The sequence below is a fragment of the Polypterus senegalus genome, chromosome 9 (assembly GCF_016835505.1).
Source record: "Polypterus senegalus isolate Bchr_013 chromosome 9, ASM1683550v1, whole genome shotgun sequence".
In the NCBI taxonomy this organism is placed as follows: domain Eukaryota; kingdom Metazoa; phylum Chordata; class Cladistia; order Polypteriformes; family Polypteridae; genus Polypterus; species Polypterus senegalus.
In genome coordinates, this window is record NC_053162.1 from 141,363,891 (window position 1) to 141,593,972 (window position 230,082).

At 38.2% G+C, this 230,082-nt stretch overlaps 1 protein-coding gene across 2 annotated transcripts; it reads left to right on the forward strand.

Moving 5' to 3' along the window:
* Positions 1-48,141: 48,141 nt before the first annotated feature.
* ttc12 (tetratricopeptide repeat domain 12) lies at positions 48,142-192,049 on the forward strand. 2 transcript variants are annotated; one of them, XM_039763999.1, is made up of 22 exons: positions 48,142-48,257; positions 48,738-48,919; positions 85,079-85,109; positions 85,760-85,837; positions 95,321-95,442; positions 103,364-103,423; positions 121,804-121,875; positions 128,108-128,168; positions 140,190-140,378; positions 143,753-143,822; positions 145,790-145,878; positions 150,167-150,335; positions 156,902-156,994; positions 168,769-168,832; positions 169,867-170,001; positions 172,001-172,099; positions 173,277-173,345; positions 179,636-179,737; positions 183,460-183,559; positions 188,407-188,632; positions 189,064-189,140; positions 190,915-192,049. In XM_039763999.1, exons 1-21 carry the CDS (start codon positions 48,203-48,205, stop codon positions 189,131-189,133), a joined length of 2,136 nt encoding a protein of 711 aa, XP_039619933.1. In that variant the 5' UTR covers positions 48,142-48,202; the 3' UTR covers positions 189,134-189,140; positions 190,915-192,049. The 2 variants fall into 2 exon arrangements, with proteins under 2 accessions (XP_039619933.1, XP_039619934.1); XM_039764000.1 differs by lacking the exon at positions 103,364-103,423.
* Positions 192,050-230,082: the final 38,033 nt, after the last annotated feature.

Consider the following 230,082-nt stretch of genomic DNA (forward strand, 5'->3'; position numbering starts at 1 on the left):
GGGTGTGGTCTTGGTCAAGACAATCTCCTGAACTCCAAATTGAATGTCAGAATGGGAAAGAAAGGTGATTTAAGCAATTTTGAGCGTGGCATTGTTGTTGTTGCCAGACGGGCTGGTCTGAGTATTTCACAATCTGCTCAGTTACTGGGATTTTCACGCACAACCATTTCTAGGGTTTACAAAGAATGGTGTGAAAAGGGAAAAACATCCAGTATGCGGCAGTCCTGTGGGCGAAAATGCCTTGTTGATGCTAGAGGTCAGAGGAGAATGGGCCGACTGATTCAAGCTGATAGAAGAGCAACTTTGACTAATATAACCACTCGTTACAACCGAGGTATGCAGCAAAGCATTTGTGAAGCCACAACACGCACAACCTTGAGGCGGATGGGCTACAACAGCAGAAGACCCCACCGGATACCACTCATCTCCACTACAAATAGGAAAAAGAGGCTACAATTTGCACAAGCTCACCAAAATTGGACAGTTGAAGACTTGAAAAATGTTGCCTGGTCTGATGAGTCTTGATTTCTGTTGAGACATTCAAATGGTAGAGTCAGAATTTGGCATAAACAGAATGAGAACATGGATCCATCATGCCTTGTTACCACTGTGCAGGCTGGTGGTGGTGGTGTACTGGTGTGGGGGATGTTTTCTTGGCACACTTTAGGCCCCTTAGTGCCAATTGGGCATCGTTTAAATGCCACGGCTACCTGAGCATTGTTTCTGACCATGTCCAACCCTTCATGACCACCATGTACCCATCCTCTGATGGCTACTTCCAGCAGGATAATGCACCATGTCACAAAGCTCGAATCATTTCAAATTGGTTTCTTGAACATGACAATGAGTTCACTGTACTAAAATGGCCCCCACAGTCACCAGATCTCAACCCAATAGAGCATCTTTGGGATGTGGTGGAACGGGAGCTTCGTGCCCTGGATGTGCATCCCACAAATCTCCATCAACTGCAAGATGCTATCCTATCAATATGGGCCAACATTTCTAAAGAATGCTTTCAGCACTTTGTTGAATCAATGCCACGTAGAATTAAGGCAGTTCTGAAGGCGAAAGGGGGTCAAACACCGTATTAGTATGGTCTTCCTAATAATCCTTTAGGTGAGTGTATATATATATATATATATATATATATATATATATATTATGACGGACAGATGGGTCCCATGCCCAGCCGGGACGCCTCTGCTGCATACGTCCCGGGGGAGCCATCATGGACATTGCAGTACCTTCCCCGGGGCGCTTGGGGGCAGTCTCCCTGGCCGTAGATCCCTCCTCAATCTCCCCCGTGGCTCCATGGGACATGGAGTCCACCACAGCAGCCCGGTTGGGAGATGGGGTGGCCGCTAGGGGGTGCTGCGGAGAACCAGCCACCACACTGGACGGTTTATCAGCCCCACCCAGAGGTGCAATTAAGACCAGCTGGTCAGGCACCTGGAACACTTCCGGGTGGGGTATAAAAGGGCCTGCCTCCCAGCAATCAGGGCCAGAATCGGGAGGAAGAGGACGAGGCTGCCTTGGAGGAGTGGTGGAGGAAGGAAGCATTTGGTTTGTGTTGGTTTTTGTGCTTGGACTGTGTTGGGCCTGTGGGACACGGGGAAGATGTGTGCCCACGGCTGAAGAAATAAAATAAAAACCCTTGAGTGTGAACATGTGCCTCTGTGTGGTCTGTGCCGGGTCGGGTGCTATATAGCGCCTTATTTACTATATATATATATATATATATATATATATATATATATATTGTCACACACGTGCATTTAGGAGGCAGTAAAATTGCCTAAAGGTGAGAGAAACATCGCGAGACAAGGGGTTGTCACATGGTACTTACCCAAATCTCTCAATTTCTCAGCAGGAAAACCGAGGAAAAAAAAAAAAACACTCACTTCTGGGTTCCAAAATGGCCACCAAGACGTCAATTCCGGTGCCATTCGCAACATTACTTCCGGCCACTACTGATGACACAACTTCCGGTTTCCGTTAAGGAGATGTCGCTTCCGTCTCCCCATTTAGACGTCACATCCTGCCAACCATTTTCTGTCTTCAATATAATTTACTGTATATAAACGCCATTTTGATCACTGTACTTTGTCAATTACCAAATAATACTTGCTTTTGATCATTCAACGTTTTCTTTTTGTGTTTTTCTTTTGTCTGCTGGACAATATATGGGGACGGTCCCCAAAACTTCTTTTTGGAGAAGCTTTTTTTTTATTACGCAGATTTTCAGTGCAGTTGAATGAATATGTATGAATATGCATATTCAGTGCTGTCATTAATGTTGGTGTGTGGAGAACTATCACTCTTATTTTTCTGTTTTTGTATATTAAGCAATATTTTATTCTGTGTTCCAACTTTTTTTTTTCTTTTCTCACAATTTATTAACTAGAAAATACAACATTGGTCTTTATCAATATCGGGAGGAATCCAAAATAACAACTAGCCAGAATATGTGAGTGAAACAAGATGAAGGCACTGAAAGGAATCTTCTTTTAAAAAGCAAAATAATTAGCAATAAGCCACAGCAAAACCTGGCTAGATCTGTTTCATAGTAAGTATAATCCACTGAATTGTTTTGTGCAGCCCAAAAGTGTTTGGGAGCATTTCACGGTGTCAAATAAGAACACCACAGCTTCTCTAATTAGGAAACATAACATAAGAAATGTTGTTCATCTCAAATAAATGCTACTGAAGCTTTCATTTCAAAAACAATATGTCATTTTAAAAGCTGACCTAATTCACAAGCACCTAAGAGCATTTATTTATTTATTTTGTTTTTTATATTTTACCTAAGTTCAAATAAATGGGAAAGATGTGATAGATAAGTAAATAAATCACACATTTAAAATCAAACTTCAACATGATCAGCATCTGTGCAGCATGCTAGCACTACTTCTTGCTTTATGGTAGGCTGTGACTGTCCGGGTCAGCTACATGCTTTCTTGTCACTTCCAGAAACCTCTTGAACCCAGAAACATCAACAGTCATAGACTGCTAAAAGTGTCAGTGCTTTTATTAAAATCCCAAAAGGAAAATAATGCAAACAATGCAGTGATTCATATCCATTGTAGATTCCACATGGGCTTAACAGGCATCCTGGCCAAGAGAGGGGATTTTTCCTTACCCGGATGGGAGACTCCTAATAAGCAGGTAAGCATCCCGACCGGGGAGAAAGAAGGGATCAGACCCCAAAGGAAGGACCAAAAGGGATGGACGGACAGCCCACTGGGAAAGAAAGATGTCGCTGGAGACATTGTATTCCCCCAGCACGCTAGATGGCAGTAATCCGGGATGTCAGTGCCCAGTAGGAAACCAGTAAGGCATGCTGGGAGATATAGTCTGGCAAAGCAGATCTGCTGGAGTCACTGGGGGCCACGAGAGAGCACTGCTGGGAGACAAGCTCCCTGTTATAATGGACTTCCATGTGACCCGGAAGTGCTTCTATTGGGCAATCGCTGTGGCACCGGAAATACTCCCAGGTCTGTATTAAAAGGGTCCGCATTCCCTTATGCAAGTGAGTCGGAGCTGGGAGGTAGAGAGGCAAAACTGGAGGAGGGAAATGTGGTGGTGAGAGAATTATAGTAGGAGAGAAAACCTGTGTTTTGTTACTGAGTTTGCCAGTGCATTCTTTCTTCTTAATTATATTCCAGCCAGTTGATTTAGGTAATGCTAAGATTTTGTCAATGTCTGTAATGGTTTTATTCTTGTTTTTTAGCCTCATAATGGCTTCCTTCATTTTAATTGGCACAGCACTTGTGTTCTAAGTTGAACAATAATGACAAAAATGATTTTTTTTTCTGAAAATATGAAGCTGGTTTTAAATTAAAAGTCATTGAAGTGGCGAAAGAAATTGGTAACTGTGCTGCTGCAACAAAATTCAATGTGTCTGAGAAACTGGTGCAAGATTGGAGGAAGCAAGAAGATGTAAAAAAAAATGTAAGTGTATTTTTGAACAGGCATATAAGTCGGGGTCTGATTTTGTAATCAATTTTTTGGGTTTCAAGACCCGACTTATGCATGAGTATATACAGTACATTCAAAATAGGTTGCTTGAAGACTGGATTGATTGATCCAGTGTTAGTTTTTAACTTCATTCAAGGATACTCTAGATCAGAAAATGGATGACTGGATTAATTTGATCCTACAGAGGTGTTGGAGTTGCCAAAATAGGAGGAACTGGGATTGAAATAGATTATTTTCATTAATCAGTTACATATATACAATGTAGGTTAGGGCTATGATGTATTACTATCTTAATAATGAAGCAATCCAAACGAAATAAAGATCACACTATTCCTGGATAAATATATGAACGAGTGAGGCATGGTCCTCTTTTTGACTTATTTGTGAATGAATCCATGTTAAAGTAATGTGTTTTTAGCAGTTTTTTTAAAGTACTCCACTGTATTAGCCTGGCGAATTCCTATTGGAATATCTAGTGACGAGTTTACTATGTCAAGAATACTATCAATTAGTACGCCCGATACTTCTTTGAAAAAACTTGTTGGTATTGGGTCAAGAACGCAGGTGGAAGGTCTCAGTTGAGAAATTATTTTATATAAATCAGGTAAATCTATCCTGGTGAAAGAGTTTAATTTGTTTATAACGAAGTACTGGTGCTTAAGAGGTTTCGCAGTGTTGGCGAGATATACTATATTATTTCTAGTATCATTAATTTTTTGATTGAAAAATACAGTAATAGCCTCACAGGTTTCACTGGAAGTGTTTTGGAGGCATTCCTTTGAGTTACCTGGGTTTAGCAGATGATCAATCGTAGAGAATAAGACTCTGGGATTACTAGTATTGTTATTTATAATTCTAGAGAAATATCAGCGCCTCTCAAGACGGGCCGTGTTATTGTATTCTGTTATTTTAACCTTCAATATCTCATAGTGGATAGTTAGTTTAGTTTTTCTCCATTTATGCCCAGCTCTCTGGCATGTTCTCTTTAAATCAGACACTCTTTGGGTCTTCCATAGTATAACAATGCCAGAAGATTTTCTAACTGTCTTTTCCGGTGCAACTATGTCAGCAGCAGCTCTCACCTTAGTATTAAATTTTTCTACCTTAATATTTACATTATCCTTGCTATTGTAGTTAGCACTATAAACGGACTGCTTGCTTAGAATATTTGTAAGTTTTGAAGCTGCTGATGAATCAAAGAAACGTTTTTTAACAATATGCTTCTCGTGAATGTTTTCTATCATTATTTCTATATTAAATAGTAAAAGAAAATGGTCAGATATACCAATATCAATGATCTGCTTCACATCAACTTTTAGTCCTTTGGTAATTGCTATGTCTAATGTATGACCTGCATTATGTGTAGGCTGACTAACGAGCTGTCTCAAATCAAAATGGTCCAGGAGATTCATGAATTCTTTTACTTTTGGGTCACACTGATTATCGATATGAAAGTTAAAGTCACCGACTATTAGGAGCGCGTTATCGTTCGTAATTATAATTGACATCAAGTCTGAGAATTCCTCAAAGAAAAAAGCATTGTATTTAGGAGGTCAATACATGGATAATACTAGAAACTGAGAAACTCCATGAATAACAATTGTAAGATACTCAATGGCAAGATACAATGGCAAGATAACTGGCTCAAGAAAATGTTTGCTAAATCTCTCTCTTTTTCCTTGGCAATCTGCACAAGTAAAGCTGTAATTCGGAGGCGCAGATTCGATTAAAACAGCCGTACCATCTGAGCTAAGCCACGTTTCATTTAGTGTAATAAAATCAATTTTCCTATCACTAATAAAATCATTGATGAAAAACGTGTTGTTGGTTAAAGCTCTAACATTTAATAAAGCCATATTTAATATTTCGGAGGAGCAGCGCTGAATTTTATGTGCGTTACGGGTACTTGAAGTAGAAATTAAGTTATTTTTATTAGCTCCGCTCTGTGCGTATTTTTTATTTAATCTATAATCTGTTTTTATACATTTAATACATTGTTCATCTAAAGGTGTAATTGTAATTAAATTATTTGTGTTAATGCTGCACTGCCGTGATTTTTTACATGCATTGAGATTAGTTATCAGAGTAGTAATGCAGTGCACTTTTGTGGAAGACTTTGTTAAAGAATGATCATGTCCTAGCAAAGCATTATGGTTTGGGTTAGGAGTAGAAATAAGCAGTCAAGAGAGACAAATTACTTTGGCAATGTTCTCAGAAGGGACCCAGGCGTTGAATCTATTTGGATGCAGACCATCCCGCTTGAAGAAACGCGGACTCTCCCAGAAGAGGTCCCAGTTGTCTATGAACCCGATGTTTTAATTCTTGCAGAAGCCTTTCAGCCAGTAGTTTAATCCCAGCAGACAACAGTAGTACTTGTTTGATCTTCTAACGAGAGGTAGGGGTCCCGAGATGAAAATCTTTGCAGACAGGGTCCTCTCCTTCGTGGCTTTGATTAGTGCTGCGAAGTCAGTCTTGAGAATCTCTGACTGTCAATGTTTCACATCATTCACCCCAGTGTGTATTACAATAGATCCCACTGCCCCGTTCTTGTGCTTCTTGTAGACTGTCGTTGCACATCTCATAACATCACGGACTCGAGCACCGGGAAAACAAGAAACAAAAGATTTCTGATTAGGGCATGTGATGTTTAGATTTCTTACAATTGAATCACCGATCACGAATACATCACCCGGAGTTGAGGGCAAACTGGGGGCATGGAGAGGGTCGAACTGGTTCAGGGTCGAGATGCTCGCCTGTGCCAATGGAGGTGTTCTAGCCTTAACCCCTCGCCTGCATAGCTGAAACAAGCCAAGGTCTTCATCGGTGGCTTTGTTGCTCCGACGACGAGGCACGGGGGTAAAGCTCACTTGGCCTTGGAGATGAGCGGCAGAGCGTGGAGTCGATGTTACTGAAACATCAATTTCAGATGATGGGGAAGGTTTTTCCAGCAGCCGAGCCTTCAAATCCCTTAGGTACCTCCACCTGGACAGCAGTTTCTGGATCTGGTTATCGAGAGCCTGGAGTTCTTCGACGACGATTCATCACACTGTCGGCCATTGTCTGCTTCTGCTTCTGCTTCCGCTTCGTGCCCTAGGAAAGAATAAGAGAGAGAAAAGTTAGCAAAATGAATGGTAGAGGGATACAGTGATTAGCAAACCTGTTTCTTGGATTTAGCAACTGGGTTTTGAATGTCATGCATATCTATGCACAATTCACAAATTTGTCATGCTTCCGTGGGAATTTTTCTGTAGATACTGTTCTGCCATATTTCAAACACAGATTATTAGGTTATTCTAAAATAGATTAGAGGATTTGTGAATCAATGAGCTCTGTATGGCTTACAAACAAGCATGGACTGTCACCCTGTTCCTGCTTGGTTTCTTTAGTGTATCCAATTCTAGATCTTAGCTTTTATAGTACAAAATTAGATTACGCAGACTTGACAAATGTGTTTATTTGAGGTATGATTTCTACCACGTGTTTGAGACTTCTAGGATATGGAAAGATTAAAGTATCTACTTTAGCAGAAGTCTGCAGCTACATAAAATAATAACTGACACAATCAACACTAAAAGTATTTTTTCATGTTTGGACTCCGGTAACTTCATTGTAAACTACAAGAACAGACAAGGTATTTTTAAAATCTGTAAAGAATGCTTGACTTGACTAAAAGGTTATGGTTGGGGGAACTTTTTCAGAATTAGCTGATGTTAAAAGTTGTTTCAGTGCAGGGGTCGCTGTTCTTTTTAAACAGATACAATCTGGACAAGAATATATTCAAAAACTTTGTTACATTTGATGATATCAAAATAGGCAAATTTGTGGCAGATGATATTTAATGGGAGTAAATGTGAAGTATGACATATTGTGTGAAAGAATTCACCCTCAGACATACAACAAGATTTGGGGCAGTCACCCATATATTGTACCTAGCTGCAAAGGTTAATTGAAATTGCACTGATGTGCTCAGGATGAGTTCTCAACATGAACTGATGAGTACTGGCAAAGATGGTGGCTTTAAAGGCCATCAAAGGAAGTGATGTGATCTATGGCAGAACAGGAAGTGACATCACTCTTGGGGCTGAAACTGGTAGTGACATCTTATTAGGAGTCAGAACTGAAAGTGACGTCTTGTATGAGAAATCAGGCAGGTTTTCCTGTGTTTGGTCTGCAGAGAAAATAGTGAAAGGGTTAGTGCACCCCGCCGCCCCCGGGCCTGCCGTGGAATTACCTTCTTTCAGTCCACTCAGCTTCCTCCTTCCAAATGTTAGATTTGAATTCACAATGTGGGGCCTAAAAACTGAAAGTACATCTTATGAGTATGATCTATTAGTCATAATGGAATCATTACTACCAACATCTACATCAAGAAAATGCACAGAAGTGATCAAAATGCTAATAGTATGCTAGGTTACATGTCACAGTGTGTAGGGAACAAATCAAGAGAGGAGATTCTTCATCTATACAGCTCACTAGTGCTGCCTCACCTTGAGTACTGGGTGCAGTTTTGCTTCCCATATTATAAAAAAAGACATAGCAGCACCAGAGAATGTCCAGAGGAGATGACCAAGTTGATACCTGAAGCGAGAGGTATAAGCTGTAAGGGAAAATTTGAAAGAGTTAAACCATTTCACTTTAAACAAATAGAGATTAAGAGGTGACATGATAAAAGTATTTAAAATTATAAAAAGAATTAGTACAGTGGATCTAACCCGTTAGTTTAAAATATATTAATAAGAACAAGTGGACATGGTTGGAAACATGTTAAGGGCAGATTTCACACAAATGTTAGAACGTTTTTCTTCATACAAAGAATGTGTGATGGAGAGTAGGACTTTATGTACCTTCAAATATCGACTTTATTTTAGACTAAGTGAATAGAATACACTAGTGTACATATTGATGGACTGCTTTTCAATATGCCATTCTGTTTGGATTTGTATGCTAAGGATAGGCTACAGTTCCCTACATTAATAAAGTGTGATTGATGTGGTAGGGCAAAGTCTGTAATGTGCCATAGATAACACCAACAATTGGTTTGTAAAAAGCACAATATTTGGATTGAACACCTGCAGCCATTGTGCCTCTCCAGAAAATGAGTTTGGGAACTCTGCTCTTAAATATCTTGACTGTGCAACCCTGTCCAGGCTTGGCTCATTCCTTTTGTTTGTTGCTGTTACAAGAGGCTGAGGCCCAAGCTGACCTAAAATTCTAACTTCATGAAATGGACAGATTTTGTTGTGTAAAATACGGTCTTTTTATTGCACTTTCTTCAGTAGTTTGTCAGTGTGTTTTAATAAGAACACTTAAAAATAAATCTTTTCACTCTTATCCAGGTTTTCACCTCAAAAAATAATGTTTAGCTGCCTGTTTGTTTTTGACAGCCTTATTATTTAGTTGCCTTTATGTTGTTTTCATCATAGCGAGCTGCTGACTGCCAATTGTTTTCTGGAACAAAGCAAGATTTCTCAGTGGATATTATTTAATGTCAGAAACAGTTTATACACAAATGCATGCTGCATGTTTACAAAGAGTAGCTGATATAAGGATTAAATGTGAGTTTATATTCACTATTCATTCTATTGCAGCCTTATTGATATTAAATTCCTTGTTGCTTAGGCTCCCCAAATGTCCATTCAGCAAACACTTTCTGCCCAGCACTGTTGTAGTGACTCATACCATCTTAGATTTCAACCTCAGGCAACTTTTAAAATGCAAGGAAGATTTAGCAGAACAGAAGCATTAACATTTTTCAAATGTGTATGTCTCAGATATTAATCCACCATTGCACATTTAACTATTGTATTCATTTTAGACTTGTAGAAACAGCCTATCTCCACAGTATTGCACACAAAATGGAAACAAACTCTCAATGAAGTGGGAGACCGTCATTTGGCACACTCATACAGACAGGTACATCTACTGATACAGTGTCAATTTAGATCCACTGGTGCAGACACATGCCCATGGGATGTGGGAGGAAACCAATGCACAGAGTTAAGGTGTCTGCTAAATAATAATTTTGTATATTAATAAATACTAGCAAATGTATTATCTGAGCCAGGCAACAGGACAATGAAACTAACTAATGCTGGTACAGTTATTTCCAAAGATGTACTCTTTTATCAATCTATTCCTACCTACTGTCCTCTATTTTCCAAGAAGTCATTCTCGGAGACCAGATGAAAATGCAGAACACTAATGTACTAATGTCTCAGCCCATGAAGTGAGCAATTAATAATACAATTCATTCTCTTTTATACTTTTTTATTACCATTACCTCATCTAATACATCATGACATCTGACTCTCAATATGCAGAATTTTATCATCTTAGCCAATCAATTACAGCCACCAGCAACTCGTATACATGTCAGTTCTTCCATTATTCTTAACATCGCTTCATTAGTAGGGGTGTTTGGGCTTTCTCACTAGTTTGTTCTTGCTTTTTTAAGGGGGTGTTTATTACTCATTTACTTTATTTTAACCTTAGTAATTACTTTGGTGCTTCTTCTAAGATGAAGAAACCCTCATGTGCTCAAGCTTTAAGCCATGTTTATGTCAGAGGGGGACATTTTTTGTACACTGGGTCATTCCATTTATCTCTTAGGAAAAGAAACATGTAAATATTACATTTAAAACTCAGCAGATGAACAGGCAATAGGCACCCATTGTTGAGACTGGGGGAGAGAAGTTACAAGGCTGTCTGCAGGATGTAGGTATTTGCTGTATTGCAAAGGAGTCACCATTTTGTAGTTTTTGGCTGGTTGAGATTTCAAACAATACCAAGTTGTGATAACAGAACTGTCTCCTTCCTTGGAGGATGTCTGTATTTACCTTACTTGGAAATTAACATGTTTGACAATATTGGTTTCTAAACAGCAGATCTGTACTCATTAATGGTTGGTAACAATACATTTTGTTAATTTATGTTTTCATTATTTGTTAAACCCAGGACATTTAGATGTGCCATTGTTTAATCTGATTGTCCAGAACTGATAATTGCAAAGACTGAAGGAGATTTAAGCTTCTGGGCAGGAAAAGGCAAGGAGAGGGATGGTCCACTGAGAATGCTACCAAGACACTCGGACAGAGCACAGGGGCTTGTAGGCAGATGATGGTACCTGGCTGGCACAACATGAGGCACAAGGATGGCAACACCTACTTCCAGGGAGGAAGAGACAGCTCCACAAGGAGACGCCGGTTGTGGGTCCAGTGAGAGAGGAAAGCTGCATGTAAGGACCAAGCAAAGATGGCAGACGAGAAGCGAGGCATGCCTAGGTCACAGAAACACAAGGAGCCCAGAGCGGAGAAAAAGAATGACGAGGAGACATTGACAGGGATTCCATGATTTGACAAAGCTTCTGTTGGTAAATGAGTGTCCGGTGAACAGAGTGGTGGACATTTGGACAATTAATTGTTGGGGTAACAGTGCACAAACTGGACTCTGCACCACTAAAGGTTGTATCCTCCAATTCTGTTTTTGATGGACTTTCAGAGTGTGGACTGTGTGTTTTCCTTTTAAAAAAAGGAAATTTGTTCTTGATAGTGTTAGATTTTGTTTATGTTCATTTATCTTTTTAATGTACTTATTATTATCTGGTGTAATAGAAGTTACTGTTGCTTTTCCTAAAATTACTGTAGTGTCTTTCATTGTGTGTTTACTTACCGCCCAATTTAAAAGAAACCTGTGTGCAATTATTGGTAAATATCAGGAGTTCCCAGTCTCTTAATAAAACTGGGTGGCGTAGTCGGATATTTAAAGGGAATATAACCATTCTGTTCTTTTTTTTTGTTATCGTGGTGATGGAGAGCAAAACAGTAGCTTTGACATTTTTAGAGGTGGCTTAAGTCCGCCTTAAGCCTTTCCCATCATCAGTAATTCATTTTAACAAAAAATTAAATAACCTGGTCAAAACTGTCCAAAGGGGGAAAATAATTTTATTTTTTATATTAAAAAAGAATATAAATGTTTACAATAAATTTATTTGCTTAGCAGACATATTTAATTCAAAAAGACCTATGAAAGAGGTCAACATAATCAAGTTAACATCAATCTGAGGGACTGTTTGGTAACAAGTGTTACAGGACAAGGTAACATCACAAGTGAAGAGCTCAGAACACAAAACAAACTTGTTACAATTCCTGGGTTACAATATCTGATAGGTAATATCAGTTAGACAGAAATTCACTAAATAAGAGAGACTTCTAAAACACATAGAAGGAGTCAGAAGTTTGCTTATAGGTGGGCAGCTCATGGCGCCAGCTAGAAGCTACACATGAAAAGAGTCTCGACTGAGATTTGATACCACGTAGATGTGGCATCACCAGATTCCATTCATTAAAAGATTTGAGTGACTGAAAAAGAGCATAGGACCTCAGAAGTGGTTCCATATAAAGTATAAAGGTGCAAACCATTGACTACTCTGAAGATAAGCATTAAGGATTTGAACTTAACATGTGCCATTGCAGGAAGTCAATGTAATGTAATGTAGTGATCTGAAAAGAGAAGTGACATGTGACTGCTTTGGCTGGTTGAACACCAGATGTGCCTCAGAGATGGCTCTTCTAGTAAAATATACAAGAGTATACCTGGTGAATAATTTGGGAATGACACGTCGAATTACCTAGTTTTCTTTTTGCCCTCAGTCAGGAAGAGTATCATCAAGATAAGGAAGACTGGTTCCTCCCATTTTGGTGCATCCAGCATGATACCCAATGAAGACAGGAAGCGATGGTCAGTTACAAGAGCACAAGCAGAGAGGAATAATGTCTCTACACTAGAAAATGTCTAAACTGACTAACTTTTTTGTTCCATCTGCCATCTTTTTCCCATCTGACTAATTTGAGTCTTCAAGTGATGTCCAAGTCATTTTTTCTTGTGATTTTTACATTTACAACATGTATACATTTATGTACAGTGTATACAGTACATATATATCAATCTATATGAAACACTGCACAAAAAGCAATTTAATAAGCCATTTCCTAATGATGCTTAGATTAATGAAATATTTTGACTGGTGTACAAGTAAATTGACAAATTAAATTATATAAGACTTTATTCTGGCTGCCACGGTTAGACATTCTGAATATTAATTATGCAAGAGTATAATGCTATTGAATGTGGATTGCATGCCTATGTGCATTTTGATATGCTATACATTTTATTGAATAATTAAAAGGAAATTAATCTCCCATACCCTCAAATCACTTTCTCAGACTTATGTTTCAAATAAATAAGCTGCCAGAAAAAATGATTGAGAAGATATACAACACTGAGGTAGATGAGAAGATAACTCATGTCTTGCAACTTATAAAATTGCATTTACTCTACATTATAATACCATGCCCTACTTTTTGTTTGAAATTTGACTTTTTTAATATCTTGTAAGATGATTCACAATTCTGTCAGATAGGTTGCAGATGTCCAGGAATACCTGGAATAGAAACAGGAATTTTTGTTTAATTAATTGCAAGAACTTTGAAGCCCCAGATAGTTTTTATGTCTCCTTATCATCGTATTGCAAATATTTTCCAATGATATATCCCCAGATTGAACATCAGCCTGAACCTATGAGTATCATTCTGCTACATGAGAGTATAGTCCTTAGTTTTCTTTTTTAATTTCAGGGAAGGAATAGACTGTAGAATGCCAATATCAGTAGAAGTTTGAGGAATCATTTCATTAACTTAACTGCAAAAAATTGCAGACCACTATGCCATGCTATGTGAGTTTAACCTCATTACAACAATGCTATATCATATCCAGAAAAGGACAAAGATTCAGAGGACATTGTGTTATAGAAAGATATGTCAGAGTGACAAGGTGTTATGTGGTATCCTAGAACACAAAGAACGTGGAAGTGTAGGTTGATAAAAGGTAGATTTGTTGCTTTAGAGAAGGTCAGAAAAAGGCGTCACTAACTAGGAAATGACCACAGTTCACTCTTAAAAATGCTGGTTCTTTCATTGCACTTTAGGGTCCTTTAATGGGTTGTGTGGTTCCTCACACTTGACAAAACACCACTTCATTCTGGGGAGGGTTCTCTGAGCTTTGAAAAACTTCCTAATATGTAGAAAACAAAATGAAATATTTAATGTATGATAGGCGTCCTAGTAGGACGCTAACAGATTAAGAAAACTTGAACTTAGCCTGTGCTATTGGATGCAGCAAGAGTCCTTTTACAGTCAGCAACTCACTGGCACTTCACAAATGTGTTGTCATCTAGCCCTGTTTATTTTCTGCATTGGGTTTGCTATGGATCTAAATAAGTAAAAAGTTCTTTCTCAAACTTTTTATGTGGAAGGGTCTTTAGGGATCCAAAAATGATTCCCCTATCCCATCGCTTTCACCACTGTGATACCTTTATTTTTAAGAGTACAGGGTGCTGTTAGAGGTAAATGGATTTGCTCTGTGCAGCTAGAACCAGAAATGAGGCTAATAGGTTGAAGGGTCTATTATGGTTTGTAATGTTGTGGAAATGTTTTTTTTTTTTCTTCACAATGAACGCAGACGTTAGGGTCTTTGCTATATGGGAGCAAATACTACAAACTGTAGCATAATATAGGCACTTTCACCTGGACAGGACTGTCATGTCAGGCAAAGGGTGGCCAACTAGGCATTTGGGACTTATCCACTAGTGCTAGTATTGTTTCATCCTAGACTACACTGTTCACAAACTATCTATAAAACTTGTGTTTTTTGCGTTTCTCCTTACCATACTCAATGACCAGCAGTAGTTGAGTGACCACCAAGCAGTTGGGACTTCAGCCACTGAGGTACACCTTTACTCATACAGTGCTGTTTCATCTAAGACTAAACTGTGCACTGACCGTACTGAGGATGTCTCCTATTACGAGGGTTAATAATGAGCTCTTAATGCTGAGGTGAGGAACCACACTCAGAATAGCAGTGAAGCCAAACTGTTCTTCTACACAGTAATGTATAATCTAAGTGTAATTTATTAAGCAGAGGCATAGGCAGAAGTACTGCTTGTAACTGCAGCAGTTTTAAGATGATCTTCCTTCTTTAACCAGATGACTCACAGCAGCTTTTGATATTCCCTGAAGAAAAAGAAGACCCGTTTTCTACGTAATTGTCTGGCTTATGTCTCCTCTTAATTAGTGATGCCCATTGTGTGACTACTAAGTCATGCCTCCATGTTATCTTTATTCCAAATGTTAGTTCGTAAATAATTAATATATAAACCATTTGAAGGATTGAGGCTTTTGTCAAACAGAAAAACAATCAAATTAAGTTAAGCAATTCTATAAATGTCAGTTTAACATTGTAACAAAGTCCATGTAGTCCCACCTGTAAGAACACTTCCATCATCAGAAAGGCACAGACGAAATTTAAACATAATTTAGTTCCAAATTATTATATCCGGCATGAAGGACACAAGTCTACAAGTCTATAATGGTGACAAACCAATCCCAGAAAAAAACCATGCAGTCAATCATTTGTTTGGCTGATGTGAGAAAAAATCATAACTTTGTATTATTAAGTCCTATTTCAGTCTTGTCAGAAGCACCTGTTTTTTATACCTTAACAAAAATGGATTTGATTTGAATAAATGCTGATGTAAGGAAGCAGCCTTCATTATTTTAAGCTGTCATTGCTGTGGAAAATATAGCAAATTTTCAATCACAATGTCATATTTTTCCAGTATTAATCACACTTAGATAACATGAATAAGGTAACAAGTATAAACTTCTAAAGTATTTGCATGAAAAACTTTTAATATATGAATAAAGGGAAACACCTTTTGGAAAAGCATATACTTTAGTGCACACTGGTGACATGTAGCTTGGGATTCCAATTGCTTGGTTGTTGACATCATAGTTAATTTGCTTATAATTGTTAATTTTTGGCCTTTGTAAGTTTTCGCCTTTATGCTGCCAGATTTCTTCCCTTATTAGGAAAACACAGGTACACTCTATGATTATAAAAATGACTTTGTGTATATGTTGCTTGTATATGATTTACATAACCACAAATACAACTAATAAGCAATAAGCAAGAATTACATGTGGTCCTATTTAAACCAACTGTGCAACAAGTGCAAAAAAACTTAATTATTGATTTACATGGATTAAAAGCTACAATGTGTGATGGTGCGGGTGGGCTCCATGCTAACTCTTCCATTTTGGGAGCCTCTTGAACCCAACACTATCGATAGTCATGACCGGAATGAGCTGACCAGATAAAGACAAAGACACAAAGCAAGGGGATGGTGAAAAATGTTAAGTGCTAATATTTAAACAAATCAAAACAAAACAGTGTCCAAAAAGTGCAGTGCAAAAATTGTCAATAAATAAATAATCTAATTAAAAGAAAGTGTCTATGGAGGTTAAAATCCAATAAATAGAAAATCCATTAAAAATGAGGGTAAAACTCAGCTAGGAAACTGTCCTTAAAAGCATGAGCCCTGGTGCATTCTATTAAAACAGATGTCTTCTTGGCTTAACCCAGAGCAGGTCCTTGCAACCAAGGAGGTGCCTAAACGGCAGTTCAGCGCACCTTCATCACTGCTGCTAGGTTTAGGCCCCTGTAGTCCTTTCAAGCTCCAACAAGGCACCCCACTGAGCCTCTGATTCCCGCTGTCAGGCTTGTGTCCTTGTGGTCCATGGCACCACCCGCAGAATGCCTCTCTCAGCTTCTCCTTCCCCTGCAGCCACACTGTCTTCTTCCGATGAGTCACAACAACCGAGCAGCATTTCGGTCACTCTAGCTACCCAGGTCACTCAGTTCAGTATGACTTGCTTCTGACTGTCTGCCTTCTCTCTTGTCTGTACACACTGACTCTCTCTCACTCCTGCATTTCTGCTCACTCTATCTTTTAAACTCCCTTCTGCTTTTCATCTTTCCTCTTTCATTTATCCTCTTGTACTTGTGCTTCCCTTCTTAAAAAGGGGATGTGGCAACCAAAAGCTCCTGGCGCAAATTAGGGTCACGGGCCGTCTGGTCCTGCGTTGCGCATGGGAACCCCTCTTGCCACGCTGCCACACACACCCCACACACAAAGACAGACAATTTATTTATATATTGTCATATAGATACTCATGAGGGCTTCATTATGGAAGAGTCATCTAGAACAGTGAGGTCACTGACAGAGAGTGTTACTGCTGTGCCTATTCATCACCTAAGAACAGACCACTTGGACCTTCCTTTTCTCACAGTGTCAATGATCAGTGAGAGTAACAATGAAACTGACACTTGAGAGACTAAACATGTGGACCCACAGGGCTGTACTACCATTGAATGAAGTTTAGGGCAAACTACAGGAGAGAAAAACTGATCAGGAGATGAAATGTAAACCAGGAAAAAAAGGGTCAAAACCAAAACAAGCCAATAACGTGCATCAAAGGCAATACGAAATTCAATATCATAAGTCAGAATTTCCTAGCAAAATGTCAGTAAACAGACAATCTTAAAGAAAAGAACTTAAAAAAGAGTTTTAGAAATTATCCACAAACTTGGACAAGGGGTAATGAGCTGTAGCAGCTAAAAGATAGCTGCAATGATAATGTGATGAAGCATGACTTCCAAGACCACGTTCCCTGATAAAAAATGGCCAAAACAGCTGTACTCACAGAAAATCAGAATAGTGTTGTGGTAACTTCCACACGTCTCAAAACAATAAAAGTAAAAAATGAAAGTCAAGCCAGACTTCACATGTTTCAGAACCATCGTTAAAACTGGTTGGGACTCACAGAAAAAAATAAGGCCTCAAGAAAAATGATACAGTTTTAACTGTCATGACAATATCCAGCTTACTTCATTAAATCTGCAAATATCAGTCAAATTTACTCATGAGAATACTACTACTGGTGAAGTGCTTTATTTATGTAATAAATATGGAGAGTTGGTTGATTTCTTTTACAACAGTTTATTACAGAAATTCTAAATTCTTTGTTGATTAACTAAATTAGGTAAAGAGTACATAACACAAGAAAATGATAAGCTGTAAAAGCAAATGGTGGAAAATCAAACAGAAAGAAGATTATTAAAAAATATATGAATATCGAAATCTTGAAATAGTAATTCAAAAGAAACAAAGGAAACATATTAAAATACCCAAAAATAAACCAGAAATAGAATGCTAAACAAAATACCTTTAAATAACAAAGCCAGTGCCGCTCAGGGCAAGGCGGTGCTTCAATTTGCCGCCCTCCAACATATCTGAACACGTTAACCTATTTAAATAGAAAATTAAAATGACATTTTGCATAGATTTATTTATATATAGAGAAACAGCAATCATTTTTCACATATAATTATTTATAAGCATCAACTAGACAAGAATATAGTATAGACACACTGATAAGCCGTGTTCTAATTATTAGTTTAATTTAATTATGCTGTGAAAACCAGAACCAGTGTAGTGTATAACTGATAGGTGGGGATGTTTATTGAGCAAATAATGTATTTGGATTGATAACGAAACAAAGTTATGAACTGTAAATTAGTTGTTTATCTTCCTAGAAATTATTATCGGTGTAATGTTTATTTGTTATTGCCTCATAAATAATAAACTTCTATGTCTGATGCCATCACTGAAGGACAGTCTGAAAATTATTTTTGAAGCATTTGTGGATAAAAATCAGAGAATGTTACTTTTTTCATTCATGAGTGATATTTTTCCAAAACTGGAAAATGCTTACACATGAATTGTACTGAGCTTTTTGGCTAATAATGTCACCCCTAAAAATGTGCCACCTGGGGTGGACCGCCCACTCCGTCTGCCCCTAATTACACCACTGATTAAAAAACTGAAGACCATGAGGCTAACAAAAACTTAAAAAAACAACACTGAGCAGAAGAAAACCACTAAAACCTAATGCCACTGTGCTGAGGCAGTGATTGTAGGAGTTATATTAACTAAAGTACCTGAAGAGCATTTCTAAATTCAGAGTTCTTTTCTACCATCAAATACTAAACTACGCTCAACAGGATACAGAAGTAGAGTAAATCAAACTATCAGAAGGAGCATTGAGTAAATATATGACAATTTATGACAATTTAGTAAATAATAAAGACAAAAACTAAAACAGGCTATTTTAAAAATTGTAGGAAAACGAAAAGATCAACAAAACACCAGGGTCAGACAACTGAAAATGAAAAATGGGCTGTTTTACTCATATCATCAGCGGCCAGTCCAAAACCTCGCGGTTCAGAAACAGTTTCATTCTGAGAACTTTAAACACACTTAATCAATTGCTCCTTGTAGAACTGTTTGTACTTATAAGTACAATCACCCCACTGTAAACTTGCACTACAGTATTACACAACCTGAGCCACTTTATAAAGCGCATATTTACATATGATGACAATATCATTTTTAACATGAAATGCAGCAAAATATGTTTATTATATTATACAGATAAAACTTTAACTTCATTTAAATAATCTATATTCTTCACTGGGACTGGCGTGAAGGATAGAATAATTAAACATGTACTACAAAGATATTTCAATGTTCCTTAAACGTTTTGAAGAATCGGCACTCTAAGCATACAGATGGCTTAACGTCTATTACAGAGCTGATTATGTGGCAATCGGTTACTTGGAGAAAGAAAAGCCAGGACTGCAGGGGCAGCCACGCCAATATATATTGAACTAGCAAAATACCCGCGTTTCGGAGAAGTAGTGTGTTAAAGAAGCAATGAAAAAGAAAAAACATTTTGAAAATAACGTAACCTGATTGTCAATGTAATTGTTTTGTCACTGTTGTGAGTGATGAGTGTTGTTATCATATATATATATATATATATATATATATATATATATATATATATATATATATATTTACACACACACACATAAACATAAATATATATACATATCTATACATATACACATATATACATACATATATATATCTACATATATACACACACATACATACACACACATACATACATACACACACATATATACACACAAATACATATATATATATATACATACATACACACACATATATAAACATATATATACATATACATACATATCTACATATATACACACACAGCTATTTCAGATCAGTGCAATACGCTGTTTGTTAAAACAGTTGACTCCGCTCTTACGTGCAATAACAAATCAAATCATTCAGTTGTCTTTGCTCATATGTCATTTTAGAGCTGGACGCCTGGCATCTTTTTGGCCACAGGTTCGTTTCTGTTTGCTGTGAGGTTCTGTGTTGTGGAGATTCTCAGGATGGATTGCAGGTGCTCATCAGTGAGGTGACTCCTGTGTGCTGTTTTGTTAGTCTTTATCACTGAGAAGAGCTTCTCACACAGATATGTGCTACCAAACATGCACAAGGTTCGAGCCGCATGTAGACGGACTTTTTTTGTTCTTCAAAGTCACCAAAGCGCCGTGCAAACTCAGTGCGCAATAACTCTAGCCGCAATAACTTGCAGCATCATAAGGTAGACTTGATTAGCGGTAAGTGTTCAGCAAGGCAGCTGAAGCGCTGCATTATGGGATCTGTAGTTTATTGTGTTACCAGCGCTTCATATACCGGGCCATTAATAACAATAATACAGTATATAAAATGATCTTGCGGGCGGATATAATTACGCCGGGCGGATGTGGCCCGACCCTTGAGTTTGACACATATGGACTAAATAGAACTTGAAAAGATATATTTTTCAAATGTGATCGCGCAATTCAGATAGAGTTGGCGCACTACAGCCTGCATGCCTCAATAGTCATCCTCCCTCGCTCTTACTTTTTTACCGTTCATCTAATGAATACACTGAGTATGGCTTTACCAAAACAATCATTGATGGCGAATAAAGTATCCATTATTCGAGTATGTAGATCGGGATATATATATACATATATATATACCAGCGTATCGCAGCGAGAGTAGTGTGTTAAAAAGCTAGAAAAGAAAAGGGAACATTTTAAAAATAACGTAACATGACTGTCAATATACAGTATTTGTTTTGTGAGTGTTACTGAGTGTTGCTGTCATCAAGGATTTGATTATCATTATTTCTTTCAATCAGGTTCGTATTTGTAGGATGTGTTGTGTTCAAGTTACATTCCGTGTTTGTCAATCGTTGTAAAGATGACAGGTTTCATTCATCGATTCGTTTCTTACTGCATCAATAAACAGCTCGTCTTCTTCTTTATCTGAGACCTGACACACTGCATGCACGGGTTTTTACACTGTCTTCCTTTAGCGGGACATTGACTTTTCCAACGTGTGCTTTGTTTCCGCAGTAGCTGGATTTATGAATATGCTTGTATATCAGGCGCTTCATATTTTTGCTGCCTTTTCAATTGTGTAATTCGGTTTTGTTCAGCCTCTTTGGAACTGTTGCTTTTATCTGTGCACTGCGTCAGTTCACGTGAGCCACTCGGTGTACATGCATCGAAGTTTCCCAGCTGTGCTGGTGCCATCTCGTGCTATGTCCATAGCTGTATTTAATGTTACCTTAGTCCTGGCACTTAAAACTTTCTCTCGCAGTTTCGCTGAGTTTGTGTCAAACACCACCCTGACCATCTCATCTTCCTCTCCATAAGCACAGTCCTTCACCCGTGAATATTTAGTGGCAGTTTGCTATTGGATTGCCGCTGACGGACGGCCTTATATGGGCAGGCACTAAATTACAAGCGCCAGCGCAGCCTGTCTATGAACTTAATTTAAAGTGTAGGTTTACATCGTGCTTTGTTTCAGTAGCAGAACTCATGAATATGGTTGTATATGTCACTCGCTCGCTTCTTATTGTTTCGCTGCCTTCTCAATTATATAATGCATGTTTTCTTCAGCGCTTTTTTGAGGTCTTCCTGGTTTTCTATGTACTGCGTGATTACGTGGGAGGCGTGATGATGTCACACGAAACTCCGCCCCCATGGCATTGAAGCTCATCTCCATTACAGTAAATGGAGAAAAACAGCTTCCAGTTATGACCATTACGTGTAGAATTTCGATATAAAACCTGCCCAACTTTTGTAAGGAAGCTGTAAGGAATGAACCTGCCAAATTTCAGCCTTCCACCCACACAGGAAGTTGGAGAATTAGTGATGAGTCAGTGAGTGAGTGAGTCAGTGTGTGAGTGAGTGAGTGAGTGAGGGCTTTGCCTTTTATTAGTATAGACATAAAACAGAAAGAGAAAATAACGACACAGCTAAAAACGCAGCAGCAAATTTCAACAAAAGTTAACCGCTTGTGTCATGAGCACGAGGTGGCTATGCAGTGTCTGCAATGGACGTGGCCATCCACTGTGCATAAGATACCATATTGACATTGGCGGGGAAGGGGCCACCGATTCTTTCTCTGCCCAGGGCCGCCACAAGCCTAGAGCCGCCCCTGAGTACTGCTGCAATAAATAATTTCATTGAAGGTCGCACACAATCACTGCGCCGTGAAACCCATGTTTAATAACGTGGTCTAACTCCTATCATCATGAAAATGATATCACGTATACATCAAAGTATGTTAGTTATTCAGAGAGCTGTAATATCACAAATGTAATGGATTCTGTGTCCAGTCGGAGGAACAGAGCCAGTTTAAGAAGCAAGTAATGATTCACACACATAGAGCACATAGAAGATCACATACAAAACAAAGCATTTAACATGCTACTTTAATTACGATGTGATTTGAGAAACTGGTTAATTAAATGATTTTAAGATGAATTTTATGATGTTCTACTTTAATGACAAAATAAACTACATGATTAAAGTCGAAATTTCTAGATTGAAGTTGACATTTCGTGCTTTTTCCCACTGTGTGCCTTTTTTTGCTCTGTACCCTAATAAGATTTCATATGACACTCAGACAGTGGGCTACAACTCGCCTTTTCACGGTGACTTGGATATCTGACAACTTCTTTTTTTATTTCTGTCACTGTGCGACTTTGTGAACGTGAGCTTCCAAGTTTCTCCAACACACTATGTCACTCGATCAACTTCCTTTTGTTGATTATACCACGGTTTACATAAACAAATAGTATGTTTTTCTTTTGCCTCCATTTGGTATTCGCTGAAATTATATTTTCCCCCGTGCTTTTCCCATTGTCTTTTCAAAGAAGGCTGAGCTTAAGGGCGATTTATATTGATTTGCATATTCAAAGAGGCATAATTCTGGGAGGAGTTGGGGCGGGATAGATGGCGCGTGTACGAGCATTACTTTTCACGCTGACCGGGATTTAAGTAGCAGAAGAACTCCGAAGTTGTCAAACGCACAGATTCCTGTATCTGGATTTTTCTGTGCGTATACACATTTCGGCTTTTGTGCTTACGTCATGTTATAGTGCGAATTCTACGCACGGCGTTATACATGAGGCCCCTGGTGACTTAGTTTGTCCAACGGCTGGACAGAATTTTTTAAAACAGCAGAGGCAGACATCATTGCATTTTGGTCCAATTATGTGTCATTCACTTTCCCAGTTTCTTAAGCTTCCTTTGACTCATAAATCAGCAAATTTTTTTTTTTATTGCTCTGATTTTGTTTTATTTTAAATTATTTTCTCATACATAAGGATTTTTTGGGTTTCTGAATTTGCATTTGTTTCTGGATTATAATGTGTTTTATATGTTATATTATACTGTATATGTTATATGTTTAGTTTTGGCTTGATTATTTGATATGACTTCCTTGTTTATGGTGTTCTTATTTTACTGATATTTCATCTCCTAATCTCGCTTTCAAGCCAGTTCACTTACAACGTGTTTCACTGCCATCTCATGCCATTAGTTAATGAGCTGCATGCATTCTGTGGAGATGTTCTGCCTAGCAAAGTGAGATTGTTAAGTTTGGGAAAAGTCCTGGAAAGACTTCTGTTTTTACTACATGAAGTTGAGTGCTTTCTCCGCGACAATGCGGAGATGGAACAACTTTCAGGATTGAAGCACTAAGCATTATAAATCGATCTTGCTTTCAAATGAGCTGGGTTTTCAATTGTAAGGTGAAGGTAAAAGAAGATATTGTGTGTAGGGGTTAAAGGGTAGAAAGTATTGAAAGGAAACAACTGTTTGCAGCGCAAAGTAAAGCTGATGGTTTGTTTCATTTTGCATTTCTAATTGAGGCATGTGACACTTTACAAACAAGAACGGGGATAGACTTAGATCTGTCTCCATATTTTACTGATTTTTGCAAAACGAATAATTCGATATATTTCACAATTCATTAGAAGTTGAGCGTATTTATATGCAAGCCAAGGAAACGACCTATGCCATTCCTTTCTTGAATTCTGTGACAAAATTATGAAGAAACATATGTAGTCAGCATCTATAAGTGCTGTGTGCAAAAGCACTATCTGTCTTTGGATTGACATATATGCAATGTGCAAAATTATATCACGCTTTCAGGTTTGTCTTATGGGCAGATATCTTGAATCACAATTTTGCCACTACTCGCCTGTCTCTTTAGACTATAAAGAATTAATCTCCTTCAGACAGCATCAGATATCTAATCAATGTAAGCACTTTCAATTTAGGGCAGCACGGTGGCGCAGTGGTGGCGCTGCTGCCTTGCAGTAAGGAGATCTTTGTTCGCTTCCTGGGTCCTCCCTGCGTGGAGTTCTCCCTGCATGTTTTCCCTGTGTCTGCTCTGGTTTCCTCCCACAGTCCAAAGACAAGCAGGTTAAGTGCATAGACAATCCTAAATTTGTCCAAAGTGTGTGCTTGGTGTGTAGGTGTGTGTGTACCCTGCAGTGGGCTGGTGCCCTGCCCAGGATTTGTTCCTCCCTTTCACCTTGTGATGGCTGGGATTGGCTCCAGCAGACCCCTGTGACCCTGTGTTAGGATATAGCGGGTTGGAAAATGACTGACTGACTTTCAATTTATGAAGCATTACCAATCTTATTTATTGATTACATCTTGCCTGAAGAAGGGGTCTGAGTTGCCTCGAAAGCTTGTATATTGTAATCTTTTTAGTTAGCCAATAAAAGGTGTCATTTTGCTTGACCTTTCACTACAATCTTGTTTAGTAAGCTGTTCAAGTAAACTGACGTGGGTATTTCTAATTATTAAACAAACAATGGTTCAATTACTCATCAATATAGATTCTCATTTTAAGTGGAGTTTTTCTACCAACTGATCAAAGTGCTCTACGGCCACATGTGATGTTGGAAGGAATGTGAACACTCCAGTCTTGAAAAGAGTGTATTAAAACAAGGACATTTATATTATATTAAATGCCTAGTGGGGGCTAGATGGTCTTTTGGTTCTGGAACCCCTGCTGACCTATTTTCTCCAGAATTTCATCAGCTGAAGTTTTTATTTTTCTGCCCTACCTGGTCAACTCACCATAGCATCAGAGTTATCATTATAATAATTATAGGCTTAAAAATTAACTTTGCAATTTAATCCATATGTAAGGACTAGACTATCCATATAATGTAAACTTGTGTTTATCTTGTTATTTTGTGTACTGTATTTTTTTCATTTCATTACATTTTATTTAATTAATTATTATCCATTATAATATATATTTTTCCTTAACTCCTTGTCACACCAGATACTGAAAGCAAAGGTTCACATACTTTTGCCACCCACAAATATGTAATATTCAATCATTTTCCTTAATAAATAAATGACCAAGTATAATATTTTTGTCTCATTTGTTTAACTGGTTTCTCTTTATCTACTTTTAGGACTTGAGTGAAAATCTGATGATATTTTAGGTCATATTTATGCAGAAATATAGAAAATTCTAAGGGGTTCACAAACTTTCAAGCACCACTGTAAATATTTCGAGAAAAAAACATGCCCAATAATAATAAGGACTTCTTGAACTGAGCTACAAACGAATGAGCTCAATGCGCTTTACCACTGTGAAGTCCATGAGAAGTGTTGTTCTCTAAGCCTAGGTGTTGTGACCCGAGAACAAGCTGCCATTCTCTTTAATTTCTCTGGTTTTCAAGGCCAAAAATGCATCTAACTTAAACTCTAGTTTTGTGGTCCTAAAGCACACTGTCACTATTTCAACCCTTCTAGTGTTCCGGCTCTGAATTACGCTGCACCATGCTTAAACTCACTCTCGTGATATGCCAACCAGTGTCCTCATTCTATAACTGTTACTGCAACTTTCTTCTCTTACTGCCAGTTCCACTGCATTTTGTAGCTTTTTAGTATCAGTCTGAATGCATTGCATGACTATTATTCTAGTTCTCTCTACCAATCCCTTAACTCCTTCCAGGTTGCTACTAGCTATGATTCTACATCTTCTCTCTTCACCTCTCAGCTAATGGTATACTAATAGTGGGCTCCATTGACTCTTTATCAGCTTCCCCTGCACCTAAATAACTATCCACATATGCAATGAAACACCATGCACAGCCACATCCACAAACTCAGACACCACCCAACACTCATACAGTCTCCAACCCTAACCCCTCAGCAGCAGAATTTGCCAAGACCAGTCTACTGTTTCTTGCCTTTACCTGACTGGATGGCTTGAGTCCCAAAGGCCCCATTTCCTGTAGTTTACGGCTGCTCTAATCTGCATCCCTCTCAAACCATTGGCACATGACTTGATCCTACTCTACTGGAGTCTAAAATGTTTACATTTAAATTGGTACTATAGCTGAATTACTTTAATATGCAGTATGTGTGCAAATGTAAGGTAAATCAGTGTGTAAATACATGTTTATTATAAACACTATCTCCTTTTGCTCTCAAAACAGCCTCAATCCTTAGTGGCATGGATTTCCAAGCTGTTAGAAATATTTCTTTATGTTCTGGTCCATAATTACATGATTGCGTTGGGTAGTTTCTGCAGATCTGTCAGCTGCACACTCATGCTGCAAATCACATCCCAAAGGTGTTCCATCAGATTCAGATCTGGTGAATGAGAAGGCCACTGAGGAACACCAAACTAATTATCATGAAACCAGCTTGAAGCATCTTTTGCTTTGTGACATGCAGCATTATCATGCTGGGAGTAGTCTTTACAAGATGGGTAAATTGCGGCCATGGAGTGATATACATAGTCAGCAACAATGCTCAAAAAGGCTGCAGCATTCGAGTGATGATTGATTGGTACTAATGAGCCCAAAGTCTGTCAAACAACAATTGTCTCCACATGACACCATCACCAGCATGAAATGCTGAAACATGGCAGGTTGCATGACCCTACCATCTGTGTGCCTCAGCAGAAATCGAAAATTCATCAGACCATACTACCTTTTTCCTGCCTTCAACAGTGCAGTTTTGTTGAGCCTGTGCCCACTGCATCCTCAGCTTCCTGTTTTTGGCTGACAGGAGTGGAACCAGATGTGGTATTGTGTTGTTGCAGCCCTTCTGCCTCAAGGTTCAACATGTTGTGCATTCTGAGATGCTTTTGTGTTCACGGTAGTTGTACAGAGTGGTTATCAGAATTACTGCAGCCTTTCTTTCAGATCATACCAATCTGGTAATTCTCCTCTGCCCTTTGTTATTAACAAGGTTTCCATCCACAGGACTGCCACTCACTGGATATTTTTCTCACAATTCTGAGCAAACGTTGCAGAACATTGTGCATAAAAATCCCAGGAGATAAGTAGTAACAGAAATACTGGTGTTTGACGTGAACATTAACTGCAGCACCTGACCTGTATCCGCATAATTTTATGCATTGCACTGCTGCCACATGACTGAATGATTAGATAATTACATGGATAAGCAGGTGTACAGGTCTTCATAATACTTTGCTCAGTTACTGTGTATTCCTTGGAGTTATATTCAAAATTTTAAGTGGTTGTAAGGACCTTTAAACATACTGTGGATAAACATAGCTGCAGAAGTAACACTGAAGATTTCAAGAAGGTTCAACAGCATTACTTGAATTGTACTGTATATAAAAGCTGCATTACTAATCAGATGATACCAAAATATGGAACAACTTAAAAAGGAGGATCACAGTCAGGTTTCATCGAAATACTGGTGTGGTTTGTTCTCACAAGTTGCATTAGTGCAAGTCTTTTGATCTAACCTATTAAAGGATTACATTCTTTCGGTGCATTATGATCCAATGCAAGTGGTGTTAAAGGAGAACTTATTTTTTCACAATCATAGTAAATCAAAATTATATCAATTTGCCACATGTAATTGTGCTTAATTTGAAGCATTTTTTAAATATCTTGCCAGTTCTTGCAGTTTTAAATAGTGTCCAAACACCACCAGTCCAAATGAGAAAATACAAGGCTTAAAAATGTACCAGATAAACACATTTTTCAAGCCAAAAATGTTATTAAGTATTGGCCTGTTCCTTGAGATTGCACACAAATTGTAAACAGAGTATTGATGGCATTTTCAGAATTTTTTTTTTTAAATCTGTGAGATTAAAACAATTTTAATTAAAGCCAGCTCCATACTTCACCTCACTGTTTATCTTCTTCTGTAGCTACATTTCAGACCTAGGTAACACAGGTTCCTTCAAAACATATTTTTCACTTAAAAAAAATCATCTTCTGCAGACAATTAGACAATAATCACAGAAATCTTCCAATATGTATGATGAAGAAGATTATAGACAGATCTGAAAAACTGTTAGCACTCTAGTTATTTCAGTCATGGACTGTAAAAAGCATCTGCAGCAGAAATACTACTGTAGATGAACAGAGATTTCAATGTCTCTGTATTACGGCGGTGTTTTTAATGCTATAAAGATGATTAAATATTATTCAAAAATGATTTAAAACTCAAAACTAACTCATCATGTCATGAGGAAAACATGGGCTACACTTCTACTGAAAAGAAACACCGAAAGTTACTAAATACTTATTACGCACTCAAAATATTTCCCTAATTGATTCTCTTTCTGTCCCAATCTCAGCAAGAGCCACTTGGCAGGTGCTATAAGATTTGATAACTGTGTCTCTTTATTTTGTTTCATACTCGCTTAGCTCAGTCACAGCATCCACCTTTTTAATTTCCTCAGTCTGTTTTTATTGTACATGCACACTATACCTCACAGAAAGTCCTTAAATTTGAATGTTGTTTGGCATTGTGAACTGAGTAATAATGCAGGTAGTTTGAACTCTTTCGAAAATTAAAGCTTTAATAAAAAATGTGATATAGTGTAATCAGTTTAGATTTATTGTTACCTAGACAAATGAGATGCTTATTTCCATGCTTCACCAATATGTTCCATGCTCCATGCAAACTTTGTGACATAAAGCTTGGATGCTCTTGCTGCTACTTCACAGCTTAAAATTCCTATGTTCACTATGTACTCTGCATATTCTTCCATATCTTAGGCTAACTGACAACGCTGTTTCAGCCCACTAGTATGGCATGAAATCAGATGATACCACTTTTATATCTGCTTCCTGACAGATAGATAGGAAGATGAGAGGCATGATGGGAGAAGGCATTATACTGTGGTTAAAATAGAGCCTATGAAGTGCTACTTAGCACACTGTGGTGGAATGATTCTGTGGCCAAAGGTTTCTGCCACAATACAGGTTAGTGGTCTATCTTCTTATATAATACGCTACCATAGCTATTCATTTGCCTGTCCAGGATTTTAAATCACCTGTATCTCGCAAACCGTTTGACCTGAAATTTGGTACACATATACTATGTGACGTCTACTATCTGCTCCAAGGTTATTCCTCTTTTTATTTTTATTTTATTTTCATTGTAGAATCAACTCTTGGCAGCAGCCAGCAGGGTGGCCATGTGGCGCATGCGTACAGGTGCCGTTCTCATCCCTACCGCATTCGCTGTCTCTTCCCCTACCTCTTCATATCTTAAATCATTCTTGAGGCAGATTGAAGACTTAAGTGCGAGTTTAAGTGAAAAATTAAAGAAAACATACTAAGTAATTGCAACACAAGCACTGATTTAATCAGTTTTTACGCAAAGAGATGGTGATGAAAGAAGAGAAGAAGCAGGATGCTAGAGTGGAGAAAAGAAGAGCTGCTCAGGAACCAGCAAGTGCATCAACCTCTGAGCAAATGAATGCTAAACGTACAGAGAAAGAGTATGAAAAATATGAATGCTCAAGTCAAGTGTATTCACTGCATGTTATCTTGCAGTGCACCGTTACTGGTTATACAATAATTAGAAGTTCAGGTACATATGAATAATGGGTGGATTATTTTTTAGATATGTGAACAATAACAGTCATACAGGGTGAAACTGTTCTTAGTATAATTTTTCCATTTGACATTGCATGAATTTCATTAAAATGTTGGCTTGAAGGGTCAAGAACACTCTGAATGGAACCAAAGATTGTTCCATAAATGTATCACAAATGTTAAAAAAAACATACATAGTAAATACTTATTACATTTGACGTGGCTAGAGTCCAAGTAGGATACTGGTCTGAACATAGAAGGTACTAGAAGTATTTAAAGTCACTATAATTAATGTTAAACCCCCAGAGTGACATGTTTCACATTATCTCATCTTATCATCTGGTGTGGCTCCAGCATTCCAGTGTTTTGTGGGAAATTCTCAATCATTCCCAAGTCAGCCAAGAAACTTTATTCTTTCAGCATATCCTAGGTTTGATGCAAGGTCTCCACCAAGTGGCCGGAGCAGGTTCATGGGGAACCGTCTGGGGGCATCCACCTAAAATGGCTTCTCTTGATCCACTAGAGTAGCGACTCTACTCTGAGGTTCTCCTGAACTGCTGAGCTTCTCACCCTATTATGGAGTGCCAGCCGTGCAGCCCTCTAAAGCATGGGTGTCGAACTCCCAGTGGGAGTCAGTGGCTGCAGGCTTTCATTCTAACCATCTTCTTAATTAGTGACCAGTTTTTGCTACTAATTAACTTCTTTTGTCTTAATTTTAATTAACTTTACTCAGGCCCCCTTAGTTGTTTTTTTTTCCTTAATTAGCAGCCAAACAATAATGAGACAAAAAATGAGCTGCCACCTGACCAGCTCACTTGTGCCCATCACACAGTATCTAAAAATAAAGATGAAGGTCTCAGTAAGGTTGAGCTCTCAGGTCACCAAAACATCTTGATGGTGCTCAAAAACAAGTTTAATTAACAGAATGAATGGGATTCTCATTAAAAATCTAGTTGGAGTGAAATTGGTTGGAGTTTGAAGCCCCAATTTAGCTGGTCATCTGTTGGCTTGTTTCTCATTTCTGTTTGGCTGTCATTTAATTAAGAAAGTTATCAATTCAGAGCACTAAGTCTTTAAAAACAGGGCTATGAAAATGAAGGGAGAAAGAATTTAATTAGCAGTAAAAACTGCTCACTGATTAGAAAAAGGGTTAGAATGAAAACCTGCAGCCACTGCGGGCCTCCAGGAGTTTGACACCCCTGCTCTAAAGAATCTTAATTTCTGCCAATTGTACTCATGATCTCATTCTTTCACTCATTACCCACCGCTCATGACAATAGCTGAGAAAAGGGATGTAGACTGACCAGTAAACTAAGAGTTATGGACCAGTACAGTGCATGCAGAACAGCTTGCGCTGCTAAAATTTTCTTATCGGTCTCATAATATCTGAACTCTTCTACGAAAGTCAATTGTAACCCCCATCCACTCACCTTGAGAGAGCAATCCACTCTTTTCTGAGAGACAACCATGACCTCAGACTTGGAGGTGGTTCATCCTCATCCGTGCTGCTTCACACTTGGCAGTGAAATGCTAGAATGCATGCCAAAGGTCACAGTCAGATGAAACAAAGAGGACAACATTTTTTGCATAATGCAATGATGCTGCTATGACTAGCCTCTCCAACTGGACACCCTCACATTCTTAGGTGCACCTTGATATCCTGTTTATGAAAATGTTATACTTACAGATGTTGGCATAGCAACTGGTTATTCCACCAGTCAGTACATGGACACCAGCCTGATTCCAGGTACATGTTCTTTTCCTTTAAAATGTTCTAGATTTATCCTACAGTTCAGCAGAAAACTGCAAAGTTGAGTGGCAAATATAAATTGAGAAGGCATGAATAACTGTGGGCATATGCCTGATGATGAAGTGGTGCCCTGGGTTTCTTGTGGTCTTATGACTATTGCTCAGCTTCTTTTAAATAATGGACTAACAAACACAAGGAGCAGTCATATTGTCACACAGTTCCTGAAGTCTGTTCAAACTACTTTTAGATTGCTCTTACTATATTAAAAAATGTTAATTAAAATACAATTAAACACTAAATTGTACCTTCTTCTGTTATCTTGATCTTCATGCACAACAGCAGGGATAACTTATAAGGCATGATGAATTTGCAGAGTGAATTGAACAATATTTTTAAGAAGAAACAAGGCTGCGGAAGAAAAACACATAGAGGTGCCCTCTTTCTCATTTTGTATTCTTGTTGTTCTTATAATTGTCTGTTGTGTGAATGCTCAGTAATATTTTGTGGAATGGGTGAGTTAATTTAAAAACACTGTAAACCAAAATGTGAACTTTTTCTTATTAGCCTTGAGGGATGTTCTTTGCCAAAGTATGAATGTCACAGTTTTTGCTGGTAGCCGAAGCAAAACTGAAACTTAAGTATATACAAACTGAGTTTAAACTATGAGGGAGAAACAGTAAGAGAGAAGTGACCCAGGAGTCTGGCAGCTTTGAACAAGTGACAAGACTGTATGACATTGTATTAATAAGGACACATTGACATGGCTGTATTAAATCTGATAGGAACCATGCAAATGTTCACATTTATATTCTGCTGCAGTGACAGGAGAGGGTAACATATGCAGCAGCTTGGGAAGCATGAACATTTTTGCCTGGAAATTTAAAGTTATAAGGCTGTCAAAGACATACATACTCTCACCAATTACAATGCTAATAGAGAACCTTACACAGCATATTTTAAGTATCCTTCAGCCTTTTCTGATTTTTTATTCTTGACCTCCTTTGAGGTTTAAGTCAATCATTTTTTATTTTACTGTGTATTGCATATTTACTGGTGAATCACCCATAATTTGGGAGTAAAGGACTCATTAAGGCACTTCAAAGAATGTGGAACCTGCTCCCGTCCCTGGGGCAAACCACAGTGAATTTAAACATTCTATTCACAGCTCCCCCTTGCTCCTTAAATCTCTGTACCCAGCATTTTATCAAAACTCTTAAGAATCCTACTATGCAATTCAGATTTAGACTGAAGACCACAGTTTCCGATTTTATTTCTGTTCTGACACTGATTTGGCTTGTATTTGACTCTTTCAAAAGTTGTTTGATCTTGCTCTAATTATGCATGTCCTATCCAGGGCTGTCTTACAAGGGGAACTTACACATATGTAAGAGCCAATCTTAGAAAGTTAATGCTTTAAGTTAAATTCATACTAGTGTCTGTTTAGTCATTGTCACAGACAATGGCATATATAGCCTTTTTACCCCCTGTAAGTTAATATGAGATAGAACTTACTTGCTATAACTAAGATACAGTGTGATAATTGGATTAGTTGTTTTTTAGAATAGGTCTCAGTTCTAGCAAGGACAAGTATGAAAATGGGATAGACATATGTTTTTCTGATCTGTTTAGAAATGGTTCAACTGTAAGCAAACTTAAAGAAATGAAACAAGATTTATAAACTTTAAACAGAACTTCTCCTAAACAAGAACTTTTCCTTTTTTGCTACAGTATATCAGTTTTCTCATTTTTGTGTGAACTGTTTTACTTTGAATTTTTACTAAAGCTTATAAAAATGAAGATAATTTGTCTGTGAAATCATTTCAATACGTCAAGCTTTTGCTGAATCCCATTTGCAAATTAGAGCTGCTGAACTTTGATAAATTTGGTAAAGTGCAGCTACAACATACAGTACATGTGCAAAATTCAATTAAAATGTATCTTAAAACAGTGTTTAGATATTCTCAAAATCCAGCTACTTTCAACATCTTCATATTAACAAGAAATGCATTGTACCTTTTTACTAAGCTTGCCTTTTAGGCAGGGCAGCTAATGAGTGCAGAAAAAGCACTAATATCCGTTTATGGCCTATGAATTGTCATTTACATTTCACCACTAGATGTCACTAATGCCTTTTTCTTTTTTATGTTCTACCATTTGTTTTTGTCAAGTCACAAATGTACCTTTTCACACTTCAAAAGCAAAAATAAATGTTTTTTAGCATTTTGTTCCTATTTTTGTATAGTTATTTATTACTACCCATAGTTATTTTTACAACCCATTACAGAACTCACTTTAAGCAGCTCATTCTATCCTAGAAACCTGTGATATAAGGCAGAAGCCAACCTACGACATAGCACAAATCTATAGCAAGACACACACACAGACTCACATAAATTAGGTCTATTAAGAATCACCAATCAGCACAGTCTGCATATGTTTTGGGATGAAACAAAAGAACCCAAAACAGCCCAAGAAAGACACTGGATGTCTACATTGATTTTGACATTGTTTTTTTCTGCACATAGGCTCAGAATCCTGTGAGGTGTGCCCATTTTCTCATTTTCTATAGGCATCACATAACAAAACTATGAAATTATGAATACAACCACATATCAGGTGCTGTCCGTGTGGTGTTTGCACATTTAACCTGTACCTTTATGGGTTTTATTCCATGTCCGGTGGCAATTCTAACTTGGCCCCAATAAAAAAGTGGGTTTGTGTAATGGAATGTACGGGGATGATTTCTGCCTTGCACCCAGTACTGCCACAATAAGCTTCAGCCCTCCCCATCCTGGTTTACATTAAGCAGGTGTCAGGAATGCCAGGGGCAACGACCCAGCCGGGACGTCGTGAGGGATCGGATGTGGGTCTGTGCCCACCCTGGATCACGTGGGGGCCGCCATCCTGGTTGCTTTGGGGGCCACGGGTTGAGGGCATGGAAGCCCCACCTTGTAGGGGCCCATGGTCACCGCCAGGAGGCGCCCCAATGCCTTGGGGACCTGTTACCTCAGCACTTCCACCACACCAGGAAGTGCTGGGGGGAAGAATTAGGAGGACACCCGGTGAGCTGCCGGGAGAACAGCAGGCACTTCCGCCACGCTGAGGCGTGGCCAACGGGGGAGTGACGGAAACCACCTGGAGCTCATCTAGGAGCATATAAAAGGGGCCGTCTCCCTTAATTCAAGGCTGGAGTCGGGTGGAAGAAGGACAAGGCAGGAGCAGAGATTGTGGAGGCGACCCGAAGAAAAGGCATTGAGTGGCCAGAACTGTGTGATTGGGGTTTGTGCACTTTGTTCTGTGTCTGAGTGACACCTCATAATTGTATATAGTTTATATAATAAATACGTGTGGTGGTGAAAAACAACATGTCCGCCTGTCTGTGTCCGGGTTGGCTCCACACAGGTTTAAGAGTAACTCTATTAGAATTGTTTCTGGAATGTCCCATTGCAGTGCTAAGTGTCTGTTTTCTGCAGATCTGACACAATGAAACTTTTTTTTGCACTCTTGTAACTGGACCTGAGTTACTACTGTGAAGGACTATTTGTGTAATATGTGTTTGTGTCATTTACCCCAGAATCCTCTTCAAGGTAAGAGGCTGCTGTGTTCAGTTATGTTGCTGCATTTTAACCCTGCTTCATGCAACCTGAATTTTAATGATTCAAAAGGATTATGAACTGTAGTTAATGTACCACTGTTACAGGCTGCCACCAACAGGACATGAAAACAGCTACCCAGTCTATAAAATTAGAAAGTGTTAGTTATTAAATATACCACAGCTTTATTTGCATATTCAATTTATATGGCCATGCTTTTTTGGGCAGTATGGGTATAAACTGCTCCACAACTGGTCAGTAAGCTTTTATTGAACAACAGTGCAATATTTATTATAATATATGAAGAAAAGAGCAAGTTAGCCAAAGTTTTGGGGAACCAGTTGAGTAACCCCTTCCAGTGGTAGAAAATAATATTTAAAAATATACATGTGAGGGTGCAAAAAAGGTTGGCATAAGCCAAAACAAAAGAAAAGGTGATCTTAACAATCAGTGCAGACATGGGCCCAGAGGTAAACACTGATTTCCAGTGGCTGGTTGGTTTATATATTGGTCATACCAAAGGGGAATCACTTCCTAGGGTGGTGAAGAAGTATGATCATTCTTGTTATAGCTGGGATCCTACTGAAAATGAAATTGTGTTAGTGGTAGTGTTCCTCTGTACTAGGGCTGAAATCACTTACTCAATCAAAGCTCTGAAGATTCCTCCTAAGCGCTCATACTTGACACTAGAGGCTTTCAGCAAAACATAAACATTGTAGCTGGTTGGATGCTATTTTACAACCTGTTATTGTATCTCAAGGTAATGGAGGACTTTTGACATGCATCCATGCACCGACTGTGAGAGTAATCAGTTGTCACACTTTTGCTAAGAATGACAACTACAAAAATTGAGCTATAGTTAAAAATTACCTTTGAAATTGGAAATAACTGAATGAAGACCTCAAACATTTCTGGCCACTACAATGTAAAGGCTAAATGAACCAATAATAGAACTGCATAGATCAGAGTATCCTCCTCAAACCATCAGCCACCTATTCTGTGTATGGCTGTAAGATTCTATAAATTATTACTTTGATTTCTGTCACCACTTACATTTTGAATGTGTTAATTTAATCATTTCCTAGTCACAACATTCAAATGTTGAAAATCTATGTTTCTTCCTTTAACTATACATTAATTGGGAATACAAAATTATGGTTGAGTGTGCGAGTACGACTTTGCCTTGCCATGCTTTGGCTTATTATACAGCGTTGGGTCTTGCCTTCCACTGGATGCTGCTGGGATAGGTTTTTACCTTGAAATACATTAACTGAGCTTGATAATGGAAGGATGCATTGCATTTAAGGAAGCCAAGATTTTTGTTTTTACCAAGAAGCAGTTATCAAATGTTTATTTGTAACTGGCTGGACTACTGTATCTCATTGTACTTTGGTTTCAGTCAGTCCTCTTTGGCTGGGCTGTAGTTGATTCAAAATGCAGTGGGCAGGCCATTGACAGGCACCCATCACTACTTCCCGGGCCTCTCTTTGTTACCTGCCTGTTTTGTATACACTTGAGAATAAGATGCTTGTGTTTGTGTTTAAAGCCCTAAATAACTTGTCTCCTCCCTATATCTCATACCTCTTTTTAAGTATTCCACCTTCAGGCTCCTCATATCTTCTTCCCAATCTCTTCTGCCTGTGCCACACTCTCACCATATTTGGAGTGTTACTCAAGCTTTTTCAGTGCCTGCCCAAAAATCTTCAAATGCACTGCGTCCAGATGTTAGAACTGGTTCCACTGTTGTGTCATTTAAATCTCGCCTAAAGTTTCACCTTCCTGCTCGGGCTTTTGGGGAAATTGTACTTGTTTAATGTATTTGTTTGTGACAGCTGTCTTGGCAATGGGAATGTCCTTTGGTTTGGGTTTGGAGGATTACGCTAGTGTTTATGTATTGTGATGTTTTTATTGTGGTTTATTGCTTATATAAAGTTTTAATCTTGTTTTTACTTTTTACAACACAGCCATTGGTTATTTTAAAGGTGATGTATAAATAAATTTGGAATGTAATGTGTTACCTTACTGGTAATGTAATGTAACTTTTTGAATATTCATTGCACTGGGTGACTAATCTTCTGTTGTGCTGTGACATGGTGTTATTTATTATAAGTAGTACAGTAGATAGATAGCTATTGTGTCCAAAAATGTTATGACAATGTATAAATGAAAATTTGTATAGGGAGGAAAGTAACAATCACTGACATAATGTAATTTGTAAATTAAAAATAATGAAGACCTTTAAAATTAAATCTGATTTAAGAAAATAATATATATTTGTAAGCCTGATAGAAGAGGTTGCTAAGGATGTGGTGGCCTGGTTTGTCTTGTTCAGCATATTGCCATCATGACCCTCACTGAGAAACGTATAGTGAAAATGAAGACTTTGTATTTGGGCAGCACAGTGACGGAACAGTTAGAACAACTGCTTTATAGCTCCAGAGTCCTGGGATTGAATCTATTTATAGAGTTTTCACATTCTCCATGTATCTGTATAAGTTTTTGTCTTGAGATATTCTGGTTTTCTTCCCATATTCCAAAAACACAGGCAATGCCAAATTGTCCTAATAAGAGTATGTATACCCCATGAACAGATGCTGCTTGATAGACTGTGGTTCTCACAACCCTGAACTAGTCTAAATAAGACATATATATATATATATATATATATATATATATATATATATATATATATATATATATATATATATATGAACATATATTGTAATGTGTGGATCACAGACTTGCACATGACAGAAGAAGGTGAGTCCAGATTTCTAAAATTATTAAGTTTTATTGTTATCTCAAAGTTATCCAAATGGGAGCTGTCTCTTCAGCACTCACAGAAACCTCAGTATGCACAGAGTGATGCTGTCATCATCTTGTGGTCTCTCCATTCTCCGATTAAAAGAGTAGACAGGCTTCATGCACAAGTGAGGAAACAGCAAGTGAACAAACTCAGCGGTTGGTTTTAAATGTTCCCTGCACCAACCAGCAGGTGACAGACACATTGTACGAGGTGACCTCAAGCTTGCAGTTGCACCTGCAGTGGACAACTAGTCTCTGCCTGCGTTAACAGAGTTTTGGTGCATAGTGCAGTTGGGGGGGTTGTCTGGGTCCCAAAATCTCTCGATATATACTGCACTATTGGTACTAAAATGAGAAATGTTTACAGAATTGTGCCATTGAGGAAACTGGCAAATGTAAAGTTTATCCAACTTATTTAAAAGTGATCGAACATTCCAAATTTATGGATACAGGCCAGTTTTGAGTCCTTTCTAATTTACTTTTATCCTTGCTCCATACTCTTTCTATCTTTGGATGAGCTGCTTCTGTGATAAGGTGTAACAGTCAACGATGATTGCAGAGCTACCAGTTGAATAGGGGAACATTTAATATTTCACCCTTTCTCTCAGTTTTTGCACAACTTCAGCAAAGAGGAGACCCTGCTTCATGGTGGCCTTTGAACCATGAAATGACCCTGACAGCAACTAAGTTATAGTGTTAGTTTACTTTGGTGGTAGTAACAAAGTAATTGTCTTAGTTGATAAAAATAAATGTAGATCATGAATTATATATTTAAAATGGCAGATTGAGTACTCGTCACAGTACATGAATTCAGAAAACATCCCATTAATAGATTGAAGCAAAACAGCTGAAACAGGATTTTTTATTTGCTTACTTAAGGAAGCACACTGGCATGATGGATAGTGTCATTGCTTCACAGCACTCAGTTTCATTCAGGAATGGGATGCTGCCTTTGTGGAATTTTCACATGTAAATCTAATCCAACAAGAGCTAAGCCGCTGTGAAGTGGCAACAGTGCTGTCCGTGCTGCACATTATTACAATTATGATGTACTATTGTCCCTTTCAAGATTTAGCTTCATGGTGGAATCGGTGAAGACTGAGGCATTTAGAGGAAGCAGACCTCAATAAACTCTAGCCTGTTGTCCATATAGCCAAGGATAGGCTACCCCGATCTTGCAGTTGATTAAAGGGCTTGGATGATATTTAATTAGTGATATTTAACTATTTAGTCACAAAAAAGGCAACAATGGCTTATTTTTTGTTTTCTTAATGTTGTTTGTTTTTAGTTTTATTATGGAGGTCTCTTGCCTCATTAATAATTCTTGCATATGCAGACAGAAAGGCTCAAAATCTATGTTTGCAATGTCCCATACAAGAAAACTTCACAGGGGAACATGCGTATATTTATGGCAAGTCTGATCCATGCGTATGCAGCATTGCAAAGAAACTGAGAAATGACAACACCCTTGATCACATTGGAGAAATGCAGCCTTGCCAGCTAAAAGGAGGATATGCATATACTGTATAACAATTCATATCAACAAGTTGTTATTAAAACCTGCATCAACATGACAAACATATTATACCTCAGAAATGATAAAATAATGTACAGACCGTATTTTAGTTCTCTTTTAAGATGGCTAATGCTGCATGTTTGCATTAAAGAACTTTTTTGGTTATTCATCAATTTATATTGGCTACCTGTTGTCACTTCTCAGGGAACTGGTCGACATGTCAGAAATATAATATCTCAACCAAGTTTCAATCCATTGTGCCCACTGTGCTGGGAGCCATTAACTGACTGGCCAGAGGCTTCATCTACTTTTCATATGGTATGGGTGCACATACATACAACATAACACGTTTTGCCAACATAAAAGGGTAACCATAATCTGAACAATTTATTGCACTCCCATTGCAATCAAGACACCTAGCAAAAATGAAGCTGATGTTGGTAATCATCAGCGCTGATGGTCCATTATCTTACCACTCTTTTGTGATGCCAGGATAACACTGACAAACATCATGACTCAGTGACCTGGGTCAACCTGTGATCCATTTATTTTTAGCCAATTAGTAGTTTTGGCAGACGTGAGTGTACTGGCTGGTTATTGGCTGAACCCTCCCTTTTTCATAAAGCCTGTACTATTCATTGTAACAGTAATCATGCCACTACATGCACCCAGATGCTGGTGCCTTATACTTTTTCCTGACCACTAGAATGCAGAGGAGAACTGCATGACCTTGCACTCTCATTTGTGAAGCGCAGCCAGATACTCTTGAATGCAGGTGGCAGTATCTCAGTGTGTCAGATGAATGGTTGGCAATGAAGTTCTGCAACACAGTGACTGCATATGTGTTAGGGCATTAGCCTTTTTCATATATGGATGTTTTAGGGAGATATTCGAGGGGGTTCATGCATGCACATTTACAAGGCGATTATGATTTATTGAGGGTAAATTGCGTAGAAATGTTCAAATGGCAGGTTTTATAAATCTGATTTTTTTTTCTGTTGTACAAATATTACTGTTTTTTTGGCCTGCAAATAGTTTTACACTCAAATCCACACAGTTTTATAAATGAAGGCCCTGTTGTGGTAAAGTTAACACTCTGCGCACCATAATTATTTTTACAGAGTGTTGGTGCCGGTGTGTATTGCATTCTATAGCAATGTTCCATGTCTATGAATTGGCAACATACTGTTGGAGCTTAATGGACAATGCTGAAAAAAAGGTAACACAATGATGTTGTTATGAAGACCACACCAAAATCAAAATAATAACCAATCAAAATTAATAGCATGTCAAAACAAAATAAAAATGGTCAAACAATAATTACAGCTGTGTTCCTCACAACTGTTAAGTGCTCCATTTTCTGTAGACAACAGTTATTTAATGATGTTGGCTGGGCCCACAACACTGAGGTCATATCCCTTGAGGCTGTTGAGGAAATAAAGAAATTTTGCTACAACATTATGAAATTGTCCCTTATTATGGCATCACCTCAGTGTAACACAACCACATGGCTCAGATAGTCAAATCAAACATTGTGACCAAATATCACAGGATATCAATAGGATATCAAATGAAGATATACTGTATTTTACAAAGCAGTCCAAATTAGGTCTGGGGGATAATGAAAAATACTTAAACCACTTCACTCATCAAGGAACATATTTCTCTCATTGATCACACCAATGCTAGTATAGCATTAAAGCCCAGAATACATGTTATAAAAAAGAGTTTTTACTCCCATGTGTAAATTTTATTAGATGGGATAGATATTAACTAAATTGTTTTACTGTAACTATCAAATATATTTTGAATTTCATGGTATATCATATACATCACTGTATGTTGCATTTGTTTTCAGTATTTTCTTTTATTATGAGCTTTTTTAAGTAAAAGTAAGTTTTATGTTAACAGTACAAATTACAATCCACAAATCAACTTTGTCTTGTTGAATGTTCAATGCAATTCCATTACACCACATAACAAACACATTCTTGTTAAGGTGTCCACTGTACTGGTTGGGCAGCATGTTGGCTCAGTGGCTAATGCCTCACAGCTCCGTGAGACTGTACTCAAGTTATATCCCATAGTCTGTGTGAAATTTTTCATTAGCAATCAAACTACAACATGCCCATGGTGTGTTTGTAAGTTTTTTTCACTTACTCAGTTTTCCCCCACATTTCATGTTGGATTACCAGATTACCTGATGTGGGTGTATTTGCAAGTTTGTTCAACCGTGCTTACTGCATTGTATAAAGTGTGGCTGAGCTAGGCTCAGGCCACAAACTTCCTTGAAACAGAGTCAATAAATAGAAAGACGGACAATTTTATGGTTAATTAAAGTTATGGTAATAAACCAATAGGAATGGCTATTCAAAAATAAATATGTTGTAGCTTGGATGATACATAACATCAAAGTATAGTAAGTAGCATAAGGACATCAGCACTAGCAGAAACTAGAAAGAGAGCCAATCATATTGGAAAGTTAATATCAGCATTACAGTTAAGGGACAAATACATTAAAATGAAAAAATAATAGGAAAGCAGAAACTGATAAAAATTACTCCCATTACTTTTCAACAAATGACTAATTTTGTCATTTTTTGCAACATGAATTTGCTGGCAGTGTTTCCTCTTTAAGTCATCATTTTTTTCTTGATGAATGTAGCAAGCAGCATTTCCTTAAATGAAGAAACACTGCAAAAATGTGCAAATGTTTCAAACACTCTAGCTGCCTTAATGTGTCACAGCACTGGTATTAAACCATAAAGTAGGGTAACAGAATAAAGAGATAGACAAGGCAATACATTTTGAAAATTATATTAGTTTGCTTTTGCCATGGTTTTTAACATGCAAAGCTCTTTTCTGCAGTATATTGTTAATTTGATTTTATATAGTTCATTTTATAAAGGTGTGGTAGCATTGTTGCCTCACAACATACAGACCACATGTTCAGTTCCATACTGCAGTGCCTTCTGTTAGGAGCTTTCAAAAGTAAGCCACAAGACTGTTAGACCATATCATCTTTGATTGGTTCCATTTTTTCTAGGTGGTGGGTTTGTGTTCCAGTCAATTTGTTCTAAATCATGCAACAGACGCACAGAGTTTGTCTGAAAATGGTCCATTTAATGTTAAGTTCTTCTATTCCATGTCTTAGTCTTGTGCCAGTAGGCATTATACTGATAAAAACCTTATTCATGGATTTGTACAATGCTGACATAAAGTGATTCAACAACATTCAGACTTCTAGTATTCAAATGTTGCTCTACATATGTCAAAGGATACAAAGAGTGCTACATAAATACAAATACAAATAAATGCCACACCATTGCACTAAAACCATCAGCTTGTATTGCTGACTTCCAGCAAGATGGATCAATGGATTCTTAGGGTGTTCATCAGATTCTGGTATTCCTTTCAAACTGAACCAGCAGAAACTTCTTCAACTCTTGTGCCATAATTTGTTGACTGCCATATCCTATCCTTGACAGTACACACCCCTGTTATGCATTCTGATTTGCCTTTTTGGCAGTGCTGCTATACATACTGTACCTGTCAGTTTTTGATTGAAGACCATTACTTACTCTGGAAAAAGTCTCGTCAGCCTCTGATGGCTGCCTTCATCAGTGACCTGTTGTTAACCACCTTCAGTCTGATTACCCAACACACCTATGCCTGTCATATGTGAAAACTCCAATAGGTTTACATTATCTCATGCATTAATCCCTATATATTTGATACCCACTAACATGGCACATTCAAAAGCACTTAAACATTATTCATGTCCAGTCTGGTTCTCAATAGCACATATAGAACAGACCACTTGTAATTCACCTATACTTCTTTAAATAGGCTTGCCTGCATATATGACCCTCTCATTGACTGATAATCAATTTCATGGGAAAGGCAACTGAACAGTATCTAATGAAGTGGTCACCTAGATAGATAGATAGATGGATACTTTATTAATCCCAAGGGGAAATTCACATAAATGACTGAATATGTGGGTTTGTGCCCTGAATAAATGGATGTCCCATTATCTCAGTTTTTTAGATTCTGTCAAAATCTTTCACATATTGAATGTGGATGTATGCAAAAAAAAAAAAAATTGAATTAAATATGACATATTAAAAAAATTAAAGACCTCATCCTTCAGAGGGTTAATGACCAAGTTTCCAACTCATGAAGTTTAAAGCAGGAGTTACTTAAACAGGACCACAGGGAACAGGCAAGACTCATAGAAGATTGTGTGGAAAACACTTGCTTCACATATTTGGAAAAGATAAAAGGCTCTCTAATCCTTTAGAAGTACAAAGAATGATGTCCTCAAATGTACAGTGGGTATAAAAGGAGATCCATGTGAAGACCCTGAAGGGTTGTGTTATACAATAGGCTAAAATGCCAGGAAGCAAATGAGTTTTGGTTTTTTAAACACAGACCAAGGCTCTTGAGTGCAATTAAAATGTGTACTTTTCCATTCATGTGACTAATAAGCTGTACATATACAGAAATTAAATGTTAATCTATTCAGCAATTACCTAACCTAGTAAATCCAGCACATGGAAACAAGCTGGAGCCTAACCCTGCAGCAAAGGGCACAAAGCAGAAAGCACTCTCATTCAGATCATGAATACAAAAATTATAGTTAAAATAAAACTCATAATAAATCAATAAAAGCTCAATACAATACAGCATATGCATTCTGTAAAAATATACATGCATACATACTTTATCAATAGACTTTTAAAAATAATTATGTAGTGTGAACAGAACCCGGGCACAGGCAGGCAGACATGTTTTCCACCACCACACGTTTATTTACAATATTTACAATGGTTGAAAGTCGGTGCACACAAACCCCAAAGTCCAGGCCTCTCTCACTCTTGCCTTTCTTTGGGCCGCCTCCACTCTTGCTCCTCTTGCTTTGTCCTTCTTCCACCTAACTCCAGCCTCGAATGAAGGGAGGCGGCCCCTCTTATTCACATCCGGATGTGCTCCAGGTGCTTCCCAGCAATCTCCCGCCGACACGCCCCAGTGTGGCGGAAGTGCCGGCTGTACTCCCTGAAGCACTCCGGGTGTCCCTGCTTCTCTTTCCCCAGCACTTCCTGGTGTGGCGGAAGTGCTGAGGTCCATGGTTCCCATGGCACTGGGGCGCCCCCTGGCGGCGACCATGGGCCCCTACAGGGTTGGGCTTCCAAGCCCTCTACCCGTGGCCCCCAACACAACCAGGGTGGTCGCCCCCTCATGGTCTGGAGGAGGCGCAAGCGCTCCTCTGATCCTCCTGGGCGTCCCAGCTGGGTACCACCCCCAGCCGTCCGCCACAGTAGCTAAAACTATAAAATTCCAAAATACACATATTTTCACATAAAAGAAGTTTTTTGGAGCTGATCAAATAAACGGCAGGTCAAAATCTATAAATGAAATGACCGCTCAAAACCTCGCTGTAAATCGTCCAGTGTATAATGTAACAGGGAGGTGTGAATGATTTTAGTGAAATAAAGTAATGGTCTATTACTTATAATAACACATTTTTTTTTTTTTTGCTCCATTCCAAGGTCAGATTGGACACCAAAATGGACAGAGGAATTGAAGCAATTAAATAACATCCAAGCATAGTAATTTCCATAACTATCCAAAACATAAGATGAGCAGCATCTCTGGCAGCCCTAACACGAATATGCTACTCTAAAACAATGTGGTTCATTCTTAACTAAAATATTATGATTGATGATGCATTTCTAAGATTGGCAGGTACAGTAAGACATTACAGTGTCTGGGCCCAACACAGTAGCTAAATGCTACATTTGTGTTATATCTTTTCTTCATAAATGTTACATTTATGCAGGGAATGTTAAATTAAAAACTCTGTAAGGTAAAGGGGAGCTAAACCATTGAGATGATTTTGAAATCAGCACTAAAGTTAACTGCGAACCAATGTAGTGATTTGAGAAATGTAATGTAGAGATTTGATTGCATAGTTCTAGTAATTAGCTTTTCAGTTGTGTTTGGAATTAACTGTTAGGTGGTAATCAAGTAATATTATAATACCCTGAGGTAAAGTAGAGGGAGAACCAACACACAGATACAATCAGATTTTTAATGGTCAATGCAAGGACTGTTTATTGGCTTTTTAAGAAAGGGCCCAGCTCAGCTCCTGCTTTTAGCTTCAGAAAGTTCCACTATTCCTCTTCAAAAGGGAGTGCTGTCCTCACATGCCTTCACTCCACACCAGCAGTGTTCCTTCCTTTGTCGGGTCTGACCTGCTGCGCTGTTCATACACCTTGTTTTAAGTTTCTTTAGCCTGTGTGGGTCTACTCCTGCACCCCCTGGAGTCTCACCTGTCCATTCAGAATCTCAACTGCCTGGTCTTTCACAGGTTGATAATAATGAGAATAATGAACAATTATTCATTTATGTATTTGCATGCTTATTTTGATTTTTTTAATATTTTTTCTTTATTTACTATTAATAATAAATATAAATAGGGCACTAAGAATCTAAGGAAATTAATTAAAAATTTCATTTATATTCAAGGATTTCCACCTATTTGTTAAATATTTAAAAAGCAAAGCGGTTTTATTAGCATTTTTAGCTTTCAGTAGACGTTTAACAAAAAAATGACTTTTTAGTCAAGATAGCAAGCCTTTTTCTGGCTGACTGGTAGACTGGATCATTTAAAAATTAAAAATGATTTATAATGTTTTGTCCAAATTAAATTCTAAGGTGCAAAACTAACGACTGCTGTTCAAAATGTCAACGTACCAGTTTACCACACCATATTCACTGGTTTTCTTTAATGTTCTTTTAAGTCATTCATATGTTGTGTACTCTGAAAAAGAAAAAAAAAAAAGAATAATGCACAGACTGTGGGTGGGTTTCTGTGGTTTATTAGGTAAAACAAAATATATACTGTATGCATTTTCCTAAACAAAAAATATTAACTTCTGTGACTGATATATTGTTGTGGTGTACCAAAATTGCATACAATGCAATTGGAGCTAACATTTTAAACTGTGGATCTAAATTAGAAAGAGTTAGTCATTTTTCCATAGCCAAGCAACAGTTTTGGTGATCTCTTCAGTATGTCTGTGCTGTTAGGTCATGTATGGTGAAATTATATGTTGAAAGAGTTGGAAGAGTCAGTCACTTTAAAACTGTAACTGCATTGTTAGGTAATTTACAGTATTATGTTCTTATTTTTGGCTATGTACTACCTCTAAAGTCTTGGTGCACACTAATTTGAAATAATACCAAAAACTCTTAGGCTAAAGAATAGAAAAAATAAGAAAAAAAAAAATAAAACAGGAACAAGGGACTTAGCAATACTACAAACTCAATATATAGTAATAAGTACCATTTAGTTAGCTGTGCTGTAATTAAAATGAATCAGGACTTAAATAGATGTATTGTGGCAATCAAAGACATCTTTAAGTTATTTGTGAATAGGTCGATTTTAATACTTAATTAAAGCTTAAGAACATACCCTACAATGTTTACTACATGCTACACACTTATTTATTTATTAATACATATTTGGAATGATAGTGTTTTCTTTAATATTGAATAGCCTTTTATTTCTCTTTTCTTGAGTACACTTGCTGCAATTGTCACTCGTTCTTTTAAATATGTGTTTTACAATTTGGACAGAAAAATGCTATTGAAGTAATTTTCTCATTTAAAGTAAGTTGCCAGAAAACAATTATATGCTTAAGAAAACTGTATTTTTTAAAGGTTTTAGGGAATTTAGACTGGCCAGGTTTCATGAATTAAAAAAAAAATCCTTCATGAACATTTACCTTGGCCTTTCCTTAACTGATAGCATAAGGGAAAGAACTAATACATTACAATTTAAAAAACAGTAGAAAATCACTGCCATTGTTACAAAAAAGAACTTATTGTTAAATTGCTCTATTTAAAAACCATCCTTTCTTTATCTTATTTATAGATAGTGTATTAAAGAAAGTAAAACATATCTGCACACAAATAAGACAGATAGATAGATAGATAGATAGATAGATAGATAGATAGATAGATAGATAGATAGATAGATAGATAGATAGATACTGAGGTACTCATGTAACATGAGCAAAGGAACTAAGCTCTTATCCACGAGGTTACAGATTTAGTCCTTAGCGTTTAGCATTGTCAGCAGTCTGTACTCCAACTGTAAAAGATCGGTGTAAACAGTTAAAAACGCCTCAGTCCACGTGTACCAATAGAAGTCTGATAAAATGCTTGTTTGTTATACTTACAATGAAAACAAAAACTTATACTTATGGTTATATGATTATAATTGATTTTTATTTAACCACAGAATGCCAATAGCATGCTCTGTTTTAGTTAATCCCCTTAGCAACGCCGCCGTCGCCATAGTGAAGCGTCTTCTTCCAGTCACAAGTCAACAACGTCACAAGCCATTGGCTTGTAGATGCTTCCTATAAAAATCCCTTGTACATATTTCTTCACGTGGGTTTGCGTAGTCAATCTGTAGTTCATTCGTGAAAATTTCTGTGCTTTGCGCTTTTCTGTAATCATGACGGCGGAGGAGAAAGATTTAGAAAAATTCTTGAAACAAGTCGATGAAATAAGTAAGTTTCCGTTTGGGAATGAGAACGAAGGTAAAAGATGGCACGTGTGTCATACGAGTTGTAACTATTCTTCAGACTGTTTCTGAAGCAACTGGTTCATATATTTAATATTCGGCTGTGACGATTTTTTCCCTGTAACACCAATCCTGTAGCCCTTACTTCTTTATTTTTTTTAAATATTCTACTCGTTAAAGAAGAAAACCTAGCACATAACACCTTAGACAACTATGCGCACTGTATATACACAGATTTCTGTCTAAAACCAGATATGCAAGCAGAATTTGAGTAATTAAGTGATAGAATTTTTGTTGTTACAATATTTTTTATGGGGCTCAGCCTGTTTGGCTTAAAAGGTTTTTAGTTTCGTTTCTTATAAACTAACGCTATAAACATTTTTTTTCATTTATTTTATTGAATTCATAAAGTAAAGTTGTAACAAAGCCGATCTCTATTTTAAATGTCTTAATATTTTATTTACAGGTGATTTGGTAAAACATTTAAACTCTGCTGACCTTGAAAAGCAAAAGGCAGCATCAGAAAAGGCAGATGCTCTAATAAAAGCCTTAAAAAACGAAGATGACGGAGAGGAGCTGACCAGAATAAAGCAGAACAGGACTTTGATTAACACGAAACCGTCAGAGCACGGTGGATATGTACCACAGGTATGACTGTACAGACACCATTTGCAACTGAATTTTGTAGCATAAAACTGCATTGTGATACAACAGAGCTACTTGACCGTCTCTTACGGCTTGTTAAAGTATATGGAAGAAAATGAGACAACAATGAACTGTAACTTATAAAACTATGAGAACTTTAGAAATACTATATATATGTGTAATCCACAGTATTAAGAATACCGTCCAAATTTGTGAATTTTAGAAACATAATATTTTATATTGTATATATATTAGGCATTAGTTTTTCTTGCTTTCTTTCAGTGCAAAAACAAATTTAATATTTCATTATGAATTTAAATGCACAATGAAATTATAAGTTGGAATTTTTTTTTTGACACCAGGAAAGAATTTTGTGTTCTTGCAGGTTGTTTCCTAGATTGCGAATGATCTTTCTTGCATGTGCTATATGCTTGAGATTACCCACAAATATTCAATAATATTTAAGTGTGGAGACTGTAAGGACCATTTTTTTATTATTCATAAAATAGCCTGTTTTTGAATTATAGGCACATTTTGGATTGTTGTCTTGCTTGGACTTTATTTATCCTGTATTGTACAATCATATGAAAAAGTTTGGGAACGCCTCTTAATTCTTTGGATTTTTGTTTATCATTGGCTGAGGTTTCAAAGTAGCAACTTCCTTTTAATATATGACATGCCATATGGAAAAAAGTAATATTTCAGTAGTGACATTAAGTTTATTGGATTAACAGAAAATATGCATCATAACAAAATTAGACAGGTGCATAAATTTGGGCACTCCAACACAGATATTACATCAATACTTAGTTGAGCCTCCTTTTGCAAATATAACAGCCTCTAGATGCCTCCTATAGCCTTTGATGAGTGTCTAGATTCTGGGTGGAGGTAATTTTGACCATTCTTCCATACAAAATCTCTCCAGTTCAGTTAAATTTGATGGCTGCCAAGCATGGACAGCCTGCTCCAAATCATTCCATAGATTTTTGATGATATTCAAGTAAGGGGATTGTGACCGCCATTCCAGAACATTGTACTTCTCCCTCTGCATGAATGCCTTTGTAGATTTCGAACTGTGTTTTGGGTCATTGTCTTGTTGGAATATCCAGCCCCTCCATAACTTCATATTTGTGACTGATGCTTAAACATTATCCTGAAGAATTTGTTGATATTGGGTTGATTTCATTCGACCCTCGACTTTAACAAGGACCCCAGTCCCTGAACTAGCCACACAGCCTCATAGCATGATGGGAACTCCACCAAATTTGACAGTAGGTAGCAGGTGTTTTTCTTGGAATGCAGTGTTCTTCTTCCGCCATGCAAAGGTCTTTTTGTTACGACCAAATAACTCAATATTTGTCTCATCAGTCCAAAGAACTTTGTTCCAAAATGAATCTGGCTTGTCTAAATGAGCATTTACATACAACAAGCAACTCTGTTTGTGGCGCGAGTGCAGAAAGGGCTTCTTTCTCATCACCCTGCCATGCAAACTGCGCTGAATTGTAGAACGATGTAGAGATACACCATCTGCAGCAAGATGTTCTTGCAGGTCTTTCAATGTGATCTGTGGGTTGTCTGTATCCATTCTCACAGTCCTGTGCATATGCCACTCCTGTGTTTTTCTTGGCCTGCCAGACCTGGGTTTAACAGCAACTGTGCCTGTAGCCTTCCGTTTCTGTATTACATTCCTTACAGTTGAAACTGACAGTATAAACCTCTGAGATATCTTTTTGTAGCCTTCTCCTAAACCATGATACTGAACAATCTTTGTTTTCAGATCTTTTGAGATATTCTTTCTTGGCGTCAAAAAAAATTTTCTAACTTTTTCATATAACAACTGTATTATGAACACAGAGATTTTCGTTCAACAAGTCCACAAGCAGGAAGTCCGTAATTCACTAACAGCAATTACCAACACAGATGGAGATAAAATTTTTGACCATAAAAATATAACCCGCACATTTACAATGTAATATGTTCTTAAATTCTACTCAGTCTAAAGAAGATAAGACATAATCTAATGAGTTTTTGACTCATTACAGGTACCACAGCCAGATACTCTTAATGCAGTGGAACTTGATAAACCTCTGAAACTCTCAGAATTACTAAATGCTATAAACTCATGTTAAAGTGGGAAAGCAGCTGGCCCTAATGTCTATCCATTGGAATTTTATAAAAAAATTCAAATAAGTTAGCTCCACTATTATTAGTACCACTTATAGTAGCTAAAGACAACAAAATTCAGCCTCAAACTTTTCGCCAAGCATTTATTTCTGTCTTTCCTAAGAAAAATAAGGGCTTATTACAACGTGCATCATACAGACCAATCTCACTTTTGAGTAATGATGTTAATATACTCTCCCAAGTTCTAACTAGAATGATTGATTGAGAAAGTGCTTTCTTCTGTAATATCAGAAGACCAAACCAGATTTATTAAAGGCAGTCACATTGCTTATGATCTTTGATGTTTGATTAATATAATATATTCACACTTTGATGTGGTTGAATGGCACTACCTGTTCATTACATTGTACAAACCTGTGTTCAGCCCAAACATATGTGCATGGATCAAACTACTCTATACTAGCCCAGAAGCCTCAGTTTGTATTGACATTATTTCAAACTACTTCAAACATGGTATTCGACAAGGATGGCCCCTGTCACCATTGAGCCATTGGCTGTTTACTTTCAAAATGCATTAGATATGTTTTTTTTATGTATAGTTCAAAAAGTACTAGCAGATTTTCAAAAGATACAGTATCTGGACTCAAAATCAGTTTGAATCAAATGTTGCTTTTTCCAGTGAACTTTCTAGTACATAATATTAGACTAGACACCTTCCTATTTATCTTAGAAGATCAGTTTAAATATCTAGGGGTAAGTATCACAAGTAAATATAAAGCTGTTTTTCAGCAATTTTGCTTCCTGCATAAAAAAAAGTAAATAAGACAAGAACAGATGGTTCACCCTGTTTCATTAGCAGGGAGAATCAACACTTTTAAGATGAATATCCTTCCCTAGCTTCTTTTTCTTTTTCAGGGCATCCCCATGTACTTTAACAAATCTTTTTTTTAAGAAATTAGATTCAATCATAGCCTCATTTATTTGGAATTCAAAACATCCATGCTTCCAAAGGGTGACTCTACAGTGACCTAAAGCAGAATGGAGCATAGCACTACCTAACTATCAATTTTATTCCTGGACGGCAAATATACAAGCCATAAAGATCTGGGGCCTCATGTATAAACGGTGTACGCACAGAAATGTTGCGTAAGAACGTTTTCACGTTCAAATCACGATGTATAAAACCTAAACATGGCATAAAGCCATGTACATTTCCATGGTACCTCATACCCTGCTGTACGCAAGTTCTCCGCTCGGTTTTGCAGACTGGCGGCACCCAGCATCAAAGCCATTCCTGTGTGGTTACCCTTTTACCCTAGTACTCTCACTGCACCACTCACTTATATCACTGTATTTTAGTGTGAATCACAGCAGCAGCTGATGGAAAAGAGAATTATCGGTATACATCATCAAGCACATGCTGCCTCAGCCATTCCCTATTTGAACTGGTCTCATCCGACCAACGCTTCAGAGCCTTTCCTATTCGGACCTTGCGGTTCACAAACAGTTTCATCCCAAGAACTATACACGCACTCAATCAGTCCATCAATTGCTCTTTGTAGAACGCTTTGTACTTATAAGTACAATTACCTCACTGTAAACTTGCGATACAGTTATAGTATTGCATAACCTGAGCCACTTCATAAAGCGCATATTTACATATGATGACAATATCATTTTTAAGATCAAATGCAGCAAAATATGTTTATTATATTATACAGATAAAACTTTAACTTCATTTAAATAATCTATATTGTTAATAATGAAACATGTGAGAACACAGTGCCGCAGTGCTAGTGAGGAGCTGGTGCTGTGTTTACAGATTGTTCCTGTCGAGACATGAACAATCACTGCGCCACCTTGTTCCCATGTTTGATAACATGCTTTAACTCCTATCTTCATGAAAATGATATCATGTATACTTCTCAGTATTTCAATTATTCAGAGAGCTATAGTATCGCGAATGTAATGGATTCTGTATCCTGACGGATGAAGAGAAGGCCCGTTTAAGAATCACATAGTGATTCACACACACAGAGCACATAGAAGATCAAATACAAAACAAAGCATTAAACGTGCTGCTTTAGTTACAATGGGATTTGAGAAACTAGTAAATTAAACGATTTTAAGATGAAGTTTATGATGTTCTACTTTAATGACAAAATAAACTACATGATTAAAGTGGAAATTTCGAGATTAAAGTTGACATTTTTTGTTTTTTCACAATGTGTTTTCCTTTTGTTCCCTGTACCCTAATAAGCTTTCATATGACACTCAGACGGTGGGCTACGACTTGCCTTTTCACGGCGACTTTGATATTTGACAGCTTCTTTTTTATTTCGGGCACCATGCGACTTGTGAACTTGAGCTTTTGAGTTTCTCCGACACTCTGTGTCATTCGGTGAACTTCCTTTTGTTGTTTATACCACTGTTTAAACCAACAAATAGTATGTTTTTCCTTGCCTCCACTTGGTATTTGCTGAAATTCTTATATTTTCCCCCATGCTTTTGCCATTGCCTTTTCACAGAACACTGAGCTTAAGGGCTATTTTATATTGATTTGCATATTCAAAGAGGAGTAATTCTGGGAGGAGACGGAGCGGTACAGCATTACTTTTCACGCTGTTTGGGATTTATATAGCGGAAGAACGTGGAAGTGGGCGAACGCACAGATTTATGCATCTGGATTTTTCTGTGCATAAACACATTTTGGCTTTTGTGCTTACGTCATGTTATAGTGCAAATTCTACGCACAGCGTTTTGCATGAGGCACAAGGACATCAATATAATTTGATGAACATTCACAAGCCGGGTCTACAATAAAATTAAAATCTTGTAGTACTTCCTTATATTTCTTGCTCAGTGGTCAAGTAAATACAAACTATTAATCCAGATGCCCTTCATTTACTCAGAATATGGAACCATTGTAGGAAGCACTTTGAGACAGAAAAGCTCTTATCTGTTGTACCTGTACATGACAACCACTTTTTTTACCCTCTGAAACGTACACAGTTTTTATTGTTTGGAAAATATCTGGGGTTAAAGCATTTAGAGACTTGTTCATAGATAATATTTTTGTATCCTACAAGCAGTTAATCTTCAAATTCCACTTGTCATTAACACAATTTTTCCACTACATTCAAGCTAGATACTTTGCTAAATGGAGCCTGCCCAATTTTCTTCACTCTCCATCTAATTGTATGTTTTTGCAATTTATAAAACATTTTGGTCTTTTCCTTTCAAAGATCCCAGGGTACAATGGGGAAATGATCTTTCAGAAAAGGAGTGGAATGCAGTCATGCACAGAATATACTCTACCTGCATATGCACAAAGCACTCAGTAATTCAATTTAAAATCTTCCATTGAGTGCTTTTATCTCATTTAAAACTATCCAAAATGTATCCAGGGCAAAATTCAATCTGGGAACATTTCAATCTAATCTGCCTCCAGCCTTAAAGGGCCACATGTTTTGGGCATGCAACAAATTAAGATAATTTTGGACAAAAATCTTTGAATCCTTGTCAAACAGCCTTGATACAATTATTACGAACCCCTTAACAGCTGTGTTTGGTGTACTCTCAGATGGGCTTAAAGTGGAGAAGGACAAACAAATCTTAATTGCCTTCATCTCACTACTAGCACACAGACTTACCTTGTTCAACTGGAAGAATTCCACCACACCACTTTTAAATCAATGGGTAACTGATGTCGTATACTATTTGAAATTGTACAAAAAATCAGATTCTTACTGAGAGGATCTGTTCAAAACGTTTTTAAAATATAGCAGCATGTAATCAATAATTTTAGATTTACTTTGTTGGTTGGCTGTCCCCTCTTTCTTTTGGTTGGAGGTTTAACTTCAGTTTAAATTTGATTTGATTGTATGGATTGCTATTTGCTTTTAATTAAAATCAATAAAGATATTTAAAAAGAAAAGTGAGCAACCATTCGGGGAAGAAGATTTAATGTATATGAGTTTACAGAGTTACATTTAGGTAAAAGAAAGAATAATCCGAATTCAAGATTGCTGATAATTACCTGCAGCTGGCAAACTGTTTGAAGGTCACAGAGGTTTATGTTGACACAACCATCTCATCTTTTAGATTATTTGTAGAATAATTAAATTAGCCAATGAAATGGTTTGGAATATCAAAACAACTTGACAAAAAAAGTCCATTGATGTTTGATCTGCATTGGTGTTTTTAGTTCTGGTCACCACAATATATAAAGGCATAGCAGCAGCAGAAACTTCACAAGAAATATCAACCAAATGGATCCAGCCCCACAATGACAGCTTAAGTAAACTGAAGCCTTTTCATCTTCAAATGAAAAGGATAGAACAGATGCACAAACTTATAAGATTAATATGGCAGAATTCTTGTAGTTTAATAGTGAATCACTTACTCTTAAGACTATAATGGACATGAATGGGAAGTGCATTTTTGAGAGAAACAAGAAAACATGTCTTTACATATAGTCGTTGTCATATTGAAAGATGAATCTTCTCCTGAGCCTTAGGTTCATAGCAGACACTAACACGTTCTCCTGCAATATTGTGTGGTATTTGTGTCCATCCATTATCTCTTCAACTCTGGTAATATTCCTTGTTCCAGCACATAAAAAAAACATCCCCATAGTATGATGCTACCACCACCATATTTAACTATAGGCAGTGGGCAGTGTTAGTTTTTTTCCACACATACCTCTTTGAAGCCTGGCCATAAAACCTTCTTCCGCATCTTAACTGGGTCATTCTCATAATTTGTAGCAAATGTATACATGCTTTTATGTGCACCTTCTTAATAAATGGCTTCTTTCTTGCTACCCACTCATAGAGGCCTGCTTTAAGGAGCGCTCTTGGAATTATGGACCCTTGCATCTTCAGTCCAGTTTGAGCCAAAGAGCATTGCAGACTTATGAGAGTTACAGTTAGATTTTTAGTAGCCTCTCTTACCACTCAATGTCTTTCTCTAATGTTTAGTTTTGAGGGACAACTTGTTCTAGTAAGAGTCTGGTTGCTGTGATGAACCTTCCTTCCACTTTCTGATGATGGATCCAAAAGTAATGGGACATTCAAACTTTGTGTCGTTTCTGATTAATTTGTCCTATTTGTAAACCTAGAGGTTATAAATACTTATGCAAAAAACTAACATTTGATATTTTCTTCTTCAGTTAAATATCTACAGAAAATTGTTTATTTTGATTTTGGAAATGTATTGTTATAGCATAAGAGTTCACATTAAAAATACTGAATGGATAAATATGTGTACAAATCTTTTGTCATGCAGAAAATTATGATGACTTTCAAAGGGATGGGATACTTTTGCATGCCATTGTATCCGTTTTTAAAATGTAGTGGCCTTGCCTATAATTGCACAAATAACCCTTAACTATGCTCTTACTATGGGGAAATAGCGTGAGCTTCAATAGGCGCGTTTACATGTGCTTGAATAAACCTGGTTTCTAAAATGCCATGTACTGTAAAACCTTATTCTAGTTAGAGAAACCAGGTTACTGGGCTCTGAGTAACCTGGTTAACGGAGGAGAATTTCTGCTTGAATAATCCGATTATGTGGCCATTTAAACCCTTAACCGGGTTACTCTTAAGAATTTTATAGTCTGTGCATAGCTTTTGCCCTCTGTCAGCCTGTCATATGCTTTCAGCAGCCACGGGTTGAAGCGTCCACAAAATACATTTCCAGAGGAAAATGTTCAGGCAATAACATTATTCCTTCTCCTAGCTGAAATAATCTGTCTCAATATTTTAGTAATTGCAGGGCTCTAGACTAACTTTTTGCACTGGTTGCACTAGTGCGCCTAACTTTTTTTCTTAGGTGCACCAGCACAAAAGTTAAGTGCACCAAAATTTTCAACCGCATCACATTTAACACCACAGTTTTACACGTTCACTTTATTTATTTATTTGTTTTTTTTTTAATCGCTGTCCATATAGGCAATATTGACTTGTAAATGATTAACTAACAATCTGGTCAATATAAAGTTCTTTATTTGAAGGCAAGCACAATTCAACAAGAAAGGTAACTTACTGAAAAAGTGTTGGTGCTTAAAGTGCTTTACTGAGCTGAAATTTAAACTTCAAAAATCTCAAGATAAATTAACTAAAAAGAAAAAATAAATTAAGTGTTTTAAGAGCTTCAAACTGAACATCTCATGGCTCAATGTCTTATGGACTATCCTCCATTGCAGTCACATGCCCCTCGGATGGCTAACTCCTGTAGTTTGGCCTTCTTGATCTTTGGCTTTGACTAAACCAGCTGGCCACACTCTCTCTAGCATCAAAATCTTCCAGACTTGGGCATGAGCATGCTCGACCTCAATGTGTCCAATAAGTATATTCACCAGTCTTACTCTCCGCAAGATACGACCGTACACAATGACACATTCCTTTGTGGCGATATCTGTGTCTCCGTTGATCAGGAATGCCATGTACGCACTGTTCGCAATTTGCACAGACGTCTTTTTTTTCAATGTATTTGCGATGACTCCTATAAATTGGGCGCACGCGACATCATTGCTGTACGTCGGGTTTACGTTCAAGCCATTTTTCTTCATAAGAATTATTTCGGACTTGAATTTAGTGAAGGGAAGTTCTTCTTTTGCAATATTGTAGGCAACGTTAAACTTAATTATCATCTCGGCCTCGTCTGATGATCTGTTTGCTGCTGCCTGCCGCTGAAAGGCAGCGGGGAGAGGGGACACTTGAGCAGTGCATTTATCGCGGCATGTAATGTGTTTTATAGATGCATTGTGCTTTTTCAGCGTTTTAATTCTAAATGTATTAGAACCAGTCACAAATGCACTACTGCCGGCCATGGTCTTCCCACACTTTTTACAGTAAATACAGTGCATTATATTATCGGCTTTACTGTATCTTAGCCAGGGAAACTGGTCAAGCCACTCATTTCGAAATGTATACACTTTACCCCTTTTAATTTCAGTGGGCTCGGACTCAATCGTATGTGGCTCATTATCTAATGCCGTCTCCGGACCAGGGCTTGCTATAACTTGGGAGGATGATGGCTCCATGTCAGCGCATTGGTTATGATTTTCGGACGGATCAGGCCCTAACTTAACATTCTTAACGAAAAAGCTGTCAATCGTTCTTTTCATCTTCTCTCATAATCCGCGGCTACATCCACTGTTTACCTGATGGGCTACTCACCTCTCTCTGTCTGACTGCATCACATGCATTTTCAAACGTACACACACGTACAGGAATATCTGGACCACGGCCAATCAGGGGGGGGGGGGGGATCCACCCTTCAATATCTCTGATTGGTTTAGACCACGAAATGGGCCTAATGTGTGTCTGTTGTTGAACAACAGGGAGACTTTAAGAGTCACGGAGTTTCGTTTTTTTTCCCCCTCGAACGGCTGGTCACACCGGTGCAACCTTTGATTTTTTTTAGTCGCACCATTGAGAAATTAGGTCGCACGTGCAACCAAATTGGTCGCACTCTAGAGCCCTGAATTGATACATTTATATTGATAAGCTGTGCTAAACTGTGATACAGTGCTAAACTCGGCAACACAATCGCAGTGGATTCTTATGCTGGTTGGTACTGGAAAGGTCACAAACTGTCCTGGATTTTGAAATGTACTGAAGTGTATGAACCCTATACTAAACAAGGAATAGACTCAAAATAAAAATAAAAAAGTACCAGTACTGATACATGAACGTTGTGAAAGTTTTTCAACAACTATGAAACCTGTTGCTTTTATTCCTTTCTGCAGCATTTAAATACCTAACAGAGCTAGTTTAAATTTGACAGATTAGCGCTTAGGCTGCTCTGAATTCACAAGCCACAAGTTACATAAGTGAAAGATTTAAAAAATTATTTCATCCAAAACTAAGGTGGCAGTACCACTCAGTTGAGGAAGCAACACCCCCTATTTGCCTAACCCCCATGGTGTTGAACATGTCTTGGGTCTAAAAAACCTTGCCCCAACTTTTAATACTTAATGCCTTAAATTTGCATTGTTTTGTTAGTCATTTTTTATTTATCTGAGTATCATGCAGTTCACACATATATTTACAACTGTCAGGTGACCAAAAGAAAAAGGGTATGGAATCTAGTGAGACAGAAGAATCATTGAGGCTCACGCACTTTAGATCGCACTGTTTAGTATAAAATGTGAAAATCTAGCCAGCTGGGCTAAATCTACATTCACCTGTAGTGGTTTCTTTATTTGTTGACTGCAACAAATATTTGTGAAGTGACATTAGCTTTTTGCCAGAGCCTCATACTGCTATATGGTTGCGAGACATGGACGTTATCCAGTGACCTGAAACAGAGTACTATTATTTCATGAGCCCACCTTGGAGCACCAGGTATTATCATATAAGAGTCAGACAGCAGTGCAAAAATGTATTGTGTTCCTAATATACTGTACATGAATGGATTCTGAATGTTAGTCTTTTTTGCTTTCCCCTTTATTTTCAGGTATTTTTATATTCCTGTCTTGTATTGATTTTGCTTTATTAGTATCCTGCTCTGAATACAGGAACAACATACATCTATTTTTGGAAAAAATGTTGTTTCTAATTATTGTCTTTGATGACAGGACAATATCTTGAAAAGGCTACTCTGTTGCAAAGCACAGATGTATTTAGAAGGCAATTTAGAGTAGTGGGCTTATCTAAATAGAAACAAAGTCACACATTGCCAAATACAGACTTTGACAAAGCAGCTTTGATTACCAAGTTTCCTTGTCATAATAATACCATACATTGTAAATCTACATTAAAGCGTACTCTGACACTAGAACTTTTTTTAATTAACGAACTGTGTCAAGATAATGAAAGATAGGAAAGAGGAAATGTTTAACTCTTAACTGAAGATTTTTGAGGGAGGGAGCATATTGTACATACAATGAGCTGAGGTGAGGCAGAGAATAAAAAATGTATGAGAGGACATGAACTGTGAAAGAAAAGCATGAGAATGTGAAAATGGCTGGAACAAAATCGGGCAGAAAAGGCAGAGTGAAGTGTTAAAGGGCAGTAGAGTATATAATGATAAAACTGATCCATCTGTCATTGAAAGGGCAAGGAGATATTTGAACCTTACACGAAGACTGTGACTTACTTTTGAGGTTGATTTAACAATGCAGCATATAGTCATAAATAATATGAATATTTAAAATGAGTTTCCTGTTAAAACTTATGATCTGACTTATTTTTTTTTCTTTCTTTAAATAAGTCTTCAGCATCTTCTTCTTTTTTGGCATGTTGATGCAACATGTCTCAAAGTAATTTATGTCGAGCCTATAAAAAAGAGTTTAGGTGTAGTCCACCAACAAGTCTATTGGCTTCTAAAATGTATAGCTATGTACATTAAATCAATGCTTATTGTCAAAGGGTTATTGTATCAGTGTGTCAGACTATAAGGGCTTTGTAGACCCAGTAAAATGTACTACTGGTTTTAGTATTGATGTTATTTTTTCTTCTGCCACCTTTAAATGTTACTTAAATGTTTTAAATGTTTATGTAATGTAACTTTATAAAACTGCTTTATCACATTCATCATTGCTAATTACAGTAATGTTTACTAGTGCAACATTATTGATTATACGAAATTCCTTTTGCTTAGTTCTCACATTTGCTTGTTTATTATTGCCATTTGCACAGCCTGTTACAGGTTTTCTCTGAGACTTTTTGGTCATGTTTGTCAGTACAATAGGATGGGAACCTGATAGCATAACTTTGTATAAAATAAAATCAGTTAAGACCATAGACTAAAAACATTGCTTCAGGGAATACTTGATGTCAGCTGTGCTATTGCATCCTGTGGGTATGTTGCAGAAACTGATTAGACCTTCTAAAAAAGTAGTACAGAATATAATGTGAAGTTCAGTACCCATTTCTCTGAGGAAGGTCACTGAGGTATTAAGCAACTCCACAGTGGCAAGGCACCAGGGGTGGATGAGATCTGTGCAGAATTGCAGAAGGCTCTGGAGTTTGTTGGGCTGTCATGGCTGAAATGCCATTTCAATGTATGGTTCTTGGGGGCAGTGCCCCTGGAGTGGAAGACCAAGGTGTTGTCTCCCATTTTTGAAAAGGAGGACCTGAGGTTGTACTCCAACTATCTTGGAATCATACTCCTCAGCCCCTCTGGGAAAGCTTATGCCAGGGTATTAGAAAGGAATCTCCAACAGTGGACTGGCTCTTTACCTTCATGAGGATCCTGGAGGGGGCATGAGAATATACCCAATTGGTCTACGTGTGTTTTGTGAACTTGACAAAGCCATATGACTTTGTTCTTCGAGGGAATCTGTCAAGGGAGCTGGGAGAGTATGGGGCTATTAATAGTTTTAATAGTATTAATAATAATAAGGGCTATTTGGTCCCTGTATAATTACAATGAGATCTGTGTCTGCACACTTGAAAAAACATCTGCACCGTTCTAAGTGGGTGTGGGACTCCGCCAGAACTATGCTTTGTCTCCTATCCTGTTTGTGATTTTCATGGACAGGATATCAAGGCACAGCTGGGATAGGTAAGGTGTCCAGTTTCGTGGCATTGGAATTGCGTTGCTGCTTTTAGCAGATGACATGGTTCTGTTGGCTTCATCAGGCTGTAAACTCCAGCATGCACTGGAACGGTTTGCAACCAAACATGAAGCGGCGTGGGTGAGGATCAGCACCTCCAAATCTGCGGCCATGGTCCTCAGTAGCAAAAAGGTAGGCTAACCTCTCTGAGTGAGGGGTCAATTACTGCCCCAGGTGGTGGAGTTTAAGCAGATCTGGTTCTTGCTCACGTGGGAAAAATGATGGTGAGATCGATAGACAACAGTTATATAGTTGCTATATTAATTTGTAATTTCTCATCCTAAGAGAACAGCTGCTGACCCTCTGCATCAAGAAGAACCAACTGAGGTTGTTTAGGCATCTGCCCTCCGGAGGTTTACAGACACAGTCATCTAGGAGGATACCCCGGGGAAGACTCAAGAGTTTGTTGGGAAGATTAGAACTTCCAGATGGTCTGGAAAGGTCTTTGTATTCAACAGTATGAGTAGGCAAATGTAGCTGGGGAAGAGGGTACATGGGCCTCACCACTAACACAATTGACTCCTGAAAACCATTTGGGGATAAGCATTGGAAAATGAATGAATAAATAAGGTGAGGAACATTTTCAGCTCACTTCTTTGGAATAGAAGAATCAATAGGTCAATGTTATTACATTATACAAATAACTTTATAAAGAGCTCTTAATAGAAAAAACAAAGCCTTACATAAAGTCTGTTAAAACATAACCTGAGGGTACTCTCAAATACAGGACTGTTTTAAACACATTGTTTGGGACATATTTGAACATCAGAATCTAGCTGAATACACACAACTGGTTCTGTTCTACAGTATATCAAGTACTGTGCTGATAATGACATTTTAGAGAAGTGTATCCGTGTCTTCCCCAACCAGAAACCCTGGATGACTGGCAAGGTCAAAGTTCTCCTCAAACACCGTGACACTGCCTTCAGATCAGGTGACAGTGCTGTGTATAGTGCTGTTATAGCACAGAAGAGAGGGATAAATGTGCTAAGGTGATCTATAATAGGCAGATAGAAGTCCACCTATCCGACAAAGACTCTCCAGCGTGTGTGGCAGAGGCTGCAATACAACATCTGCAGACTTAGGGGTCTCTCTGGCATAGGAGCTGAACTGTTTTTTTGCATATTTTGAGACGGTACATCAACACCTAGTCACATTCTCTCAAACCCCCTTAGACACTATTGCCCAGAAATTTACTTTACAAGAGCATCAAGTGAGCATCATTTCGGTGAACCTGAGGAAGGCTACTGGTCCCGATGGGATACCTGGGAAGGTACTAAAAGTAGGTGCTAACCAGCTCTCACATGTTCTAACCAGCATCTTCAATCACTCCCTGAGACAAGCCTACAATGACAAAAATGCAAGAATTTAAATCTGCGATGTAAAAATATATCTACTTATATAAAGATATATATCCCTCCACCAAAGCAGCTAAGTGAAACAACACCAGTACAATAACAAAACCTCCCTTACCCTTGCAAACATATAATAAACACAACACCCAAATAATTGTGATGTATGAGTATTGAATGACAATGAACTTAAAATTGAGTCCGGGTAAAATCACTATCCAGAATAAGGATGACTGATCAAAATGGATGTGTTTGAATCTCGGTGGCAGATGGTGGAATATAATGTCCAACCCCGGGGTTTCTTGGCGATGATGGTGTTCATGTGATTTCGGTGGAGTGAGAATCAAACTGGAACCAGGCGTAATGAAAAAATAGCAGAATGATGTTGATCGGTTGTTGGTACTTGAAATCTCCGTGTCTGTCCTTTTTTTCTTCTTCTTTCCTTCCTGATGGTTTTTAAAATGATGAATCGAATGTTACTGTTCAAATTCCGGTTCTGACGTGTCCAGGGGACACTGCCTCCCTGCAACACCCTTCTCCATTTTTTATTACGGGGACGACATTTAAACAGACACATATTAGTTTAAATGGGGTGCTGAGACGAGACGCGACTGGGTGCAACACAATACACAACAACACCTATGTGGCCCTGCTACAAAGTGCTTCAAGAGGTTGGCTTCACACTACATCAAAGCCTGTATCCCTCCCACTTTTGACACACACCAGTTTGCTTACAGGGCAAACTGGTCCACTGAGGATGTCATAGCGTAGCTCTCCACACTGCACTGAGCCATTTCGAACAGCCAGGGAGCTATGTGAGGATGTTTTTTTTATTGAATGTAGCATTTTAAAACTATTATTCTGGAAATTTTAGTCAGTAAACTGTCTAACCTGGGTTTCTCTTTACTGGTCTGTGCCTGGATCAAGGACTTACTTATTAGTTGCCCTCAGATAGTAAAACTTGTCCCCCACTTTTCATCAACTCACTCACTCAGCACTGGTTTACCACAAGGATGCATGATGTTTTCCCTCTACACCCATGACTGTAATCCAGCCCACCGTAATAACACCATTCTCAGTTTGACATTGGCATTACAATACTTGGACTAATCTCAGAGGGGAACAAGGCTGCCTACAGAGAGAAGATCCTGAAATTGTCAGATTGAATCTCAGCAAATAATCTGACATTGAACACCATGAAAACAAAGGAAATGTTTGTCTATATCAATAGGGATTGTGTGGAGAGGGTTCCAGCCTTCAAATTCTTGGGTACCTTCATCTCTGCAGACCTGTCTTGGGACTGCAAATACCAAATCGGTCATTAAAAAGGCACAGCAGTGACTTCACTTCCTTAGACTGCTTAGGAAGAATAATCTGGATCAAAAGTTGTTGGTGAACTTTTAATGTTCCTCCATAGGGAGTGTGCTGACATATTTGCAGTGTGGTACAGAAGCTGCACTGCAGCAGAGAAAAGGGGACTTCAGCAGGTCATCAATGCAACTCAGAAGATTGCTGGTTGCTCTCTGCCCTCCCTACAATAATTGTATTCTTCCTGCCGCCCTGGCAAGGCAAAAAAAAAAACTTTTGAAGGACCTCTCCTGGTTTTCACTTGTTTGACCTGTTGACAGTAGGCTCTACAGGTCCATCGAAACAAGTACAAACAGACTCCGAGACAGTTTCTTTCCTGGAGCCATAACTACATTGAATCTCAACATTCACTCACTATCTCTCTCTTTGCCTCAGCCCTTCTTTCTTTTCTCCCTCGTTTCCCCCTCTCCCGCTCACCTTTTATTTGGATGTGCAATAATCCTGTATGTAATAATCACTGTTTATTGCAATATTGCTGTATTTGTTCTATGTGTAATATTTCACGTTATTATTATTCTTAGTGTAATATTTATATCATTGGTAATTCATTTTTCAACACCTGCATGGTCAGTAATGTCTCGTGTTAGTAATTTTTTGCTTAGCAATACCACATTGTTACCTATTTAATTAGTATTTATTTTCTTTTTATTTAGCAGTTTTATATGTAGTACTTTACAGTTATTGATTTTTTTTCTTTTTTCGTTGCCTCTGAAGGAGTAGCTGCTCTATAATTTCGTTATACATAGTGCTGTATAATGACAATAACAGCTTCTAATTCTGAAAAAAAAGTTAGTGTATAAAATATTTAATTGAAATGGAATCTGGAATGAACTGCTGAGTCATGTAGTTGAAGCAGACACCTTGACAACATTTAAGATGTATCTGGATGAGGTACTGAAACAGCTGAGCTATGAGCTAAACAAATGAGCTTGATGGACAGAATGATCTTCTCTCATTTGTCAATTTTTTTATGTTCTTATGTATGTTCTAATGGACTGATGTGATGCAAGACAAGTTTCTCTGAGTAAATACTAAGTGAAAAAAATGATTTTTATATCATAACCAAGACAAACTTTATTCTCTTGCAAGTAGATATCTAGACAATTTAATGTCAAATATAGGTACAACTAATGAAATATTGGACTCCAATTCTAGAATTTATTATGATTTCAGTAGATGGACCAATTTAAATTTATACTTGAAGTCTCTTCTTTAGAATATAGGTATTATTTGTAGCATTTAGTACAAAAAAAGAACTATTAGTGAGACATGCCTGCAATTTAAGATCATCAACCTGTTCTTTTTGTGTCTGTGCAGGTTATGTGTTGTGTTTTTAGGATTGTCTATGATAGTTTGCTTAGCAGGGCTGGTTTATACATTGTGTTCGGTGCCGACTAGATATGTTCAAACCATGTACTGTACTTGGATCATATTGGTTTGATAGTGAATGGTGGGTGGTTGACTGCTCCAGCTGTATTATATTTGTATGTTTTCTTTAACAAAATATTCTTTCCAATCAAGTGTGAGACTGTCTGTAATTTCAACAAGCATTCCTTTATTAAGGTAATCTCTTTTTTGTACATTGGAAGAGAAGTATCCCAGGTGTTAAAAATTAATATCAGTAGTGCCAACATCATGTTGGAGGAAAGGGTAGAGACTGAATTACTAGTGAGTCTACTGAAGCCTGAATGTAGTTATGTAGGCTCTAAGGAGGCATTTTACTTGTACTGCTAGATTTACAAAGCTATTAATTCTAACAATACACACTATGGCAATTAATTTTCCAGCATCAGTGCTCCAAACTCACACTCTTGCTCTCAGCCACTGGCTTTTCTTTTTCACATGTTGAAGTGACTCATGCAGTGCTGTGTTTTATAATATAAAAATTTTAATGTTTAAATTCTAATAAGCAATTTGCTTACACCTACACAACATCTATGATAAACTTGAACTACACAATTAGCTCTCTTTTTCATGCTTTATTTGACAACCAAGAAAGCAAAGAAGATATTTTATTTAATCTGGGTCAAACTTTTTATAGTTTTACTTTTTTTAAAAGTACAGTTGAACATAACCCTAAAACTGCTGTTCGTATTGTGGTGTCTTTTTTATTTTTGGTCTTGGTGGCCATATGTGCCTAAGCACTAGTAGTTTTGGTTCATGGAGTGCATTGGTGTCTTTTGGAGCTTTTCAAATTCAGTTTCTGCCTGAAATGGAAGAAATTCAGCTTTGTTGAGCAGGATGAGCAGCTTTATAATGGCAGCTTTTATTTCCCCATTAGTTACTTTTTCCTCTTCTCTATTTGTCTGCATTATTAGAAACAAAAATTAGTAGATACCACCTCCAGGTCTATATGTACAGCTAGAGAATCTCTCAGTGCTGTGCAGCTTAGTCCATTTTTGTTCTTATCTGCAGTTTGCCTAAGCGCAGTTAATTGGCAACTACCTTGTTCTGTTTGTCTACGGAGTTGAACTGCATAGACTTGTGTCTTCTCTGTCTGTCTGTCTTCTGCAGCTAATTGATGAAAGTCATTTGTACTGTATATACACAGTTAAGTCTAGTGGTGCCTGTCTTGTTTGTCTGAGTCTAGCAAATCCATGGATTACATTTATGTTGGCCCCCCCAACTGGGCATTCTAACATGTTACTTGTCTTTTTTTTTTTGGTTCTAACCCTTATTTTCCATAACAATAAGGTTTGTTTTTCTGTTTGTATATAAATAATAATCTTGTACAAGAATTGTATGTAAATAATAATCTTGTATATGAGACTTTCTGGCTACAACCTTTTGTTTAGGGTTCTAGTGCAATTTTGTCTAGCACCTACAGATGGAGCCACGTCAAATAGCTGCGGCCGTGTGAATGGCGTGCGAATGGCGTATGGCTGCCCTATGCATGCCGTGATCCCCCCCTCCCTCTACTGACAGAAGGCATGTCAAGATTTCACAGTAAACACGCCCATTCATGCCCTATTTATTCATTTACCTGGTTCCACCACTAGATGATGCTTTATTCTCAAGAACACGTTAACACACGCCAGCAATTTAGTTGAGTTGCAATCACGTGATTTTAACAACCCACCCCCTCCCCCGCCGAACTGACGCTACCAAACTGCACTACAGAGATTAAGATGGAGGCTTACCACTAGAATTACCAGAGCCTACGAAAAAACTCGTAAATCCGTCCCACCTTAAATCGCCCATTAAAACTGTTCTCACCTCTCCGCCAGCGTCTTTTGTTAATCTAAATGTGCTGATAAAAGAAAAGCTGCAAGTAGCCGGCTATTCCATCCCCCACTGACTTTGAACGTGCACAAACTTCTCCCAGCTCATGCCTTGATTGATTTTCTGGGAGTGAAGCGGAGTTTTAGAGTGGAAATAATAGATCGTTGTTTGGAACACACGCATTTCATGTCTGTTCCGTTTCTACAGTAATCTGTGTAAATACATTGTTAAAACAGAAACTTTTTTTATATTCTAGTAGTAGATGACAAAATGTAGGCATAAACTATATAATGTATGAAGCCTGAAGTCCAAATATCAAAATAAATATTTTCTCAGAAGGTACAAATCTAACACAACAATTGTGCTTTTATTCAAAAATATAACTGCAGAAACAAAAAGCCGCCTTAACATGCGACTTTGACAATAATTAAGACTTCCTCCGTGGTGCAATAGACTCAGCTGCCGACTGGGATTCAAAAGGTTGCGAGTTCGATCCTGCACCTTTCCGTTTTGAGAAGTAAACTGCTCTTACTCTTACTATTTTGGAGTAAAAACATACATTTGATTTCCGTCTGTAACAGCCGGTGTAATTTATGATTCTTGTAAAGGTTATCTTTGTTTTTTTTTTAGTCAGTTTTATTATCTCAGCCGCGTTCACGAGCCCAAACACACCCCACCCCCGCATCTGACACTGCTGTTTTCACATAGACGCTGTAACAGAGGTAAACTCAGCTCCCTTCTACATCGGAGCAAGAATGCACATACCATTACTTGCATACTAAAGTGTCAGCAGGCACTTTTCGTGGCATTACACACAATTTTGCGCATGCCCTCTGCACACTACTTGTGACTTTAGGCTTTAGTCGCATGTTAATAAATTTTATTTCTAAAGTCGTGTGTGCGTGTTTTAATTGTTGGGGGATTATTTGGGTATTTTAAAACAACATTTACTTGAACCAACTACTTCTGGGCAAAACTACGTAAATGGGCAAAAAATGGGAGACGCCTTTGTTTTAAATAGTCAAAGAGTTGGGCTAATAATAAATTATTATTATTAATATTATTACTGGTCATAGAAACAAATGAAAAAACAGTTAAACACTTGATCATATGTATCTGCGCTAGTTTGTGTTTGTGATTATGTGACCCATAATAATTTTTTCTCAGTATAAATAATTTTTTGGGTTTTAAGAACTCCATCAAAAGAGCAAAGACAAACTAAGAAGGAGTGGAAGGTGAGAAACCTCAGTGGAGAATACTGACTATGACATGGTGCTAATTGCTCTGTGTGTGTTTTTTTTGGCGGGGGGAGGGGTTCTTTAGACCTGTCTGCGCAAATGTGTTTGTGTTAAAGCCAACGGAGTAATGCATTAGCGCACACACACATACCTCTCATCCACAAATGCTTTAACTGTTGTCTTGTAAATCATTGATTAAACCTATGAACACAGCTGTTCCGCAGTCCTAAACACAAGCGCATGGTCTATTTTTGTCCTTAATTAAAAGACATCAATACGTTAATAATTAACACAAAGATAACATTGTTTATTTTGCTGAATAAGGTAATAAGCTATATTTAAAATAAAACAAACCAGGAAGTAAGTGTTTTATACATTAAAGTACTCTGTAGGCCTATAACCAAGTGCCCTAACAAACAGCAACAGTGTACAGTACAGACAAAGAGTGTGTGTGCTAGTGGGGATTGGAAGGTGAATTAGGATACCTCATTTACAAGACAAAAGACAGTCTGAGGTGTGAATGCGCATCTCCGCTTTGCTCTTCGGTGTGTGTGTGTGTTTTTTAGGTTACCAGGGGTGCATTCTTAAATTCAGTCTGTCTGAATCTTTATAAACGCCAAGTTGGAAAATCATGTTTGAGAAAATGACAACAACAATTAAAATCTTGATCATTTGCGTCGGTGCTATTTCGTGCTTAAATGACACAAAATATTTTTCTTAGTTTTCTTAGAACTTCATTAAAAGACAAACTTAGGAGGAGTGGAATGTGAGAAATCTCAACGGAGAAGGTACTAACTTCTCCTTATTACTGACTGTTAGATGGTGCTAAAAGGGTTTTTTCGTCCTGCCGGCGCAAATGTGTTTGTGTTAAAGCCAGCTCAGACAAACCTGACGAATGCCGGAGCGCGCACACACACACACACACACACTGGTGGCACTTTAACCGTTAGTGCTTCAACGTTAAACGAAGCCCCATAAACTTGATCCTGAACAGCCACGGACTGACTTTAACAATAATAGTTGATTGTTTTTATATTTATGTTTTTGTATATATTTTTAAATGTTCAAATGAACGTTTCAGAGTATATAATTTGTTGTGTCATCTGTTTACAGTGTTGGCTGATTTTGTGATTGAGACCCATGGGTTACATTGAAATGTTTTTATTATTAGTAGTAAGCCAGGCTTTAACCGTGGACAAATCACAATATAAGCCCTCTCTCACACGCGCTCTCTCTCTCACTCTTTCTTGCACACACACATACACACACACACACACAAATATATGAAATTGGGTAAAACCAAATGAAACTATGGCAAAAATATATAAGCAGTGGAAAATACAGTAGTATCCTGTAGGTGATTCCTGTCCTGCGATAACAGGCGCTAACCCTCTGGAACTGTTTAGTTCTGATAGTATTGTTTTCAAGTGTAAATGTTTATGGGGATTTAATCTGTCTCTGCTCCCTCATCTATTCACAGTTGTGATTAGTGATTATTGGCCCATCAGATCTTTGATGGGGCAACGTTATGCTGGTTAAATGACTAAAGAAATACTGATCCGTATGGACAGATATTTGTTCCAGATATTATGCACCATTAATTGATTTGTTATGCCATTTTTTGACTATCAGCGAAAAAAACATCAGCGAAAACATCAAAAATATAACAAAACCAAACCCAAGCAGAAGTTACATTTAAGCTTTACTTTGCAGCAAAATATTATCTACCAGTGTATTGAATGGAAATAGATAAAATACACCGTAATGTTAAATACTGTACATAGCCCACACTTGTATTCCGTACCTACAATGACCGGTATAGATAAATTGCAGATGTTACCATGTCTTTAAGGATTGTTAACCCAGATAGCACACACACGTCGCGGAGACGTCTATGCGACGTCATCTTTTTCATCTGACAGATGTCTGGCAGAGAGCGTTTGTTCAAAACGAACGCGATGTTTACCAGATGATACGCTCTTTAGCAGATGTCTCCGCGACGTACCTGTGCTATCTGGGAAGGATGTCGTGAAAAATATTGCAATAAGTAGTTTCATTAATTAATTAATTAAAAATAGCATGAGCATCATGGGTTGTGTAATGAGTGATTTAAATCTGTTTTATTAATCATTTTTCCCTTTTTTACCACATCATCTACAAACCGGATTCCAAAAAAGTTGGGACACTATACAAATCGTGAATTAAAAACTGAATGCAATGATGTGGAGGTGCCAATTTCTAATATTTTATTCAGAATAGAACATAAATCACGGAACAAAAGTTTATACTGAGAAAATGTATCATTTTAAGGGAAAAATATGTTGATTCAGAATTTCATGCAACAAATCCCAAAAAAGTTTGGACAAGGCCATTTTCACCACTGTGTGCCATCTCCCCTTCTTACAACACTCAACAGATGTCTGGGGACCGAGGAGACCAGTTTCTCAAGTTTAGAAATAGGAATGCTCTCCCATTCTTGTCTAATACAGGCCTCTAACTGTTCAATCGTCTTGGGCCTTCTTTGTCGCACCTTCCTCTTTATGATGCGCCAAATGTTCTCTATAGGTGAAAGATCTGGACTGCAGACTGGCCATTTCAGTACCCGGATCCTTCTCCTACGCAGCCATGATGTTGTGATTGATGCAGAATGTGGTCTGGCATTATCTTGTTGAAAAATGCAGGGTCTTCCCTGAAAGAGATGATGTCTGGATGGGAGCATATGTTGTTCTAGAACCTGAATATATTTTTCTGCATTGATGGTGCCTTTCCAGACATGCAAGCTGCCCATGCCACACGCACTCATGCAACCCCATACCATCAGAGATGCAGGCTTCTGAACTGAGCGTTGATAACAACTTGGGTTGTCCTTGTCCTCTTTGGTCCGGATGACATGGCGTCCCAGATTTCCAAAAGAACTTGAATCGTGACTCGTCTGACCACAGAACAGTCTTCCATTTTGCCACACTCCATTTTAAATGATCCCTGGCCCAGTGACAACGCCTGAGCTTGTGGATCTTGCTTAGAAATGGCTTCTTCTTTGCACTGTAGAGTTTCAGCTTGCAACGACGGATGGCACGGTGGATTGTGTTAACTGACAATGGTTTCTGGAAGTATTCCTGAGCCCATTCTGTGATTTCCTTTACAGTAGCATTCCTGTTTGTGGTGCAGTGTCGTTTAAGGGCCCGGAGATCACGGGCATCCAGTATGGTTTTACGGCTTTGACCCTTACGCACAAAGATTGTTCCAGATTCTCTGAATCTTCGGATGATGTTATGCACAGTTGATGATGATAGATGCAAAGTCTTTGCAATTTTTCGCTTTCTAATATTGCTCCACTATCTTTCTGCGCAACATTGTGTAAATTGGTGATCCTCTACCCATCTTGGCTTCTGAGAGACACTGCCACACTGAGAAGCTCTTTTTATACCCAATCATGTTGCCAATTGACCTAATTAGTGTTTATTGGTCTTCCAGCTCTTCGTTATGCTCAAATTTACTTTTTCCAGCCTCTTATTGCTACTTGTCCCAACTTTTTTGGGGATTTGTTAACACCGTGAAATTTTGAATCAACATATTTTTCCTTTAAAATGATACATTTACTCGGATTAAACGTTTGATCTGTCATCTACGTTCTATTACAAATAAAATATTGACATTTGCCATCTCCACATCATTGCATTCAGTTTTTATTCACAATTTGTTTAGTGTCCCAACTTTTTTGGAATCCGGTTTGTATTTATGAAACTATGTTGACAATACAAGAACTGCCTGTACAGTATATTAAAGATACGGTATAGGGCTTCCTGGACACTGCAGTTAACTGAAGCAGTCAATGCTCCATCTGGCAGGATTATACAGCATTGCAACCATCTTTTTAGAAAGCGCATGGGGGCGTTTATGGGGCGGGGCATCGTTAACTGCGTCATCGCGGGGGATCACATTCCGTGCACGGATTGTGCATGGTCCTGTCATGGACCTGTCATGCTCCAGGCGGCTGTTTGACGTGGCTCCCACTGTATATGACCCTGTGACTTTTTATTTTTATTATGTTTATTTTGGGAGACGTTAAGACTCGAACCCAGAACCTTCTGAATTGGAGTCAGCCGCTTTAACCAGTATACTACCTGAGAAGTCAGGACAACATGCAGCACTAACCTGATTTCTTTTTCTTCGGTTATAGTCTTGGAAAAAAGCGCATTTGTTCTGTTGTACTTGTATCTTTTGTGAAAGTGTTTCTTTGATATTTTGAATTCAGGCTTCACACATTATACACTTCATGTCTACATTTTGTCAATTATTACTAAAACATGAAAAACGTTTCTGTTTTAACAATGTGTTTACTGTGCATAGATCGTTGTAGACACGAAACACACATGAAATGCAAGTGTTCCAAATAACGATATAGTATTTATAAAAGGTGTCATTTTGCTTGACTTCACTCTATACAACTCTAAGCAACTGACATGCAAGTAAACAGACTTGAGCTGAGAAAACTGTGCGCCGGTGGGGGATATGATAGCAGACTGCTTGCTGCTTTCTGCTTCTCAACACATTTAAAGGACAAAAGACGCTGAGGTGAGAAGCGTTTTAAGGTGGGACGAATCTGAGTTTTTTCGTAGGCTCTGGTAATTGTAGTGTTAACGTGGATACAAGTGGTCTGTGCATTTCCTCATCCACTAAAACATTATCGTAAAGACTACAAAAGCTGCGCCGGCTAAAATTGAAGCGCCCGTCAGGTTTTAAATCATAACCTTCTGTTTTGGCTGTAAGTCTGGGTCCGTATGAGACAGCTTCTGGTTCCGGACATGGACTGTGGTCCGCCTGTTAGTGACATCTGCTCTAAGCGCTTAGAGAGAAGGGAACCACTTCAGCCACCACCAATGTTTGGCATTGACCAGGGTGATGTGATGGCCTCCATTATTGTGCCAGTACTCTCACCACACATTAGCTGTTAGGTAGTGAAAGGGTGAGAGAGAGAGAGCCAGTTAGAGACAGTGGATGATTAGGGGGCCAGAATGGATGGGACCATAGTGGGCAATTTAGCCAGGACATCGTGGTTAACCCTACTCCATTTGAAAGATGCCCAGGGATCTTTAATGACCACAGAGAGTCAGGACATTTGTTTTACATCTCATCTGAAGGGCAGAGCGGTATTTACAGCACAATGTCCCTGTTACTGCATTGGAATCCACACATAGACTACAGGGTAAGTGCCCCTGCAGGTCTCACCAGCACTTCTTCCAGCAGCAACCCAAGCTTTTCCTAGATGGTTTCCCATCCAAGTACTGGCATGGGTCCAAAAATGCTTAGCTTCAGGTGGATGACCTGACCCGTGAAGCACATGAAATGAGCTTGATGAACTGAATGGTCTCCTCTCATTTGTCACATTTCTTATGTTCTTATGTCTTATTAAAGAAGAGGTATAGCTAATAAATGCTGCACTTCTGGAAATCTAGTACAATTGCTGCATTTTTCTCTGCTCTTAATAAAATGAATCAATGTTTATGTGTCTATGGGTACAACACTGTGGCAATGTTCAATGTATACCTTTCACAAAGGACCAATTGAAAATAACTGGTATGCAAAAGAAGAGTCTTACTAAACGGAGTCATGTTGAGTTATAAAATCATTTCTCTTAATTTGTGCATTTGTGAGTTGTAACCATCAGTGTGTGCCATTGTGCCCCAACTCTAAGACACAATAATACCCAACAGAATTCTGGATTCAAATAAATGTTTTTTATTTCTTCACCACAACTCTTCAGTAATCACCCATGTAAAAGAACAGCAATCAAAATACAAAATGTTGTAATTTCTTCCACCTTCCTTCCTCAAAGAGTGATGCCTGCTGCCTCCCACAGTAAGTTAGTTTTGTAAAGTATAAACATTAGTCTTAATTAAAGTATGACTGAATTTTAATTTTATCTGACAAGTTGTATTTATATATTACAATCATACTTACTGGGTATTTAAAATTATACCGGTAAAATTCAGTTAAAACGAACTGCCAGGGACCTAAAAAATATTTTGTTGTAATGAAATTTTTTTTTGTAATGAGGTTCTGTATTTGTTGCTATAGTGCTTTCTTTAACTTGCGTCCAGGCGTTTGCAATCATTTGAATAGTTTCTTTTGCATTAATCTTCTCCTATCAACAAGTTATGATGATGAGAATTTTTGTCAGCATTTTCTTGCAATAATACACTTTCAGGGTGCTAATAATGCCCAAACCCAATGGCTGAAACACTGCTATGGGAGTAATTCAACCCGAACATTATCTGAATGCGGAAGCCTGTTGTGGGCAGCACAGTTATCAATCAGAAGCCGAATCATCCTATTCTTCTTCTTTATATTGTGAGGTTTCTAAATTCTTTTGGGTTCCCCCTCCCCCAACGGGAAGATCATGCTGAAGTGCGTCCCGAAGTGTGATTGTTGCATCTGTGGAAGATTGTTTGTCCGTTGCTGGGGCAGGGAAACCGCAGGCTCACAACGCTGCAGTGAGGTGCCACAGAAGCAAATCCTAAAAGATCGTGGGCGCACTATAAGTCCCTGTCTTGCACCCCAAAACATGAGGCTTAGTCTCAGTACTTTTGAAAAAACAGCTTTATTCAGCTTGAAACAGGAACAGCACAGTTATTTATTATAGTGGGATCTGCCACTATCCTATACTCGGACACAGCAGTCAGGCAGGGTCATGGCCAGATTAGTGGCCAAGTAATGCCGTTCCCTGCATCTCTCACCGAGATCTTTTCTGTTTGCTTCGGTTAAGAACCGCCCCAGCGCTGTGAGCCTGTTGGTGCCCCAGCAACAGATAAACATTCTTCCACAGACCCAGTGATTGCACTTCGGGAAGCTCTTTGGTGTGTTGTCCAGTTGGAGGAGTTCCCAAGAGAGTTAAGAAACCTCACATTTTCTTGAATGAGCATCACTGAACCACATAAAAATGGCTTGTTTGGGGTCAGTTTGCATACATTTGCAACCTTAGACTTTTCTTCATTTTTTGCTGGGTGTTTCAAAAAAGTTGACAGTGTCGATGGTGAAATTTTTAATTTACTGGCAATGTCTATTTTCTTTTTGCCGCAATCGAGATCTACAAAAATATAAAGTTTTTTTTCTAATATGAACTATTATCGTTTTTTCGTGTCTGTCATTTCTATAGGAGGGTGACAATGAGTTAAATTCCAATGGATGTTTTTCAAATGTTGACAAGCAATAAGCAAAAGGTATCACTGAAAACCACCGAAAACAAAAACAGCAAAAAAAAAAACCAAAAAAACAGTACGAGGAAAGTCCAAAGAAAGAAAAAAAAATTACTATGTTTCTGTTTGGGGATCGTTGTTTACAACTGTGCTGTTACCACAGAACTAACTGCTCTGTGGAGGATTCATTCAAGCATTTCAAGGTCACTTCATTGTAAAGAAAGTATCTGCTGAATGTACTTTGTGGTAATGAGATTTCTATAGACTCGTGTCGTATGGGGAAACTGTCGGGACCATAAAAATACTTTGTTGTAATTAAAACTTTGTTGTTACGATACTCATTGTAATGGAATTTTACCTGTATGTAAACATTTTTGATTTACTAAAAATTGTTTAACAAAAACTTTGAGAATTGATAAATAGTTAATGTAACTACTCTAGATATTCATTGAAAACAGGATTCTTTTTTTTAGATTAAGTAAATTATATAAATATGCCAATGCTTTTTTAAAGTGACAGAGAAAATATAATATTTTATCTAAGTAAACATTGTGTTTTATTAAAGAAAACATAATGATAGTATATTGCTTGACATATGAGTAAGGGAATATTTTATTCACAGTTGTCATAGTGTTTAAAGCTTGTGATATTTAAGAAATCTGCGCTCACAGGAACTAGTGAAATTATGATTGATTATTGGTAGAAAAAATGTCTCCACTGGATGGTTAGCCGTCCTGCTTAATGACCAACAGGAATTTAGCACAAGTTTTATATTATGCAAAAACATCCATTAAAAGATTAATAGAAAATACCCCACCACCCCCCATTAAGCACTAGGTACTGCTCAATTTTTTAGCTAGACAGTATGAATACAGGAATGAGAGACCAATTAAGAATTGATTTAAATTTTAGATACACTGCTGTATATGTTAGATTAGAAGATGGTTTCAGTTGGTTCATTACAGTGAGTGATTAGGACCTTGGGTCTCATGTGTAACGGCGTACAATTGAACCTCGGTTCACGACCATAATTCGTTCCAAAACTCTGGTCGTAAACCGAGTTGGTCATGAACCGAAGCAATTTCTCCCATAGGATTGTATGTAAATACAATTAATCCATTCCAGACCATACGAACTGTATGTAAATATATGTAAAGATTAAGCACAAATATAGTTAATTACACCATAGAATGCTGTCTCTCTCTCTCTCTCTCTCTCTCTCTCTCTCTCTCTCTCTCTCTCTCTCTCTCTCAGAACATAGAGGAACATTTGAACAAATCTGAACTTTTTAATTTAAAAACCAACCACAAGCAACCAAAAAAGTAACAGTGCAGGAGATCACGCTATTAGCCTTACAGCCCGATCACTGTAAACACTTTTTTTAAAATGAGTTTTAAGCACAGCGGAAAAAAAGGAACATTTGAAAAAAGAGAAAAGGAACATTGCAACAATTCACACTACGAACTGAAAAATTTAACTTTTGAAAAATCCGTAATACAAAGACCACCAAGAAAACTAACCTTGCATGAGTTGAGTTTTGGCATGAAGTGAGGAGGAACTTGGTGGAGAGGAGGGAGAGTCTGGCTCCGCAATGGAGGAATGTTTTTCTTCAGGTGTTTTCTCTCTTGTGTTTTCTTGGGTTTCTGGTGTTTTTACCTGTTTAACTGGTGGGAGCGAAAGCCTCATGCAGCCATTCCAAAAACAAAGTCCTTATGACCCAACCCTTCGTGTTTGCCCTCCACATCACTGGCAGTCTGGCTTTGTTTACATTGTGCTGCTTGAAAGCACGAGGGTTCTCAAATTGGTAAATGAGTAAACTGGTAAACAGTTTTTCCACCTCTTCCAGCACTTGAAGCCTCTGCCTGGTTAACGCTGTAACTCCTTTTGCAATATCAGCTGCTTTAATAGATTCTTTTTGCTTTAGAATGGTGGAAATTGTAGATTTTGACTTCTTGTACTCGGCGGCAAGATCAGTAACACGAACGCCACGCTCAAACTTTTCAATAATTTCTTTCTTTACTTCGATTTCAATTTTCTTCAAAACTTTCTTCTCACCACTGTTCACTTGCTTAGAAGCCATAGTTAACTGCAAAAGCACAGGAAATACTGTAGAGCACAAAGAGAGCGCAGGTAAAGCACGCACGTCTGACTGAGAACAATGAACAGGGAGTGGCTCTGCTTAAATGAAGCTCTCTCTCTCTCTCTCTCTCTCTCTCTCTCTCTCTCTCTCTCTCTCTCTCTCTCTCTCTCTGCTGTACCCCACCCCTCAGCAGCAGGCAGGCAGGCACGTATGTGCACGCACAGAGTAGCAGGCAGGCAGGCAAGCACGTGCAGCAACCTCCCCCTCCCCCTCATCAGGCAAGAGCGTGGCTTGCTCTCTCTCTCTCTCTCTCTCTCTCTCTCTCTCTCTGTCTCTGTCTCTGTCTCTGTCTGTCAGCAGCAGGCAGTCAGGTCTGACTGAGAACAATGCAACATGTGCGGAAATCATCGGCGCGCACAAACCGAAAGGGAAACTGGCTTGTTCGTATACCGAGTGTGTGGTCATGAACCGAGGCAAAAGTTTGGCGAACTTTTTGGTCGTGAACCGAGTTGTACATGAACCGAGACGTTTGTGAACCGAGGTTCCACTGTACGAAGAATTCACACTATAACATGGTGTACAGACAAAAGTGGAAATGTGTGTACGCACAAAAAAATCCAGATGCATAAATCTGTGCGAACGCCAACTTCCACGTTCTTCCGCTACATAAATCCTGGTCAGCGTGAAAAGTAACCTATGTGCACGTGCCTGCTGTCCCGCCCCGTCTCCTCCCAGAATTATGCCTGTTTGAATGTGCAAATCAATATAAATAGCCATTAAGCTCAGCGTTCTGCGAAAAGGCAATGGCACAGGAACGGGGGGGAAATAGAAGAATTTCAGCGAATACCAAGTGGAGGCAAGGAAAAACTTACTATTTGTTGGTTTAAGCAGTGGTATTAACAACAAAAAGTTGATTGAGTGACATAGAGTGTCGGAGAAACTCAAAAGTTCAAGTTTACAAAGTTGCACAGTGCCCGAAATAAAAAAGAAGTTGTCAGATATCAAAGTCGCTGTGAAAAGGCAAGTCGTAGCCCACCATCTGAGTGTCATATGAAAGGTTATTAGGGTACAGAGAAAAAAAAAAGACACATAGTGGGGAAAAATCACGAAATGTCAACTTTAGTCTCGAAATTTCCACTTTAATTATGTAGTTTATTATGTCATTAAAGTAGAACATCATAAACTTCATCTTTAAATCATTTAATTTACTAGTTTCTCAAATCCCATTGTAACCAAAGTAGCACGTTAAATGTTTTGTTTTGTATTTGATCTTCTATGTGCCCTATGTGTGTGAATCACTACTGCTTCTTAAAAAGGCTTTCTCTTCCTCCGACAGGACACAGAATCCATTACATTCATGATATTACAGCTCTCTGAATAATTTAAAATACTGAGATGTATACATGATATCATTTTCGTGTTGATAGGAGTGAAAGCATGTTATTAAACATGGGAACACAGTGCCGCAGTGATTGTTCATGCCTCACGCAAGATGCTTGCTGTGCCATGTGCGACCTTCGATGAAATAATTTATTGCAGCAGTACTGACCCTTTCAAACATACTAACACCCAATTCCTGTCCTTACTTTTATTTCTCCAAATACCCAATCGCTACACAATCAGCTCTGTAATTAGACGTTAAGCCATCTGTAAGAAACATTGAAATATCTTTGTAGTACATGTTTAACACTAGAATTACCAGAGCCTACGAAAAAACTTGTAGGTCCGTCCCACCTTAAATCACTTCTTAAAACCGTTCTCACCTCTCCACCCGTGTCTTTTGTTAATCTAAATGTGATGATAAAATAAAAGATTCAAGTAGCCGGCTATTCCATCCCCCCAACGACTTAGAACGTGCACAAACTTCTCCCAGCTCATGCCTTGATTGATTATCTGGGAGTGAAGTGGAGTTTTAGAGTGGAAATAATAGGTCATTATTTGGAATACATGCATTTCACGTGTGTTCTGTTTCTACAGTAATCCGTGTAAACACATTTTTAAAACAGAAACGTTTTTCATATTGTAGTAGTAAATGACAAAATGTAAGCATAAACTATATAATGTATGAAGCCTGAAGTCCAAATATCAAATACTTTCACAAAAGGTACAAATATAACAGAATAAGCATGCTTTTATTCAAAAATATAACTGCAGAAAAAAGCCGCCTTAGCATGCCACATTGACACATACTTACTTACAGCTGCCATGATAGTGTAATGGTATCAGCCGCTTACTAGTATCCAAAAGGTCATGAGTTCGATCCCACACGATTCAGTTTTGAGAAGTAAACTGCTCTTATTCTTACTATTTTAGAATAAAAACATGCATTTGATTTCAGTGTGTAACAGCCGATGTAATTTATGATACTTGTAAAGGTTAGGTTTTTTTTTTTAATTCACTTTTCATTCTCTCAGTCGTGTTCAGGATCCTTTCCTACCAAATCTGAGAATGCTGTTTTCACATACAGCGTACTTGTCACTTCATTCTCTTACCAATGCTTGCGAAGTGAAGTGCCTGCGTGCACTTTTCGTGGCATTACACGTCTTTTTTTGAGCACGCCCATGTCGCTCAAACACAGGAACATATGTTGGTATACAAGTATAACAAAACAAGTGCACTTTTATTCTACAGTAGACTATAAGTGAAGAAAAAAATAAAGCAAGTTACAGTAGGCGGTTGATACTACAGCCTGCGTGGTACAATGCTAAGAACTGCTGATTTCCGATCCGTGCTATATAAAATCATCACATTCAAATATTAACAATTCCCACACACCCTTCCTACATTCACGACATGTGTACTTGTTGCAGTGTACACATCTCTCTGTGCTATGGTTCCTATTACACTGAATGAGCACCTGACATTGTACTTTCTTCCCTATAAAATTAACATTTGAGTATAGCGCGTCTCCAAATAAATCACATTCGAGTATAGCGCTTCTCCAAATAAATCACATTTAAGTTATAGTGCGTCTTTATGTGAAAACAGCATTATCAGATTTGGGGGGGGGGTTGTGAATGCGACTGAGAGAATGGAACTGAATTAAAAAAAAAAAGCTAACCTTTACAATTATCATGCATTTACACTGGCTCTTACAGACTGACTGAAATCAAATGTATGTTTTTATTCTGAAATAGTTCAGTACATGCAATATTATTTGAAAACGAACAGCGTCAGATCGGGTTTGAATACACGCTGACGCTGTTACAGAAGGAGTCAGCTTATTCAGTGCAGCAGTTTCAACGCACAGTACATGCAATATTATTTGAAAACGAACAGCATCAGATCGGGCGCATATTCAAACCCGATCTGACGGTGTTCGTTTTCAAATAATATTGCATTAGTGCGATGATGTTTTTACGTATATTGTCTCTTTCATTCATCTTGCGGTTTGTAATCAGTGACCATGTGTTTTTTCCCTGATCTTGCCAGTTCGCACATGTTGCTGTATAGTGGTGTTTCTTTTGTACTGCAGGACATGCAGAGGACAGAATAGTACAGAGCAGTAAGTTCAGTGCTATATGCAATCAGACAGACAGACAGGCAGAGAAGGCACTAGATATATAAATAAACAGGGAAGGCACTGTATAATAGATATATAAAAAACAGCTAAGGGGATAGATATATACAATAGATAGGTAGGAAGGATAGGCAATTACTGTTATTACTATATAGATAGACAGGGAGTTCAGGTAGGCAGAACGGCGAAGGTTAAAAATAAATACATTTTCTTCCCAGCGGGGAGTCGAACTTGGATCTCTTGAAGTACAGCAAGTCTACTGCGCTCTAAGTGACGAAATCTTACCAGTACACCACGGAAGCTGTTGTAAAAGTCTTGAACCTTTTATGAAAGTGTTTATTTGCTCTTTGGCTGTCAGGCTTCACACATTTTATAGTTTATGTCTACATTTTGTAACATTTATTACTAAAATATGAAAAAGTTTCTGTTTTAACATTGTGTTTACACAGATCACTGTAGAAACGAAACACACATAAAATGCGTATGTTCCAAATAACAATCTATTATTTCCACTCTAAAACTTCACTTCACTCCCAGATAATCGAGGCATGAGCTCGGAGAAGTTCGTGCACGTTCTGAGTCAGTGGGGGGATGGAATAGCCGGCTGCTTGCAGTTTGTTTTTATCGGCACATTTACAGGACAAAAGAGGCTGACGGAGAGGTGAGAATGGTTTTAAGAAGTGATTTAAGGTGGGACGGATCTACAAGTTTTTTCGTAGGCTCTGGTAATTCTAGTGTTAATTATTCTATCCATCTATCCTTCCAGTGTTGCGCCAGCCCCAGCAAGAATACAGCGCGAAGCAGGAACAATCCGTGAACTAGCTAGCGCTGCGGCACCGTATCCTTGCATGTTTAATTTTAAACAATATACAGTGCATCCGGAAAGTATTCACAGCACATCACTTTTTCCACATTTTGTTATGTTACAGCCTTATTCCAAAATAGATTAAATTCATTTTTTTCCTCAGAATTCTACACACAACACCAAATAATGACAACGTGAAAAAAGTTTACTTGAGGTTTTTGCAAATTTATTAAAAAAAAAAAAAATTGAGAAAGCACATGTACATAAGTGTTCACAGCCTTTGCCATGAAGCTCAGAATTGAGCTCAGGTGCATCCTGTTTCCCCTGATCATCCTTGAGATGTTTCTGCAGCTTAATTGAAGTCCACCTGTGGTAAATTCAGTTGACTGGACATGATTTGGAAAGGCACACACCTGTCTATATAAGGTCCCACAGCTGACAGTTCATGTCAGAGCACAAACCAAGCATGAAGTCAAAGGAATTGTCTGTAGACCTCCGAGACAGGATTGTCTTGAGGTACAAATCTGGGGAAGGTTACAGAAAAATTTCTGCTGCTTTGAAGGTTGCAATGAGCACAGTGGCCTCCATCATCCGTAAGTGGAAGAAGTTCGAAACCACCAGGACTCTTCCTAGTGCTGGCCGGCCATCTAAACTGAGCGATCGGGGGAGAAGGGCCTTAGTCAGGGAGGTGACCAAGAACCCGATGGTCAATCGGTCAGAGCTCCAGAGGTCCTCTGTGGAGAGAGAGAAGAACCTTCCAGAAGGACAACCATCTCTGCAGCAATCCACCAATCAGGCCTGTATGGTAGATTGGCCAGACAGAAGCCACTCCTTAGTAAAAGGCACATGGCAGCCCACCTGGAGTTTGCCAAAAGGCGCCTGAAGGGCTCTCAGACCATGAGAAACAAAATTCTATGGTCTGATGAGACAAAGATTGAACTCTTTGGTGTGAATGCCAGGCATCACATTTGGAGGAATTATCAAAGTGATGCGCTGTGAATACTTTCCGGATGCAATGTAGATTATGTAAATGTAGTTAAAGTTTTATCTGTATAATAAACATATTTTGCTGCATTTCATCTTAAAAATCATATCGTCATCATATGTAAATACGCGTTTTATAAAGTGGTTGTGCAATATTATAACTGTATTGCAAGTTTACAGTGAGGTGATTGTTCTTATAAGTACAAACAGTTCAACAAGGAGCAATTGATGGACTGATTGAGTGCGTTTATAGTTCTTGGGATGAGACTGCTACTGAACCGCGAGGAAAGGCTCTGAAGTGTTTGCCGTATGGGAGCAGTTCAATAGACAGCATGGCTGAGGCAGTGTGTGCTTGATGCTGTATACCGATAATTCTCTTTCCAGTCAGCTGCTGTAGAGCTTTGATTCCCCACTCAGATACAGTGATATAAATACTCCGAGTGGTGCAGTGAGAGTAATATGGATAAAGATGATCCGCTGTGGCAACCCCTAACGGGAGCAGCTGTAAGAAGAAGAAGGAAAAGGTGCAGTGAGAGTAACAATGTTAAAGCAGCTATGGTATTTAGAATAGTATGACCATTCTGTGGACCTTTATATTGTTACAGGTAATTACAATCAGATGCATTAAACTAATAAACGATATGCGGTTAATTTTAGTGTATTTATAAAGCCGTGTCAGAGATGTGGATCTAAAAAAGAAAGGGTAGCCATACTGGAACAGTAGCACTGCTTTGACGCTGGGTGCCACCAGTTTGCAAAACCGAGCGGAGAACTTGCGTATGACAGGGTTGGAGGTACCGTGAAAATGTGTGTGGCTTTACGCCAAGTTTAGGTTTTATACATCGTGATTTGAACATGGAAACGTTCATACGCAACATTCCTGTTCATACACACCGTTTATACAGGGTGGTCCAGATATAATTATGCAATTATGAAAAGGCGACCACATCGCACCCGCTGTTCGACTCACAACCATCTCCCTGCCATTGGCATGCAGGACAGGTGCTGCCATCTAACGGCAACAAAAATAATTTTTTTGTGAATTCTCTATGTAATAAACTTAATAAGTTATAGCGTAATGAAAATTACATAATTAGACTGGACCACCCTATACGTGAGGCCCCTGGCGATTGAATTTTCAGTCATAAGGAAATCTAAAATGACTTGCAAAACTAGGGAATTAAATAATGGAAATGTCAAATCTCTCACACGGTGTCACTGAAAAAGAAGTTCCCCAAAGCATGTTCAAGTATTGCTATGTACCGAAGGTCTGGAATTGTGCTTTCATATTCTGCACTTAATACAGAATAGTTACTTACCTGTAGCCTCTGCATCTTTGAACCCGGCAGTGTGGGTGTAGAGAGTACCATAATCATTCAAGAGCATTTTAAAATTTAGAAGACTAACACCCAAAATGTTCCAAAGACTTTCTTCACACATGTTGATTCCTGGTGTGTGGCCAAGCTGGCACCATTTTTAACTACTGTACTGTGTTACACAAGTAAAAGCTAGGCAGAAAGGCATTTTTTCAGTTCTCCAAAATAGTTAATTTCTTTATTAAATTATAATCCCTGTTGTAAACATTTATTTATTATTGAACTTTGAATTTATCAGCTGAATGAAATCACACATTCCAAAAATGGTAACATATATTTTTTCCCTCCTAGATAAATTAGTAATATTATCTTTTTGTCTTTTTGCAGAGCTTTCAGTGCAGCACTGAGACTAGTCAAGGTAACATAATATTTAATGCATCCCTATTATGGTCTTATAAAGAAATGCTCTGTCTGTTTTTTTTACTTATCAGTGGGATGAATGCATAAAAGTATCTGTGTTTTTTTAGATATTTATTGAAGTGAACAAAAAATGAAATTAAACTAATATAAAGAAAAATACAGTTAAATGAATGATACAATCTTAAGTGATGAATGATCTCATAGTGGAAAAATTGTGTTCATTTATATTTTCTATCTTTATTTCAGTTGTATTAAATTTGTAAAGACAAAGAAATTATTCTTTACAGTAAAATTTACTCTACTTTTTTATTGTTGCAATTCACCCAGCTCTCCAAGTAGTGACACTAAAGCACTTTGAACTTGTGCATTTCAGTTCTTAAAAAAATGATTTTGTTTATAATAGGTACATGAAGTTAAACTAAATAAAAACATCTATTTAAATTTGTAAATTTAGCAATACTTGAAACTGTCTACTTTAGCTATCTATTCCATCAACATGAGGACCAAAATTGGATAAGGAAACAGTCCATCACAGATAAAAGTGGCTGAACTTGGTGAATGCAATGTTTATGTAAAACTGTATTTGTGTGTTTGATATCAGTGAGAATTAGCAAATAAGTTAACAGTTTATTTTTTATTAAACTTCAGGTGATTTTCTGAAGATGTTAGAGAAAGATGCACAAGAAAGATCACAACGAAGAAGAGAAAATGAAAAATTGGCTAAAGGTTTGTTTTTAAAAAGGATACACGTTGATACTATTACTGTAGACCAGGCATTTCTAAGTTTTGAAGTTCCTTGAATTAATCACAGCTTTTTTTTACCAAGTGAAATTTAAAAGATCTCTTGACACATTTGATCAGTGATGAATTAAGATAAGGAATGACTTAGGGCTTTTTCATGTAATTGATGTGATATTAATCCTTTATCAGGGTTTTGAAGAAGTTGATCATTTATGAGAGAGACTGTAAACAAGTATATTTAAGATTATGTGTTAAGAACTTCAAAATGAAATGTAGGATATATTCATTTAATGAACGATCGTGTTTGAGGTCATGTGTCTCAAGCATTCTGTGAATAATGTAAGTCAGTTTTCATGTTGTAGTGTTTTGTAAATACAGTATAAACCTTTTTTTTCCAGTTTTGAGAAAATAAAGTTTGTGAACTCCTTGGAGTTAGTTAGATTCCTGCATTAATTACTCATATGGACTGATTTTCAACTAAGTCACAATCAGACAAAAACAGTCTATTTTAAACTAGTAACACATACACAATTGTTCTTCATTTTTGGTAATACTGAATACATTGTTTAAACCTTTACTGTCTACATTGGAAACTTTGCATTTAGGAAATAGTAGAACCTCCTTTAACAGCAGTTGCTCCACAAACCTTTTCCTGTAGGTTTTTATCAGTCTTCCATAACAGGAAGAATTTTAGACAAATTACCCCTTTAAAAATTGTTTCAATTCATTGGTATTTTTCTGTATTCAAGCAGTATGTAACTCACTTTAAATTCATTGTCACAACATAAATGGTTGGTTTTCATCAAAAAAATCCAAAGCTTTCTGAGTGGATTTAGCATTATCCCATGTTTTACTCAGAGTATGTCAATTTCTTCCCACACTCCTAAAGATATGTAGATTAAGTTAAATGATGACTGCAAATTGGTGCTTATGTGTGGCAGTATGTGTGATTGCGTCCTGCTCTTGTACTGACACTGTGTCTATTGCTGTTTCCTGTTTTTGACCTGATGCTGCCAAGCAAGGCTCTGTCTCCCAACACTACCGCCAAATGATTTTGAATTGGGTTTTTGAGAATCTTAGTTTGAGTTTTCCTTTTGCTAAAACATATTGGTATAACGTATACTTAACATATGGAGTTGAATTCATTTTCCATTGTTAATATTGCATTATTGTATTATATTATTTGTGAGAAACAAACATGTTCTAACATTACTTCAGTGTGTGATTCTGAGTTTTATTATGTGGATTTTAATGTGGAAACATATATTTGGTAGAAATGATAATAAATATGAACTGACAGCACAATGTTCATCTGGCAATCACATTGGTAGCACTGCTGCCTCGCAGTATGGAGACCTGGGTTGGCTTCCTGGGTCCTCCCTTCGTGGAGTGTGCATGTTCTCCCTGTGTCTGTGTTGGTTTTTTCCAGATTCTCCGGTTTCCTCCCACAGTCCAAAGACATGCAGGTCAGGTGCATTGGCGATCCTAAAATTGTCCCTAGTGTGTGCTTGGTGTGTGTGTGCCCTGCGGTGGGCTGTTGCCCGGCCCAGGGTTTGTTCCTGCCTTGTGCCCTGTGCTGGCTGGGATTGGCTCCAGCAGACCCCTGTGACCCTGTGTTAGGATATAGCGGGTTGGAAACTGACTGACTGACATCTATTAAATATTAGTGCATTAATTCTGATTCTTTTTTATGTTGGGGTCTCTCATTGGTTTTGAGGATATTGTCATTGTGGCTACAAGGCTGTGATTAAAGCTTTGTTGCTCAGTTGTTCTGTTTTTGAACCCTCAATTTAGTTGTTTCACTTGGCTTTAGTTTGAGCAATATTTGCTGTTTTATGAAAAATGGAATCGCAAATATACTCAGTAACCAGATGTGATGCTAAACTGGGGCATACTACAAACTATATCCTGGCCATCAGTGAAACTGCAGCTTGTTTATCTGTACAAAGATACACAGCTTCTATGACTATATATGGAGAGAATCATTCATGCTTTAATGTAATAGAACAAATTTGTGGACATATTTTGCTTTTACAGACCAGATGGGGTAAATAGGAGACACCATTAAGTTAAGGATTCTTAACTTGGGGATAACAGAATTCCATAAGAGTCTCACAGTTACAAGCATAGGGTTTGGCAGCCAAGTTTATTAAATAGAAACACCCTTTAAAATTGGGGGAACTTTTTTTACCTCACTTACTTCACTATTAAAACTAGTAATTCTTTTTTAGGACATCAGCTTTTTGGAGATAGATTACGACTCCACTAATTCTGAAAGAACAAGAACCCCTGATTTAAGTGCATGTGCATGACATACTTGGCAGGGTAGGAGTGGGATTTATTATTAAAGCTGATGCACACCTTCAAGCAGAAAACACCAATAAAATGGTGAGAAAGAACAGCGTATTCTCAGATATCTAGTATATGCAACATCACTGCTTTGCTGCCAGGACTTAGCTTCCATGAGACATACAGTATGTGAGATTCTGAAACAGAATCTCTTGTCAATAAGGGGGACTTCAGACAATTTACTGAAGTGTTTACAAAATCTCATGATATCTTAATAGGTCATGTCACTGTTTGTGTTTTCTGGAATTCTGACATGCCACAGTCCACAGTTACTAATTCAACAGAATATCTTCTTCATTGTGTAAGATCATAACATAACTTTGTTCCATAAACTCATGTTCATTCTACCTTTACCTAATCAACATGCAGAATAAAATAGTGTTTACATGTTTTTCAGGTTTATAGGATCATTATTTTCACACTTGTTGCGCGGGGGCTCTTTTTCACTGTTGAACCGCTAAATAGGAATGCAATGGAGTACATGCTGTAGTGTAGGCATTGCGCAGTGAAAATTGACAGAGAACATTCCGAAACTGAAGCTGTAACTGACGATAAAGTTGAACATGATGACACATAAGAACTTTTGCCGAAAAAAAAGGAGTCCCGTCCGTTGCCTGGAGATACTCTGGTTTTAAAAGGTTGAATGTGGACCATTATGTTCAAATGTGTAAATACTGTTTCTATACTACTGGATAATACTGCAAGCCAAGTTGTACTTATTTTATTTTTTTTCAATACAGTGTAATGTACCTGGGTATTGTGTAATAATGTGACGACAGGTTGACTTTAATCTCGATGCTTATGACGAAAATAAAGTCGACATGTTGACTTTATTCTCGTAGTTTGTCATTAAAGTAGAACATCGTAAACTAAACTTCATCATAAAATGAATATTTAATTTACTAGATTTTCTCAAACCCCGTAATAAATTATATAGCACATTAAATGCTTTGTGTTAAGTGTTTCCCGAGCCATGTTAAATCGGTACGTGCTTCTTAAAATAACTTCCTATTGTACTGAGGAGGCGCCGGGAGCGATGGCCACACAGAATACATTCACTTCATGATATTCCTGCTCCCTGAACATTTAGAATGCTAAGATAAATACCGTACTTGATATAATTTTCATGACAAAATGCATTAACACTAGAATTACCAGAGCCTACGAAAAAACTCGTAATTCCGTCCCACCTTAAACTGCTTCTTAAATCCCTTCACACCTCTCCACCAGCGTCCTTTGTTCTCTAAACGTGCTGATAAAGAGAAGCCGGCTATTTCATCCCCCCACCAATTTAGAACGTGCACGAACTTCTCTCAGCTCATGCCTTGATTGAGTATCTGGGAGTGAAGTGGAGTTTTAGAGTGAAATAATAGATCGTTGTTTGGAACACACGCATTTCATGTCTGTTCCGTTTCTACAGTAATCTGTGTCAACACATTGTTAAAACAGAAACTTTTTTTATATTCTAGTAGTAGATGACAAAATGTAGGCATAAACTATATAATGTATGAAGCCTGAAGTCCAAATAGCAAAGAAACATTTTCACAAGAACAACAGAATTGCACTTTTATTCAAACATATAACTGCAGAAAGAAAAGCCGCTTTAACATGCGACATTGACACCACTTTACTATAATTGACTCTGTGGTTCAATAGATACAGCCCCCGCTTGGGAATCAAGGGGTCACGGGTTCGATCCTGCCCCTCCCTTTGAGAAGTAAACTGTTCTTAGTCTTACTGTTTTAGAATAAAAACATACTTTTGATTTCAGTCTGTAACAGCCGGTGCAATTTATGATCTTTGTAAAGGTTAGCTTTTTTTTTATTCACTTTTCACTCTCTCAGTCGCGTTCAGAATCAATCCATACAACCCCATCTGACACGGCTGTTTTCACTAAAGACGCGCTATAGCTCTGCAGTGTACCACGATGCATACTAACGCGCACTTCGGTTCTGACACACAAACGCTGGCGAAGCTGCCTTCTTCGTATCTCACCGTCACTTGCTTTTCTTTTTATTCAGTTGTATTGAGTGTTCCTGCCAGTCCCGCATGTTGCTGTATGCTTTTTCTTTTGCACCCAGGACATGCAGAAGAAAGAATGGTAAAGACCAACTTCGGCGCTATATGCAATCATCAGACACTCCCCATCTGCCCGTGTCGTTCAAACACAGGAACATATATTGGTGTAAAAGTATAACAAAAGTGCACTTTTATTCAAGTGCACTTTTTCCATCGCCTTTTCCTGTAAGAAGCAGTGTACACACTTCTCTCTATGCTGTGGTTTCTATTACACAACTGAAAGAAAGACAATATATGTGAAAATATAATCGCACTAATGCAATATTATTTGAAAACGAACAGGGTCAGATCGGGTGTAAAATTAATGCAGGAACTGGAAATTCTCTGATGCGGGACCTTCCCCCAGGGAAGAAAGTACAGTGTCAGGTGCTCATTCAGTGTAATAGAAACCATAGCACAGAGAGGTGTGTACACGGCAAGTACGTGTCGTAAATGTAGGAAGGACGGTCCTTGGGTGTGTGGGAACTGTTAATATTTGAATGTGATGATTTTATATAGCACGGAATGAAAATCTTCACTTCTTAGCATTGCACCATGCAAGATGTCGTATCAATCGCCTACTGTATCTTGCTTTCTTTTTTCTTCGGTTATACAGGTAGTTTTGAATAAAAGTGCACTTGTTTTGTTTGCGAAATGAAGTGTCTGCGTGCACTTTTCGTGGCATTACACGTGTATTTTTTGAGCATGCCCGTTTGAGCAGTATAAAAAGTATTGAAAAGTATAACAAAACAACGGGCAGATGGGGAGTGTCTGATGATTGCATATAGCGCCGAACTTACTGCTCTTTACTATTCTCTCCTCTGCGTGCCCTGGAGTGCAAAAGAAACAGAATACAGACGCGCTATAGCTCTGTGCTGTACCACGATGCATACTAACGCACCCCCACCCGGTTCTGACACACAGACGCTGGCGAAGCTGTCTTCTTCGTATCTCACCGTCACTTGATTTTCTTTTTATTCAGTTTTATTGAGTGTTCCTGCCAGTCCGATCTGACGCTGTTGCTAATATTGCATTAGTGCGATATATTTTCACATATATTGTCTTTCTTTCAGGTGTGTAATAGAAACCACAGCATAGAGAGAAGTGTGTACACTGCTTCTTACAGGAAAAGGCGATGGAAAAAGTGCACTTGAATAAAAGTGCACTTTTGTTATACTTTTACACCAATATATGTTCCTGTGTTTGAACGACACGGGCAGATGGGGAGTGTCTGATGATTGCATATAGCGCCGAAGTTGGTCTTTACCATTCTTTCTTCTGCATGTCCTGGGGTGCAAAAGAAAAAGCATACAGCAACATGCGGGAACTGGCAGGAACACTCAATAAAACTGAATAAAAAGAAAAGCAAGTGACGGTGAGATACGAAGAAGGCAGCTTCGCCAGCGTTGTGTGTCAGAACGGGGCGTTAGTATGCATCGTGGTACACTGCAGAGCTATAGCGCGTCTTTAGTGAAAACAGCCGTGTCAGATGGGGTTGTATGGATTGATTCTGAACGCGACTGAGAGTGAAAAGTGAATAAAAAAAAAAAAAAAGCTAACCTTTACAAAGATCATAAATTGCACCGGCTGTTACAGACTGAAATCAAATGTATGTTTTTATTCTAAAACAGTAAGACTAAGAACAGTTTACTTCTCAAAAGGGAGGGGCACAGGATCGAACCCGTGACCCCTTGATTCTCAAGCGGGGGCTGTATCTATTGAACCACAGAGTCAGTTATAGTAAAGTGGTGTCAATGTCGCATGTTAAGGCGGCTTTTCTTTCTGCAGTTATATGTTTGAATAAAAGTGCAATTGTGTTATTCTTGTGAAAATGTTTCTTTGCTATTTGGACTTCAGGCTTCATACATTATATAGTTTATGCCTACAGTTTGTCATCTACTACTAGAATATAAAAAAAGTTTCTGTTTTAACAATGTGTTGACACAGATTACTGTAGAAACGGAACAGACATGAAATGCGTGTGTTCCAAACAACGATCTATTATTTCACTCTAAAACTCCACTTCACTCCCAGATACTCAATCAAGGCATGAGCTGAGAGAAGTTCGTGCACGTTCTAAATTGGTGGGGGGATGGAATAGCCGGCTTCTCTTTATCAGCACATTTAGAAGACAAAGGGCTGGCGGAGAGGTGTGAAGGGATTTAAGAAGCAGTTTAAGGTGGGACGGAATTACGAGTTTTTTCGTAGGCTCTGGTAATTCTAGTGTTAAAGCATGTATTAATCATATGGGGACACGGCGATGTAGAGGTTGCACTGCTGCCTTGAAGCAAGGGGGTCTCGGGTGTACCCTGACTTGAATTTGCATGTTTTTCTGGTGGGTTTTTTCAAAGTCATGTAGAATGTGGGGTTATGTTATACCATATTGACCCTGCTACTGTATGTGTTGCTCGTATTCACCCTGCGATGTGCTCGCGCCTTATTCAGGATTTGTACCTGCCTCACACACAATGCTTGCTGGGATGGACGCAACCCTGATTGGATGGCATAATTAAACATGTATAACAAAGATTTTTTTAAAAGTTCTGAACACTCCGTGGGCTAAGTTTTTATAACTAGTTTTAATTTCACAAAGACGTTTATCATGTGGTGATTGGTTAGATGGAGAAAGAAAAAGGAAGGATAGGAGCTGAGGGTTTGGTACATCAGACAGACAGCACGCATGCAATAAAAAAAAGCCCGCTCAGAAGAACATTCATTGAATTCTGTGTTCGTATCTCCAATCACCAGATCACAATCCCAAAATTTAAGTTATATCTGTGCGATACCCATTTATACATCCAGTTTTTTTGGAGCCTCGCCACATGTGCCATAAAGTTCTCTACACTGAACATACACCTGGGGACCCCTTACTGCGTGGGAGCAGCACTACCACTACACTACTGTGCATGTTTAATACAGTACATGCTTTAAAGCATTTCATCATAAAAATGATATCAAATATATATCTTAGCATTCTAAATTTTCAGAGAGCAGGAATATCATGAAGTGAATGGATTATGTGCGGTGATTGCTGTCGGTGGCTCCTCTTAGTGCGGAGGAAGTCAGTTTAAGAAGCATAGTGATTAACAACTGGGTCGGGAAACACAACACATTTTAATGTGCTACATTAACTTATGACGGAGCTTGAGAAATTCTAGTAAATTAAACATTGATTTTAGGATGAAGCTTAGTTTACAACATTCTACTTTAATTATAAAATAAACTATGAGAATAAGGTGGAAATGTTGACTTTAATCTCGACATAAGCGTCAAAATTAAAATGGAAATGTCGAGAATAAAATCATCATGTCAACTTTATTCTTGACATATACTTTTTTTTCTTCCATGTTCGTATTTTTTTTTTTCACTATGGCCCTAATACGATTCCGTAGGGCTATACCACAAATAGCATTATAAATGCAAGTTGCAGTTTTATTATTTATGTATATAGCTTAGCTTGAAGCAAGGTCCATATTAATATAATTTGCCTAAATGATGGTTAATTTGGTAAAGATGTCATCACAAGTTGCACTTGTTTTATTTCATTTTATTTTTATTTGGTGAATACTGTGTAATGCACCTGGGCTTGAAGTCTTGAAGTAATATTATTATTACTGGATGTTGCACTGTTATTTATTTTATTGTTACTATTTATTAGTTTAAATATTATGCAGTTTAATGATGGTAAAGTTGTTTAAAAAGTCACTTTAACGTGTCAGTGGATAGAGATTGTTAACATTAACAAAGTGTAGTTGTTTTACAAAAAATATTTACTATTTATTCCTTTTCTAAGACATGTTCAGTGCAATACAACTTTTGACAAGCACCTCTGGATAGTTTACTAAGTCTAAATGCCTCTTTGGATGGTTGAAAATATGTTGTCAAAATTATAGTTTAAGTTGTTTGCAAAATTTGTTCAATAAAAAGGTTCTATATTTTGACTGCATCTGTCATGCAATGTGATTCCTTCTCTTCATTAGTGCTACCCTCTTGAAAACTATCATTTTATGGGGCCATGCAAACCTGTATTAATACTTGTGATAGATAGATAGATAGATAGATAGATAGATACTTTATTAATCCCAAGGGGAAATTCATATAATCCAGCAGCATCATACTGATACAAAAAACAAAAAAAATGTGCACATTAAAATGTTTTTTTGTACAATGTACAATGCTCATGACAGTGGAGTAGGTTATTCTTAGCCAGTCTACTGCAGTAATTGCAGTAGAAAAAATAACATGGGAAAAAAAATACCATTGAATACTGTGAAACCAGGATAATTTAGAAAAATACTATGATATAGAATTTTGGTCATACCGCCCAGCACTACTATATACTAGTCATCTCTGGTAATTAATGCTGAACAGCAAGCAATGTCAAAAAATCTTATGTTACTCATGTTGCAAAATCCACATGCCAAATTGTCCAGTTGTATTGTCCCAAACACATGTTTTTATTAATTTATTGTTAAATTAAACATTTCAGTAAAGTGCCCTTGTGAATGAATATGGAATGTATTCTGTTGCAAATGAGCATTTTAATTGTAGACCTGCCTCTAACTGTTACAGTTGTATTCATAGTCACTACTCGAGTATCTCTGGGTTATTTAGCAATGAAACTGGAAACTGGGAACTTCAATCCATACAAAAAAAAATAAATAAATTAAGAGAATAACTAAGAAACTGGTAGAAAGCCGTGAACATTTTAAATCACTGCCAAGGAAGAAAAGAGTTGCTCCATCTTTTAGTTTCTGCCTTGCACACTGCTAACAGGATGTCCTCTGTCCCTTAACTAACTCTGGAATGGATTACATGAATTTGAAAATGGATAGATGAGTAGATAAAATGATTATTTAGTTAAAGAAATAGGAAAACATAATGTAGTCATAATCTTGCATGTACTATATGTAAATATACAAATATCTGGTACTTTTGATGTTTTCCTATGTCCCAGAGATTTATTTCCTCCGGAACTGGTACAGAATGTAATTTTAGCTTTCACACATTTAAATACCTTCTTCTTTCATTTTCCGTTAACAATACTTTGTCTCATTGCAGCTTTAAAGGAAATGGGAAATGAAGCATTCCACAAGGGAGATTATGAAACAGCTGTCCAACTCTACAGTGAGGGTCTGGAGAAACTTAAAGACATGCAGGTCCTTTATACAAATCGAGCACAGGTTGGTTATTGAAACATACAAACAAACTGTAATAGCCATCAAATAGAGTATTTATAAGAAGAAGAGTAAGCAATTTTCTTACATGATAACAACCCAGTTACTGTGATTTAGTTCACATATCACCTAGCTTGTTTAAAAAAAAATACATTCTAGTTGTGGACTGGAAGTTGGCACAAGTGTTGTCAGGTGGCAGCGATATCTGTGCTGCCACCTGTAATTTTTCATTAGTTTCTAAAATTTCATTTGTGGTTATGAGGTAGTCCAACCAGTCCTGATTTGGCAAAATAAGTAGCTAGCAATAATATTAAATCCCATGCACATCCAGGCAGCAGTGAAAAACTACAGAAACTTTTGGTTTAAGCAGGTTACCCATGAACAAGATTTTCTTATACCCAGGATTCTGGAGTCATTGAAAAAATATTTGATCTCCTGCTCCAGCTTTAGTATCTGTCAAGTTTAGAATCTTTGCTTTTATAGGAGACATTATTTGTTGATTAGTTTTTTCATGGGCATACCCAGGCAATGGTAGGTACACCGAAGAGTAGGATTAGAATAAAATAAATATAATGAATTGAAGTTAAGAAGATTATGTAGGGTTTAGTCTGAACAACCAGTGCAGGAAAGGATCTGTGATGACTCACAGCAAAGTGCAGCATGATTTTATTTTAGAAAATTGATTATTTAATCTCTGTATCAAAAATAATATGAAATGATTTAGAATTCTAATTAGAATCTAATTAGTAGCAAAGATTATCTTAAGAGAAAGATAATAACAATATTTTTCAACAGGGTGGCACGGTAGCGCTGCTGCCTCGCAGTAAGGAGACCTGGGTTCACTTCCCGGGTTCTCCCTGCATGGAGTTTGCATGTTCTCCTCGTGTTTGCGTGGGTTTTCTCCTGGGGCTCCGGTTTCCTCCCACAGTCCAGAGACATGCAAGTTCGGTGCATTGGCGATCTTAAATTGTCCCTAGTGTGTGTGTGTATGTCCTGCAGTGGGCTGGTGCCCTGCCTGGTATTTGTTCCTGCCTTGCGACCTGTGTTAGCTGGGATTGGCTCCAGCAGACCACTGTCACCCTGTGTTAGGATATAGCAGGTTGGATAATGGATGGATGGATAATTTATTCATGGTTAATCAAAATGAACACCCTTTTCTCCTATATTATATGGTGAATGAGGGTGCTAGTAAATGAAGATGGGCATTAGCAATGTGTATTAAGACTGCATAAAACCTGTAGGTATGTGACCTTTTCACTCGCATGCAGGTTGAGAAATTATCAGTAATATGCAATAAAACTCCAGTAACAATTTTATTGTTCCAAATATGAATCCCAAAAATACATCATTAAAAAGCGTTCTTTTTGTATTAATAAAGTAATTAATTACATTATGATTAAGATTTTTGTGTTATTTGGGAATACCTGATATTCAAAGTATATTGAGAAAATGGAGCAGATTGTTGTGCAAAAGGCAATCAAACCTGGTCAGTACTGCACAGGGGGAAGAAAAAGGGAAGTCAGAAATTTGGAGCAGCTTTTAGATTCAAATGGAAAATGAGAACTGTCTGAGCTATGTTTAATACTTCCTGGCATCCCAAATTGTGTTTCAGAGAGATGTAAATACAATAGTAAATTATGCTGAACTTGTGTGTGAAGACATTCATCTATCTTTCTATTTGCAGCTAGTATAGGGTTTGTGAAGCCTGCTCAAAACTTTGCTGATACAAATGTGACATATAGTAGGTATGATATCAAAATGTGAATAATGCTTTTTAAATGCAATGCATAATAAAGTGTAATCGTGAACATTTTCTAATTCTCTACAGCTGTAAAATCTAAATTGTTAATGTAAAATTGACAATATGAAATGTCTTTGGTCCATGTAAGTTCATCATGAGCTCTGTCTTACTGCATGGGACAATTTCTATATCAACCCTAATTAAGCAAAAGTAAAACTTGTTATGTCAAGCCAAACAAGCACTTTCTGTAAATGAAACTGTGTAATCATTTCAACCGCATGTTCCTACATTGCAATTAATTTTGCAGTGGTTTACCTAAGGAAATCTTCTTCAAATGACCAGTGCATCGTCATTCACCAACAAGGCACACTCCTTGTTGTTTTTCCAGCAAGCTATCTAAAGCAGTCAACCAAGTTCCTGTACTTATTAAAGCAATTTAAAGGATAAGTTTGGATTTTTTTTTATGTCAAGAGTTATTGCCTCACAATCATGATACATTTTAGTTTGTCACATAAACCTGTTTTCTAAGGTGAAACATATTTTATAAATTTTAAAAACTAACTAGCCTCATTGTTAAGAAAATCCTTAAAACTTACTCAAAATATCCACTTTGAAGTAGCAAAGGTTTTGATTTAAGAAAACACATCATCTTTGTTTCTGAGTCATGCTTGTGACAACAAAAGCAAAATGGGAATAATTCAATTTATCACTGATTCTTAGTACTATTTTCTCAAGTAAGGATACATGACTTGCTTGTTTCTGTGCTTGTAGCAGCCATCCTGGGTGGAGTTACGACAACCTGTGGCATGCCATGCACACACTTGATTTGAAAAAAAATACACAGAAAATGTAAAAAGCAGAGTATATGACAAAGCAAACTAAAGCACTACAAACTAATTATTGAAATATTTAATGCAAGTTATTCAGACTCACTGACACTCACTAATACCAATCAGTCTGTAAATACATAAAAAGAACATGCAAACTCCATGTAGAACCTGGTGCTGTCAAGTCAGGAGTGAAAGCTTTATGCTACCACTCTGCCTATTCTAAAGCATTTGTACTAAATTTACTAAATTGTAAGCTGATTAAACCAGGTGAACTGGCACTGCTTAAGTAGCCCGTGTGTATGTATGTATGCATGTGCGTGTGTGTGTGTGATGGACTAATGAGTGGATTACTATTATAGTGAAAAACATATTTGAATAGGTTAATACAACATTCATGATGATGACATTATTATTATTGTACTCTTAGTAGGAAAAATATGTAATGGAAGATTTTGAGTACAACATTTGTGATGATGATGTTGTGATCATTGATCTACATCTTGAGATTGCCCACATATTGCAAAATGGCATATACATGTTTTTTAAGAAGGAAAAAACACAAAAAGCAAACATTTTTGTGAGAATGAACCATTTTAAAATTAAAACAGCATCACACTTTGCTTCTCTGCTCAACTTCCTCTGCAGCAACCTTTTAGGACCAGGGGTTGTCATCCTCAAATCCCTGTATGTGACATTGAATGTTGGTGCTCAGATGTGAATTGCTATCACTGTCCAGTAGATAACTAGAGAATAATAACTGAAAAGTCACAAATTCACTATATGAAAGTTTTTATATTACTATTTTGCTAAAATTTTGCCTGCTTCCACTGGTATGATAATGTATCTGTGTACATGCTATGTGTATACATAGCATGCACTCAAGTGACAACATCAAAATAAACATTATAGGAGATTCATTTTAGTTTTTGTTGGTATGAAGTTTAGTAAGGAAATGTTTTTAGCATAGGCAGAGTTGTAGAGCAGAGATGTCATTCCTGCCTCACAGGGCCAGGTTCTGCATGGAGTTTCATATTGTCCCCATTAATTTATGGATTGATTGGTATCAGTAAGTGTTAGCAATTTTACTTATTCAAAGGAGAGACATTTTTGCATAGTCCCAGACAACAACAACAACATTTATTTATATAGCACATTTTCATACAAACAGTAGCTCAAAGTGCTTTACATAATAAAGAATAGAAAAATAAAAGACACAATAAGAAAACAAAATAAATCAACATTAATTAACATCGAATAAGAGTAAGGTTCAATGGCCAGGGGACAGAAAAAACAAAAAAACTCCAGACGGCTGGAGAAAAAATAAAATCTGTAGGGATTCCTAACATAACCTAACATAAATGAAACAGTCATCTTTGGATTTAGGGTTCTCACGGAAGGGCTTGATGATGATGATGGTCACGTAGACTTCTGCCTTTTAATCCATCCATCATTGTTGGAGCATCATGAAGCTTTGAGTAGGTGGAGGTGGCGCAGACAACCACCACAAAGAAACCAGAAAAAGAAACAGAAAAGAGAGTAGGGGTCAGTATGGAGTTTAGAGCCACCATGAATAGTTATTATGATGAATTGAACATACAGAGTATCAGGATTAAGTTAAATTGAAGTTATAAAAGGCCATGTTAAAGTAATGTGTTTTCAGCAGTGTTTTAAAGTGCTCTACTGTATCAGCCTGGCAATTCCTATTGGCAGTCTATTCCAGATTTTAGGTGCATAGCAGCAGAAGGCTGCCTCACCACTTCTTTTAAGTTTTGTTCTTGGAATTCTAAGGAGACACTCATTTGAGGATCTGAGGTTACGATTTGGAATATAAGGTGTCAGACATTCCGATATATAAGATGGGGCGAGATTATTTAAGGCTTTATAAACCATAAGCAGAATTTTAAAGTCAATCCTGAATGACACAGGTAACCAGTGTAGTGACATCAAAACTGGAGAAATGTGTTCGGATTTTCTTTTCCTAGTTAGGATTCTAGCAGCTGCATTCTGCACTAGTTGCAAACGATTTATGTCTTTTTGGGTAGTCCTGAGAGGAGTGCGTTACAGTAATCTAGTCGACTGAAAACAAACGCGTGAACTAATTTCTCAGCATCTTTCAGTGATATAAGAGGTCTAACTTTACTTATGTTTCTTAAGTGAAAAATGCTGTCCTAATGATCTGATTAATATGTGATTTAAAATTCAGATTACAGTCAACAATCACCCCTAAGCTTTTTACCTCCGTCTTGACTTTTAATCCTAATGTATCCAGTTTATTTCTAATAGCCTCATTGTATCCATTATTGCTGATCACTAAAATTTCAGTTTTCTCTTTATTTAACTTGAGAAAATTACTATTCATCCATTCTGAGATACAAGTCAGACATTGTGTTAGTGAATCAATAGAATCAGGGTCATCAGGTGCTATTGATAAGTACAGCTGTGTGTCATCAGCATAGCTGTGGTAGCTCACGTTGTGCCCTGAGATAATCTGACCTAACGGAAGCATGTAGATTGAGAATAACAGCGGACCCAGGATAGAGCCTTGTGGAACACCATATGGATATCATGTGTCTTGAGTTGTAATTCCCACAACTAACAAAAATTTTCTCCCTGTCAGGTAGGATTCATACCAGAGAGGCCCACCCATTGACTAAGGCGATTTCTAAGAATGTTGTGATCAATGGTGTCAAATGCAGCACTCAGATCTAAGAGGATGAGAACAGATAAATGGCCTCTGTCTGCATTTACCAAAGTCATTTACTACTTTAACAAGTGCAGTTTCTGTGCTGTGATTTGTTCTAAAACCCACTGAAATTTATCAAGAATAGCATGTTTATTTAGGTGGTCATTTAACTGCATAATGACTGCCTTCTCTAGAACTTTACTTAAGAAGGCAGGTTAGAGATGGGTCTAAAATTTTCAAGAGCGAGGGTCAAGATTATGTTTCTTAAGTAGGGGTTTAACTACAGCAGTCTTAAGACAGTCTGGGAAGACCCCAGTATCTAGTGACGAATTTACTATGTCAGAACATTATCAATTAGCACGCCTGATACTTCTTTGAAAAACCTTGTTGGTATGGGTCAAGGACGCAGGTGGAGGTTTTAATTGAGAGATTATTTTTGTAAATCAGGTAAATCTATCCTAGTGAAAGAGTTTAATTTGTTTATAACAGGATGCTGGGGTTTAGGAGGATCCTTAGTGTTGGGGGATATACTATGTTATTTCTAATATCATTAATTTTTTGATTGAAAAATACAGCGATAGCCTCACAGGTTTCACTGGAAGCACTTAGGAGGCATTCCTTTGAGCTACCTGGGTTTAGTAGGTGATCAATTGTAGAAAATAAGACTCTGGGATTACTAGCATTGTTATTTATAATCTTGAGAAATAGCAGCGTCTCTCAAGACGGACAGTGTTATTGTATTCTGTTATTTTGACTTTTAATATTTCATGGTGGATAGTAAGTTTAGTCTTCCTCCATTGACGCTCAGCTCTGCGGCATGTTCTCTTTAAATCAGACACTCTTTGGGTCTTCCATGGTATAACAATGCTAGAAGATTTTTTCACTGTCTTTTCAGGTGCAACTATGTCAACAGCAGCTCTCACTTTAGTATTAAATCTTTCCACCTTACTATTTACATTATCCTCGCTATTATAGCTGGCACTATAAACGGACTGATTGCTTAAAATGTTTGTAAGTTTTAAAGCTGCTGCCGAGTCAAAGAAGCGTTTTTTAACAATATGCTTCTCATGAGTGTTTTTATCATTATTTCTATATTAAAAAGTAGAAGAAAATGGTCTGATAGACCAATATCAATGATCTGTTTTATATCAACTTTCAGTCCTTTAGTAATCACTAAGTCTAATGTATGACCTGCTTTATGTGTAGGCTGATTTATGAGTTGTCTCAAATCAAAAGAATCCAGGAGGTTCATAAATTCTTTTACTTTTAGATCACACTGATTATCTATATGAAAATTAAAGTCGCCAACTATTAGGAGTGTGTCATAGTTAGTAATTAAAATTGACATTAAGTCAGAGAATTCCTCAAAAAAAAAGTGTTATATTTAGGAGGTCTATACACGGATAGTACTAGAACTTGAGAATCTCCATGAATAACAACGGCGAGATACTCAAAGGACTTGAACTTACCAAAACTGACATCTTTACATTTTAATCGGCTCGAGTAAATGTTAGCCAATCCGCCCCCCCTTTTTCCCTGGCGGTCTGCATGAGTAAAACTGTAATCCGGAGGCAGATTCGATTAAAACAGCGCACGTCTGAATTAAGCCATGTTTCATTTAGTGCAATAAGATCTATTTTTATCACTAATAAGATCGTTGATAAAAAACGTTTTGTTAGTTAAAGCTCTAACATTTAATAGTGCCATATTTAATGTTTCGGAGGTGCAGAGATGAGTACTATGTGTTATTGATATTTGGAATAGGAACTAAATTATTTTATTAGCGCTCTGTGTGTATTTTTGTTTAATCTGTGATCTGTTTTTATAGTTTTAATACATTGTTCCTCTAAAATAGTGATTTTAATTAGATTATTGGAGTTTATGCCGTATTTCCTAGGTTTTCTACGTGCATTGAGATTGCTTATTACAGTATTAATGTGTGCACTTTAACGGAAGACTCTATTAAACACTTATCATGTCCTGGCACAACAGTATTATTTCGAAGGGGTTAAGAGCAGAGATAGATAGTCAAGAAAAACGAATTACCTTCGATATGTTTTCGGAGAGGACCCGGGCGCCGAAACTGTTCGGATGCAGGCCATCACGCTTGAAGAGACGCGGCCTTTCCAAAAAGAGATTCCAATTGTTGATGAAACCGACATCCTTCTTCTTGCAGAAACCCTGTAGCCAGTTGTTCAATCCTAGCAGACGACTGTAGTACTCGTTGGATCGTCTGACGAGAGGTAGTGGACCGAAACGAAGATCTTTGCCGATGGGGTCCTCTACTTCGTGTCTTTAATCAAAGCTGCAAAGTCAGCCTTCAGGATTTCTGATTGTCGGTGCCTTATATCATTTACGCCGGCATGCAAGACGATTGCTCCAACTGCCCTCTCCTTGTGTTTCTCGTAGACTGCTGGCGCATGTCTCATTACATCTCGGAAACGAGCACCGGGAAAACAAGAAACAAACGATTTTGCATTAGGGCATGCTGTCCAAAGTATAGGACTATCAATCTATGAATGATCCTTGTAGATTATAGATTTATATTTTCCCTTTTTTCCTTCCTACAAATGATACTAGAACAATTTGCTTGACCTACCTTAATATTACATTTTGTTATGGAGTTAGAATATATCAGAATTAATGAAACTCTTGCAATTTGTTTTCTGCTAGGCTTATATAAAATTGGGCAAGTATAAAGAAGCAATTGATGATTGTGAATGGGCCCTAAGGGTAAGTTAAATAGCATACTGTATTAGAAGATTAATATGTTAACCTTAAATTTAAGATTTTTAAATATGCATAATATTTAACATTAACTATGTTTATGTGTTTCTGAAATTATTGAAGGATTGATTAAAATGTCATACAAATTTTCTTTTGAGTGGTGCATTGTTCAAAACAACTGCCTTGTAGATCCATTTTCTTGGATTGAATCTAGCCCCCAGACACTGCTTATTTTCTGTGTATTTGAGTATTTTTTTTCTGTGTACAGTCAGCCCTCGTTTATTGCGGTTAATACGTTCCAGACTCTGCCGCGATAAATGAAGTTCTGCGAAGTAGGAATCTTTATTTATAAATCGAATATTTTCGCAGTTAGAGCATAGAAAACCTGTTTATGACCTTCTAAATAAAAATATAAATAAATATACTGTATATATTTGTAGCTAGTAATCCACAAAGGGAGAAAGTGAATTATGTATCTTAAATCAGATACGGTGTCAAAAGTTCAGGAATAAAAAACTATTTTAATGTATGTGATTCATTTTCTACTTTTGTGGATTACTAGCTAGCTATTGCATATAAATATGCAAACAGTATATAGTAAAATTACACAAAGAACACAGGTTGACGACTTGGTAAACCAGTATAATCTGACAGTTTCCTGTGTGAATCAACGTGAAATTAGTTGTGGGGATGACGTTACAGACAGAAGTTCAAACAGAACTGAAGTAGTAAAACTGGTTGGCCATTTTATGAAGAAGGATGGTAGAAAAGGATGGCTTCAGGTGGACAGAAAGTGGAGATGATGTCAGTGATGAAAGGACTGTAAATCACCCAGTCTGCAGAGGGAGAAAGAGAGAAAGGATTAGAAAACAGTGTTAACCACTGGGTCAGCGGGTAATTACATTTATTAGTGTCCTTAAGCTGTCTCCAATGCACATGTGTGAGACTATATATATAATATATATATTGTGGTCCCCGCCCGTGGCCACCGCCAGGCGGCGCCCCGATTCCGGTATATCCCGTGTGCGGCTTGTGCCTACTCCAGACCGAAAGGGGGCGTCCGTCCTGGTTATACTGGAGGCCTCGGGTAGAGGGCTTGGAAGCCCAGCCCTGTAGGGGCCTGTGGCCACCGCCAGGCGGCGCCCCAGTGCCTTATTATCCCTGGTGTGGCGGAAGTGCCGGGGGAAGACGACAGGGGACACCCTGACGGCTTCCGGGTGCGCAGCCGGCACTTCCGCCACACGGGGGTGTGTCCGTGGGAGATTGGCGGGAAGCTGCTGGAGCCCATCCGGGTTCCTATAAAAAGGGCCGCCTCCCTCCAGTCATTAGTGGAAGTCGGGTGGAAGAGGACGGAGCTGGAGTGAGGACTGGAGGCGGCCAGGAGGAAAAGAGGCACAGGACTGTGTGGCCTGGACATTGGGGGAATCGGCGCAAGAGGCACTGGGGTTTGTGCATGTCCAATTTGTAAATAGTATTGTAAATAAACAGTGTGTGGTGGAGCCAACGATGTCCGTCTGTCTGTGTTCGGGTCCAAGTTCACTATATATATATATATTGTAAAGGACCGAGAGAGACAGTAGCAAGGGTTGGGGTTTTTCCGGCCCCGTATATTGTACAGACAAAAAAACAGGTCAAAATCATAAACAAACAGTTCATATCGCGACGCCGACTCCTGGCGTCGCGGCCATTTTATTGGGGAGGAGCCGGAAGTGGAGGAATGTCGGGAAGGACCGCAAGGGAGGATGGGAAGGATGACGTCAGGGCAAGATGGCGGAGGAAGGGCGGAAGTATCGCACTGCGGTCATCCATGCCTATGGTGCAGGAAGGTCTTTTTCCTATGAGGAAGCAGAGGGAGAAAGTTAATACCCCACCATTCCCTGGCGGCGAGTGGTTTCCCAGGTGCTGTCGAATCAATCCGCGGCCTCCTACTCGCGCGTGCGTGACACGATCCCCCCCTTAGCCCAGGACCGTCAGGTCGGGCGGACCTAACCGAGAGGTCGTGAATACGAGAGAGGGCATCGGCATTGGCCTGAAGGGTGCCCGCCGATAAGTGACAGTGAACTTATACGGCTGTAAGTCCAGGAACCACCTGGTGACCCGCGGATTCGACTCTTTGTGCAGGGACATCCACTGAAGTGCAGCGTGATCAGTCACCAGAGCGAACTCGCGACCCAGCAGGTAGTACCGGAGGTGGGTCACTGCCCACTTAATGGCCAAGGCCTCCCTCTCCACTGCCGCGTACCGGGTCTCCCGGTCCATCAGTTTCCGGCTAAGGTACATCACAGGGTGCTCGACACCATCGACGCTTTGGCTCAGCACGGCACCCAGGCCTGTGTCCGAAGCGTCGGTCTGGAGAATAAACGGGAGCCCAAAATCGGGCGTCCGTAACACAGGTGCCGACGTTAGGGCCTTCTTTAGGTCACTGAACGCGTGTTCTGCTTTGTCGGTCCACACCACGTATAGGGGAGCGCCCTTTTTTGTCAGGTCAGTCAAGGGTGCTGCTCTTTGAGAAACGGGAACAAACCGGCGGTAGTAACCCGCAAGCCCCAAGAAAGCCTGCACCTGTTTCTTGGTACTCGGACGGGGCCATTCTAAGATGTCTTTCACTTTGGAGCTCTGTGGCCGCACCTGTCCTTGTCCCACGAGGTAGCCTAAATATTTGGCCTCCTTTAATCCAAAAAAACACTTCCGGGGTTTATGCGGAGGCCGGCTTTAGCCAGTGTTCGGAGGACAGCTGCGACCTGCAGTAGATGCTCCTCCCAGGTGCCGGAATAGATGACAACGCATCCAGGTAGGCGGCGCTATAGGACTGGTGGGGCTCAGCACTCTATCTACCAGACGTTGGAAGGTCGCCGGGGCCCCGTGCAGCCCAAATGGGAGGACCTTGTACTGCCAGTGCCCGCTAGGGGTGCTAAAGGCCGTTTTCTCCTTTGCGGATGCCGTTAAAGGAATTTGCCAATACCCTTTGTCATGTCAAGGGTAGTCAGATATCGAGCCGTACTCCAGCCGCTCAAGGAGGTCGTCAATGCGGGGCATGGGGTAGGCATCGAACTTGGAGATCTGATTCAGACGGCTAAAGTCATTACAGAACCTCCAGGAGCCGTCTGGCTTGGAGACGAGGACAATAGGGCTGGACCAGGGACTATGGCTCTCTTCAATTATGTCCATGTCCAACATACGTTTCACCTCCAGTTCGACCTCTGCGCGTTTTGCCTCCGGGAGTCGGTAGGGCCTCTCCGGACGATTACCCCGGCTCCGTGACTATATCGTGCTCAATCAGCGCGTCCGCCGGGTGACTCGCCACTACCTCGGGATGGCTCGGAGTGTTTGGGCTAACTCCTGCCGCTGCTTGGGGTCAGCTCTTCGCCGAGGTTAAGGGCAGTTGTGCTTGCGAAAAGGAGAGTGACCTACGGGGCTGGGAAGCTCCTCTCTATCTCTCAGGGCTTTAACAGGTTGACATGATAGATCCTCTCACCGGTCGACGGTTGGGCTGTTTTACCAAATAGTCGACGAGTCCTTTCTCTCCTTAACCTCGTAAGGCCCTTGCCAGTGAGCGAGCAGCTTCGAAAGTGGGAGGTCGGGGCGAGCACCATAACTCGGTCCCCGGCGGAACTCCCTGAGGACGGAGTTGCGGTTGTAACACCGGCCTGCGCTGCTTGCGCACGAGTCACGTGCTCTTTTAGGAGGGGCCTGATCTTTGTGAGTCGGTCGCGCAGTTGCGCCACGCATCAAAATATTAGAGGAGGGAAGAGCCTCGCCTCCCAGCCTTCTTTAGGATGTCGAGGATTCCCCGGGGTTGTCGCCCGTATAGTAATTCAAAAGGGGAGAAGCCCGTAGAGGCCTGGGGTACCTCCCGGTAGGCAAAAAGCACGAGCGGGAGGAGCTGGTCCCAGTTCCTGCCGTCCCGCTGACTACCTTGCGGAGCATCTGCTTAAGCGCCTGATTAAATCGCTCACCAACCCGCCAGTTTGCGGGTGATAGACTGACGCTTTCAGGTGCTTTATCTGCAGTAATTTGGCCACCTCCTTGAACGTATCCGAAGTGAAGGGCGCCCTGGTCCGTGAGGACCTCCTTGGGTATGCCCACGCGTGAAAACAAGTTAACCAGTTCCCGTGCGATGCTTTTAGTATTAGCGGGCGCAGGGGAACCGCCTCTGGGTACCGGGTGGCATAGTCCACCATGACTAGGATATACTTGTGGCCACGGGTTGAGGGCTCCAGGGTCCCACCAAATCGACCCCTATCCTTTCAAAGGGATGTCCACGAGGGGAATAGGGACTAGAGGAGCACGGTCCCTCCTAGGAATCTGGCGGGTCTGGCACTCGACAGGATTGACAGAACCGCCGGACCTCCTCATTGATCCCAGGCCAGTAAAAGCGGAGCTTAATCCTCTCCAGTGTTTTTCGCCCCGAGGTGGGCCTAGGAGGTGAGCATGTGCCAACTCGCATATCTCCCGCCGGAAGGTACGCTGAATTAGCAACAACTTCCGCACCTCGCCTCATGGGTAGCCACCGGTACAACAGATCATTTCAAGGACAAAGAAGGGTTCCCGCGGTGTGGATCCGTCCGCTGTCGAGCTGTTAGGCAGAACAATCGCGTTCCGGGCAAAGCGCAGGGAGTCATCATTCCACTGCTCCCTCTTAAAGGAGGCCGGCGTGGACCGAAATTGATGGTCCAGGCCGCCGAGAGGGTCTTGGGGCCTGGGCCCGGGAGAGTTCCCTGGCTAGTCCCTTCTCCGCGGAATCTTCCGGTCAAGGTCCGTAGCCACGAAAGGTCCCCGAGACACCAGCCCCATAGGGCCTGCCCTTGTGCACGGCGTGGAGGCCGCGGGAGGGTGCCTTTTCCCCTCATGACAAGATCCAACGAGGCCCCGAGCGCGAATGGCTTACCGCTGATTCTTTTAGACCAGTCTTGTCCCAGGATCACTGGGAAGGGGGTCAGGTAACACAGCGACCGCCATTTGATTGGTTCCCCTTCCAGGTAAGATAGCAGTGAGCGGAACGATATGACCTAGTCCCCCCATGTACACAGGTAACCAACAAATGCTGCTTTAACCACTGTTGCGGTAAGACGAAACGGCGAGCAACAATGGTAATGTTGCTGCCGGAATCAAACAAAGCCACCACGGCGCGCCCATTTAGCAACACCACTCCCGTGATTCGACTCGCCAAGGGATGCGGCGGGTACAATACCTCTCCGTTGATGTCCAGCTGCAGTCCATAGGCTCCGGGGCGATGTGATGGGGGCAGTTTGGCAGCAGGTGGCCGGTCTCGCCACACTTGAAACAGCGCGGCGGACCCGGCCTCTCTTTGGCTCTGGCTGGCGCTTCTGCAGCGCTGCCGAGGGGCTGGGGGTGGCCGCCCGCCCCTGCCGGTTCCCGCGAGCAGGCTTTTCTGACCCCCCAAGTCGGAGGACCGCCAACTGACGCTCCAGGACGTCGAGGAGGCCCGACATGTTTGATAGGCGTGCCCCGACCTGCTGGGCGAGGGAACTGGGCATTGCATTGACCAGGCCTTCACAGGCCACCCGCCGACGACTTTCCGCCTGCCGGGCTCTCTGGCCGTAGCCAGCGCCCATCTTGCCCCAGAACTCAACGCCTGGGCGCGAAGGGCTTTTCGGGTCAAAGACCCAGTTCCGCCATTCGCCGCCTGCTGGCCCGGCTAATGCCGTAGCGGGCCAATATTTCGGGCTTGAGGAGGTCGTAATTAGCGCCTCCTCCTCAGGGAGGTCATAATAGGCCCGCAGCGCTGGTCCTTTAGGTATGGCGCCAAGATGGACGCCCACTGACCGCTGCCACTCGCTCCGGGTGGCCGCCCTCTCAAACATGCCCAGGTAGGCATCGACGCCCTCCGGCGGCCCATCGGTACCATAGGATGAGGCGGCTGCCTGGGCGGGTCTGGTCTCGCCCGTGGGCTTCCACTAACCTGGCCTCGTGGCCTCCAGCTCCCGGTTGGTAGCGGCTTGCTTGCTGCAGGGCCTGGAGCTGGGCGCTCATTCCCTGCAGCACGGTGTTCAGGTCCTGTCCCTCCGCATTCCGGGATCTCTGTATCCTGCCGACTACGCCACTTGTAAAGGACCGAGAGAGACAGTAGCAAGGGTTGGGGTTTTCCGCCCCGTGATATTGTACAGAAAAAAACAGGTCAAAATCATAAACAAACAGTTCATATCGCGCGACGCCACTCCTGGCGCCGCGCCATTTTATTGGGGAGGAGCCGGAAGTGGAGGAATGTCGGGAAGGACCGCAAGGGAGGATGGGAAGGATGACGCCAGGGCAAGATGGCGGAGGAAGGGCGGAAGTATCGCACTGCGGTCATCCATGCCTATGGTGCAGGACGGTCTTTTTCCTATGAGGAAGCAGAGGGAGAAAGTTAATACCCCACCATTCCCTGGCGGCGAGTGGTTTCCCAGGTGCTGTCGAATCAATCCGCTGCCTCCTACGCTACAAGCGTGACACATATATATATATATATATATATATATATATATATATATATATATATATATATATACACACAGTTAGGTCCATAAATATTTGGACGGAGACAAATTTTTTCTAATTTTAATACTGTACATTACCATAATAAATTTTAAATGAAGGAACTCAGATGCAGTTGAAGTGCAGACTTTCAGCTTTAATTCAGTGGGTTGAACAAAAAGATTGCATAAAAATGTGAGAGAACTAAAGTATTTTTTTAACACAATCCCTTTATTTCAGGGGCTGAAAAGTAATTGGACAAATTAAATAACTGGAAATAAAATGTTCATTTCTAATACTTGGTTGAAAACCCTTTGCTTTCAATGACAGCGTAAAGTCTTGAACTCATGGACATCAACAGATGCTGGGTTTCCTCCTTTTTAATGCTCTGCCAGGCCTTTACTGCAGCGGCTTTCAGCTGTTGTTTGTTTGTGGACCTTTCTGTCTGAAGTTTAGTCTTTAACAAGTGAAATGCATGCTCAATTGGGTTAAGATCAGGTGACTGACTTGGACATTCAAGAATTTTCCACTTCTTTGTTTTAATAAACTCCTGGGTTTGTTTGGCTGTATGTTTTGGGTCATTGTCCATCTGTATCATGAAACGCCGCCCAATCAATTTGACTGCATTTAACTGGATTTCAGCAGACAGTATGTCTCTGAACACCTCAGAATTCATTCGGCTGCTTCTGTCCTGTGTCACATCATCAATAAACACTAGTGTCCCAGCGCCACTGGCAGCCATGCACGCCCAAGCCATCACACTGCCTCAACTGTGTTTTACAGATGATATGGTATACTTTGGATAACGAGCTGTTCTACGCCTTCTCCATACTTTTTTCTTGCCATCATTCTGGTAGAAGGTTGATACGATTTCATCTGTCCAAAGAATGTTTTTCCAGAACTGTGCTGGCTTTTTTAGATGTTCTTTATCAAAGTCCAATCTAGCCTTTCTATTCTTGAGGCTTATGAGTGGCTTGCACCTTGCAGTGCACCCTCTGCATTTATTTTCATGCATTCTTCTCTTTATGGTAGACTTGGATATCGATATGCCTACCCCCTGGAGAGTGTTGTTCACTTGGTTGGCTGTTGTGAAGGTGTTTCTCTTCACCATGGAAATGATTCTGCGATCATCCACCACTGTTGTCTTCCGTGGACGTCCAGGTCTTTTTGCGCTGCTGAGTTCACCAGTGCTTGCTTTCTTTCTCAGGATGTACCAAACTGTAGATTTTGCCACTCGTAATATTGTAGGAATTTCTCGGATGGGTTTTTTCTGTTTATGCAGCTTAAGGATGGCTTCTTTCACCTGCATGGAGAGCTCCTTTGATCGCATGTTTTCTGTTCACAGCAAAATCTTCCACATGCAAGCACCACACCTCAAATCAACTCCAGGCCTTTTATCTGCTTAATTGATAATGATATAACGACGGACTTGCCCACACCTCCCCATGAAATAGCCTTTGAGTCAATTGTCCAATTACTTTTGAGCCCCTGAAATGAAGGGATTGTATTAAAAAAAATGCTTAAGTTGCCACACATTTTTATGCAATCTTTTTGTTCAACCCACTGAATTAAAGCTGAAAATCTGCACTTCAACTGCATCTGAGTTGTTTCATTTAAAATTCATTGTGGTAATGTACAGAACCAAAATTAGAAAAAAGGTTTTCTTTGTCCAAATATTTATGGACCTAACTCTATATATCTATACTAATAAAAGGCAAAGCCCTCACTGACTGACTGACTGACTCACTCACTCACTCACTCACTCACTCACTGACTCATCACTAATTCTCCAAGTTCCCGTGTGGGTAGAAGGCTGAAATTTGGCAGGCTCATTCCTTACAGCTTACTTACACAAGTTGTGCAGGTTTCATTTCGAAATTCTACGTGTAATGGTCATAACTGGAAGCTATTTTTCTCCATATAATGTAATGGAGTTGAGCTGGATGGCCGTGGGGTGCAGAGTTTCGTGTGACATCATCACGCCTCCTACGTAAGTACGTAGAGAACAAGGAAGACCTCCAAAGAGCGCTGAACAAAAAACGCCATTTTACAATTGAGAAGGCAGAAAAAGATTATGAAGCAAGTGATGCATACAAGCGTATTCATAAATACAAGGATATTCATAAGTACAGCTACTGCAGAAACAAAGCACGGCGTGAACCGTAAGTTTACATTAAGTTTATAGACACACTCCCACTGCCGTTTGTCATGCCTACGACGAATGACGGTATTCGCGACATACAAGTTTACTGAGAAGACACGAGGTATAAACAAGACTTTGGATCACTTTGTAACGGAGTTAAAATTGCTGTAGCAAGAAACATTTAAGTGCCGGGTCTTAGCTACAATTAAATAAACACATCCTCCAAATACGAACCTGATGGCAAGAAATAATGATGATCAAATCCTTGATGACAGCAACACTCAAAACAATTACTGCATATTGACAATCATGTTACGTTATTTTTAAAATGTTCCCTTTTCTTTTTCATAACTTCAACACACTACTTCTCCGCTGCGAAACGCGGGTATATATATATATATATATATATATATATATATATATATACCCCGATCTACATACTCTCAAATAGACAAGCCACATGCCGTGGCGCAATGGTAGAGGCTTCGCCTCTAGCGCCAACATCCGAGGCTAGATTCCCGAGAGGGGATGCACGGAGTATGTACGCGCACTTCCCGATTCATTTTAGCCTCGCATCCCCTTGGTTAGAGACGTATGAAAAAATATGTGGTTAACGCAGAATCATGTTACGTTATTTTTAAAATGTTTCCCTTTCCCTAGCAGAAACACAGCTGAGAAGCTTCGATGCATGTACTCCGTAACGCGTTAAAAAAAATAACGCATTTAATCATACTTTCAATTCCAAGCAAAGGGGAACTTTTGTCAATGCATGATTTCCTGGTACATCGACAGTACCGCCGTTCCACGTGCCCTCACCTCTGTTACGGCTGCCTATTTGGCCAAAAATGATAATAATTGAAGAATATGCCTGCTCCTGGAAAGAGACATCAACAGTCTGGCGCCGAGAAACGAAAGAAAAAAAACCCAAGATGAAGCCCGTGCATGTACCCAAATCTCTGGATTGCTCTGCGCATAGCAGTGACGCTCCCTGTAACTGTTGCCTCTGCTGAGCGAAGTTTTTTTAAAATGAAGCTCATCAAAACGTACTTGCGCTCATCTATGGCACAAGAGCGCATGAGTGGTCTGGCAATTGTCAGGATCAACTCTGAATTAGCAAATGCTTTATCATATGAAGAGCTCATTTACGACTTTGCCTCAAGAAAATGCAGAAGTGTGCCTTTGTAAATTTTGAACTTTGGAAAGCTCCAGCAGATGGCAGTGTTGATTTTATTTCAGGTTATTATTATTTATTTTATTTATTATAAATGTTTTATTTAAAGTGTAATTTTAGTTTGTATTTCTTGCTGTAGAGCTACAATTGTAATTTATAAATGATACAATTTATTCATGTATTTACTTTTATTTGAATAAAGTTCTATTTTGGCCCCTATAGTAGGTGTTTTTTATTATTTTATTTTTACTCCGTAATATTTGGGGGAGGGGCACAAAAGTAAATTTCTGCTTAGGGCACCCATTTGGCCAGCAGCGGCCCTGTACATCGATTACATTGATGCACACTGAAAAGCAAGCAAAATTATATGCATTACAGAAAGCAGACTTTGTGGCTCTTACTTGGCATCATTGGACTTCCGTGACCGTTAGTAATTCTAATTACAAAATGTTCAATGATCACACTGTTTTAGCCTAATGTACAAAATAATTTTGGCTAAGGTTACTCAGAGTTTAAAGATGAAGCTGGTCAAATTACCTTTTATGTTTCTGACTTATTTTTTTAAGAAGAAAAACTGCACTTTATGTTGAAATTGTGGTTATTATTATTTAAAGACAATACCATTCTGAAAATGTACTTAAAGTACTTAAAATACCACTTTATTTTTAGGTCTGCCCAATTTTAGCCAGGGATGATATTTTTCTTTCTGTTTTGAATTGAAATTCAGTTTAAAGCATTTTTTTTTTCAGAAATTAAAAGAGCTTGAGTTTACAATATTCATGTCCATGTCTATTATTTGATTCTGTTGCCCACTAAAACCCTTTTAAATTAAAAAAAAAAACCATTTGTGATTTGGGGCAAATTTTCATGTGTAATTACATACGATTAATCAAGATTAATTATTACACAGCCTCTAATTAATTAGATTAATTTTTTTTATCGAGTCCCACCCCTAATATATATGTAGATATATATGTATATTTGTATATATATATGTGTATATACAGTATATATGTAGATAGATATGTGTATATGTATATATATATGTATGTGTATATATATATATATAAATATATAATACACACACACACATATAAACATATATACACATATAGACATATAAATACATATATACATATCTATCTATATGTATATGTATATATGTGTGTATATATATATATATATATATATATATATATATATATATATATATATATATATATATATATATCTATACTAATAAAAGGCAAAGCCCTCACTCACTCACTGACTGACTCATCACTAATTCTCCAACTTCCCGTGTAGGTAGAAGGCTGAAATTTGGCAGGCTTATTCTTTACAGCTTACTTACAAAAGTTGGGCAGGTTTCATTTCGAAATTCTACGCATAATGGTCATAACTGGAAGGTATTTTTCCCCATATAATGTAATGGAGTCTTGAGTTGAGATGGCGTGGGCGGAGTTTCGTGTGACATCATCACGCCTCCTACGTAAGTACGTAGATAACAAGGAAGAACTCCAAACAGCGATCAGCACAAAACGCCATTTCACAATTGAGAATGCAGAAAAACATTATGAAGCAAATGATGCATACAAGCATATTCATAAGTACAGCTACTGCGGAAACAAAGCACGGCGTGAACCGTAAGTTTATATTAAATTAAGTTCATAGACAGGCTGCCACTAGCGCTTGTAATTTAGTGCCTGCCCATATAAGGCCGTCCATCAGCGGCAATCCAATACAAACACTGCCGGTAAATGTTCACGGGTGAAGGACTGTACTTATGCAGAGAAAGATGAGATGGTCAGGGTGGTGTTTGGCACAAACTCATTGAAACTGCGAGAGAAACTTTTAAGTGCCGGGTCTTAGCTGACATTACACGAGATGGCACCAGTACAGCTGGGAACCTTCGATGCAAGAACACCAAGCGGCTCACGTGAACTGACGCAATGCGCAGACAAAAAGCAACAGTTCCAAAGAGTGCTGAACAAAAACCGAATTACACAATTGAGAAGGCAGCAAAAAAATATGAAGCGCCTTATACATACAATCATATTCATAAGTGCAGCTACTGCGGAAACAAAGCACACGGTGGAAAAAGTGAATGTCCTGCTAAAGGAAGACAGTGTAAAAAAAAACCCGTGCATGCAGTTTGTCACATCACAGATAAAAAGGAAGACGAGCTGTTTATTGATGCAGTAAGGAACTAATCGATGAATGAAACCTCTTATCTTTACAACGATTGACAAACAGGGAATGTAACTTGAACACATCCTACAAATACGAGCCTGATTGAAAGAAATAATGATAATCAAATCCTTGATGACAGCAACATTCAATAACACTCACAAAGCAATTACTGTATATTGACAATCATGTTACGTTATTTTTAAAATGTTCCCTTTTCTTTTTCATAACTTCTACTTCTCCACTGCGGTACACGGGTATATATATAAATGTATATATATACCCCGATCTACAATACATACTTTAGCATAGACAAGCCACACGCTGTGGCGCAATTGTAGAGTCTTCGCCTCTAACGCCGACATTCGAGGTTTGATTCCCGAGAGGGGTGTACTGAGTATGTATGCGCTACCCGATTCATTTTACCTTCGATCTCCTTGGTTTGGGACGTATGAAAAATATTAGGTTAACGCAGAATCATGTTACGCTATTTTTAAAATTTTCCTTTCTTAGCACAAGCACAGCTGAGAAGCTTCGATGCATGTACTCCATAACGCGTTAAAAAATAACGCATTTAATCACACTTTCAGTTCCAAGCAAACGGGAACTTTTGTCAATGCATGATTTCCTGGTACATCCATTACACTGATGCACACATCACAGCTACAAAAATGTTAGAGTCGGAATAAAGCGCGTTCCTACGACTGATCATTTCGACTACCCGAGCGAAGCCTTGATAAAAGCATGGTTTTGTGCACACTGAAAAGCAAGCAAAATTAGATGCATTACAGAAAGCGGACTTTGTGGCTCTTACTGGGGATCATTGGACTTCCGTGACCGTTAGTAATTCTAAATACATCTAATTACAAAATGTTCAATGATCACACTGTTTTAGCCTAATGTACAAAATAATTTTGGCTAAGGTTACTCAGAGTTTAAAGATTAAGTTGGTCAAATTACCTTTTATGTTTCTGACTTATTTTTTTAAAAAGAAAAACTGCACTTTATGTTGAAATTTTGGTTATTATTATTTAAAGACAATACTATTCTGAAAATGTACTTAAAGTACTTAAACTACCACTTTATTTTTAAGTCTGCCCAATTTTAACCAGGGATGATATTTTTGTTTCTGTTTTGAATTCAAATGCAGTTTAAAAGCTTTTTTTCAGAAATTAAAACAGCTTCAGTTTACAATATTCATGTCCATGTCTATTATTTGATTCTGTCGCCCACTAAAACCGTTTTAAATTAAAAAAAAAAAACATTTGCGATTTGGGGCAAATTTACGTGTGCGATTACATACGATTAATCAAGATTAATTCTTACACAGCCTCTAATTAATTGGATTAATTTTTTTAATCGAGTCCCACCCCTAATATATATATATGTAGATATATATATGTAGATTTGTATATGTTGTATATACAGTATGTATATATGTGTGTGTGTGTGTATATATACAGTATGTGTGTATATGTATATATGTATGTGTGTATATGTATATATATAACTGTATATATATATATGTGTATAGATGTGTATATATATATATATTTATATATATGTTTATATATGTGTCTGTGTGTGTGTGTGTGTGTGTGTGTGTATATATATATATATATATATATATATGCCAGCAACACTCATGACAATGACAAAACAATTACATTGTCAATCATGTTACGTTATTATTAAAATGTTTCCTTTTCTTTTTACTTCTCCGCTGCCAATCGCAGGTATTTTGCTATATATATATATATATATATATATATATATATATATATATAATATAAATAGATATGACAACAACACTCATATCAATGACAAAACAATTACATTAACAATCATCTTACGTTATTTTTAAAATGTTTGCTTTTCTTTTTCATAACTTCTTTAACACACTACTTCTCCTGCGCTGGTATTCTGCTAGTATATATATATATATATATATATGTATGCCAGCAACACTCATGACAATGACAACACAATTACATTGTCAATCATGTTACGTTATTATTAAAATGTTTCCTTTTCTTTTTCATTACTTCTTTAACACACTACTTCTCCGCTGCGAAGCGTGGGTATTTTGCTACTATACATATATATAATTTTTTACATGGCAGCCCTTTGGAAACCCCCCTTAAACAGTTTTTCAAAGGAAAAGAAACACACTCTTTCAGTACCTGTTTGTGGGATCAGTTCCCGGCTTGCACTTGCTCCTTGCGCAGGCCTACAAACATTCAGAAGATCAAGCCGTGGCCATCCTGAGCTCTCTCACTGTCCTGTGTCTTTTCCCCCAGACTTCCTCTGCTCCTGCCGTTGCCGCCATACCGTTGGATCCCTTTGATGAAGAAGACTTTGTGTTCTTTTGAGCAGAAGTTCAGACCGGTGCATCACGTTTGACTGCTGTTCCTAGTGAGGCCGACTCGCCACTGTAAAAGATTAACCAGCAGAACAGCAATAAAGTTTCTACTCCTTGAACTCTCCTGTGCAATTTTGTGACCCAAGTTTGACTACCCTCCTCTCCACAATACTCTTTAAATTCACACAAATACACAATAATAATCACTCCACCACTCCCAGACACATTGCCACCCTTCCACCCAGCTCAGCTCTTCGTCTGGAGTTCCCAGAGTCCTTTTATATTCCCTGACCCAGAAGTGTTCCCAATCCCCAGGCCAGGTGATTCCTTACCACTTCCGGGTCAGATAAAAAGTCTTCTTCTTCACCCCTGAAGCATGTCACTTCTGCTGTTACTTTGCCTATGACACACTTCCAGATTATAGGGCACATGTGACTCTCTGGGCCTCCCTGCAGTGTCCTCCATAATCCATGATTCTCTGCTGGTATCCCGGGCACCTCCATGCTACAGGGAGAGCTCCATCTGGCGACCTGGGGGTATCGGCCAGGATGAGAAGCTGGCCATAGATCACTACATATATATATATTGTAAAAGATGCAAAAGGAGACAGCATAAAGGTTTGGGGTTTCCGGCCCCGTATACTGTAAAATTATCCACAGTAGATAAACAAAAAACAAGGTGAAATACATCGTTGGCGGCCATTTTATGTAGGAGGAGCCGGAAGTGGAGGAATGCTGGGAAGGAACCGTGAGGGAAGATGGGATTGATGACGTCAGGAACAATGGAGAAGGAAGGGCGGAAGTAACGTGCTGTGGGAAAACGAGGCTTATGGTGGCGGAGCGTCTTTTTTTCTGCAAGAAAGCAAAGGAGAAAGGTTAGTACCCAGCCACTCCCTGCTGGCGAACGTCTTCCGAAGCGTGTTAAGGTCCGTCCGTGGTCTCCTACTCGCGCGTGCATGACAATATAAATATATATGCTAGCAAAATACCCGCGCTTTGCAGCGGCAAAGTACTGCCTTAAAATTTTTATTAAGAAGAAAATTAAACCTTTTTAAACTGAGGGAAAATATACCAATAATTATTTTTTAAGGATTTCTTTGTATACCACATTGTCAGTTCGGCCCTCCGGTTGTAATATGACCAAGCTGTGTGCTGAGCTTACTCTTGAGCATGCAATGTACAGTTGGCCATGTGAAAAGTAATCTTGTCTCAAATCTCACAGCTTGGATTGCTGCTGTCATAATCGGTTTGAGTTTCATGGTTTGTTTCAATTACGACAGTATTTGCAGTACTTGTGCTTCTGTCAAGCGTTGTAAGCACACAACTGGTTTCATCGATAACTTCACATCCAGCTTTTTAGAGTTTAAACATTCATAAAACATCAAAATGTCCACTACTGAAATCGTCACCTGTGAATCTAAGATGTTTAAGAGGCATTGGCGGTTCTCGAAAGGTGTCAAATATTTGGCCATCTCGGTACACTTGAAAGCGACAACCGAACAATTCAGCGGCAGCCATCAACTCACATGCAGAACCATAGGTGAAGGGCTTAAGCATTTCACTCTTATAGTGCTCCTGTGTAGTATAATTATCTCCTGTACCGTCATCAGTCCAAACCTTGAACCTGTCCCAGTCATTCATTACATAAGACACAATGTTCCTCCGGATATCAAGAGTGAGCCTGATATGGCCGTGCAATATGTGACAAAGAGAATGGAAAAGGTAGGTGCCATCTCCGGGCATGGAAACCACTCGGTAAGTGACAGTTCTTTGATCGATGGTGATCACCTCGATAGACATGTTAATGGGGGTACGGTTGGAACGATAAAGGAAATGGGTACTTGAACAATGTAAAGTAAGTCTAAAATACCTACACAATAACTATAATTGTAATAAACGAACAATAAGACAGCGGAGAAGCCGTGGATTAAATAAAAAGGCTGTAGTTATCAGCAGGGAGACGTGAATCCCGTGGCGAAGCAAGGAAGGGAATGTAGAGACCGGAGTGACGGACGGCCTTATATAGGCAGGTAGCCAACAACGTGTGAGGCGTTGGGATGGGGGACCGAACACCGCTTCACATGGTGACTGAGCTGCAGGCTATGGACGTATATATGTACGTAAGTAGGATTCAGTTAGCGTTGGGAGCCCGCGTTCTAAATTTCTTGAAGATGGGCCCATAAGTAACAAAGACCATTGGAAAGTTCAATATGGCAGCCGACAGTGGCGTCATACCACCAAAATAAGCACGTACATCGGTTTCGGTTAGCGCAGGGAAGCCGCCTACCAAATTTCGTGAAGATGGGGCCATAAATAAGAAAGTTCAACATGGCAGACGTTGTCGACCGTTATGACCGTTATGCATAGAATTTCGAAATGAAATCTACTTGACTTTTGTAAGTAAGCTGTAAGGAATGAGTCTGCCAAATTTCAGCCTTCTACCTACACGAGAAGTTGGAGAATTAGTGATGTTGGAAAGTTCAATATGGCGGCCGACAGTGGCGTCATACCAAAGAAATAAGTATGTACATTGGTTTCGGTTAGCGCAGGGAAGCCGCCTACCAAATTTTATGAAGATGGGGCCATAAATAAGAAAGTTCAACATGGCGGACGTTGTCGACCGTTATGACCGTTACGTGTAGAATTTTGAAATGAAACCTGCTTAACTTTTGTAAGTAAGCTATAAGGAATAAGCCTGCCAAATTTCAGCCTTCTACCTACATTGGAAGTTGGAGAATTAGTGAGTGAGTCAGTGAGTGAGTCAGTGAGTGAGTCAGTGAGTGAGTCAGTCAGTGAGGGCTTTGCCTTTTATTAGTGTGTTTATATATATATATATATATATATATATATATATAAAACACCAGTAAAAGTTTGAAAGTGATGAGCATTTATCGATTGCTTCCCAGCTAACCTACAATTGTTTTAGCTGTGGGAGACGTCTCAACTTTTCTTCTCGCAATCAAATTCTTTTGACTCTTTTACACTGCTTCAGTGTTACGGCCCAAAAGAACCCTGCTTTTTGTCTCCTATTCCCCTCTACTAGATTCTTCACTCTGTACTGTTCCTGCACTGTGCTGCTCCTTCTCATCTCCACATGTGCCGCTACTGCACACTGTGTTCTCCTTCTCTCCATCCCCAGTGCTAATAAAACAAGTACACCTTCCAGCGTCTTCTATGGCAAGCCGTTTTAATGTTTAATTCTTTTAATTAGATATCTGCTTTCAAAACATTGATATCTTGAGTTTTAAATTTGATATCAGCACTTATCAAATTTAAAAAGTGCAACATCAAATTTTTATGATTGCTTAAATGCTAATATATATGCATTTTAAACTATCACATCATCTTTTGTCATTTTGATATTACGTTTATGAAATATTTCAGACTTTTAAAATTTAATATCTTACTTTTGAAATCTGATATCAAATTTGATGATGTTCAAAACCTCCATGTCAAATTTCAAATGTGTGATATCAAATTTTATAAGTATGATATCAAATTTCATAAAAAGGAAAATGGATTAAATGTTAAAACAGCCTGGCATAATATATTAGCATTTAAGCTCTAATTTTTGAAATTGTTTAAAAAGCACAATTTCAAGTTTCAAAACCATGATATCCAGTTTTAAAAACTTTTATCAAATTTTAAAAGCTTGATATCAAATTTAAAACTGACAATATCAGTGTTGTAACTGCTGCTATCAAAGAAAATGGATTAAATGTTAAAATGGCCTGCCATAACCTTACACCTTGTCTTCCTACACCAGAAAGCAGTAATGAAATGCTGGCATCATACTTTTGCACATATTTACAGCTATTTGATGAATATGAAATAAACCATCATAAAACTATCCCTCTGACAGTCAAGCTAACCTGAGCAATTGAAAGCAGTAGGAAGTAATGTAAGTAATGTGAAATCTGTGTTTACTTCAAAAAGCATAATGATTGTAGTAGTTTCTATATTGAGGATATTAGAATATTATTTATAAAGAATATTATTTATTCCCAAGTTAATGCTGTTAACTAAATATGTCTCACTTTTCTCATGCAGTGCAATGATAAGTGTATAAAGGCACTTGTACATATGGGAAGAGCTAATCTTGGTTTGAAAAATTTTGAAGAGGTATGTCTGTTGTTTCTTTTATTTTTCCCCAAACTATGTACAATTTTTTAAATTCTTCTTTTCATTTATTTCACTTTATATTCAGTATTTTACTGCTGCATACTGTATTGTGTGTATGTTTTAAGCTTTAAACTTACCAGTCAAAATAACATAACCCTAATATGAATGTTATTAGTGTAGAATGGTGGAAAGCAGATTCTCTTATGGCAAATTTAAGCACGTTGGTGGATCAAAAATTTGACTAATAATAAGTATAAACATCAGTGTTTTCAAATCAAATCCAGCACCTGGCTGGTTTACCATTTTTACGTAGCATCTGTCATCTTGACAACATGCAGACACCCAATTAATGAGGTCACCTGCTTTTAAAAATATCACATCTGATGAAGGTGTAAAGCAGTTTCTTTTAAATAATATATATATAACAATTAATTAGTATTAATAAATTTCTTAATTTTATCAAGCTGTATTATGCAAGTTTAACACTAAAGCATGCCCATGCAAATTATACATTTCAAACTGTAACTTACCTGTTTATCTTAAACTAGTCTTTTTAATTAAGAGTCCTTTTAGAAGCTGTTTGTACAATGATGTAATGACAAATTATATATTTGCAAACTATGTTACTTTTAACCTTGTTTCATTTAGAATTTTGCTCAAAACTGCTTTAAAGTTAGCCTTTAATATTGTGAAAGGGGGGCATACTAGTTGATAACAAAAATCTAACAATATTGGAATTACAGAAGTTTCTCCACCACTCTTATCAAGACACCATAACATCTGTATTCTATGCTAGACTATCCCTGAGTCATCCTACAATTTTCATGAAAATATGAGCAGCTATTTTTGAGTGATGCAGAAATGAACATGCATAAATATAAACAGACACCAAGTCAGATATTATTTACAAAGTCTTCTTGTAAATTTAATGTTAGAAGAATTATTGTGTTTAGACTAGATACAGTCTGTAATCTTAATTCATTATGAATTTGGGGTTATAATTATAGGTAGCAGAGTACAGAGAAATGGTGCCCGGTTGTGAAGGAGTTGTACTGTTTAATGATTCAGCATGCAACCCCAAATTACAGTAAATAACTCAAGACGGAATATGACAGCAACTGGAGACACTTGGTTCCATGAAGATCATGTTAAGGGGAATCAAATCTTTATATATAATCTTCATTTGGATCTTGATCTTTGTTTGTCCGCGAATGAATTAGAAGAAGAAACACTAGATGGCAGTAGAGAGACAGGTAAAACATAGGCATTGCAAATCTCCTCCAGGCTTATACTACTGAAGACTGTAGTACTCCAGTCACACCTCAAAACACAGGCATTCAAACTAAACAAATTGTTTTGCTTTAAATTAACTAAAGAGATCTTCATTTAGATCTTGATCTTTGTTTGTCCGCGAATTCCATGCATGTGTAGACCACCTTCCAGTTTAGTACATTGTTGTTACTCACAGATGTCAACAATGTGCCGGATAAACGAAAGGGGTGGTGGACAGTGTTTCGCTGGTTAGCTCCTGAGGCCTGGTTAGAGAATAAGATTGCCGAAGATAAAAGGTATGTGCCTACGTAACATATGAATGAACGAAAGACAGTGGGTAAAATGAATGATAACGTAACAGCACGTTCTGGAAATTATTATTGTTACGTTGTAGCCGGCGAGTGCTGCGCGTCTCACAGTTGTACCGTGGCTTGCTCACATGTCAGTGAAGTGATCCCTATTTATGCTTTAAAGAGCCTGGATACCTATGTGTCCCCCTTTTATAACCATTGCTCCGTGTATATTGCCTTACTCTTTGGATTGCCACAAAGCACCCTGCGAGATTGGAGAAAGGTTGAGAAGAGATCGTGAGAGAAAACGAGACGGACTGTGAACTGACAGAAGCAGAAATGCTGCTACACCACCACATAATTACGATTCGGACAGTGATTCCGAGTAGGCCGTTCCTATCGAATCAATATCCAAGGGTTTTCTTTTGTAATTTTGTTTCCCTTATAAAAAATTGTAATGCTGTGCGATGAAGGGCCCAGTTCACAACTGGCAGCCGCGTTTAAACAGGGAGCCCTTCACAGACAACTTTAACATGCGCAATGTAGTTGGGCGCACATGGCTAGTGATTAACACTAGAATTACCAGAGCCTACGAAAAAACTCGTAATTCCATCCCACCTTAAATTGCTTCTTAAATCCCTTTACACCTCTCTGCCAGCGTCCTTTGTCTTCTAAATGTGCTGATAAAGAGAAGCTAGGAGCAGCCGGCTGTTCCATCCCCCCACCAATTTAGAACGTGCACGAATTTCTCCAAGCCCATGCCTTGATTGAGTATCTGGGAGTGAAGTGGAGTTTTAGAGTGGAAATAATAGATCGTTATTTGGAACACACGCATTTTATGTCTGTTCCATTTCTACAGTAATCTGTGTCAACACATTGTTCAAACAAAAACTTTTTTTTTTATATTCTAGTAGTAGATGACAAAATGTAGGCATAAACTATATAATGTATGAAGCCTGAAGTCCAAATAGCAAAGAAACATTTTCATAAAAGGTTCAAATATAACACAACAATTGCGCTTTTGTAACAGCCGGTGCAATTTATGATCCTTGTAAAGGTTAGCTTTTTTTTTTTTAATTCACTTTTCATTCTCTCAGTCGCGTTCAGAATCAATCCATACAACCCCATCTGACACGGCTGTTTTCACATAAAGACGCGCTATAGCTCTGCAGTGTACCACGATGCATACTAATGCCCCCCCCCAACCGGGTTCTGACACACAAACGCTGGTAAAGCTGTATCTTCGTATCTCACCGTCACTTGCTTTTCTTTTTATTCAGTTTTATTGAGTGTTCCTGCCAGTCCCCGCATGTTGCTGTATGCTGTTTCTTTTGTACTCCAGGACATGCAGAGGAAAGAATGGTAAAGAGCAGTAACTTCGGCGCTATATGCAATAATCAGACACTCCCCATCTGCCCGTGTCGTTCAAACACAGGAACATATGTTGGTGTTAAAAGTATAACAAAAGTGCACTTTTATTCAAGTGTACTTTTTCCATCACCTTTTCCTGTAAGAAGCAATGTACACACTTCTCTCTATGCTGTGGTTTCTATTACACACCTGAAAGAAAGAGACAATACATGTGAAAATATCATCGCACTAATCCAATATTATTTGAAAACGAACAGCGTCAGATCGGGTGTGAATTTATGCAGGAACTGGAAATTCTTTGATGCGGGACCTTCCCCCAGGGAAGAAAGTACAGTGTCAGGTGCTCATTCAGTGTAATAGGAACCATAGCACAGAGAGTTGTGTGCACTGCAACAAGTACATGTGTCGTAAATGTAAGAAGGATGGTCCTTGGGTGTGTGGGAACTGTTAATATTTGAATGTGATGATTTTATATAGCACGGAATGAAAATCAGCACTTCTTAGCATTGCACCATGCAAGCTGTCGTATCAATCACCTACTGTAACTTGCTTTCTTTTTTCTTCGGTTATACAGGTAGTCTTGAATAAAAGTGCACTTGTTTTGTCTGCGAAATGAAGTGTCTGCGTGCACTTTTCGTGGCATTGCACGTGTATTTTTTGAGCATGCACGTTTGAGCAGTATAAAAAGTATTGAAAAGTATAACAAAACAACGGGCAGATGGGGAGTGTCTGATGATTGCATATAGCGCCGAAGTTACTGCTCTTTACCATTCTGTCCTCTGCATGTCCTGGAGTACCACAGCATAGAGAGAAGTGTGTACATTGCTTCTTACAGGAAAAGGCGATGGAAAAAGTGCACTTGAATAAAAGTGCACTTTTGTTATACTTTTACCCCAATATATGTTCCTGTGTTTGAACGACACAGATGGGGAGTGTCTGATGATTGCATATAGCGCTGAAGTTACTGCTCTTTACCATTCTTTCCTCTGCATGTCTTGGAGTACAAAAGAAACAGCATACAGCAACATGCGGGGACTGGCAGGAACACTCAATAAAACTGAATAAAAAGAAAAGCAAGTGACGGTGAGATACGAAGATACAGCTTTACCAGCGTTTGTGTGTCAGAACCCGGTTGGGGGCGTTAGTATGCATCGTGGTACACTGCAGAGCTATAGCGCGTCTTTATGTGAAAACAGCCGTGTCAGATGGGGTTGTATGGATTGATTCTGAACACGACTGAGAGAATGAAAAGTGAATTAAAAAAAAAAAGCTAACCTTTACAAGGATCATAAATTGCACCGGCTGTTACAAAAGCACAATTGTTGTTTTATATTTGAACCTTTTATGAAAATGTTTCTTTGCTATTTGGACTTCAGGCTTCATACATTATATAGTTTATGCCTACATTTTGTCATCTACTACTAGAATATAAAAAACGTTTCTGTTTTAACAATGTGTTGACACAGATTACTGTAGAAATGGAGCAGACATAAAATGCGTGTGTTCCAAATAACGATCTATTATTTCCACTCTAAAACTCCACTTCACTCCCAGATACTCAATCAAGGCATGAGTTTAGAGAAGTTCGTGCACGTTCTAAATTGGTGGGGGGATGGAATAGCCGGCTGCTTCTAGCTTCTCTTTATCAGCACATTTAGAAGACAAAGGACGCTGGCGGAGAGGTGTGAAGGCATTTAAGAAGCAATTTAAGGTGGGACAGAATTACGAGTTTGTTCGTAGGCTGTGGTAATTCTAGTGTGAAAGAAAATTCTAATTCTAATGGGGTGGGAATTTAACCTACATTTCTTGGTCGAAAGCCATACAGTACTTACTATTATATTATCTTTGCACTTTGATTCTGTTTCTTTTTTAACAGATTGCAGTGTTGAATTCCATGCCATGTGCTCTGGCTCCAAGCTGTACTTGCCATTCTCCAAAGCAAAACCAGAATTTTTGTCCAAAACCTAAGCTATGATATAATTATGACATTTCACAAAGTGGAAGGGACAATAATTTTGTTGCATACTGTACATTAAGTATGGTTATTGCACAGTATTTATTTACTCATGTACTCCTCATTCAATATTATATCCGTTATGAGAACACAAAGTGGCCTGAGTCCCCCTCTACCAATCTTTTCCTCAAACAGACCACTCTGAGTAATCTGCTGGCAATGAGTGTTTGTAGGCAACTACTATGATGTTTAAAGCAGTTAACCAGGAGATTGCATTTCATTTGGGCATGAAATCAACAGCAAAAAGAAGACTGAAAATAAAATTGAAAACATAAGAAAATCATTTGTAAAATTCTATGTTTATATCTGAATCAAAACACTTAAGGCAAAAACCAATCTGAGACAAAATCACTGTGAGTCAAAACCAGAGTATTAAAATCAATACTATCTAACCACACTTGTTTACCGATCAAATACATGTCTAGGAGAAAAAGGCTTCTGTGCTGCACTGTAATTTATTAGTGAGTCTTCATGAGTCTTCATCCCTTAGCAACCCATTATCTATCTGGAGCGGCTCCTAAAATTGCACTGTAATACATTTAAAATTAAAATGAAAAAAAAAAAATCTTACTCAAACCAAGAAATACATTTCAAACTCATATACACTACCAGCTTTAAAACACCTCAGTTTTTTTTCAAATGTAGTCAGTTGAAATGCAATGAATGACGTGGTGAATAGGTAAACAGTAAACACCCACAAGTTTTAGTAATTTAATGTTTAGGTTAGCAAAAAAACAAAAAAAAAAATAAATAAATATCAGAATATTAGAAATGGTCCTTCTTCAAGGGAAAATTAATAGGTTACAGCCTGCAGATGTTCTGCAGCAATTAAACTAAATTAAGCCTTGTATGTTGAAGCAAATAATTTACATAGGTGTCCAAACTTCTGTTGATTACTTAAAAACCCTATCTCTGTTGTACGAGCAGACTGGGGGAGATGAGAAAAAAAACATTCACCCAAGACATAAACAAAAAAGTTAACACCTGCATGTAAAAAAAAACTTTCCAACTAGATATAGGTTTAACATCTAAAGAAATTCTGAGATAAAAGTGAGACACATCCACAATATATAGACTATGTACAGTTTTTATTTCAGTTTATTTTGAATAATTTTAAGCTTCTTATTGTGTAACTGCAGCTATTGATCTCCTGCAGATATAAAGTAAGCTGAAAAATGTATTTTTAGTTATATGATATACTTTATTTCCAGAACCAAAACTAATTCCTCAATAGATTAAGAATGTTTTTGCATTAATATTTGTTTTTTTCCTACTATATAAATAGGCTCGCAGTTGCTATGCAAAAGTGGCACAAATTGACTCCAAACAAGAACTTCTTGTTAAAGGTAAGATATATTTAATTTATGTGATGCTCTTTTGTTCTTTGTTCCTCTTTTATTTTCTTGTTGTGTGTGTGGGTATATATATCTATATATATATATATGTATATACACATATATATATACATACAGTGGCACCTCGGTATACGTCTGCTTTGGAATAAGTCCAACTTGGTATACGTCCTGTTTGGACACAAAAAATTTTGCTTGGAATACGACTCGCGTGCTAACCTTTTTTACCTCTCTCGAGACAAAGCCACGACTGCCCACGAGCGTTAGTGCGCCAGTTGCTAGCATTCAGTGAACAACCCGCGCTATAACTCTCTGTGAACTTTCACGTGTGTGATATAGCGGGTCCACAGCTCCTGTCAAAGTCCATCTTTAAAATTAATAATAACTGCGCTCGCAGCTTGGTGAGGGGGCGTGGTGGTTATGTGGCTGAAGGTTGTCAGGGCGATTAGCGATGTAGGTGTTTCTCACCAAAGTGCACTTGTGAGGGACTGTCCTCATTCATGATTGTTCCTGGGGCTGCTTATCTTGATAAACAGAAGCGCGAGTCAGCTAGAAGGGGAGTAAAAAGAAAAAAAAGACGGGAGGTTGAGTGAGTGAGAGAGAGAGGGCTGCTTATCTTGATAAACAGAAGCCGAGTTGGCTTGAAGGGGAGTAAAAAGAAAGAACGTATGCGAGAGATAGAGAGAGAGAGCGAGCGAGAGTGCGCATGGATGAAGTGGCTGAAGCAGGCAAACCGAAGGTCAGCTGCAAGTAGGGCGACTCCCCAGTTGGGAAGCAGGCACCGGGCTTCTTGTTTTTTTGTTTTTTTTAAAGAATGCTTCCTGATTTTAACTTCGTTGTTTTTAAGAAGACTTTTTTCTATTGTTTTTAGAAGTTTCACTTCTGATTTTATGGATTATTTATTGGAACTTTGGAGACTGCACTTTAATTTGAACACCTTGTTTTGTTAATTGTTTTAATAAAAGCACTTTGCACTTTTTCACCATCCCCTTGCTTTGTTGTTACCGATGAGGTTAGCAGCAAGGCACATTTCCGACGGTGTAGGATTCAAGGGCTCCCCGGCAGCAGATGGGAGCATACAGCAAACCTGCATCGCCACAACGTGATTTTGTGTTTTTTTCATGCAAATTTGAATTGATTGTTAAAAAGTATGAAGGTGGCATGTGTATCCGGGACATGGCTGTTGCATACCGTTTGCCGAGAACAGTGGTATCTACGATTGTGAAAAACAAAAATGTTATTAAAAGTAAAGTGAGATAAAATTTTCATTTATTTCATCTAATTTCTTTTGTATTTATGTATTTTAGTATTAAGCAGTGTTTAAATTATTTTATACAACCCCATCAATGTATAATATGCCAATAGCAATAGGATTTTTTTTCATGGGAACGGATTAATCATTTTCCCATTATTTCTTATGGGAAAAATTTGTTTGGTATACGTCCTGTTTGGTAAAAGTCAAAGGGTCTGGAACGGATTCAGGACGTATACCGAGGTTCCACTGTATATATATATATATATATATATATATATATATATATATATATATATATATACTAATAAAAGGCAAAGCCCTCACTGACTCACTCACTCACTCACTCACTGACTCATCACTAATTCTCCAACTTCCTGTGTAGGTAGAAGGCTGAAATTTGGCAGGCTCATTCCTTACAGCTTACTTACAAAAGTTGGGCAGGTTTCATTTCGAACTTCTACGCGTAATGGTCATAACTGGAACCTATTTGTTCGTCCATATACTATAATAGACGTCTGCTCGATGGCCGTGGGAGGCGGAGTTACGCCATTTTAGTACAGTGAACTCATTGTCATGTTCAAGAAACCAATTTGAAATGATTCGAGCTTTGTGACATGGTGCATTATCCTGCTGGAAGTAGCCATCAGAGGATGGGTACATGGTGGTCATGAAGGGATGGACATGGTCAGAAACAATGCTCAGGTAGCCCGTGGCATTTAAATGATGCCCAATTGGCACTGAGGGGCCTAAAGTGTGCCAAGAAAACATCCCCCACACCATTACACCACCACCACCAGCCTGCACAGTGGTAACAAGGCATGATGGATCCATGTTCTCATTCTGTTTACGCCAAATTCTGACTCTACCATTTGAATGTCTCAACAGAAATCGAGACTTATCAGACCAGTCAACATTTTTTCCAGTCTTCAACGGTCCAATTTTGGTGAGCTTGTGCAAATTGTAGCCTCTTTTTCCTATTTTTAATGGAGATGAGTGGTACCCGGTGGGGTCTTCTGCAGTTGTAGCCCATCCGCCTCAAGGTTGTGCATGTTGTGGCTTCACAAATGCTTTGCTGCATACCTCGGCTGTAACGAATGGTTATTTCAGTCAAAGTTGCATTTTTGCCCACAGGACTGCCACATACTAGATGTTTTTCCCTTTTCGCACCATTCTTTGTAAACCCTAGAAATGGTTGTGCGTGAAAATCCCAGTAACTGAGCAGATTGTGAAATACTCAGACCGGCCCGTCTGGCACCAACAACCATGCCACGCTCAAAATTGCTTAAATCGCCTTTCTTTCCCATTCTGACATTCAGTTTGGAGTTCAGGGGATTGTCTTGACCAAGGACCACACCCCTAAATGCATTGAAGCAACTGCCATGTGATTGGTTGATTAGATAATTGCATTAATGAGAAATTGAACAGGTGTTTCTAATAATCCTTTAGGTGAGTGTATATGTATATATGTAGATATGTATGTATATGTATATATATGTTTAAATATGTGTGTGTATGTACTTTGTGTATATATATATATATATATATATACTGTATATATATATATATATACACTGCTCACAAAAATAATTAAAGGAGCACTTTAAAGAAACACATTAGATACATCAGATCTCAATATGAAGTTGGATATCTATACAAATAACGACAGGGCAATGTCTTAGGAACAAAAGGATGCCAGAGTCTTTTAATGGAAATAAAAGTTTTCTGCCTACAGAGGGCTCAATTGTGTAGACACCCTAAAATCAGAGTGAAATGAAGATGTGGCAGGCTAGTCCATTTTTTCAAAAACTTAATTTCTGCTACTCAAAATGCTTTTCAGTATCTTGTGTGGCCCCACGAGCTTGTATGCATGCTTGACAACGTCGGGGCATGCTCCTAATGAGACGACGGATGGTGTCTTGTGGCATTTCCTCCCAGATCTGTATGAGGGCATCCCTGAGCTGTTGTACAGTCTGAGGAGCAACCTGGCAGCGCCTAATGGACCGAAACATAATGTCCCACAGATGTTCTATTGGGTTTAAGTCAGGGGATCGTGAAGGCCATTCAGTTGTTTCAATTCCTTCATCCTCCAGGTACTGCCTGCATACTCTTGCCACATGAGGCCGGGCATTGTCGTGCATTAGGAGGAAACCAGGACCTACTGCACCAGCGTAGGGTCTGACAATGGGTCCAAGGATTTCATCCTGATACCTAATGGCAGTCAAGATGCGGTTGTCTAGCCTGTAGAGGTCTGTGAGTCGCTCCATGGATATGCCTCCAAGATCATCACTGACCCACCACCAAACCAGTCATGCTAAACGATGTTACAGGCAGCATAATATTCTCCACGGCTTCTCCTGACCCTTTCACGTCTTTCACATATACTCAGGGTGAACCTGCTCTCATCTGTGAAAAGCACAGGACACCAGTGGTGGACCTGCCAATTCTGGTATTCTATGGCAAATGCCAATTGAGCTCCCCGGTGCTGTGCAGTGAGCACAGGGCGCAGTAGACATTTGGGCCCACAGGCAACCATCATGAAGTCTGTTTCTGATTGTTTGGTCAGAGACATTCACACCATTGGCCTGCTGGAGGTCATTTTGTAGGGCTCTGGCAGTGCTCATCCTGTTCCTCCTTGCCCAAAGGAGCAGATACTGGTCCTGCTGATGGGTTATGGACCTTCTATGGCCCTCTCCAGCTCTCCTAGAGTAACTGCTTGTCTGCTAGAATCTCCTCCATGCCCTTGAGACTGTGCAGGAGACACAGCAAACCTTCTGGCAATGACACGTATTGATGTGCCATCCTGGAGAAGTTGGACTACCTGTGCAACCTCTGTAGGGTCCAGGTATCGCCTCATGCTACCAGTAGTGACACTGACTGTAGCCAAATGCAAAACTAGTGAAGAAACAGTCAGAAAAGATGAGGAAGGAAAAATGTCAGTGGCCTCCACCTGTTAAACCATTCCTGTTTTGGGGGTCATCTCATTGTTGCCCCTCTAGTGCATCTGTTGTTAATTTCATTAACACCACAGCAGCTGAAACTGATTAACAACCCCTCTGCTACTTAACTGACCAGATTAATATCCCATAGGTGTCATTGACTTTATGCTATACTCTGATTAAAAAGTGTTCCTTTAATTCTTTTGAGCAGTATATATATATATATATATATATATATATATATATATATATATATATATATATATATATATATATATATATATATATATATATATATATCTGTATATATGTGTGTGTATGTATGTGTGTGTATGTAGGTATGTGTGTATGTATATGTCTGGCATGGAATCGCATGTATTCAAGCCCTTTAGCTGTCTCCTAAACACTATAAGGAGTGTTTATATAATATATAATATATATCTATACTAATAAAAGGCAAAGCCCTCACTGACTGACTGACTGACTCACTCACCCACTCACTTACTCAGTGACTCATCACTAATTCTCCAACTTCTCGTGTAGGTGGAAGGCTGAAATTTGGCAGGCTCATTCCTTACAGCTTACGTACAAAAGTTAGGCAGGTTTCATTTAGAAATTCTAAGCGTAATGGTCATAACTGGAACCTACTTTCATCCATATATACGGCCATAGCCTGCAGCTCGGTCGCCGTGTGAGGTGGAGTTGTGTCCCGCATCATCACGCCTCCCACGTAATTGAGTGCCTGCCCATATAAGGTAAATATTCGTGGGTGAAGGACTGTGCTTATGCAAACGAAGATGAGATGGTCTAGTGTTTGCCACAAACTCAGCGAAAGTGTGAGAGAAACTTTTAAGTGCCGGGTCTGAGCTAAAATTAAATAAAGCCGTGGACATTGCAAGATCGCACGAGATATTCGCGAGATACAAGTTTAATGAGAAGACGCAGGATATAATGCCTCGATGCTAAAGACCTGGCAAAGTCATGGAGAACATGGAAGGATGAGTTCACATTATACACAGAACTTTCAGTGCCAGAGGCAGATGAAAACACTAAGGTCAGATTATTCTGTTATCTTATTGGAGAGAGTGGCAGAAAATTGTGTCAGGAGCTGACCGGTGATGAAAGACCTGATGAGTAAACCATAAGCTTGAGTTGTGGGCCGTCAGGGCCTGCAAGGCCTTCTCTGCTGGCCTAAAAAAATATCTGAACCACAAACTGATGTTAATTATATTTTGTCCATGAATACTTATTAAATAATTCCAAATAGTCTGTCCGCTTCCTTTCATAGCTTTTCTGATGGTTGTGCTGCTTCCAGACATGTATTTTCGTATTAAGACATTTAACCAATCACATTTCAGCCATCATTTGTTGCCAGGCAGAGAGGCCTTCACAATCCGTTCTGCAGGCCCTCTAACACAAAATAAACGTCTATTAAACTGTTGCTTCAATCAATCAGATTTTGAATTACAGACACACACATACACACATAAACACACACACATACACAAGCACACACACACACACACACACACATATATGTGAGGCGAGCACATTGGCAAAACAAAACCTCAGAGGAGAGAGGAACTGGCTTAGCCGCTGATGGACAACTGAGGTGAGCACGTCGGCAAAACGATACCACTGAGGAAAATAAACCTGGCTCAGCCGCTAATACACAACCAATGTGATTGATTGATTGATTGAAGTGGCAGAATAGGGGGTGCTGTTGTCCCCTTGAACCCTTGGACCAGACACCAGATAAAAGTCCAAATCATTTTATTCTTACAATAATAAAGTGCACAAAGCACCTCCACTATACTCAATAAACAATACAGTTCTCAATACTAACAATACAATAATTAAATCCTCCACTCCCAGATGCGTTGTGACTCTTCCTCCCAACACAGCTCACACGCTGGGGTTTCCCACAGTTTTTTATAGTCCTTGATCCGGAAGTGCTTCTGATCCCCCAGTCCATGTGATTCCCCAGCACTTCCGGGTCAGGTGAAAACTCCTCTTGTTCTTCAGCCCAGAAGTACTTTATTTCTTCTGTCCTCGTAACTGTGAAGTACTTCCAGGCTATACTGAACATACGAGTCCTTGAGCCTCCCTGCAGCGTCCTCTGGTGGCCCCCATGGTATCCAGTGAAGGGAAACTCCAAGGTCTATGATGCCCTGCTGGAATCCGGGGCATCTCCACAGTACAGGGAGGACTCCACCTAACGTCTTGGGGGTATTGGCCGTGATAAGTTGCCGGCCATAGTCCACAATATTCCATCCTCAGCGAAGAACCGTGGTTTGAAGCATCCAGCCTCACGAGAGACGTCTTCCTCCTGGAGGAGTTCCTGGTCGGACCTTGGCTATTTTGTGAAACTTATTCCCTGGAGATCCTAGGGGGAATATTAAACCAGTAAGACACCTTATCCCCTGTTCTCCAAGGACAATTTCGTCAAATGTGTCCTGGCCGTCAGCATCCATAGCACTGCCTCCATCCTCCTGCTATTCTCCCTCTGTGGAACTGGAAACAGTCAGGAAATTCTAGCCCCGCCCCTTTTTCTGATGAGGAGGGTTCCAAAGCCGCCCTTGAACTCTCAGCTCCCTTTTCTATTTTATCAGGAGACCCCCGTTTCTCTTTCGGGATCTCCTTTTTAATCTGGGGCTTATCCACAGTCTGAGTCTCTTTATGTGTATAAGAGAGCCTCTTTACTGTCTGTACCCCTTTCGCCTTATAAGTAACCGACTCCGTTGTCTTTAGGATCTCTTCGTTCCGGGAGACTACACTATTCAGCTGCTCCGGCTCTATCGATTCTTCCAACGGACGCTCGGTCATTACACCACAATCTTTTGTAGGGCTCGCAGCTACTTGGCACCCACTATGTATTAATCGCGGGCCCATATCGCTCTGTGTCCCTGTATTATGTATGGTACCAGTAATTCTTACCTGTACCGCCGAATCAATTAATACGGGAGACTCCCGACCAAATCGCCACAGGTATTCCTCCACCTTTCTCAAGGGCACTTCGGCTGTCACTCCCAGCTGGATTAGTTTTGCCAGTTCCCGCAAGTCCATAACATTAGTTAAATCGGCCGGAGATGGACTCGATTCATCCTTAGCCCTACCTTCCGGCCAGGAGCCAATTAGCACGCCCGCTCCTGGCACGTGTTTGGTTGCGTTGCACAGGCTTCTGGGCATTGGAGTTCTCTTTCTGAGGACCAGGACGCCATCATCGCGGATTGCGATCCGCCTGTATTACTTTGTCGGCAGATCGATCAGTCATTTCTCAGCCCTCCTTACCTTTTCGTGGGGTGAGCGGTACTTTGCTCACCTCCCCCTTTCCCTTCAGAAAAACCAAGTCCGTCTCATCTTGGATGAAGCTGTAGGTAGCAGGACGCGGACCTTCTCCTTCCCACAATCCTTTGTGGTATATCACCTGTCCCTCTCCGCCACCCGACATGTAGAAGTCCTTCTCGCTCATTAGCTCGAAAGAGAGAGTACCATCACCTTCAGGATTTTTTCCTGCCTCCTGCAGAGCCTCTGGATGAACTTTTCTGAGGTATGAGCACGGGACAAAATGTGTTATTTTAAAGATGTTTTCGATTACATCCCTGGCACATACCTCATTGTAGTCATCCTCATCTGGAGGTCTCTTCTGACCCATGTAGCCACTCCATAGCTCCCCTTGAGCGTTGGCCATGATGAGCGTGGGACCTCCGCTTGGGCTGCCTCTCTGCTTGGTCTTCTTCTTCCCCATGACGGACTTGGTAAACATGGGTTTCAGCGATTTTTCTCTGCGTGTTATGACGATGTCTTCTTGGGGTTTCTGTCCACAGAAAATTCTTCCCAGGTCCTCTGCCAAACCGATGGCCAGAGAATCCGGCCGACTACGCCACTGTGACAGATAGGGGGTGCTGTCGTCCCCTTGAACCCTCGGACCAGACGCCAGACACCAGATAAAAGTAAAATAATTTTGTTTTTGCAATAATAAAGTGCACAAACTCCAAGGTCCATGATGCCCTCCTGGAATTGGGGCATTTCCACGGTGCAAGGAGGGCTCCACCTGGTGTTTTGGGAGTATTGGCCAGGATAAGCTGCCAGCCATAGTCCACAATATATAATATATATAGTGGCAGAAGACAAGCGACCTTGCCCCACCGGGACACCTGGAGAAGGAAAGGACCAGAAGTGGGGCAATATCTTCCCTGAGGCACAAGAGGGCAGCCCCCCTGGATTACATCAGGGTTACAGTTGGAGAGCTTGGAAGCTCAACCCTGTTGGGGTCCGTGGCCACTGCCAGGGGGCACCTGGACGATCCCGGAGCCTTGGATGGCAACACTTACGCCACAACAAGAAGTGCTGCCGGAAGTGGAACTTAGTGCACCTGGAGTGCTTCTGGGTGCCCGTTCAGCACTTCCGCTACACCAGGAAGTGCTGCGGGAGGTTCATCGGGGTGCATCTGGAGCACATCCGGGTGCAGCATGAAAGGGGCCACCTCACTCCAATCGAGGAGCCTGAGTTGGTGGAAGAGGGCGGAGCTTGCGAGGAGTGGAGTAGAGGTGGCAATAGAGAGAGAAGAAGAGAAAGGACTGTGAGCTTTACTGGTGATTTGTGCATTGTTTGGTGTGTTCTGAGTAAGCAGATACAGTCTGTGATAATGTGTACCTTAAGTATACTTAAATCTGTTCTCATTTGTTACCTTTTTGAGGTTCCATTACAGAATTCTTCATATAAGATTTTTTTTGGTGATCTGTTTTCACTGAATGGATTGAGTGAATTGAATTCCTTTGTTGTCAAAGATTCAATGTAGGACTCCTCCACAGAAAACAATAATCTTCCCATAATATGAGAAAAATGGCACAATAAAACAATGCAAATATACAATATGAAAACATAGGAAAATGTACATATACATATAGTGCCGAGTGCTGTTCCAGGAGCACTTAATGAACTGATTGAGTGTATTTATAGTTCTTGGGATGAAAATGTTTCTGAACCTCGACGTCTGTGCAGGAAAGATGCTTTAGGATTTGTCAGATGAGAGAAGTTCATCTATGTAGATGCTGGTGTCTTTACTGAGGCAGCCTGTGCTATAGGTGTCCTCCAAGGCTGTTAGCTGCACCCTGACAATCCTCTGTACTCTCAACACAACCTGTTGTAGATCTTTCTGATCAGCAGCTATGCAGCTGAGATACCACATGCAAATATAGTGGGATAAAATACTCTCTTTGATGCAGCGCTAGTAGGTCAGCAGCACCTGTCAAGGGAGGCCAGCTTTTTTCAACATTCTTAAGAAAAACAGCTGTTGCTGTGCCTTCTTCAGCAGTGCCATGGTGATAGCTGTCCATGAAAGGTACCTGGTGATATACAGTATATCCCCAGGAACCTAAAGCTTGATATACACTCCACTCTGTCCCCTTTGGTGAAAATTGGAGAATGATCCTCATCATATAATCTTCTGAAACTAATAATGAGCTCCTTGGTCTTCTCTGTATTGAAGGATAGGATGTTCACTGAGCACCATCTGACCACATTTTTCACCTCTGCTCTGTAGGCTGATTAGTCATTATTGGAAATTAGGCCAATCACTTTTGTGTCATCTGTAAATTTTGTGTTGGTATTGGTGGTATATGCATCTATATAATCATGAGTGAACAGGGAGTAGAGGATGGGGCTCAGTATACAGCCTTGTGGTGTGTCTGTGTTCAGGGTTATGGTGGCGGAGAAATGGGGGCCCTGCTGTACCACCTTATGGTTCTCCGGCAGGAAGTGGAGGATCCAATTACATAATGGTATGCTGAGGCTCAACTTGTACAGTTTACAGTAGTAAACAGTAGTGAAAGCAGAACTATAGTCTACAAATGGCATTCTCATGTATATGCCCTATCCCTCTAGATGAGTCAGGGCTATGTGCAGAGCTAGATAGATAGCATCATCTGTAGCTCTATTTGCTCTGTAAGAAATTGATATGAGTCCAGGGAGGTGGGGATGCTGGCTTTAACATAAGAGAGAACCAGGGTTTCAAAGCACTTCATTATTATTGGTGTCAGAGCGACTGGCCGATAGTCCCTCATATTACTGATGTTGGCATTATAATGGCTGACATAAGGCATGCAGGGACCATTTCCAATGTCTTGGAGAGATATTTATAAATACCTCAGCAAGCTGCTCAGCACAGTTCCTAAGAACCCGTCCTGAAATTCCATCCGGTACAGCAGCTTTATGTGGACCCTCTGCAGTGTGCGCCATACGTCATACATGCACAGTTTGATGGTGGGAGACTTGGCATCCTCTGTGGCTGTAATATTTCTAGTTGGAGTAGAGTTACTAGATTCAAAGTGGGCAAAAATGTGTTGAGATCATTGGCTAATGTAACATCACTGTGGGGAGAGACAGGGCTGCCTTTGTGGACAGTAATAGCTCAAATGTATATTCTTGTGAGTATGCGTGGAAGACAAATGTTTATATAGAATACAACATTCTTTTGGCAGATACATTCAACTCATGCACTTACCCATCATCAGTACCTTGACTGTTTTGACACAAGAGATATATAGTAGATGGCTGGAAGCTTGTAAACAAAAAGTATTTGACCTTCAGTAGTAAAGTCATTTTAGAACATACTTATTACTTCAACAGAGAATAATATAATTAAAGTAATGCATTTGTTATATCACAAGACAAAGATAAATATACAAAGGAAATAGCATGATATACAGTACAAACATATAAAAGGCAAAGTCTGTTCTTTTGTTCCATTGTGATTGCATATAAAGCTAAATGTCCTGTTAATTTGGTGAGTTGGCTCACCTTGTGCTCATTTAAAACATGAAACAGCAATTCTTTCACCTACTGTTCTCTATGTCTTTCTCTCGATTCTCCATTTAATTATCAGATGCAATTTTGTACAACTTACTTTTAGTTTTCCACTGTGTCTTACATTTTCAGGTGTTTGAAATTTAAGGTAGCCTTCATAACCTCTTCGCTCTCTTATTAGAAGCTAACTTCTAACCTAGATTAACAATTATTTCAAAGCCAATCAGACAGTTTTAACTAATTACACAACAACTCACAATTCCCCCGTCCAGTGTAAATCATAGCATTGTAGCTCAAAAGGATTAAGATTTGAATTTGAAAAAATAATAAATGATAATTGATAGCCACTAAACATCACTGCTAATCTCTATTTGCGATTTCCATTCCAGACTCTTTCTTACATTAATTATTTACCATTATCAACAGTTTGTGAACTTATGTACGACTTGATCAGTCTGAACTTGCATAAGCTGGTGCCTGATTATCTTCAGTCATGTGTATTCCTTCCTTCCTTTTTGGAGCTAATGACCACAGAATTTGCACATAGAGATCTCATAGACAACTGTGCAATTCAGACAAAATTCACAACTGGCCCACCACCAGATCTAATAAAGGGACAGCATACATAAACACCTAGATTGCCAGGGACAAAGTTTCTTGATGTTAATGTTAAATTGTTTGAAGTTATTTCTTCTCTATACAATTAAGAACAGGCCTAGAAATTTTAATTTGCAGTGTCTTGTTAAACAGAGGTTCAGTAGTTTACCAACACTAGAATAGGCTAACCAAGGACATCCATTTATAACTCTGGTAGAGGAAATTTTGTCATTAAGAACTGAACTATTTAGGCAAGGCAAAAATAAGTATCCAGAATTTCAAAATGTTTTTTGTGGTTTCTTACTGTGAAATAATTCATCAGTTATTAAGCATTTTTATGGTTATTACATACACTTTCTGTTAAATACTTCTTGCACATTTTTGGTTTTATCTATTGATACTTGACTATTATAATTACAGACTACATCAATGAAGTAAATTTGAAAGAAAAGAAAACTGAGCAAGAAAGAAAAGCGCATGAAGAATTTGAAGAAGGAAAAGAAAATGCCACCTCAGTTTATGAACTTCTTCAGAAATTATCTAAGCCAAATCAAATAAACCTGTATTATACCGGTGGCATACAGCTTTTAACTGCAATGATTAAACAAAGTAAGTCAGTTTTCCTGCACCAGCCCAAAGATTTGTGTTATATTTAATTGTGATTTGAAACTGCTCCATGGCAAATGACAGTAGATGCACCCTTTAGTGTACTGGTCCCTCTATGTTGCTTGGGTAGGCACTAATTCCTGAACAGTCTGCATGTGAGTTAACTTAAGCAAGTTCAGTAAAATGGATGAAAAGATTGTTATGAATGTCCAGTACAGCAGAATTTTTCAATCATGCTATTGATCCGTTTCACTTTTTAAACTTAACCACTCTGACAGATCTCTGAGATGCTGTAGGTTGTCTGATATTTGTCAAATACTCGGCCCTACTTTCACTACAAAACAGAGTAATTGAAAATGCAGTTGACATGGAATTGTTATTTTCGCTTCCAAGAATATGATAGAAAAAGTAATCTTTCAATGATTAAGGCATAATTTCTGTTTGTATTATTCTGGTTGTCTGAACACAATTTAACATCAATAACATTATAATGCATATTGTGTAAATAATTTGAGGACATATTTTTTCTGTTAAGTAGTATTGATGTGATTTTTATTTTGCATTTTTATGTGCAGATCTGCAAATGTCAGATTGTTTTCTCCTCATGTTTCCTTCTGTCTCAAGCAGATATGTGTACAGTTGACTAGTGCACATCTTGCAAGGCTTACTCAAAGATCAATATGAACGTTTTCTGACACACATTAATAAATTTACTAATGTACTTCTTCATTGTGAATCTTAAATATTTCATAAGCATTATTTCCTGCTGTTATTTTTGTCACATTAATTTGTTAAACTGTTTATATTCAGTGATTGTTTTTCATAAAATGTCATTTTATTTAAAAATATTTTGAAATACAAGTTGTATTATCATTTCACCAGTAACGCCTCACTGCACAATAACGTGCAGTGAATACACTTGACTTGAGCTGTTTCTCTGTACTTTTAGCATTCATTTGCTCAGAGGTTCATGCGCTTGAAGCTTCCTAAACAACTCTTCTTTTCTCCACCCTAGCAGCCTGCTTCTTCTCTTCTTTCGTTGGCATTTTTTCTCATTAAAACTGATTAAGTCAGTGTTTGTGTTGCAATCACTTAGTACGTTTTCCTTAATTTTTCACTTAAGCTGTCACTTAAGTCTTCAATCTGCCTCAAGAATGATTTAAGATATGAAGAGGTAGGGAAAGTGATGGCGAAGGTGGTAAATACGAGAACAGCGCCCGTACACATGTGGCACACGGCCGCCCTGCTGGCCACTACTGAGAGCTGATTATACAATAAAATAAAAGTAAAAAGAGGAATAACCTCAGATGTCAATCAACACCATTGAAGAAGATAGTAGACATCACATAGTATATGTGTACCAAATTTCAGGTCAAACGGTTTGCGAGCTACAGGTGATTTAAAATCCTGGACAGACAAACGAACAGCCACGGTAGCGTATTATATAAGAAGATATGAGAGGAAATAGATTGCTCAGTGATTTGGGAAACTGGACTTCCTAAGTCTTTTGCTTCATTTACATAACCAGCCAGTATTTTAAAAAAATACTACAAAGTGAAATGGAATACCAATTATCACTTATTCTAGATCTGGAATGCACTTGTTGGTGTGTCTTCCTGTTTTTAAACTGCCTATTTATCAGAAACTACAAAAAACAATTAAGCACAGGCAAGATGTATAAAAACATATAAAATATGGTTTGCATGACTTATTTGTTATAGTTTAGTGTATGTAGATACTTTAAAGTGTTTTAAGTGGTACATAAGCTTTCTAGGTTGTTTTTGTATGTCAGAATTATTTTTTAATTTATATTTTACAGGAGATAGATCAATGTTTAATGAATTTTCAGCATTATTACCTTTTAGTTTAAACACTTTCTGCATTTACTTTTATACTTTCTTATTTAGGCTGACATTTTTGATGGAAGATTATAAAGTTCTTTGCAAAGTTCTTCATTCCATGAATAATTTCTTCAGTTGAAAGCAAGTGTCAAAATTTTACAGGTTATGCAGTATATTCTCATTAATGGAAAAGTCCCTATATCGTATTCGAATGATTCCATCATTGATATTGTAATTAGGGGCCAACATTCCAGTTTTGTTGAGATGGATAACAGAATTAAGTCTTTATTTTAACTATTCTATACAACGTGAAGAGCTGACATTAGAGAATATTATATTTTGATGATGTTGTTTAGAAACTGTTGCTTCTTGATAGATTCTGAAAGAGTTTAAACTACTATCTTCCATATGCATCGCATAACTTTAACTTTTATTAGGATGTTGAAGGACAAAAGAAATGTTCCTTCTTCACTGACTTCCTTGGTCCTATTAGGATATAAGATTCAGAGAAAGATTATTCTCTGTATGTGTGTGCAGCCATGTGAACTCCACAGCTGAATTCATTTATTTTTTTAGAACTTTATCCATACTTTTCATTCTTTCTTTGTTTCCTTTTTGCCATCCAATGTTTTGGATTATATTGTCATTTATTTACTTGCTTTTATTTGTATGTATTTTAAAATATCTCACTCTGGTTTGTTTTACACCTAGTTGGTCTCTCTTGGGTAAAGTGAGCATCTTCAATGAAATTGTTTGTTTGCTATGCCAAATGTGTCATTGCTTTGTGGATGTGTAAATTTTACCAAACAGAATAATTTTAAATACTGTATTGAATTTAGGCAATGTATGATGCAAGAAATCATGAGGTCTCTTTTCACTATTAACCTAATCCTTATTCCTCCTTGAAAAGATTGTGACAAAGCAGTTTTTGAATAATAAATGATAATGTATTACAACCTAATGCCTAAGCTAATACTATAGACTGCCTTATACCCTTTTTGTTTTAAATTTATGATAAGTAAGCTTCAATGGTCTGGTTACTAAACTGCTAGAATTTAAACCACTAAGTGGCTGGTTTAATTTGTGCCTTTGACTCACCCTGCAACCTTGAAAAAGTTCAAAACAATATATTTGTAATAAAAACACTTTATGCCTGTTCCTTTAATCCAATACAGTAAGTAACTATGAAAAGAATGTATGTAAACAAAACATTGGAAAGCTTTGTGATATTTTAAAACTAATGATTTATTTCAGCAACATTTTCCTCATTTTAATAAAAAAATATACAGAATATAAAATGATAGCACATATTTATTTTTAATAAACTGTTAGAATCATGTTATGCAAAGATTAAACCGATGTTGATAACTTGACTTACATTTTTATAACCTGAAAAATTCCTATGTGTATGGATGACCTTGACATTTAATTTCTGTGTTTACAGCTGCGTGAGTATCTTCTGAAATTATAGACTCTTGAAAGAGTGTACAAGAAACAGCTACAGTAGCCTGACATTATCTCTCCATTTTTTTGCAGACACTGAACAAGCATTATTCAGGATCAACAATGGCTTCAGTATAATCAACAGCAATAACTTTGTAAAAAGGTAAGGGCACTTGTAAGGAGATCACTGCAAATTTGCAGAAACCTGATACTGAATGTTATCCTGGAAAAAAGACAAACAAATCTTTTCAGTCAAAGACACAGTGGCCTATGTTTATAGATAAATGGGATGATGATCTGTCATATTTACAATCTTTAATCACTTAGTAATATTTTGAGGTAATAGAACGTTACAGATAAACAGGCAGGAATAGACATCTTTTGATTTTATGATTTAAATCTCTGTGTGTCTTTCTTATTTTGACCAATAAAACATGTTTTTATGATTAATATACAATGTATTATTCATTCTTACCAGTATGAGTTTCTATGAATAAACATTCCTTTATTTTTTATTTTATTTGGAACAAGCAACTCCTACATCTCAAATTATTCTATTAATCTCATAAAAAATGTCCATACGTTATGGACACCACTTTTCTAAAATAACAATTTGAAATTAAGTGTATAAAAATTACTATAAAATAACATTTAAGTTTTTTGTATTCACGTGTAATAAAAATATTCATTTGCTCCTGGAAAAAGAACATTTTTAATAGATGGACTACTTATTGAATTTATAAAATAAAAGTGTAAGAATGTTTGGTTGTTTATTTTGGATAAATATGGATTCCATATACAACAATAAACTCATGCATACAGAGAGATTATCCACTGTAGATTAACAAGATTCACAAAATGCCAGGTTAGAGGGTGTTTGTTCTGGACAATTCTTCACTCTTTCTGTATGAGTACAGCGTCACAGTTTTTGAATACAAGATGAAGATATCTCCTTTGGATTAGATTACAGCTGTGTGGTGGCATCAATAACAAATATACCACCACACCTGTTAAAAGTAATTGAGAATAATTTACATGCAACTGTATAATTTACTTGCAACTGAACATTGTATTTCACTATCCATTTATGCATCCATTTTATTCATTTGATTAATTCATTTCATCTGAGTCATTGTTGCATAGAACCAACACCTGTCCTAGTACACATCAGAGAAACCAACTGTGGGTGAGGTGTCAGGCCATCACAATGTACATAAAAACATTTGTACTTTCTCATAACTGGTCAATCACCAATAACCATAATCTGAACATTTTTGGAATGCGATAAAGAAATTGAATTGTCAGAAAAAAAACAGGTAATCTCAGGAAAAAAATGCAAACTTCATACCAACAGTTCATGAGGCAGCAATGTAAATAATTCTGTTGCAGCTTTGAAGAAGTAGCCCTGCCATTTAATCTGAGAATAAAATTATATAAATTCATTGTATATCATAAAGCAAGTAATTGACTTAAATGTCATAAATATATGAACAGGGTATTATTGTTAATTTTAGATAAACTGTGTTTTTGTATTCTGCAGTCAGGAGGAAATGATGTTACAAAGTCTATATTTAGATTTAAAAAGTGATGTAAATAATAAGGCAGGAATGCTAATTTGTTAATCCGAGGATTTTAAAATGTGGGTCAGATACAAAATGTATCAAAATCAGATATTTCAGAATGTAGATCCAATTCATTTGCAAGGTTATTTGAATTATTCCATTACGCAAATCTTTCATTTTAGTATATATACAGTTGGCCACTCTAGCTTTGATTTTATCGATATTTCCTTAAAAACAGATTTGGCAATGTACTGCTTATGCTTTGTGCATTATGTTAGAGAAGTACTGTATCTTTTCAGAAAAAGAAGGATGCATCTCTTTGACATACACTGCCAGGTCATCGTGATCCTTTTTATAGGTCATTTCTTAAAGACGATTAATATTCTCAACATTTTATTGAGAGACCAAATTGCTATTACAGAACACCATGAAATTCATGTCAATAATAATCTTTTCTTTTTTGTGTATTTGTTTTTCTAAAGGTGCATGAATAGTCTATTGCTACTTAAAGCACTGTTTAAAGAAAAATGAAGGTGAATGTTTGTTTATTTAAATCATACTTTTTCAGATGTATTTCTGGAGAAAATAACACATTTTTTGATGAAGAGTTATGTTTGTCTGTTTTGGGACTGTGGTGTGCAGTTTGCAAGGAAAATGGTAAGTGCCATTCTAGTTTATGTGGTTTTCCATTTTAAATATTTGAGCCATGTACAATAGCTCCATTCCATTCTCTCATCCAGGTAGTAATCTGCTAGTGGTACATCAGTGTGATTTAAGCAACTGCAAACAAAGTTTCTTTTCTTTGCATCCCATTATTGCTCTTTAAAATACTACCTTATTTTATGTATTTATTACCTTATCAATTTTGCTTAATCTTCAAAACTATAGAGTTGCCCCAACATTATTTTCTGTTTAAATGTTTCTTAAGAAATTTTTTCATTTTGCTATTAAGTTATTCACTGTTTGCATAATAATGTGAAATTCTGTGATTTCAGAAAGGAGGCACAAACCAGAATGCTTATTTGCTGATGGTATACTATGAGTTCTTCCTGTCAGTTTCATGTATTGTTATTACACCTTACATAAATGCCTTTGTACAGGTTGTAATTTTTGGTGCAGGAGATTGAACACATGTAATTACAATATTGGATATGGTAGGATAAATTAGTGCAACGGATATGGTTCAATAAATATAGAAATCACAACACTGTAAATAATGTCAAAACAACCAATAAATAAGAAGATAAGAATTAAAAAATTAACAAAATACCATTCATGTTATAAAGTTTATTTACTCAAATAATAATTAAGGTGTTCCAGAGTCTCTTTCAGATATCCTCCTTCGTCTATGTGGTGAAATGGAATTAATTTAAATTCATGAGCAATGGTGAATGTAAATGGCTTCAGTCTCTCTTTTTGCGGTTTGTTTGTGGCAATAGACTGTCCTTCAACAAATAAACCAAACATGCTTATTTTGTTCATGCCATAGGGAGCTGTAGAATATGGATATATACATTAATGCAGACACATATATATGCAAACAACCTAATACAGTATATAGAAAACCAAGTCAGATTAGATGTTGCTCTCATTCTCCAATAAAACAGGCAGTGCATTAAGAATTATAGTTCTCCTGTTTAACTCTTGTATAAAGGATTGTCTAAAAACAGCATTCATTTGGCTTTGTAAAATGATTATTAAATGATTTGGTATTTTTGTCTAGTTTATAGGTTTCTTCCATTACATAATGGGATGTACCTGATGTTTGACCTTTGAGGTTGGATGTGTGTGCTTTCCTGTTACATTTTCAGGGAGAAAGTTGTAAAAGTTAAAGATTTACACAATACACAAGATACTACTTTAAGTAGCATCATCAACATGAAATGTAAATCCTAATACATTTCCTGGCTTTATTCTAGATAAAAGTATACACACATTATTATCTTCAGAGCCAAAAATACAAACCAGTAATGATATTTATAGTTTTTTGTACAGTATGGTTCCTATCATCTCAAGACAGAGAGGAAGTGTTTTGCCAATGGATAGATTTTCACTTTCAATTATGGAAGAAGAGTGTAGTTTTTGTTTTATTCCAAGTCTTTCTGTTAGATTGCATCTTGTGCTGCTCCTCCAGTGATTGTCTTTGAGGTCGTTGAGGTCTTTGAGGGGACTGGGCGGTCTCATGGTCTGGAATCCCTACAGATTTTATTTTTTCTCCAGCCGTCTGGAGTTTTTTTGTTTTTTCTGTCCCACCTGGCCATTGAACCTTACTCTTATTCGATGTTAATTAATGTTGATTTATTTTGTTTTCTTATTGTGTCTTTTTTCTATTCTTTATTATGTAAAGCACTTTGAGCTACTGTTTGTATGAAAATGTGCTATATAAATAAAAGTTGTTGTTGTTCACAAGGTGTTCCTCTCTTCCTAGTACAAAGTATGGATAGTTAGTGATTAGTTCTTCTTCACTGTTCTTTAACAAATCTGAACTCAATGCAGCAGCCACTCCCAAATTCATTACAGTCTTGGCCAAAAGTTTTGAGAATGACACAAATATTAATTTTCACAAAGTCTACTGCCTCAGTTTTTATGATGGCAATTTGCATATACTCCAGAATGTTATGAAGAGTGATCAGATGAATTGCAAGTAATTGCAAAGTCCATCTTTGTCATGAAAATGAACTTAATTTAAAAAAGAAAACGTTTGCACCGCTGTTGTGATGAAGGCTTCAGGGCGACCAAGAAAGTACAGTAAGCGCCAGAACCATCTCCTAAAGTTGATTCAGCTGTGGGATTGGGGCACCACCAGTGCAGAGCTTGCTCAGGAATGGCAGCAGGCAGGTATGAATGCATCTGCATGCACAGTGAGGTGAAGACTTTTGGAGGATGGCCTGGTGTGAAGAAGGACCGCAAAGAAGCCACTTCTCTTCAAGAAAAACATCAGGCACAGACTGATATTCTGCAAAGGGTACAGGGATTGGACGGCTGAGGACTGGGGTAAAGTCGTTTTCTCTAATGAATCCCTTTTCCGATTGTTTGGGGCATCCAGAAAAAAGATTGTCTGGAGAAGGAAAGGTAAGCGCTACCATCAGTCCTGTGTCATGCCAACAGTAAAGCATACTGAGACCATTCATGCGTTGGGTTGCTTGTCAGCGAAGGGAGTGGGCTCACTCACAATTTTGCCTAAGAACATGAGTAAAGAATAGTACTTAAATAGTATTTATTTACTTCCTAAAGCCTAAAGTCACAAGTAGTGTGCAGAGGGCATGATCAAAAATGTGTGTAATGCCACGAAAAGTGCCTGCTGACACTTTAGTATGCAAGCAATGGTTATGTGCATTCTTGCTCCGATGTAGAAGGGAGTTGAGTTTACCTCTGTTATAGCACGTCTATGTGCAAATAGCTGTGTCAGATGCAGGGGTGGGGTGTGTTTGGGCTTGTGAACGCGGCAGAGATAATAAAACTGACTAAAAAAACCAAAGCTAACCTTTACAAGTATCATAAATTACACCGGCTGTTACAGACTGAAATCAAATGTATGTTTTTATTCTAAAATAGTAAGACTAAGAGCAGTTTACTTCTCAAAATGGAGTGGTGCAGAAGCAAACTCGTGACCTTTTGATTCCTAGTCGGCAGCTGATTCTATTGCACCACGGAGGCAGTCCTAATAAACGGGTGTCAATGTCGCATGTTAAGGCGGCTTTTTGTTTCTGCAGTTATATTTTTGAATAAAAACGCAATTGTTGTGTTAGATTTGTACCTTTTGCGAAAGTATTTCTTTGATACTTCAGGCTTCATACATTATATAGTTTATGCCTACATTTTGTCATCTACTACTAGAATACAAAAAAACTTTTCTGTTTTAACAATGTGTTTACACAGATTACTGTAGAAACGGAACAGACATGAAATGCGTGCATTCCAAACAACGATCTATTATTTCCACTCTAAAACTCCACTTCACTCCCAGAAAATCAATCAAGGCATGAGCTGGGAGAAGTTTGTGCATGTTCTAAGTCGGTGGGGGGATGGAATATCCGGCTGCTTGCAGCTTTTCTTTTATCAGCACATTTAGATGACAAAAGACGTTGGTGGAGAGCTGTGAATGATTTTAAGAAGCGATTTAAGGTGGGACGGATTTACGAGTTTTTCACGTAGGCTCTGGTAATTCTAGTGTTAATCTCATTGAGAATTTGTGGTCAATCCTCAAGACACAGGTGCACAAACAAAATCCCACAAATTCTGACAAACCCCAAGTTTTGACTCTTTGCATAAACTTAATTTCATTGTCAATAAAAGCCTTAGAAACTGAAATGCTTGTAATTATACTTCAGTATACCATAGAAAAATCTGACAAAAAGATCTAAAAACACAAGCAGCAAACTTTGTCATTCTCAAAACTTTTGTCCTTGACTGTACTGGATGTATTCAGCTACTGAGATCTGTCACAAGGTTTCCTGTCTTTGAAGGTTTGAAGTGAGGGAGTAAAAAAACCCTCACCAAAAATTAGGACAATATGCAGGCTTCTCAAAAACTTCCTTTTTGCCTGGAATTAAATTCCAGTCTCCAGCAACAACTGGTGCCTATTTAAGAAACTGCTGAAAATCTATAACCAATGATTGTCTAACATGGTTTTAACAGACCAATGCTAAAACAAATTTTTTTACATACCTTGTCATTCTGGTCATTTACATTTATTTTAATAAATATACATATTTTATTACTTTTGAATATGCTCTTGTGTGATGCTGGTTCAAATCAAAGATTGATACAAAATGTTACTTGAAAATGTAAATTCAGTACATTGTGATTTATTTAAGATACTGACTTTATTTCTAATCTAATTTATTAACATTTGGAAGACAGAATATCCTAATTCTGCATTAAGTAATGTTAGTGAAATTTTCCAGTTTAATTCCAAGGTTTTAATTAGGCTGATGTTTTCCAGAGGAAAATCAACAGCTTTTAATCCAGTCAGAGAATGGAAGCAAATACCTAATTGACCCACTTAGATCCAGCATGCCAGAGATTCAAAAGGAATGCTTGTCTCTCCTGTGCCTCTACTCACAGACTGAATATGGAAGGACTCTGCTTCTGAAAAATCTGAATCTGCCAAAGTAAGTACCATTATTAATGTCTGACAGGATTTCAAAGGATGGAGCACATTATTGTGAAAAATTAATTTTAAACTTATACATTGCTTGTATGCCTGGTATTTTTCATTAATAGAAATTTAAATACTATTCAATCATTTGTAAAGCATTGTTTTATCAAACATACATACATTTTAGCCATTTTTTAAAGCACACTTTCTTTTAACATTAAAATTTTGATGTTTGGTTGCAGCAGTAACTGGCTTGACTACAAGCCTTTCTATAAGGTTTCACAAGATAGCTGCTTGGCTGCCACTTCCTTTTGCCTTCATGTGAGTGCATCTATTCATACAAATACAAAAACGCAAGGATTCATTATTGCTCTCCCTGCGCAAGGTCTCTGTGGTTTGTTTCTCCTTGTCAGGGTATCATAGTTTTCTTGACATTCAGTATGTGTATACTACCTTCTCAGATGTACTTTGCAAACTATATTCCCAATAGTATAACAAGTCTTGTACTGAATATCTGTGCTAACCAGCTGACTCCAGTGTTTACCACTATATTTAACACATCTCAGATGCTTGCTTCTAATGTTCCACCATTGTCACTGTCCACAACAACAACTCCATCCAGTGTAAATGACTACTTGCCTGCAGCTCTCACTTCAGTTGTTATGAAATGATTTGAACATCTTATTAAGGACCATTTCTGCTCCTGCCTTCCCAAAGACATGGATCCAGTCAGTTTGCATACAAATCAAATAGATCCACAGATCTATGACATTTTTCAGGTACTACACTCTACCATTTCTTACTTAGAGACTTATTAAAAAGGTTATGTAAGGCTGTTGCTTATTGTCGTTGGCTCAGCCTTCAAAACAATTATCCCTACTAGAATAGCAGAATCTGGGACTGAGGTCCACCTTATATACGTGGAACCTGGACTTTTTGTCTGCAAGACTCCAAGTAGGTAGAGTGGGGGAAAAAACACCTACAGGTCCATTAGGCTGAACACTTGCATATTCTGGGGGGGTGTTTTTAGCCAGCTGCTGTATTCACTGTACACACATGATACTATAGCAAGGTACAGCTCAAACATCATTGTAAAATTTGCTGATAACACAGCTGTGGTAGCCCTCATTAGCAACAACAACCCTACCTAGATGATGTAACTATCTTGTCACTATGATGTTAGAAACACAGCCTGTCCATCAGCGTCAGCAAAGCAAAAGAGTTCATAGTAGATTTCAGCAGAGAGAACGAGAAGCAAAGAACTGAGTGCACACCTCTGTTTAATAACAGTGCTGACATGGAAAGGGTTGACTGTTTCAAATACCTGTGAATCAACATCAGGAGTGACTTAAAATGGTCCAAAAATACAAACATTCTGGTGAGAAAGACAAGGTAGTGCATTTACCATCTAAGACCAACTGAACAAATTCTGTGTCAAAAAGACGCCTTGAAGTCCTTTAAACTTGCAGCCATTGAAAGCATACTGTCAGAATGCATCACTTCATGGTATGGAAATGGCTCAGAAAAGGAGCATACAGCTCTGCAGAGAATTTTTGCACTCAGCTGAGTGCATCATAGGGATAATCAGTACCATCACTACTGGACCTCTATATAGAAAGGTGCACTACCAAGGCAGTCATGATCATTAAAGCCCCCCACCACCACCACCATTTCTGCAGCCTGTTTAAATTGTTAAGATCTGGCAGGCACCTGCATTGCCTGAAATCAAGAACAGAAAGACAGAGAAAGAGCTTTCCAGGTAATAAAAATAGCAAATGGTCAACTTATTCCATAAAATGGTAAAAATAATCAGTCTATTATTTTAACCCTTTTTATTACTGTATTTAATAATTATATTAAAATTGTAACTCTAATATGTATATGTATTGCACAGTTACAATTACTTGAGTATTTTTAATCTGCACCTTTTAATATTTATAGTATCTTCTTATATAATATGCTACCGTCTGTCCAGGATTTTAAATCACCTGTAGCTTGACCTATTGACCTATTGACCTGAAATTTGCTACACATATACTACGTGACCTCTACTATTCACTTTCGGGGTGATGAGCCAAGGTACTATTTTCACTTGAGTTTTTTTCTGAAGAACTTGTTTTAATAAAATGTTTAGAAAAAAATGATACGTCAAGTGGTAGAAGACAGGAAAATCTACACTGATCGGAAATTCTGAAGTAGGAGAACAAAGCTGGATTGAACCATTTAATTATACCACATGTTCAGTTAATAGCAAGAACTGAAGTGTAGTTATTAAACTGCTGAAAATCTGCAGCTAATGATTGCCTGGCTTGGTTTTGAGTTTTAAAGCCATTATTAAGTCATGGTTTAAATATATTTATAGTATAACCCTATTTTTTTATTGCTTTCATATACAGTGTATTTTAGTCTGTGTAAAAGAGTTTTAAGTAATATTTTAGTTTTTTTTTGTCCTGCCACATCCTTGTTGAATGACTAAGTTATGTCTACCATCAGCTCATGTGTTTTTTTATATTATAATATTAATTACTGCTATTATATTTCCTCTTAGTCTCTATTACAGTTTACAAAGCAAAAACAGTTCAAGTCAGGAATTTGTCTTGTTCAGGTGTTGCTGTAATTCCGATACAAACCATGTAAATTAAAATTACATACATTATTCAATAGTTTATATAATTATTTAAAACTTGTACTCCAAACACCAATATACTGCAGCCTAGTTTCCTTTAAAATTGGCCCTGTCTACTAGAAATCTCAAGATTCCTTGATGTTAAATTCATCCCACTTTTAAATTACCAGTTCTACAAATGCATTTACCGTTAAAACATTTTTTCTACGTCTGGTCAGTCATTCATCAACAAAAACCTAGCTGAGCGACATTAAGCTTTTAAACCTATCCTGGCTGCATCAGCACAAGGCAAAAAACTAATGCAAAAGGTGTGCCAGTATATCACATTGCACATTCATTTACATCCCCACATACATATATACAAGTCCAATATAGGGTAACCATTCAAACTAAAACACATATCTTCAGGATGTTAGAAGAAAACCAAATTAACTGGAGAAAAATTCATGGACATTTGCAGAATTTGCAAGTTCTGCATCAGTAACTTGAATTTGAGCTGGTTCCACGTCATCTGCTTTTTACATGTAAAACATTATTTAGTTTAAAATCTGAATGGTTTAATTTCTTGTTTGATATTTTTTCTTTTTAGCTGTCCTTCAGTTCCACTGGGAATTTAACTATTTTTTTTTTCCCCCAAGTTCATCTCTTTTATTTACTTAATTTTAGCTTCTCTTAATTGATAAAATTATGCTGGCCTAAAGAGATGACCTTAGCACATAATACCCCCATGTGACAGTTTAAATACATAGTGTTATAATCCTATATCTAAGGCTTTTGAAAATTATTTACTGTCAAATAGCTGATATATGCACTCTAAGCTGGTGCTCCTTAAGCAACTTTCTACCACCCACTCTTGTCACCATTACCATGATTATACTTCCTTATGACTCTAATTTTCAAAAATTTGAACATTGGAGGGATTTTATAAAAAGGCATTAGAGAGCTTGGGCTTAGTAGACAACAACCGGTAGTTTGTTGTTATCAAATACTAGCCAACCCGTGGCGTACCATACGCTGCATAATCAGGCCGGTTTTTTAGTGATTTTTAAGCACAGGGAGAAAATTAACATTTGAAAAATCGGTAATGTAATAAATCAGCAAGAAAAGCAACATTGTAACAATGCACATAACGAACCAACACACAATCGTCTGTGCGCTGCTCAGGCGCGGAGGTTGGAACGGGAGGAGAGGAGAAGGACATCCATTTCGCTCCCTCTGTCATGATAGTCTGCTGATTTGTCATGCAGTATGCACTGCCTGCTCATGTGCCCACCTCCAACTCATCATTTGAGTCGTTGTCGTCTTTGCACAGTCCAGATGCACCTGTGCCTCGCATAGACTTTTCATTGCTCTGTGCGGTTTTGGCTGCTTTTCTACAAAGTATATATAATCCACCAAGACACCCAACCACGGTAGTAGCAAGGTGGGGGTCGGGTGTGTACAAAGGGTAGGGACGTAATGAGTGGGAGCGTATGAGTCGCACTTAGTGGGAATTCCACGGTTTGCAGCCCGAATGGGGTTCAACGGCTTACCCACGCCTCTCCACACCGGGTAGACACACGCTCAATCTCATGCATAATTGTTTATTGAATGCTAAACACTTCTGGAAAGACACGGTTGTCTAAAACGGGTTGGTGTGAGAATACAACAGTAAGTGAATGAAAAGATGTTCAGTATGCACTGCCTGCTCATGTGCCCACCTCCAACTCGTCACTTGAGTCGTTGTCATCTTTGCACAGTCTAGATACACCTTTTTCTCACATAGATTTGTCATTGCTCTGTGCGGTTTTGGCTGCTTTTCTATATATAATCCACCAAGACATCCGACCACGGTAGAAGCGATGTGGGAGGGGGGTGTGTACAAAGGGTAGGGACGTAATGAGTGGGAGCGTATGAGTCGCACTTAGTGGGAATTCCACTGTTTGCAGCCTGAATGGGGTTCAGCGGCTTACCCACACCGCTCTGCTCTGGGTAGACACACGGTCAATCTCACGCATAATTATTTATTGAATGCTAAACACTTCTGGAAAGACATGGCTGTCTAAAACGGGTTGGTGTGAGAATACAACAGTAAGTGAATGAAAAGATGGAACTCTGGAGAGAGCAAAATACAACACAATAGTGAACCCGCAGCATAACAAACGCCACGTGGCTCAGACGTGCATGTGGACTCTTAGCACAGACGAAAGGGACTAATTGGGTGGTCGGTGAGTTTTTGCATCCAGGCAAATGAGCAGGCAGTGTGAATGGCTAGAGAGCGACAGTAGACGCCGGCCGGTGAAAAAGGAGTGCTGGTGGGAAGGGAAACGTCTTCCGTGTTCCTGCAGGAGCATCTAAGAAGACGCATGTTTGTCGCGGAAGCGAATAGCTGTATGTAGCGTGTAAAACAGTTTGCTATGGTGCACGTGGTTGTGCGTCGTAACCGAAAACTAATTTTTTAAAGAGTGCCTACTTCATTGTGCTTTAACCTCAGTTGTAAAGGAGTGTTTTAAGGATTCCATTGGATACCCCTCGCAAACCATTTCACATGCTGCATATGGAGAGAAACATGCCTCTTTGAACAGTCAACGTAGCTCGGAGGTGCATGACATGCACATGACATTAACCTGACCTGCCCTGCATGTGGCCTCTACGACAGACGAATATAAATGACGCAGTTTTTTCTGTGTCGTCGCGTCCGAGTTGGTGGGCGTGGCCCTGCGAGTTGTCGTCGTATCCAATTGTCTTGGAGTTGGGTGTGGGCGTGGCTCCTTCCTGCGTGCGCCATAGGTGTCTCACTTGTTGGCGGCTTAGTGAATCCACGTCCCTTCCAGCGTGCTTTCCATGTGTGTCTTGCCTTAGTGAATTATATATATAGATAATTAGTAAAAATGTTAAAGTTTATGAACAACATGATGACACAGTTGTGGCACTGTTGCCTCACAACAAGATAACTTTTTTTGAAGCTGCATGTGCTCCATCTGTGGAGTTTGCACGTTCTCCCTGTGTCTGCATGGGTTTACTCCAGGTGCTCTGGTTTCCTCTCACAGTCTAAGGAATCCGGATTAGGTGGATTGGTGAAGCTGACTTGATTCATGATGTGTGTGTATGTGTGTTCCCCCTAAGATTTTCTGGTACCTTTCAAGAGATTGTTCCTGCCTTGCACCTGATACTTCCTCAGATTGGCTTCAGCTTTTCTCGATAAGCAGGTTTTGAAAATGTGTGGATGGATAGTGAAGGATTGTTTCTGTTCAGAAAAGGAAAGAAGATAGTAGATGTAATGTTTTAGCTGTATAGCCTTCGTTAGGTAGGGTTTGTGTGTGTGTGTGTGTGTGAGCGAGTGTGTGTGTGCCTATCTGTCAGTGTATTTGTGATATAAAAATTCTTTGGTTTTAGCTTCTGACATTGAACTTAAGCAAATTTACAGCATGTTTCCGCAAAATGAAGTATATTTTTAATCAATGTGTAGGCGAGATTAAAAAATTCTTTATAATGAATATGCTTTCATTTATACCTTATTTAAACTAAAGAATTTTTGATATGTTATGTAATGTAAGGAGGAAATTAATGGTGTTTCTTCCATCCATCCATTATCCAACCCGCTATATCCTAACTACAGGGTCACGGCAGTCTGTTGGATCCAATCCCAGCCAACACAGGGCGCAAGACAGGAAACAAACCCTGGCCAGGGTGCCAGCCCACCGCAGTAATGCTATTTCTTAATATTTGAAATTCATTCTTCTAGCGCATTAATTACTAAGCAGTGCAATGCTTTACAGCTTTCAATTCCTTCCATGATGGATAAATTACTATTTATTTGTCTTATTGTGTTCATAATTAAGTGATAAAAAGGAAAGAACAGTAAATATTCACTAATATATTTTTGTTTCTTGATTTCCAGTAAAACAGATTTTAATGTTATACAATGTATCACGAAATTTACTATTTTAATATGTCTTCTTATACTTCTACAGTTTACTTGAGAAACTCACTGGTCTGTTGAATCAGCTGGATATGTTTGGAGTGAATGTTCTAGAAGTAATGGCTAATTTTACATCTGCAAAACGGTAAGGCACTTTTTTTTAATCTAATGTTTGATATGCCAGATTTTTTAACTTATATTTAAATGATTTTGCCATTATATCATTGTTGGCTTAATGTAATACAGGGGGTCCTCGGGTTACGACACAGTTCTGTTCCTACAATAATGATGTAACCCGAATTTTGGTGTAAGTTGAAACACACCCTAGCCTAAGTCACTTACCTATCCTAACACATTTGCAAAATCATAATCTAGATCATAAAAATACAACTAAGCCACAGAAAAAGGAAAAGGACATAAATATACTGTACTGTACACGTACTGTAGTAACAGAAAAAATGATCGTAAAAAAAACCTTACCTTTATTCCTTCTCACGTCTCAATTTATTTAAGTTTTTATGGGAGTGAGCGTTGTAAACTCGAAGAGTCATGTGTCAAGACATCGTAACCCGAGGACCCCCGTAATATATTTTTTGGTCTCCTGGGGCCTCATGTATAACGCCGTGCATAGAATTCACACTACAGCATGACGTAAGCAAAAAAGCGGAAATGTGCTTATGCACAAAAAAAATCCAGATGCATAAATCTGTGGGAACGCCAGCTTCCTCGTTCTTCCGCTTCATAAATCCCGGTCAGCGTGAAAATTAATGCACGTACACGCACCTGCTGCTCCACCCCAGCTCCTCCCAGAATTATGCCTCATTGAATATGCAAATCAATATAAATAGCCCTTAAGCTCAGTGTTCTGTGAAAAGGCAATTCCAAAAGCACAAGGGAAAATAGAATTTCAGTAAATACCAAGTGGAGGCAAGGAAAAACGTACTGTTTGTTGGTATAAACAACAAAAGGAAGTTGATCGAGTGACATAGAGTGTCAGAGAAACTCGAAAGCTCAAGTTCACAAAGTCGCACATTGCCTGAAGTAAAAAAAGAAGCTGTCAGATATCAAAGTCGCCGTGAAAAGGCAAGTCGTAGCCTATTGTGTGAGCGTCTCATGAAAGCTTATTAGGGTACAGTGGGAAAAAAAAGCACACAATGGGAAAAAAGCACGAAATGTCAACTTTGATCTCGAAATTTCAACTTTAATCATGTAGTTTATTTTGTCATTAAAGTAGAACATCATAAACTTCATCTTAAAATTGTTTAATTTACTAGTTTCTCAAATCCCGTCGTAACTAAAGTAGCACGTTAAATGCTTTGTTTTGTATTTGATCTCCTATGTGCTCTAAGTGTGTGAATCACTATATGCTTTTACTTCCTCAGGTAGGACACAGAATCCATTACATTCATGATATTACAGCTCTCTAAATAATTTAAATACTGAAATGTATACATGATATTGTTTTCTTGATGATAGGAGTTAAAGCATGTTGTTAAACATTGGAACAAGGTGGCACAGTGATTGTTCGTGTCTCACACAAGATGCTTGCTGCGCTATGCGCGACCTTCGATCAAATACTTTATTGTAGCAGTACTGTCCCTTTCAAACGTACTAACCTCTAATTCCTGTCCTTATGTTTCTTTCTCCAAATACTCAATCGCCATACAATCAGCTCTATAATAAATGTTAAGCCATCTGTAATCTTAGAACACCGATTATTCGAAACATTTAAGGAACATTGAAATATCTTCGTAGTATGTATTTAATTATTCTATCTATCTATCCTTCCAGTGTCGCATCAGCACCAGCAAGAATACAGCACAAGGCAGGAACAATCTGTGAACGGAGCGCCAGCTGCTTGCTAGCGCTGCGGCACTGTGTCCTCACATGTTTAATTATTAACAATATACAGTAGATTATTTAAATTAAGTTAAAGTTTTATCTGTATAATATAACATATTTTCCTGCATTTCATCTTAAAAATGATATCGTCATCATATGTAAATACGCACTTTATAAAGTGGCTCAGGTTGTGCAATATAACTGTATCGCAAGTTTACAGTGAGGTAATTGTACTTCTAAGTACAAACAGTTCTACAAGGAACACTTGATGGACTGATTGAGTGCATTTAGAGTTCTTGGGATGAAACTGTTTCTGAACCGCGAGGAAAGGCTCTGAAGCATTTGCCATATGAGAGCAGTTCAATAGACAGCATGGCCGAGGCAGCGTGTGCTTGATGCTGTATACTGATAATTCTCTTTCTAATCAGCTGCTGTACAGCTGTGATTCACACTCGGTTACAGTGATATAAATACTTCAAGTGATGCAGTGAGAGTAATACTGAAAAAGATGATCCGATGTGGCAACCCTAACGGGAGCAGCTGAATGACGAAGAAGAAGGTGCAGTGAGAGTAACAACACTAAAGCAGTTATGGTATTTGGAATAGTTTGACCATTCTGTGGACCATTATTTTGTTACAGCTTAATTACAATCAGATGCATTAAACTAATAAACAATATGCGGTTAATTTCAGTGTATTTATAAAGCCACGTCAGGGTTGTGTATCTAAAAAAGAAAGGATAACCACACTGGAACAGTAGCACTGCTTTGACGCTGGGTGCCGCCAGTCTGCAAAACTGAGCACAGAACTTACGCATGACAGGGTATGAGGTACCGTGAAAATGTGCATGGCTTTACACTTTTAGGTTTTATACATCACGATTTGAACGTGGAAATGTTCTTACGGAACGCAATGTTTATACATGAGGCCTCTGATGGGTTTAAAACAGTACAGTGGGATGCAAAAGTTTGGGCAACCTTGTTAATAGTCGTTATTTTCCTGTATAAATCTTTGGATGTTACGATAAAAAATGTCAGTTAAATATATCATATAAGAGACACACACAGTGATATTTGAGAAGTGAAATGAAGTTTATTGGATTTACAGAAAGTGTGCAATAATTGTTCAAACAAAATCAGGCAGGTGCATAAATTTGGGCGCCATTGTCATTTTATTGATTCCAAAACGTTTAGAACTAATTATTGGAACTCAAATTGGCTTGGTAACCAGGTGACCCCTGACCTACCTACGCAGGTGAATCCTATAATGAGAAAGAGTATTTAAGGGGTCAATTGTAAGTTTCCCTCCTCCTTTAATTTTCTCTGAAGAGTAGCAACATGGGGGTCACAAAACAACTCTCAAATGACCTGAAGACAAAGATTGTTCACCATCATGGTTTAGAGGAAGGATACAGAAAGCTGTCCCAGAGATTTAAGCTGTCTGTTTCCACAGTTAGGAACATATTGAGGAAATGGAAGACCACAGGGTCAGTTCAAGTTAAGGCTCGAAGTGGCAGACCAAGAAAGATTTCGGATAGACAGAAGCGACGAATGGTGAGAACAATCAGAGTCAACCCACAGACCAGCACCGAAGACCCACAACATCATCTTGCAGCAGATGGAGTCACTGTGCATCGTTCAACCACTCGGCGCACTTTACACAAGGAGATGCTGTATGCGAGAGTGATGCAGAAGAAGCCTATTCTCCGCCCACAGCACAAACAGAGCCGCTTGAGGTATGCTCCAGCTTCATTTTGCAATAAGGTGCTGTGGACTGATGAAACTAAAATTGAGTTATTTGGGCATAACAAGGGGCGTTATGCATGGAGGAAAAAGAACACAGCATTCCAAGAAAAACACCTGCTACCTACAGTAAAATATGGTGGTGGTTCCATCATGCTGTGGGGCTGTGTGGCCAGTGCAGGGACTGGGAATCTTGTCAAAGTTGAGGGACGCATGGATTCCACTCCGTATCAGCAGATTCTGGAGACCAATGTCCAGGAATCAGTGACAAAGCTGAAGCTGCGCCAGGGATGGATCTTTCAACAAGACAACGACCCGAAACACTGCTCAAAATCCACTAAGGCATTCATGCAGAGGAACAAGTACAATGTTCTGGAATGGCCATCTCAGTCCCCAGACCTGAATATAATTGAAAATCTGTGGTGTGAGTTAAAGAGAGCTGTCCATGCTCGGAAGCCATCAAACCTGAATGAACTAGAGATGTTTTGTAAAGAGGAATGGTCCAAAATACCTTCAACCACAATCCAGACTCTCAGACTCTAACCTACAGGAAGCGTTTAGAGGCTGTAATTTCTGCAAAAGGCGGATCTACTAAATATTGATTTCATTTCTTTTTTGTGGTGCCCAAATTTATGCACCTGCCTGATTTTGTTTGAACAATTATTGCACACTTTCTGTAAATCCAATAAACTTAATTTCACTTCTCAAATATCACTGTGTGTGTCTCCTATATGATATATTTAACTGACATTTTTTATCGTAACAACCAACGATTTATACAGGAAAATAATGACTATTAACAAGGTTGCCCAAACTTTTGCATCTCACTGTATAGCTCAAATGCTGTGTTTGTTGGTTTTTTTTTTTGAAATTTTATTAATGTTATTACAATCATTCCATACAAATCAATCAATTTTTACAAAAGTAGGATTGAGAACAAGTCAACCCCCACCCCTGAGAAATGCTGTGTTTGTTATTTTGCTTTTCACAACTGAACTACACTGAGCATTTTAAATGTTGCATATGAGAAGCTTTCTGTTTAATAAGTTAATAAATTGTGAGGAAATCACCTGGCAAGTAATACTTGAGGTGTCCTATTTGTCATATTAATTTGCAGTGTTCTATGTTAATAGTTGGTACAGGAGCATATGTATTTTTTTTTTAAGTTTTACCGAAAACATTGGCATTTGTTAATGGAAAAATTGTCTGTGAAGTGATATAGGAAATCCCTGAGATATTTAACCTCCTTAGTGTTAACCATGAATATTATTCGTGCTTGGCTTTTTATGTAAATATGGTTAAAGCTGAGTCAGACAGGGGCTGATATATGACGATCTGCTTTACAGTGTTAAACCCAAATAAATTTTGGGACAGAATTCTACTGCTATCAAGTGGATGAAATAACATCATGCTGCAAAGAAATCTTGAATATCTCTATGTGTTCTGTAACTCTGCAGTCACTTTGTGCTGACTCATTAATATTCATGAGTGGGGTGGAGCCGTGAACCAAAAACACAATGGCAGATTGTTTTGTCTTGGTAGAGTATTATATCACTCTACTTTCCCCTATTGCATTATTAATATGTAGCCTCTGTCAGGACACCTCAAATCTCACAGACTTACCACTGTTTATAAGGTATTATAGTATATAACTTCTCCCCACCTTCCCTCCTACATCTGTAACCTCAGGCAATTAGGTGTAGTAAAAGACAAGCAGAAGTTAAGTTACAATTTATACAATGTATTATTGACAATATTCATAAATAATAACAATATGCAAAGTACATTTGAAAATTGGCAACCATACAACCTGATAAATGGGGATGTGTAGTTTCAGGCGGTACACAGACTTGTTATTTACTTAAAAATGTCTCTAGTTAAGGCATCATTTGTGGTCAGCTTTTTTCAGAACAGTCCGCATGCTTGTCTCAATATGGCTGCCGAATTGTGCTCTTCATTGTGTTGTCCTTTTCATTTCATGGTGTGATGGTCTTTCAGTTTGGTAAGAGAGAGAGAGTGAGGGAGTGAGCAAATTTGTAGGTTTTCTGTCCAACCCCTACAGCCAATAGGGTGTCGTGGTACTTAAAGGCTTCTGATACAAGCCAGTTCCAAACAGCCATACTTCAGACCAATGGTGGAATAGAACACCTTCACACCTGCCCCCAAAACCATATGTTAAGGTAAAGCTTGGCAATTAGGCAGCCTGGCTTTTCTGCGGGGGGTTGAGATAGAGACTTTGGCAGAGAAACACTTCCCAAACTGGTTTGAGGCACTTCCCCCAAATCCTGTCGTAAAATCATAAAATTCAAAGAGACTCGGTCCTGGTGAGAGCTTGTAAACATGAATGCTTCTCACTAATGCAACACTAATATTACATTGCTTTGCCTAACACATACAAAATATTTATCAACTTATATGCAAAATTTCACATCACAACACAGATGAAAAGCTATAAAGTCAATTTTAGAACAAATTGCAACTGAGGCATTTGCTTGAATCGAGTGATGGTAATGACACTGTGAATTGGTCATCAAACGTTGGTACAGACAGTGGAACAGACACTTGTTCAGTAAATTCCGACCTGCCAGTTTTCTGATTCTGATTTTTGTGTTTGGTGTCAGCTTCATACTACTGCTGACAATTCTGCACTACCTTATTACCTGTTTACAGGTAAGCACAGTCTGATTATCTGGATTATTTACGATTTGTTGATAATAGTCTGGCAGAGATAATAGCTGTTGAAATGAACCACTATGCTAAGCAATGTTAGAAAAGTCAAGATAAACCATTTATTTGTCATATTAACCAGCAGCCTGTAGCTGCAAACAAAATGTGGGTGTTATTCATTCTCCTGATACTGCAGGGTATAGTGGGAAAATCAGTGCAGAGATGGTACTATTCCACAAAATGGTTGTTGCAGACACCCATTTTTACCAGTTATGAGTGAGTGTAATTTTGCACTCATTATGAAATACGTACATTTCTCTAGTAACAATGACTATGATTAAGCCAATCTCTGAGCATTGAAACTGTACAAACTGTGGGATGTCAAACAATGACTATCAAAAATATACATTATGTGTATGTTCCCAATCATGACATAGGATATGACGAAAGTCTCATGAGTTACAAGAGAACGCTGTCATGGATATAGTATATCACATCTAAATGGGCACAATTCGGTATCAATTTCTATATGTTGTGCAAAGCAAGCTCTGAGTACATATGAAACTTGATACTGGTACTCCAGTTTAGGCACCAAGTGAAATGGCAAGTACAGTTAATACAGTATTTATACACCATATGTGCTGACACTGGTGGACCCTTTGCTAACCAAGGTTACTATATATCGATAAACAGTTTCTGTATTTCACCTAAACTGATTGAGATTTTACTTCAAAGGAAAACTGATGCATTTGGCACTGTATGACCGAATCACTGTAATATGCCTGGTGATTTCATGACGCATGAATGTGTCAAGTAGCGTGGTGCAGAAGCTGTGTGGCAAAAAATGATTGCAATAAAGTGGAGGACAAGAAAGATACCTGTCTTTTAAGCACTGTTTACAGTGTAGAAACTGTCAATGTTTGTGTCAAAGGAAATGTGGAACTCACTATGCTTTGTGCTGCGGTAGGTTAAAATTGGGGTATTGATTGTTCAGGTCAGGCACTGACATTCTACCCCAGTGTTTCCCAAACTCGGTCCTGGGGACCCTCTGCAAGTTTTTGTTCCAACCACATTCCTAATCAGTGACAACACCTGATAACACTGAGCTCATTTAATTAGCTGTTTTTTTTTTTCTTTTATTCGACATTTATAAAAGCACAGCACCATGATTTTTACATTTATAAGATATTTATAAATATGTCTGCTTTTGCTGTAGATTTAAATGCTTAACTCTCTTTTTGTTGATTTCATTATACTTTGCCCTTTCTTTGTGAAGTTTTTTCCTCTTCATTGTATCTTAATGATGACAATTTAAAATGAGCAGATCAGACACCCTGGCAAACAACACTGAATAATCAAATGCTGCAACTACTTTAGAGTCAGACCCACTAATTAGTAAATAATGGATTCATTAAACAATTAGAACACCTTGAAAAGTACAGTAGAATAAAAATCAAGATGAAAATATTGTTAAAAAGAAAAAAATACATTATTCCTATATAACTGCTTGGTATATTTTAATATATATATATTTTTTTTAGCAAACTTAGTTTTCTAATTTCTGTAATGTTCCCTAAACACAGAACTTAGGAAATATCAGTTCATTTAATGAGCCCAGGAGTTCAATTAAAAACAGAAGCTGGTTGGAACAAAAACATGCAGCTACAGGGGCTCCCCGGGACCAAATTTGAGAAACACTGCTCTACCCCATCATTTGCAAGCAACAGGAAGAATATTATAAAACATTTTTTCAACATCTCCTTGAACAGTGCCTGTGTGCATTGATGATTGTTTCTAGACATACCACACTAAGTAATTATACTTACTCTGCATCAGTACAACAGGACACTAGATGTACCTTAAGCTCTGTGATTATACTGAGATTTGTTTCTGTTACGTATAATAACATTATTTGTTGTTGAAAACATTTCACAGGCTAATTTACCCTTTTAGAACAGCCAACAACAAAAACGCAATATCTTGGTTGAAGTTTCTAATAAAAAATATCATTTTACAGAAAGCCTTTGTGTTAGCTATCTACATACTGTATGTTAATTGTTTTCAGTATACAGAGGCTTTCCCGTACAATTCACATTTTCATAATTTTAAAGAAATTATAATTCATAAAGCAGGGTCACCTGCTGAATGACATGGGGTATTTAAATTACTGGGGGTTTTTAACCAGATTCTGTTTTTTGTCATTAATCCATTTAAACATTATTATGTAAAATGGAGTCAAGTGCTTTTCTACAATGAAGTTTTCCATTCATTGAGAGATGAAAACTTTGGCCTTTCCTTAAAATCCTTCGAGTGAAGTTTCATCCTTAATGAAGGATGTGCTTTTGTTTTGGGCATTAAAATAGACTAATTCATTTCCGTCTTCTCTGTAAACTCAAATGTTACAGTCACAGTATCAGTTGGATGTGCTCAAAGAGGTGAACTTTTCCCTTTTATGTATTTTAGACTTTTAGCACGTTATCTTTGTTTATAGAGTGGTACATACATCATAGAGCCTGCCAAAGCCCACCCATTAGACTGAAATTGATAAACCCAATAACAAGTGAGATTTTGATTCTCAGATTAAATCTTAATTCAATATTTTCATGAAATAGGTTACAGTAATTGGTGAATACTAAATATGTACAAATTTCTGTTCTGAAATCTATTTGGCTACTTGAGTACCTTTTTATTGGTAAAAGAAAAAATACTAATTGGGTGCCTGTGAGGCCACGTGGGTCTTATGTTTTAGACATCACTGTAACTCCTGTTATCATGCCAACAATAAGGTCTCCTGCCATTGTAAGGATATAGACTGCATAATATCAAGACACCTTTGTGTAGTGATTTACTGTTGTTTTTACTGTTTTGCAGAAAAATAGCATAAGGTCTTCTGTGGCCTGAGAGTGTTCATTTTTCTAATCTCCACAGACCCAAGATTGCAGGAACACCATGTAGCTATCCACACACATATTCACGTTAATTGTCAGCGATTACTGATTCTTCAGAGTAAGTGTAAGGCAACCAATTAAACAAGGAACTTGTCTAAAAATAGAAGTTGCCTATTTGTAAGATGCAGCAGTTATCTTCAGTTATGTTTTTTCTAGCCAATTCTTTGAAACAAAAATTTATCATAAATATAGAAGCACATCCAATTATCCTTTCATTTTCAGGCTTGCTCCTTCAACAGCAAAGCCTCTGAATATGGATTTTATTTTTACACATGTGGTGAGTCAGACTCAACTCTGTAAAAGCAGGGCAGGTAAATAACGATGTAAAGGGAAATGCGTACACAAGCCTTTACCAGCTAGAGAATCCGTTTATAAATCAGTGTATTTTTTATGTTTTAAGTAATAAAAGCCCTATCATTTTTTAATACTTATCAATCACTTTATATTGACTTTGTATTTGGCAAAAGTAACCATTCTTGTCAAGAAAAGGCAACAACTCCTCGGGACAAAACAAAACAATAAAAAATGGTGGCTGGCTGGTTGGTTGGATTTTAAAATCCAATTTTGAGTTTTCATTTCTAAAGTATTGTTTTAATTTGAGCATATTTCATACCTTTTCAACAGTAGGATTTTCTGGAAGTGGTTTATTTTGCAATATTTTTGTCAAAATACATAATTTTTGTTCATCCACATTTTGATAGTGTTTGCTATTTGTTCAGCACTGGCCTCTATAGAAGAATATCATATCAGGAACTTTGTTACTTCTGTTCTTTCTAAACTCGTGAGATTAAATATTTTTCTCTGCCATTTCTATAAGGAATACAGGGTAAGTAAAATAGATAAAAAATATGTATTTTTTGGGTGAAGTATTCCTTTAAATCCATTTTTGAGTCTGTTATGTTTGTAAGGTATTAAATGCTGCACATCTCGTATCTTCACAGCATAGACATAGACATAGATGATGTGTTTCCCTCTTTATGCACTGAAGCTGGCACATTCCCTGAGTTTTTCCAGCAAGATGGTGCACCACCACATTATGGGTGTCAGGTCCGAGCATTCCTAGATGAACAGTTTCCTGGAAAGTGGATTGGTCGTCGTGGGCCAGTTGAATGACCCCCAAGGTCTCCCAATCTGACCCCCTTAGACTTTTATCTTTGGGGTCATCTGAAGGCAATTGTCTATGCTGTGAAGATACGAGATGTGCAGCACCTGAAACTACGGATACTGGAAGCCTGTGCTAGCATTTCTCCTGCGGTGTTGCTATCAGTGTGTGGGAAGAGTGGGAGAAGAGGGTTGCATTGACAATTCAACACAATGGGCAGCACACTGAACACATTTTATAAGTGGTCAGAAACTTGTAAATAACTCATGAAAGAATAAAGTTACGTTAAAACCAAGCACACCATTGTTTTTCTTGTGAAATTCCCAATAAGTTTGATGTGTCACATGACCCTCTTCCTATTGAGAAAACAAAAGTTGGATCCAAAATGGCCACCATGGTCACCACCCATCTTGAAAAGTTTCCCCCCTCACATATACTAATGTGCCACAAACAGGAAGTTAATATCACCAACCATTCCCATTTTATTAAGGTATATCCATATAAATGGCCCACCCTGTACATTGTAGTATCCTATGTGAAATGTAAAAAGCATCTATAAATTTAGTTTAGAAGATGAATAGTTTTTGTTTACACTGTTGTATACCCCCTGCAATAAGACACCTATTTTTTTAGTTCCAGTAATATCTAGTCAAATTTGTCCAGTATCAGCCTCCTTTTGTGTAATGCCTTTTATAGCACACACTCTCAGTAAATATGTTGCTTTTAAGTGCTTTTGTTTGAAAACCTTTTATCCAATAGCACCATTATTTTGTTTGCTCAGTGATGTCCAGCAGTCTCCTGTAAATATCACTGCCTTGCAACTTCTTAGCTGCTCAGTCCATGAACACTTGTGGTTTTCATATAAATCGTTGATATTTGATACAATTGTCTCATGTGAAGGTAATGTTTAAGGATTGTCATAAATCACTATCTGAATCACATCTATCAGCCGTTTATCTTAACAATATTTAGGGGTCTGAACTCTGATGTGCCCTGCTTTTCAATAGCAGTAGTTAATTCTTTAATTTCATTCATAGACATGGACCCAGTTGTAAATTCATGAACTGTATAAAATGATATTTGTTTGTATAAATTCTTGTTTTGTTTTTTCTTTTTTTGTGAATAAACTAAACACTGTTGGTTTAGATGTTTAAGCATTTTTTTTCCTTATTATCTATGTTCTGAAGAAAAATTTTTGAGTTCAGTATTATGAAGATCCCAAACCCAACTAGGCAGCACAGAATAATATGCATAGCAAATACTAACACTGGGCCATCAAATACATGCACACACACACACACACACACACAACACAGTGGAGCAAATTAGATTTGCCATGATTGTTGGGAATCCCCAGAGGAATCCCATGCCAATTCAAGAAAAAACATAAAAAAATAACATGTAAAAGTATTTCCTGCAGCAAAATCAGAAAATTCACATTTAGGTTGCATCTCATAGTTCATCTGTGCTGTAATAAATGACAGCATTTTCCAACATATATATCCAGTTCTGGGTCACAAGGGGCCGGTACCTATCCCAGCAGCAACACATGCAAGGCAGGAGTCAACCTTGGAAGGTCTTGCTTTTTATCTTAAATAGTTTTACTTTTTTTTTTCAGATTTAAAGTGGAGATTAGGCCCTACTTTAAGAGAATGATCTTGCATCCTTTTGTAAATCTAATGGTAAGACATTCTTTCAAATTTGATGTCAGTCAAATAATGAACTGTATAATAATGTAATATTTTGGCCAGGTTCTGAATAAAGTAAATATTTTACATGTAGAATTTTTAGTTAAGCACAGTAGCATCTGAAATTCTCAGTAATGTTTAATTCAAATGACTTCTATTTTTAATAAATATAACTCAGTAGACTCCCAACTTGCTTTTTATACAAGTAAACCTAACAATTTAGTGGAATAAAATAATTGAATTAATCCATGCAATCATTGTTGTTCAGATAATACTTGTAATTGGTTTTCTGTTAAGTTTTGTACCTTAATGTTTTTGTTGATACTGTTCTGTGGTGTAGAACAATTAGTTTTTATTACTATTTAATTTAATATTGTTTCTTTGTATCAGAATACTGCTGCTGGATTATGTGAATTTCCCCTTGGGATTAATAAAGTATCTATCTATCTATCTATCTATCTATCTATCTATCTATCTATCTATCTATCTATCTAAATGAGATACTCAGATAAAATAATTTTTCTGTATTAATAGTTTTTTAGTGACATAAATAATAATAAAAAGTAAAATTTAACATACTGTAATGTCAACAGACTTTCAAGTAGTTTAGTCATTAGTGCTGCCCAGTCAGTGTGTGTGGAGTGTACATGTTCTCACAATCTCAAATGATTTTCCCTGGGTACTCCGCCTTTAACCCTCATCCCAATGACTTGTACATTAGTTTAACTGGGAACTCCAGATTGCCTTGGTATGAGTGAGTGTGTATATGATGGTGCATTGTGGGGTACCTGTATTCTACCCTGGGTTGGTCTCTGCCTTGCATTCAATGCTGCCAAGAAAACTCCAGGCACTTTCCAACCCTGAATTGGAATAAAGGTTGTTTAAAAAAATTGATAGATGATTGTAACAATAATTACACTTAATATTCATAGTAATTGGAAAACTAAGAAGGTTTTGCTATTTAAAAGAGTCGTTTTTAATCTTGTACCGTTATTGTAGTTTAATTTTTATTTGCTCATTTCTGTTAGAAAAATGTTCCAACAAGGAATCTACATTTGCTGCCTCAGGCTGTTTCATTATTAGGAAGCATGGCTGAAGACAACTCAGTACGTAAGGAGATGTCAGACTGTAAAGAACTGTGGAATGTCTGTCTATTCATAATGGTAAATTTCATTTTTTTTTTTCTAATGTACAATATAAACATTTTGTTTTCATTGTACATGATGCTGTGACTTTCCAATTTTTCTCAGAATTTAATTAAATCCAGAATGAATATATTTGAAATTACTGAAACATTTAAACACATTCACATGTGCTTGATCTAAGGCAGCAGTGGCAGTATCATAGCATATAGAATAAAAAGTACACTAATGGTGACATCTGCAGCTAATAATGAAACAGTACTTTGTATATTTTTATTTTATTGAACAATGTATATTGATTGACAGGTAATTAAAATCCTTTATAATATATATTTTAAAATACAAGTTATCCATTCACTAAGTATAGGCATGCACATCTTAGATAATCAGAGTCCATAACGTGGTTAGAACTCCATTATATTGTTCAAGACCTATCATCATGAGGTGAATGAAGGCAAACCTTTTTTGACTTTCCAGTTTTTTGCATTTCTTTATATTGGTATCCACAAACAAAATACATTAACTAGATAAAGAAAATATATATGCTTTTTAATAATAGAAAAGTCTGCACAATTGTGTTATACCAGAAGAGGACAATAGTCACCCACATAGTAACTTGGAAAGTCCTACAAAGAGTAGAACACAAAAACAGGAAGGCACTGGTGTCATCAGTGATTGTTTTTAATTTAGTATGCTAAAAAAGCAACAAGAAGAGTAGGCTTTCTAGATTAATTATTTTGTGACAATAAGAATAGAAATATGTTTTGTTTTTGTGAGAGAATAAGCATATTTAGGCTACTCTTTTGTATATTAGCTTCTTTTAATTAGGCAAATAAAATATTTATTAATTCCTCTGACAAAGATTGAATGATTTTCTGTTAGCATGCCCTGCTTCTTTAGTTTGAAGCATTAGTCTAATAACTGAACTTGCTTTTGACTGATAAACAACCACAGGTTAAAGTACAATGACAAGTGCAAATAAAAAAAGTGCCTGGTGAATAAAACAAGTTGGAATCAGAGCCACATAAAGTCAGTTAACTCCTAAAATGTCAGAGATGATTCCTCTAAGGATGTAAAAATGTCAAGGATATATCACTGTATCTTATTTGACAAGAGTTCACTGCACATGTTTTTTCTGCAAAAACACATAGTTCCACAAAAAGCAACGATATAGTTGAATGTCCATTAAACACTGTAATTCATCCAGTTCAGTGCAACAGATATAAGATTGTGTCAGATTTACCAGTGGAGTTTGACATGACACAATGGGTCAGGCAAAATGAAAATTTTATTAAAACATGGAATTCAATCTTTTGAGTTATTGATGAAATGTAATGAAGCAGAGTGGAGGGTACCTTTTTAAAATACCGCATCTTCAAGTTACCATAGACCTGTTGGCATGAGCAGCTGCAGAGAAGTAGCTAATGTCCACTTCATCAGAAATCAGCCCATCAAAACATTTGTCTGGTTGGCAACAAAGGACAGAACAGCAAAAAAAGCAGTTAACAGTGTGTATCTAAGGAACTTAGTTTGAATTTCTATCCCTTTAATCCAATGCTATTAATAATCAGTCAGTAAATATTTTAACAGCATGAGATGCAAGATAAATGTGTCCACTTGAAATTGATTCAGTTTTAGGCCAATTATTCAAGCAGTGATTTTTCTGCACAAATTCACGGATCAGAAACATTGGGGCACAGTCCCAGTACCAACAAACTAACCAAATGAAGTGCTAGTGATGGCTGCATTGAATTTCTTGATTATCCAGGGTTGTAGGAGGAAAAGGCTACATTGTATCCTTTAAGAAATCATTAAAGCTGATCTTATATTTTAGTGACATTCAGCAAAGAGGATTAAGTTACAGTGCTTTGTGTTCTAGTTCCAAATTGTTTCTGATGCTAAATATATAGAAAGTACTGCTGGACTGGGATTGTTTTTCTGTATATATACTGTCTAAATACTCTATATTAAAAAAAAAGAAAACTCATTAAAAGAGTCAGTCTTGTGTTTTGTTTTTTAGGAGGAATACAACTTCAAATCATCAGAATATACAGATGTTCTCTTGGTACTGCTTGGTTTAATGGTCAATATTTCTCTTGAACAAAGTTCAGTAATTGAGGTAAGGAACTATTAGTTCTTAAATAACTACATTTTTTTACAAAGCATTTTTATTTTTATTCTTTCTGTAGTATTTAAAATTATTTTTGGAGTACAAATAAACTAAAATGTAAATATGTAAGCATGAGCACTACTATTATTTATTTTAAATTATGATGAAAGAAAAAAGTTCCAATTTTAGGTAAAAGGTTATATATATTATAAAAAATGTTGAAATACTCCACACATCCAGCATCACAGTTTAGAAGGAAGTAAATTTACTGTGAGGAGTTGGAGAGCAAAATAGTGATTATTTTGGCCTCAGGTCTTGATTGCACTAGAAATCTGTTCTGTTTTCTTTTAAAACTGACCCTGATCATGACCCAAGATTTATTTTTTCCAATATTGAAGCCCATTAACTATAAAAGTTGCAAGACTTACTGCTTAAAGGAAGTTTATGATGCATAAAATATTAGCCATCTGCCAGATTGCCTATAGGAGTCTTTTAATTTCCTTTATTGGATTGTATAACTCTATAAAATGTTAATGTTAGCATTCAACAATACACCATATTTCAGAAATAAATTGCAGTTTTCTTCATTTTTAAAAAATAACATAAACCCATTGGTCACAAACTTATTTAAGAGTGAGAACAGTTGTTATATGCACAGGATTCTGAAGAAGATTTTTTACCACCTCTGAGCCTTATTATTTATTTTCTGGCTTAGGTGACCTGAATCTTAATATCCTGTAAGATGTACTAGGAAGTACACACAGAAAAGTCAAATATATATAAAAAAAGATTATTTTAAATTATATTATATGGGTGAGGCTGATATTAGTGTCTTTTAGTGGCATTTCTTAAAGAATTAACTCATAAGTATTACCAGCATGTAAATGAAAGTGTCCAATTCGATTAGATGAACCCAGAAATAGGAAAAATAACAATTATAGAAACCTAGTTATTTGGAAAGAAATAAAAAAAGCATTTTATTTGAAAAACTATATCAGATTTTTCAAATTACTGTGTCTTGGTAATAAGCTGCTGAAATGTAAACATCTGACAATTTATCATTTTTTAATTTTTTTCAATAGAAGATTCTTGTTGTTTGGTTACGTTGGTGTCCTTTTCATAAAATTACTCCATATGCTGTGTGCAAAATGATTTTTGTTTTCAAATTATATTTATATATTTGCAGGAAACAGCTGTTGATATCACTGATAGATGTCTGGTCCTGCTGTGCAGCGCAGATGGTAGCATTATTACTGTAAGTATGACAGAGATTTTAATATACCTGTTAACTACTAATTCAACATACATTCTTTCCATATTTATGGGAAACAATCCTAGACACCAGCTGTTATTGAAGTTACAAAGAATTGCTATGAATGTCTTAACAGAGAATTACCAAAACATTTACAAGCGAAGTATTTTTTTTAAAAATTGTATGTGTTACTACTGAATTTGGCAATGTTCTTGTCCTTGCATAGTTAACCTGTGCATATTCACATTTAACAGCATTTCAATTGAATCGTATACCTCTTATCTATAAACATTTGCTCAGACTTTCAACAAAATCCTAACTCTTCCTGTATAATATGTTTTAATTTTCTTTTTTTCATTTTTTTTTCTTCTCATATTGTCAGGTTACATTGTTGCTTATTTTACTTCCATGTAAGTGGAAGTTTGGCGATGCAGTGAAAACCTCACTCGAGTTCAGTTCAAATGTTGATTGTACAATGTTCAAAACACTCAATTAATTTACATGCACACACATAAAATAAGGTTAAGATGAATAACCTAAATTAGGTAGAAACTGCTTTCTTAATAATCAGCGTTTACATATGCCAGTAATCTCCTGAAGTTTTCCTGTTGCAAAATTCTCTGACATCATTAAACTGTGCAAAAAAGAGCTAAACGTCATCATCGGCTGCCAAGAATTTGAAAATAAGCATGACACCTGTTGTGTTTTATACATATGTTTAGTCAAACTGACACTTTGTTAATAGGTTTCTGTTACTGGATTACACACAGCTCACTCTTTTCTGCTTGGCTGTGCAATTGATCCCTGCAAAGGACCAATATTGGTGCTTCTTGCTTTACACCCAGTGCTGCTCAAATAATAATAACCCAGGTATTTTTACTTCAATAAGATAACTATTGCATTAGGTTACTCATTACTTTAAAAAGTAATTTGGAGTACATAGCCCATGTTACTTTCAAAGTGTTACCTTACTGCTCTCGAAATTGTGTTGCTGAGCTTAGCATAGCACATTCAGGTCACCAACATAAATGTAACTATTTCTGAAATATTTAAGCAGATTATTTCAACCAGGAAAAGGAATTATGTGATTGCCTTAACATTTGCATCTAAAGCTGTATTTTGAGGACGCTTCTACGTATGGCTGCCTAAAGAATGTGCAAAGCAAATATATGTGTAAGCTGACATACTACAACGGATATGCGCAGACTACAAAATCTTTAACAGCATCCTGGTTTATGGTTTTCAATGGCCACATAATCAAATTATTTATGGAAAAATCTACCTCTGTTAATCAGGTTTCTCAGAGGCCAATAATCTGATTTCTCTAATCAGAAATAAGGGTTTACATGGCATTTTAGAAATCTGGTTTCTGTGAATAATCGTGTTATTGAAGTGCAGTGTTAACATGCTAACTTTGAAAAGTTAATTCTTTATGTGTGTCATCAGAAAACTATCCATTTTTTTTGCATTGTGTAGAGGTCCTGTATGACTGCATCCTAGCCATAATAGAAAGGTTTAGTAAAAACATTTTTTAAGATATCTGCCCTAAACTTAAAGACTTATGTACAACAATAACTTCCAAAAATATTAACATGTCTTATTCAAACAATCTGTTTGCCTTGTCATAGGCCCCAGGCCTATTGTTTTTGATCCAGATTGGTCTAGTACATAACCCTATATCCTTCAAAAACTGTTTAAACAATGTCTAATGATAACTGCCATAGAAACTTGTGATTTTTACAGTCTGCTCTGTTCAGTCATGGGACCAAAACTATTGATTTACAAAGTTCTTCCATGAATAGTTCTTGAAATGCATAATGTATTTAAATGTACATATACGCACATGCATGGGTTTTCATTCATGTACGTGCACTCGCATACACACACAAAAACACACACAGATAAAATGTATATGCGAGGATAGCTTATAGCTTGTTTGCCCTGCCAGAGCTTGTGCTTGTTGTCGAAGCTAAAAAAAACAAAAAAAAAATGAACAAACACAAACGCACAAATGCATATCGGCCAGCTCTATGGGTTCCATGGAGTTTGGAGTTTGAGCACTCCCAAAATTTAAAAACATAAAAATGCCATACAGCCTGCATTTATTCATCATGTTCTAATGTTAGGTAACTTTAAAAAAATGCTTTGTTACTTTCCAGTTGAAAAAGTCTTGTAACACGCAAAGCAGACATTTACACAGTAAAATGACTAAATTAATCCGTACATATACACAAATGTAACCCATTTCACGTAACACGGCTCGCATCAATCCTGATCAGCGTACATGTCATCAGGTCGATCAAATTACATACAGAGATGGGGAGAAATTAATTGAAGTAATCTGTACTGAGCCAATCAATGTGACCGACTAGCAAAGCCCCTCATCTTACATATCTCAGTGTAATGTCTCTCCTGTCATTATCCCAATTCCATAAACTCCGTAAAAAGTGCAATGTGCATTCTTTCTCCGATGTAGAACCCTTGTCATCATCTGACTTCACCTCTGTTTTAGGGCTTCTTTATGTGAAAACAACAGTGTCAGATCGGGGACCGTGAACATGACTGGGAGAATAAAACTGAATAAAAAAATGAACTTTTACAAGTACCATAAATTTACACCGGCTTTTACAGATTCTAATCAAATGTATGTTTTTATTATAAAATAGTAAGAAAAAGAGCAGCTTACTTCTCAAGACGGAGTCGTCCAGGGTTAAACCCGTGAACTTTTAATTACCAATCAGCAATTCTTACCATTGTGCCACCAAAGCGGTAGTGTCAAGGGTATGTCAATGTCGCACCCTAATGCGGGTTCTTTATATTCTTGAATAGAAGCGCACTTCTTTTGTTATACTTGTACCATTTGTGAAAGTTTTTATTTGATATTTGGATGTCAGTCTTCACACATTATATACTTCATGTCTACATTTTTTCAATTACTACTAAAACATGAAAACGTTTCTGTTTTAACAATGTGTTTACATAGATTATTGTAGACACAGAACACACATGAAATGCATGTGTTCCAAATAACGAAATAGTATTTACTCTATACAACTCTAAGCAACTGACACGCAGGTAAACAGTGTGGCAGTGGGGGGATGTGATAGCAGGATGCTTGCTGCGTATCAACACATTTACAAGACAAAAGATGCTGATGGAGAGGTGCGAAGGGATTTAAGGTGGGCCGGATTTACGATTTATTTTGTAGGCTTTGGTAATTCCAGTGTTAAATATGTCTGCAAATGTGTTTGAAGTCTATAAGAACAGTGCAGTAAAATGCATGAGTAATAGGGGTATCTTTAGGTTATGTGTAGTGATTAAGAACTGTCTAAAATTCATGGTAATTTAATAAAAAGAAAATGCTTCCATATAGGCACACATTTATTTTTCTTGTGGACAATACACAGTGCTGTAAAATATTCTGACACAAGATTGAATTTACCAGTAGGCACTTCCATTTGTTATGTATTGTAATAATAAAAAAATAACAGAATTAAATTCAGCATATTGTTTTTCAAGGCAACACTTTGTTAAAAGTAGAAGCAATTGGTCACATTTATAATTGCATTAAATTGAGCAGTGTCTCGTGATTGCCACACTGCACACTGTGACAAGCATAATTATATTGCGATATTTGGTTAATGAGAGCTTATTGCAGTGAACAGGATGAACAATATTAGGAAACAATGGATGAAAACTCATGGATCCGAGATGTGGACACTGCTCAAGCAAGATTTTAGCAAACTTGAGGTCTTCCAAATGCGATGCCTGTGACAAATCCTACTAATCTCACTCCGAGACCGAATACGAAATGAGGAAATCCGTCGCCGGTGTGATCAACAGCCAACAATCGAGGAGCAAATCCAACAACGACGACTACAGTGGTTTGGCCACGTCTGCAGAATGGGAGGCAGCCAGTTACCACATAAACTCCTCTGGTGCGATTAACCCACCCAGTGGAAAATCCAAAGAACGGCACCAAAGAAAACATGGCTCAAGCAGGTCGAAGACAACATCAGAAACCGTCGACTCAGCCTCGACGAGGCCAGAACAGCCGCCATGGATCGCCTTGCATGGAAACGCCTGCAAAATGAAATCCGACAACCATTGGCACCCACAGCAGCATACGGGCTTAGGACCAGGTCCAGACCAAACACCAGCTAGGGACCAAAGAAGAAGACCCACATAATACTGAGGAAGGTACAGATTCAGGCAAAAGTTTTACAAGTTAAAGCATGGTAATGAATACTGGCTTGAAAAAGGGGAGAAAGAATGCAGTACAGACTCAATTTCTGTTGACATCCCGCTTGTGTAGGCAATTGTGGACATGTGTTGACAAAATGCACATCCCAAATAAATGTGAAATATTGGCGACTATGGTCACAGTAGCTCTTTAAACTCCAATGTGGAAAAAGGTATTAAGCCAACCCTGTACCAAACTGTCTGTCTATGCACCTTCTCTCAAGCTTGCAGCGTCTACTTTCAGAAGTACTGTATATGGGAAGTATTATCTGAAAAAAATTTAAATTATAAAATGAAAATGCAATCTCTTTTGCGATTTCATTTTCAAAGTCTGCATGCAAGAATGCTAAATGCTAAAATTAAAATGAAATAACCCCATTTGCAATTTAATTTTCAGCCTAAACCAAAAATGAAGATGCAAAAATGAAAAGTAAAACACATTTCCACTTTGCATTTTCATTTTCATGTTCATCAATCCATCCATCCATCCATCCATTATCCAACCCGCTACATCCTAACTACAGGGTCACGGGAGTCTGCTGGAGCCAATCCAAGCCAACACAGGGTGCAAGGCAGGAAACAAACCATGGGCAGGGCACAAGCATTCCAAAGGCACGCACACACACGCACACACTAGGGACAATTTAGGATCGCCAATGCACCTTACCTGCATGTCTTTGGACTGTGGGAGTAAACCCATTTTCAAGTTCTCAATATGCAAATAGTGTGGGTCAGTGGGTGGGGTTTTGTCCCCATAATTCTTTGTCCTTCGTAGCTGTACAGCCACTTCTATCAATAGAATACTTCTCATTTCAACTATGTTTAAATTATGTGATTTTGATCTTTTCACTGTCGTACTTCGAACTTCACAGAGAAACTGACACACAAAATCTGAAGACAATGAGTTTTACCTCTTGGTCATGGTTTTTCTCTTCTTTACTGTATCACAAGCATTTGCATCAGATTTGTGTTTCATAGACATTCTTGAAGGGTGAAGACAAAAGGTTAAGATGAGCACTTCTGCACAGCACTGTACATGCTATCACAGCAGGAAGGCACCCATCGTCAATACGTCTGATGTACTGACAAGTTACAACTTCCTGCTATGTGTGTAACAGTACAAGCTGGCTTGCTATTGAGAATGAATGGGGGCATTGAGGGACGGTTCACTAACAGCCCACCACACTGTCACCTCCACTAAAGTTTGCTGCCTGCCACGTCCACCCACCGAGAACGAACACGGTGTGGCCAAAGGCGGGTAGTGAATCGCCCACCACCACCCCCATTCAACAGGCAGCCACCCTAAAATGCTACCCTCCACCACCCCGTTCACCCTCAGTGGCCTCCGCTCAGCCACAACCAGGTCACTGCTTGCAGCATTACCAGCCGCCCACCAAGAATGAACGGGGCAGCCATGTTTGGTGGGCGGGCAGTCCAACACCCCCTCCGCTCCATCCAGCCTGCGTCCTGTCAGCAGCAGTAGCTGCAACAGCGTAGTGGGTGGGCAGCGAAACGCCCCATCAAGCCTCTGTCTTGCACACGAGCGACAGCTTTGGCCCCAGTGACTATGGACCACGGGTCACTGCTTGCCACTGGGAGCTGCCCGAGGGACACTACACTGCGCGAGCTGTGAAATCGCCCCCCTCCAACCTCCGTCTAGCCACTGCTTGCAGCATCCCCAGGCCGAAGATGACAGAGGGGCAGTTACTGAGGTGCATGCGTCGCAGCTGCGGCCCCTTTCGTAAGTCGTAGGTCAGATGTCCGTAACCTGGGGACTACCTGTATTTGTATTCCACATTTAAAACACAGAACAAATGCAATCTTTGGAAACCTAAAGTATTTGACATTGCTCTTTTTTAGGCAATTTTAACAGATACAGTATTGGAAAATGTATTTTTATAGTGGCTGGTGTTAGGCATTAAAGAACATAAAAAATATGCTCCTGAGTAGTAGCCGCAGGTTGGTTTATAACTGATGAAACAAAATTGTCATTGTTCACTTATTTGTACATAACTAATGAATATTAATATTTATATTTTTTCTATTAACAGAGATCAGCAGGTCTTTTAAGTCATATTCTCCCTCAGAGCACTGATGCAGTCAATATAGCAATTAATGGAGGGATAGTAAAAATACTCCTGAAGTTGTTAAAGGTAATTTTGGGTATTAATATACTAGAGCTTTTACAATATATGAAAAAATAAATATATACTATGTGTACTTACACATCATTGTCATAATAATATTGTGGATATTTGCCTGCCTATAGATAGCACTTGGAAGTTCATTGCAGAAAGTACCCCAAAGGAAATTTCCTTCTAAGAACTGGCATTTTCCCACCCAAGAAGCTTTGTTTTTAGAAACAAACAAAAGCCTGTGTGTGTGTTTGTTGGCTTTTCTAAAAACTAATGAATAATAGGCATGATTCCCGCAGTCACACGCTGACATTCTCTTGACTTAGAAGACAAAGCATTTCTAAACATGACTCTACTGTTTTTCTTTTCGACGTGCATTGATGCAGTGCTGTATCATTACCACAGTGATAGATTTTTATATGGTCTTTAATTTTTTTATAGTCTTGTTTTAGTTTTTTTAATTTTTTTACATCACTGCTTTGCACTGCGGTCAATTTCCAGTTCAGCCAAACGTGTCAACAGTTTTAAATAAACGTTATCATTTCGGGTGAATAACTCCATATATCATCATCCCCAAACACACTTACCTTGAACCTTGTTATCCATCCATTTTGCTGTATTCAGCACAATCTTCAATGATAATGCTCCAAACACACATTTATAAGAGGTCATGAGTGCTTGTGGTCAATCAATCAGCACAATTCGTTGCCCAAGCCCCACCCATGATAGTTCCTGGTTGAATTAAAAGTATTTATCCCTTAGTTGGAGCTAAAATACTGTCATTACCAGAATCTACTTACCAGTAACTACAAATGGCCTGAGTTCATGCAGTGGGAAGGCTATAAAATTTTCTGAGTTTCCAAGAAGTTCCTGTTATTTGAAAAAAAATTCCTATTGTGGGAAAGAGCCTAATGACAACAACATGAGCATGGAGGTAAGCTTCTCTGCAAGCCAGACAAACTGTTTGATCTATTAGCTAAAAGCTTAGACTTAACATCTTAGAAAACACTTTGGATGTGGGTTGAGTTGTCACCAACTTATTCTGTGACCTTAAGCAAGTCTGTTAACCTGTCTGTTCTTCAGTTATAAAAATATTTGTGTAAATTGCAGTATACACCCTTTACATAAATTACCTTGAATAAAGCTGCCTGCCAAGTATGCAATAATATGTATAGTGTGTTAACACTAGAATTACCAGAGCCTACGAAAAAACTCGTAAATCCGTCCCACCTTAAATCGCTTCTTAAAATCGTTCACAGCTCTCCACCAGCGTCTTTTGTCATCTAAATGTGCTGATAAAATCAGGCTGCACGCAGCCGGCTATTCCATCCCCCCACCGACTTAGAACGTGCACAAACTTCTCCCAGCTCATGCCTTGATTGATTTTCTGGGAGTGAAGTGGAGTTTTAGAGTGGAAATAATCGATCGTTGTTTGGAACACACGCATTTCATGTCTGTTCCGTTTCTACAGTAATCTGTGTAAACACATTGTTAAAACAGAAACGTTTTTTATATTCTAGTAATAGATGACAAAATGTAGGCATAAACTATATAATGTATGAAGCCTGAAGTGCAAATATCAAATAAATACTTTCACAAAAGGTACAAATCTATCACAACAATTGCACTTTTATTCAAAAATATAACTGCAGAAACAAAAAACACACTCCACCCCTGCATCTGACACTGCTGTTTTCACATAGACGCGCTGTAACAGAGGTAAACTCAGCTCCCTTCTACATCGGAGCAAGAATGCACATACCATTGCTTGCATACTAAAGTGTCAGCAGGCACTTTTTATGGCCTTACACACATTTTTGAGCATGCCTTCTGCACACTACTTGTGACTTTAGGCTTTAGGAAGTAAGTAAATAAAGGTAAATCGTGTCATAAAATGATTTCTTCAAAACGTCACATATATTTGTCTCTTTCTTTTTTTAAAATATGCGTTGATCACCATCAGCATGTTGTAGCACACAGCATCTGGCATTTTTGCGATGATGTTTTCACATATATTGTCTCTTTCTTTCAGGTGTGTAATAAAAACCACAGCATAGAGAGAAATGCAATATTATTTGAAAACGAACAGCATCCGATCAGCTGTAAAAGTATGGCATTTCTAAATGTTTGCTTTTTTTCAGTCTGATTCTCTCAGTCAGACTGTATAGTTGTCTCTTATTCAGTGCACACAAGAACATGCAGGTAGCTAGATGCTGTATGCTACAACATGCTGGCGGTGATCAACACACATTTTAAAAAAAGAAAGAGACAAATATATGTGACGTTTTGAAGAAATCATTTTATGACACGATTTACCTTTATTTATTTACTTACTTCCTAAAGCCTAAAGTCACAAGTAGTGTGCAGAGGGCATGCGCAAAAATGTGTGTAATGCCACGAAAAGTGCCTGCTGACACTTTAGTATGCAAGCAATGGTATGTGCATTCTGTCGATGTAGAAGGGAGCTGAGTTTACCTCTGTTACAGCGCGTCTATGTGAAAACAGCAGTGTCAGATGCGGGGGTGGGGTGTGTTTGGGCTTATGAACGCGGCCGAGATAATAAAACTGACTAAAAAACAAAGCTAACCTTTACAAGTATCATAAATTACACTGGCTGTTACAGACTGAAATCAGATGTATGTTTTTATTCTAAAACAGTAAGACTAAGAGCAGTTTACTTCCCAAAACGGAGAGGTGCAGGATCAAACTCGCGACCTTTTGATTCCCAGTCGGCAGCTGAGTCTATTGCACCACGGAGGCAGTCATAATAAATGGGCGTCAGCGTCGCATGTTAAGGCGGCTTTTTTTTTCTGCAGTTATATTTTGGAATAAAAGCTCAATTGTTGTATTAGATTTGTACCTTTTTCGAAAGTATTTATTTGATATTTGGACTTCAGGCTTCATACATTATATAGTTTATGCCTGCATTTTGTCATCTACTACTAAAATATAAAAAAGATTTCTGTTTTAACAATGCGTTTACACAAATTACTGTAGAAACGGAACAGACATGAAATGCGTGTGTTCCAAACACCGATCGATTATTTCCACTCTAAAACTCCACTTCACTCCCAGAAAATCAATCAAGGCATGAGCTTGGAGAAGTTTGTGCACATTCTAAGTCGGTGGGGGGATGGAATAGCCGGCTGCTCGCAGCCTGATTTTATCATCGCATTTAGATGACAAAAGATGCTGGTGGAGAGAGCTGTGAACGATTTTAAGAAGCGATTTAAGGTGGGACGGATTAACGAGTTTTTTCGTAGGCTCTGGTAATTCTAGTGTTAAGAAAAAGGAGGTGGTACCCAGATCTGGAAGCAAATGGGGTGCCAGTGTTAGAGTTCCCTGCAAAGCTTAAAGTCTCACATGGTGCAAAAATGCAAGCCATTCAAACTCATACTGTGGTTTCCATATTAACTATCCAAGATAGTGACGAAATACTTCCTTTACTCTCCATGGAAGCAAATGTTCACCAGCTTGGGAATCTGGAACCATATATACAGTATTTATATGTCTCAAAAACATCTCAAAAGTGATAGTGTGTCATGCTTTGATATACTCTTATCTGTTTCCTTGGCTTTGTAATGCTTGTGGAGAGATGTCAGGAAGGCACGCTCTGTAATGTAACATTTAAGCATTTTAAATAAGTTTGTTTTTTGTTAAAATGTTTAACTTACGGAATATGTAATCAGAATACTTAAATACAGTACTTAGAGTAAATTTTAAGTTAAATTTTATTTTAGGTCGGAGGGCAGAAGACACTGAGATATGGCCTCAAAGCACTTGCAACCTGTACAAAGAACAGTCAGCGGGCTCAGGAGCAAGTGGTACAATTAGATAAAAGTAAGTAGAATAGTGAAATATAATCATTAATTTGCTGAGTTAACATATGTTGTTCTTAAACATATTCTTCAACACTTTGCTGGTAAAGTATTTTCCCTTACTATTTTTTTGCTTTGCTAGTTAGGATATCATCCTATTTTTATAACTAAATAGAAATGAAGAATTTGTATAAATGAATATTTCAATAGGCCGCCATTCATCTGTAAGAATATAGTTCAGGATGTCCATAAAAATGTTATATTCTGTGTTGTGACCTTTTCGCAATTCATCTCTTTTTCCTGCCTTTTGTTGTTTACAATATAAATATTTTGGACTATCTTTTAGATTAAATATTTTAGAACGTTAAAACTGTTTAGACATGAATAGGCCATTCTGCTCAATAAGCTTGCTTATCCTAAAGTACAAAATAACATCAAATTGAGTTATTATGGACCCTTTAATATGAGTCTCAACTGCACTACTTGATACTTAATGGCATGTGTCTGCGGCTTTCTGTGCACAGAAATCCATCCATCCTCTCCTGCTTATCCGAGGTCGGGTCGCGGGGGCAGCAGCTTGAGCAGAGAGGCCCAGACTTCCCGCTCCCTGGCCACTTCTTCTAGCTCTTCCGGGAGAATCCCAAGGCGTTCCCAGGCCAGCTGGGAGACATAGTCCCTCCAGCAGTTCCTGGGTCTTCCCCAGGGTCTTCTCCTGGTTGGACATGCCCGGAACACCTCACCAGGAAGGCGTCCAGGAGGCATCCTGATCAGATGCTCGAGCCACCTCATCTGACTCCTCTCGATGCGGAGGAGCAGCGGTTCTACTCTGAGCCCCTCCCGGATGACCGAGCTTCTCACCCTATCTTTAAGGGAAAGCCCGAACACCGTGCGGAGGAAACTCATTTCAGCCGCTTATATTCGCAATCTCGTTCTTTCGGTCACTACCCATAGTTCATGACCATAGGTGAGGGTAGGAACGTAGATCGACTGGTAAATTAAGAGCTTTGCCTTACGGTTCAGCTCCTTTTTCATCACGACAGATGGATGCAGAGCCCGCAACACTGCGGATGCCGCACCGATCCGCCTGTCGACCTCACGCTCCATTCTTCCTTCACTCGTGAACAAGACCCCGAGATACTTGAACGCCTCCACTTGGGGCAGGATCCCCCACCCTTTTCCGGCTCAGGACCATGGTCTCAAATTTGGAGGTGCTGATTCTCATCCCAGCCGCTTCACACTCAGCTGCGAACCGATTCAGAGAGGGCTGAAGATCACGGCCTGACGAAGCAAACAGGACAACATCATCTGCAAAAAGCAGTGACCTAGTCCTAAGTCCATCAAACCGGACCCCCTCAACACCCTGGCTGCACCAAGAAATTCTGTCCATAAAAGTTATGAACAGAATCGGTGACAAAGGGCAGCCCTGACGGAGTCCATCTGTCACTGGAAGCAGGCTCGACTTGCTGCCAGCAATACGGACCAAGCTCTGACACTGGTTGTACAGGGACCAAACTGCTCTTATCAGGGGTTCCGGTACCCCATAGTTCCGGAGCACCCCCCCAGGATTCCCCGAGGGACACGGTCAAATGCCTTTTCCAAGTCCACAAAACACATGTAGACTAGTTGGGCAAACTCCCATGCACCCTCCAGGACCCTGTCAAGGGTGTAGAGCTGGTCCACTGTTCCGCGACCAGGACAAAAACCACACTGTTCCTCCTGAATCCGAGGTTCAACTATCCGATGGACCGTTCTCTCCAGGACCCCCGAATAGACTTTTCCAGGAAGGCTGAGGAGTGTTATCCCTCTGTAGTTGGAACACACCCTCCAGTCCCCCTTTTTAAAGAGGGGGACCACCACCGCGGTTTGCCAATCCAGATGTCCCCGATGTCCATGCGATGTTGCAGAGATGTGTCAACCAAGACAGTCCTACAACATCCAGAGCTTTGAGGAACTCCGGGCGTATCTCATCCACCCCCGGGGCCCTGCCACCAAGGACATTTTTGACCACCTCGGTGACCTCAGCCCAAGAGATGGGGAGTCTACCTCCGAGTCCCCAGGCTCTGCTTCCTCATTGGAAGCCATGTTAGTGGGATTGAGGAGGTCTTCGAAGTACTCCGATCCACAACGTCCCAAGTCGAGGTCAGCAGCGCACCATCCCCACTATATACAGTGTTGACCCTGCACTGCTTCCCCCTCCTGAGATGCTGGACGGTGGACCAGAATCTCCTTGAAGCCGTCCGAAAGTCGTTCTCCATGGCCTCCCCAAACTCCTCCCATGCCCGACTTTTTGCCTCAGCAACCACCAAAGCCACATTCCTCTTGGCCTGTCGGTACCTATTAGCAGCCTCCAGAGTCCCACAGGATAAAAGGGTCTGGTAGGACTCCTTCTTCAGCTTGACGGCATCCCTCACTGCCGGTGTCCACCAACGGGTTCGGGGATTGCCACCATGACAGGCACCGACCACCTTACGGCCACAGCTCCGGTCAGCCACCTCAACAATAGAGGCACGGAACATGGCCCATTCGGACTCAATGTCCCCTACCTCCCTTTGGACGTGGTTGAAGTTCTGCCTTAGGTGGGTTTGGGTCTACCAGGCCTAACTGGCATCCTCCCCCACCATCGAAGCCAACTAACCACCGCCCCTCTCTTCCCCCGAGTGTCCAAGACATGTGGCCGCAAGTCCGACAACACCACCACTAAGTCGATCATTGAACAGAGGCCTAGGGTGTCCTGGTGCCAAGTGCACGTATAAATACCTCTATGCTTGAACATGGTGTTCGTTATGGGCAATCTGTGACGTGCACAGAAATCCAATAACAAAACACCGTTCGGGTTCAGATCGGGGGGGGGCATTCCTCCCGATCACGCCCTTCCAGGTCTCACTGTCATTGCCCACATGGGCATTGAAGTCTCCCAGCAGTACGAGGGAGTTCCCCGAAGGTATGCCCTCTAGCACCTCCAACAGTCAGGACCCGTCCCTCCACTCAAGGCGGAGGGAGGCTACCGTCTCGTCCATCGGGGTAAACCCCAATGTACAGGCTCCAAGTTGGGGGGCAATAAGTATGCCCACACCCACTCGGCGCCTCTCACCGGTGGCAACTCCAGAGTGGTAGAGAGTCCAGCCCCTCTCAAGGAGATTGGTTCCAGAGTCCAAGCTGTGCATTGAGGTGAGCCCGACTATATAGAGCCAGTACCTCTCAACCTTACACACTACCTCAGGCTCCTTACCCTTCAGAGAGGTGACATTCCACATCCCAAGTGTCAGCTTCTGTAGCCGAAGATCGGACCGACAAGGTCCCCGCCTTCGGCCACCACCCAACTCACACTGCACCCGACCTCCTTGGCCCCTCCCATAGTTGGTGAGCCCATAAGAAGGGTGACCCACGTTGCCTCTTCGGGCTATGCCCAGCCGAGCCCCATGGGTGCAGAACTGGCCACCAGGTGCTCGCCATCGAGCCCCACCTCCAGGCCTGGCTCCAGAGGGGGGTCCCGGTGACCCACGTCCGGGCAAGGGAAAACACCGTCCAAATTTTTTCTTCGTCATAGGAGGTCTATTGAACCGCTATTTGTCTCATCCCTCACCTAGGACCAGTTTGCCTTGGGTGATCCTACCAGGGGCATAAAGCCCCAGACAACAGAGCTCCTAGGATCATTGGGACATGCAAACCCCTCAACCACGATAGGTTCGAGGAGGGTTGTGCACAGACATGACCTTCCAAATGTTTGTGTGAAATCTACCCTGAGCAGGTTTCCATCTGTGTTGAATTATCATTTATCATTTGGGATATCCACATTTCTTACAGCAGCACAGTACTTTGATCCATTGGCTGTGGCATTTAAAACCTGAAAAGAAAACCGAGATTAAGTAGTTTTCCTAAAAGTCTGCAAAAGATTTGGTTCTCCCTGAACATCCTATTTTTCCTGATATACGCAAGGAAACTCATACAGTATGTCCTTATTACCTCACCAATTGCATGCTGATAACCACTTTTGTTTTGCAAATTTGTCAATTACCAGCCATCGTACAGACAATATTCAATTTAAGCTGAAGTCTGCATTTAAGATTTTATCTAGCAATGAGTTTGTCATCCATAATTAAATGGAAATTATTTTGCGACCTACTGTGGAAGACCTCAGATTACGCATGTAGGCTAGAAAATGTAAAGAAAAGTAAAAAGATCTAGTAAGTTGTAAATGCATAAAATTTGTCATATTAATTTCTTTGATTATTTACTACCATAAATATTATTTATTTATTATTATATTTAGTATAATTTTGTAAAAGGTTACAGTTCACTTAGCTGTGGAACTACGCAACTTCTTTGCAAACTGTTCAGCAATTCGGTGCTACTTAACTCATCCTCCCATTATTTGGTGATCGCCTCTTCTCTGTTTCCTTGCTTCATTCTGTTATGTCTTCTTGCCAACACTGACTCTATTCCCTTTTATTCTCCCCATCATGCTCAGCTATAGTCTATCTAATTGCTGCACTGCTTTCAGCCAGCAATAGCTAATTATGTGTCCTGCCAGCATGTGTTGCAGAACACGAGATGTGCCACCACTAAAAAGAGTTAAATAATTAAAGCTAATTCACACACCCTTTGTCTGACAACAGAATCCAAACCATATTCACAAATTTTCACATTGATGGGGGTTTTGTACCCCTAACCCATATCGAATCTCAAGGATCACCTGTACAGGGCATAAAATAATCATGCACATTTTATGTGCTTACTGTTGACATTTTTCATGCATGTACTGTATATGTCACTGTTAATAACTCACAGAATATGGTTATTTTTATCATGATTTTTAAGTATTACTGATATTATTTATATTAGTGTTTACATATTTTAATCTCCCAACAGAATTTAAAATATTCTTGAAGCTCCTTGACATGGAAGATGAAATGATTGTAAGCCTGGCAGCCTTTTGCTTAGGTCACTGTGTTGAGATACCAGGTGCTGCCACGTCTCTGCTATCTTCAGACATTGTAAAGGTTTTACTGAAACACGCTGGTGGTGATTCTAAAAAAACTGCAGTCCAGCAAAATGCTGCCATAGCATTAGGGAAACTTTGTACATCAGAGCCCAGGTATGTGTACGTGTGTGTGTGTGTATACATTTTTTTTTTATTTTATTTTTTTTCTTCATCCCAAAACTCCTCAAGCATAGGAACTTGAAAGAGTGTTTGATTGCTTAGGAAGTATGTATGACAAAATTAAATGATTGCAGCCTCTGTGTTTGAGTAGCTTTACCATAAAGACATAATGAAATGAAGAGAACTGAAGTTACTATTTTTCTATGTTATGAAGAGTGACTTTTAAGTCCTTAACCTTCTAGTGGTATCAGTGAAAACATTAAAGCTTCTAGTAAGTTCAGGTTTATTATATGTAATGGATGTAGTAGTTATATCATTGCCCCTTTATATTGTATATTCAAAATAGAGGACATATTATTTAACAAAAATAGAGCAGTTCTGTGTGTTTCACAATTTCATTCTCATTGGGTTTTTTTTTCCTACAGACATAGGATCCAACTTCGGAAACTCAATGGATTAGAAATATTAAATTCTTGCATGAAACATATTATATAAGAATTCAGTAAGTATTTGCACATGCTGTATGTTAACATGCAGGTTATATCCTCCGATTATGAGCATGCTTATACATCAACATAATAAGAATAGTGCATTTTATTAATATAACACCTTATTATACACAGTTCCCATGTTCAAAGTGCTATACTGTTGTTGTCCATTTCTTTCCACATATTGCTTGTCTTAGCAGTAAAACGTTGTCTGGTGGCTAAGATGTTGCATTTTAAAACAAAAGTCTGATAATTCAGCCTCCAAGGTTGACTCACTGTTTGACCCTGAGAATCTCCCTTAGCCTTTCAGTCCTCCAAGAATAAAATATGTACTGTATGTGTAAACAAATATCCTACAGCTTAATATTTGTTGAATTCCTTGAGATGAGGACCAGGCTAGAAAAGGTCACTGTAAATTTAAAAATTGAAGGATGGTCTGCATTTTTTTTGAATATTATAATAAATGCTGTAATTTTTTTTAAATATTAATTTCTAATACAGGATTTTAAGATGAGATTGTTTAGGTGAACACATAATTGGGGTGGCATTAAGATAAAATGGACAAAAATACAGGCAAAGAGAGAGACAGGAAGATGACTTTCATCTTCCTCTATTCTAAGAAAAATGAAAATGTCTAGAGGCAGTGCAGAGCAGCATATTGGTCTGATAGAGGAGGTCAGAAATACCAGAAGTGACAAAGAAAATGAACACAAAAACCCAACACTATGTAAAATTAAAGGTAAGAAACAAAGCTAAATATGCTTCACTATCATGTTTTAAATTGTTCCTAACTGAAATAAAAAAATAGGTTTTTTCTGTTAATGGAGAGAATACAATGCAAAGGTGTCATGGGCAATATGTTTCCACCTTTTACGGGTTGAGAATGATAACTCAGTATCTCATATGACCACCATGGCACACAAGCTGTAAAGTGCATCCAGATAATACATAACATGGCTGCAGCCATACAGAGATGCTAGTGAGCCTCCAAAAATAGAACATAAAAGGATAACTTTGGAATAACACGTACAATAGTCTAAAAAAGAAATACATGTTTATTGCAATCTGAAAACTGAAAACTAGAGGTTCCAAAACCTCATTACAGCAGTCAGTCTCTCTAGTTTAGGATTATAAAGATGCTCAAAGTCCATACCTTAAATAATGAAAATGTGCCCTCCTTGTCTGTGTGTGGGATAACATTTCATTGGTCATGTTACTTGTCAGTGAGGCCACTCTTTATCACTACCATGTAGTTAAGATGTACATGCTAAAGTAAAAGGTTCCAATCACGTATTATCTTGTCACTTTACAAGCATGCCCTGGTTATAGTATCTGAGCATAAAGCATTTTGCATTTGCATAACTCCCTTCAGCACCTTAGATTGTTTCTTAATATGCAATATGCATTCAGACTAATATCCTGCCTGAAACCCATTACCCCATTCAGTCATATCATACTTCTGTCAAAAGCACAATTAATACAAACTGAGCTGTAAAAGCTACATATTATCTAAATAATCCTATATTAATACTACACACATTTAAATATTATGAGTCTTATTACCACATCAGCTTAAACGCATCATTTTCATCCCAACACAATGTGAAATAAATAAAAGAAATATAATATTTTTGACCACTGAGAATGATAGGCAAGTGTGGGTGTTAAAGGCAGACATTGGAAAAAGTCAATTGAAAGATTATTTGGTTAGCTTGTTGTTCTCTGATGGAGAAATGTTTGATCAGAGATCGACAATAAATTTAGCTGCTTCTCCTTTTGTTTTCACAGGTATCTTTTAAAAAACGTTGAAAGGACACAAACAGAAAAAACAGTTGTGGAGATCAAGAGAAGTACAATATTCCATGCTGAGCTTGGAGAAGGTGTTTGATCTTGACAGCTCAGACATGTTCCTTGAAACCATCTGTTAGCTGCCTTTCTGTTTCACATATATAGAATGAAGGATATTTTCTCTGACAAATATAATTAGGTTTCAGAGAGATAGGAGACCTGAGACTTAAATGTCTTGAAGAACTAGAAATAGGCATATTATTGGAAACTTATTTAAAAGGGATATTGCAGCTCTTGTTTATCATGCATAAGCAAATATGGACTTGTACATGAATACTGACTCCCCTAATCAGTGCTGATTCATGCCTTGTTTTAGTTTCTCTGGACCATATATTGGAATAAATAAAAAAATGGATTGATAATTTAAATCAAAAGTATTAAAGGACAAAGAACCATTCATGTTTATGTGCACATGACAATAAAGCTGTCATGTCTGATGAGCTATCACCAATTATCATTAAATGTATAGGTTTTTATAGCCATGAGAAACTGGGTCAAATTCCTAGTATCTATATGATTTTTTTTAGGAAACTCAGAGTTTTCCCATACACAACAAACATGATAATTTAATAGGTATGTTTTTATTGTAAGCAGAGATTGTCCAGTAATGCAGTGTTCCTCAAGCACTGGGTTTGTTTAGCCATTTTTGGTCACAAGTCTGTATCTTTGGGTCACATCTCTAGTTCACTCTAGAAAAATAGAAACGACTTCAGCTTTGATTTCATTTCTATTGCACTCGTTTCACCAAAGTGGAAGCACCAAGCCAAAACCCAGCTCTTCGAAAGTCACTGGAATTCACATTTTTTAAATGTATCTCAACTCCATTTGCAGGGAATTTACAGAAGTGAAAGTAATTAGCATGTAAGATTGATCTTGATATGCATGTTTTATTGAATTTTGTTATTTTTGAAGTGCAATATTGTGTCAGAAATGTCATGTTCTTTAAAAATGTGTGGTACACACAATCACTTTTTTGTTTTTCCTTATATTGTGAGTTGATTTTTGTACTAGACATGCCGTCCTTTTTTCTTTCTCCTGTAATATGCTTATGATTTGTGATGTGCTTTGTATTGTTGCTCACAATTGAACATTTTATAAATATTTGTTATAACATGTTTGTATTCTTCATTTTGATTTATTAACTGTTCTTGTGTAGTATTTAGATGTAATTTTCATAATTGAAGTTTACAGCTCAGATCCTATGCCATATTGTTGCCTCTGTGGAATTTTTTCATGTTCTCCTTAAGCCTCCTCAGGTTTTCCAATGGATCCTCTAGTTTACTTCAAACACTGCCATAGACAGTTTAGGTTAAGTGGAAAATCCAAAATAGCCCTTTGTGGATTAAAATCCAATCTGATTTTCAGACTATTTAAATGCTTGATACCTAAAACACATTCAAACTCCCTTTACACAAGATCAAAACAATAAAAAACACTTTTAACAATATGGATATTTTCTAATGCTTGTCCACAAACTGATTGATGTTAACCATAATATTGGATTCAAATCTCGCCCCTAGTGGTTATCCATATGATGTGTGCACATTCTCCCCATGTTTGTGTGAATGTTCCACCTGATACTCAGGTTTTCCTTATCATTAGCTGTGGATGATATTCCAATTCCTTTATAGAACACATTAACACTCAATCATACTTTGCCAATCAGCCTAGCCACATCTCTAGAAAGGAAGGAAACTAGAATCCCCATAAGAAACCACTAAACAGGAACAGCATGCAAACTGCACACAGAAAACATCCCAACCAGAACTGAAACTGGAGTCCAAACTCTGTAAGCCAGCAATGCCAGTTGCTGTGACAATGAATTATTGCATTTGAATCTAGATTACAGTATGATCAGAATTCTGCTGCTCGCTCGTTTACTTACACACACTAAAAAATCTGTTCACATCATTCCTGTCCTCTATGATTTGCATTGGTTACCAGTTTCTTCAAGAATCAAATTTAAAAGTATTCTTCTCAACTTTAAAGCCCTTCATGGGTTAGCCCCTCATTATCTGTCTGAGCTGCTGCTTCCTTACACTCCAGCCTGTGCATTAAGATCATCGGACGCTAACTTACTCACTGTACATAAACACATGTTAGTAACTATGGGGGGCAGAGCTTTCAGTGTGATAGACCCTAAAATTTGGAATTCTCTTCCTCTCAACCTTCACAAGGAAAAATCTATTATTAATTTCAAACTTCTGTTAAAAACATCTTTTCAGTGAGTATTATTCTTTTTCTTGCATATAATTTCTACTGTCTTGTTAATGTGTGTATTGAGTCATAAAATGTCTTTGAGTGTATGAAAGGCACTACATAAATAAAAAATTAATATTATTAGATTTAGGTAAAACAAAAGCATACGTGATGCTGCCTAATTCTTATGGACCATGTTCAACAGACTCATCAGAACTCAAGAAAATGGCAATAGCAATGTTCGCTGCTACCACAACTAGAAATTTAGGATTTATAAGCCTTATGTATTCAATAATTAGCATGTTTTAAAAACTTGTTCTGCTTCCTGCTTTTTTTTTTTTTTTTTGCTTAAGTGTAACATATTTTTTAAATCTGGATCATTATGCTGTAGATGTTTAAAAATCTTAATTATATCTTTAAGAAATATATGCAATTTTTTTTTTTTAATACTTGATTTTTTTATGATAAAAGTTTTAAAAATTGTTATCTACACTTTTCCACACTCAGATCTCTTCACCTTCAGGAGCCCAGTGTTTCAGAATATAACAAGCTTTATTGTTAAGGTAATCGTATCCTGGTATAAAATCACAGCCTCCAGAAGGAAACTTTTAATGTAGACCAAATATTCTCAGTGAAAGTGAGTTTTGGGCAATGTTGTTATTTGAAAATTGTTCATTTGTTTATTTTGAAAATGAAAATTGACTTGGCCATATACATTATATTATTACTTTTTGCACCGTCTCTTCCACAAACTGGTAAGTCAGCTTCATTTAATTTTAAGTAACTGTTACATTTTCTATTTATTTTTATTTAATGTAATAAAAGATTTGTGTGTGCATATATACATGTATATATATTATTCATGTAATCTAGGTAAGGGTTATGAGTATGACTGAATAATTATCCAATTTATAAGACATAGTACTTTATCACACCTCAATGCTGAGACACAAATAATTAGTAATTTAATTTGTACCCATACTGTATATTAATATTTAATGCATTGCAAATCAGTATTTCATTTTTAATTATCGCACAATTGTTTGAATATCCATTTTGCATTTATGTGATTTTAAGGAGTAAACCAGATGAAATGAGAGACATCAGTTTTAGACAGAATCAAAAATGTGCATTTTATTATGCTCCTAAAATTAAATACATCTACAAATTTGTTTTAGAAAAAAGTTCATATGTCAGTAATAGTTCATTTTACATATATTGCTACAATAATCACAGTGTTCCTCTTTACTTTATTAAGTTTAGTTTTGCATATTAATGTTTATAAATTTGTGTATAGAATAATGCTTCACATTTATATACCATTTCATTTATAATGCAGCCCAGTGGCAAAGCATTTGCTGTGTTGTTAATGTTTTGAATGTCTAAAATGAAACGCTTATTTACAGTGCCTTGGAAAAGTATTCACCCCTTGAAAGTTTCCACAGTTTTTTGTTATACAACATTGAATCAAAGTGATTTTAATTTTTTTTCCACATTAATCAACAGAAATAAAATTAATTTTAAAGTGAATACAGATATCTGCAAATTACTCTAAATGAATTACAACACAAAATTATTAATCACATAAAGTAAGTTTTCACCCAATTTAATATGACACGCCTAAATCGTTACTGGGGCAGCCAATAGGTCTTAGAAATGTCATAATTAGATCAGTTGGGGTCAAAGGGGTTTCAGTTGATTGTAGTATAAATGTATCTTATCTAGATGGTCCAGCTTGGAGTGAGCTAGCATGGTGGTCTAACCTACACAATGAAGACAAAAGAGTACTCCAAGGACTCGGTGAAAAGCACAAGTCAGTGGATGGAGACAAGAAAATATCAAAAGTGACTGAATATTCCTTAGAGTCCAGTTAAACAATTATTTAAAAATTTAAGCATTTAGAAGTGTGACAGCTTTAAATCTGCCTAAAGCAGGCTGTCCACAAAAGTGGTGATTATGCAAGAAGAAATGAGGAAGGCCACCAAGGGACCTATAAAAGAGTTGCAAGCTACATTGGATCAGATTAAAGCGACTGCTACTGCCCATGTGCTTCACCAGTCATAGCTTTATGGGAAAGTGGCAAAGAGAAAGCCAGTGTTTAAAAAGAAAATGCATGTGAGATCTTGGCTAGAGTCTTCTAGAAAACACACAGGAGACTCTTGAGTTAGACTGAAAGAAGGTTGTATGGTCTGATGAGAACAACATTGAGCTTTTTGTTCATCAGACAAATTGCAATGTTTGCCATAAGCCAGACACTGCATTTTAACAGAAATACACCATCCCTACCTGGAAGAATAGCGGCAGCAGCATACTGTGAAAATGCTTCTCAACAACAGAGACTGAAAGGCTTGAGAGGTTAGGGGTTAAAATAAATGTATGCCTGATTCAGTCTGCAAGAAACCTGCGCCACGGGAGAAGTTTTGTTTTTATAAGACAACAGTGCTACAAACGAGTGGATTAGAAACAGTAATGTTAATGTCCTGGAATGGCCAAGTCAGAGTCAACTTTTTAATTTTGTGCCTGAAATTGAAAAAGGCTGTTCATTGTCAATCCCGAAAGAAGAATGAGCAAAAATTGTGGTGTCCAAATGTGCAATGGTGATAGAGACCTGTGCACACAGACTCAAGGCTGCCAAAGAAGCATCTACTAAATACATAACTGAAGGGGGTGAATACTTGCATGATAAATTATTTTTTGTTTTATATGTACAGTATAATTACATTAGATCACTTTACAGCGATATGTTTTCACTTTTGACATTAAAAAGCCATTTTCTGTTGATCAGTGTCAAGAATGCAAAATGAAAGACACAGTGGTTCAATGTTTAATAAACAAATTGTAAACTTGCTAGGGTAAAACACATTTTATAGCCACTGTACCTATCCATTTTTTGACATATTATTAAATGCATAGATTCTAAACAGTAGAGTTAAATATTCATCATACAGCATTCTCTGTGCATATAATTAATTTTTAAATTGCTGAAAGTGAACTTTTAAGGGTTTAAATTTTTGGATAAGCAGTCTTCAGTTTATCATGGGGAGCTCAAAAAGCAATGATATTGACAAATATTAAACTCCCCCAGATTGAACATGAAAGTATATATGTATGTATGTGTATATTTATATGTGTATATATATAACCAATATAACAGTTTTTTTATTAAAAGTTTATTCATACTCAGAATTTGGTACTTCTCTGATAAAATGTGATTACTTCATATGTATATATTCCAATGCAAACTATGAGAATGTTTCCAATATAATTATACTACACATATAGTATTTGGTATATGTCAGTGATGCAGTGGATAGTGCTGCTGCCTTACACCCTTCAGTGCTAAGGTGTGATTCCCTGCTTACTTACTGTTTGTGTTAAGCCTGAGCATTCTTTCTGTGTCTACATGTATTTTCCCTGGCCAATTATTATGGTTTCCATTCACACTCAAAGCACATCCATGTTATGATAATTGAAGACTTCAAACATCACCCTTGTATGATTCACTGTGAGAGTGGATGGATGTGTGAGTGTGCACAACAAAATAATGGCCTCCCTACAATAGATGCTTCTTGCATAGCTCTTGATGCTTCAGAAACAGGCTGCAACTCGATTTTCTCAAGACTCTGTAATACATGTAGTGGGGATATAAAATAATAGATGAATGGAAGATAATCTTTTGAGCTGTACAGTGGTTGCTCAATTAATTTTGGGCTATGTTTGTGTGCCTCTGTGCCTTTCTTGTTGTATTAGCTTCCTCTAGGCTTATGCATTGCTGCTCTTTTTAATACACAGGAACAATCCAGACAAGAATTAAGTCAATGAACTGGTTAACTTTGGCGATGATACCAAATAAAGTGAAAGGGCAGATAATGTAGAATTAAAGTTAACTTGTTATAGAGGGACATGGAAAGCACATAGGCTTGGATAGATTTGTAGCAGATGAAATTTAATGTAAATAAATGTAAGGTTTTACATAAAAGTAGTAGAAATGTTAGATTTGAATATACAATGGGAGGTATAAAATTGAAAGTACACATAGCTCATCATTAATAAGGTGTTAGGTTGTGGAGTACAAGTCAGGATGTTATGCTTAAGTTATATGTCTCACCAGTGAGTTATATAGCATCTGAAGTACTACGAAGAGTGTTGGACATTTTACAAAGAAGATGCAACTGCGCTAAAGATAATCCAGAGGAATACAACTAGGCCGATTCCTGGACTGAGAGCCATGTGGAGAGATTGAAGCAGTTTAACCTTTTCAGTTTAAGCAAATGGAAATTAAGAGGTGACATGATTTAAATGTTTAAAATTCTGAAAGGAATTAGTACAGTGGTTCTCAGCTGTTACTTTGCAGTCAATTCTGCAGTAAAAACTCAGGGACACAGTTACAAACTTGAGGAAAAAGTTAACACACATGTTAGAAAGTTTGTCTTTATGCAAAGAACCATAAACACATGAAATAAGTTACCAGTTAGTGTGTTGGAAGACAAGATTTTAGGTACTTTCAAATCTTGACTTGATGCTCCTTTGGTCAATCTAGGCAAACAGAATGGATTAGCTTTTTTTTGGGCAGAATGGCCTATTCTTGTCACAGTTTTTTTAATATTACTTTTAACAAATCAAACATATTTTCTTAGGTTAACTGACAGCTCTAAATTTGTGGCAGAACTTCCATGTGAGTTCTAGGGGCCTCATGTATAACGGCGTGTGTAGAACTCACACTATAACATGGCTTAAGCACAAAAGCAGGAATGTGCGTATGCACAGAAAAATCCAGATGCAGGAATCTGTGTGTACACAAATTTCCACGTTCTTCCACTACATAAATGTCGGTCAGTGTGAAAAGTAACGCACATCCACGCACCTGCTGTACTGCCTCGTCTCCTCCCAGAATTACGCCTCTTTGAATATGAAAATCAATATAAATAGCCCTTAAGCTCAGTGTTCTGTGAAAAGACAATGGCAAAACCACAAGGAAAAATAGAACAATTTCAGAGAATACCAAGTGGAGGCAAGGAAAAACGTACTATGTGTTGGTTTAAACAATGGTATAAACAAGAAAAGGAAGTTGATCAAGTGATATAGCGTGTCGGAGAAACTTGAAAGCTCAAGTTCACAAAGTCGCACAGTGCAGGAAATTAAAAACAAGTTGTCACATATCAAATTTGCGGTGAAAAGTCAAGTTGTAGCCCACCGTCTGAGTTTCATATAAAAACTTATTAGGGTACAGAGAAAAAAAAATAGGCACACAGTGGGGTAAGAAGCACGAAATGTCAACTTTAATCTAGAAATTTCCACTTTAATCACATAGTTTATGTTGTCATTAAAGTAGAACATCATAAACTTCATTACAAAATCGTTTAATTTACTAGTTTCTCAAATCCTATCGTAACTAAAGTAGCACATTAAATGCTTTGTTTTGTATTTGGTCTTCTATGTGCTCTATGTGTGTGAATCACTATGTGCTTCCATGCTTTGTCTTCCTCCAACAGGACACAGAATCCATTATATTCATAACATTACAGCTCTCTGAATAATTAAAATACTAAGATGTATACTTGATATAATTTTCATGATGATAGGAGTTAAAGTACGTTATTAAACATGGGAAAACGGTGGCACAGTGTTGTGTGCGACCTTCGATGAAATAATTTATTGTAGCAGTACTTTCCCCCAATTCTTGTCCTTACTTTTCTTTCTCCAAATACCCAATCACCACACAATCAGCTTTGTAATAAACATTAAGCCATCTGTAAGCTTATAACACAGATTCTTCAAAACTTTTAAGGTACATTGAAATGTCTTCATAGTACATTTTTAATTATTTATTCTGTCCTTCACGCCAGTCCCAGTGAAGCATACAGTGCGAGGCAGGAACAATCTGTAAACGAAGTGCAAGATCCTTGCTAGCATAGCGACACCATGTCCTTTAATTATTAACAATACAGATTATTTAAATGAAGTTAAAGTTTTATCTGTATAATATAATAAACATATATTGCTGCATTTCATCTTAAAAATGTATTTCATCATATGTAAATACGCGCTTTATAAAGTGGCTCAGGTTGTGCAATATTATAACTGTAGTGAAAGTTTACAGTGAGGTGATTGTACTAATAAATACAAACAGTTCTACAAGGAGCACTTGATGGAGTGATTGATTGCGTTTAGAGCTCTTAGGATGAAACTCTTTCTGAACCGCGAGGTCCGTACAGGAAAGGTTTTGATGCATTTGCCGTGTGAGAAGCAGTTCAAACAGGAAGGAAGGCTGAGGCAGCGTGTGCTTGATGCTGTATACCGATAATTCTCTTTCCGATCAGCTGCTTGTTTGGAGTCGACAACCTAGCATCGATGTCTGGAGTGTGGGAATAAGCCAGAATACTTGAAAACAACATTCCCACAAAGAGTAAGCGCATTCAAACTCTGAAATGAAACCTCCACTTTAGATTTGTGAGACAGCAGCACTAACTACATTTGTGTGTACAGTTGGGTAATGATATTTGCATCACAAACTGATTCAGAAATTATATGTATTTTTGCCAGATTCTCCGACCATTGAGTGGGAAATAAACAATGAATATTCAACTTTTTGGCCATCTGAAATAAAAACACCAACAGGGACATTGTTCTTTTCAACTCAGAAAGCAGAGACATCTACATCTGATTATGTATTTTACACCCAGGAGGCTACACAGTCACAGTCGCCTTTGCTCCTAGCTGAGGATCATGGACTAATTCACAAAATTGTGGACTCCCAGTCTTCTCTGTCACCAGATGTCAACACCTTGATTAAAGATAGATTTCTTAATGAGACAAAAAACCTTCATATGACTTCCTTAAATCTTAATTTGCTTCTGAATGTCAGTTTAATACCTGATAAGGAAGTTGCTGATCTCACACATGAATCTAATGGGACAAATGAAACTACCACACAGACCCACTTTCATGCCATTGAGGAAGAAATTGGGCACAAAAGTTCATCTCAGACAATAATTAGAAATCTGTCACCTACAACGTTCTCAAATATGCCTGTAGAGAATAGCCACATCATTCCAAGTACAGTTGCCTCTGTCCCAGTTACAACAGCACAACCTGTAGCAATGACTCAAGCATACCAACCAGAACCATATGAGACAGCAAGTACTTTGGATGTCAGACCTTTCACTGGTAAAGAACATGTGAGTAAAACAGAAGAAATTGATAATGACAACAGACTCACAAACCAAGCTGAAACAACAGCTTACTCAAGTTCAGATGAAATGGGCATAACTAAACAAAAATTTAAAATATCAACTTTGCTGCATTTGATTCTTAATACACAAACCACAGAAATTCTGAAAGAACATATTTATAGTTTACCTGTGTTTACTGTCACATCCTTGCCATTGTTTAAACCAAGCAAACCTCCAGTTTTGAGCTTGGGAATAACTAAACAAAATCTCAAAACATCACCTTTACTGCCCTCAATTGTTTCCCTTATAAAAACCATAGGGACTGTCAACGAACGCAATTATACGTTACCTGTGCTTATGGCCACATCCTCTTCTTTGCTTAAAGTAAGCAAACCCTCAGTTATTGTCATTAAAGATAAAGAAATAAATCAGTCTACACATACCAGCCTGTCTTTAGATTCTTTCATTTCAACAGCATTCCCAAATTCAGGAAATTTTGAATTTGCTAAGAATGCGCAGAATACACAAATATTTTCCAGCACATTACTCTTAGCGTCTACATTTTCTGCAGAGAATGCTACAGCAGATGGTTCAAAGAAGCATATTTCTTTAGTAAAGGAAAATTCTACCCAAACCTTCACAACATTTCCTCCTGCAGTAGAGATTTCAATAAAAAATGTAGATATTCCTGTTCCTGTTAACTCTGTTTCTATACCAGGAGAAAGTACATCTATTACATTAAGCCCACTTGTCAGCTCTGCATGGTTAACTAGTTTTCCAAAACCATATGGCAGTATGACCCTAAATCCACAGAAGTCTATTATTATTGGGCAAGTTGCCAATAAATTAACACCATTTGTACACAATGGGATATTTACAAATAGCATCACAATTAAGCCAACATCTAAGGCTGTTCATATTACAAATATAACACCACATCTTACCTATAGTATGGTTACCTTTTTAAGCAAAGAGGGCACAGGTAGCATCAATGTTACCTCAAATGCCATTTCTACTTCAAATTCTGATAGACTGTTTATTGCTGTACTTAAGAATACAAGTGTTACAAACAAAGACATCCACCAGAATATCCTGCCAACAGGAATTTTTAAAGGAAAAGAGAGTCTGTCTACTTCAGGATGTCTCACTTGTTTCACTGTTACAAAGTCATATCATTTTTCTTCAAAGCATAAAACATTGCAGCCCATCTTGAACTTTAAAGAGTCAAAGCTACCAACACATAAAACACCACAAACATTTCCTGAAATTTCACTGAAGAACTCAGAAACATTTACTAGTTCAGCCCCATTTGCATTTCAAACCCTATCTCCAAGTAGCACCTCATTTGTTTTAGCAGTTAGTCCAAAATCAAGCATATCTCTAGAAAATATTAATAATAAATCTATGGCGGAATATATGGAAATAGACTTGTTAGATTCTGAGACAGCAACGGTAAAGGGAGAAGTTAGTTTAAAGCCTTTAGACATCACTGCCAGGGGTGATTCGGTCACTATTAACACAACAGCAAAACAAATAACTTCATTGTACTCTAAAGCAAACTCTTCAAAATTTATTATGAAAAATGATACACACGTTAGGCCTCAAAATACATTATCTATAGCTCAACCTACAGACGTATCTTCTAGTACAACAGGGAGCTCCACACTTCTTATAAAGTTGTTGGAGAAGAGCAAAATTCCTACGCAATATCCAGATCATTTTATGCAGATGAAGGAGATTACGCAAAGGAGGTCCTGGTTTTCCATGAATCTCGCTCAAAATCCTTCTGTAGACAACAAAAAAATAAAGGACAGTAGTATGAGCATGGCAGAAGGCTCCTCTTTAGTTACTAAATTTCCCAATCATCTTCTTTTAAAAGATAATAGTAGTGTAAACATACAGATAACAGCAAGAACGTCTACAATGTCTTCTAAATTTCAAACCTCCATCAGCTCCTCAGTCCATACCCCATCACAAAAGTCTCCACCTGTTGAAAATCAAATAAATAAAAATGTAAATTCGAACATCACTTCTACAACTGGCTTTCCAAAGAGCAGCACTGGAATGCTAAATATTTTAAACAGCTGGGGACCTTTAACATTCAGCATAGTAAAATATCCCAAAAAATATTTTGATGGTGAGAGTAACCAATATGTAAACATGACCCAGAATTATTTCACTGTTACTTCAATGACAAAAAAATCAAACAATACAGAAGCTATGACACCTTTAAATTTGAGCTTTCATAATGCAACACAATTTGAAGATGTAAGCCAGTCTGGCACGTCTGTAAATCTCAACTTCAGCACTGTACTTAAAGAGCTATTCAACAAGTTCAACCGGTTTCCAAACTCTTCTTCCCGGTTTGAACATTATAACAATTCCTTCAAATTTTTTCAGTCTGCTTCTGCTGTAAGCCTGCAGGGCATAAGGTTGAACAAAGATCAACTTGCAAGTCAAGTACCTCATTTAAGAACTGCAACGTATGAAACGAATGCCACTTTCACAAGGTCGGCTTTCATTGCCAGATTTCATTCTGCTTTGCCAAACAAAGAAGACCTAGTTGATTACACTCTTTCTGAAAAACCAAGTAACAAACTTTCCAAATATAGTGTTGTGCTTCCCCAAACGTTAATAACTTCAGTCCCTCGAGACATTGCCCACTTAAGAGCTTACTTAGTTCTGCCACCTCCTTTTGTCACTCCATTAAGTATTTCACAAGGGCTTGCAACCGGACAGGATCTTGTCACTCATGGTGAAAGGGCCACAGAACATTCAGTGTCCTCAATGTGCAAAATGTTTCAATCAGCAATGTCAGAGAATGGTAAAAGAATTTCCAACCCAGTAATATCCAATAACAACACAAATGGCTCAGTTTTTAAGCAATCAGACTTTGCAAGCTCACCCAACATGGACGAAACTGGGATTCCTCAAGAAAATTCTACTCATACAAGCAACTCAAAGGATGCTGAAGATGTGACACTACACCAGAGAAGGAATTCTGGTGAAATACAAAGGCCCCTTACTCTTCACATGCCAAGCCAAGTTGACTATCTACCTGTGTCAAGTACTTCTTTCAAAAGATCAAAGCTATTTCATTCCAAAACCAAAGGAGAAGAGACCAAATTAAGGCCTCACATCTTACAAAAGTATGAATTTCAGAAAACTGTGTTCTCACTACCTGAGGGGTTTCTCAGTGGGTAAATATTTGTCTTGCTTTAAAATGTATTCAATTAGTTTTCTGTGTCTGTAAGTTCTGAAAGTTAAGCTACAACTTTTCTTTACAAATCACTTCTATCTTCAGTCTAACTTTGGTGGTGAACATTTCTTACATGGTGTATTAGAGAGAAAATAGGGTGCTTAAAAATACTGAGTTAAAGCCAAGTTAGGCAATTTACTTTATCTAGAAAGTAATCCAGTGTTTTACATGGTAAACACAGTCACTCATATTAAGCCAAGTTAGAGTAACCAATTAACCAAAGATACATGTCATAGATAATAATAATTCTTTGCATTTATATAGCGCTTTTTCTCACTACTCAAAGCACTCGGCAATTGCAGGTTAAAGGCCTTGCTCAAAGGCTCAACAGAACAGAGTCCCTTTTGAAATTTACGGGATTCGAACCGGCAACCTTCCCATTGCCAGTGCAGATCCTTAGCCTCAGAGCCACCACTCCATTATGTGTTATGGGAATATAGAAGTATCTAGAACACAAGTGTCGAACTCTGGTCCTGAAGGGCCGCAGTGGCTGCAGGTTTTCATTCTAACCATCTTCTTCATTAGTGACCAGTTTTTGCTTCTAATTAACTTCTTTAGCCTTAGTTTTAATTAATTTGACCTTAGTTGTCTCTTTTTGCTTAATTAGCAGCCAAACAATAATGAGAATCAAAACAAGCCACCACATGGCCAAATCACCTGTGCCCATCACAAATTATCTGAAAATAAAGAAAGGTGAAGGCCTCACTAAGGTTGATCTCTCAGGTCACCAAATCATTTTAACGGTGTTCTTAGAAAAAACAGAAAAATCATCCGTTTTTGAAATGCCTGCTGTGGCAGAATGAAAGCAGCAACAAGCCGTGGAATTAATTTATTGAGTTTAATTAACAGCAAGAATCAGCTTCTCATTAAGAGATTGGTTTTAGTTTGAAATCCCAGTTTAGCTGGTCCTCAGTTGGCTTGTTTCATATCTTCTTTCTGTTTTGGCTGCCATTTAATGAAGAAAGGAATAAATTCAGACGACTGAATCCTTAAAACAAAGCTATTAAAATGAAGGGAAAAGAAGTTAATTAGCAGTGAAAACTGGTCACTGATTAGGACAAGGATGAGAATGCAAACCTGCGGCCACTTCAGCCCTCCAGGCCCCCGAGTGACATGAAGACACCACGTAAATGTGAGTAATCCAGAGACGTGCCTAAGAAGGCAAGCGAGCAAGACTGGTGTGCAAGATATTTGTTATCATACCAGCCAAGGGAAAGAGCAGAAGCATATAGCTGTGTATACCTTGTCATGGTACTGGATTCCCCCAAGAAATAAGGAGAGACATGCAAATAATGAGAAAATGTGCTGGAAAGTAGATGAAGAAAAGCTGTCTGGAAGCATTGCTCAGATGGCAGAGAAGACACTGAGTCAATTGCCCCTCCAACCCTGGAACAATGTGGAGACAGTGAACGCAGATTCATACTTTTACTAAAGCAACCCCGTAAACTGTAAACATATTTTTACAGGTGATGAGTTAGATGATTCACACAAAATTGAATCCATGATGGTGTGTTTTAGTACATCTTTGTGATAAAAATTTGCAGCATGTTCCATTCTTCCATAATGATAACAGGTGTAAACAGGACTGATTTTAATAGTGTTTGAAAGATTACATGCATTATGAAGCTGCGGAAAAGAACACTGGCAAACATGGAAATGTGAATGAGGCCATAGGGAGCAGTATTCCTGATTTTTCTGGCCTGTTTCACTTATTTCTAATTGTAATGAATAAAAATTTAGAACCAACAGGTGTGTTTCCAATGATAAATAAATGCCACAGGAAACATCTCCATACAATTACAAATATACACTGGGAACTAGATAGAGTGTATAAGGGAAATAAATGCTTGAAACTGTCTGCCTGTTAAACTTGGAAATTCTGACTTCATTTGTACTAGAACAGGGGTCGCCATCCCTGTTCCTGGAGGACAGGACTTAATGAATGATCTGTTTTTGGTGCTAATTAACATCTTTTGAATGAATTGACTTGTTTTTTTAAGATTTGTTCTTCTGAATTTCTTCATCGTTCCTCTGAATTACTTCATTTCTTTCCTTAAATGATACCCAAACAGAAATGAAATGTGAAGTGAGTGAGCCAACAGAAGGCCAACTAAGTCAGGGTCTCAAACTCCAACCAATTTCACTCTCACCAGTTGCTTAATTACTTGCCGATTTTTGTCGTTAATTAAACATGTTCTTTAATTTGTTGTGTAATAGCAGCCATTTCCGAAATTCTTGATTTTCTATTTTCTAAGAGCACAGTTAAAATGTTTTGGGGACCTGAGCAGATTAGCATTCCTGAGACCTTCACTTTTCTTTGTTTTCAGATATTGTGTGATGGACACAGTTTGCTGCACATGTTTTGGCTCATTTTGTGTCTCATTATTGTTGCTGCTAATTAAGGTAAAAAGAAGCAAATAAGGGGTCTGAGTCTTCAAGAGCAAGTCAAATAAAATTAATTCAAAAGAAGTTAATTAGCAGCAAAAACAGGTCACTCATTAAGAAAAGGGTTAGAATGAAAACCTGCAGCCACTGGTGCCTTCCAGGACCAGAGTTGGGGACCCCTGGACTGGAACATTTTAGATTAGAAAATGAGATCATATATGACATTAAAATTTGTATTCTCTGATGACAGTTTGAATATGAGAAGTCTTCTTTCTTACACTTAGGACTTTTAATATGGTTAAATAGTTTGGAACTTTACCACTTAATTCAGAGGTGGGTTTCTGGGATATACCATTTATCAAAAGCTGGTTGGTAAAAATTAAAATATATTCAAATGTGTTATGTAAATAGACCTAGTTGATAAAAGGAAGTTTTCTGTTAGATTTCTTCACTCTGCCATGCTGCATGAATAAGAGCATGTGGGACTCAAATACAGGATGTCCTTGTTTGGAGTTCATATATATAGCAATGGCTCATAACTCCTTTATTTCTAAAGTATTTTCTGCAATAATAAAGAGATGGATAGATTTATCCTAAAGAGAAATTCAGCATTTACTGATGTTTAAGGAATGTAGAAATATTATGACAAACAACAAAAAAACAGCCCTCAAATACACACAACAATTTCAAAAAAGAAGAAAAAAAATTCTGACTTGGCTAAGGATTAGTGTAAGCAGTCACAGTGAGGCATTATGCAGGCGTACTGCCTTAAGTATGAAGAGGCCCCATTAGTGTTTATTGACACACTTCTGCTGAATCGTTTTTTGTCTGGAAGTACTCAATGCTAGTGTGTCAGACAGAAGATTATTCATAATATTGCTGTTTTATGTTCATTCTCTCCTCCACTCCACTTTGGTGTAGCAATTCATTAGTTTTGCTAATGCTAAATTGCAGACAATACTCTTTGCACCATGAAACTAATTTCTCCACCTGACTAATATACACTGTCTCGACCCCTCTTGTTAATAAACTCGAATAGTGCAGAAACATCAAATTTCTCGCATGAGGTTTGTCATCAATCAGTCAACAGATGGCAGTGAACAACAGAAGCAGACTTTTGCTACCTTTTAATGAAACCTTTGCTGTGAGCCCATCTGGCAGCTTTTATATTTTGACTTTAAACTAAATCAGTCTTTAGCAATACATTCAAAGTCTAGTGTTACATTCATGCTGTTCTGTTGAACGTTTACTTTTATTTTTCCATGTCAGGGTCTCCTCCAAATGGGAAATTATTATTAATGTGATTATTGTTTTATGAAAAATTAAACACTACCAATACAGGTTAGAATCAACGAATTTATATCAGTTTTGTAGTTATTCCTAATAACATGATAATGTCTCCAAATGCAAAGAAAAAAAAATCTCCAAAGTAGCCTACAGTCAGAAAAACAAGGGATGTGCAAAGCAGCTAAAGCTGCCTCAAGCCAAAAGGTGATGCACAGTTGAGGAAGATGCTCAATCAGAGTCAGGGTCAACAAATAGCAAGAGACTGGTAGACAAGTCTCTCCGCAGACGTGAGAAGGATCAGAACCAATGTGGCATGTTTCCCCAGAGAATAATACATTAGTTGCTTGTTTTGTTTATTTTTTTCATGATTTTGCATGTTTGTTACTCTGCCACACTTAGCACATATTAGCATATACACACATATATATATTATGGCTGCACAGTTTTGTATATTTTAGCTTCTGCTATGGGATTTCCTGTTTAAGTAGCAGAAGATATCACTCCTGCAGTGGTTCCATTGGACAACCTTTATTCAACAGATCTAAAGGGAGCACTGAGAAATTAACACTGTAATTCAAAATCACAAAGAGCACCTATTAATTGGGAGAGCTGAGCTTAAAAAGTTTGAGGTCATTTGCATAGCATGGATTACATTACCTCACACCATGTACCTCTTTTGGATTAGAAAATTACTGGAAACAAATATGACCATTTCTAGTGACAAGACTGTTAAACTAACTACTTTGTATAGACAATGTAGTTAATGAAAGAGTTATGTACTACAAGAAAAACAATCACATGATCTCTCCATCATCATCTTGGGCTTAGAAAGACTTTGTTACATTAGAATATATAAAGAAGAGAAAATGTCTCCTACACTTCCTTGAAGAAATTCTGTGTAGGAGGGTCTCTGCAAGTGTGCCGCTTTTGTTTACAACTATTAGTGATATCTAAATTTTAAATGTGGATGTTAAAAAATGTTAAGTAATTTTTTTATTTTTTTTTTTACTTGCTTAAAATGAATAGAGTTGCTGTAGTTTCTGATGAAATGTGTAAAACTGGAAATTATACAGCACAGATGACCCTGAAGTTGGGAAAAGAGCTGGCACCAGGTGACATCATTCCTGCCCAAGGGAAGCTTGATGTTCATATTAAGCTGGAAACTAATAATAGCGAGATTAAATTAGAGATAAGGTCATGTTGTTTATCGCCAACATTGCAACCAGATGACTTCAACTCCACTTGCTGCAAATTTACAAGGTAAGTAAGATATCAGTTAATATTTACATAGTATGGGGTTAAAATTATTTTGTAGTTTAATTACAGTGGCTGGCAGCATGGAGGTTTAGCAAGAAATTTTGCTGCATCCCAATGTTTGACTTTGCCCAACTTGCAGAATGTCTTGTGTTTATGTTCTTTGTGTTGACACAGAGGCTTCTACCAATGGTTCAGATTTCCTCATAGAATCCAAAAATATTTTCAGGTTGTTGATCAAATGTAAATTGCTTTGGTGTCTGAGATTGCATGTGAAATGGGCTATGTGCAGCCTGCAATGAACTGCAAAGTTTTACCGAGCTTTTGATCTAATGTAATGTGTTACCCATCTAGTAATAATATATCCTAACATCTCATAGAATTTTCATCGCTTACAAAGCTAACTACAGTGTGAACTGAGCAATGGTGTAAGTAAGTAGATATTTCTAATTATTATTACATATGTGATTTGTGTTTCCTCCGGGCGCTCCGGTTTCCTCCCACAATCCAAAGACATGCAGGTTAGGTGGATTGGCGATTCTAAATTGGCCCTAGTGTGTGCTTGGTGTGTGGGTGTGTTTGTGTGTGTCCTGCGGTGGGTTGGCACCCTGCCCAGGATTGGTTCCTGCCTTGTGCCCTGTGTTGGCTGGGATTGGCTCCAGCAGACCCCCGTGACCCTGTGTTCGGATTCAGCGGGTTAGAAAATGGATGGATGGATGGATTTGTGTAGCTATCTTTACTGTTTCTAGAGTTGCACAATATACAGTATGTATTGTAAAAAGGACTAAATACATATAAGTCAGGTTAGGAACAGTGCCATGAAAATGTGGTTGCCTTTCCTGATTTCCCTTATTATTACAAATTTTGACAATTTGCGTGTTCTTCTCTTCTACCAAAAATTTAACACAATATCAAAAATAATTGCACCTAGTTAAGTTAACCACATCAGTCCTGCTTAATATAAACCTTATTTATTTTGATCTTTACCATTAGAGTCAAGTTGCAAGTATAAAGGTTCAACAAAAATACAATATCATGATCAAAGGAAATTCATCAAGGGAAAAAAATAAGTTGTAAGATTGTAATTTTTTTTATTTTTATACTGTATAGAGGATTTGCTCTGTTCTGTGTATTGTATTGTATTGACCCCCTTCTTTTTGACACCCACTGCACACCCAACCTACCTGGAAAGGGGTCTCTCTTTGAACGGCCTTTCCCAAGGTTTCTTCAATTTTTTCCCTACAAGTGTTTTTTTGGGAGTTTTTCCTTGTCTTTTTAGAGAGTCAAGGCTGGGGGGCTATCAAGAGGCAGGGCCTGTTAAAGTCCATTGTGGCACTTCGTGTGTGATTTTGGGCTATACAAAAATAAATTGTATTGTATTGTATCTATCACACTGAAAAGGGCTACAAAGTCATTCTGAAGTTCTAAGATTCCACTGTGCTGCAATGAGAGCTATAATCTCCAAAATGAAATCACTTGTAACAGTGGTGAAACTTTCCAATTAGTTGCCAGCCTGCCAAACATTACTACATGCGAATTTCACATACAATCATACACAAAGTCAGGGTTTTCTTGCCTCAGCAAAGGTCTGTCTTTATAACTCAATGATCAGCAAAACCATGAGTGTACTGCTTGCATAATGCAACATCACCTTTGAGAGAAAATGTAATCAGGAGATAGCACAGAGAATCAAAATTCACACAGGGATCTTCGCTAGGATATAATAATTAAGCAGCAAAATTCAGGATGAATAGCTAGAATTGTGGTCAAAGAACATTGTACTTACTCATAAGGCAAAAAGGGTACACATAACGAGCTGAAAAATATGAGACATAAATCGTAATCAGAGGATAGAATAAAAATGTTGCAACCAGTTAATTCAAAAACTAATATTGGCACAAAGGTTTTTCTTTGATAAATCTAAATCTTGATTTATTAGGTACGTCCTGATGCGTGACTTCCAGAAACCAATTTCAATCAACAGGGCCCCGCATGATAGCAACCAGTCTCCAATATGGAGGCATCCATTAGGAATACAAGATAGCACTGTGGGTGAATGTGAACACTTTTTAAAACACAACAAAGCAAAAGATTATTATAACCGCTAGATTCATTGACCTCAGAAATCACAAAAAACATCATTTTTAAAGGCCAACAAAAAATGGAAACAAAATAAAATTTATAAGTCATTTATAAGGCAAAGGTGAGCTTCATTATAAAGAAGCAAGGTGGATATCACTCCTAACAAAGAAAAGTATAAATGCTTTTTTGTTACTGTACTTATCAGGGCATACCAGGATGATCGCCAAGCTTCTTGCGACAATGGTCTATGGACAGATAAAACAAAAGTGGACATTTTTAGATAAAATGGGTCCCATGTCCAACATAAAATAAACACAACTTTTCATATTAAGAACATCATACTAACAGTCAAATGTGGTGATAGTAGTGTGATGGTACAGAGATGCTTTGCTGCTTCTGAATCTAGATGAGTTAATTTAATTTAAGGAACTATGGATTTTGCTCTGTATCTGAAATTCTTAAAAAGAATGACTAGTCATCTGTCAGTGATTGTAACAATAATCTAAAACACAAAAGCAAGTCCACCTAAGAATGGCTAAAATGAAATATTTGAACTTACTAATCAAAGTCCAGATCTAAACCCAATAGAGATGCTATGGCTTGACATGGACTATGCAGTTCATGCACTAAAACCTTCCAGTGTTTCTGAATTAAAGCAGTCCTGCAAGAAAAATGAAAGTAAAATTCTTCTACAGTAATATGAAAAACTAATATTGAATTATAGAATGCATCTGGTTGCAGATATTGCATGTAATAGTGAAAGTTAATGTTTTAAGGAGGCAATTGCTGTTTCAAACATTAGAGTTGAATAATTTTTTAATTGTTCATAAATTGCATAAATAGACAAGTGTTATTTGTTCCAGCAGGTAATATTAGATTTTGTCCGAATACCTGAAAACATTCAGAGTCAAGAATTTGTAATCTACTCTCTATATATAAAATCCTAAACCTAAAAGTGCAACGATTTTATGTGACGTTTTTATGTCATGTTTTTTTTTTTGTCACGCTTTAAATCGGGCTTATTTTAAAACCTACATATATATGTTTGGTATCATTCTTTTTAGAATTTATTGAACTTTAATGTGACATTGTTAGATTTTCAGATTATTCCATTTTTAAATTATAAACTAAAAAATATTAAGAACTCACGTCCTACGAGACTTTGTGCCAAGAGATTTAACCACACTTGGATCCGGAAATAAAAGACAAAGAGTAGGACAGCTGCTGTATAGACTTTTAAATGTTCGAAGTGCAGCGCGAGATGCAGATCACATGGCACGTAGCAGCAGCAAGCCAGCAGCTGATCGAGCAAAGAGGAAGTTAAAAAAACCCTGTATTTGTTTCCCATTGTATCATCGTTTAAGAGAGGGTTTCGAGGAGCGACCATGTTTCCTTGGGGTGCATTCAGCCTCCCTCTTCACAACGTGAGCAGCAGAGACGTGAAGTGGCTGGAGCGTAGCGCAGGCTGGGGGGGCTGGCGAGCAAAGCAAACAAGGGGTGAACCCACTAGTAATACATAAAATATCAGTCCTTGCCATATTACTCAGTAGAAACCAACCTAATACTTAAGTCTGTCTTCAGTCTATGTGCAATGTACCCCACACCCATGAATTTAGAAAGAAGAGGAAAAGAGAAAAAGAAGGAGGTAACATTAGCTTTGGGATGCTGCAGTACACGGGCAACTCTTTACAGCTTTGACATGTGCAGATTATACCTACCAAAATTATAGGTCATTCAGAAGGGAGCTTAGGCCTATTCATACTGTGGCACTATGGCACACATGTTGTTGGTAAGCTTTATACAATTCTTTTATGTTTTTGAAGCAGAAGACAATAAATATTGTTCAGGTGGTGTGTGCCAGACCCATAACACTAGAACAATTTCCACCTGTTTACAATTGCAGTAGTGGGTTCTAGATCTTATCACCGGTGCAAACATCCCCAAAAAAGGTGTACTAGTGGACTTCAAATGCTGCCAGTTGCAATCACATGTGCAGTCTCTCTTCTTTTAAATCAACAGTTAATTGATGAGGAACCCACTTGGCACAAACTTTCCTGTATTCAAGTTTGTGGATAATCTTCTCGACAGCACTGTGACCACAGCCAAGTTCCTTAACAGATACTTGGACAGTGATACACCAATCTGAGTGACTCATGTTGTCATCTATTTTGGTTGTCCTCACTGACTGCTATTGATGGCCTTCCTCTACGTGGTTTGTCTTTAGCACTGGTTTTGCCTTCTCTAAGCTTTTTCACCTATCTTTGTACATTACTCTCATCAATTGTCACCTCAATGTGCATGTATCTGAACATTTTATGGATGTCAGCAGCAGGACTTTCTTCTTTGGTAAAGAATTTAATGACTGTTCTTTGTTTCCGTTTCTTATACATGATTCTGCAACACCTAGAAATACAGAAATGATGTCATTCTTTCACTCGGAGTTCTCGATTAGGTACTCACTTTTGAGTTAATAGTTTCTGAGAAAATGAGAAACAAGCATTACTTTCACTACAACCAGTGTGTTTGTGTATTATTAATATAGTAGATTTTTATACTATGTACCAGCGAAACATAATGCTTTTCTGCAAAAAGGGAGACAGCAAAATTATGTGAGAATATGGCTGATGGAAGAGACCTTCAACCCTGTGCTGTTTTTTTTTTTTCTTTCAAATTAATCATAACGGCACAAGCATAAAGCAGAGACCAAATCTCACTGTCCTTGAACATCACTGGTTTTGAGCCAGAAATTATTTACTGTGCAGTAGATGGTGCTTTTAGTTCCTATTGCTAAAATAGATAAGGTTTATATTAACTGGGGTATGAAATGGCCATCATGTAACTGAGAGCACCGGTAAAATGTCAGAAATAATTGTTTGGTATAATCACATTTGTTAGTGAAGTAATGCATGTATATACAGCTTTGCAAAGTAGCCTTGTAATTAATAAGGAGAAGAAGAGAAAGAGGAAGAGCAACAGTGAATTGTTATGTTGCCCTACAGATCCAGAATCCTGGTTTCAAATGTAGAACATGGTTGTTTTCTGCATGAAGTTTGCATGGTTTTTTATCTGGCAAATCTAGCTTTCTTTCTATATCAGTATAGACATACTAGTTAGGCTGACTGGTGGCTACAAATGGACTCAGTGTGGGTGTAAGCATAAGTGTGCCCTTTGTTAGACTGGCACCTGATCTAGAGCTCTTTTCTGTCTACACCCACTGCAACCATATTAGACTTTGTCCAGCAAAGCAACCCAGCAGCATCAAATGCAAGACAGGAACCAAACCTCAAAAGGATTTCATTCCAATGCATGGCTCATTCACAACAAAATACAGAACTACATGTAGCCAATGTATTAGTAGTAGCAATAGTAGTAGTAACAGTGTCATGTGTGTTGTGTACAGGTAAACTCGTCCTTGCATATACAAACTACATGCAACATATTGCCACTCTCTGGCGCCATAATAAACAAGAATGTATAAAAACCAATAACAGTTAGAATCATTAACTAACTTAGTATACATGCCTTTAGGAATGTACCAACTGCACAATGGCTGTGTGCAGGGCTAGATAGCAAGATTCTACGAGCAACAGTGAATAGGCACCAACACATTTTCATCATGACTGTTATGATATGTGGACATTGTGTCACTATTGTGAATAAAGTGTATGAGCCATTCACACTCAAATATTTTTGGGGAGCTCTCTTTCCAACAACCTCTCTCTTTCTTTATAAGTAAAAATGAAGTGTCAATCCATGCCCTTTTTAGTTATCCAATAAAAGGTGTCATTTTGCTTGGCTTTTCTCTAATATCCAAAACACAATTATTAAAGTTATCAGGTGGTGTATGTCAGTGTCAGATGACACTGCTCCGGGGTGTCATGAGAACAAAATAACAAAATATCTCTGGTGGTTCTGCCATGGATGTTGTCATTCTAGATGTTTCTGAGAAAGATGCTACACAAAATGCTGATTAATTATTGTCAAGTAAAAAGTTATTATTAGAAGCACTACTGTGCTTTAGAAAGAATACTGACAATGTCAAAATAGAACAGTAAGAGAGGCCTGCATGAACATAAATAAGAGAAGAGTTGTTATAGCAGAAACAAGGGGACATCTTTGTGTGAATGAGCCTCAACCAGAATTGTGGAAATGCAACTGTTTATGCCCCTGGCCATACATTTCTATATTTCTACATACATTCTCTCACCTATCAAACTACTCACAGATCTGTTATTTTTGTTTCTGGGACTTAGAATCTCAACCATGTTGGGGCCCATGGCCACCACCAGGGGGCGCCCAGAGGATTATAGAGCCTTGGATTGCTCATGCGGCACTTCTGCCACACCAGGAAGTGCCGCCTAAAGATCGTCACGGAGCACCTGGAGCACATCCGGAGCATTATAAAAGGAGCCGCCTCACTCCATTAGAAGAGCCAGAGTTGGGTGGAAGAGGACGGAGTTTGTGTGTGGAGGAGTGAGGGTGGCAGAAACAGAAGAAGAGACAGAGAGAGAAAGAAAGGGACTATTTGGCTGATTTATACATTGTGTGGTGCTATAAAGTAAAAGGAAGATTAAACATGCGTGTTTGTGGATGTCTGGTGACGTACCTATCTGTCATTTATCACTCATTTTATTTACAAACTATTTACAAGTTTTGTTCAGTGCACAACCCACTGCCTCCAGCACCAATTCCCCAAAGTCCAGGCCTCACAGCCTCTCGTGCCTTCCTTCTGGCCGCCTCCACTCCTCTCTACAGCTCCGTCCTCTTTCACCCGACTCTTGCTACTGAATGAAGGGAGGCTTCCCGGCAGTCCTCCGCGGACACACTCCTGTGTGGCGGAAGTGCCGGCTGCACACCCGGAAGCCCTCCGGGTGTCCCCAGTCTTCTTCCCCCCAGCATTTCCTGGTGTGGCGGAAGTGCTGAGGTCCAGGGTTCTTCAGGCACCAGGGCGCAATGATTTGATCACTCAGACCCAGTTCAATAAAGTGCACAAACCCCAATAATCACAGTCCTGGCCACAAATGCCTTCTTCTCGGGCCGCCTCCACACCTCTTCTGCCTCGTCCTGCTTCCACCCGACTCCAGCCTCGAATGAAGGGAGACAGCCCCTTTTATACAGTCCCCGGATGAGCCCCAGGTGTTCCCGGCATTCCTCTTCTGGCCATGCCCCAGCGTGGTGGAAGTGCCGGCTGTCCTCCCGGCAGCTCTCCGGGCACCGTCGTAATTCTTCCCCCCAGCACTTCCTGGTGTGGCGGAAGTGCTGGGGTAACAGGTCCCCAAGGCATTGGGGCGCCTCCTGGCGGTGACCACGGGCCCCTACAGGGTGGAGCTTCCATGCCCTGTACCCGTGGCCCCCAAAGCAACCAGGAAGGCGACCCCCATGTGATCCAGGGTGGGCACAGACCTACATCCGGTCTCTCATGGTGTCCTGGCCGGGTCATGGCCCCTGGCATCCCTGACAATATATATATGTATGTGTGTGTGGTGTGTAAATATATATATTTGAAGCTACAATATAACAATTAGACATACAGAATTAGCAAAGAGTACCAATTAATAACCTGAAATAAAAATAAGGTTTTAGGAAACAAGAATGTAAGCTGGGGCAACTTTAAAATTATTTATCCTTGAGATTTCTGAATCTTCTTTGTTGAATTCACAGCCTTGGCAGCAAACTCCTATACCAACAAGCAGAAAGGCAGGCTTAAACAGGAACTAACCTTGGGAGGGAGACCAGTCTATTCCAAAGTGCAATCACGCATGCACCACACTCACTTACATGGAGCTAGGTCATTTTTAGTTTATGAAAAGAGTTTTGATACATGAAATGTTAAAAATCATTATCATTGTCACAAAGTAATGTTTGAAAGAAGGGAGTAGGCATATAAAGATCAATAGTAAAAAAAAAGTTGACAAAAAAGGTACACTTGCTCTGCTTTCTTTTGATTTAAGGCAACCATTCATCTCCAAAGGTATCAGATTACTCCACAGTGGAAAATCTAAAATTGCAAGCTTCACAATCCAGGTCTTCCAGATGATAAATTATTCTACTGTGTATCTGCACTGTGAGATCAGCCTCTGCCTGAGAAATCACTCAGAATGTGAAATGGTGAGTTTTAGCTAATTAACATACAGATTCTAAGGCAGGATGGTCTCTATAGCATTTCCTTGTAGAACTTGTCTTTCTCATGTTATTAAAAGCATTTTTTTTATCCCCTGAAATATTCTGTGAATCCGGTAACATGACATTAGGAAATCTGTGATTTTAGAGATAAAGTGAGACTGTGTATTATCTAATTGTCTATATTCGGAGTGTATGTGTTGAAACTATAACAATAAAAAAAAGCCAAAACCACTGACATGGTCCTAAATAAAAAAGTTATGAGATATTACTTCAAAAATCCCACAGCATACAGACACAAAGGCATTTACTTGGTCTTTTACAAGAATTCAGAAGTACATAATGCCAAACTTAAGTAAATTATGCACACATATATACTGTATGAACATAACCAGTTGGCTTCTACTTTGGATGAATATTTCTGCAAATATAATTTGAAATAATTTATTGAGTCTATTCATCACAAGCATCATTAACAAAACACTTTTATTTATTTTTATTTGTGAATTTCCCCTTGGGATTAATAAAGTCTATATCTATCTATCTATCTATCTATCTATCTATCTATCTATCTATCTATCTATCTATCTATCTATCTATCTATCTATCTATCTATTCTAATGATAATTTTCATTATTAACATTATTATGCTTCTGGGCATTATAAATGCCTCACAATTATGTGAGTGTATACTGGTGTACTTTTACATAACATTTAATTAAAAGAGACATTTCATTAGTCATTTGAACATAAGATTGTAAGATATTTTACAAATAACGGGTGGTTACTTTATCTATCTTGATTTTGTTAGCTAATTGCAGATTGTGTAAATAGCTCAAGTAGCAGTTTGATAGATAGATAGATAAATAGATATATAGATTTTTCATGGCCATTGTCTTGAAAACACTACCCTTAATTTGTACTGTGTAATGAAATGAAAAAAGGATGGCTCTAGACTTAACTCTCACTTCCTTGTTGGCAATTGGCTTTTATAGCAGAGAATTACGAAAAGGTGAAACTTCCACAGAAAGAGAGGAAGTGACGATCAGAGGTCCTCTAAGGTTTCCTCCATTCTAAAATCAAATAGAGAAAGGCAGATAATGAGCGTGTCAGAGCCCATTCCGTCCTCATATTACATACCTTAGCAAACCTTTGAAATATTTCCTGGTCACACAGCTGGATTCCTGTATAGGTGTCACTATTTAGCAAAAAGACTTGGTTTAATTTTAGTCTCTCTATGATGATCTTTGTCCAATATTTAAAAATTTAACTTCTGTTAGGCTATCAGAGTGGAAAAGGCCCCCTAGACCAAAAATGCATTTGATTGCTCTTCACTGTAGAGCTTCTAGTAATACGGCTAATTTTGGTAATTTTGTACCACTGTGTGAAAGATAAAACTTGCCCATTTGCTCAACACAAAGAACCACAATAGACCACTTCATTTTGTACTTTTGGCCACTTTACCCTCTGTACAAACTATGGCTACTGTTTCTCCTGCCAGTTTGTCTCTACTAACCACCAACACATAGTCTCTATCTATTAGATAAGGGCTGGGTGTGCTTTTCAGCTGAGAGAACACATCCAGAAGAATTATTACATGCCTCTACCAAGACTGACACTTTCTTACCTTTTCTATATTTACCCCTGCCTATTTCCTCTTGTGGGACATCTAGCATACACACACAAGGCGTACAGCATCATATGGGTGTCCGATTCTTGCACTTGCCTGAAAACAATTGGCTTCTGTGCCATCACCTGGTTTCCACTATTTTCTAGGGTCTTTGTGAGACTTATCCCTCTCCTGTACCACGTATTTATGTCTGTTATCACTTTTTTCACCAGGTCACCCATTATAAGGAATAAATATGTGAATTGAATGCCTCTATAAATAGATTGATTGCTCCCCTCTCCATATATCCTTCTTATGCATGATTTCTGTTCTATATCAAGAAGATTAACCTAAAAAGCCAATGTCGTTCATTGATGTGCTGCTAGGCTTTTTCCATGTAGAGATCTAAAGCATTGGATATGAGACAAAACATTTTCAGTTTCAGTCACAACATTGAATTTACCACTGCTTGGCTATCATCATTATTGCTTGGAAAGACTAAAATTAATGTAATACATATTTAAGTGTCAACCTTTTAAAATTATATTTCAGAAGTGCTTTAACCACAGAAATATGGATACTGAAGATACAGATCAGAGAATCTTCAATAGTGCAGGAAATGTGATTTCCTTTGGCCCAGTGCTAAAGAAAAACGAAGAGGCCTACAAAATAAAAAATAGTATGTTAATGTCTGATATATATTGCATAAAACAGTTTAATCATTTTTAATTTTATATATGAATTTTTATTCTTGAATGTAGTAACTGAAATTCCTTAATTTGCCGTTTTTAACTGCTATATCTTTGTGTTCTAGATTTTGATCTCATGAAAAGAGTTCTTTTGTTCCTGGGATCAGCTGCTGGAACTTCTCTCTTGATGTTCCTGTTCCTCTTGATTTGGATCATCCACAGAAGAAGAGTCCAGAACCGTCACAATTCCTACTCAAGTGGAATCTCTGTTTTGTTATATCCTGATGTCTGAGTCAGGACTTGTTAATGACTATGACTTGGGTTAAACGTTAATGTCTTGATCTTTCTTTGCTTTGTAACAGGCATTTAGTATTCAATCGATCTTTCTACCACAAGATCTCATTATTTGACTAGTACCTTCACAAAGTACTATACATGTTTGAATTTTTACATGTTAAAATTAACCTAAAATGATTCAAAATATGTACACATATTGTACTTGATAATAATCTTACTTTTCTGTACACAAACTTCGGTTTGACCTTAATTTATTGTCAGTAACATACTGACTGAGAATGTTTTGGTATTATATCAATAAGATATAAGTATCAAAACAGCCCAACATACAGTATTTGATATTATTACAGCATTATGTACAGAAGTAGTGAATGATAATATATTGAACAAAAACACAAATGTTTGAAAACATTTGACAATACAGAAATACAATCATGCCAAAATAATATATAGTAGGTCTTTATAAAGTAAACATAATTTAGATTGGGTGGACGTGTTTGGAGATCAGGAGGAGACAGAGACAAATCAGAGACTGTCTTTATTCAGTGTCACTGCAGCAGGAAATAAGCTCTAAATGTGCTGAGCGATCCTTACTTTTAGCGACCAGTAAGATCTTAGTGATGGTAATAACTGAAAGAAACAGCCAGGGTGAGAGGTCTTTGACAAGCTATTCATGTGATGAGCGATGCTTGCTTTTAGCGACCAGTAATATTTCCCTGACACTAATAACAGAAAGAAATGATCTGGGTGAGTGCGATCTCTGGTTATACGAGAGACGTTCAAAAAGTTTCTGCACTTTTTTTAACTCAGTTTATTAAGAATTTCAAAAACAAATGACATCACTTTTCTACATAGTCGCCTTCATTTGCGATGCAATTTTCCCAGCGTTGTACCAACTTTTTAATGCCCAGTTACTACTCCTCTCACCTTCCACGTTTCCAACAAAAATATAAAAGTGTGGAAACTTTTTGAATGTTCCATTATATTGCACTTGCACATTTAGAGTCATTAACTAACTTAGCACGCAGGCCTTTAGGAATGTACCAACTGCACAGGCAGTGATTGCTTACAGGGATAGACAGTAGGATTCTATAGTGACAATGAATGGGCACAGAGACATTTTGATCATGACTGCTATGCTATGGACATTGTGTCCCTACTGTGAATAAAAGTGTATGAGCCATTCACACTCAAAATATTTTTGGGGAGCTCTCTATGCAAAAATCATGTTCAGGTTGTTCTGTCATTGATTTTGGCATACTAGATGTTTCCAGCAAAGGTGACAAAGTTGTTGAACCAGTCTGACTTGTTGTTATTCAGATAGTTTCAGTTGTATCTGAACTGTGAGGTGTGTGGTAATTATTGCTCATCTTTTCTCTCATCAGTATAATTTTTCTAATAAAAGTATGGCTAACAAACATCGGCAGAAATATTTCTGAGGGATTTTTAAAAATTAGTGGCATGCTGGTAAAGTGATTTGGTCCACTGATTTGCAACACCAGGGGCTTGGATTTGATACCCAGTCCAAGTCATTGATTAATGCAAAATCACCATTATCACCACCAGCACCAATGTTGGGGAATATTATTTTTAACTAAACATGTTATACAGTACTTATAAAATGTAACATGTTCCAAACAGTACTTTACCTTTATGTTACTTTTTCTTCTTTTGTATGAAAAACTGTACATTTCACTAGCGAATATTTGTTATTAATCCTAAGCTTAGCGCTGGCTACTGTACTTTTGTTATGTTGCTTTAAAGCAGCACACTATTTTACAATATGCAAGCAGCATATAATTTAAATTTGTAGTTTGACAACATAACAAACATAATAAAATAGTAGGTCCTTCCATATTTTGTTGACTGGTAGTTTCACCAGTCATGGATTGGTGTATGGAAACCCCCTAATAGGTCCTAGCTTCAGTATTTCTTAGGTGTTTTGCCCAACCTTTGTAATAATCTGATAAAGCCATTGCCTCACCATAACAGTCAAAAGAAAAGTGTGAGGGTCCCCCACTGAGTTTTTGTGCTGTTGTTGGCTGTGGGCAGATCACTAAATGGAAAGAGCAAGGGATGGGCTCTTGAAGATTAGGGATTGGAAGTACAGAGTGGGTCATAAAGATCTCCCACATTTTGAACGGATATAAAAAATGAATGAAGGTATCTAAAAAAAATATATATATTTCTGAAAAGTACATAAAAAACTGTTTTGTGTTAATGGGTTTTAAAAATAATATCAGACAAATGGCGACTGTCATTGGCAATACATTTCTGAAGACTTCCCCTGAAGTTCTCCATCACTCTCTGGGTCATCTCAGGCGGAATGGCATCGATTTCCTGGGTGGTCCTTTTCTTCAAATCCTCAAGAGATCGAGGATGATGTTTGAAAACCTTTTCCTTTAGGTATTCCCAAAGGGAAATGTCATATGGGCTTAAATCTTGTGATTGTGCCGGCCACCCCATGTCTCCCCTTAAAGAGATCAAAAGCCCAGGAAACATTTCCCTCAATACTCCGAGCGAACGTCGTGCTGTGTGAGCTGTGGCCCGTCGTGTTGAAACCACACATGTTCAATCCTAGGTCTGCCAGGTGATTTTCTTTTCAATGTGGACCCAGTTGCCCGAAGGTTAGAAATCCATTTCAACCGAGCGTGAAACGTGTACAGAACGATCTCTGTGTCGCTATCACAGAATGGTTGTTCTCATAATACGCTTGAACGAAAAAGCCCCGATGTTCACTGATACAACTCATGGTGGGTACTGAAAATGGTAGAGCCTAACCTACAGAATGAGACCTATCCCACCACTCTACCCCAACTACAACCCGCACAGTTCTCCCTTGAAATGTGGGAGATCTTTATGCCCCACCCTGTATATGTTGAGTACATGGGTAGGGGGAATAGGTTCATCTTCATCAGGGGTTAAACACTATAGATTAAGGACTAAAGCCCCCATAAATCCAAACAATGCCACTACCCCTTCTAATGCATATGTTGAAGAGACTCAAGTGCAATGACCCCCCTTTAAACTCTGCCTGTGGCTGCACAATGGTTTACAATTCCAAAATTGCCACTTTGATATAATGCTCAGCCAAAAACATACATGTAGAAAATGTAGTATGTAGTGAGCTCAGAGGACCTCAGAGGGACATGCTCATCAGGTGGTAGCAGACTGCCTAAAGGAGAGGAAATACCTGGAGAAGCTGGCTATAAAGCAGCCTGTGAGCAGCATGGGGGGGATGTACACGGACACAGCAGTTAAAATGTGCTTGGACCGGATGCATCTCCTGGCTGCTGAAGCCTATCAATGCAAATGTTTGACCACTGACAAGTCTCAAATTGGACCCTGGCCTTCGGTTGGCTCATAGTGAGCCAGGGGAATAGTGTGACATACATGTTGCCTCTCAACCGGGTTACGCGCATGAGCATCAGAAGGGACAAAGCAGCTAGGAGCATGTATCATCACTGAAAATCTGAGTGTTGAGCAGAAACCAAGAAGATGCCAATGGCCCTTTGTATGGCCACTCACCAATAGTCCTCATGAAGAGGCTAAGTCCATTACTCAGTCTCTCACACCCCTGGATGATTACAGGATTATTTAAAACCAGTAACGGCGTACTGCATGATAACGTGCAGTGAATACACTTGACTTGAGTATTCAAAGTATTCATACTCTTTCTCTGTCTCTGTTTAGCATTTGTTTGCTTAGAGGTTGATGCGTTTGTTGCTTCCTGAGCAGCTCTTCTTTTCTCCACCCTAGCGGCCCGCTGCTTCTCTTCTTTCATTGGCATCTTTCCGCATTAAAACTGATTATTAGTTTTTGTCTTGCAATTACTTAGTACGTTTTTTTTGTTTTTTTTTTTCACTTAAGCTGGCACTTAAGTCTTCTTCTTAAGTCTGCCTCAAGAATGATTAGCGAAGGTGGTAGGGAATGAGAACGGCGACCATACGCATGCACCACACGGCCACCCTGCTGCGCGCTGCCGAGAGTTGATTGTACAATAAAATAAAATAAAATAAAAAAAGTAATAAAAAATCATCACCCCGAAAGCGGATAGTAGACGTCACGTAGTATATGTGTACCAAATTTCATGTCAATTGGTAAAACAGTTTGCGAGCTACAAGTGATTTAAAGTCCTGGACAGACAAACGAAGAGCCACGGTAGCGTATTATATAAGAAGATATATGACATTTAAAAAAATTAATGTGCCTTTTTCAATTGCCATCTTCAGTGCCTGTGTGCATAGCACCTTTTGTACACACTTTATTTCAAGCAAATGCAACAAAGGCCAGTGAGATCTTTCCAAATTTATTTCCAAGTATTGTAGTGACACAAATCTTTTTTTTTTAGTAACACAGGTATATTTACCTTAATTCAAAAGGTATTGCATTACATTACTTGTTAGATTAAAAGGTAATCTGACTACATAATGCAGGTTACTTTTAAGGGGTTACCCCCAGCACTGACCACCAGTGTACAAGAATATTCCATTACTTACCGTATGTAGTTTATAGTGAAGCTGGGAACAATTTTTAATGTCATGTTTTCATGCTGTTCAGTGAGGGTGAAGTTTCAGATCGAACAGCCATCTATAGTGACCCTCAAAAGCACACAATATCATAAACGTCCATGAAAAAAATCTCACATTATTTGTGTTGCATTGTCCATAAGACAAGTCATCCAGTCGTATGCACTCAACATCCCAAACACATTTACAGTGCCTTAAGAAAGTATTCAGACTCTTCACTTTTTGTTGCAGCCATATGCTAAAATCTTTGAAATTAATTTATTTCCCTTATCAAACAAAAAACATCACTTAATGCCTCAGAGTGTCAAAGCGAAAACAGGATTTTAGAAATTTTTGCTAATTTATTAAAAATAAAAAAAACTGAAATATTCCATTGACCCAAGTATTAAGACCCTTTACTCAGTATTTTGTTGAAGCACCTTATTAGTTATTACAGCCTGAAGTCAACTTGGGTATGCTGTGACAAGCTTAGAACATATGGATTTGTGAATTTTCTGCCATTCTTCTATTCCTATCATTTCAAGCTCTGTCAGTGTCATTGTCCTATTGAAAGGCAAACCTTTGGCCCAAGTCTGAAGTCCAGAGTGCTCTAGAGCAGGTGTTCTTTAGGGATATTTCTGTATTTTGTCCTGTTCAGCTTTCCCTCAACCCTGATGAGTCTCCCAGTCCCTGCCACCAAATAACAACCCCACACCATAATGCTGTTGCCACCACCATGCTTTACAGTCGGAGTGGTCCTGCGCAGGTGATGAACAGTGCTTGGTTTCTTCCAGATATGATGCTTAGAACTGAGGCCAAACAGTTCAATCTTAGTTTTACCAGATCACAGAATCTTGTTTTTCATAGCCTGAGAGTCTTTTAGGTCCATTTTGCAAACTCAGAGCAGGCTTTTATGTATTTTCTGGCCACTCTGCCATAAAGCCCAGATCAGTGGAGTGTTGCAGTGGTAGTTGTCCGTCTGGACATTTCTCAACACAGGTTCTTCTGGAGCTCAGCCACAGTGACCATTGAGTACTTGGTCACCGCTTTTACCACAGAATTCCCCCACAATTACTCAGTTTGGTTTGATGGCCAGCTCTAAGAAGAGTCTTCGTTGTTCCAATTTCAAACTTCTTCCATTTAAGAATTATGAAGGAAACTGTGCCCTTGGGAACCTTCAGTGCTGCATCGATTTTTTGTTGCGTTCCCCAGATCAGTGCCACTTTGCCAAGTTTTGCAGCCAGTTTCTTTGACTTCATGACTTGGTTTTTGCTCGGATACATGTTGTCAGTTATGGGATCTTCTATAGACAAATGTCTGCCTTTCCTAATCATGTCCAATCAATTCAGTTGACTACAGGTGGACTCCAAACAAGGTGTAGAAACATCTCAATGATAATCAATAGAATGGGATGTACCTGAGCCAGATTGCAAATGTCATAGCAAAAAATCTATATATTTGTGTGAAAATGATATTTCAGTTTTTTATTTAAAAAAAAATAAAATATTCCTAAAATCCTGTTTTCACATTGTCATTCTGGGCTATTGAGTGTTGATTGATGAGGGCAAAAACATTTTCTTTGCATATGACAGAAACATAACCTAATGCAAATAAAAAACTAAGGGGTCTAAAACTTTCTGAAGGATTTTTTTCTAAAACATTATTATATAAACCACTTCTGGAAAACATTCCCATAAACTAAAATAGAATTTGCTCAAACACAACTGAGCATTTGAACTGAAGACCCCCCCTCAGCCCTCATTCATTGGTCAGATGTTCAGCCCTGTAACAGCTTATTAATTGGCTAAATCTGCACTTTACATGATATCAACAGTGCAAAGCTCAATGAGAAACGAATACAATTGAAGATTAAAAAAGCTAGTGAAAACATTACCTGGAAGAGAAGAAGCCACATAATTGTTCTTATTTTAACATGCTTTAACAACCAGCATGGTGAATTGACCTGTATAGCCTCACAAGCCTGCAGCAAAATTATTCTGCAGTATTCAGTGGTAGATGTAACAATGGGTGTCTGGTCTATTATTTAAATATCCAAATGCATCTGAACATGAGCGTTTTCCAGAAGTGGTTTATTTAACAATATTTTAATAGATAAATGTGTTTAGGGCATTGTAAGCATGTGACTGAATAACTTCATATGTAGATTATACAGTATGACATGAACTTATTTCAAGCACATTTGTGATAATGTTGGTGTTGTTCAGCATCGGTCACCATGCACACTTATGCTTTCAGAAACATCTGCATGAATACATCAGATTAAATATTGTTCTCAGCCATTACTACTAACTACTTGGAGTAAGTAACATATAAAAACATATTTTGGTGAAGTACTTCATCAGTGCTTACTTTCCAGGCTGATCCAGGTTGAGTCAGTTGCTGCCAAAATCTTTTTTCTCCAACTATCCATAATCCTGAATATATATGGGGTGATGCCTATACTTTTCATATCCTCTGCAACACCATCCATATCTTCTTAGCATCACTCTTGACCCACCTCCATTTTGATGCACCTCTTCACCCAATCACTTTTTGCCTTTCATTCTATATTGCTAAATGAACTCAACTCAGCATGTGTCTTCCCCTCTCTTCATGACACACCACACACCCATCTGACCATTCTTACCTCTGTTCTTTCCAGCTTTGCTGTTCCATCTTCATTGGCCATCTCTGACTCTCATACAGCACACTACTCCTCACAAAGCTTTCATAAAGTTTACCCTTATATATTAGAAAAAAGGGCAGCACCAGTAAGTTTTTTTTTTCATGCATCTGATACATCGGATACATCTGATACCTCTCGACAGGCAGCAGAATACTCCTACATTCTCCAACTTCATTGCCAACTTCTAAATTTACATGAGCATTCTGCTCCCCCTCTAACACACTTTCTACAAATAAACAGTGCACCTGCAGATTTTTATTTACACCACCATATCTTTTATGCATCCACTTCCAATAGACTGTGCATTCAATTAAGGTTTTCACAACACTGTTAATCATTCACAAAGTTACAGCCATATACCCACCTCTTCTACACCTCTTGTACTATTGCCTCCAACCATCACCTCGGTCTTTCCTGCTTTTGCCTTGGGGCCTTTCACTACAAAACTAGCCTTCCATTTGATTATCTTTTCCTTCAATTTTGCTTCACTTTTTGCCATGAAAGTATGATCATTGATGTATAATTGCTCCCTAAGCCTTCTTGCAATTTTGTAGTCACCACCTCCATCACTATTATGAAAATCAATGAATCGCTAGCGCAAATCCCCCTTTGCTTCAAATCTTTCACTATTCATTTGGTTTTCTGACTACCAATTATTCTTGATCATACATTGGCGTCATTGTAGACCCTAACCATTCATTCACAACTAACTTTCTCAAAGCCAACCTGACCTTCTCTCATGGCACCCCTGTTAAATGCCCTCTTCAGATTTACAAATACATAATGCAGCAATTCCTTCTCTTTGCCAGATGTTTTTACTACATTTGCCTGATAACAGAGACTTCATCTATTTTTCTTTTCCCAGATGTTAAATGAAACTTCTTCATTCTACTTCATCGTTTCCCACATCTATATGGAGTCAATGTGCTTAATCAATCTTCTCCATAAAGCTCAGCCCTGCACTTCCTCACCAGTCAATCCCTTTTCCTTCAGATCTCCTTCTACTTTGTCCATTTACCTCTGCTTTGACCTTCCTCACTTTCTCTTCCCCTCTACTTCCATTCCCATTACTCTTTTGCCCACATATTCATTGTCTCTCCTAATCACATGTCCATACCACTTCAATCTACTTTCCTGCACTTTTTTAGTTATCTCCCCCACTTTTGTAGTTCCTTTGATTGTCACATTTCTTATTCTGTCCTTTTTTGGAACTCCACACATCTATCTCAATGTTCTCGTTTCTGCCACAGCTAACTTCTTCTCTTGTGCTCCCCTTACTGCCCACAACTCAGCTCTATACATCATTACTGGTCTTACGACTGTCTTAAAAACTTCGCCTTCAACCTTTGCCTTAATTCTTTAATTACACAATACTTCTGATACCTTCTTATAATTATTCCATCCCCATTGCACTCTATGTGCATCTGATTTTCCATCTTAGGCTAATCCTGATCCTAGAAATTTAAATGTATCCACTCTTTCCAGCAGTTCACCATGCAGACATACTTCTGAAACCTGACCATCATTAAACCTGAGATATTTTGTCTTCTTCTTATTTACCTTCAATCCTCTGTCTTCATATCCCTTCTCCATTCTTCCAACTTCCTCTCCACTTCCTGTTTTCTGGTTCTACACAAGACAATGAAATCAGCTTTTCACTCGATCACTGAATCTTTTCTCTGGAACCTGCTTAACCACCTCCATTACCTGCTCCAAAATCTGGATTCCTTGATTTGATCCACACTTTAGCGGGTCACTCTTTCCCTTGTAAACTGAATTGAGCACACTTCTTTCCCATTTTTCTTTTGCAGAAATTCTCCTTCCCACAACCTTCTACTGCCTTCAATAAACTCCAACCGGCTGTCCAAATGAGAGTTTATAAAGCAAAAATGTTTCGTTATCTCAGACTTTTAAAAACAGGATGTCCCCTGCAGAGATTCACTGGCTATTGCGTGAGCCCGTTTCGAATGAGTATGCATTTCACAAGCAGGACCTTCTGTAAGTAGTTCAGAATACTGACATCTTGTTATGTCAGAGCTAATGCACAACCTGCCTGCACTTTTAAACCACTCCTGAATATTCTCAGTGGAGAGGCCCTGGCCGAATTTTCAGACCCTGAGACAAAAACTAATTGATTGGAATGCCCGTTTCGGTAACAGAAAAAACTAATATTGCTTGCTTCAGTAATATTAACATTGTATTTGTACATCAATCGTCATAAACGTAGATAGATAGTGTCAGGGATTCCAGGGGCAACGACCTGGCCGGGACGCCGTGAGGGACTGGATGTGGGTCTGCGCCCACCCTGGATCACGTGGGGGCCGCCTTCTTGGTTGCTCTGGGAGCCACGGGTTGAGGGTATGGAAGCCTTGGGGACCTGTTACCTCAGCACTTCCGCCACACCAGGAAGTGCTGGGGGGAAGAATTAAGAGGACACCCGGGGAGCTGCCGGGAGAGCAGCTAACACTTCCGCCACACGTAGGCGTGGTCAACGGGGGTGTGTCGGAAGCACCTGGAGCTCATCTGGGGAGTGTATAAAAGGGGCCGTCTCCCTTCATTTGAGGCTAGAGTCGGGTGGAAGCAGGACAAGGCAGAAGAGAGTGTGGAGGCAGCCCGAAGAGAAGGCATTGTGTGGCCAGGACTGTGTTTGGGGTTTGTGCACTTATTTGAACTGGGTCTGAGTGACCATTTAATTGTAAATAGTGTATATAATAAAACGTGTGGTGGTGATTTACAACATGTCCGCCTGTCTGTCTCCGGGTCGGCTCCACAATAGATAGATAAATATAGAATGCTACAACTTATATCATACACACACGAGAGCTCTCACGCACCTACACACAGAGAGATGGTACTGAACATAATAATTAACGGTAACCTATGATCGTTTTGGGTGTTAAATCCCCAGCCCCTCTCATTTTAAACAGATGTAATTTTTTAAAAAGGGAGTTACCGGTTTCCAATTAATAGATCGGAGAATCAACTTGGAAATATTAACCTAAGGATAAAATATAAGGATTCAGCAATCCGTTTTTTAAATCAATAAATATCAATAATATTCCATACCGTGATCTTGACTGCTGTGACTCTCTGGAGAATAGACTGTATTAACAATAATTATATTTCATTTAGTCCTATCAGTAAAAAAATAAATAAATAGTGTCACAAAATGAGACAAAGACAGATAAAGGTTTGGGGCAGCCACCCATATAATTTGGTATCCTGGCTGCAAAAGTCATTTTTGTAAAGCAACTAGCACTGAAGTGCATACAATGGAGTCCAAAACCAGACTGTGGAAGAAGGGAAAAGGGTAGGCTTTTAAAGGAGAAGACAGGAAGTGAGGTCATAAGGATCGGGCACGTGTTCATTATTCATTGGATCAGGCCCGGATGTGACATCAGGGGGGCCGGAGCTGGTAAGGTCTGTTTCCATTGGTTCGGTCCCAGAAGTGATGTCAAGAGAGCCAGGTGGAGCCTCCGGGTTTGGTCTACAGGAAGTGAGAAAGAGAGTTAGTGTACTCTGCCACATCCCGGCATGCCTCAGAACTGCCTTCACTCGAGC

Bases quoted from the DNA above. Each gene is read 5' to 3' on its own strand.
- ttc12 (XM_039763999.1), top strand. From the start codon at position 48,203: ATGACGGCGGAGGAGAAAGATTTAGAAAAATTCTTGAAACAAGTCGAT. The intron at 173,346-179,635 runs GTAAGTATGACA...TTCTATTAACAG, and splicing joins CAGATGGTAGCATTATTACT to AGATCAGCAGGTCTTTTAAG. The intron at 179,738-183,459 runs GTAATTTTGGGT...ATTTTATTTTAG, and splicing joins TACTCCTGAAGTTGTTAAAG to GTCGGAGGGCAGAAGACACT.